Source organism: Equus przewalskii, chromosome 9 (assembly GCF_037783145.1).
Source record: "Equus przewalskii isolate Varuska chromosome 9, EquPr2, whole genome shotgun sequence".
Taxonomy (NCBI): Eukaryota; Metazoa; Chordata; class Mammalia; order Perissodactyla; family Equidae; genus Equus; species Equus przewalskii.
The window spans coordinates 7,854,702-8,109,530 of record NC_091839.1 but is presented as its reverse complement, the minus strand read 5'-3'; the positions used below and the strand labels follow the sequence as shown (position 1 = coordinate 8,109,530).

At 42.3% G+C, this 254,829-nt stretch overlaps 5 protein-coding genes, 2 long non-coding RNA genes and 1 pseudogene across 61 annotated transcripts; 4 read left to right on the top strand and 4 right to left on the bottom strand.

The window, feature by feature from the left end:
• Positions 1-23,557: 23,557 nt before the first annotated feature.
• Positions 23,558-45,969, bottom strand: ZNF829 (zinc finger protein 829). 15 transcript variants are annotated; one of them, XM_008540147.2, is made up of 6 exons: positions 45,832-45,966; positions 45,596-45,736; positions 44,951-45,231; positions 41,597-41,723; positions 41,206-41,301; positions 23,558-26,054 (listed from the first exon to the last, which is right to left on the bottom strand). In XM_008540147.2, the coding sequence occupies exons 3-6, from the start codon at positions 44,981-44,983 to the stop codon at positions 25,075-25,077; spliced, it is 1,236 nt and encodes a 411-aa protein (XP_008538369.2). In that variant the 5' UTR covers positions 44,984-45,231; positions 45,596-45,736; positions 45,832-45,966; the 3' UTR covers positions 23,558-25,074. The 15 variants fall into 15 exon arrangements, with proteins under 15 accessions (XP_008538369.2, XP_070413684.1, XP_070413681.1 ...); XM_070557583.1 differs by having other exon boundaries at positions 44,951-45,003; positions 45,690-45,736; positions 45,832-45,954; XM_070557580.1 differs by having other exon boundaries at positions 45,690-45,736; positions 45,832-45,940.
• On the top strand, positions 35,065-38,701 carry LOC139073665 (Y-box-binding protein 1 pseudogene; annotated as a pseudogene).
• A 33-nt stretch (positions 45,970-46,002) lies between the features above and the next one.
• On the top strand, positions 46,003-91,163 carry ZNF568 (zinc finger protein 568). 17 transcript variants are annotated; one of them, XM_070557516.1, is made up of 7 exons: positions 46,018-46,153; positions 47,935-48,003; positions 50,732-51,004; positions 52,848-52,899; positions 69,172-69,298; positions 69,821-69,916; positions 87,030-91,163. In XM_070557516.1, exons 5-7 carry the CDS (start codon positions 69,265-69,267, stop codon positions 88,607-88,609), a joined length of 1,710 nt encoding a protein of 569 aa, XP_070413617.1. In that variant the 5' UTR covers positions 46,018-46,153; positions 47,935-48,003; positions 50,732-51,004; positions 52,848-52,899; positions 69,172-69,264; the 3' UTR covers positions 88,610-91,163. The 17 variants fall into 17 exon arrangements, with proteins under 17 accessions (XP_070413612.1, XP_070413605.1, XP_070413619.1 ...); XM_070557512.1 differs by having other exon boundaries at positions 87,027-91,163; XM_070557507.1 differs by having other exon boundaries at positions 52,848-52,906.
• Positions 78,108-149,019, bottom strand: LOC103543488 (5-hydroxymethylcytosine binding, ES cell specific). Of its 17 annotated transcripts, XR_011522242.1 has the most exons (10): positions 148,083-149,019; positions 140,013-140,111; positions 136,473-136,678; positions 128,817-128,960; positions 127,900-128,025; positions 112,497-112,678; positions 110,834-111,026; positions 109,714-109,965; positions 101,945-102,046; positions 101,125-101,335 (listed from the first exon to the last, which is right to left on the bottom strand). XR_011522242.1 is itself a non-coding variant. In XM_070557615.1 (9 exons), the coding sequence occupies exons 3-8, from the start codon at positions 136,653-136,655 to the stop codon at positions 109,741-109,743; spliced, it is 1,053 nt and encodes a 350-aa protein (XP_070413716.1). In that variant the 5' UTR covers positions 136,656-136,678; positions 140,013-140,111; positions 148,083-149,019; the 3' UTR covers positions 109,312-109,490; positions 109,714-109,740. The 17 variants fall into 17 exon arrangements, 16 of the variants coding, with proteins under 16 accessions (XP_070413721.1, XP_070413711.1, XP_070413716.1 ...); XM_070557615.1 differs by lacking the exons at positions 101,125-101,335; positions 101,945-102,046 and adding an exon at positions 109,312-109,490; XM_070557616.1 differs by lacking the exons at positions 101,125-101,335; positions 101,945-102,046 and adding an exon at positions 109,312-109,490 and having other exon boundaries at positions 140,046-140,111.
• A 59-nt stretch (positions 149,020-149,078) lies between these two features.
• On the top strand, positions 149,079-252,214 carry LOC103543496 (abasic site processing protein HMCES-like). 9 transcript variants are annotated; one of them, XR_011522241.1, is made up of 11 exons: positions 161,361-161,657; positions 162,419-162,624; positions 168,854-168,997; positions 169,784-169,909; positions 179,339-179,520; positions 181,400-181,592; positions 183,271-183,522; positions 220,900-220,947; positions 237,471-237,594; positions 237,906-238,001; positions 248,411-252,214. XR_011522241.1 is itself a non-coding variant. In XM_070557600.1 (9 exons), the coding sequence occupies exons 3-8, from the start codon at positions 162,442-162,444 to the stop codon at positions 183,493-183,495; spliced, it is 1,053 nt and encodes a 350-aa protein (XP_070413701.1). In that variant the 5' UTR covers positions 149,079-149,216; positions 149,693-150,076; positions 162,419-162,441; the 3' UTR covers positions 183,496-183,522; positions 183,746-183,923. The 9 variants fall into 9 exon arrangements, 8 of the variants coding, with proteins under 8 accessions (XP_070413701.1, XP_070413697.1, XP_070413695.1 ...); XM_070557600.1 differs by lacking the exons at positions 161,361-161,657; positions 220,900-220,947; positions 237,471-237,594; positions 237,906-238,001; positions 248,411-252,214 and adding exons at positions 149,079-149,216; positions 149,693-150,076; positions 183,746-183,923; XM_070557596.1 differs by lacking the exons at positions 161,361-161,657; positions 220,900-220,947; positions 237,471-237,594; positions 237,906-238,001; positions 248,411-252,214 and adding exons at positions 149,079-149,216; positions 149,693-150,076 and having other exon boundaries at positions 183,271-183,923.
• On the bottom strand, positions 159,087-161,515 carry LOC139073478 (uncharacterized). Its single transcript, XR_011522256.1, has 3 exons — positions 161,405-161,515; positions 160,535-160,798; positions 159,087-160,165 (listed from the first exon to the last, which is right to left on the bottom strand). It is a non-coding gene; the product is annotated as an uncharacterized lncRNA (long non-coding RNA).
• LOC139073484 (uncharacterized) lies at positions 210,617-219,722 on the bottom strand. The gene is made up of 2 exons (XR_011522263.1): positions 219,589-219,722; positions 210,617-212,281 (listed from the first exon to the last, which is right to left on the bottom strand). It is a non-coding gene; the product is annotated as an uncharacterized lncRNA (long non-coding RNA).
• On the top strand, positions 219,807-252,214 carry LOC103543657 (zinc finger protein 568-like; the record flags this gene model as incomplete). The annotated part of the gene is made up of 6 exons (XM_070557573.1): positions 219,807-219,822; positions 220,900-220,947; positions 235,717-235,847; positions 237,471-237,594; positions 237,906-238,001; positions 248,411-252,214. Coding segments are annotated over 6 exons (1,863 nt in total), but the record flags the coding sequence as incomplete, so codon positions are not given.
• Positions 252,215-254,829: the final 2,615 nt, after the last annotated feature.

Here is a 254,829-nt window from a genome sequence, read left to right as displayed (position 1 = left end):
TGAAAAATGTCCGCTTCCCTTAGCTGCCATGTCATCCATGTAAGAAGACAAATGGCCACATTGTTCAAGATTTGCCTCCCTGTAAGCATCCCTGATCCAGAATAAGAAACATAATCACAGATAAAGATGTGATTACAAGAACAATAAATATTTCATGCAACTCTAGAGCAACATATTTCTAAAACGTGAAATAGAAGCTTTTCTAGCAACGTGTAAGTTATGAAAATTGCAGTAAGAAGTAGAAAACTTGATAGAACAATTACCATTGAAGAATTTGGGAAAGTGATTAAAGATCTATAACTGAAAATGCTCCCACTCAGATGACTTCATGATTAATTGTAATAGATGGTAACCACTTAGAGTTTCTTTACCAAAACCCCATAGCATATATATGCTGAAGCCATTTTTTAAAAATCAAGAATTTCGGGGCCAGCCCCTGGCCGAGTGGTTAAGTTTGCACACTCTGTTTTGGCAGCTCAGGGTTTTGCTGGTTCGGATGCCGGGCGTGGACATGGTACCACTCATCAAGCCATGCTGAGGCAGCATCCCACACAGCACAACCAGAAGGACCCACAACTAAAAATATGCAACTGTGTACTGGAGGGCTTTGGGGAGAAAAAGGAAAAATAAAAATCTTTTTTTAAAAAAATCAAAAATTTAATAGTAGTAGAGAAAAGGATGTCCACTGTCATCCATTTTTACTAAATATTGTCTTAGAGGTTCTAGTGAAGGCAATAAAAAATAAAGTTAAATAGGTATAAACAATGGAAAAGAAAAGGTAAAACTGACTGTTTTTACTGATGATATGATTATATACCAATAAATGAAGAGACTCTAATGTTTTTAGTTAAAAAGATAATTTTCTAAGCAAGGAATAGAAATCAAGAGCTTTTCTCTGTAAACATCTAATAATTTATATGCACTTCCTTTGAAATTACCCTAAAGCTCAATGATTTTTTTTATGTGAAATGATCTTAAATTCCATATGGAAAAATAAATGCTTGAGAATCTAGACAAGAAAAATATGAAAAAGAAAATTTCATACTAGATGTCAGAATATAACATGAAGTCATTCTAATCAAATTAATATAGAGTTGGCAAAGGAACAGGTAAATACATCGGTGGAACAGAATAGAAAATCCTGAAATAGACCTCAGTGTAGATGAGCTTTTTCATGTATGGAAAAAGTGGAATTTCAAACCATAGGGGAGAGGAATCATTTATTTAAAAAGAATTGATGGCCTAGTGGTTAAGTTTGGCACGCCCTGCTTTGGTGGCCTGGGTTCAGTTCCCAGGTTCAGAGCTACACCACTCCTCTGTCAGTGGCCATGCTGTGGCAGCAGCTCACAAGAAGAAAAAGAAAAAAGAGGAAGATTGGCAGCAGATGTTAGCTCAGGGAAAATCTTCCTCAGCAAAAAGAAATTTTTTTAAATTTTTAAAAAGTAAAATGAATTCTGGCACCGTTAGCTTTTTTTTCCTTGAAGATTGGCCCTGAGCTAACATCTGTTGCCAATCTTCCTCCCTTTTTTTTCTCCCCAAAGTCCCAGTACATAGTTGTCTGTCCTAGTTGTAGGTCAGTCTAGTTCCATGTGGGACGCCACCACAGTGTGGCTTGATGAGTGGTGCTAGCTCCATGCCCAGGATCCAAACTGGCAAACCCCGGGGCCCTGAAGCAGAGCGCCCTAACTTAAGCGCTTGGCCATGGGGCCTGCCCCCACAATTGGCTTTTAATCAGGAAGAAAGTAAAGTGAGACTAACAGCACAAACCATATGAAAAAAAAAAAATTCCAGGTGGATTTGAGATTTAAATTTTTAAAATAACAATAGAATTCTTGAAAGAAAATGAAAGGGGACTTACATGTGCAATCTAGAGTTGGGGAAATTAACTTTACCAACACAGGACACTGAAAAGCTATTAAAAAATAAATATTTGACTACATAAAAACTACAGTCTTTGCATGGCAAAAGGTGCCATCAACCGTCAATACATAAACAGTAATTTTGGGAAAAATATTTGCAGAGCCCATCAGAGAAAAAGTGCTCTTCACATCGACAGGAAAAAGATAATCCAATAGCAAAACATGGCAAAGAATGTCAATAGACAGTTGTGAGAAGAGCAAATCCAAGTGGCAGGTGGGCCTATCAAAAAATATTTAGCTCAGTAGTTGTTGGGGAATGCAGATTAAATTTATAATGAGATAACAGTACGCAATCAAGCTAACAAAAAAGCAGGAATGCTTCTCGCTGTTAGAACAGAGGATGTTCTTATACTCTGTTGGTGGAAACAAATTGTTACAGTTCTTTTGAAAAGCAATCTGGCAACATCTATTAGAACTTAAAATACTCATGCCACTTTGGGGAAGCTTCTCTTAGAAGTAAAATGCAAAGGACAGATGGACAGGGACATTTATTGTAAAGTTGTTCCTGGTGGCAAAAGACCTGGAATCAAAGTAAATGCCCATCAGCAGGGAAATTGGAAGAGGAAAGAACTATAGTGTGTCCATTCCATGGAATGTTTATCTACCCATTAAGGTGGACAATTCAACTATGCTAGTGGACTTGAATGGAATTCCACAATGTTTTCTTGATTGAAAAAAAACAAGGTACAAGTAAGTGTGTAAAGTATGACCCTGATTTTGTAAATCAGCGACAAAATGCCTCAAGGTGTTTATATGAGGGATAACGTGTATCCATATGTTTGTGTACAATTTTATACGCATGGAGAAAAGTATGGAAGAGTATGCATTGGGTTGGGGGGAGGTGGGTGATGCAGGTGGGTTATGGGGAGTCAGAGAGGGAAAATGAAAGCCAAAAAGAAAAAATACATAAATGACTGAACCAAGTATGATATCTCAAATGTGTAAAGAAATTTGAAGCGGGAGCTAGAACTCAACTAATTTGTGGAGATGTTCGTGGTATATTGTTAAGTGAAGAAAACAAATTGCAGAATAATGTATATGAATCTATTTTTTAAGAAAACTTAAAACCCCTATATGTGTATATATGCATGTTTGTTTATATGAACAAAGAGAAAAGTGTGGAAGGATATATAATAAGGTGTTAATTAACGTGGGTTACCTTGGTGGGGAAGGAAAATAAAAGTAGTTGCTTAATTTATGTATCTGTATTGTTTTACTTGCTACAACATACTTTTGTAATTTGCAAAACAAAATAAAGGAGGGGAAAAAATGTTTCAAAATGCATGAAGCCTTGCAAATGTTTCTATTTTCTGACAAGATAGCACCTTGACCCGGTCCTGCCTTTCCTGCAGCTCAGTCCTTGGGATGTCACCAGAGTAAAAGAAAATGTGTACATCTCAAGAGCACAAGGAAACACTTTGAGAAACCCTCCAAGCAGAGGGCCTTTTGTTTTGTATTTTGAAATAATTACCCAAAAAAGTTGCAAAACAGAGTTCTTTTGTAGTCTTCACCCAGCTTCCCCTAATGTTAACATCTTATATAACCATAGTACAATTATCAAAACCAGGAAATTAACATTGATACAATTCTAGTAATTAGACCATAGTCATTCCCACTGATGATCTTTGTCTATCCAAAATCCAGTTCAGATCCCACATTGCTTTTACTTGTTCTTTCTCTTTAGTTTCCTCCAGTCTGTGACAGTTCTTTTTTTTTTTTTTTAAGATATTTATTTATTTATTTTTAAATTTTTCCTTCATTTCCCCAAAACCCCCCAGTACACAGCTGTGTATTTTACTTGTGGGCCCTTCTGGTTGTGACATGTGGGATGCCACCTCAGCATGTCTTGATAAGTGGTGCTAGGTCGCCACCCAGGATCCAAACCGGCGAAACCCTGGGCTGCCAAAGCACAGCGTGTGAACTTAACCACTCGACCAAGGGGCTGGCCCCAGTTCTTCTGTCTTTTCTTGCCTTTCATGACTCAGACACTTTTGAAGAATACTGGCCAGCTATTTTGCAGAATCTCTCTGAGTTTGAGTTTGGTACAGTAGTTACTCTGATTATACTGAGGTTATGCATTAATACTACAGAAGTGATGCGTCCTCAGTGCATCATGTCAGAGGGTACATGATGCAGATATATCTTACTGGTGATGCCAACCTCGATCGCTTAGTTAAGTTGCTCACTGTCAGATTTCTCCACTCTAAAGCTACTGTTTCTTTGTGGTTAATATCTTGGGCAAGATACTTTGCAGAAAGTTTTTGAAAAATACATATTAGCAGGCCATAACCCTAGAGATTGTGTTTGATTAGCTCTGGCAGAGGGTTCAAGCATCCCAGTAATTCTGATGGTCAGACAAGGGTTGACCTTTGATGTGGACCACACCCCTAATCATTAGGCGTGAAACAAAGCATCCTCCTCACAGAACAGATAGTAATGAGAAACACTGAATTACAATATTCATGAACACTGGTCTTTAGCTTTAGTAACCTAGGTGTGTGAGTTATGTAGTGCTACCTAGCAAATTATCACAAACTCAGGAACACACATTGTTATCTTACAGTTTCTGTGAGTCATGAGTCTGTCCAGACATGGCTTAGCTGAGTCCTCTGGTTCAGGGTCTCACAAGGCTGCAAGTCAAGGTGTTGGCCAGAATAGTGGTCTCATCTAATCCTCATCTAGAGAAGGATCTGCTTCTGAGATCACATGGTCATTCACAGAATTTGGTTCATTTTGAGCTGTTGGACTGAGGGCCTCAGTTTCTTGTTGGCGGTGGGCCAGAGGCTGCCCTCAGTTCCTTGCCACATGGGCCTTTCCAAAGTCCAGCTCACAACATAGCAGCTTGCTTCAAATAAGGCAGAGTCTGCTACCAATACAGAAGTTACACTCTTATGTAACCTTATCATGGAAGTGACATCCTGTCACCTTTGCTGTAGTCTGTTGGCTAGAAGCAAGTCACAGGTCCCAGCCATGCTCAAGGAGAGGGAGTTACACAAAACTAATCCTGCCTTCCAGACTACCAGAAGGCAGAGATCACTGGGGGCCATCTTAGAGCCTTCTCACCTCACCAGGGAAACAGACTCGAAAGCAGGAAGGAGTAAGGATGGCAGTGGTGCTGGAACAGAGATCTGAGTAAGCCAATCTGTGCACCCTGAGAGCACAAATTCTGGACGTGCTTGCTGGGAGTTTGTCCACTAAACAGAATGTAATACATTCATTTATCCAGAAGTACATACTGAGGGTTTACTATGAACCAGGCACAGCCCCAGGCATTGGGGATACAACAGCAAACAACAGGGAACACTGGTAACTGTCAGTGAGCAAGCAATAAACAGGAAAGGGCATATAAAATAGGAGAGGAATGAAGTGTTAGATACAGAGCCAGGAAAGATCTCAAAAGTGACCTCCGCCTAAAGATCTGACAGAAGTTAGGGATCCAATAATGCATCTACCCACAAAAAAAGGTAGTCCAGGGGCCGGCTGGCGGTGCAGCAGTTAAGTTCCCATGTTCTGCTTCTGTGGCTGGGGGTTCACTGGTTCAGATCACAGGTGTGGACCCACACACCGCTTGTCAAGCCATGCTGTGGCAGGTGTCCCACACAGAAAGTAGAGGAAGATGGGCAAGGATGTTAGCTCATGGCCAGTCTTCCTCAGCAAAAAGAGGAGGCTTGGCAGCAGATGTTGGCTCAGGGCTAATCTTCCTAAAAATAGAAAATAATAATAAAAAAAAAAAATCCAGGCAGAGGGAACAGCAAAGATCCTAAGATAGGAAATGTGCCTGGAACTTTGGAGACCAGCAAGGAGGTTGTATTATCCTTTGCTGAATAACAAATTACCCCAAAACTTACTGGCCTAAAACAATAAACATCTCACACAGGGTTTATGGGTCAAGAAGGAAGCGCCACTGGAGACGCACTACCCTTACCCAGGGCTTCTTTCCCCGCACTCTGCCCTTCCCAAATCTTTGTTCACTCAGGGCCTCTTTCCAGACCGCAGCAAGCCAGAGCCCCAGTGCCTTTTGTTTATTGGAAAGTGCCCTCTTGCCATGGCCTCTCTGGTTTCCCCTACCCAGAAGCAGAATCTAGGCTGCCTGGCATCTCCAAGATAGTGGAGCCACGGTGCCCTCCCGTCTAATAAACGCAGGTCGCAGGGTGCCACCATCTTTCTTAGGACCAACAGCACGTTCATGAGGAGACGCTGGCAGCTGAGTTGTTACAGAAGCGGCAGCTCCGGAGCTGGGGTCCTCGCAGAAAGGACGGAAGCAGACCGGGGTCAGTCATCTATTGACCACATAGAACAGCCAAAGACGCTGGGACAGAAAAACATTCTTTAAGGAATTGCAGGAAACATCTTTCAAAATGGCCGCCTCCTGGAAGAAACAGCTCCACGGCCGCAGCTTCCTGCTTCACCATCACAGACTCAGCTACTCAGCTTCCTGTGCTTCCAGGGGCTCCCTGGGCAGCAGGGGGCGCGCGGCAGCCTTGGAGACTGCGCCAGGACTGCGCAACGGTGGCGGGGGCGGGTTCATAGAAACCATGGCAACGCCTGGGCTTGCGGAGGGTTGGGCCTCAGGGATTGGGTGCGAGTGGCAGAAAACAGGAATTGGGTGGCGGGAATCTGAGGTGTAGGAGGATTGGAAGGAAGGGAGTCGTCGGTCTCTGAAACATGGTGATAAAGGAATCTAAGGAGTGACGCCACAGATACTTGGTTATCATTTATTCAAGAGCAGAGGGAAGGCCTGGGATTGATATGGCTGTCTCAATGGTCAGCTATCTGGGGTCTTAGAGTTTGGGGGCTGGGAGAGTGCTAGTCTATGGGAGATGGGATGGGGGGACTGAGGGGAGTTGTAATGCGTAATCTGAGGAGTCAGTGATAAGAGGTACCAAGGGTTGGTGATTAAGTGACCTTTTTTTAACGGTGGTAAAATAAACATAAAACTCACCAATTTAACATTCAATTCATTGGCATTTAGTATAATCACAGTGGTGTGCAATCATCACCACTATTTAGTTCCAGAAAATTTTCATCACCCAAAAGGAAACCCTATACCCCTTAAGCTATCTCTCCCCATTCCCCCATCCCCTCCCCCAGCTCCTGGCACCCACTTATCTGCTCTACGGATTTGCCTATTCTGGAATTTTCATATGAGTGAAATCACACAGGATGTGGTTTCTTTCACTTACCGTGATTTTTGCTAGGTTCATCCATGTTGTATCATGTATCAGTACTTTCATTCCCTTTTACTGCCAAATAATGTTCCCCTGCATGGCTATAACTCATTTTATCTATTTAGGTGGACATTTGGCTTGTCTACACCTTTTAGCTATTGTGAATAGTGCTGCTGTGAACATTCTTGTACAAGTTTATTTTTGAACACTTGTTTTCAATTCTTTTGGGTATATATCTGGAGGTGGAATTGCTGGATTACATGGTAATTCAATGATTAGCTTATTGAAGGGTGTACAAACTGCCCTTCACAGCACGTGTACCATTTTATATCCCACCAGCAATGCATGAGGGTTCCAACTGCTCCACAGCTCCACCAACACTTGTTATTTTCCTTTTTTTTTTTTAATTGTAGCCATCCTAGTGGGTATGAAGTGGTATCTCATTATGGATTTTTTTTTCTTTTCGAGGAAGATTAGCCCTGAGCTAACACCTGCCAATCCTCCTCTTTTTTTCTGAGGAAGACTGGCCCTGAGCTCACGTCCGTGCCCATGCTCCTCCACTTTATACATGGGACGCCTACCACAGCATGGCTTGCCACACGGTGCCATGTCCGCCCCCTGGATCCAAACCAGTGAATCCCCGGCCGCCAAAGCGGAACTTGCACACTTAACCACTGCACCACTGGGCCGGCCCAAGAAATAAATCTTTAAAGCAATTCACATACAATGAAATACACAATTGTTATTTTACTGTTTTATTTTCATTATTTAATATAAGTTTATATATTTGAATATTTTTAAATATTACTGTATTTAATATACCTTGATTTGTGTAATATATTTTTTACAAACCCAAGAACCAACATGATCTTCCAAAGCCCTATCAGACACGTGAAACCTTGATGTGAAAATAGTCCCTCTGAACTTATGTGAAAACCATGCCTGCTTTCAAACTCCAAGTAGAATTGATTACTGGCATATTTTGATGGCCTGAGGGGCTTTCTCACCGGGAGCCATCCAGGCCCCAACTCTTGTTTGTGTGGGACTTCAGATGCATTGAGAGTTTTTTCACACATGTCTGGTAGGTGGGAAGGAGAGAGTGGCGACAGGACCAATTACATAATTTGCAGGACCTAAGTCAAAATGAACATGTGGGGCTCCGTGTTCAAAAATTACCAAGAATTTCCACGTAGCAACAGCCGAGCCTTAAACCAAGTGTGGGACCTTCTGAGTGTGGAGCTTTCTGTGCCTATACAGGTTGCACACCCATGAAGCCAGCCCTGAGTAGACGTGAGTGTCCTTCTGGGAAATCTGCTAAGATCTGAGTGAATCTTAGAGCCTTGGGCAGTCAGTGGGTGCTGATGCTTATAGTTCCCTGGATCTCTTAGGGCAGCAACAGGGGGAGCAGAGGTGCTCCCTCAGGAGAAGTCAGCAAAAATCTACACACGAGTCAATTTCATGGAAATTTCCCCCAAATCAGCCTGTTTGTAACTTTCTTCATTTTCTCTTCCCCTGTTCTCCAATATTCTACCCTCTAATTTTGTATTGTGAAAACTTTCAAATATACAGAAAAGTTGGAAAAATTGTCAAATGAACACTCATGTAACACCATTAACATTTTACCCTATTTGCTTTTTTATCTTTCTATCCATCCATCCGTTATATTTCAATTTTCTTATGCATTTCCAAGTTAAGTTGCAGAAATCAGAATATTTTATCCTTGAACATTTCAGCATGCATATTATTAACTAGGGTTTAATATTTGCTTAGTTTTTTAAATATAAAATTCACATACATTAAAATGTACAAACATTAAGTGTACATTCACTGAGTTTTAACAAATGCATGCACGTGTATTACCCAAACCCCTATCAAGATATAGACCATTCTCTGAAGTCTTTCTTTCTTTTTTAAAGATTTTATTTTTCCTTTTTCTCCCCAAAGCCCCACAGTACATAGTTGTGTATTTTTAGTTGTGGGTCCTTCCAGTTGCGGCATGTGGGACGTCACCTCAGCATGGCTTGATGAGCAGTGCCATGTCTGCGCCCAGGATCTGAACTGGTGAAACCCTGGGCCACTGAAGCAGAGCGCGTGAACTTAACCACTCGGTGACAGGCCGGCCCCAGGAATCTAAAATTTGAATCATGAGAAGTGTTGGAAAACCATTTCCCCTACACCTTCATCTTCTCGTTGATTCCACTTTAAAAATTTAGCTTGTTGGGGGCCAGCCAGGTGGTGCAGCAGTTAAGTGCGCACGTTCCACTTTGGGGGCTCGGGGTTCACTGGTTCGGATCACGGGTGCGGACATACGCACCACTTGTCAAGCCAGGCTGTGGTAGGCATCCCACATATAAAGTAGAGGAAGATGGGCATGATGTTAGCTCAGGGCCAGTCTTCCTCAAAAAATAAAATAAACAAATAAAAATTTAGCTTGAAACTAATTAAATTAAAAGCAAGCCAGTGGGGTCGGGGGTGGGGAAATTGTTCTGATAATATGGGATCCCAGGGACCCTCGGTTAAAATAGTAATATGGCTCAATGTAAGATAAAACAGGGCCTTCAAGGATGAAAGCTTATTACATAAAATCTAGTTAATAGAGGGGTGATTATCCCTCCTACTTCTCCATTTGACAGCCTAATTTTGCCTACCTTAAACCTGAAAGAGAATAAATAAATAAATAAATAAATAAATAAATAAATAAATAAAAAGTGCCTCATGGTGGATTACTACAACTTTAATGCTGTGGTTCCATCTTTTAGGAGCCCCATACCCAATAGCCAATATTTTTATTGTGGTATAATTGACATATAATACTATATTACTTTCAGTTGTACAACATAATGATTTGATATTTGTATATATTGCAAAATGGTCACTACAGTAAGTCTAGCTAACTTCAGTAGGCATACATAGTTACAAATTTTTTCTTGTGATGAGAACTAAGATCTACTCTCTTGGTAACTTACAAATACGCAATACAGTATTATTAACTATTGTAGACATGCTGCACATTGCATCCCTCTGACTTGTTTATTTTATAACTTGGTACCTTTTGACTCCCTTCACCCATCTTCTCCACACCCCGCCTCCCACCCCCGGTAATCACTAATCTATTCTCTGTATCTATGAGCTTTTTTTTTTTATTCTACATATGAGTGAGATTGTACAGTATTTGTCTTTTGCTGTCTGACTTATTTCACTTAGCATAATGCCCTCAAGGTCCATCTATGTTGTTGCAAATGGCAAGATCTCCTTCTTTTTTATGGCTGAATAATATTCCATTATATACATACCACATTTTCTTTACCCATTCATCCATCGATGGACACTTGGGTTGTTCCATATCTTGGTTACTGTAAATAATGCTGCAGTGAATATGGGCGTGTGTATATCTTTCTGAGTTAGTGTTTTTGTTTTCTTCAGATAAATACCCAGAAGTGAAATTGCTGGATCGTACGGTAGTTCTATTTTTAATTTTTTGAGGAACCTCCATAGTGGCTGCAGCAATTTACATTCCCACCAACAGTGCACGAGAGTTCCCTTTTGTCCACATCCTTGCCAACTCTTGTTGTTTTATCTTTTTGATGATAGCCATTCTACCAGGTGTGAGGTGATAGCTCATTGTGGTTTTAGTTTGCATTTCCTTGATGATTAGTGATGTTGAGCACTTTTTCATGTAGCTGTTGGCCATCTATATGTCTTCTTCATTAAATGTCTATTCAGGCATTCTGCCCATTTTTTAATCAGATATGAATTTCTTATATAGTTTGGATATTAACTGCTGCAGGAGATCATAGCAGCATTCTTGCTAGGCTTTAAGCCTAGGAAAAATAAATTCCAAATGAGTGACTGGGGGATATGTGAATTGATACCAGATTGTTTTTGCCTTGGAATCAAAGGCCGTAAGGGAATATCTTCTCAAGCATGAAGGCAAGGGGCTTAGGAATGCCAGGCCCTTGCAGGAACGGAATGCCACCTGCATACCTTGCTGATTGTTCTTAAGATACTCCCCAAGGGAATAACCTGGGATGGACTGGTGTGCTTTGGGGGGATGAAGAATAGAACGTTTGGACTTTGGCTTACGTGTCCCTGCAGGCATGAGTTCCCGCTATTGTATATGTTTGAGATTCTTTACCTGCAAATAAATATGTGGTGATCTGAGGGACCTCACCTCAGTCCTTGAGGCTGATGGTCCCCTGTCCCATTGAATAATATAGATTGTGTTCTGTCTGTTAATTCCGTCCGCCCCTTCGGCTGGCTGCCTAGCTGGTCTCAGCAGCAATTAACCTCTTATCAGATATATGATTTGCAAATATTTTCTCCCATTCAGTAGATTGCCTTTTCATTTTGCTGATTGTTTCCTTTGGTGTGCAGAAGCTTTGTGGTTTGATGTAATTTCACTTGTTTATTTCTGCTTTTGCAGTCATATTAAAAAAATAATTGCCAAGACTATTGTCAAGGAGCTTACCACCTATGTTTTTTATAGGGCTTTTACATTCCCCACTATCCAATATTATTAAAATTACTGACTCTATCCAATCAACAACTGGTAAATATTTTGCTCTTATAGATTTGGCTAAACATCTTCTGTTTAGTGCCTATTTCAACAGCCTCTCAGCTGCAGTTTGTCTTTTCCTGCAAAAGGACACAATACACCTTTTCCAGGCCACCCAAGGGGCACCTCAGCAGCTTTGTCATCACTTTGCAACAAGATCTTTTTTTTTTTTTTGTAAGATTTTATTTTTTTCCTTTTCTCCCCAAAGCCCCCCAGTACATAGTTGTATATTCTTTGTTGTGGGTCCTTCTAGTTGTGGCATGTGGGACGCTGCCTCATCGTGGCTTGATGAGCAGTGCCATGTCCGCACCCAGGATTCGAACCAATGAAACACTGGGCCGCCTGCAGCAGAGCGCGCGAACTTAACCACTCAGCCACGGGGCCAGCCCCTGCAGACAAGATCTTAACTGCATCCATCTTTCTCTAGGAGCACAAGTATGACATTACATTAATGACATTCTCCTTCAAGGAGATTCATTTGATACTCATTACAGACATACAAGACCAACATTTTTGGGCCAGCCCAGTGGTGCAGTGGTTAAGTTCACATGTCCCGCTTCAGTGGCCTGGGGTTCGCCGGTTCGGATCCCAGGCACAGACGTGGCACTGCTTGGCAAAGCCATTCTGTGGCAGGCGTCCCACATATAAAGTAGAGGAAGATGGGCACGGATGTTAGCTCAGGGCCAGTCTTCCTCAGCAAAAAGAGGAGGATTGGCAGCAGTTAGCTCAGGGCTAATCTTTCTTAAAAAAAAGAAAAAAGTCTTGTAGAGGAGATAGTCCATTTTCTGATCACCTCTTATTTCCTTAGACTGTACTGAGTCCATCCCTTTCCTCTTCCCCTTCTAAATTATTTTTGTCATATCTTATTCCATCTTGTCTTCTGGGTTTGTGGTTAAAGTGATGATATAATTTTTATTTTGGTGTTTTCCTTTTCTTTATCCTTGATGTAAGAGTTAAGTGTTTACCAACCTGATCTGATAGAGAGCTGCCATTTTCTGATTATTGCCTACCTATTCATCTCCTTGCTCAGGGCTTTGTAGCCCCTTTCCTGTTTTGTTTTGTTTTGTTTTTTCTTTCAGGTATGAGGGCCTTCTCGAGGTTTTCTTGTAGGGGGCATCTTGTGGCAATGAGCTCTCTTAGCTTTTGTTTATCTGGGAAAGTTTTTATTTCTCCATCATATCTGAAGGAGATTTTCACTAGATAGAGTATTCTTGGCTGAAAGCTTTTGTCTTTCAGAATTTTGAATATATCATTCCACTCTCTCCTAGCCTATAAGGTTTCTGCTGAGAAATCCACTGAAAGCCTGATAGGGGTTCCTTTGTAAATTATTTTATTCTGCCCTACTGCCCTTAATATTTTTTATTTGTCATTGACTTTTGCCAGCTTTACTACTATATGCCTTGCAGTAGGTTTTTTTGCATTAACATAGTTGGAAGTTCTGATAGCCTCTTTCACATGGATTTCCATCTCCTTCCCCAGGTTTGGGAAACTCTCTGCTATTATTTCTTTGAACAAGCTTTCTGCTCCATTCTCCTTCTCTTCCCTCTCTTGAATAACTATAATCCTTATGTTGCATTTCCTCATTGAGTCAGATATTTCTCTGAGAGCCTCTTCATTTCTTTCTAGTCTTAGTTCTCTCTTCTCCTCCCTCCGAAGCATTTCTACACTATTGTCTTCTATATTGCTAATTTGGTTTTCCATAGTGTCAATTTTGTTGTTTAGGGAGTCCAGATTTTTTAAAATCTCATCCATTGTGCTTTTCATCTCCAACAATTGTGATTGGTTCTCTAAAGTTTTGATCTCTTTTGTGAAGAAGTTCTTGAATTCGTTAATTTGTCTTTCTGTGTTTTCTTGTAACTTGTTTAGTTTTTCTATGATAGCTATTTTGAATTCTTTGTCATTTGGGTTATGGATTTCTGTGTCTTCAGGGTTGGTTTTTGGATACTTGTTATTTTCCTTCTGGTCTGGAGATTTAATATGCTTTCGCACACTGCTTGATGATGTTGATTTTTGCCTCCATGTGGTGTTATTATCGGGTTGTTGCTGTCACATGCCTCCACTGGGTAGGGATCAGGCACTGTGAATTCTGGGCTCGGCACAATCAGGGTCTCCCCAGCTCTGGCCACTGACTGCTTTTCTCACTGTGCAACACTCTGGCCGATGGCAGATCTGGAGCACTGGGCAGGGGAAGGGGTGCTCTCCTTCTCTGCTCTGGCCCCAGCCTCGCTCCTCTCTCTGTGTGGAGCTTTGGGCAGTTGCAGGACTGGCGTGCCAGGCAGGGGAAGGGGCATTTTCTTACACCTGCGTGCCTCCCCAGACTGCTGCCTCTGTCTCTGTGTGGGGCTCTGGGTGCTCACAGGGCTCCACCAGCCACTGCTTCTCTCTCTGTGCTGTGCTCCCAGCAATCATGGGGCTGGAGCGTGGGGCTGGAGCACTGGGCAGGGATGGGGCTCCCTGCCACAGCTGCACATCTCCCCTGGCTGGTCCCCCCAACACTGTGCTGCATTCCATGCAGTTGTGTGGGGCTGGAGCACTGGGTGGGAATGGGGCACCTCTCCTCAGCCATGCACCTGCTCCAGCCAGCCCCCACTCAATGCATCCTGCTCTGGGTGATCGTGGGGCTGGAGCGCTGGGTGGGGACTGAGCACCTCTCCCCAGCTGTGCGCCTCCCTCAGCCTGCCCCTCTCTCACTGCACCATGTTCCTGGCGAACATGGGGCTGGAGTGTGGGGCTGGAGCACTGGACAGGTACAGGGTACCTCTCCCCAGCTGTGCACCTCCCTCAGCCAGCCCCTCGCTCACAGAGGTGACTTTCCCTGCAAACGTGGAGTTGGAGTGTGGGGCTGGAGCGCTGGGTGGGGACTGGGTGCCTCTCCCCAGCTTCTCACCTCCCCCAGCTGTGGCCCCTCTCTCTCCATGGAGCTCCTGCCAATCAGCTTTAACTTCCTCTGGAGGATCCAGCCCTACCACCACCTTCAGACGTATGGCTGCATGGGTCTCCCAAATGTCTCCTGTATTGTGTGTATGTCCTCCGTTGGTGTTTGAATGTCCTTTTGGCTGTATTTTAGAAAGGAGAGTCTGAGGGAAGAGCTCACTCTACCATGATGCTGATGTCCACCTGGTAATTCTACTTTTAATTATCTGAGGAACCTCCACACTGTTTTCTTAATGGCTGCACCATTTTACATTTCCTCCAGCAGTAAACAAGGGTTCCAATTTCTCCAAACCCTTGTGAATACTTTTCTGTCCTTTTGATAGTGGCCATCCTGATGGGTGTGAGGTGATGAGTCATCATAGTTTTGACTTGCATTTCCCTAATGATTAGTGATGTTGAGCATCTTTTCATGTGCTTATTGGACATCTGTATATCCACTCTGGAAAAACATCAATTCAAGTCCTTTGTCCACTTTTTAATTGGATTATTCGTTCTTTTGTTGTTGAGTTGTAGGTGTTTTAAAATATATATTCTGGATATTAACACCTTATATATCCTAGATATTAACCTCCTGCAATTATTTTCTTTCATTCCATAAGTTGCCTTTTCACTATGATTTTCTTTTCAAGTGCATACGTTTTAAATGTCATGGTTTTCTGTTTGTGTGTCTTGTTATTTTTTGTGTGTTGGGGGGGATTTCAGCATCTGAAGAATCAGCCAACTCTCCCAGACTTTGTGGTCTGTTGTCCTACAACAAAGACTTCCCACACAGCCTGGCTAGAGACTCTGGAGATCTCTCAAGCGTTTTCTGGGCACGCATCCTTCCTGGGCTTGTGCACGTAGTCGCCTATTTGAATACTTTTACTGGTTTATACTCAGGAGCTCCCCCTTGTGTCTGTCTGAGATATTGCCGCCTCTCCGCTGCTGTTAGAAAATTACAGTCCTGGGGCTCCTCCTAGTATTTTTATTAGTGGTACTGCAGACTCTGGTGCACTGTTGATTTCTTTGTTCTTAGAGACTTCCAACCTGTGGCCACATTCTTGTGCGTACTTGGATACAGGAATTACAGACACCGGTTCCTTGGGTAGTCCCCCTAAAAGTCAGCCCGACGAATGTTCTACCCCTTTTCCCTCCTCAGGGAGAAGATGGGAGTTGGGGTTTCCAACCCAATGTGCGTTGGTGCGGCAGGCGGGGGAAGGGGCCCTCTGATGAGAGAGATTGGAGAGTGTCACAGATTTCCTATCAGGCTTCCATGGAGTTGGCTTTGTGCTTGCCTGGGGTGCAAGAACCATTTAACTGGTTTCTGGATTTCTCACAGCTATTTTGTTGGTTTGTTGTTAAATTCACGTCTCCCTGGTGAAAGGAGGATCTAGGGTTCCTATTCCACCATCTTTCTGATGTCACCTTGTGTGAAGGTTTTTGTGTGAACACAAGTTTCAACTAGTTTGTAAACACCAAGGAGCATGATCGCTGGATTGTATGCAGAGTGTGTTTAGTTTTGTAAGAGACTGCCAAACTGTCTTCCAAATTGGCTGGAACTATTTTGCACTCCCACAAGTCATCCTACATCCTCACTAACATTTGGTGTTGTCAGTGTTTTGAATTTTGGCCATTTTCACAGGTGTGTAGTGGTATCTTATGTTCTAATTTGCAATTCCTTCATGACACAGGATGTTGAGCATTTTTTTTATCTGTTTGTTTGCCATCTGTATATCTTCTTTGGTGAGACGTCTGTTTAGATTTTTTCCCATTTTTAAAATTGGGTTGTTCATCGTCTTATTGTTGAGTTTGAAGATTTCTTTGTATATTTTGGATAACAATCCGTTATCAGATGTGCCTTGCAAATATTTTCTTGCAGTCTGTGGCTTGTCTCCTCACTCTCTTAACAGTGTCTTTTGCAGAGTAGAAGTTAAAAATTTTTAATGAAGTCCAGCTTATCAATTATTTCTTTCACAGATCATGCTTTTGGTGGTATATCTAAAAAGTCATCATCAAACCTAAAGTCATCTATATTTTCTCTTACATTATCTTCTATGAGTTTTATAGTTTTGCATTTTCCATTTAGGTCCATGAATCATTGTGAATTAATTTTTGTGAAGGCTAGAAGGTCTGTGTCTAGATTCACTTTTTTAGCATGCGGATGTCTGACTGTTCCAGCACCTTTTGTTGAGAAGACTATCTTTTCTTCATTGTATTGCCTTTGCTGCTTTGTCAAAGATCAGTTGTGTATACTTGGGTGGATCTATTGCTGGGCTCTCTATTCAGATCCATTGATCTGTCTATTCTTCCACAAATACCCCACTGTTTTAGTTAGTTTTATTCTAAGTCTTGAAATTGGGTAGTGTCAGTCCTCCACCTTTGCTTTTTCAGTATTATGTTGGCTATTCGGGGTCTTTTGCTTCTCCATATAAAATTTGTAATTAATTTGTCAATATACACAAAATAACTTCCTGGGATTTTGATTGGGATTGCATTGAATCTATAGATCAAGTTGGGAAGAACTGATATCTTGACGATATTGAGTTTTTCTATCCACAAACATGAATATCTATTTATTTAGTTCTTCTTTGATTTCTTTTATTGAGTTTTGTAGTTTTCCTCATAGAGATTTCGTACATATTTCATTGGATTTATACCTGTGTATTTCATTTTTTTGGTGATAATGTAAATGGTATTGTGTTTTTAATTTCAAATTCCACTTGTTCATTGCTGGTATTTAGGAAAGTAATTGACTCAGATATTAACCTTATATCCTGCAACTGTGCTATAATCACTTATTAGTTCCAGTAGTTTTATTATTATTTTTGGTCAATTCTTTTGGATTTTTTACATAGACTATAATGCCATCTGTAGACAAAGACAATTTTATTTCTTCCTTCCAAACATGTATACCTTTTATTACCTTTTCTTGTCTTATTGTATTAGACAGAACTAGTACAATGTTGAACAGCAGTAATGAGAGGGAACACTCTTGTGTTGTTCCTGATCTTAGCAGGAAAGCTTATAGTTTCTCGTCGTTAAGTATGATGTTAGTTGTAGGGTTTTTGTAGTTGTTCTTTGTCAAGCTGAAGAACTTCTCTATTCCTAGTTGGCTAAGAAATTTTATCATGAATGGTTGTTGAATTTTGTCAAATGCTTTTTCTGCATCTATTGGTAAGATCATATGATTTTCTTTTTTAGCTTGTTGATGTGAATTACATTGATTTTTGAATGTTGAATGAGACTCACATACCTGGAACAAATCCACTTGGCTATGGTGTATATTTCTTTTTATATATTGCTGGATTAGATTTGCTAATATTTTGTTCAGGATTTGTGCTTATCTTCATGAGAGGTATTGGTCTGTAGTTTTCTTTTCTTGTAATGTATTTGTCTTGTTTTGGTATTAGGGTAATGCTGGCCTCATAGAATGAGTTAGGAAGTATTCCCTCTTCTATTTTCTGGAAGAGATTGTAGGGAATAGGCAAAGTTTCTTCTTTAAATGATTGGTAGTATTCATTAGTGGACCCGTCTGGGTCCAATGCTTTCTGTTTTGGAAGGTTATGAATTATTGATTCAATTTCTCTAATAGATATGGGCCTATTTGGATTTTCTATTTCTTCTTGTGTGAGTCTTGGCACACTGTGTCTTTCACAAAATTGGCCCATTTCATGTAAGCTATCATATTGTTAGGAATAGTTTTTCATAATATTCTGTAGTGATGGCCCTTCTTTCATTTCTTTTGTTTTTAAAGATTTTTCCTTTTTCTCCCCAAAGCCCCCCAGGACATAGTTGCATATTTTAGTTGTGGGTCCTTCTGGTTGTGGCATGTGGGATGCTGCCTCAGCATGGCCTGACGAGCGGTGCCATGTCCACGCCCAGGATCCAAACCGGCGAAACCCTGGGCCACTGAAGCGGATCGCATGAACTTAACCACTCGACCACAGGGCCAGCCCTTTCATTTCTGATGTTAGTAGTTTGTATCTTCTCTCTTTTTTTCTTAGTGAGCCTGGCTACAAGGCTTATCAATTATATTGATCTTTTCAGAGAATCAGCATTTGGTTTCCTTGATTTTCTCTGTTGATTTCCTTTTTTCAATTTCATTGATTTCTGCTTTAATTTTTTTTAAAGGTTGGCACCTGAGCTAACATCTGTTGCCAATCTCTTTGTTTTTCCTTCTTCTCCTCAAAGTCCCCCAGTACATACTTGTATATTCTAGTTGTAGGTCCTTCTGGTTCTGCTATGTGGGATGCCACCTCAGCATGGCTTGATGAGCGGTGTTAGGCCCACACTCAGGATCCAAACAGGTGAAACCTTGGGCCGCTGAAGTGGAGTCCATGAACTTAACCACTCGTCTGTGGGGCCCACCCCAAATTTTTGTTATTTCTTTTTTTCTACTTACTTTGGGTTTAATTTGTTCTTCTTTTTCTAGTTTCCTAAGGTGGAAGCTTAGATTATTGATTTTAGATCTTTCTTCTTTTCTAATACAGTCATGCACCACATAAGGATGTTGCATATACATTGGTGGTCCCATAAGATTAGTACCATATAGCCTAGATGTGTAGTAGATTATACCATCTGAGTTTGTGTAAGTACACTCTCTGATCTTTGCACCATGATGAAATTGCTAACGATGCTTTTCTCAGAATGTACCCCTGTTGTTAAGCAATGCATGACTGTGTGTGTAAGTTTGATGCTGTCAATTTCCCTCTAAGAACTGCTTTTCCTCCATCTCACAAATTTTGATAAGTTGTATTTTCATTTTCATTTAGTGTTTTAAAATTTCTAAGATTTTTTTTGACTTGTATGATGTTTAGAAGTGTGTTGTTTAATCTTCAGGTATTTGGGGCTATTTTTCAGCTATCCTTCTGTTGTTGAGTTTTAGTTCAATTCTATTGTGTCAGAGCACACCTTGTATGATTTCTGTCCTTGTAATTTTGTTAAGGTGTGTTTTAAGGCCACAGATGCTTGTTGTGTCTATCTTAGTGAATGTTCCTTGTAAACTTGAGAAAAATGTGTGTTCTACTGTTGTTGGATGAAGTAGTCTGTAGATATCAATTATATGCAGTTGATTGATAGGTCTAGAGTTCAACTTTGTCCTTAATCATTTTCCATTATTGAAAGAAGAGCGTTGAAGGAATCTACATATGATAGTGGATTCATTTATTTCTCCTTGCAGTTCTAAAAATTTTTGCCTCATATATTTGGATAGTCCATTGTTAGGTGCATATAAATTAAAGATTGTTGTTACTTCTTTGAAAATTTACCCCTTTATCATTATTCAATGGCCTTCCTTATCCCTGATAATTTTTCTTGATCTGAAGTCTGCTCCCTCTGAAATTAATATAGCTACTCCAGCTTTCTTTTGATTGATGTTAGCATGGCTTATCTCTCTTACCTTTGATGCTATCTTTGATATTTAAGGTGATTATCGATATAGTTGGATTAATATCCATGTTTGTTACTGTTTTCTATTTAATGCCTTTGTTTCTATTTTTGTTTTCTCTTTTTCTTCTTCTGTGATTTTAATTGAGCATTTTATATGGTTTCTTTTTTCTTCTTTCTTATCATATCTATACTTTTTTAGAAAACATTTTTTTAGTCGTTGCCTGAGAGTTTGCAGGATACATTTGCAGCTAATCCTAGTCCACTTTCAAATAACACTATAGCACTGCACATGTAGTCCAGGTACTTTATATTAACAAAATATTCCTAATTACTCACTCCTGTCCCTTGTATTATTGTTGTCACTCATACATAAGCTATAATCATTCAATACATTGTTGCTATTATTATTTTTGAACAAACTTATCTGTTAGATTAATTATAAGAAAATTAAAAGTTTTTATTTTTCCTTCATTTATTCTTTCTCTAATGCTCCTCCATTTTTAAGTGGATCTGAGTTTTTGACCTATATCATTTTGTTTCTTTTTGAAGAACTTCTTTCAACATTTCTTGCAATTCAGGTCTACTGGCAACAAATTCCCTCAATTTTTGTTTGTCTGAGAAAGTCTTTACATCTTCAGTTTTGAAGGATAATTTCACAGGGTACAGAATTCTTGGTTGGTGGTTTTTTTCCCCCTCTCATACTTTAAATATTTTACTCTATTCTTTTCTTGCTTGCGTGGTTTCTGGAAAGTCAGATGTAATTCTTATCCTTGCTCTTTTATACATACGGTGTTTCTTCCTCTGGCTGCTTTCAAGACTTTTTCTTTCTCTTTGATTTTCTGCAGTTTGAATACATGCCTAGATGTAGTTTTGGCATTTATCCTGCTTGATATTCTCTGAGCTTCCTGGACCTGTGGGTTTTTTCGTTTGTTTGACATTAACTTGGGAAAGTTCTGGGTCATTATTTTAAATATTTCACCTATTGCTTTCTTTTTCTCCTCCTTGTATTCCCATTATGCACATATACACCCTTTGTAGTTGTCCCACAGTTCTCAGATATTCTGCACTGTTATTTTTCAGTCTTTTTCCCCTTTGATTTACAGTTTTGGAAGTTTCTACTGATGTATCATCAAGCTGAGCAATTCTTTTCTCAGCCTAGTACTCAGTCTACTAATGAGCTCATTATTTCTGTTAAAATATTTTTGATTTCTAGCATTTCTTGATTCTTCCTAAAAATTTCCATCCCTCTGCTTCCATTACTCATTTTTTCTTGCATATTTTATACTTTTTCATTCTCTTTTTCTTAAAAATTATAAATTTCTTATTTTATTTTTAAGATTTGCACCTGAGCTAACAACTGTTGCCAATCCTTTTTTTTTTTTTCTTTTTATCCCCAAATCCCCCCAGTACATAGTTGTATATTTTAGTTGTGGGCCCTTCTAGTGGCATGTGGGATGCTGCCTCAGTGTGGCCTGACGAGCCATGCCATGTCCACGCCCAGGATCTGAACCAGCAAAACTCTGGGCCGCCAAAGCGGAGCACGTGAACTTAACCACTCATCCACGGGCCAGCCCCTTTAATGGGGTTTAGTTATATTAACTCCAGAATTCTCACATGAATTATCTTTTGCTGCATTTCAAGAACCCCTCGCTATCCAAATCTGTTTTCTGAGTTTGGATAACACAGAACACTGTGTTAACAAAATCTATTTAACTTCTGTGTTTCAGAAAGTGACTAGAGCAGGGGTTGACAAACTTTTTCTGTAACAGGCTAGATGGTAAATATCATAGGCTTTGCAGACCCTCAGTTTCTGTTGTAGGTACTCAACTCTGTTGTAGTGTGAAAGCAGCCAAAGACAACATGTAAGTGAATGTGTTGCTCTGTCGCATTTTTACTAACAAACACTGAAATTTGAATTTCATATAATTTTACATTACGATAGATTATTTTTCATCTTATTTGAACCATTTAAAAATCTAAAAACAATACTTAGCTTGCAGGCCGTACAAAAATAGGCAGTGGTCTGGATTAGTTTGCTGACCCCTGATTTAGAGTTTGATGGTAAGGTTTTGTCAAAAGCATTTGATTTCTTAGTTCAGGTGATGGGTTCAGATTGTGATGAGTATCTATTTTTTTAAATAGACTGCTAGAATAAATTTTCATTTGTACAGACTCAGTACTAAAGGACACTAAATTATAATTTTGTGAACTAGTTATTTTGACATCAGGATTACGAAAAATTCATAGAAACAGATGGTAAGCTTGTTATCGCATTTGATTTGAAAGTTCCTTGAATATTTAATAGATTTTGCCCATAAAATGATCTAGCCTGGTGATTGCTTTAAGTGGCGCTATTTACACGAAAACATTTTTTTCTTCATTTATTGTTTTGGACTATTAAGGGTTTACATTGCTCAATTCTGACATTCTATTTTCCTACAACTATCACATACTTCATCTAGATTTCCAGATATTAGTAAAAATGTTAATCTCTTTAAACATAATCATGTCCATCTATCATTCATGTCTTCATCTGTCTTCTATTTTTCCCCGTCAGAATTACCAGTGTTTGTATCTGTATGTATTTTTTCCTTGAACTATTTTTGCCTTTATTTTTACTGATAACTTTTCTTCTGATTTTGGATTTAGTTTGCTGTCATTCTTCGAGCTTTCTGTCTTGTACATTTTGTTCATTTCTTAATAATCTCTTAGTGTTTAAATACCAGCATGCCTATTGGACTGTACATTTTTATCTGAATACAGATTTGGCTCCTTGCCAACCCTCAAGTTTTTCTACCTAATGTGCTCATTTTCATTCATTTAAACATAATTCAGGGATTGACTACCTTCTTGACTCATGTTATGTGGAGGTGTATTATCAATATTCTGATATTTGTTGGCTATCATTTTAATTTTTTCCCATTCTGGAAAAGAATGTGACCTACATCATGTTCTACTTTGTCGGTGATTATTGAGTTAATATTGTATATCTTTCCCTGCTTTTTTGACAAATGTGTTTTCAACTATTCTCGATATGTAAACAGGGTTTTTTTTTCCCAAGATTTTATTTTTTTCCTTTTTCTCCCCAAAGACCCCCCCGTACATAGTTGTATATTCTTCATTGTGGCTCTTTCTAGTTGTGGCATGTGGGACGCTGCCTCAGCGTGGTTTGATGAGCAGTGCCATGTCTGCGCCCAGGATTCGAACCAACGAAACAGTGGGCCACCTGCAGCAGAGCACGTGAACTTAACCACTCGGCCACGGGGCCAGCCCCTGTAAATAGGTTTTTTGATGGGTATGAAATTATTGTGCAGCGTGAAATATGAGGTGTGAATGTAGGCTTATTAACCCATTCTTTTTCTTTCTTGACTTATTTCTTAGGGTTTTATTTGCTTGTTTTTAAACTCCATGAGGAATAAGGAATAATTTTCGGTGAGAAGCTTTTCTACAAACATTACACCTGCTGGTCTTTTTCATTATGAATTCTTTAATGTCAGCTAAGGTGTATAACATGGTTAAAGTCCCTTCCACAAATAATAATATGAAGATACTGATGCTAATATTGGATAACATTAGCTAGTTAATATATGTTAGTAACAGTCCCAACCACTGTATATTTCTTAACTCATTTAATCCTTGTAGCAATCCAGTACACACAGTAGTATATGTATTTAAAACATTTAAAAAGCAGCACTAATTTTTTCTACAAGTATTTACATATTTGGTTGTGTGTGCACATGAATGTAAGTAAAAATAGTTTTTAAAAAAGGTCTGGAAAGACAAATAAACTGACAGTGATTCAAATGAGGGGATTAGAGCTATTGGCAGTATTTTACAGGGAGGAAATCTTCATCAGTTATTTCAGTACTGAAATGTAAAGTTTGCAGAGAAGAACAAAGAAATAAAGCACTAAAGTTGAACCTGGAAGGCAACTTTTATAACTGCAAAGTTTCAATGGGCACCATAATAATTGTCAGTATTTAGCGAAATGATAACCACAGAAAAGATTATTATGACCCTATTAAAAAGAATGACAAATAAACGTGTACTTACTGAAACAGTAGCAATGATAAAAGCAGGTTATGGTACAGCATGCATGTCATGATTATGGTTACACTAAATAAAATCTGGAAGGATATGCTGTAGTAATTTGAAAGCAGTCATCTCTGGTAGGCTTACAAATAATCTTTATTTTTTTCTTTCTGTCCTCTATGGTTTTTTTTTACAAAAAGAAAATATGAGTTTACAAAAGGAAAAAAGAGCTGCCTTCAAAAACAAAGTTACAATTCTGCCAGGAATTAAAAGACAGCCTGTGTAACACGACTTCCAGTGTAGTATTGGTGGAAACACAGATCTGTAGGCCACAGCACTAGAAAAGATGGCCATAAAACATAAGCTAATATAAACACAAATATGTAACCAAGAAGGAGAAGAAAACAATTGGCAACAAAGGAATTATTGAATAAGTAGTTGTGAGACAGAATCTTTCTTTTTGGGAGGGAGGTTTAATTTAGACCCTGAATTCACAATTTAAAATACATGTGATTAACAAGTTACATAAAAATTGTAAATGCATTAGGAAAAACAATGCTAGAGTGTTATGGGTTGAACTATGTTGAAGTCCTAACCACTGGTACCTGTCAATGTGATCTTACACGGAAATAAGGTCTTTGCAGATGTAATCAAGTTAAGGTAAGTTCACTTGGGTGAGTGCTAATCTAGCATGACTGGTGTCCATATAAGAAGAGGAGAGGAGACACAGAGACACCCAGGGAGATGCACTGTGAAGACGGAGGCAGAGACTGGAGTGATACAGCTACAAGCCAAGGAATGTCAAAGATTGCTGGCTGTTACCAGATGCTAGTGGAAGAGCATGGAACAGATTCTCCCTCAGAGTCCTCAGAAGGAACCTACCAACAACTTTGATTTCGGATCTCAAGGCTCCAAAACTGTGAGAGAATAAATTTCTGTACCCAGTTTTGTGGTACTTGGTACTTTGTTATGGTAGCCTTAGAAATCTAGTACACAGGAAACCTTCAATCATGCATTATCTGGGGTTTTGTGGGTTTGTTTTTTACATTACTTGATTTTTAAAATATTATTACAAAGGTTATAAAAACGGGCCTATCATTCATCCAGTATGAATTCCTTCATGGCGAAGGAGGTCAGAGCGACTACCAAAGGCCTTTCCACATTCCTTACAGTCATAGGGTTTCTCACCAGTGTGAATTCTTTGATGTCTAGTAAGATTTGAGCCTTTATTAAAGGCCTTCCCACATTCATTACATTCATATGGTTTTTCATCCGTATGGATTCTCTGATGTTGAATAAGTTCTGAGCTCTGAATAAAGGCCTTTCCACACTCTTTACATTCATAGAGTTTCTTGCCAGCATGAATTCTGTGATGGTTAGTAAGTGTTGAGGCACTACTAAAGGCCTTCCCACACTCCTTACATTCATAAGGTTTCTCACCAGTATGCATTCTCTGATGTTGTATAAGCCTTGAATGTTGAGTAAAGGCTTTTCCGCATTCTTTACATTCATAAGGTTTCTCGCCAGTATGAATTCTCAGATGTGGAAAAAGTTGTGAACTCTTAGTAAAGGCTTTTCCACATACTTTACATTCATAGGGTTTCTCACCAGTGTGAATTCTCTGATGATCATTAAGGTTTGAGCAGTAATTAAAAGCTTTTCCACATTCCTTACATTCATAGGGCTTCTCACCAGTGTGAATCCTCTGATGTTGAGAAAAATAAGAACTACAACTAAAAGCCTTGCCGCATTCCTTACATTCATAAGGTTTTTCACCAGTGTGAATCCTCTGATGTCGAGTAACAAGTGAGCCACGACTAAAGGATTTCCCACACTCCTTACATTCATAGAGTTTTTCAGCAGAATGAATTCTCTGATGTTGAATAAAGTGTGAGTTTTGATTAAAGGCCTTTCCGCATATCTTACATTCATAGGGTTTCTCTTCATTAATAGTTTTTTGATGTGGAATAAGAAATGTGGGATGAATAAAAGTGGGCATGTCTTCATAGGTAAATATTACTTGACTAAAACGTCTCTTCTTTAGAGATAATATCTTGGTCTCACACACTGATTCCAGATCTGAAAGAAAACATAAAGGCATATGTTCATTTTTCTTATTCTGGGAGAGGTTAAACTTCTAAAAAAGAAATGGGAAGATTAAGCTGAAAATAATATCTGGGAAAGTAAACACTTAGACAGTTCTCAAATAGGGCTAAACAATTTCTAAAACTGATAGGAAAAGCACAGACTTTAAGGAGAGGCAACAGAGGAAGAAGTTGAAGATGGTGACTAGGGAATAAATGATTTCTATAATCCTGAAATTTTGCTATGGATCAGAATCACCTGAAACTTTGGTGAACACACTGTTCAGGGCCATCCTCCACATATACATTGCTATACAGTAATTCTAAGTATACATACATTTATATAAGCACACATGCACAGCATCGTATTGTATGTTTTATAATTTGTGGATGATTCTCAGACCTACATCAAAGGACTACTGAGGAATAAATGTGTTGAAACTTATAAATGGAGGGAGGATCAGCGACTCTCTGCAAAGGGTGTATCGTTGGCAAATTCACATCAGGGGACAGCCTGCACCAAGTCTAAGGTGCTGAATGAAACTGGTGAGAATGATAGACAGGTAAATCTCTTCTGTGGATAGAGCCTGATATGTGTTGGAGATACACTGAAAATAGTTTGCCTTGGAATTCTGTGATGCTGACCTTAGGAGAGAGAGGAATGGAATCTTCAAGTCATGGCAGTGACTAAGAGGAGAGGCAGCTTGAGTGTGAGAAAGAAGAGAATAAAATGGAACGTACTCTGAGAAGAAGAGAGGAACTCCATGTCAACATTTTTCCCCACTCTGCATATGTCTGCCAATGACCATGAAAGTGCTACAAGTATTGATTTTGGGTTGACAAATAAATTTTAGTGAGTAGGTAAATTTGTAAATATGGAATCTCTAAGTAATGAGGGTCAAGTGTACTTTAATTAAAAAGGGACATAATTTCTGTTAAAAATGGCAGACTGTACATGAGTTTACCACTACTTATTCATGAATCTACAGGAAAATCACAGTAAAAGCTTAACAAGGGGACAGGAAAATCCTGCTAGGACAAAGGATACTGGAGGTGAGACAGCAATAACAAAACTTGCAAGCTGGAAAGCCAACGGATGAATGGTAAGTGACTGCAGACCAGAGAAAGTCAAAGTGAGCCTACAGTGGGTGAATTTCACAGCTCTGATTCACAGTGCAGATCCCTACAACTGCACAGGAATTGGAGGTATCAGGCACTTCTAACAGTGGGGGGCACAGAGAATGGTGAAAACCGAAGGATGAGTTCAAAGCCTGTATTAGTAGTAAGACCTCCAAGACCCCCCCCCCCATCCCACAGAGAAGAATGATTATATTTTTTCATTTTTACAGAAACCTAGAAGTTTAGAAAAATGGAACCAGAGGGAATCTGGACTCAGGAATATCAGGCATAGCTGTGGGCATGGGTACTGAATGGAGAACAAAGGATTAACAGAAAATATACGTACTTGTGATATAATAACGAATATATCTAGTTTTTGTTCCCTGTTCCTGGCATACAGCTTCAAAAACCATTGGAATTCCTCACAGGACTGTTTTTGTTATTTACAACAAGCTCCTTTTGATCATACCTGAGTTTATGCTAACGAGGTGATTCACAGGGGGCCCTTAGTTTCAAGGGAGATGCTGGTTGGTCACTCCTACCTACGTAACGAAACTCCAGTGAAAAACTCAGGGCAAGGACTGGGGGAAGCTTCCTGGTTGATGAACCTATCTACGTACCAGGAAGGTGGCACATCCTGACTCCACGAGGACAGAATCTCCTGTGCTTGAGACCCTCCTAGACCTTGCCCTGTGTACCTCTTCATCTAACTATTCATTATATTCCTTTACATAAAATGGGAATCATAAGTACAGTGCTTTCAGGAGTTCTGTGAGTTGTTCTAATGAATTATCAAACCTGAGGGGTTGTGTGAAGCCCTGAATTTATAGTTGGATAGGCAGAAGTGTGCATAGCCTGGAGATCCCACTTGCAGCTTGTGTCTGAACTAAGGGCTGTGTTGTTGGGTACCTTTGCCCTTTAACTTGTGGGATCTGATGTTAACTCCAGGTAGGTAGTTTCAGAATTGAACTGAAGCATAAGACACCCAGCTGGTATCAGAGAACTGGTGTCAGTTCACAATACTGTAATGATGAGACTCTTGCTGTACTGATAATAGGCTCCTAACTCCCTCACCAGGAGAAGCAGTGAAGGTCTCCTTTCATGGGAAAATCATGCACAAGAGAAAAGATCAACAGTTACCAAAAGTGGGCAGTCCTCAGTAAATTAATCCAACCAGATCATCCTAAAGTAAATGAGACCCACTCCCCACTACACAGAGGTTCCAATCATCTTTGTAGTATCTCCCAATTAAAAATGAGCAGTAAGCCACACTATCAGACATTTGAGGAAAGTTTTTAACATGAAAAAGAGCCCAAAAGAGGACAAAGTATCTGTGAGGAAACAATGCAAAGAAGAAAAGAAAATGTCAAAGAAATATAATGAATAACGTCAGAGCAATAACAGATCTGATATCCATTAAATAGGAATAAGATGCTAAATAAAGGAAAACTGAGAAAACACAAGGTTATTAGAAATTGAAAATATAATAGAAATATTTTTTAAAAAATCAACAGTTCCTGTCTAGACCTGAATGTGCAAACTTCTGGCTTCCTTTCTCAACTGACCCTAGAGAAATTATACAGAATTTGGTTTTGTAGAACTGACACAAACTGAAAAAATCCTAGGGAGACTGAAGACTGGTATAAACTTGTGTGTGTTTGTGGGTGGAGGCTACCTGCCTGGACAGGTGGTAAAAGGAGGCAGGGAGAGGCTAGCCTGGAAGCACAAGTTTCTAAATTCTAACTTAGCCTTTCCCTGAACTGCCTTGGGACCACAATGGCCTGTGCCTTTACCACAGAAGTTGGTGGTAACAGCCAATAGACAGCTGCTGAGTCACTGTGTTAACCTGATGGCAAAGAAAAAACGCTGCTGGAGAAAGGAATATGGCTGACCATCCACTCTCAGGCGTCTGCTCCTCTACCTCCTTAACTATGAAAACCCCCAGAACTGGGAGAATACAAAAAAGGGAGGCGGACTCTTCCTGTGGTGCTGCTGCATCTACTCTTCCTGTGGATGATGCTGAAAGATGAAACTCTGATGAGAAGAGTTGCCAGGTGGAGCAGTAGCAAATAAAGTTTATCAGCAGTGAACCTGTAGGTCTTAGGGCTTGTTATGCCTGAGCTCATCTCCTCTCATTCCTTAAATCCACCTGGAGAGACAGAGACTAGGGTCTGGCTCTCAGCCCTTCCCCAGGTACACTGTCAGACAAAGTGGTTGATATCTTCACGGGAACATGAACTAACAGGGCAAAATGGCCACACACCAGAGGGTACAACTGTTGTGAAATAAGACCACAAACTGCCATGATTATCCTGACAGATTCAGAAAAGTTGTATGATGTGGGCAACATCTATTTACAGTAACTCTTAGCAAACTAGCATAGCAAGGTAACATATGTAACTTGGTAAAATTTATCATAACTTTGGCAAATATTATATGTAAATGAAGAAACTTTAGATATGCTCCCTATAACAAGGGGAAAAAAGAAATGGATGCCCACTACCACTGTTACCAACTGAGACAGTCCTAGCTACCATTATAAACAAGGAAATAACAAGTATAAGAACTGGAAGGAAAGAGATAATTCTAATAACATATAGATAATATGATGATCTAACTAGAAAAACCAAGAGAATAAAAAACTTTAAGTTCAGTAAAGTTGTTGGATACAAGACCAACTTACAAAAATTAATAGTATTTCCATTAACATCAGCAGGATGGTAGAATAGGAAGCTCTAGACTCTCCTTCCACCCACACACACATCAATTCAACAGCAATACATGGATCAATTCCCTTTGTGAGAAATCTAGAAACCAGCTGAGAGGCTCCTGCTTTCTGGGCAAGTGTGAAACCAGCCACATCAAAACTGGTAGGAAAACTAGAGACACCCTCTCACCATAACCCTCACGTCTGGCATAATGTCATTGGACTGGGAGGAAACCTCCAGCTTCCAGCTTCTCCCTGAGGACAGAAAGAGTTAGACTGCACATCCAGTGTTCTTCTCCGCAAGCCACCCCAAAGACAGGCTTGTCTCACCTGTCTCAGAACGTAGACTGGACCTGGCATATGGTATGCCCCTGGGGGCTACAGAGAGCAAAGGCACTGGTTTGAAGTAGCACGTGGACACTCACCACAGCTCCTCCCCCAGTTTAATGCAGAGCAAGTAGGAGCAAAACTCCAGCTCCTAGCTTCTTCCAAGGGAGGGAAAGAGTGGACTTTGCATCAAATGTTCCAACTTTTCCAGGGATTGACCGAGGGACTGGCTTCTGTATTGGAGTGCTGATGGGACCTGGCATATTCTAGACACTTGGGGGCCACTGAGAACAAAGAAGGTGATTTGAACTTTCACGCAAACACTTGCCATAGCTCCACCCGCCAGCCCACAGCAGAGCGAGCAGGCAAAAACCACCAGCTCCCACCTTCTCCTTGGGAGGGAAAGAGCTGGATGACACATGCAACATTCTAATTTCTCCTGGAGCTACTTGAGGGATTGGTGCTTGCCTTGGGGTGCTGATGGGACCTGGCATACTCTACACGCCTGGGGGCCACTAAGAACAAAAACAGTGGTTTGGACTAGCACGATGGTTTGAGAGGCTCACAGAAGCTCTGACTGGTGAAGGGTCTTCTCCAGATGAGGCCAATCCATGACGAATGGGACAGGTGGGGGTTTTTTCTAATGTGTAGATACCAATAGAAAGAGTCAAGGAAAATGAAGAAACAAGGAAACACAATTCAAACAAAGGAACAAAATAAAGCTACAGAAAACGACCCTAAAGAAACACAGGTATAGGAATTACCTGATAGAATTTTAAAAACTAGTGTAAATATGCTCAATGATCTCAGGAGAACAATGCAGAACACCTAAGATGTAAAGCAAACTGACAAAAGGGAGACAGAGACAAAAATACAATAATAGTAGAAAACTTGAATAGCTTACTTTCAATAATAGAACAATCAGACAGAAAATCAACAAAGAAACAGTGACTTGAATACTATAGATCAAGTGGACCTAATGACATATACAGAGCATTCTACTCAATAGGAATAGAGAAATTAGAAAATATCTTGAGACAAACAAAAACACAACCTATCAGAATTTATGGGATGTAGAAAAAGCAATATGAAGAGGGAAGTTTATAGTTCCTACATTAAAAAAGAAGAAAGATCTCAAATATACAACCTAACTTTACACCTCAAGGAACAAACTAAACCCAAATTAGCAGAAGGAAGGAAAAAATAAAGAGAGCAGAGAAAAATGAAAGAGAGAATAGAAAAACAACAGAAAAGATCAACAAAACTAATAGTTGGTTTTGAAAAGATAAATAAAATTGACAAACTTTTAGCCAGCCTAAGAAAAAAAAGAGAGGAGACTCAAATAAATAAAATAAAAAATAAAGGCAACATTACAACTGATGTCACAGAAATAAAAAGGGTAAGAGACTCCTATGAACAAATACACCAAGAAACTGGATAAACTGGAAGAAATGGATATATTCCTACAAACATACAACCTATCAAGACTTAATCATGAAGAAATAGAAAGTCTGAACAGACCTATGACTGCTAAGAAGATTGAACCAGTAATCAAAAACCTCCCAACAAAGAAAAGCCCAGGATCAGAAGGCTTCACCGGTGAATTCTACCAAACATTTAAATGGCCAATACCCTGATGAATATAGATGCAAAACTTCTCAACAAAATACTAGTAAACCAAATTCAACAGCACATTAAAAGGATCATACACCATGACCAAGTGGAACTTATTCCTGGGACGCAAAAATGGTTCAACATATAAAAATCAATTAATGTGATTCACCACCTTAACAGAATGAAGGATAAAAATTACACAGTCATCTGAATAGACGCAGAAAAAGTACTGATAAAATTCAACAACTTTTTATGATAAAAACTCTCGACAAACTTAGAGGGAAATTACCTCAACATAATAAAGGCCATATATGAAAATTCACAGCTAATACCATACTTACTGGTGAAAAACCAAAAACTTTTCCACTAAGATCATAAAGGCAAAGATGCCCACTCTCGCCACGTCTATTAAACGTGGTAATGAAGCAATTTGGCAAGAAAAAGACGTAAAAAGCTTCCAAACCAGAAAGGAAGAAGTAAAACTGTCTCTGTTTGCAAATGACATCTTATATACAGAAAACCCTAAAGATTCCACATTAAAGCTGTTAGAACTAAAAAACAAATTTAGGAACCAGCCCCATGGCCAAGTGGTTAAGTTCAGCGTGCCTCACTTTGGTGGCCTGGGTTTGGTTCCTGGGTATGGACCTACGCCACTCGTCACTGGCTATGCTGTGATGGTGGCTCACATACAACATAGAGGAAGACTGGCAACAGATACAAGCTCAGGGCAAATCTTCTTCAGCAAAACAAAACAAAAAGAGCTCCCACACAGCAAAGGAGACAATTAACAGAGTGAAAAGGCAACCTATAGAATGGGGGAAAATATTTGCCATCCAAATATCTGATAAGGGGTTAATTTCTAAATATATAAGCAAAAAAACTAATAACCCAATTAAAACATGGGTTATGGTGTTAAACAGACATTTCTCTAAAGAAGACATACAAAGAGCCAAGAGGTATATGAAAATATGCTCAATATCACTAATCACTAGGGAAATGCAAATCAAAACCATGATGAGACATCACCTATCACTGTTATAGGCCTATTATCAAAAAAAAAAAAAAGTATTGGTGAGGATGTTAAGAAATTGGAACCCTTGTATACTATTGGTGAGAATGGAAAATGGTACAGCTCCTATGGAAAACAGTATGGAGGTTTCTCAAAAAATTAAAAATAGAACTATTATCTGATTCATCAATCCTACTTCTAGGTATTTATCCAAAAGAATTGAAATCATGATCTTGCAGAAATATTAGCACTCCTGTGTTAATCACAGCACTATTCACAATAGCCAAGATGTGAAAACCACCTAAATCCATAGATGGATGAATGGATAAATAAAATGTGGTATATACATACAATAGAATATTATTCAGCCTTAGAAAAGAAGGAAATCTTGCAACATTTGACAACATGGATGAACCTTGAATACATTATGCTAAGTGAAATAAGCCAGTCATGGAAGGACATATACTGCATAATTTCACTAATATGAGGTATTTAAAAGGGTAAAACTCATAAAAACAAAGAGTAGAATGGTGGCTGCCAGGGGCTGGGGTGAAGGGGACATGTGCAGCCACTAATCAAGAGGCATAAAGCTTCAGTTATGCAAAGTGAATAAGTTCTAGAGATCTGCTATACAATAGTGTGTCTATAGTTAACAATACTGCTTTACACACTTACAAACCTGTTAAGAGGGTAGATCCCATGTTAAATGTTATTCCACAATAAAATTTTTAAAAAGAAAGAAAAAAACACCAAAAAAGTAGTTGTATGAATTTATAACCCACCAGCAGCTTATGAGGGTGCATACTGCTCCACATTCTTACCTATTTTACTAACGTCAGACTTAAATTTTTGCCCATGTTGCTGGTGTCATAATGGTATCCTACTGCAGTTTTAATTTACATTTCCCTGATAATGAACAAGATTAAGCTCCTCTTTATGTGTTAAAAAGTTAATAGTATTTCTCTGCACCAATAATACCAACTAGAAAATTATAGATGCTCACAATAGCAACAAAATCTATTTAAAAAAATCTACATGCGGCTGGCCCTGTGGCCAAGTGGTTAAGTTCACGTGCTCTGCTTTGGCAGCCCAGGGTTTCGCCAGTTCGGATCCTGGGCGCGGACATGGCACCGCTCTGTCAGGCCATGCTGAGGCGGCGTCCCACATAGCACAGCCAGAGGCACTCACAGCTAGAACATACAACTATGTACTGAGGGGTTTTGGGGAGAAGAAGAAGAAGAAAAAAAAAATCTAGAAAGCAACTGAACTAAGAATAATAAACTTGCTATGGAGAATAATTTTTAACATTAATAAAATAGATTAAAATCACCTGAAAGAATCAAGAAACATTTTATGCTTCTGAACGGGACAACTGAATATTATAAGATGTCAATTCTCTCGAAATTTCTCTAGGAATTCAAAGTAATCTGAATCAAAAGTCTAGTTGGATTATTTTAATGACGCAAATTTATTCTAAAATTTCATATGGAAAAGTAAAAGTAAAACTACACTGGAGGCTAAGTAAATCTTGGCTATGAAAACCAAGAGCAAAGGAGGGTTGCTCTTTCAGATACTAAAAAATACAAGCCACAAAAATGAAGACACTCTAGAACTGGCATTACCTTAGAAGAGGAAAATACAGCGCTGAGATAGACTTATATATTAGAATTTATTATCTAATAAAGATGGCACCAGAAATCAATGAAGAAATCTCAAATTCTTTAATGGATGGTAGAGGGGAAAATGGTTCAATTTATGGGGGGAAAATAGTCCTGGATCCCTGCCTTACATCACCTAAATGGATTAAATACATAATGTGAATGGTAAAGCCATAATTTTAAAAGGAAACATAGGAGAAAATCTTTGTGAAAAATGGAAAAGGAAAGATAACTTACATAAAACTCCAAAAGTAGAAACCATAAAGGAAAAACATGAATTGAAAACACATCAAAAATTAAGGATTTCTGTTAAACACCACAGATAAATTTAATGCACAGTAGACTAGGAGAAGATACTTGCAAATTAAAAGGAAGAAGTTAGTGACCCCAATAAAAATACTGATAAAGGTTATTAACAAGCCCAAAAAGCTAATAAGCATATTAGCTATTCATACTTACTAATAATTAGAAATGCAAATGAAAGCAACAATGAAACATCACTCTTCACTTATTAGACATGGGAAAGTAGAAAGCTGGATAAGTGTGAGCGGGGACATAGAAACTCTTACGCATGGCTGGTGGAGGTATAGACCAGTGCTACCATTCTCTAGAGCCATCTGCTACTACTCAGTTAAACAGATACATGTCCCACTTTTGGGCATACAGTCACATGCCATATGATGATGTTCTGGTCAACGATAGACAGCATATACAATGGTGGTCCTGTAAGATTAGCACCAGATAGTGTAGATATGTAGCAGGCTACACCATCTAGGTTTGTGTAAGTACACTCGATGATGTTCACACAACGACAAAATCATCTAAGGGGCATTTCTCAGAATGTATCCCTGTCTTTAAGTGATGTGTGATTGTATTTCCCTGTTAAGGTAAATTATCTAGAATTGAAAATAATGCAAAATTAATACTGCATGTCTTTTCAATGTCATACCAGTGTATCATCTAACAGGTCCATTCAAGGATTATTTAATTCTCTGGGGAAATGCACCTCTATTTCCCTTACTATTTACTACTCATTAGGGCCTGGGCTCTGTTAAAGTTAAACGTTAAATTCAAAAAGACTGAGAAGTTGTTTTCTGGTGGAAAAGATACGATAAAAGAAAGGATGAAACCTGAAGGGTCTTATTATCCAGTGAGACAGTAACTAGTTTTTGTATCCAACTTACTATGTCATTCCTTCTTTGGGGGACAATATGAACTCAATCTCTACTAGATAATTTGTACCAGCTTTACCATTCCTCTGGTTCTCTCATTAAGGAGTTATATAAATCTTTCAAACATGCCTATCATACATTTATAGGAGTCATGTTTAACTTTTGAGAAGTTTTGAAAACATTATGCTGTGGTAGTTCTGAAGGTCCCACTGAGATGTCCAAATGGACTCACCTGCAGGAGTCTATTACACTGTGTGACTTGAGAAGTGTAGCTCACAGGCTATTTAAGCATGTCTTCTTTTCTTGGCTGCTTCCGTAGATCCCTAGCAATAATAAAACCCTACTTTCATTCACCCTGTTTCTCTCCACCACCCCCTCTCCACTGTGTTTTGGGTTTTGTTTTGGGGTTTAGTTTTGGTTTCGGTTTGTGCAAGGCTGGTAAATTATAAGGATTAGGAATCTGATTTTATGTGATTTCTGTAGGGATGATGGAAATCTGTTCCAGTTATCTGGGGATCCATTCTCTCTTAAGTAAGACAACTGAGAATCTGGATTGTTATCTTTCTTGTGAATCTGTTTGTTTGTAATATCTTGTCTATTGGAAAGGAAAAAAGATGTCAAAGATCTGCACTGGCGTTCTTTAGTTCTCTGCTTATTCTGTCTTACCATCAATTGTAGAACTGAAGTTGAGAGCTCTCTGTCTACAACTGAGAAAATTTTCACCTATCAATAGGTGAATGTAAAACATCTCCCTATTCCCAGAGTGTTAATAAACTTAATTGTGAAGGCTCTTAAATTAAAGGAGTTCACACCAAAAGCACTAGCAACCAAAGAAAAATAGATAAATTGGGTTTCATGAAAATTAAAAACTTTTGTGCCTCAAAGGCTACAATCAAGAAAGTGAAAACCCACTAAATGGAAGAAAATACTTGCAAATCATATAGCTGATAAGAGACTTGTATCTAGGATATAAAAATAACTCTTACAACTCAATAAAAAGAGAAAAAACCCAATTAAAAAGTGGATGAAGAACTTGAATAGATATTTTTCAAAGAAGATATGCAAAAGGCCAATAAGCACATGAAAAGACGGCCAGCATCATTAGTCATTAGGGAAATGCAAAACCACAATGAGATATCCTTCAAACCTACTATGATGGCTATAATAATAAAGACATTAAACAAGTACTGGTGAGGATCTGGAGAAACTGATGATGGTATGTAAAATGGTGCAGCTACTTAGAAAACAGTTTGGCAGTTCTTCAAAAAGTTAAACTGAGTTACCATATAACCTGGCAATTCCATTCCTAGGTATAAATCTGAGAGAACGGAAAAATAGGTCCACACAAAAACTTACACACAAATGTTCACAGCCGCATTATTTATAATAGTCAAAAAGTGGGAACCCAAATGTCCATCAACAGATGAATGGATAAATAACATGTGGCAAATCCATTTAATGCAATATTATTTGCCAATAAAAAGGAATGAAATACTGATACAGACTACAACATGGATGAACTTTTTCCAAGGTTTTCACATTTTGCTAAGTGAATGAGGGCTGTCACAAAAGACCACATATTGTATAATCCCATTCATATGAAATGTCTACAAGGGGCAAATCCGTAGAGACACAGAAAGTAGATTAGTGGTTGCCTAGGGCAGGAGAGGGGTAGGGGAGTGGTGGCTGGAGGTGATAGCTAAAGGGTACAGGGCTTTTTTTGAGGTGATGAAAATGTTCTAAAACTGAGTACAGTGATGGCTGTACAACTATGAATATACTAAAAATCAGTGAATTGTACACTTTAAATGGGTGAACTGTATGGTACGTGAATTATATTTCAATAAAGTTGTTTTTAGGAAAAAAAATTAAAAGAGCTCTACTCTGATTGGTTCATAGAGACCAGGGGTTTGCCAACTTTTCTGTAAAAGACCAGACAGTAAATATCTTTGTCTCTGCAGGCTATTAAACACTATCGTTGTAGTACAAAAACAGGCGTAGAAAATTTCTAATATTTTGAATGTGTTAGTCTTAAAAAATAATCTTGCCTCACCAAAAAAACAAAACCTCACAAACTTCAAAAGAAGAGCTAGCTCAAAAAAAGAAATTAAAAAACAAATTTAAGAATCCAAGTTTCGAGTTCCAGCGGTAGTGGGAGCGGAGGGCAGACGCAAGAAAGCCCTGAGCAGCCCCGCCCCCGCCGCTGGCCTGGTCACCATCATACCCCGGGAGGAGCCGCAGCCGGCCCCAGTCACCATCACTGCAACCGTGAGCAGCGAGGCCGAGAGCCAGCAGCCGCCCGCTGCCCGCCCCCCACCCTACCCTCACCGCTGCTGACACCAAGCCCGGCACCACGGACGGCAGTGCAGGGGGGGCGGCGGTCTGGGCGGCCTCACACCCGTAGCGCCTGCCGGTGGGAACCAGAAGGTCATGCCAACGAAGGTTTTGGTAACAGTAAAATGGTTCAAGGTAAGAAATGGATCTGGTTTCATCAACAGGAATGACACCAAGGAAGACGTATTTGTGTACCAGACTGCCATGAAGAAGAATCATCCCAGGAAGTACCTTCACAGTGTAGGAGACAGAGAGACTGTGGAGTTTGATGTTGGTGAAGGAGAAAAGGGTGCGGAGGCAGCAAATGTTACAGGTCCTGGTGGAGTTCCAGTGCAAGGAAGTAAATACACAGCAGACTGTAACCATTACAGATGCTATCCACGCGGCAGGGATCCTCCACGCAACTGCCAGCAGAATTACCAGAAGAGTGAGAGTGGAGAAAAGAACGAGGGATCGGAGAGTGCTCTCAAAGGTCAGGCCCAACAGCGCCGGCCCTACCACAGGCGACAACGGCTCCCATCTTACTACATGCGGAGTCCCTGTGGGCGTCAACCACAGTATTCCAATCCTCCTGTGCAAGAAGTGATGGAGGGTGCTGACAACCAGAGTGCAGGAGAACAAGGCAGACCAGTGAGGTAGAATAGGTATTGGGGTTATACACTAGGATTCTGCAGGTCTTAAATAATTATCTTTGTGTAAAAAAAAAAGAATCCAAGTTTCAAGGGTTTGAGGTGAATCTTTAGACAAATCAGACTGATTTACTTTTGGTTTTAAAATAGCTATCTTCCTCTTGACTTTACCAGTGTAAAGTATAACATTTAAGATTATAAAAACTGTAAAATTATGTGTTAAACTAAATTGAATTATAATCCTTTCAAACTTTTTGATATCAAAAGTAATTGTGTTCCTCTGTAGCGTGTCAGCTTAAATATAATACCCAAGATTCTTAGTTAACTTAAGATCTTGCTCATTAAATAAGGAAAATCAATGGATAACCTTTGGAAAGCTGAAAGATTTCTAAGATAAAATATTAAAACAATGGTCCCCAAGGATAGTTTTAAAACATATACCATTATTATTTAATATGTATAACTATTATTTTTTATGTCAGAGAGTGGCTACACCTCTGGGTAATGTAAACAAACACATCCATTTTTGTCCTTTTTACAAGGGCTTAAAAGGGATGTAGCTGGCTGTGGGGATTGGTATCACATGAGCTAAGGATGTTTCTAGTCTGTTAAAAACATTTATGTATGACAGTTCTCAATTACGTACCTCCCATATTTTTCTGTGGTTAAAAATTATAATTAATATGGGTCATTGAGACCATCTGGGAATAAGTTAGGAGAGATGTAATGGGAAATGTTTTTATCAAAAAAATAATAGTTTTGCCTTAAGCCAGCTGCGCCAAAATGTGAAAAAGATGGTGTAGCTATAAAAGACATGTAGCTATTTTAAAATGTTAATTCTCCAGAAAATGATGCATAAATTCATTTTAACCTCAATAAAAATGTCAACAGCTATTTTTTGCATTGTGAATATTAATAAGCTGATTCTAAACTTTATATGAAAATGCAAAAGATGAAGAGAAGAAGCAAGGAGAACTTGCTCTACCAGATAACAAAACTTATTACATGCTACAGTATTATTATAGTGTGGTATTGGGATGAGGGTAGACAAATAAGCCAATGGAACATAATAAAGTCCAGAGACAGACTCAAAGATATAGGAACACATGATTTATGACAAAGGTAGCCTTACAAAGAATGGAAAAAAGATAGACTTTTCAATAAACATTGTTGGTCAACTGGAAGTTCACATGGAAACAAATGAAATTTGACCCCATATCTCACACTATACACAAATATCGACTCCAAGGAACTGTAGATCTAAATGTAACAGGTAAAACAATAAAGCTACTAGAATATAATGCAGAAAATATCTTCATGACTTTGGGGTAGGCAATGATTCCTACACAGGACACAAAAAAGCTACAACTATAAAGGAAAAGATAGATAAGGTTGACTACATTAAAATTAATAACATCAAAAGCCAACATTAATAAAAAAGTAAGCTACAGAGTGGTAGAAGATATTTACAAGGAGTTCATATATGGAATATATAAAGAACTCCTTCAAATCACTAAGAAAAAGACAGACAACCCAATGAATTTAGCCAAGAAACAAACAGGCAGGTCACAAAACACACACATACACACACCCAGAATGGCTAAAATTAAAAGGTCTAACAATATCAAGAATTGGCAAGAATGCAGAACAATGGCAACTTTCATGCTGCTGGTGGAAGTATAAATTGGTATAACCACTTTGAAAAACTGGCATTATCTATTAAAGTTGAACATACACATATCCTATTACCTAGTAATTCCACTCCTAGCTATATGCCCAAAAGAAAGGTGTATATATATATATGTACCAAAAGGTATGTACAAAAATGTTCACAGCAGTATTACATATAATAGCTAAAAACTGGAAAACAACCCAACTGTCAATAGTAGAAAGGATACATAATTTATAACAACAACATACAATACATAATATAAAATATATTCATAGAATGGAATACAACATAGCAACAAGAATGAACCAACATCAGCTATATGCAATATCATAGATGTATCTGATAAACATAAAGTTGAGCAAAAAAAAAAAAAAAACAAGGCAAAAGAATAAACACTGTATGACTCGATTCACATAAAGCTCAAAAACAGGCAAAATTAATCCATGGTGTTAGAAGTCAGGATGGTGTTTATTTTGAGAGAGGACAAGGCGGCTAGTGATTGGGAAGGGACAGAGTTTTTTAAAAAGTAAAGAATTTTTTAAAAAGTAAAAATGGTCAACAAAGTTAATAAATAATTGGAAAGAAGATAAAATAAAAGCCAACACAGAGACAAATATACACAAACGTATGTGCTTCTTAGGGTGTGAATATCTACCGTTATACAAGTCTAAATGCAGCAAATCCTATGAAGAAGGAATGAAATCTAAAATGTAGGTAGAATAACTTGTCTTGGAAATGAAGAAGGAAGGTACTTGCCACACTGGAATGGGAAGAAAGTAAAGAGAAAAGAAAAGCAAGATAGCTCCTATGGAAGAGGCCTTAGGTCTTTGAGGGGAGTTTCCTGATAACATCCTACAGATAGTATCTCCTAGGGTTCTGCTCCTGCCCTATCATCTCTCACTTACCTGAACAAAGGCCTCTAGTCAGCTCTCTGTCAACCATCCAGGGCTCTTTTCCTTGTTCCAATAAGGAGATCACAGCTGGCTTAGAATTGGAAAGTCCTGATCACAAGAAAAGACATGGGACATGGTTATGCTGTTGGTGTCCCAGATATCAGATCCAGTCCCTTGGTGATCAAGAGATGCCACTACAGGAAGGACCAGAGGAAGATGAAGCTTCAGCTGAAGCCCACTGGAGCTGCCCATTTCCAACTCTTCCATTCCATTCCAACTCAAACCATTCCTTGGGGAACAGGGAGCAGAAATTTAGCTGGTTACTTGAAAAGAATAATTCACAATGGAGAAAGGAGACATTCCCGAGGGCAGACTCCAAATTTTGGGAGATAGTTATCCTTACCAACTGAAACCAGGTTGCTGAAATTCTCCAACATCACTTCTTTGTATAAATTCATCTGACCAGAGTCCAGGCATTCCCATTCCTCCTGAGAGAAGTTTACAGACACATCCCTGAACATCATTGACCCCTGAAACAACAAACATGCTTTCACAATGGAAGGAGAGAAGAAAAAGATGGTAGTAGAGGAGACGGTAGAGGGCTCTAAAGAAAAGGACAAAGACTGTTAAGCAAATTGAAGGGGCAGGAATCCTACTACCTCAGTAGAAGACACATCTCCCATGCACAGAGGGATACATCCAGGAATGTGCAAACAGAGTGAACTTTTCCTCTGAGAAGAAATAGCAAGCATGCAGCTCAATGCCTGACCGTAGTAAAGTCTGCATAAATGCGAGTTCCTTCCCCCTTTCCATCTTCCCTTTAAGCCCCAAGAGAGGAAAAAATGTCATGGACTTTAAAAAAAATCTTCCAATATACTTAAGCCTCAGCTCAGAGAAAAGGCTTAAAATGAAACTTACATATTACTACACTCAACTAGAGGCTGTAATCAGCAAAATGAGACTGATTCGGTGACTGAAAACAACCAAAGGATACCAAAGAGTGATCAAAACAATTATAAGGACTGCACAAATTTTTATCCAGGGCAACAAAAAAATTAGCCCATAAAGAGTTGAGAGTGGAAATTATGGGGAAGATACTTTCTTTTGCTTGCTTTCTATGGAGTCCTGCTTATTTCAAAGTGCTAGTTATAAGTCAATTTGGTTTTCACCTGCAAAAAGTGATAACCTGGGGCCAGCCTGCTAGCATAGCAGTTAAGTTCACATGCTCTGCTTTGGCAGCCCGGAGTTCGAAGTTTGGATTCCAGGCAAGAACCTCCACACTGCTCATAAAGCCATACTGTGGTGGCATCCCACATACAAAACAGAGGAAGATTGGCATGGATGTTAGCTCAGCAACAATCTTCCTCAAGCAGAAAGAGGAAGACTGGCAACAGATGTTAGCCCAGGGCCAATTTTCATCAAAAAAAAAAAAAGTTATAATCTTACATACTCTTCTCTAATTTTTAATACAATTTTTTTCTCTTGTCTATGTAGTTTAGTTGATACCTACAGAACAATGTTAAATAACATTGGTAATGTTGTATATCCTTGTCTTTTCTCTGATCTTACTGGGAATGCTTCAGATATTTCCTGATGAAGCATTACATTAGCTTCTGAGAACAAAATTCATTTTATTCCTTTAAAAATTTATTTTCTACTATAGTATACTAGCTCCCTAGAGTTATTCCCATTAATATTGGGCAAAAATATTCACTATAGAGATGGTAAGAGTAATTACAGGCTGATAGCAGAGGGGAACAAGATATTCTATTTCGGCTTTGCACGGGAGAAGGGGTTGCAAAGACTCAGCCCTCTTCTAAAGAAATTCAGATAGAAAGGCCTTGAGCTGAAGAGATTTGGGGAGACTGATTCTTATCCTTATTTTCTTTGCCTCTGTACCAAACACATACATTTTAAAAACTGAGAGTGACCCACTCAGTTCTAAATTTATACCTTGAGAAAACCCTCTCCCTATTCTAAGTCCTCTCCCTTGATACACTCTAACTTTCAGGTAAGAGAATCAGAAGATAAATGGATAGCCTTATGATTTAGTGAGTTCCCCAAGATTAGAAGTGTTGAAACACAAATGAATAAAGTTATTTTTACTACTAGTTGGGAGAATAACCCAAAAACTCTAGCTACCTGCCACACTCTCTGCCTCTTCCTGAAACAAGGCAATGTTCTTTTGCTTAATATTGCTTTGATTTGAGCTGTTAAGTGTCAACTCTAAAAACCAAAAAGATTAAGAAATGAAAAAAGAAATAATGAGAAATACCAACCTATGTGTAACTAGAGCCTGAGAAGGAGAAGAGAGAAAATGGGGCAGCAACAATCTTTAAAGATGGCTGAGGATTTTCCTGAACTAATAAAAGACATTTATTAGTAGACATTTATTTATTAGACATTTATTTGTAGCTAAATTCAAAAACCCCTACAAATTCCAAGCAGATAAATAAAAAGAAATGCACACTCAGGCACATTATACGAAAATTATGCAAAACCAAAAACAGAGAGAGGAAGTCTTATGCCAGAGGAAGAAAAGCCAAATTATCTTCAAAGGATAGAGGAGCTAGAATAAACAAGACTGTGTGATACTGGCACAGGGATATACACATAGATCAACAGAACAGAACCAACAGCTCATATACATACCCATGCACATACGGACACCGGATATATTTGTGGACTAGTGGGAACACAATTGACATTCTAATATATGGTGCCGAGAAAATTTGGATACTCATAAGGGAGAAAAAAACCAACCCTGACCCCTACTTTACACTATACAGAAAAGCCAGTAAGAGGTGGATTAAATATATAAATGGGAAACGCAAAACTTAGAGCTTTAATCATATATATGGGAGAATATTTGCATAACCTTGGGACAAGGAATGATTTCTTAAATAAGATACAAAAAGCACCAACCAGAAAGGAAAAACAAATTGATAAATTTGACTTTGTTAAAAAAATGAGGACTTCTATTCATAAAACCACCTTAAAAAAAAAGTGATAAAACAATCCAAATAGAAAAATATAAACAATAAAGGACCCATATCTAGACTATATAAAGAACTCCCATGAATCCAGAGAGATAATCCAAGAGCAAAACAGGTAAAAGATCTGAACAGGCATGTCACAAAAGAAACCCAAATAGGGAATAAACATATGGTGTTTAATCTCATTATTAATCATGGAAATTCAAATTCAAACCTGTGTGTATAAATATGTGTGTCTGTATAAATAAACAAATATTTAAACCTTTCAGTCTGATGCAACTGACCTAAAGAAAAGGATAAACCATACCTCATTCATACAAAGAAATAATATGTACCTTTGAAAAATGGTATTTTACAAAAACCATTTGACGACACGGGAGAATGACACTTATCAGTGAAAATGGAAGATATAAAAGGGTAAATAAAGTATAATTTGATTTTGGAAAATACAGCAAAATATTAACATTAGTTAATTAGAGTGGTCACATTTTTTTTTTCTTGGTAATTCTGTGTTTTTGAAACCTCTAAAATAACCATGCTTTTATTTTAAAATCATAATAAATATTGTATTTAAAAAGAAGAAAACTCAGCAAACGGAAGTGGAGCATTTTCCAAATAAGTAAACATTAGGTATATGGGAGGTATTGGGCTTTAATACCAGGCCCAACTATCCTTTCTCCAATGGGGAAACTATAGGGATCGATCTTTATTAAGCATTAACTTTCAGAAGAAGGACAGCAAAGAGGAAACCCCACACACACCTTGGACATTGATTGTAGAAGTTCATCATGCATTCTTTCCTTCTCTTCTGCGTCTGGCCCGGAGAAGGGTGGAAGCAGGAGAGGAGAAAGTAACTGTGAGACACCAGGTTTTTCTAGTCGCTCAAACTGGTCAGGTCAGAGGTCAGCCGTCAGCCCCCATCACACACAGGGAATGGAGATCAGAGGAGAATGGGGTATTCTGCCCAATCCCAGTGTCTCAGGGAAAAGATGAGGTCACTGCTGTCCACGGCTATAATCTGACCAAACGTCACAGGGGTTTCCTAGGGACAGAGTTCTGGAGTCACAATCGCACAGTGACAGGAGCCCATACCCACACACAATGCGACATACATTAAGCAGAGTCATACTTAAATGGACACGCATGCCACACACCCCCACACAGAGCCACATACGGTAACACAGTCACAATCACACACTCACCACGGAACACACACAGTTACACCCACAGTGCCGCAGGGTCACAATCACATACAACCACAGGAACACACAGTCACAACCCCACAATGACAGGCATCCTACATCCGCACACAGGTCTCAGTGTCACGATCTCTCTCCTAGACAATCCCACAACTTCCCCTCTTCATGCCGCTCCGCCCGCACAGGCGCGAAGTTCCAGGTCCGTACCGGCCTCCGGTCTCCTCAACTTAGGCCTTTCGAGTCTCCCGGGGCGGGAACCTGCAGAGTTGAGCCGGTTCCCCAGGGGCCCACGAGTTCTCACCTCACGGATCTAACGGTCCCGCCAGGCGTGACGAAACGTTCGAGTTCCTGCGAGAAGAGCGACGGGCCGCCTGAGCCTCTGGGAAATGTAGTCCAGAAGGCGACGCACGGCCGACCTCTCTCAGCGCCCGGCCTGGGCCCACCTGAAACTACTGCTCCTGCAACTCTCAGCGCCCTCCCGGGTCTCAGAGTTGCGAGGCAGAGAAGCCCGGCGTGCTCCGGCTGAACCTCCGCTGCGGACCCGGCGCACCCGCTCCGTCACGCAGGAAACAGAACATTTTGGCCGGAAGTTGAGTCCAGCCGCAAGGCCTTCTGGGAACTGTTGTGCTCTGGCACGTCCGTTGGGAGGCGGGCGCGGAGGATGGTTCAGCGTTGCCGGCGCCTCGCCCAGACCTTCCTGCGGGTCTCCGTCACCCAGCCTCCCAGAAACTGCGTGCTGGATGCGCATTCGGGCGTTTCCGGCAGGTGACGCTGCCGCGTACTTGCAGCGGGGTATAGGGAAGGGCCTGGAGCCGTCTGGGCTGCATCCCGGCGCGCGCGTGACGGGGCGGGGCCTTTTAGGAGGCCGGGAGAGTCCTGAGTAGCGGCCGTGCGTGCGGAGTGCTCGCGGTGGGAGTACGCTCCTGGAGAGTGGGTGGGGTTGTTGGAACAGGGAAGTGTGGTGGGAGTTAGTGTGTGGGGGGTTGTGATCCTGTGTGTGTGCTTGTGCTAATGTGTGTGAGTGATGGTGTGTGTGTGCAATGGAGTAATTGTGATGGGATGTGTGTGTCATGGTGATGTTTGTGGTTGTGTGCGATTGTGATGACGTGTGTGGTGTTGTCTGTGTGATTGTCATGAAAGGTCTGTGGTGAGGTGTTTGTGATATATGTGTGGTGGTTCTTACGTGATTTGGCTTGTGTAGCCTTTGTCATAGCCGGTAACTGCTTGAAAAAACATTTGTCTTGGGTTTCAAGTGGTCGTCCTTCCCCATTGGCTACTCCTTTTTAGTCTCCTTTGCTGCCTTTTCCCCTCCAGAAGTTCTTGACGTGTTCTGTTGCTTTTCAGTTTTCCTTGGTGATGCTTTCCAGATTCATTATCTCATCATCTTATGGCTTGCTCTTTTATTATGTGCATTGGTAAGCTGTTGCCATGATAATGATGCTGCCAACAAATCACCCCTAAATTCGGTGGCATACAACAGCAAGCATTTATTCTCATGTTCGCCAGTTTGCAGGTTCTCTGTCTTCAGCTTATCTAGGCTGCGCTTGGCTGAGTGGCTGGGCTGCAGGATGGATTTAGATCTCCACGTGTGTTCTTTCTGCAGCTTTAGCTAAAAGAATTGTGGTTATTAGGATATGTTCTTCTCATTGTGGGTCACTGGAGCACAAGACAGATCTCACAAACACCCTTAAAACCTCTGCTCCCAAATATGCTAATATTACATTAGCCAAAGCAAGCCACATGGCTAAGCTTGACGTTAATTATACCTGTTACCGGAACATTGGGTTCTTATTGTCCCCCAGGATGGAAGTCAAGATCGACAAGAAATGGGAGTAGAAAAGTAAAAGTTCATTAGCTTGTGCACAGGAGAGGCACAAGGGAGCCGTTGCGAAAGGAAAGGGGCAGGTGACCAGCTTATTCGGGAGCAGGATTGTGGGGCTTTTGTTAGGCAGAGGCTGGGGAGGAGTGCCTTGTCATGGCATGGAGAGGTGGGGTTGTGCTTCTGCTTGCACTGTTGTTCAACATGCTACCACGTGCGTTGCATGTATCATTAGCATGCTAGCTTTCTACCCCGGGTGTGATTTTTTTCTATACTAATGGGGCTAGGGTCACCTTCAGTGGACTCCTGAGTTCTAGGGTGCATGTGGAAGCCCAAGAAAGTCCAGAGGCTGCCGAATGTAGATCTTGGTGGCCTCTGTCTGATTCTCCTAGCTTGCCAATTGGTTAGGGGCCTTAGCTTGTTAGGCCAGGGGCCTTGCAGATGGTCCTGTCTTGTTAGGCTGGTTCCTGTCTCATACCCACCGTTGGATAGTGAGGCAGAGTTAACGTGGCAAAAAGTGTGAATGTATAATCCTGTTAGAGGGGGCTGAAGAATTGAGACCAACATTCCAATCTACCACATTAAGAAGCATGCCTCTATTCTGGTGAATGTGTTTTAGTCTACGTTCTCTTTTGTCTGATAGTGTTGCTTTTCAGGTTTTGTTATTGTGAGTATTTTCCAGGCATTTTATTTTCCAACCCTTTCTCTTTGTGTCTTTATGCTTCAGGTACATCTCTTGTACAGAGCATATTGCTGGGCTTTTTTCCCCCTTTTATCCTGTTTGTTATTTTAATAGGTGAGTTTAATTCATTTACATTTATTGTGATTGCTCATATAAATTTGTTTTATTTTCTATTTATTATGCAGGTATACCTTAGCCTCTTTTCTCTCTCCACTGCTTTGGTTTCTGTTCTTATTGTTGAATTTTTAACGGGCATGTTTAACAAAACCCGCACTTAAACAAGACTTTAGAACACTTGAACTCCAAACTACACACCCATTTCTGTTATTCTTGTTTGATATATTATTTTCTTCTAGTTTCAATACCCCAAATTAGTAATAGTATTTCATTTGTTCAACTTATATATGTATTTTTTAAAATTGTGGTAAAATACAGATAACAAACACATAACATGAAATTTACCATATTAATATCTGCACTCCTATGTTCATTGCAGTAGCCAAGATTGGAAACATCTATCCATCAACAGATGAATGAATAAAGAAAATGTGGTACACACATACAATGGAATATTATTCAGCCTTAAGAAAGAAGGGAATCTTGCCATTTGTGACAACGTGGATGAACCTTGAGGACCTTATGCTATGTGAAATAAGCCAGTCACAGCACAAATACTACATGATTCCTTTTATATGAAGTATCTAAAATAGACTCAAAGAAACAGAGGATAAAATAGCGGTTGCCAGGGGCTGGAAGAAAGAGGGAAATGGAAAATTGCTTTTCAGTGGGTACAAAGTTTGTTATGCAAGATGAATAAGTTCTAGAGATCTGTACGACATAGTACCTATATTAACAGTATAGTATTATGCACTTTAAAATATGTTAAGAGAATAGATACCATGTTAAGTGTTCTTACCAAAAAAACATAAAACACAAAGAACACAAGCAAATTTTTGGAGATGATGGGTATGTTTAGTACTTTGGTTGTGGTATTGGTATCACAGATGTATGCGTATGTCCATAGAACTCTTTTCACCTTGCAAAACAGAAACTCTTCACCCATTAAACAATAACTCCCTGATCCTTCTCTCTGCCACCCAGGCAACCACCGTTCTACTTTCTGTTTCTATGAATTTGACTACTTTATGTACCTCATATAAGCCAGATCATACAGTATGTGTTCTTTTGTGACTGGTTTATTTAACTTAGTATAATGTCTCCAAGGTTCATCCATGTTAAAGCGTGTGTCAGAATTTCTTTCCTTTTTCAGGCTGAATAATATTCCATTGTGTGTATATACTGTAGTTTGTTTATCCATTCACAGGTCAGTGGACATGGGTTGTTTCCACCTTTTGACTATTGCAAATAATGCTGCTATAAACGTGGGTGTTCAAATATCTGTTCGAGTCCCTGATTTCGGTTCTTTTGGATATATACCCAGAAGTGGAATTTCTGTATCATATGGTAATTCTCTTTTTGATTTTTTTGACTAGCATACTGTTTTTCATAGTAGCTACACCATTTTATCAACATTTTTTTGACGTCTACTATCAACGACAGAAACAGACAAAAATAAATCCCTGTTTTCATGGAGTTTAAATGAGAGGGTGGACAGACAATATGTATGACAACTATGTATGTAATTTGTTAGTGATAATTGCTTTGGGGGAAAAAATAGAAACCATGTGAGTGATATTAGTAGTATATCCCAAGCATAGCACTTCTCAAAATTTATTATAATTGAATGTTTTCTGTTTTATCATACAGAGCAAGGATTAGTCTACTCTCTTATGTATCATTTTTTTTACCCTTTTACCTAGCAAAGACTCATAGCAGATGATAAATTAATATTTCTTAATATCCATTTTATCTATTCATCCAATAACGTAACATGAGTATAATTTTCATTTCAAATGAAGAGTATGGAAATTCTAAATTGCAACTCTCTTTTACCTCACTTGCTAAGATGGATAGGAAATGGAGTAGCTGCATCTCTTTTTAACTCCAAATCTGGGTTTGCTGCAAATCTGAGTGTTTTTTGACTCAATTTTATGTCTGTCATGGCATCAGGCCTATACCTTTATGCTGACAGAAGATATTTGAGGAGCAAATGTTATGTGAATGTCACTATTATATTCACTTTGTTTCTGGACTCTTGGTGTCTCTGTTGAGCACTAGGTTTAACCTAGGTTGCTGAGTCTTTGAGTTTTCCTCCAGACTCCTGCTGTCTCTGCATCCAGCATCTCTGGTCAGTGACTCCAGGGAATGTGAATTACAAGCAAGGAAGCTAATTGTTCAGGACTGATTAGTTATCTATTATTATGTAACAAATTACCTCAAAATTTGGTGGCTTAAACAACAATAAACATTATCTCATGGTTTCTTTGGGGAGTGGAGAGTGACTTAGCTGGGTATTCTGGCTTGGATATTTCATGAAGTTGCAGTCAAGGTGTCTGCAGGGCTGCAGTCATTAGAAGGCTAGACTGGAGCTGGAGGATTTGCTTCCAAGATGGCTGGCAAGTTATTGTTGGCTGCTGACAGGAGCCTCTCCCTAGGGCTGGTTGAGAGTCTTCATGGCATGGTGGGTGGCTTCCCACAAAGAGCGTGATTCAAAAATGTGCAAGACAGAAGCCGCAATGTGTTTTATGACCTAATCTTGGAAGTCATACATTGTGATTCCTGCAGTATCCTGTTGGTTATATAGGTCAACTCTATTCAGTGTGGGAGGGGTGTAGAAAAAGCTGAAGGCAGTGATCATTGGGAGCCATCTTAGAGGCTAGTTACCGTTACGGGTCCAGTAAGAAGACATTAGGTAAATTGGATTTATATTGTAAACCCACAGGTCCTGGCTCCACGAAGATAAGACAGATCTGTGATGTGAGTAGAAAGAAGATTGAAGAGCAGGTATCTATCGTGGAAGAAGATCTCCTGACCTGAGACGACCTCCAGAGGCTGGAGTGTCCTGGGATAGAGTGGGCCTGGGAATTGCTGGAGCTGCAGTCTCTCTTTACCCTTCTGTTCAGAATGGGCGAGGCCTGAATGACATCTCAACCTTCAGAGATCAGCAGTAGCTGTGTGGCAATGGAGCATTTGAGCCAGATGATGGGAAGGAGAGGTGAGGTGGTTCAGAGATCAGCAGAGTTTAGGAGAGGAAGGCTGTACGTTCAGGGACAGAGTAAAAAGAGTTAGAAAACTCAGTACTCCTACCAAGAAAGTTCACATGGGTGTTATTGACTGTGTTGGGTAGACATTTGTATTCACCTGACTATTTGATTCTTTAAAAATAAATGTTTTAAATGTCATTTCTGTTTTTCTTAAATACATTTTAGAAAGTGCTGTTAAATATTATAACCATAAACAAAAGTTTCCTATTCCATCCTTACCCATCCCCTGTTCCCACTTTCCAGAGGCAACCTTTGAACATTTTTTTTTGGATATTCCAGTATTCAGCTCCACCTTTATGAATAACGTCTTCATACTGCTAATGCTTGATTTCTCAGGCTTAGACATTTCCTACTGACATTTGACATTGGAGATAAGGATTTATGTCTGTTTTCTACCTAACCCCTTCCTTGTTGCCCTCACCTCACCCTCCCCCCCTTCTCCTTGCCCTTCTTTCTAATATGGTGTTTTATTAGAGGTTGAAGGTTGACCATATGTCAGGATCTGTATCCATTTTCTTTTGAGCTAGTCAATTTTCCCAGCAAGAAGTCCTAGATTTTGCTTGAGGAATATAAGCCAGAACTCCTGCTTTGAGGAGGCAAACAAAGGAAGAAAGGTGGGGAAGCACTGGACACAACACAGGGACACACGACCTCATCTTACAATATGACAACTTTCACTTAATTCTTTTATTTTCTATACATTGCTTCAACTCCATATTCATTTCCGTTTTTCAGCCCCACCCCAAACTCCTGCCTGCAGAAGTAGCTCGTGCCCCCATTCCTGAGCTTTTTCTTGAGGAAGATCAGCCCTGAGCTAACATCTGCTGCCAATCCTTCTCTTTTTGCTGAGGAAGATTGTCCCTGAGCTAACATCCGTGCCCATCTTCCTCTACTTTATATGTGGGACACCTGCCACAGCATGGCTTTGCCATGTGGTGCCATGTCCACCCCTGGGATCCAAACCGGCGAACCCCAGGCTGCCGAAGCGGAATGTGCAAACTTAACCACTGCGCTACTGAGCCGGCCCCCATTCCTGAGCTTGTAAAGGGTTCTGCCATGGTTTCCCCACCCTCCCCTCACCCTCACTTAAGGTTCAGCTTTCTCTAGTTAAGTTAGAATACCAGTCATCTGTCTGCTCTCTAGCTTCTAAAATTTTGTTGACATCTCTCATCTGCTGACAAGACATCTCTTGTCTTCTATATTCTTTGACCTTGTGAGATTCAACTTCCTTTGTTCCTTTCATTTTGGTTGGGTTTGGGAGAGAACAGAAATAAATGCAAGTATTCAGTCTTCCATTTTTCACCTAAAGGCCCTGAGTTTTTTAGGGTAAAAAATAAATCAATTAAGTTATTTAAAAATGTCATTAGAGTCATACCTGCATTTCATTCTGTCATTTGAATGTTCCACAATGCCTATAACTTGTCTCTGATTAAAGTTTTTTTCAAATTTTTACAGTGCTTTATAAATGATTTAATCCTTAAATCTTTGTAGTATTTATTACTATGTACTTAAGATAAATTTTCTATTAAGAATAAAATAGCAGGTTCTTTAGGAAATACTATATCGTCAGTAGATTCATTGGACACCCTATATTTAGCCCTCCAGAAATTGCCGTTGGACTCTCTATGATTAAATTAGTTATCCATGTACATTTCAGTGTCTTTATAGCCTGGTGGTAGTTAACATTTCTCAGTGCTCTGAGGAACATTATAGGAGATATTATACCCACCTGGTACTGAAGATTTCCTTTGTCTGGAGCTTTGAAGTAAATCTGATTTATTTCTCTTCCCTCAGCTTGGCGTTCTCAGGACTCTGCCCTTTTCAAGGAAGAAGAGGATATGACCAGGTCTCTTGTACGTTTTAAGCATTTATTTGTTGCTGCATTATTTTGCAATGCAGTTGCAGTGGGTTACCTTAACCTACCAGTAAGTTGGAAAACTAAATCAATGAAAATTAAGGTGAGGAAAAACGCAGATAGAAGATCAGAACCAGTTGAAATTTCAGATATGGCTGTGCAGAAAGAGATCCATACAGAATTATTAAAGTTGAGTTCAAATTTGAATATGCTCTGGAGAAGCAGAAGCAAACTGGGACACAGAAGTTTCCATAATTTGCACTGTTTATGCAAAGCTTATAATTAAGGAAAGAAAAAGCCGTTCATTGGTACCTAGGTCAAAAAGAAATTTCAAAATAATTCTGAAATTCTTGTAATATTAAACTCAGTTTTTTTAAAGTCTGTCTTGGCTAAAGATTAAAAACTGAAATCTGGAAGACTAAATGAAACACGTCTTTCAAATGATCTTACACATGCAGTCATGCGCCACATAATGACATTTTGGTCAATGAGGGATGGCATATGTGACAATGGTCCCATAAGATTGTGCCGTAGAGCCTAGGTGTGTAGTAGGCTATACCATCCAAGTTTGTGTAAGTGCACTCTGATGTTCACATAAGGAAGCTGCCAAAAGACTTATTTCTCAGAACATAGCCCTGGCGTTAAGCAGTACATGACTGTATATTTTCTTCAGTTGAGATTTTTACATGTTGAGCTAAAATATATACTAATATTTTATGGCAAAATCTTATAGTTCTGGTCTTCATAGCACTCTACATCTTTCTTTTATGGTCTCAGAAGATACAGTATTCCTTATCTTCTTATAAAATGACTCATTCTCCTCTGCTCCTGATTCTTTTTGTTTCCAACTCTGGAATCCGCCACACAAATGTTTAAATCCCTCACACAAATATTTTTTAAAAATTAAATTTTTTTTTAAAAGATTTTATTTTCCCTTTTTCTCCCCAAAGCCCCCCGGTACATAGTTGTGTATTTTTAGTTGTGGGTCGATTCTAGTTGTGGCATGTGGGATGCTGCCTCAGCATGGCTTGATGAGTGGTGCCATGTCCACACCCAGGATTCGAACCGGCAAAACCCTGGGCCACCGAGCAGAGCGCGCAAACATAACCACTCTGCCACAAGGCTTGCCCCTAAATATTTTAAATATTTTCCACTTCAGTGCCTCTTTTCCTCAGCTCATATTTCCCATCCTGAAACACACACACACCTCTTTTGATCATTATGATCATGTGGCTTATCCAGTTATTTCTCCTGTTGGCAGAGTGGTTTTCTGGGCCTAGACAGACTTGGTTTGAAATCTTGGCTCAACAACTTACTGAATGCATGATTATAGACAAGTTTCTTAATCTCTTTGACCTCAGTTTCATCATCTGTAAGTGGGGATAGTAGTAGTGTTTATCATGTGGGAATGTTGGCAGGGTTAAATGCACTGTAAGTGATAGTGCTCCATAAATGATAAGTATTAGTAATTGTTAGCTGGATCAGTCTTTCCTACTTGAAAAGGGTTTTAGATATGTTGGCTGTACTCATTGACCTGCCTTTTTAGTTTAACATATGAAACCAATAAAAGAAAATGTCTGATTTGGATTCATAAAATTAATCCTTTTTAGTAAAACTACCATAAACACTGTAATAAGGCAAAACTGGAAACAGTTTTTGTAATACATACAGCAGAAATATACTAACAATTCAGAAAATTGGATGAAGAACACAAAGAAGCAGTTAGAAGAAACGCAAGTGCCCAATAAATATTTAAACATAATCATGTCACAAAGAAATAGACCATTCAGATTTGCGGATACATTTTTTAGGTGTATTCTGAATTGGTGTGTAATGACCTTCTTTTATGAGAGGATTCCAAATGATTCACACATGCAATTTTTTTAGAGTAAAGAGCTGGAGATGAAGGAGTTGTGATCCTCAAATAGGACACTCTAGCTGTCAAAAAATTCACAGCAGTTCCTTTCAGATACAAGAGCCAGGGGCCGGCCCAGTGGCGCAGCGGTTAAGTGTACACATTCCACTTCGGCAGCCCAGGGTTCGGCAGTTCAGATCCCAGGCGCAGACATGGCACCGCTTGGCAAGCCATGCTGTGCTAGGCGTCCCACATATAAAGTAGAGGTGGATGGGCACAGATGTTAGCTCAGGGCCAGTCTTCCTCAGCAAAAAGAGGAGGATTGGCAGCAGTTGTTAGCTCAGGGCTAATCTTCCTCAAAGAAATAAATAAATAATAAATACATAAAAAAAATAAGAAGCAGATGTTTTGGTTTGGACTGTCACGTAGAAGTGGACTGCCTATATTCCTGGGCATACAGTCCCAAATTCATTCTAGAATATAGATATGAATATATCCCATGGCAGTTTTTATTTATATGTGAATAGACTACACAGCAGCTAGAGAAATCCTCTACAACAGTAACAGCTTTATTGAGTACTTATTGCGTGCCAGGTGTACTGTGCTGTAAATTTACATAACTTATTTCATGTGATCATTATCAAAAGCTTATAAAGTAGGTATTTATTTTTTACAGAGAAGGGGAGTGAAGCACAGAGGTTAAGAAGTTTACCTAACTTCATGCATCCAGTGTGTAGTAAAGCCAGGATTCAAACTCTTACAGCCTGACTCCAGGGCCACACTCTGTGATACTGTACAGGTTGAAGTCCCCTCATGAGTGAAGAAATGAAAATTTTTCCAATTGACTGTTCATATTTATTTGTCCATTTTATATTGTTAGTCCTTTTTCTCCTTGAAATTAGAGAATTTCAAGAATGCCTGCTTCAGCATTAGGATTTATGTAAATATCTTCTAATCTGTCCCTTCTATGGTTTCATGTATCTTTTTGTTGTATAGACACTTTAAGTTTGGATAGTTACATTTAGTGTATGATAAATATGCACGTACAATACGAATTCAGTCAAAATTAATATACAACATCAGTATTTAATAGTCCTTTCTTTCAGGAGTTGCTGCTGTTGGTCTTTTCTAAGGTCTCTTTCCTAATATTAGGTGAAGTAGATAGTCTCTTTTCAAACCCTTGTTTTTCATATTTAGTCTTAAATCCAACTGGAATTTAATTTTGTAATTGGTTTGAGGTAAGGATTTACTGATAATGCTATCAGTAGAATTTTTTTGCATGTAAAAGACCAGTTGTTCCAACACCATTTATTAAATAGATCTTTGTGATGCCACCATCATATACATGCTTAATTGTTTCTAGGCTTTTTATTCTTTAATCTATTTGTCTATATCTATACCAGTACTATACTGTTTGTGTGTGTGTGTGTTTACATTGTTTTAGTTACTATAAATTTATAATAACTCTATTTGCTTGGACATGGATTTTCCCACTTTCTGCCACAGACATGTTGTTCTTAGGTTTTCAAAAACTTCTCAGCTATTTTGGGACCTCCATGATTCCATTTGAATTGTAGAATCAGTTTATCTAGTTCTAGGGAAAAATATCCTGTTGGGATTTTAATTAGAATTGCAAAGAATGTATAGACTAATTGGAGAAGAATTGAGTGAAATATCTTTTCTATCTATCACAAAGATGTTTCAATTTAAGGGAATCTTTTTGTTTTTCTCCCCAAGCCCCAGCACATAGTTGTATATCCTAGTTGTAAGTCATTCTAGTTCTTCTGTGTGGGTTGCTGCAACAGTGTGGCTTAATTAGCAGTGTGTAGGTTGGTGCCCAGGATCCAAACCAGTGAACCTTGGGCTGCTGAAGCAGAGGGCGTGAACCACTATCCACTGGACCATCCCCCTAGATACATTTTTTTTTTTTTTTTGAGGAAGATTGGCACTAAGGGGCTGGCTCCATGGCCGAGTGGTTCAGTTTGCGCGCTCCTCTGTGGCAGCCCAGGGTTCAGATCCTGGGCATGGACATGGCACCGCTCGTCAGGCCACGTTGAGGCGGCCTCCCACATCCTACAACTAGAAGGACCTGCAACTAAGATATACAACTATGTACAGGGGGGTTTGGGGAGATAAAGCCAAAAAAAAAAAAAACAGAAGAAGATTGGCAACAGTTGTTAGCTCGCTCAGATGCCAATCTTTAAAAAAAAACGCCTCTTTAAAAAAAAAAAAGATTGGCACTAAGCTAACATCTGTTTCCAATCTTCCTCTTTTTCTTTTTCTCCCCAAGCCCCAGCACATAGTTGTATATCCTAGTTGTAAGTCATTCTAGTTCTTTTATGTGGGATGTTGCCACAGCATGGCTTGAGTGGTGTGTAGGTCCGTGCCCAGGATCCAAATGGGCGAACACCAGGCCACTGAAGCAGAGTGTGTGAACTTAACCATTTAGCCATGGGGCTGGCCCCCTAAATACATTTTTAGTATACACTTTTTTGGATAAGATACATCATTATTAAATCAATATAAATTCTCCTTAAATTAACCTTCAGATTTATCTGAACCTTGATAAAGATTCTAAATATTTTTGTTAGAATAAGGCAAGTCTATTCAAGCTGAGTCTAGAATACATTTGGAAATAAAAATGTGTACAATATCCAAGAAAGAAATGAAAAAATCTTGTGTGTCATGCTCTAAGTTTCTAAAGGAATATTTAATATTTTTGTAACTTAATAAAAACAAAAACTTTTTTTTTTTTAAGATTTTATTTTTCCTTTTTCTCCCCAAAGCCCCCTAGTACATAGTTGTATATTCTTAGTTGTGGGTCCTTCTAGTTGTGGCATGTGGGACGCTGCCTCAGCATGTCCTAATGAGTGGTGCCATGTCCGCACCCTGGATCTGAACTGGCGAAACCCTGGGCCGCCGAAGCAGAGCGCACAAACTTAACCACTCGGCCATGGGGCTGGCCCCCAAAAAACGCTTTTGTAAAAAGTTGCCAGTCGGCATATACACCACAGAACTGACTTGTAATTACTTTTATTCCCTCACTGTAAACTTTATTATTTTAAAAAAATATTTGTCCTATTAAGTACCTTAAAAGTGAGGGAGAGGAAAGTGCTGTGATTCCAGCAACAAGTCTGGAAATGTTAAGGCTTCTTGCCAAGGCCAGGGGGATACTCATCTTTTTCTTGTCTGACAGGAGGAGGAATAAAAATGACACTAACTGTGAATTTATGTTTTTCAAGGTTCAGTCCCCTTTGTTCCTTACTACTAATATGGAATTCTTGACATTTGTATGTGAAGAGAGTCAACATCTTAGGGAAACAGACTTTATTATGAGCACTGATTGATCATTTTATACAGTCAGAAATTAACCCTTATTTACTTCTAGGTCTTTTATTACTTGTTTTATAGTTTTTGTTAGGAGTGCAATCTTTATTTGTTTTTTTTTTTGAATGAGGTTTATGTTCATTTACAAGAGTTAGTGGAAAAGATGTTTTAATGCTAATTTAGTCAAAGCTAGTGGAAAATATGTTTTATTTTCTTGTTGTTGTTTTTCCCTGTCTTTGTTATGGTTTATATTCCATAGGGATTAACTATTCCTGAAACATTTATTGAATGATTACTGGGGTGGCAAGCTCAGTTCTGAGTGCTTCACAGTTTTTGTCTCCTTTAGTCCTTACATCAACTCGTTGAGGAAAATGCCCCTTTACAGATGAAGAAATGGGCTCAAATTTGGCTGTCGAGGTTAAACAATTAGTAAATTTTGAAGCCAGGATTTGAACTCATGATGTCAGACTCTGCAGCCTTACTATTAACTAGTAAAAATATCTAGATCCAGTTCCATTTTGAGAACTCAGTACCTTGAAAATTTTTTCACTTAGTTATGTGAATCAGGTTGTCTTCTCAGCTTTTCTGCTTCTTTCGTCAGTAGAACAACAGGCATTTATCCTCACGCTTGGAATCTGCAGGTTGACTATATGGGCTTTGGGCTCTGCTCTGGCCTGGAGGTCAGCTAGCCTTGACTCCGCCAGTGGGGTGGCTCACGTCTGTTCCACATGTGTTCATTCAGGTGAAAGGGCAGCAGCTTCCTGGGGTGAGCTCTTACTTGCCAGATCATGGAGTACATGAACCAAGTTATTTCAGGCCTCTTCTCACATCATGTTCACTAACATTTCCTTAACCTTAACAAATGGCTTAGCCAAAGCCCACATTAGTGGATGGGACATCAGTTAGGGTCAGGGAATGAATATTTGTGGAATAATAATCGAATTTATCACAGTAATGTTTTATTATGGAACTATTTTTTATTGAGATTTTTGAAATAGTCTCATAACTTTTTAAAAAAATAACTATTGACATATGTCACATACCATAAAATTAACACATTTAAAGAATACAATTCAGTGGTTTTTAGTATATGTACAGTGTTGTAGAACCATCACCAAGTCAGTGTTAGAACATTTTCATCACCCTAAAAAAGAACCCTGTACCCATTAGCTATCACTTCCATCTCCCCCCAAAGCTCCACATGTGGGCAAGCACAGATGTTCTTTTTGCTTGTATAGATTTGTCTATTTGGACATTTATATGAATGGAATCATATGATATGTGTTCCTTTGTGGCTGCCTTTCAGTCAGCATAATGTTTTCAAGGTTCATCCATTTTGCAGCTTGTATCAGTACTTCGTTTCTTTTTATTTCCAGATAACATTCCATTGTATGAATATACCACATTTTATTTATCTATCAGTTAATGGGCATTTTGGTTCTTTCCACTTTTTGGCTATTATGAATAATGTTGCCAAAAACATTCACGTGCAAGTTTTTATATAGACATGTTTTCAGTTCTCTCAGGTTTATACGTAGGAGTGAAATTGCTGGATCATATGGGAACTCTATGCTTAACCTTTTAAGGAACTGCCCACTGTTTTACACAACAGTTGCACCACTTTACATTCCCATCAGCAGTGTTTGAGGGTTCCAGTCTCTCCACATCCTGGTCGACATTTGATATTATCTGTCCTTTTGATTATAGCCATCCTAGTGGATGTGAAGTGGTATTTCATTGTCATTTTGATTTACATACACCAAATGACAGTGATGTTGAGCATCTTTTCATGTGCCTATTGGCCATTTGTATATCCTCTTTGAAGAAATGTCTATTCACATCCTTTGCCCATTTTTTAATTGGTTCATCTTTTTATTATTGAATTGTAAGAGATCTTTATATATTCTAGATGTATGTCTCTTATCAGATAAATGATTTGTAAATATTTTCTCCCATCCCATGGGTTCTCTTTTCATTTTCTTGATGATGTCTTTTTTTTTTTTTTTGAGGAAGATTGCCCTGAGCTAACTACTGCCAATTCTCCTCTTTTTGCTGAGGAAGACTGGCCCTGAGCTAACATCCACATCCATTTTCCTCTCCTTTATATGTGGGATGCCTACCACAGCATGGCTTGCCAAGTGGTGCCATGTCTGCACGTGGGATCTGAACCAGTGAACCCTGAGCCACCAAAGCAGAACGTGCAAACTTAACTGCTGCACCACCGGGCCGGCCCCTGATGATGTCTTTAAAAGCACGAAATTTGTGCATTTTTCTGTTATCCATTTTTATTTACTTTTGTTGCTTGTGCTTTTGGTGTCATATCTAAAAAACCATTTCCTAATCCAATTACACCCTTGTTTTCTTTTTCTTCTTTTTTTTTTCCACATAGTCATGATATCTCTATTTTATTTCAGCTCTTTCAAGTTTTTTGTTTCATTTGTGCCTTTGGTTTTGCTTTGTATTCTGGCTCCTAGCCATAGGTATAGGTTTTACGTTAGATCCTCATTCTCCATCCTCCAATTTGTCATCATCTCTCAACATTTTCCTCTTTGTTGTTTTACTTTGCATTCTAGGAGAGCTTCTCAGGTTTGACCTCCATAGCTGCATTGACAGTTCTATTTTTTATACCCTCCACTATCTATTAAAAAATATTTTTCATCTTGTATTTTAATTCTGCAGTTGACTGTCTATCTGTTGGCAATCCTCAATCTCACTCATTTCCTTTTTTCATCTCATCCTTGTTTTGCGTCTCAGCCAGATCTCTCCTTCTGCAAAGTGCTTCCAAGCTCTTTCCAAACACACCACTCTCCCAGCACCTTCATGTGTTCACCAACCTGGAAGCTTCTCCACCTGTGTTTTCTTCCAAGAATTTTATAGTTTTAGCTCTTTGATCCATTGTGAGTTAATTTTTGTATGTGGTATGGGGTAGAGATCCAACTTCATTCTTTTGATGTAGATAATCTACTTGTCCCAGCACCATTTGTTGAAAAGACTTTTTTCCCCCTCAGGGAATTATCTTGGCGTCTTTGTCTAAAATAAATTGACTAAAATGTAAGAGTTTATTTCTGGAATCTCAGTTTTTTCCCTTGATCTCTTATGTCTATCCTTATGCCAGTACCATACTGTCTTGATTATTGAGCTTTGTAGTATGTTTGAAATTGGGAAGTGTGGTTCCTCCAGCTTTGTTCGTCTCTTTCAGGATTGTTTTGGCTATTCTGGGTCCCTTTCATTTTTATATGAATGATAGGGATTACACTGAATTTGTAGATCAGTTTGGGGAGTGTTGTCATTCTTAATATTGTTTTATAATCCATGACCATGGATGTCTTTCCTTTTTTTAGGTCTTTAAAATTTTTTTAAACAATACTTTATAATTTTCAGAATGTAAGTTTTACACTGATTATGTTGAATTTATTCTTAAGTATTTTATTCTTTTTGATGCTATTGTAAATGGGGTTGTTTTATTAATTTCATTTTTGGGTGTTCACTGCAAGTGTCTAGAAATAGAATTGAGGTTTTTATATCATTCTTATATCCTGCAACCTTGCTGAAGTCATTTATTAGTTCTAATAGAATTTTAGTGGATTCCTTAGATTTTCTATGTACAAAATCATGCAATCTGAAAATAGAGATAGTTTTATTTTTTCCTTTCCAATCTGGATCATTTTTATTTCATTTTCTTGCCTGATTGCTCTGTCTAGAACATTCACTGCAATGTTGAATAGAAGTGGCAAGAGTGTAACTTGTCTTCTTCCTGACCTTAAGGGGAAAGCATCTAGTCTTTCACCAGTTATTATGATAATAGCTGCAGGTTTTTTGTAGCTACCTTGTATAACATTGAGGAAGTTTCCTTTTTTGCTAGCTTGTTGAGTGTTTGTATCATGAAAAGGTATTCAGTTTTGTCAAGTGCTTTTTCTGCATCTGTTAAGATAATCATTTAGTTTTTCTCCTTTATTCTATTGATATTATGCATTATATTACTTGGTTTTCTGGTGTTAAACCAATATTGTGTTCTTGGGATAAATTCCATTTTGTCATGGTGCATAGTCCTTTTTATGGATTTTTGTTTGTTTGTTTTTAAAGAGCAGTTTTTGGTTCGTGGAAAACTTGAGAGGAAGGTGAATAGTTCATGCCCCCACACATGCATAGCCATCCCTATTATCAACATCCCCCACCAGAGTGGTACTTGTATTGCAATTGATAAACCTGTGTTGACACATCATAATCACTCAAAGTTCATAGTTTACATTAGGGTTCACTCTTGGTGTTGCACCATCTGAGGAATTGGACAAGTGTATAATGACATATATCCATTGTTATAGTATCATTCAGAGTATTTTCACTGACTTAAAAATCCTCTGTGCTTTGCGTATTCATCACTTCCCTCTCCTTCCACAACCCCTGGCAATCAGTGATCTTTTTACTCTCTCCGTAATTTTTCCTCTTCCAGAATGTCATATGGTTAGAATCATACAGTATATAGCCTTTTCAGACTGGCTTCTTTCACTTCGTAATGAGCATTTAAGTTTCTTCCATGTCTTTGCATAGCTTGATAGTTCATTTCTCTTTAGCACTGAATAGTATTCCATTATCTGGATGTATCACTATTTATTTCTCCATTCACCTACTAAAGGACATCTTGGTTACTTCCAAGTTTTGGCAGTTATGAATAAAGCTGCTATAAACATCTGTGTTCCCTTTTTATATTTTGTTGAATTAAATTTGTTAGCATTTTGGGGCCACTCCAGTGGCCTAATGGTTAGGTTTGGCACGCACCACTTCAGCAGCCTGGGTTTGGTTCCCAGGCGTGGACCTACACCACTCCTCTATCAGTGGCCATGCTGTGATGGCAGCTCACATACAAAAAATAGAGGAAGATTGGCAACAGATGTTAGCTCAGGGCAAATCTTCCTCAGGAAAAAAAAAATTTTTTTAATTGGCATTTTGTTGAGGATTTTTACCTCTGTATTAATGAGAGAGAGTAGTCTGTGGTTTTCTTTTCTTGTCTTTGTCTGGTATTAGTATCAGGGTAATACTGGTCCCATAGAATGAGTGTTTCCTCCTTTTCTGTTTTGGAAGAGTTTGTGAAGAATTGGTATTAATTTTTCTGTGTTGTGTGGTAGAATTCACCAGTGAAGCCATCTGGGCCTGAGCTTTACTTTGTGGGTAGTTTTTTGATTACTAATTCATTTTCTTTACTTGTTACAGATCTGTTCAGATTTTCTATTTTTTTTCTTAACTTCAGTTTCATGGTTTGTATCTTTCTAGGAATTTGTCCATTTCATCTAATTTCTTGGCATACTGTTGTTCATAATGTTCTCCTAATAATCCTTTTTATTTCTGTAAGGTTAGTAATGCCTTCTCTTTCATTCCTGAGTTTAGTGTTTTGAGTCTTCTCTCTTACTTTTGGTCAGTCAAATGAAAGGTTTGTCAATTGTGTTAATCTTTTCAAAGAGCCAATTTTGGGTTTCATTGATTCTATTGTTTTTATCTTTTCTCAATTTTATTGATTTCTGATCTAATGATTATTATTTCCTTCTTTTGGGTTACTTTGGGTTTAGTTTGTTCTTTTTCCAATCTAAAGGTGAAAAGTTAATTTATTGGTTTGCAGCCTTCTTTTTTAATGTAGGTATTACATTAATATAGCTATAGATTTCCCTCTCAGCCTTACTTTAGTGGCGTCACATAAGTTCTGTTATATTGTGTCTTCATTTTGAATCATCTCAAAGCATGTTGTAATTTCCATTATGATTTCTTTTTTGAGCTAGTGATTATTTAGGAGAATTTTTAAATTTTCACATATTTGTGAATTTCACAAATTTCTTTCTGTTACTAATTTCTGATTTGTCTCCGTTGTAATCAGAGAACATACTTTGTATAGTTTCAATCCTTTTAAATTTATTAAGGTTTCCTATATAGCCTAACATATTGTCTATCTTGGAGAGTGTTTGATGTACACTTGAAAAGAGTGTGTATTCTGTTGTTGGGTGGAGTGTTCTATATATATCTGTTAGGCCTAGTTGGTTTATAATGTTCAAATCTTCTATTTCCTTGCTGATCATCTGTCTAGTTGTTCTATCTGTTATTGAGAGTGATGTTTGAAGTTTCCAGCTATTGTTGTTGATTTACCAATTTCTCCCTTCAGTTGTGTCAGTGTTTGCTTCAAGTATTTTGAAATTCTGTTAGATGCATATATGTTTATAACCTTCCTACAAGATTGACCCTTTTGTCATTAGAAAATGTCCTTTATCTCTAGTAACAGTTTTGTTTTAAAGTCTATTTTGTCTAATATTGGTGTATCCACTCCAGCTTTCTTATGCTTGTTCTTTGCATGATACATCTTTTTCTATCATTTTACTTTCAACTTATTTTTATGTTTGAACTTAAAGTATGTTTCCTGTAGACACCATATATTTGGATCTTGTTTTTCTCTCCAGTCTGACAATGTCTGCCTTTTTTTTTTTTGGATTGTTTAATCTGTTTACTACTAGTGTTAACACTAGAATGGCTGGATTTACGTCTGCCGTTTTCCTTTTTGTTTTCCATGTCTCATGTCTTTTTTGTTTCTCCTTTACTGCTTTCTTATGATTAGGTGAATTTTTTCTAGTGTAAAATTTTAACTTCCTTAGTGACTTTTCACTGTATTTTCTATGTGATTGCTTTAGTGCTTATCATACACATCTTAACTTATCAGGATCTTCTTCAGATTCATGCTAAATTCCAGTAAGAGATAGAAAGATTACTCCTATGTAACTCTGTTCTCTCTGTCCCTGTTTTGTGCTGTAATTGTTATTCATATTACATCTATATGTTACAAACTCAATACATTATTATAATTGTTACTTTATTTAATGTTACATCTATTGAAAAAGCTGAGAAGATAAAGGAGAGCAAATATATATTTATAACATTTGTTATATTATCCTTATTTATCATTTCTGATCTTCCTCATTTGTTCATATGGGTTGGAGTTACCATCTGGTCTCATTTGCCTTACTCTGGCACAACTTTACTTTGAAGATTTTCTCTTTGTCTCTGGGTTTCAGCATTTTTGCTATGATATATCTGGGTGTGGGTCTCTTTGTGTTTATTATACTTGGAGCTCTCTTAGTTTCGTGGATTCATAAATTAATGTTTTTCATCGAATTTGGGAAGTGTCAGCCATTATTTCTTCAAATGTTTTCTCTACACCTTTCTCTTCTTCTAGTACTTCCACCGTGTATATATTGGTGCACTTGATGGCCCACGTTTCTCTGAGGCTCTGTTTATTTTTCCTCATTCTTTTCCCCCTTTGGTCCTCAGATTATGTACTCTATCAGTGTATCTTCTAGTTTTCTAATTCTTTCTTCTGCCAATTCAGATCTTCTGAGCATATCTAGTGAATTTTTCACTTTGGTGGTTGTACTTCTCAATTTCAGAATTTCTATTTGGCTCTTTTTTATAACTGCTGTCTACTTATTGATTTTCTCTATTTGATGACACATTGTCATTATACCTTTCTTTAATCATAGTTTCCTTTATTTCTGTGTCTATAATGGCTGCTTTGAAGTGTTAGTATGTTAAATCTGACATCTGAGCCCTCTCACTGGCAATTTCTGTTGCCTGCTTTTTTTCCCAGCGTATGGGTTTCCCTTTCCTGATTCTTTGACTGTTGTAACTTTTTGTTAAAAACTGAGCATTTGGGCTATATATTGTTGCAACTCTGGGTGCTGATTCCCTCCCCCATTTTCTAAGACTTGTTTTTATTGTTGCTTAGTTTATTTGTATTGTGACTGGCCTAGATTATTTTAGTGAAGTCTGTTTCCCCTGTAGTGTTATGCTTTTGGTGTCACACCTCAGAGGGCGTAGCCTTGGACATGTACAAAGTCACTCTAGGATGAAAGTGGTTTTAGCAGGGCTCTCTTTGACCATTTGTTTCCTCCATCTCTCTTTTATCACATCCACTAAATGCCAACTAATTGCTCTATTTTTTTTGACAATACCTGGGGCATACATTGCTCACAGTGTGGTCCAATTAAACTCAGGCAGGGGTAGTTTATGAGGCAAGTCTTTGAGGTTTCTTCCAACTTGTTTTTTGTTGTCTTTTTCCCTGGTTCTCGCTGGTGGACTGGCCTATGCTTTACCTTGTTCTTACTTGAAAGGAGCTACCCATCTCCTCTGAACTGCTTACCACCAAATGTGTTTCCAAGTGCTCCCTTAAGCTGGAACTTTGCTCACTCTGTTTCAAATAAGTTCATTTCCTTTCGGGAGAGTTTTTGTGCTTGTAGACTGCCTCTTCTGGATAAAATCTTTGAGTCACCACTCTGGGCTCTTGGTGAGATGGTAGCCTGTGGTCTTCTTGATTTGCCTGTTTTGCTGTAGAACCTCTGCCCTAAAAGTGAACTGGGATAAGGGCTCTTGGTGTTCCAGGATTCTTGAACTGCCACACCTTGGGTAGAACCTCCACTCTAGAGGAAAGGAGCCTTTGACATCTTGGCCACATTCACTGGGAACTTAGCATCTTCAGGTTGAAGTTGAATGGAATGAGAATGCTGAACATCTGCCCCTCCTAGTGAGATGCCATATCCGCTGGTTGGTGCTAAGAGGAGAAAGAGCCCTGTCTCCTTAGCTGCACCCACCCAGAGTAGAGTGTTTGTCAAGCTGAGCTGGAGTGAGGAGAGGGAGGGAGCTGATGTGGCACAAATGCCACAGACTATCACAGTTTTTACCAAATTTTACTAGATTTTCTTGAATAAATTGTTCTTCATTGCTATATGCCCTTAGGACAATTTTCAGAGACTTAAATTAAAAAAAACAAAACAAAACACTTTTCTCTGGTTATGCTAGTTTTTCTGGGAAATAGATCCATGGAACACCTCACACTGCTATCCTAGAAGTAAAACTCCTCTCATAACTTTGTAAAACTTACCATTCTACCTTTTATTACGTGTTCTTTTTATATCCCAAGTTTGGATCATTGTATTTTATTATTTTTCTTGATTTAGGCTTGACAAGTGTTTGTCTAATTTATTAAAATGATCGAGGTATCTGTTTTTGGAAATGGATATATACACACACATATATTATAGCTTTTTTAAGTGTAAAATTAATTTGTTTTTACATTTATGAAGTCCTACATACCAGTTTGCTCCAAAGTTATTTTAATGATTGTTCCTTCACTTTTCACCTAAAATTTTTTTTTTTTTTTTTTTTTTTTTTTTTTTAAAGATTTTATTTTTTCCTTTTTCTCCCCAAAGCCCCCCGGTACATAGTTGTATATTCTTCGTTGTGGGTTCCTCTAGTTGTGGCATGTGGGACGCTGCCTCAGCGTGGTCTGACGAGCAGTGCCATGTCCGCACCCAGGATTCGAACCAACGAAACACTGGGCCGCCTGCTGCGGAGCGCGCGAACTTAACCACTCGGCCACGGGGCCAGCCCTTCACCTAAAATCTTGAATACTGGTTTTTGTAAGTTCATTTGACTAATTTGGTTAATACAATATTGGGTAGTAACAGCTAAAATGTTTTATGTCTGCCTTGGTTCATAAACTGATTAGTGAAACCATTGCCCCAGAGGCTAGTTTTCCACATCTGGTTTTGTCTTCAGTCTTCCTCCCCTCTGCTTCCTCAGACTTGTCTCCGCTTCTCCAAGTCAGGATGATGTGCCATCATCATTGGCTTTTGATTTTCTTGTCATGATATTTGTCCTATAGTTTCCCATCATTGGTGATTTCGCATGCTTTCAACCTCAGCAAGAAAGGTTTTGGGTGCAGGAGTTCTTGTGTATCCAGTTGTCTGTCTTGAATCGGGGGATATCTGTGGGACTCTTAGGCCTGCTGCCGATTGGAGAAGAAGTATAGCGTGCGGATAAGAACATGGGCTCTGCAGACACACTGCTTGGACTGGAATCCAGCTGTACCACCTAGTAGCTTTATGACCATGGGAGTGTTATTCTTAGCCCCAGTTTCCTTACCTTTTAAATGGATAATAATAGTAGCTACTTCATAGCCTTATTAGGGGAATTTAAAAAGTTAATATTTCTAAAGAAATTATATCAGTGCCTGGCACATAGTAAGTCCTCAGTAGATGACAGTGGTGATGATGGTGATGGTAGTAATGACCATAGATCTTAGAGGTAGTGTCTCAGAAACATTAATTGCAATTCAGGCTTTGGTGATTTCCATTTGTATTTCCCATTTTATCTATCTCATTTGTACCATTGCTTGAATAAATTCTCCCAAATGTGGGATATATGGGTGCTTTTCTTTCTTAAAGCCTTGGCAAACCAGGATTTTTCCTTATTTCCTTATTCGGATATTGAAGTTTTTCGGTGAGGAGAAAGAGATATATGTGATCAGGTGACATGCTTTTCCAGGAATTTGTGACTTGTTTCTTGGCTTCTCTTACACCACTCTCATGGTTTTAATTCTGATTGTAAATAAAACAAACAGGAAACAAAGACCTGAGTCCCTTTCTTTGATGCTTAACTGTTGAATCTGTCCTTGACCTACCATGGGTATTCTCTACAACCACCCATATCCTTCAGCTGTGGATTCAGCTCTCAATTTTAGGTTGATGGCTAACAAATTCTCATCTCCTTTCTTCATACCTCTAACTGCATAGTGGACATTTCCCTCTGGAAGTCCTATAGAAATTTCAAGTTTGGCCTTCAAATTTTCATACCTCTCCTCTTTCCTCCTGCCTTATTTCTCTTTCCCTCCCCACTTTTTCCGTGTTCCCTTTCTCACTAGATTACATGATCACTTGGACAGATTCTGAGCCACTTACCTGTGAGTCAGGTCTGACTCTTACATCTCTGTCACACAGCAGTACAAGTCAGTGACCACTATCTCCAGTTTCCTGCATATTAGATGATGAATGCATAGGTTTGCTGACTCAATAATTAACAGAATCTTGTGGGATATTTCTACTATGGTTTGTTCTCCCCCACAGTATAACACAAGATTAGATAAATAGGAAGACTTAGTATAAGGTTTTAAATGAACTTTGATCCCTGGAGACTAGCTAAATGAGTTCTTACATGTTTTGACCACTGCGTCTAATTTTGATGACTTCGTATTAATTAGGGTTGTATTTTTACAGGAAACAGTGACATTTAAGGATGTGGCCGTGGACCTCACCCAGGAGGAATGGCAGCAATTGAAACCTGCTCAGAGGAACTTGTACCGGGACGTGATGCTGGAGAACTACAGCAACTTAGTCACAGTGGGTAAGGGTAGCTTTGCAATTTGACATGGAATTCCTTTCCTTTTTTTTTAAGATTGGCCCCTGAGCTAACAACTGTTGCCAGTCTTCTTTTTTTTTTATTCTTCTCCCCAAAGCCCCCCAGTACATAGTTGTATATTCTGGTTATGAGTGCCTCTGGTTGTGCTATGTGGGATGCCACCTCAGCGTGGCTTAATGAGCGGCGCCATGTCTACACCCAGGATTCGAACTGGTGAGACCCTGGGCCGCCAAAGCAGAGTGTGCAAACTTATCCACTCGGCCACAGGGTCGGCCCCTCCATTTTTGAAATGTAGGGAGACTTCTAACTTGCCAGATGAATGTAGTCTTCCCTTTCTTCACATGATTGTATGTATCGCCTTCAGGTAAAGGCTAGTTACTTTGTGTCACTGTGGAAGTTCCTCCATCCTCATTCTTCAAAAGCCCTCAGTCCTCCAGGACTCAGCCCAAAATCTGGATGGTTGTCTCCAGCTTTAACATCTAAGTCTTTTGCTGTTTCCTGTAATAGGCTATGAAGTCACCAAACCAGATGTGATCTTCAAGTTGGAGCAGGAAGAGGAACCATGGGTGGTAGAGGAAGAAATGTTTGGGAGCCACTGTCCAGGTGAATAAGTGAAAAGGCAGTTCCAGATAAGAAAGCTACATGACATTTGTTCAGGAAGTTAATACCATTTCACATTTTCCAGGATTTTCTTAAAGGCCCTAGTCTTCTAGAGTGACAAATGGTATTAGTGAATTGGATTACTGTGACATTTCCAGATTCTGTTTTCTTTCTATATTGGAACAATTTTCAAATTTTAGAGGGCCAGTAGCTCCATCTGATTTCAGGGTGCCAACCTTCCCTAATTCATTTACAGCCTTACTTTCAGGACTTTTGTCCCTCTCTATGATCCTTAAACCCTCTCTTTCCTTTGTATTCATAGTTTTGTTTTCTTATGCATTCAGTATTTCATGGATGAGTAGTATTTTAGAAACATATTTGTTTCGCACTAGATTCCTTTTAATTTCTTGCCATTTTGAAAACGCTCAGATATGTTTTATAACAGTACTCGGATTTCCCGTTATGCTTCACACTCCTCACAATTCCATGTAGCTTTAAAAGTGTCTGGCTTAGAAATTGATGCCTCCTTCAAGCTTATTCCCACCTTCTATTACTTTAATTTTTTGAAAATAAAATCTATGCGCGCTTGGTTAAAAAATATAAATCGTCCAAAAGATAAATTGAAGAGTCTGTCTCCCTCTTATCCTTGACACTCAGCCCTTTCTTTTCCAGTTGCATGCACTTCTTTTTTGGAGTTGTGCTGGCTGCTCTTGATTGTTATTTTACTAAAAGAATTTTAGATTCGACTCTCTATTTCCAGAGGAAAAAACCTGTTGGACTCTATTGGGAATGTTAACTTTTGGAGATTTGACATCTTTATAATGTCAAGGTTTTCTATCCAAGAACATGCTCTGTCATTGTTCAGATCTATCTACTTTTGTGTCCTTCAGAAATGCTTTCCAAGTTTTCCCTTTATAGCTTTTATACTTTTCTTATTAAGTTTATATCTTAGTATTAGACAAGATAAAAAAAATCAGTACTATAAGAATTGTCAGGGAACCTATAAAACCATCTTATTTTAAGATGATAGGATTGTATCCCTGGAAAAGACAAGAGAATCAACTGAAAAAACACAACAGATAGTAAGAGAATCCACTAAGATGGTGGGATATTAAATTAACAAGTAAAAATCAATGACTTTCATTTATAGTTCAACAATCTAGAAGATATAAAGGAAGGGAAACCACACTTATAATCATTAACAATAAAGATAAAATACTGTTCTGGGCCTGGGCATATAACAATGTACAAACAAAGTCCTGTCTTCATAGAGCTTATAATTTAGTGGGAACAAGAGTCCCTAACGTTTTGCACATAGGAAGACATTTTTTTTTTTAACCTTTATATTTGCCTGATTCTTGGTTGTGTATAACTTTTTTAAGCCATACTTTCTTTCCTGGAGGTTTCTGTAGACAGTTCCTTGAAGACTTGGGACATCCTCTACTGTCTCCTGGCTTTGAATGTTGTTTGGAGAAACCTGAGGCCTGATTGTCCCCTTGCAGGTCACTTGGTTTGTTTGCCTTGGTTGCTCACAGGTTCCTTTTTCTTTAAAGCGTTAGAACTTTATGAGGCCTATTGATCAATGAGTATCAGTTTTTCTTTTCAACTTGTATATTCATGTTTTTTGGTTCTTATAGCGTCATTGTATAGATCTGATGCTGGTTCCTTTTACAATTATCATTACTCATCTTTGAATGAAGTTGTTTCTTGCTGGACCCACTATTTACAGGAGGAGAGTATTGAAGATTGTCCAGAAAAATGCTCTGAGCTAGTAGGAAGCCTTTGTTGCTCATATTGACCTCCTTTATCAACAATGTTTTGTGTTGAGTGTTGGTCTGCCCTTTACTTTTCCCGAATTAGAGACTATCAGTTGCATGCTTCCTCTAGCACTCCAGTATCTCTTCTACTCTACTGCGCCAACAGACTGCTTACCAGAATAATGACTATTTGCATCTCCCTGTTTAGCTCTGCCTTCCCTGCCTTTTCACAGGGCCAGGTGGAGACCATTATGTTCCTGCCACCAGTCTCAAAACATCTGGATCCCATTGTTGCAAAAAATGGCTCATTCATTCCCACAGGGTGTGCCTTCTGTTTTAGAGAACTCTGCTCACTGTGCTGTCTGTCTGACATAAGAAAGAACAGATACCGTCTCTGGGTTTCTTCCTTACTTGATCCAGTCTGTCCTCTGGTCTTTCCTTATATTCTAGAATTGGAGTTTAGCTGGCTTTTAGTTTCACTGAAGATGAATGATTTTCTTTTTCTGTTTCTTCATGTTTGCAGAGAGGAAAGGAGACAGAGATGTTTAATTTGACCGTGTTGAAACAGGAAGTCCTCTATGCTGTATTTGATCCCCTGGATCACACTTCTTGGAAATGTCTTCCTTCTTTGCTCCTCTGTAAAAGATTCTGATTTATCCTCAGTTCCTGTTTATTGTTTATTTCTGCTTTCTTTATGAAATGTCTTTTACATGACTTTTTTCTCCAGCCCTCACTGGACAGTATCCAAAACAGTTCTAAATTACATATAGACTCTTTTTCCTTTAAGTACCTTCATGATATAGGTGTGTTCATGCCTTTAAGTTGGTATTTGACTCCAGAAATGACAACACTGGAATATGTATCTTTAATGTCTCCAGTATTATGAAACTCTTCACATCTTTGCCTTTAATCATGAGTGCTCTTACCTATCCTGGTTTTAGCGGTTATTTAATTTGGAGCCTAATTTCCAGTACAGGCATGTGTCACTTAATGATGGACATGTTCTGAGAAATGCGTCGTTATGTAATTTTGTTGTTGTGCGAACATCATAGAGTGTACTTACACAAACCTAGATGGTGTAGCCTACTACGCATCTAGGCTCTATGGTTCTAATCTTATGGGACCGCTGTTGCATATGCAGTTCATCATTGGCCAAAACATCGCTATGCAGCGCGTGATTGTAAATGGTCCCCAACACTTCCAGTCATTATCGCCCCCCTCTCTGAGCTAACATTTAACTGTATGTCTACCCACGTGATTTGGAGTCTGAAAACATATACTGTCTTATATGTTTTCACACTTTGATACCTGAGATTTAAATTATTAACCTATCAAGAGAAAGTCTATGTCTTATTCTTCATGTAAATCATTCATGAATTGATTAATGTAGAGCTATATTTAGAGAGATGTTCCTTATGGCTTTTGTTGTTTTAAAACATTTCCTTGCAGACCTTCAAAGTAAATGCAGAAGAATTCAGGTTAAAATAAAAAGACAGGGAAGGGCCACATAAAATATTGTTGAAATCTTAAATTGCATGGGAAGCATTTATCTAGTAAATGAGTGAATCAGACAGAGAATACTTTAAAAGTTAGAAGGGCTGTAGATTGAGAAAGTTTTCTTATTTTTATTTATTTATTTATTTATTGAGGAAGATTAGCAGCTTGCCAAGCGTTGCCATGTCCGCACCTGGGATCCGAACCGGTGGACCCCAGGCTGCCAAGAAGCAGAATGTGCGCACTTAACCGCTGCACCACCGGGCTGGCCCCAGTTTTCTTATTTTTATTTTTTAACAGAGCTTGGCGTTAAAGCTGTTTTCCTGTAAGATCTGTAGATTCTTTTGTTTGTTTGTTTGTTTGTTGTTTTTGTTTTTGAGGAAGATTAGCCCTGAGCTTCTGCCAATCCTCCTGTTTTTGCTGAGGAAGACCAGCCCTGAGCTAACATCCATGCCTATCTTCCTCCACTTTATATGTGGGATGCCTACCACAGCATGGCTTTTGCCAAGCAATGCCGTGTCCGCACCCAGGATCTGAACTGGCGAACCCCGGGCCACCGAGAAGAGGAACGTGTGAACTTAACCGCTGTGCCACTGGGCCGGCCCATGTAGATTCTTAAAGACTTACAGAAAGTGAGAAAAACAGAACGAAAGTTTGGACAATAAAATCAGTATGACATGTTTGTGGGGTAAAATTAGAAGTGTAGCCCGACTGGAGGAAGGCGGCCTGTAAGGGATTAGTGAAATGGAGGATGGGTTATCTGTGTAGAGTCAGGGAGTTCTGAACTTTGCCAGCCTTCATGCCATCTTTTATAGTTTTAAGATTTTCTTGGTGATTTAGTTTAATTTTTTACCTTTTTTAATCACTAAAGCTATAGTTTTGCCTTGTGCCTGGTGGCAGCAAGGTTACAATGGTCAGTTACAAGCAGGGGCTTATAAGATAACTGAATATAAAGCTTAAAAAATGTCCAATTATCTGCATTTTAAGTTACCCACAGTTGATGGAACTCTAGAAGTACAGAAAACCAGTGTAGAGCTAATAATGTGGAAAAGAATGTTATGATTTTGGGTGACAGTATGTCAGCCATGAAGAACGAATAGAAGCAAAACACAAGAGGATTTGGTGGTAAGGACCATTTCATTGTGTAGAAATGAACATAGAATAAAATGATAGGACCTGCTCTTAGAGCACTGCAGTGAATCAGATCTTGAACAAAGATGGTTTGCCTTCTGATATTTCCATTGGATGCTTGTGCGCCATGTTCTTTAAGCACGTATTAGAATGAACTGCAGTTAGGTGGAGAGCTGGAGCTATCTCCATAGTTATTACCAATTTGGGGTTGGGTTTAGTTTGGACAGGCCAAGCTTCAAGTGTTTTTATGCAGAAATAGGGGAATTACAACGTTATGAAAATTAATTTTCAGGGCCGGCCTGGTGGTGCAGCAGTTAAGTTCGAACATTCCACTTCTTGGCGGCCTGAGGTTGCCAGTTTGGATCCCAGGTGCGGATATGGCACCACTTGTCACGCCATGCTGTGGTGGGCGTCCCACATATAAAGTAGAGGAAGATGTGCGCAGATGTTGGCTCAGGGCCAGTCTTGGAAAAAGAGGAGGATTGGCAGTAGTTAGCTCAGGGCTAATCTTCCTCAAAAAAAAAGAAAAGAAAATTAATTTTCCTGTGGTCTGCAGAATTGACAAGAGATAGACTTCTCAGGATCATATGGCAGTTAATCTAGGCAAAAGTAATGAGAAGTTGGGTTATAATTTGCTTCTCTAAACCTAATGCTACTGTTCTTATTTCTCTTTTACATCATTTCTTTCCTTTTTAATATGCGGTTTTAATTTTTCTCAAAGTTATAGATCTACTTGTTTTAAAAAGCCATGGAATACAAGGCTTATAGCAGGCCCCCATTCTGACCTCACATTTTACCTTGTTTAGGCAATTATTTTCAACTTATGTAGCTGTTTCTTTTGGTATTGACCTCCATATTTCTAAATAAATGTGCTTATACTTTATTTTTTTAAAGCTCATGGAGGATGTGGTATTCTTTTCTTTTTTTTTTTGAAGGGAAAGGTTTTCCCTGAGCTAACATCTGTTGCCAATCTTCCTCTTTTTTTTGTTTTCCTCCCCAAAGCCTCAGTGCATGGTTGTATATCCTAGTTGTAAGTCCTTCTAGATCTTCTATGTGAGCCACCACCACAGCATGGTGTGGCAACTGACAGATGGGTAGCGTGGTTCTGCAACCGGGAAACCAAACAAACTCACCAAAGCATTGAGAGTACACAGAACTTTAACTACTAGGCCATCAGGGCTGGCTCAAATATGCTTATACTTAAAAAAAATTTTTAGGGGCCGGCCCGGTGGTAAAGTGGCTAAGTTCACACATTCTGCTTCGGCAGCCCAGGGTTCACTGGTTCGGATCCCGGGTGTGCACCTGTGCACCGCTTGGCGAGCCAAGCTGTGGCAGGGTCCCACATATAAAGTGAAGGAAGATGGGCATGGATGTTCGCTCAGGGCCAGTCTCCCTCAGCAAAAAGAGGAGGATTGGCAGCAGATGTCAGCTCAGGGCTAATCTTCCTCAAAAAAAATTATTTTATTATAGTCATTTTCAAGCATTCACAAAATTAGAATAGTATAAGGAATCCTCATGTATTCATCACTTAACTTCAACAATGATCAGCATTTTGCTAGACTTGTTTTATTTGTCTCCTCCAGTTTTGTTTTGGTTTTTTTTGCTGAACTATTCTACATTTCAACTTTAAATACTATTGTATGTATCTCTAACGGATAAAATTTTTAAAAATAACCACAATATTGCTATCACATCTAATAACATTAATACTAATTTCTTATCATCTTATACTTAGTCTCTGCTCATATTTCCTCGATTGTTTCAGAATGTCTTTTTATGGTTGTTGATTTGAATCAGGATCCAAATACAGATCAACACATTGCACTTGGTTGATGTAGCTCTCAGGTCTGTTTTAAGTCATAGAGTTCCTCCTCCTCCTCCCTGAACTCCTTTTTTCCCCACTGTTTTATTTGCATAGAATCCAGGTCGTTTATCTTCTAGAACAAGGGTCAGCAGTTTTTCTCTTTTAAGGGCCAGTCAATAAATAGGCTTTGTGGGCTATGTAAAATCTTGGTTACATATTCTTTCTCTCTCTTCCTCTCTAACAACCCTTTAAAAATCAAAAAAACATTCTTAGTGCAAAGGCTCTACCAAAACAGGCTACAGCTGTTATTTGCCAACCCTGGTTCTAGAATGTCCTACATTCTGGATTTGGCAGTTTGCTTCCTCATGGTGTTAACATATTCCTTTATCCCATTTTTCCCATAATCTGGCTTTATTATATTCAAGTTCAATTCTTTCTTCATAGATGGTGCCATGTACATCTTAGTGCTTTTTATCCTGTCGTCTTGTCCCACTTTTAGAAATATTGATATTGATTGCTAGATTCATGTGTTGTGCATCAGAATCCAACTGTTTTAAAGATTCTTTTCAACCTTTCCCTTAAGGGATTTAGCAACCATCGTTGATCCTTGCCCGGATCCATTATTTTATTAAAGGTTCCTTCTGCTTTTCTTAGCTGAAATTCTCCCATAAGGAAGAACTCTTTGGGGCCAGCCCGGTAGCACAGCGGTTAAGTGCACATGTTCTGCTTTGTCGGCCCAGGGTTCGCCGGTTCAGATCCTGGGTGCTGACATGGCACCGCTTGGCAAGCCATGCTGTGGCAGGTGTCCCACATATAAAGTAGAAGAAGATGGGCACAGATGTTAGCTCAGGGCCAGTCTTCCTCAGTAAAAAGAGGAGGATTGGTGGCAGATGTTAGCTCACGGCTAATCTTCCTCAAAAAAAAAAAAAAAGGAACTAGGGGCTGGCCCCGTGGCCGAGTGGTTAAGTTCGCGCGCTCCGCTGCAGGCGGCCCAGTGTTTCGTTAGTTCGAATCCTGGGCGCGGACATGGCACTGCTCATCAGACCATGCTGAGGCAGCGTCCCACATGCCACAACTAGAAGAACCCACAACGAAGAATACACAACTATGTACCGGGGGGCTTTATGTACCGGGGGGCTTTGGGGAGAAAAAGGAAAAAATAAAATCTTTAAAAAAAAAAAAAGGAACTCTTTCATCAACTATTTGATTACCCTGAAATACAGTTTTTATAGGCCAAGAAAGAGAAATACTTCATTTTTTTCCTTCAAAAACTTCTAGAATAATGATTGGTGCCCTAGCAATCTCCAGTTTGCCAAGTTAAATTGTTATAAATTTGTATAATTTGAGCATCAAAATAAATAATATGTAGTGCATATAAATGTATTCTTAATAAATATCATTTATTTTAATGCTCAAATTGTCTCTTTAGCCAGAGGATTCTTTGACTAATTTTGCAAACTTCCTGCTCCAGACATGGAAATACCTATTTCTTTAAAAACCCTTGCTTCCTGGGACTGGCCCCATGGCCGAGTGGTTAAGTTCGCGTGCTCTGCTGCAGGAGGCCCAGTGTTTTGTCAGTTCGAATCCTGGGTGCGGACATGGCACTGCTCATCAAACCACGCTGAGGCAGCGTCCCACATGCCACAACTAGAAGGACCCACAACGAAGAATATACAACTATGTACCAGGGGGCTTTGGGGAGCAAAAGGAAAAAAATAAAATCTTAAAAAAATAAAACAAAAAAAAAACCCTTGCTTCCTTAAGTAGGAAATGATATTTGGGACCACAATCTAGGCACTATGGTTGCTCATTAGTACTGGGTTATTATTGCTTCTAGAGGTTTTAAGTGGACAGAATTAGGACAAATGCACTTTTTTGAAAATATATATTTTTTTAAAAGATATGTGTTTATACTGACACATCCAATTAAAATTAAAGAATATAAGGTTGTTTCTTACCTTTTTTGCTTTGTATTCGTATCTTTTATACTGAAGATCTTGACTTCTTATTGCGTTAAAATGTTTATTTGTTTAATCTACATATATTTCTCAACCTTGGCACTGCTGACATTTTTGGGCCAGATAATTCTTTGTTGTGGGGGACTGTCCTGTGCGCTGTAGGATGTTTAGCAGCATCCCTGGCCTCTACTCATTGATGCTAGTAGTACCATCCCCTTATATCCCCCCTTCCCCAAGTTGTGACAATCAAAAATGTCTCCAGAGCTTCCAGACTTTGCTATATGTCCCTTGGGGGTCAAAACTGATCTGTCTTCCTCCCTTTCTTTCTCTAAGTTTCTTTATATATATATTAGTTCCAAATTAACAATAATGCCAATATTACTACTAACAAAAAGACTATTGAATGTAGTTTAAGATTTCTCTGCAAGTATTTTTTTCTCCTTTAGGATATACTCAAAGTACTACATTTAAAGCCATTTGAAGTAATTCTTCTCTGTGTGATTATGGCCCTAACTTGATATGTAGATTTACTTGTCTCCATTTGTTTTCCATTTTTAGGAGTTGTTCTGGCTTTTTTTCTCCTTTTTTGATTTAATTTTTTTCATTATGTAAGATATTTACATGCTTCCAGTGTCAAAACTGTAAAACCAATCAGAGATATCATGCTTCCATTCAGAATATATACGTGAAAAAAAAGTCAATGTGCAGGCAGCCAGCCCTGGTGGCCTAGTGGTTAATTTTGGCATGCTCTGCATTGGGCAGCCCACGTTCAGTTCCTGGATGCGGACCTACACCACTCATCCGTCAGTGGCCATGCTGTTGTGGCAGCTCACCTACAAAAAAAAGAATATTGGCAACATGTTAGCTCAGGCTGAATCTTCCTCAGCAAAAAAAAAATAATAATAATCAATGTGCAGAGCAGCATTTAGAATATGCTACCTTTTTTGTAAAAAAGCATGGGAGGAGTGTGTGTGTATATATTTAAAGAATATAAAAATCATTCAAAAATTAAGAAAAATGTCTACCTGTAAGTCCACTAGTGTAAGTTATACTACCAGTGCCGCTTCTCCTTTCATTTTTCTCTAAATATAGGTATATACAATTTTTGGCTAAATCAGTTTTCACTGCTTACTTAGTTCTGATAGTTGATACACATGGTCCTAGACTTATGCATGTTTTAGCTTAGGACTTTTTGACTTTATGATGATGTGAAAGAGATACACGTTCCTTAGAAACCATACTTCAAATTTTGAATTTTGATCTTTTCCCGGGTTATCAATATGCATTATGATCCTCTCTCCTGATGCTGGGCAGCGGCAGTGAGCCGCAGCTCACAACCAGTACACTTACAACCATTCTGCACCTGTACAGCCATTCTGTTTTTCACTTTTAGTACAGTATTCAATAAATTACATGAGATATTCAGCACTTTATTGTAAAATAGGTTTTGCTTTACATGATTTTGCCCAAGTGTAAGCTAATGTAGTTGTCCTGAGCACAATTACATTAGTGTTTAGGGTAGGCTAGGCTAAGCTATGATGTTGGGTAGGTTAGATGTATTAAATGCATTTTCAACTTACAATATTTTCAACTTACAATGGGTTTATTGGGATGTTACACCATCATAAGTCAAGGAAAATCTGTATATCATTACTACTGAGCCAAGAAATGACTATTAATTACATATCCTTATATAACTTTTTGTCATTCTTACAGTTACTACTTGCCCAATTTTTCTGTTTGCTTTGTTTTCTATATATTTTTAACTTTAATAAGACTCTCAAAATATTCGTTTAAATAAGAAATCCATCAGTGTCATTAGTTTACCTCATTTTTTTAATTTCCATAATAGTTTACATCAATGTAAGATTTCAGTTGTACATTATTTCTTGTCTGTCACCATGTAAGTGCTCCCCTTCACCCCCTGTGCCCACCCCTTACCCCCCTTCCCCTGGTAACCACTGAACTGTTTTCTCTGTCTTTGTATGTGTTTATATTCCACATATGAGTGAAATCATCTGGTGTTTGTCTTTCTCAGACTGGCTTATTTCTCTTAGCATAATTCCCTCTAGGTCCTTCCATGTTATTGCAAATGGGATGAATTTGTCTTTTTTACTGGCTGAATACTATTTCATTGTATATATACGCCACATCTTCTTTATCCAGTCATCAGTCAATGGACACTTGGATTGCTTCCATGCCAGGGCTATTGTGACTAGTGCTGCATTGAACATAGGGGTGCGTGTTACTTTGGATTGTTGATTTCAGGTGGTTTGGGTAGATACCCAGTAGTGACATAGCTGGATCATATGGTAGTTCTATTTTTAGTTTTTTTGAGGAATCTCCATACTGATTTCCATAGTGGCTGCACCAGTTTGCATTCCCACCAGCAGTGTATGACGGTTCCCTTCTCTCCAAACCCTCTCCAACATTTGTTATTTTCAGTCTTAGTGATTATAGCCATTTTAACAGGTATAAGGTGGTATCTTAGTGTAGTTTTGATTTGCATTTCCCTGATGATTAGTGATGTTGAACATCTTTTCATGTGTTTATTGGCCATCTGTATCTTCTTTGGAAAAATGTCTGTTCATCTCCTCTGCCCAATTTTTGATCAAGTTGTTTGCTTTCTTATTGTTCAGTTGTGTGAGTTCCTTATGTATTATGGAGATTAACCCCTTCTCAGATATATGATTTACAAATATTTTCTCCCAGTTGGTGGGTTGTCTCTTTTTCTGATCCTAGTTTCTTTTGCCTTGCAGAAGCTCTTTAGTCTGATGAAGTCCTACTTGTTTATTTTTTCTTTTGTTTCCCTCGTCAGAGAGGACATGGTATTTGAAAAGATCCTGTTTAGTTCGATGTCAAAGAGTGTACTGCCAATATTATCTTTCAGGAGTTTTATAGTTTCAGGACGTACCTTCAAGTCTTTGATCCATTTTGAGTTTATTTTTGTGTATGGTGTGAGATAATGATCTACCTTCATTCTTTTGCGTGTGGCTTTCCAATTTTCCCAACACCATTTATTGAGGGGACTGTCCTTTCTCCAGGTATGTTCATACCACCTTCATCAAAGAATAGCTGTCCATAAATGTGTGGTTTTATTTCTGGGCTTTCAGTTCTGTCCATTGATCTGTGTGCCTGTTTTTGTACCATTACCATGCTGTTTTGGTCACTATGGCTTTGTAGGACATTTTGAAGTCAGGGATTGTGATACCTCCAGCTTTGTTCTTTTTTCTCAGGATTGCCTTAGCAATTCAGGGTCTTTGATTGCCCCATATGAATTTTAGTATTCTTTGTTCTATTTCCCTCAAGAATGTCATTGGGACTCTGATAGGGATTGCATTGAATCTGTAGATTGTTTTGGGTAGTATGGATATTTTAACTCTGTCTGTTCTTCCACTCCATGAGCAAGGAATCTCTTTCCATCTCTTTAAGTGATTGTCATTTTCTCTCAGGAATGTCTTATAGTTTTCATTGTATAAGTCCTTCACCTCCTTGGTTAAATTTATTCCTAGGCACTATATTCTTTTAGTTGCAATTGCAAATGGATTGGGTTTTTTTAGATTTTTTTTTTCCTTTTTCTCCTCAAAGCCCCCTGGTACATAGTTGTGTATTTTCAGTTGTGGGTCCTTCCAGTTGTTGCACGTGGGATGCCGCCTCAGCATGGCTTGATGAACGGTGCCATGTCTGCTCCCAGGATTTGAACCAGCGAAACTCTGAGCTGCCGAAGCAGAGTGTGCAAACTTAACCACTCGGCCACAGGGCCAGCCACATGGAATTGTATTCTTGAGATCTCTAACTTCATTATTGGAGTATAGGAAAGCAACTGATTTTTGTAAGTTGACTCTGTACCCTGCAACTTTACTGTAGTTGTTAATTATTTCTATTAGTTTTCTGCTGGATTTTTTTGGATTTTCTATCTATAAGATCATGTCGTCTACAAACAGCAAGAGTTTCACTTCTTCACTCCCTATTTGGATTCCTTTTATTCCTTTCTCTTGCCTAATTGCTCTGGCCAAAACCTCCAGTACTATGTTGAATAAGAGTGGTCAGAGTGGGCATCCTTGTTTTGTTCCTGTTCTCCGGGGGATGGCGCTCAGCTTTTGCCATTGACTCTCATGTTGGCTGTGGGTCTGTCATATATGGCCTTTATTCTGTTGAGGTAATTTCCTTCTCTCCCCATTTTGTTAAGAGTTTTTCTCATAAATGGCTGTTGGATTTTGTCAAATGCTTTCTCTGCATCTATTGAGATGATCATGTGGTTTTTATTCCTCAGTTTGTTGATGTGGTGTATCACGTTGATTGATTTGCGGATGTTGAACCATCCCTGTGTCCCTGGTATGAATCCCACTTGATCATGATGTATGATCCTTTTGATGTATCGCAGAATTCAGGTTGCCAAAATTTTGTTGAGAATTTTTGCATCTATGTTCATCAGCAATATTGGCCTGTAGTTCTCCTTTTTTGTGTTGTCCTTGTCAGGCTTTTGTATCAGAGTGATGTTGGCCTCATAGAATGTGTTAGGAAGTGTCCCATCGTCCCTAATTTTTTGGAATAGCTTGAGAAGGATAGGTATTAAATCCTCTCTGAAAGTTTGGTAGAATTTCCCAGGAAAGCCGTCTGGTCCTGAGGTTTTATTCTTTGGGATGCTTTTGATTCCTGTTTTAATCTCTTTCCTTGTGATTGGTCTATTCAGATTGTCTGTTTCTTCTTGACTCAGCTTTGGGAGGTTGTAAGAGTCTAAGAATTTATCCGTTTCCTCTAGTTTATCCATTTTGTTGGCATATAGTTTTTCATAGCATTCTATTATAATCCATTGTATTTCTGTGAAGTCTGTTGTTATTTCTCCTCTTTCATTTCTGATTTTCTTTATTTGAGCTTTCTCTCTTTTTTTCTCTGTAAGTCTGGCTAGGGGTTTGTCAATTTTATTTCTCTTCTCAAAGAACCAGCTCTTTGTTTCATTGATCCTTTCTACTGCCTGTTTTGTTTTAATAGCATTTATTTCTGCTCTGATTTTTATTATTTCTCTTCTGCTGACTTTGGGCTTTGTTTGTTCTTTTTCTAATTCAGTTAGGTGTAATCTGAGATTGCTTATTTGGAATTTTTCTTGTTTGTTAAGGCGTGCCTATATTGCAATGAATTTCTCTCTTAATACAGCTTTTGCTGTATCCCATATGAGTTGGTATGGCATGTTATCATTTCATTTGTCTCCAGATATTTTTTGATTTTTCCTTTAATTTCTTCAGTGATCCATTGCTTGTTCAATAGCATATTGTTTAGTCTCCACATCTTTGTCCCTTTCTCAGCTTTTTTCTTGTAATTAATTTCTAACTTTACAGCATTACGATTGGAGAAGATGCTTGTTATTATTTCAATTTTTTAAAATTTATAGAGGCTTGCCTTGTTTGCCAACATATGGTCTATCCTTGAGAATGTTCTATGTGCACTTGAGAAGAATCTGTCTTCTGCTGTTTTTGGATGGAGGTTCTATATATGATGATTAAGTCCAACTGTTTTAGGTTTTCGTTTAATTCCATTGTTTCCTTGTTGATTTTCTGTCTGGATGATCTGTCCAAGGATGTGATTGGGGTGTTGAGGTCCCCTACTATTATTGTGTTGTTATTAATAGCTTCTTTTAGGTTTGTTAATAGTTGCTTTGTGAACTTTGGTGCTCCTGTGTTGGGTGCATAGATATTTATAAGCGTTGTTTCTTCTTGATAGAGTGTCCCTTTGATCATTATATAATGTCCCTCTGTGTCTCTCCTTACCTGCCTTATCTTGAAGTCTACTTTATCTGATATAAGGATTGTGACACCTGCTTTCTTTTGTTTGCCATTAGCTTGGAGTATCGTCTTCCCTCCTTCACTCTGAGCCTGTATTTGTCATTGGAGCTGAGATGTTTTTCCTGGAGGCAGCAAATTGGTGGATCTTCTCTTTAATCCATCTCACCACTCTGTGTCTTTTCACTGGAGAATTCAATCCATTTACATTGAGAGTGGTTATTGATGTATGAGGGCTTAATGCTGTCATTATATCACTCATTTTCCGGTTGTCCTACATTTCCTTTGTTTTTCGTCCTGTGTGTTTTGGTCTGCCCATTGAATTATGTAGTTTTTTATGATGTGTTTCTTTGCTTTTTCCTTATTTATTTTTTGTGTCTCTGTTCTGCTTTTTAGTTTAGTGGCTACCCTGAAGTTTGTATTCCAACTCTCGTGTATAACATAGTCCATTTTCTGATGGCCTCTTATTTCCTTAGTCTAAATTGATTCAGTCCCTTTCCTCCTCCCCTCCTAAGTTATTGTTCTCATATCTTATTCCAACTTGCTTTGTGAGTTTGTGGTTAAAGTGACAAAATTGTCTTTGTTTTTGGTGTTTTCCTTCCCTTTAGCCTAATGCTATAGTTGAATAGTTGCTATCCTATTCTGATTCCCCATACTCTGTGTTTTGTGACCCCTTTCTCCCTTTTTTTATTTTTTCAGGTATGAGGCCTTTCTTGAGGATTTCTTGTAGGTGGGGGAGTCTTGTGGCTATGAAGTCCCTTAGCTTTTGTTTGTCTGGAAAAGATTTAATTTCTCCCTCATATCTGAAGGATGTTTTTGCTGCATAGAGTATTCTTGGCTGAAGATTTTTATCTTTTAAAGTTTTGAATATGTCATTCCATTCTCTCCTAGCTTGTAAGGTTTCTGCAGAGAAATCTGCTGAAAGCCTGATGGGGTTCCTTTGTAGGTTATTTTCTTCTGCCTTGCTGCCCTGAGTATTCTTTCTTTGGCATTCATTTTTGCCATTTTTACTACTATATGTCTTGCAGTAGGTCTTTTTACGTGGACAAATCTAGGAGATCTGGAAGCTTCCTCCACACATATTTCCCTCTCATTCCCTAGATTTGGGAAGTTCTCTGCTTTTATTTCTTTGAACAAGCTTTCTGTTCCACTCTCCTTCTCTTCACCTTCTTGAACACCTATAATTCTTATGTTGCATTTCCTCATTGAGTCAGATATTTCTCAGAGACTGTCTTCATTTCTTTTTAGTCTTAGCTCTCTCTCCTCTCTCTGGAGCATTTCAACATGTCTGTCTTCGATTATGCTGATTCACTCCTTTATGGTGTCCACACGAGCATTCAGGGAATCTGTATTTTGTTTTATCTCATTGTGTCTTTCATCTGTAATATTTCTGATTGATTCTTCTTTATAGTTTCAATCTCTTTTGTGAAGTAGCTCCTGACCTCATTGAATTGTTTCTCTATATTCTCTTTTACCTCACTGAGTTTTTTGATGATAGCTATTTTGAATTCATTGTTGTTTAGCTTACGTTTTTCTGTATCCTCAGGACTGAGTTCTGGGTGCTTGTCGTTTTCTCTCTGGACTGGAGATTTAATGTAGTGTCTGATGTTGGAAGGCCGGGACTTTCCCATTGTGATATTATTTGGTCATAATTATAGCCTGTCACCACTGGGTGGGGGTCGAGAGCCGCATATTCTGAGCCCTCTGCCTTCAGCTGAGATGGTGCGGCCCTGTGTGGGTCAAGGGAGCATGCCTTCTCCTGGGTGCAGTCCCAGGTTTCTGGATCACCTCTCCCTATCTGGTCTCCGGGGGTCTTGGTTTGATGAGGTCACCCTGCGTGAAAGCTTTCCCCCATTAGAGGGCTTCCCTCTAGGCTGCAAGGGCCCTAGGAAGTCCTGGCTGATCCTGCAAACGCACAATCCCTCCTCCACTCCTTCCCTCACAGAGCTGCCAGTGGCAGCCACCACAGTCTTTAGGGGAGGGAGCGAAGTTCTCTCTTAAACACTGTTCCAGCTCCTCCGAAGGAGGGCTACAGCCTCTGCACCCGCCATCATGTGGCTTCGTGCCTCGCTGAGGTTTTTGTGTTGTTAGGATATGTTTTGTTGGAGTATTGTTGTCCCTTTTTCTTATATGTTGAAGGGGAGAAAGTCCTGGGCAAGTTCACTCCACCATGATGCTGATGTCACTCTTCTAGTTTACCTCATTTTGATGCATGGAAAGATAAAAGGGAAATTCTGAAAATCTTGTAGCTCACAATTTTTAATGCTTGTTGAGTAGGAGATGTACTGTAGAATGGTTGAATTAGAACCCAGGAGTTTTTTGTGGAATCCCAGATGCCAGTTCTATAGGACTTTTATTTTTAATCTTTCCATATCCTACCTGCAGGTACATGCCCGTATTCATGAGATTAAGGAACAGAAACTGATTCGAGGGCTCACTAATCAATATATAAATGTTCACATAATCTCTCATTTTTTAGTATAAGGCCTTTCCTCTGCATCTACTTTACTTGTTACTAAGTCTAGAGCCTCTATGGTTCATTTTCTGAATCCTCTAATTTTTGAGCTTGTCCAGTATTTTGTGGTCAAATCTCTTTGTTGCTTGACATTTTCATCTTCATAGTACTTTGAATTCTTAGCTTTGTTATCAGTTAACAGTTCCCTATAGTCCTTTTATCTTCCAGTATTTTGTTGAAAGCTCTTATTCACGCTCTTTTACACTCCCATTTCCTTTGTCCTTATAGGTTTGACCCTTTATTCTTTTACTGTCATTTTAATGGAATTTTAAGCAGGAGGAGAAATTAAACATATACATTCAATCCATTGTATTAAGTCACAGAAGTTAATTTTATCCTCTAGTCGTTTGACTCCCTATCCAGTCATTTATGTATTCGCCATTTCATCTTAATTATTCTATTAATTTTACTGATTTCTTCATTGTATAAGTACACTTTTAAAATCAGTGAAAGCTACTTTGGGCCTATAAATGTCAGTTTTTTCTCTATAATATTTTCTATAGGAGTTAACTTCTCTAACCTTAGGAACTGGGGACATTTGCACTTGGATTTCTTTCATAGTGGGAGACTAGAGCCAGCATCAAAGATCAACCTCACATTAGCAAATTTCTGAAATGTTATTAATAGTATAGTAGTAGGAAAATTCAAAAGTAATAATTTTTGGTCCTCCATTTTAGAAGTTTGGGAAGTTGATGAGCACATCAAGAAGCAACAGGAAACACTTGTGAGGAAAGTCACATCCATCTCCAAGAAAACTCTGGTCAAGGAAAATGTCATTGAATATAAAAAAGTTACAAAAATATTTCCTCTGAGCTCAGACATTGTTACTTCAAGACAAAGCTTCTGTGAATGTGACTCACTTGATAAGGGTTTGGAAGATAATTTAGACTTACTTAATTATGAGAAGGCCTGTGTAACAGAGAAAAATTATGAATGTAATAAGTATGGGAAACCATTTTACCATTGTTCATCCCATGTCGTAACCCCCTTTAAGTGTAATCAGTGTGGACAAGATTTCAGCCATAAATTTGACCTCATCAGGCATGAGAGAATTCATGCTGGAGAGAAACCCTATGAATGTAAGGACTGTGGAAAAGCCTTCAGCAGAAAGGAAAATCTTATTACACATCAAAAAATTCATACTGGGGAAAAACCATATAAGTGTGATGAATGTGGAAAAGCTTTCATTCAGATGTCAAACCTTATTAGACACCAGAGAATTCATACTGGGGAGAAGCCGTATGCGTGTAAAGATTGTTGGAAAGCCTTCAGTCAGAAGTCAAATCTCATTGAACATGAGAGAATTCATACTGGAGAAAAACCCTATGAATGTAAGGAATGTAGAAAATCCTTCAGCCAAAAGCAGAATCTTATTGAGCATGAGAAAATTCATACTGGGGAGAAACCTTATGCATGCAATGAATGTGGTAGAGCTTTTTCGCGAATGTCATCTGTTACTCTACACATGAGAAGTCACACAGGAGAGAAACCTTATAAATGTAATAAATGTGGAAAAGCCTTCTCTCAATGTTCAGTGTTTATTATACATATGAGAAGTCATACAGGTGAGAAACCCTACATATGTAGTGAATGTGGGAAAGCATTCTCTCAAAGTTCATCCCTTACTGTACATATGAGAAATCATACATCTGAGAAACCCTATGAATGTAACGAATGTGGGAAAGCCTTCAGCCGGAAAGAAAATCTCATTACACATCAGAAAATTCATACTGGAGAAAAACCTTATGAATGTAATGAATGTGGGAAAGCTTTTATTCAGATGTCAAACCTCATTCGACACCAGAGAATTCATACTGGGGAGAAACCCTATGCATGTACAGTATGTGGGAAAGCCTTTAGTCAGAAATCGAATCTCACTGAACATGAGAAAATTCACACTGGAGAGAAACCTTACCATTGTAATCAGTGTGGAAAAGCTTTCTGTCAGAGACAAAATCTCCTTGAGCATGAAAAAATTCATACTGGAGAGAAACCATTTAAATGTAATGAATGTGGTAAGGCCTTCTCTCGAATCTCATCCCTTACTCTTCATGTGAGAAGTCATACAGGGGAGAAACCATATGAATGTAATAAATGTGGAAAAGCCTTCTCTCAGTGCTCGTTACTTATTATACATATGAGAAGTCATACTGGTGAGAAACCCTTTGAATGTAATGAATGTGGGAAAGCCTTCTCTCAAAGAGCATCTCTTTCTATACATAAGAGAGGTCATACAGGTGAGAAACGCCGAGAGTACTAAATGAGGGAAGGCCTTGTCTTAAGTTCAACCCATGCTTTACTTAACTTTTGAAATATCTTGGCATAAACTCAAAAAAATGAACAAGATCTTTATGGAAAAATTCTGAAGCTTTATTAGAGGGCCTAAGACTTGAATAAGTGGAGAGAAATATCATTTATGTAGATGTAAAAACTCTATCATAAAAATATCAGTTATCCCAAAATTAATCTATAGACTTAATATAGTTCCAAACATCTAACAAGAATTTTCTAGGATCTTTACAAAATGATTCTAAAATTTGTGTGAAATAGAAGTCTATGGATTGCCGAGACTATTTTGAAAAAGAACAGAGAGGACACACCTTCTACCATATACTACACATGTTATAAAGTTATGGTCATTAAATACTGTGTGTGGTTAGTGCACGAATAGGTAAGTAAACAGATTTTACAGAACAAAATGCCTAGAAATAAGCCAATGAATATATGTGAACGTGCTGTATATTAGACATGACATCATGAATCAGTAGGGAAATGACAGCCTACTCTGTAAAAATTGGAGTATTTGACTCTCCATATTGGGGAAAATAAAATTACATACAACCTTACAACATATAAAGAAACAGAATTCCGAAGGATTTGAACTTGTAAAAGCCAAGCTCTGAAATTCTTGGAAAGAAGTACAGGATGCTGTCTATGACTTTGAGGCAGGGAAGCATTTCTTAAAAGACAAAAGGACTCTGCAGTTTCACTTAATGGATATACATCCTGAAGAAACTCACAGGTATGCATAAGAAATATATATATTTTAATTGAAAACAACATAAATATCAATGGGGTAATGGATGAATAAAATGTGATGTATTCAAGTAATGGAACAATATACACAGTTAAAAGCAATGGATTAAATCTGTCTTTTGTACGTGGGTAGTTATCTAAAACAATGTTGAATGAAAAAAATCAAGATCCGGATGAAACGTATTGTGTAATGACATTCATGTAAATTGGAATGAAATCATTCATAAAGAACAGAACTATGTTTTTATTATTGAGATATGTATGTAAACTATTTAAAATGAACTAGGAGGAAACATACCAAATTATTTGTTAGTGGTGTTTCTGGCAGGAGATTAGGATTGAGGGTGTTGATCAAAGGGGGTTTTTAGCTTTACTTGTAATTTTTATGCCTTAAAAAAAAGATTGGTAGCGTGTAAAATAAATCTTAAAAGTTAACGATACGCAATGGTAATATGGATGTCTTGTCTTAATAGTGTTTTTGTAGTTATTTCTCAGAATTTATAGACTAGGGGAAGCCTATGCCCATAGAAAAAACATTATAATGGGTTCATATGCCCTATCAGATGCTGAACTATTTTATCAAAAACATTTTCAGAAAATTAGTAAATAGAAGTGATAGTTCTATTTACAATATAAAATAAAATTATCATGTTTTATCAATCTTATCCTTTTTTTTTTACATTTTAGTATTTCTTAAAATGAGTCATCTTTCAACCAATTATGTCTTAGATTCAAGTAAATATGTAATTATTAAAAGTTTGAAAGTCAGATGGCACTGTGACAAATCAAATGTGATTTTATTTACTATTTTACGGCATCATAGTCTACTAATGATCCCTACTATCTCAGTGTGTCTTGTATTATTTGACAATGGATTTGTTGGACTCATAGCTAACTAATTAGTAATACGTTTAGAGTCATTGTGGACAGAATATTTTCTTGAGAAACTGACTCTGTGAAATTAGTTTTCTTGCCTTGCAAGTTTCCATTCAACCAGCATAAGCGTTAACATCATTATTAATTATTACAGTATTTTGAAATGAGAAAGCCTTTTATTTTCTTGAGGTGGTCATAAGCAATTGTGTAAAATTGCTTCACTCTTAACCTACAGATCATTTTATTCCTTCCACAACCCTGGACTTACACAACCTGTCTAGTTTTAGTTGGAAGCAGTGGTCTCAGACCCGGAGCAGTAATAACAGAGTTCCTCTAAAAGGATCTCATTCTAACAACACATGAACCAACTGTTACATAAGGTAATTTTTTATTATGCCATGATATATTCTTGATATATAGAAAACTATTAGTGCCTTTTTTTTTTTTCTTGAGGAAGATTAGCCCTGAGCTAATATCTCTGCCAATCTTCCTCTACTTTGTATGTGGGATGCCTCCACAGCATGGCTGATGAGTGGAGTAGGTCTGCACCCGGGATCTGAACCCCTGAACTCCAGGCTGCCAAAGCGGAGCACATGGAACTTTAACCACTCAGCCACAGGGCTGGCCCCTATTAGTGCCTTTTAAAAAAGGAGATCAGGACTGGGGATTGTGATCAAAAGGGAACTTTGGTGTTGAATGTTTGACTGTCAACCATATTTTTTTGAAGCTGATTTCACAAAACTTAAATCTTTCTCTAAACTAGAGTTGTGAAATACAAGCATGACTACCAATTTTGAGTTTTATTAGCTGTTTTTGCAGATCAACAGTGACTTACAATTGTAAATAGCAGGGACTGATTCTTATGAAAAAACAATTTACTAAGACTTAAATATCTAAATGAGTATTGTCATTTTATAGTCTCTTCCTTAATACATTTTGTGTGAAATCTAGTTTTGCCAGCACACCTAATTTTTGTAGATTTCTTTTTAAAAATCGTTTTCAAAGTTCATGTATTACTTACGTAAGAAAACCTGTGTAAATAATTTTATTTGCAAGACTTTTTTGTCTAAACTCATTTTTCTCTCTGATTTATTTTTTTGTGTTTATTTGGCTCATACTTCATTTAACTCCTTTGCCCGTTTCTTTACATAGCTTTGGAGTCAACAGAAAAAATTTCAATTTCACTTATGGTCAATGAGGACCACCTTAGTCGACTCTTTTGGCCTTTCCCAGTACAAGTGACTGTGCTTATTGTGTGAGATAAATGCCTCAGAGTAAACCTGAATCTCAACTTTAGGAAGGGTGTGTTACTGATCACCTGTCAGCAAGAAGATGATCTGGTCTCTGTAAGTTAATTTTTTTTCTTATCTTAAGGAGTAGAAATAAGGTAGTAAGCGACTGAGATAACATCTGAAAAAAATCATTAATCAAATCATGATAAATGCCTCTGTACTAGATACACATGAACTGCTGCCTGGAGAATTCCATTCTAGATTTCAAACTTCATTTGAAGTTTGCTGATATGAAAGATGAGGAAGAGAGAAATAAAGAATAATTCCTACATTTTTATGGAGAGGAACTAGCTGGTCAACCATTTGCTAAAAAAGCAGCAGACTAGGGAGAAACATTTTGGGGTAAAGATTGGGGGATGGAATTGAGATCTATTGTGGATGTTCTTTAAGCTTGTGTTTCCCAGAAGTCGACTAGAGATGAGGATTCCTATGCAAGTAATTTATTAAATAAGTGCTCCCAATAAGAAGGGTAAGGGCATAGAGGAGGCAGGACAGGAAAGAGGAATAAGTCAAGAGTGTGATCTCAGCCATAGTCCTGCCATGAGTCATTTCAGCCTGATCACTATGGGAACTCTCGAGTGTAAGCTGTGCCTCAGAATTGTCAAGATTCTCCCTCAGGACTGAAGCACTTGTGCTGCCAACTGCTAAGGATTTTGATTGCTGACAACTCACAGCTAAGTTCCTGTGTAGGAATTGCTCTTGGATGAAGGGAGCTGCATTGTGCAAGGTTACACTGCCTGCCTGAGGGTGACGTGGCTCCCTGTGCCTCCATTTAGAAGTCTGAGAACCACCCCAATTTTAGAGCTCCCCAAGGGATTACAACTACCTCACAATTCAACTTCACCCAATTCTGTTTCCTCATTCCCTTTAGGATAATATTCCCAAGAGCTCTTCCTAATAAAACTCATAAATTTCCATCTCAGATTCTGTTTCCCAGGGAACCAGAGCTAAGACACCGGGGCATTTTGCAACAGCAGTTCTCAAAGTGAAATTTTAAAAATATATTTTTTAATTCATTTAAAAACAAACTCATTACATGTTAACATAAATAAGATTTTATGAAAAGTGATTATTTTCAAAAACAAGCATACTTCAAGAGTGGCATCGTTATACAGTTTTGCAAATAGCTTTGATGGTTTAATTAAAGACACCTGGGTTCTCATCCTTGATTCTGGAGTCAGTCTATAGCAATGTCATATGTGGTGTACACTGGAAAACTCTACACTCATGAGAGAATGAGAATCAAAAAGGAAAATAAAGTCTTGGAATTCTTATGAAAATAACTTACACCTTAGGGACCCCTAGGAATTCCCAGACCACTCTTTACGAACTGTTGTTTTGACAGCAACCTTTCTGCACAGGTCATGGCTTCCATTCTTTGTAAGTCACAGGGATACCTTTTTATCATTTCCTTTGTTCACTTGGTTTTTAAACCCAGAAAAGAGATTTCCTACCCTGCCCAGACTAAGTATTTCCCTTCTGTGTCTTTTACCTATGACTGAACTGATGTTTGAACCTCCCCTATACCTATCCACGAACCTGTCTTTTGGCACAATTCACATCAAATAAAAGGCCACCACTTTGCCGTTTGGGGTGTGATGACTTTTGGTGGACGTCCCTGGAGGTGGGGTGCTGCTGTCACCAGAACTTGGAATATAGAGTGGGAGGGGACAGAGCCTGGACGGCCTTTGAGGAAACTGTTACTGACAATCACAGGGGCCAGGAAGAATGCTTCATCAACCTGCCTCCTTTGAGAATGGCTAGAGCCCTTTCAAGATTGTCCCCACTGTGGAGGTGACAACAGCCTGTCCAGGGAACCAAGTGCCCACCAACACTCTAGGCCTGAGATGTATCTCCACAGTGAGGTCCTCTCTGGTCATGCAGAGATACTACCTGGAAAGGTGGTGGTTTTGGATGTGGGGTGACTGGGTGGGGGGTGCTTTCTGATTACTGGAAGGCACTCGTCACCTCCCCTCAACTCTCAGTTCTGCACCCACTCTCCTTTCCAGGAGCCCATCTTCCTGAAGTTGAAGCCAAGTCCAATGGTACATGTGCAGGCTAGAGGCCCTCTCGTCTCACAAGGACCACCACCATTGCTAAGTAACATAACCAGGAGGCTATGAGGAAGGAGGAGTGCCCTCTGGCGGAGCATAGGTGCAGGCACAGGATGTGGCAGGTGCTTTAGTGAGGTGGCTGTGGCCTATGATTCCCAGTGAGACCTTCAGATAATTGGACAGATGAAAGGAAGGTAAAAAGCAAGGAGGGGGGCAGCCCAGTGATATAGTAATTAAGATCGTATGATCCATTTTGGCGGCCCAGGGTTGGTGAGCTTAGAACACAGGCACACACCAACACACCACTCGAAGAGCCATGCTGTGGCAGAGTCCCACATACAAAATAGAGGACTATTACCCAGATGTTACATTACAAACAATGTTCTTCATTGAAAAGTAGAGGAAGTAACCAAGGGAAAACATAAGACAGCAGACTCAGGAGGGCAGCAGCAACAGGCGGTCCCTGCACAGAGCCACCGCCGGAGGGTGAATTCAATGCCTCAGAATCTCGGGGTCAAGGCCCTTAGCAAAGGGAGCTGGCACTGCAAGGCGAGAGAGGGCCAGTGGCCAGCACATGCATAGGGGATTGTCGGTCTTCCACACAAGGAAGCTGGGGTCCCGGAGGGGGTGGGTGGAGGGGCCTGGGGAGAGAAGGAAGGAAGGGAGAGGGGAAGGCGTGCAGGGCACCTCCCCCATCCCCTCCTAAGGTCCCGGAGATCGCCGATCTCTGGGCGGCTGCCTCCACCGCTGCCGTGACCCCCACCACTGCCACCCGCCGCCCCGGCCTCTGCCCCAACTGCCACCATCACCGCCACCCTGGTGGCAGCCTTCCCGGGTGTCGAGACCCGGGCACGCAGGGCCCCTCTGTGGACCCGAATCGGGACCGTAGTGGGTGGCTGTGGGGTCAGATGGGGGGTAGGGAGGGGTGAGATGCAGTGTGTGTGGGGGGGGGCCTGAAGATCCCCCGAGTCCCGCTCCAAGGGACGGTCAGGTCAACCACAACATCAACGGACCCAGGGACCAGGGACTCCCCTAGACGTGGGCAGAGGAGGCCTATGCCCTGGGGTCACAGCCACGGGTCCCTGCCTCTCCTAGGGCCTTCCAGGAAGGTGTCGAAAGCCACCCCACCCAGCCTGTCACCCCTCCTGAAAAGCACCACCTGCCCTCAGGTGGTACCTGGGCATGGCCGTCGAGGAGCTGGCCGTGGAGACCTAGACCAGGCATAGACCCTCGGTGGGCGCTTGGGCCACGGATGGGCATTCTCCTATCAGGCCTCTGTCCCCTCCACGGTGGGGATCACCCTGAAAGGGCTCTAGCCGTCCTCAGAGGATCCCCTTTGGAGAAGCAGTCTCTTCTAGGCTCGTGTGATGGTCAGGAAGGGTCTTCTCCAGGCCTTTCGGGGGCTCGGGCCCCTCCCATCGTGTTCCAAGTGGTGGCGAGGGCAGCACCCCACCTCCCGGGACACCCACCCAAAGTTGTCGGAGGGAAAAGCGGCGCGTTGTCCTTGACGTGAATGATGCCGAAAGACAGGCTCCTGGAGGGGTGCAGGGGGAGGGACGAGCGTCCGGGAAAGACACCGCGGCGAGACTCGGAAAGGAAGTGCTCGGTCTTGACAGGTCAGTCTCTCTTCTGAGTTGAAAAAACAAACCAAGCCAATTGGAATTGGAAAAGAGGAGGGTCCGTGACAGAAGCAGAACAAAAGCCACGGGCTGAGCAGAAGGGTTGAGGAACAGGAGAGGCGCCGCGGAAGGAAAAGTGAACCCACGGGGATCGAACGAGTGCAGCCAAGCGGAGGAGCACTGGATCACGGGAGACAGTGAAGAGCCAAGGCAAGCACAGGGGACAGAAAGATCGCATCGCACACCTGCGGCCTTGGGAGGCGGCAAGACTAGATGCAGAGAGTGTTTCTGAGGCAGACTCTGGAGATCCCCAGACTGACCACGATGACCCCAGCCAGGCTTTGGACCGCAAGAAGAACCCCCAGAGGGGTCACGATGGAGAATATCCTATCCAGGACCCAAGAGGAAACATGCAGAGTGTCCACCCAAAGTCTGAGAAGGTTGGAGACAGGGTCGACAAAGCCAAAGGAAAAAAAGAGAGAGAGAGAGAGTAAGGGCTTTCCGAGGAAAAACCCTGGTACCGAACAACTCCCACCCCCGCGAGGCCAACACCGCACTCAGCCCCCAGCGTCGGACTTCCCAGGGAAAAGAGTGGAAGCCAGAAGATGAAGTGCTGGTAGGCCAAAACACACCGCTCAACTGGCCATGGGTCAGGGGCGAGTAGACCATAAAGTCTGCAGGGGAGTCGGTCCTGCAGTCAGTCCCGAAGCGACTCTCCTCTTCTTGATCATGGGAGCAGGCTTAGGGATGATTGGAGCATTGGGGGAAGGGTAGTGGTAGGGTGGCCATACTAGAGTCCTGAGGACCTTCTCTGACTTCTTTTGGCCTTTTTCCTCCAACTGTAAAATGAGTTCCTGATCAGGTCCTCTCGTGTCCTTATGTTTGAAAAGGTGCCTCTCAGGATGGACTTGGGCGTCCTACAGCTGCCAGTCTGAAGCCATCAGCAAGCCAGGTGCACCTCAAGAAAACCCAGAAGAGACTTCAAGGAAGAAAAACAGTTCACACTCAGCCACGCAGTGAAACATAGCAACTCAGCAACAAGGTGACTGGAAGGAATGGGGACTGCAGGGTGCCTAGGCCCAGAGGGCAAGCCTCACCTCTGCACTCAGACCGGCAGCTCCACTGGCTTGGGCTGCGGCTCCAGTTGCCAAAGCCCTTGAGTGAACAAAGCCACCCAGAAGCACACAGGTAGTCCCTTCTTGGGGTCACTCAACAGACCCTTCTGCAGACAGTCCCAGGCATACCATCAAGGCTGATGTGAGGAAGCGATACCCATGCTCGTCTCCTGATCCTACTGAGTCAGCCAGGCCCCTGACTGGCCATCCCCCACTCTTGGGAGCCTCAACCACCCATTCATCTATCTATCCATCTTTCTTTACTTTTTTTTTTTTTTGAGGAAGATTAGCCCTGAGCTAACTACTGCCAATCTTCCTCTTTTTGCTGAGGAAGACTGTCCCTGAGCTAATATGCGTGCCCATCTTCCTCTACTTTATATGTGGGACGCCTACCACAGCATGGCATGCCAAGCGGTGCCATGTCTACACCCGGGATCCAGGCCAGCGAACCCCAGGCCACGGAGAAGCAGAAGGTGCGAACTTAACCGCTGCGCCACTGGGCCGGCCCTCTTTCTTTTCACTTTTATCGACTGAAATAAATAGTCGCAGTGATATTAGTGATGGAGTTTATTCAACAATTAGCATGAGGTCTTCAAATCCTTGGAAAATAGTTCAACGGAGTGCTCTGATGGAACCTCTGTGAGGTGTGTGAATTTAAGTGTACTTGCTCTTTAACAAAACGGTGTACATGCAGGGAAAAGGAAAAAAGAAAAACTTAGAAGATTTCAAAAAAAAAAAGGGGAGAGTACATCTGGGCTTTTCTCTAGATTATACATTGAATGTAACATAAGCAAGAAGTTCTTGGTTATACATCAAACAAGTTCAGAGACCCTGATGTTATCCATGTGCAGAGGGAGGCAAGGACCGTGGTCGTTAATTATTCCCCTAATCTCTAATAAACGCAGCTGTGAAATGTGAGCGTGAGGTACCACTTTACCTTTTCCTATTGAGGATCTGTCCAGCGGGCATCTTCAGTCTTGAGGTGTTGGGTTGCAAGGTCATTTTGACACAGACTGAAGATGGCCTGCACCGCAGCTTCACACCAAAAATCTATCCACACTTTCTTCCCTTCTCCCTCACTTCTGAAGGACCCACTGGAGAAAACAGGCAACAGCCTGCCACTAAAGCAGCAGAAACAGCCTGTGCCGGCATCTGTCCACCACCAGAGAACGCTCGGGCTCGCTCAGAACCTGGCAACCACGGTGCTAAGCAACCACAGCGGTCTTGGCGAGGCCAGAGGCTCTCTTTCCCGCGCATGCGCACTTGGTAGCCGGCTTCAACTCCCGGAAGCTGGGCTCCCAGACGCAGGGAGGGGAGAGGAGGACTGATGGGAGACCGGGGCCAGCGTGTCCGCCTTCCTCTCCTTAGGCCCCGAGGTTTCAGATCTCTAGGTAGCTGCCGCCACCACCTCCACCGCTGCCGATTCCGCCCCAGCCGCTGACCCAGCTGCCACCAGCACCACCATCCCGGTGGCAGCCTTACTGGGTGACGAGAGGTGCGCACTCTGGGTCCCATCTGTGGACTGCAATCTGGACTACAGTGGGTGGGAATGGGGTCAGATGCGGGGCGGGAGGATGAACTCCGGTGAGGCGGGGCGACGAAGATCCCATCACCGCCAGCGAGCTGGGTCTCTCTGCGGTTCGGTTTTTCTACTCCAACCGTCTGGAGGTGTTGTGCGTTTAACCCGGCCGGGGCCGCGGCGCCTGTTCTGAGCCGCAGGGAGGGGCTCGGGCCGCTCCATCCCCTCTTCCTCCCTCCCATCCCCCGCCGTTGTAGCGTTTTTTGTCCTTTGCTTTAGATTTTTGAAACAGCCCGGGCAAAGCCCCTATTGGCTCTCGCCTTCAACGGCCGTTGCCATGGTTACCAGCCCCTAGACGCCAATGGCGGAGGCAGCACCCCGGCCCCCCCATCCTGGCCGGCGCCACTGCCTCCGCGCCGCCCTTTCCAGCTCCCCACCCGCCCCCGCCTTTGGGTGCGAGGGGAACAGTCGCTCGGGGCGCGTGACTGCCGGGCGCCTCCTTCCATCCGGTCAGCTTTTGCGGGAGCACAATAAATTCTTTAAACCTTTGAACTGCTCTCCTTTTCCTCTAAGTGGAATAGGAATGGGCGTGGTAGGCGCGTAGCTTGGGTTGGCAGGTGGACCCCAGGGGTCCTCGTCACCCCGGATCTGTTAGGGGGGTAGGCCTGGAGCCTGGAATCGTCCGCAAGGGGAGGAAATTGCGGGGGAGGGGGCGGCCGGTTGATCCCGGAAGGAGCATCAGGATGGATCCATCTCCCATGAGCAGAGGTGGAAAGGTGCTGGAGAGAGGCTGATAAGATCCCTGACAAGGATCCACCGGCCATGGGGTGGGGGGAGCGGTGGCTTTTGGGGTTTACTGGTCAGGGCCCCTCAGCTCTTACAAGGTCACACCAGGCTGGACCTTTGCAGTTAGTTATTCTGAATTCGGTGAGACTTTGTGTTGATGTGGCAAACATAGTGGAAATGTGGAAGCCCCCGGCCCTGGCTCGCCAGGGAAAAATGACCCTCAGCCCTGGGACACCCTGGTGTCCAGCATATGGGCTAGTTAAGCCATCTGGGCACTAAGCTGAGGCCTCTTCTGACAGATGTTCTATGAAAAGACAAGTCAGCAAAAGAAGGAGGACCCTGGGGGCCAGCCTGGTGGCATAGGGATTGAATTTGCAGGCTGGCTTTGGCAGCCCTGGGTTTGCCAGATCATGTGTGCCAACCTAGCTCCACTCATCAAGCTGCTCTGTGGTGGCATCCCACATAAAAGAAATAGAGGAAGACTGCCACAGATGTTAGCTCAGCGACAGTCTTCCTCAAGCAAAAGGAGGAGGATTGGCAACAGATGCTAGCTCAGGGCCAATCTTCCTCATACACACAAAAAGCCCAAAAACAGTGGGTATGTACGTGGTACCCAGCTGGGCAAGCCTGGGCTGGGGTTAGTGAGAGATGCAGGGGATTTCTTTTTTTTTTTTTAAGATTTTATTTTTTTTTCCTTTTTCTCCCCAAAGCCCCCCAGTACATAGTTGTATATTCTTTGTTGTGGGTCCTTCTAGTTGTGGCATGTGGGATGCTACCTCAGCGTGGTTTGATGAGCAGTGCCATGTCCACGCCCAGGATTCCAACCAACGAAATACTGGGCCGCCTGCAGCAGAGTGCGCAAACTTAACCACGGCCACGGGGCCAGCCCCTGCAGGGGATCTCTTTTGATCCCTGTGTAAGAAACTACAGGTGATGAGGGGAAGAGCAATAGCTTGGGGGAGGAGTAGGGAGGGCAGGGAGCACCACTGGAGAAGAGCCCCTGGCCTGCTAGTACCCCTGACCCGGGCCTGGCAGCTACTATCCCTCCCTGGCACATCTCTGGTGGGGTCACAGAGCAGACCCATCACCCACCTACCTCCCTGCTGGCCCCTTCCCACACACAGCAAGTGGCCACTCTAGTCCCTCTTCAGGTCTCTTCACATCCTGCTGGGCGCTCCTCACTGCTTGCTGCCTCAGCGAACTAACTGCAGGGCCAGGTGCCAGTGTGAGTCTTACCTGCCCTGCTGTGTGCTGGGCTCAGACGACAGGGAAGTGGACAAAACCAGCGCAAGTGCCTTCCCTGCCCAACCCCCCCAGCCAGTGGGGGAGACACGTCACAGATGCCCCCCTCAGCACATCACTGCTCTCTAGGCAAAAGTTCAGATGGGGCCCTGAATGTGGAGACCCGTGGCTGATGGCGGCAGGAGGCACTGGCTACAGCAAAGGAGGAAATGGCGATGCCAGACTTTGCTGTGGATGTTTTGGTTCTGGGCAACAGTGGGCATCCAGAAAGCAGGCAGGAGGAGGCCTAGGTTGGACACAGAGGGACTATGGTGGACAACGGGTGACAGCTCTACCCATCCTGGCAGCCTATGTCCTGGCCACATGCTGATCACTAACAGCTTCATCTCCTTTGCAGTTTTGACTGGGGGGCACTGTGCCCTGTGCCAGCACAGGTCCTGTCCCACACGGCCTGCGGGGCCAGTCAATAGGCCACCTGCAGGTAGAGGCCATGAGAGACCTTGGCCTACTCAGGATTCTGGGGGATGATGCTCTGGACCACCTAAATGTGATCCCACAGATTCTATCCCATTCTAAACCAGAAACCCAAGCCCAGATGCCACCTGGACTCACCCCAGTTTTCCAAGTTAGAGTCTGAGGCTGGGGCCTGAGACTTGGCTTTCTGACCATCTCTCAGGTGGCTGTGAGGTTCAGAGAGGGTTGGGCAGCGCTGCTGCAGGGGACCTGGGCACGTGGACACTGCTCCTTCCTGCCCAACCATTCACACTGACCTTCACCCCTTTCTCTGAGCCCTCCCTAACCAAAGCCCCCCACCCTGCTGACTGACGGCCCTTTGAGGACATCCCTGAGCTCCAGGGCTCCAAAATGTCCTTCAGGTCATGCTTGTTCAGCATTGCCTTTCCATATTTCCCACCAAAATCCACCTTTGCTACTCAGAGATCTTGGCTCTTCCATTGGCCTCCCACTTTGCTGCTGCTGCCCCTCATCTCTCTCTTGTCACCCCCTCTCCATTCCTTGAAGACTTGGGCTAGCTCGCTGTTTCCTCCCCCAAGGCCTGCCTCCTCCAGACGCGCTGGACCACCCAGTGGGCCAGCCCTCAGTGGGGCCTCCCACTCTTCTGATAATGAAGAGCACTTTAATTTTCCTCTGGGGTCCCAACCCACCCTACTCAGGCCACATGGTTCTGGGAGTCTGACCCCTCCAGTCCCAGGGATGGTCATGAATCAAAGACCTGGCTAATGAGCATTCAGTTGGTTATTCAATTTGCTACAATGACTGGGTCAAAAATGAGTTCTTGACTCCAGTGGCTTCAATGAGAGTCAATCCTGGGACTTTTCCTGGAACTACTGAGAAAGAGGTGCTCTCTCCCTCAGGATCACTAAAAGGGTAGGGACATGGGGCCACAGTTGCCAGTGGCCATCTTTGTCAACACATAGGGAGAGCCCACCTGGAAAAAGAGCAAAGAGACAGAGTTGGAACCAAGAAATGGAGAGAAAGATACCTAAGGACATTAATCGAGCCTCCAGATCCACCCATGCCTGAAGAGACCTTATACCTGAGTGTCATGTGACCTGATACATTGGTTTTTGCATAAGCTGGTTTGAGCTGGGTTTCTGTTATTTGTAATCTAGTCTCTCCTTTGACTCACTTTACCCTCCCATGTTTACATCTCAGACCTAGTCATCCCTTCAAACTGCTCTCCTCGGAAACCACTCTCCCAGTGTCCCACTATCTACCCACAGGCCCCTCCCCTCCTCTCTTCCCTGCTTGCTCAGACTGTTTAGCAAAAATGCACCTCTCTAGGTGGGTCCCACCACAAGCTAAAGAACCGATGCCCGTAAGCAGCCCCACGTGAGCACTAAGTGTGTGTCACGCACTCTGAGGAAGGCTGCACAGGCCTCATCTCAAAGGAAGGTGTTCAGCCCCAGTAAGGAAGGTGTTCAAAAGCTCATCCTACTGGTGTGATTGCTGAGACTAGGAGGCTGTATTTCCTGCCCTGACATCACACTCAGCTCCTACATGGGGCTGCAGAGCCCAGGAATCACCATTTACTTACTGTGTCTCTTGGACTTGGCCTTAAGAAGCCTCATTCCAGGTGAACATTGGCGGCACATGACACCGCAAGGCCCAGGAGGAAGGCTTCCTGGAGGAGGTGACCCTGGTGCAGTGAGGAAGGAAAGGACCAGGTGCATTTGATTGTCTGTAAAATAGGGGCATAGCAATGGGCCAGGCCTGGACACCTCTCTGCCCACTGATCAGGAGAGGGGTCAAGCAGGACCAGGCCCTGGAGGCTGATATCAGGGTTCTGGGCCTGGCTCCACCATGGTCTTTTGGTCTGGGGCAAGAGTGTTCTCCCCAAGCCTTAATTTCCTCATCTATAAATGGAGCCAAGAAAGGTTTATTTTTTCATCTAACCAGAGAGCATCTGAACACAGAGCCTCTGACCAGGGTCTCCAGGTTTTCCTACCTCCATCCCTCACACCCCCCTGGGAATAGCGCTCTCTCCTCCTGCAATACTGCCTCCTTCCTGTCATGGAACTGGGACCTGCCTCCCTGTGAACCCCCTCAGGATCTCAGGTCTACCTTCTGGGTCCCTAGATCCGACTTCTCCCTGGCCCTGAGACAGCCCTGCAGCCACTGGAAAGGCCCTTTTCCAGGCTGTGCAGCTTTAGTGACTCATAGAATGGGGTCTGCACCCAACTGACTCTCGTGCACCAACCTAGCTGAACCTGTCCTCTGCCACGGCCGGGCTTAGCACTGAGCACACAACCTGTTGGGCACAAGGGGTACTGACATCTCTCTGTCCCAGGCATCAGACCTTGGGTGATGTGGCCAGAGGGCACATTAGCTGTTCTGGCAGCTCCACCAGTCATGAGGCAGCCAAGAGGCCTTGGTTCTTTCCACAGCAACTGCTACTGGGGCCACTTGCACTTGCAAATGAGGGCAGTGATACTTGCAGAGGTATTCTGAGAAAGGAATGAAATCTCCTACGTCAAGGGCCTAGTCCACAGTCATTCATTCAGCACATCCTGGTTGAGCAGAAGCAGGGATGGGGACCTATCACACCTACTCCCTGTTCTCGAGGAGCTCAGCCACGTGCCTGAGGACAGACAAACCAGCAGCTTTGGGGTAGGAACATTCCAGGCTGGAGCAGCACTGGCACAGGCTTTCGGGTAGGGAAAAAGGGAGGGCAGGAAAAAAAGTAGGGGAAAAGCTCCTGAATTGGGGAATGGTGAAAGCAGCAAGTAGACTGACAGGACATGAGGCAGGAAAAGTCAGCAGGTGTTCAAGTTCCCACGTCAGTCAGAGTTCAAGGGAGAAGCAGACCCAGAAGGATATAGGCACATACACACCTAAATACTGGACTGGTTACAGGAAACTGGCTCGTACATGTGACAATAAAGGGAAACCTCATTTAAAACGGAGTCAGGAAACCCTCTATGGGAAACTGACACACATATCTTCTCACTTTACAATTTTAGGCAGGAAGTGAAACTACTTTACTACTCCAGCAGGAGGAAGGAAGGTTTTCTCCTTGCCCAGCAACAGCTGAGCCAATGAGAAGCTGTCACCACCCTGAACTCTTACTTTCCTCCAATGACCTTTCCTTTAGAACAGCCCCTCCCAACTCCCCCTTTTTCTCTATAAAAGCAAGCTCTCCACCTTTGTTCTCTGATTTGCCTACCTTCTGCCTTAGCTTGCATTTCCTGAATTGCAATTCCTCTGGCTATTCCTGAATCAACTCCTTTTGCTGCTAACTGGCTATTTTACTTTAAAATTGACATACAATCGCAGCAGTTTCTGTAAGTCTGAATCTTTTTGACTGATGCTGGAGTCTGAGGTGCACAGTCAGGAGGGGAAGAACATGAGCAGGCTGAAACACCACCGGCACAAGCTGGAACACCAGGATGGACTGACACTTGTGTTGGTGCTTGTTGCCTTTGACCTTGGTGATGAGGGTATCCTGCAGAAGTTGAGACCCTTTGTCACACAGCTAACCATGCACACACCTGGCCCAGGAGTCAGTAAAACTGAAGGAGAATCCAGGCAAAGTAGAGTAATTGCAGGCCCAGGGGCTGCTTCACACCAAGGAGGTAAATCAGCAGATCAGCAACCCAAATGGTTCCTTCCTTCCAAATCGGGCAAGAACATGCCCTGTGGCTCACCCTAATGGGAAACAGACAAGTAAGGGAGTTCGGGGAAATGTAGTTCAGCCTAGCCATTACAAAGCCATCACTTTCAGATTATACTATGGATGTGTGTGGAATGAGGGTGAGGAAGGACGAGACCAGAGCTCTCACACACAGAATGCACAGGCACCAGGCCAGGCAGGGCAGTCTGGCCACCTGGAGGACACAGACCCCACCTGAAGAGGGGCAGTGACTACCCAGTCCTGCTGATTGTTACCAGGCTGCAATGTGGATCAGTGTGCTGAGAGCTTCCCATTTTTTCAGACCGTGTCAGAAGCACCTCCTGAAAATGTTTCTAAGTCCGCTTCCAGAGGCAGGGAGTGACGTGAGCCATCCAGGGAGGCCTGGAAGGGGGCCTCAGCCTGGCAGTGGTCCCATGTGGGGTCAGTCATCTGAGGCACCTCCCAAAAATATTTTAATGTAGAAACTATACACTTTTTTTGTGAAACTTCCACTTTTAAAATGTGGGCTTAAAAAAAAGATATACTCCAACTCGGAGGATGGATACTATACAATAAAAGAACATAAGTGTTGGCAAGGATGTGGCGTAAGTGGAACCCTTATATACTATTTGTGGGAATGTAAGATGGTTCAGCTGCTGTGGAAAACAGTATGGAGATTCCTCGAAAAATTAAACATAGAATTATCATATGATCCAGAAATTTTAGTTCTGGGTACATACCCAAAAGAATTCAAAGTAGTGACTTGAAGAGATATTTGCACACCCGTGTTCACCGCAGCATTATTCACATTAGCCGAGGGTGGAAGCAACCAAGTGTCCAGCAACAGATGAATGGATAAACGAAATGTGGTATATACATGCAAGGGAATGTTATTCTAACTCATGCTACAACATGGATGAACCTGGAGGACATTATGCTAAGTGAAATAAGCCAGTCACAAAAAGACAAATACTGTATGATTCCACTTATTTGCAATATCTAGAGTAGTCAAATTCATAGAGACAGAAAGTAGCATGGCGGATGCCGGGGACTGGGGGGATGGGGAAGTAGGGAGTTATTGTTTAATGGGTACAGAGTTTGTTTTCCAAGACGAAAACGTTCTGGAGATTAGCTGCACAACAATGTGAGTCTATGTAACACTACTGAACTGTGCACTTAAAATGGCTAACATGGTAAATTTTATGTTATATGTATTTTAACACAATTAAAAATACACACTATATGGGCCTGACCCCACCATTGAGATCACGCAACTTTAACTTCTATGAGGGCACTTCTGGCTGCTTCACAAGACAAGAAGCCCCAAATGGTGGTGTCCTGAAGGAGACTGAGCCAAAGGAAGCCATAAAATGGTGAAAGCCAGAGACCCAGGCTGCTGCTGCTGAGCGTCTGCCCCAGGTGGAACCACCTCTCCATACAGGATTGTCATTAGGATCCCAGAGCCCCGTGCAGGGCACCCTGCAGATGAGGAGCTTTCAGAGCCTCCTTTTCTGGTCCACCTCTTCTTGCTGCTCCCAGCTCCTATCTTTCTTCTAGCTGCCTCTGCTAGGACCTAGGAGTGTGGCACTGGGGCCCGGCCCCAGTCTGACTGCCCTTTAAAACCTTTTTCTGTTGTTCAGCTTGATTGTCCAACCCCTTTCACTGATGTCCCCAACTCCTAAAAGCAGTCCTCTAGCTTCTGCCACCTGCTAGGAGTATTGCCTGCAGAGCATGCAACTTGCCTCTCTGCCCTGGAGTCCCGGGACGCAAGTTGGGGCTCACAAGGAGGGATCCTCATCCATCTCCACAGGCGGGACACCAGCCCAGGGGAAGGTTCTGGGCCTCTAACAACCTGCATCTGTTGCTCTGGGCTCCTAGGAGTTCAATTGTGAGCACCCAATCTCCTGATTCAGAGATGGGCAAACCAAGTTTCAGAGAGGGCAAAGGACTTGGTCAGATTTGTATGGACTGGGGACAGTCCCATACAGCCTTAGCCAAAGCTTCTTTCCCCAAGGAATGACGTTCCGCCCTTCCCATCACTTGCTCCTCACTCTGGTTGACAAGAGGGAGGGAGGGTATGCAGACCCAGGTGGGTATCTAGGAGTCTGAGGCCACTCATTGCTCTCTTTGGTTCTCAAACCACCAATCCACCCTCCAGGTTTTCCTGGCAGCAAACAGGATCTTGTCAAACTCTCCAAGCTTAGATACCCCTCACAGGCCAGAAGCCCTCAGATTTGTCCTCAACTTACCTATGCCAAGCTGTGTGCCCTTGGCCAAGCCCCTCCCTTGCTTAGGTCTGTTCTGCCTCCATACAAAGCAGAGTTGGGCTTTAGGCGTACAAGCTTTGCACCAGCAGATCGATCCAGATGGACTGCAGACAGGAATGGAAGGCCGACACCTGTCTATTAGGACCTGCAGTGCTGGAGATCCTCTGCCTTCTCTAATCAGGAAAGAATCCCTTTAAGGCCTGGATCCCTTAAACCAAGCCTGGTCACTGCAGAGGTAGGGTGGAGGTGAAGAGGTGCTGCCATCTGGGAGCCCAGCCAAGGGGCCAGACCACCACATCCTAAGACTGTCCCTTCTGCCCCAGAGAACAGTTGGGGCCCTGGCCTGACTTGGCCACATCCAGACAGGCAGATGAAGGCTGCCCTGTTTGTCCCTGAGATTAGATCTTTAAAAACAAAGAAGAGGAGACGATGCTCCACTGCTCTAGTAAGCAGGATTAAGTATTGGCAAAATGTGAGAAAATGGGGATTCACATGCCCTGAAGTAAGTGAAAATTTGGAGAGCAATTTGGCAAAGCATAGGAAAGCTGATGAGCCAGGTAGTAAAAAAACAGGGCAGAATGAAATATCCAAGATGATACTGTTACTGCCTCTTAGTTAATATCAGCCCTGATCAATATCAGCCCCTACAGTGAACCTGGCATGTATGGGGTTAAAGGTAAAAACCTGCATTCCTAGTTCCCTGGCTCTTTAGTTGCACTTAGATGTAAATGTTTGTTTCTTTAATCTCTGACCCCCTGAGTTTTACAACCAAATAGAAGTTACAAATTGTTAAGGCCCAGAAGGCCTCAAACCAGGCTCCCACTAAAGTTGTAGCTAATCCCAGGACCTTGAAGTTCTTTTACAGAGAAAATAATGTCCACAGAATATCAAGAAACCCAACCCTCCCAGGCCCAACTCCTCGGCTTCCTGACGTCAGAGTCTACCTTCCACCATGGGGATAAACAGCCAAGGACACTCATCTGAGAAATTCTTTGTCTCCTCTGCTGGAAGAAGCCCTAGACAGAGGACGATGGGAAAATGCTGACCAAGAAGTCCACAGCCCCCCTCCCCTACCTAAAACCCCAAATAAAAACACCCATCCGTTTCTTACCAGGGAGCAAGAAACTATGGGGGCACTAGCCCTTGCTTTCCTCCCTCTGCCTGGCAAAGTAAAGCTTTCCTTTTTCTCCCAAGACTCTTTTCTCTGATTTGGATTGGCATCTGGATCAGAGACCGAACTTTCAGTAACAATACCAATGATGTAAACCTGAAAATCACGAAAAATGCAAGATACAGATATGTGCTATTAATATCACACTTATGTGAAAGTATAAAAACCTAAATGGAAAGGACACACGCCTCAGAGGACATTATTCTTTCACGTTAAAATGAAAAGAACCCGACAAACTCATTTACGACCCTGACAAACAGGTGGGAGATTGTGATGAAAAACAAAGAGAATTTCATTTTTGTCACTTATTAAACTTGAAACAAATATGACAAATAGTCACACAACAGTCAACCTTCTTGTAAGTTATTTGTATTTTTAAAAGTCTCTTAGTAAAAACCACCAAAACCCCACGCAAATCAGTCCAGCTGGGCCTAGCCTGGAGGTGCGCCGCACTGGCCCGCTCACTTACACTAGCAGTCAAGGGCCGGAGGCGGGCAGCTTCTGCTTGGTGGCTTAATCGCAGCGGGCTGCTGGGCGCTGTGCCGCCCCAGTAGAGCACTGGGGACAGACACCAACCACCCTGTCCTCCCCGGTCACCTCAGGGCCCCCTTCCGTTCAGCCCCATGGGACAGCGTTTTACGGTCCGTGTCTCCCAGAAGCCCCAAAGATTAAGAGGCACACTGGCCCTGGTGCTCCTGGAGATTCTTCCATTCCTTCCCCCTGAATCCCTGGGAAGACCACCTCCTGTCACCCTGTCGCCTGGCGCTCCTCCCTTCAGCCTCTGCACCCTCTCTTCCATGGAGGTTTACAGGAACCTTGCCCAAGCACCCCCATCGACAGTGGCCCTCCCAGCTCGTCACATCCCTTCGGTGGACCCACACGAGCAAGTACTTAATTGCCAGGTGTGGCACCTGGTTAATGCCTGTCACTCCCTGCCTAGCACAGTGCGGGGCATGAGGTAAGTGCTCACATTCATGTAACAGTATTTGCAGACCAACTATTAATATTAGGAGAAAATAACAGTGAAAAAGCCGTCCCTGCTTTCAGGGAACTAATGATCTGGGTGGGGAGACTGACCACAGATAACAACAAATAAATAAATAATTATAAAGGGATTCAGTGCCAAGGAGGAGGCTGCAGAGCGAATCACAGAGGTGTTGACCAGGCTGGGGCAGATGGTCAGCCCCCGAGGCAGCCTTGCTCCGGGCCCCAAGCCCATGTCATCCTCTGGGCCCCGCTCTACCCAGAGGCTGGGAATCTGGATAGGGCTTGGAGGGCTGTGCCTGGGGCTTCTCCTCACCCTGAGCCTATGCTCCCTGTGGTAAGGACAAGGTCTTGGCCTCCGTACCCCGTCTCTCTCCAGGCCCTTGTGTTTGGCAGGCCCTCAGGTTTTGTTTTTGGTTTTCTTTTTGAGGAAGATTAGCCCTGAGCTAACATCTGCTGCCAATCCTCCTCTTTTTGCTGAGGAAGACCAGCCCTGAGCTAACATCCGTACCTATCTTCCTCTACTTTACATGTGGGACGCCTACCACAGCATGGCTTGCCAAGCAGTGCCATGTCCGCACCCAGGATCCGAACCAGACAACCCCGGGCCGCCAAAATGGAACGTGCAAACTTAACCACTGCGCCACCAGGCCAGCTCTCAGGTTTGTTTTTAACCTAAAGGATTCAGACAACTTCCAGGTATTAAGAGTAAAAAGAGACACAACAAAGAACGCCCCCACCAAGCCTTTTGGTTGTTTCCAAAACAGCAGTTTGTCCCCAGAATGACCCAGTGCCCCACATTTGCAACAAAATCCAATCCTTAGGACTGATGCCATGAGAAAACAGTAAGATTCAGAATTTCCCCCAAGAGCAGTTTAGCAAATGTAATTTATTCATAAAAAAACAATGTTTTAAGAACTGAATTCCAAAGAACTTAGAGCTTAAAGGTTGAGCAGAAAACAGCCTTCCGCTAGCAGCACCAGCTCAGGTCAGGTCAGGGCTTAGAACTGCCAGCAGGGTCAAGCTTCGAGGGAAGGCTCCAAAATTCCTGCAGGAGAAGGCTGCAGGCATAAGAGGCCCCCTGTGGTGGTGGCCCCTCCTCTTCCCAGGCTGCCTATCTGCCCCACACTGGGTTCCTGGTCACAACCAGAATAGCCACTCCCCCAGGAACCCACAAATGTCCACTAACAATATGCTACCTCCTCCCAAAGCAAATCCATACACACACATGCAAGACCCTGTAATCAGCAACAGGACTCAGTGCAGCAAACCTGGCGTTGGTCTCTGAAAGTCCTGCATTACTCGCTGTGAGGTTGCTTGGCCACAGGCTCCTCCTCCTTCTCCTGCTTCAGCCATTGCTCTAGGAGAACTGCACTGCTTCTCTTGACCGAGGATGGGCTCTTCGGCAGGAACTGGCGCACATCCGACTCTGTCTTTTGGGGTGTTTTGGGGTCTTCCTTTGTGGGTGAATTTCTGGCCAGCCACTGCAACATTCTGTGGCTGCAGCCTCTTGCCTTGAGTTGCTAGGAGAAAGAAGAGAAAGCTCAAACCACCCAGCTCAAGCTTTTGGAAAAGGCCAACTCCAAGGGAAGAAACAGGAAGAGGCATTAGGTACTGACCCAGGCTTGCAAAATGTTACTAAGAGCCAGATGGGGCCCACTAGTCAGGCCTGGGAGGAGAGGAGCAAGTGAGTGTGCTCCAAGGTACAAGGGTAGGGAGGAGCTCTTATAGAGGCTTCAGAGAGGATTGTGTGAGACCAGCCGGAGAAGAGAGTGACAGGCATTCCAAACACGTGCAGAGAATGAAGCATTCTCAGGGAAAAGAATGTAATTCAGTGTGACCAGGCAGAGCGTGGGAAATGAAGCTGGAGAGGTATGGCTTCAGTCACCACGATTAGGGACTCAGTCTAAGGCTGAACAGGCTAAACTGGCCTGATTGTTCCTGAGCTAACATCTGCGCCAATCTTTCTCTGTTTTGCATGTGGGATGCCACCACAGCACGGCTTGATGAGCAGTGTGTGGGTCTGAGCCTGGGATCCGAACACATGAACCCCAGGCCGCTAAAGCGGAGTGTGTAAACTTAACCACTACACCACTGGGCTGGCCCCTGAAGAAGTTTCTTAATGATACAGAAGCCCAAGCCCAACCCTGAATGTCGACTCTAGGTCTAGATAGGGTCTAGCATTTACATTTTGAAAGAGCTCTCCTGAGGACTCTGAGTCCACAGCCAGCTTTAAGAGTCATTGCTCTGCTCAACTTTGCCATGCAAAAAGAATATGAGTTTTGGGTGGTTTAATTAAAGCTCTCACTGTAAAAGGCCATATCCAAAAAAAAGGGCTATACTGACAGAAGACAGAAAGTCAAAAAAGCCTGTCAGAGTCACAGGCCCTACCTTTATGACCGATAAGTCAACAGGAGTCAGGCAATCAGGAGTGTTGTTTAGGCAGTTGTTCACCACAAAAGAGACTGGATGGAAGGTGATGTTCTCTGTAGGGTGGATTAACTTCAGAGCTTCCTGAGTTGAGACTTCACCAAAATCAAGCCATTTAGAGACTGCTTCCTCTCCATCTAATATGGCAGGCATCCTAGGCAGTGAGGTCAAGTCATTGGTTGGGAGAGGTAGAGTGAGGGTAGGGAGAGAAGGCAGAAAGACTTGAGTCAGATGACAGTGCAAACCATCACAAGCAGAAGCTTGCCCTCCCTCTGCACCTCACACACGGATTGCTGCCATGTGTTCCCTGACCACAACTTGACAGGGCATGAAATCTGACACTAGGAGAGCCAGCTTACAAAGTTTTATGGCAAAGACAGCGAACACTGCTTTGACTGGATCCAGTGCAATCCAGTGTACACGTTCGTAAACTGGTCACCTTTCTACGATAACCCAGCCTAGAATTAAAGGGAGAATAGATCCTGGAAAACTTGTCTATCAACAGTAATCTCCAGCCTTACCAACTATGACAGATATACAGTAAGAAAGAGCTATTCACATAATTGTGAACGAAAGGAAACTATGCCTCAGAAACCAAAGAGGCTGTCAAGATGACTCCTGGTACCTAGGAGGATGTTAGGAAAAGACCTATGTTTAGTTCCCAGTCTTATGTCCTAGGGCAATGCAAAACATGGTACACACTTCAGTGGTGGGTGGTATAGTTGATTTTAGGAGATAAATGCATAAACATCTATTTTGATAATCATTGTAACTTCAAAAAATCAACCATGTACTTAAAAGAAATATTTTGCAATCTAAAATCCAGATGCATTTTATGATGAATGGCATCTCTGCATGAGTTATAATTTAGTTGGCAGTAATCGGCAGCAATTTACTTTTCTTAACAGCATATGAAATAATGGTACATTTAAAAATCAATCTAATCATCTTAGATTAAATGAAATCAGAATTTATTTTAAAGTGAATTAGCAAAAAATAGAGCCACTGTATCACACGAAAGCCTAATTTCCACAGAACGCTTAGGACAGGGCTAAAACAGGTAATACGTGCAGCACTGTATTCTTTTCAGAAAAACATCAAAAATCACTTCTCAGAGCACTCAGATCTGGCAAAAATTGTGAAGGTGTTACACAAGTATAGTCAGTTCTGCTTATGCTCATTTTTAAAATGGGAATCTGTTCAATGTAATTGATACACTAGGGAGCAATTTAAGCATAACAGCAATAAAATGAGGCATGCCTGTATTTATTGCAGTGTCTATGTATTTCTTAACTGCTTAATGTAGAAAACTGTGAGACTGTTTTTAATAACTTCCTATTATTTTTTATGTGTCACTGACAAAGTTTTTAAGTGTTGTCTCCTTAACCCCACTGTTCTCATAAGTTCTGGGTTTTCACTGTACAATTTTGCATAGTGTGGTGATTTTTAGGAATGCATGTCATATTATAGCCAACTGACGATAAATGTATTTTGCAAAGCAACTGCTACTCTCTAAATCTGTACATACACAAACTTTAAATTCCAAAAGCTACCTATCTAAAAGCAAAGAGAACAAACCCTCCTCTGTATCCTTTTGAACCCAGGGATAAGAAGTGTGACTTGCCTTTGGTGGATGTCATTCAAGACTTTGCAGGCATCCACTGTGATGATGGTGTAGGAATACAGGTGGTCTCCTCCCTCTGGGGGCTCCCAGCAGTCAAAGATCCCAGCCATTGTCAGCACCCTCCAGTTGTCCCAGACTTTGTTCCAGTCCTCTGGACTGTCTGCAGCACCAATGCTGCCTGACTAGAAGCAAAATACATGGGCATACTAGATGCTTAGCAGCCCCCTCCTACATGCAGGCTGGGTACTAGAACAGACCTAAGAGCATAGCAATCATTTTAGAAGTAATTCAGCCCAAGCCTTATTAATTCCTCTGGATCCAATTTCACCAAAGGAAAGAGGGTTGTTGGAAAATACCCACCAAAGAGATACATTTATGGCTCCTTAACGTTTTCAGTATACAATTTAACTCCTTCAGTGGGCATTCAGGCCCTCCATGATCTGGCCCATCATTCTAGCCTCATTAACAATGCTAATGTGAACTAAACCCAGCTGTTTGTGAATGACACCCTCGTGCAATTTCATGCCCCAGTATCTTGCCAAAGCAAACTTCCTCTGCCCAAAATGTCCTTCCTACCCTTTCTCATCATGCCAACTCTTACCTGCCATTGAAGATTCAGTTCAAGGCCTAGAATACAGTAAGCTGGAAAGAAAGTCACCTCCATCCTAACAATAAGAAAAAAGCTAGATAATCTAAGAAATTATAACTTTTCTTAAACTCATCAGAGAACTGAGGTGGCAGGACAACCAATTAGCCTGAACTTTATGGAAAGACAAGGGCCTCCAAAGGGAGATGAGACACAAGTACAGGTGTATCTTGTTTACTGTGCTTCACTTTACTGTACTTTGCAGATATTGCATTTCTACAAGGTGTTTCTCCCCAACGCCCCTTGGTACACAGTTGTATATTTTTAGTTGTGGGTCCTTCTAGTTGGGGCATGTGGGACACCACCTCAGCATGGCCTGACGAGCGGTGCCACATCTGCGCCCAGGATGCGAACTGGCAAAACCCTGGGCTGCCGAAGCGGAGCACGCAAAATTAACCACTCGGCCACAGGGCTGAACTCAAGTATTTTTAAATTAAGGACTGTATATGATTTTTTAGACATAATGCTACTGGCACACTTAATAGATTACAGTATTGTGTAAACATAACTTTATGCAGTAGGAAACCAAAAACCTCATGTGACTCGCTTTATTGCAGTATTTGCTTTATTGCAGTAGTCTGGAGCTCAACCTGCAATATCTCCGAAGTCTGCCTGTATTGGCTTTACTGGTGACAACAGGAGGAAGTCAAGGCCTTCATGCAGCAGGTAAGAATTCAGAGAAAATTATTATCAAATTGCTAAAAGCAGAGTGTGGGTTAGCCTGGGAGAGTACAAACTCCCTGGCAAGTGCAGAAATCAGGGAAGTTGGCATCACCTCGCAGACTCTTCTCTATGGACCTCTCCAGGTGCTCGCAAGAAAGACTGGGGGCAGGGCAGGAGACTGGAGAAAGCCATTCTTGCTGGTGCAAGCAACGAGGGGAGTTCTGCTTCAGGAAAGGCATGAGGCCTCACCTAATCACTTGTCCTCTAAGGAACAAAAGCCTTAAGGGGCCAGGGGAAGGGTAATAAACCCTATTGCCCCTAAGATACAGGCAAAGACCCACTGATGCTGAAGAAGGGTAAACAAAGAAAACCTTCTACTCCTCTGGGGAAGGAACAGCATCACTGAGAAAGCCTGAGAGCCAGGGACACAGTTCTGTCTAAGACAGACTGAGCCAAGACGACAGACAACTCTCTTCCCCCTTCAGATTAGCAAGCACCAAGTGACAAGCAACAGCAGTCCAATTCTGGGGAAGGAGAAAGAGCATGGAGAGATCCTCTCTAAAGCGAAGACTCAGAGGGAAGTACTACAGCTGAAGGGAGCAGGCTACTGAGAAAAAACCCTCTGGAAAATCAACCCTCACCCTAAACACAAGGTGGCACCAGAGAAATTTAAAGCCTGTGGTGAACAAAGGCAATCAAACAATAAAACCCAAACCCAGTTCACTATCTGTCAAGATCTATTCAACTTCACACATTAATGGCCTACTACAAAGCAAGTGTATTCATTTCCAGGCATAAATATTATTTATCTCGGTCTCTGTCCTACATACTATGTCTGGAAATCGATCAAAAATTACAAGACAAAAAAGCCAGAAAGAATAATGAACTGCCAAGAGATACAGAAATCAACAGAACCAGAATCAAGAGATTACATTTCCCAAAATGTGATCCCAAAATTACATTTCCCAAAATGAAACTATCAGACAGAGAATTTAAAATAAGCATAGTTATGGGCCGGCCCAGGTGTGCAGGGGTTAAGTGCACACATTCCGCTTCGGCAGTCCGGGATTCACCAGTTCAAATCCAGGGTGTGGACATGCCACCGCTTGGCATGCCATGCTGTGGTAGGCGTCCCACATATAAAGTAGAGGAAGATGGGCATGGATGCTCAGGGCCAGTATTCCTCAGCAAAAAGAGGAGGATTGGCAGCAGTTGGCTCAGGGCTAATCTTCCTGAAAAAATCAATAAAATAAAATAAAAAAAGTAGTCCATCATCTCTGGGTTTCATAGTTTCTTTTGAGAAGTCTATTCTAATTCTTTTGCACCTGGATCCGAACCAGCGAACCCTGGGCCACTGAAGCAGAACGTGCACATTTAACTGCTGTGCCACCAGCCAGCCCCATGGACGACTTTTTTAAAGTGCTAGAAAAAAACTCCAAAAAACTGCCAACCCAGAATCCTATACACAGTCAAAATGCCTTTCAAAAATGCAGATAGTGAGGGCCAGGCCCGTGGATGAATGGTTAAGTTCGTACGCTTCACTTTGGCCGCCAAGGGTTTCGCCAGTTGGAATCCCAGGCACGGACACAGCACCGCTTCGCAGGCCACGCTGAGGAGGCATCCCACATGCCACAACTGGAAGGACCCCAACTAAAAACACACAACTATGTGCTGGGGGGCGCTGGGGAGAAAAAGGAAAAATTTTTAAAAAATCTTAAAAAAAAAATGCAGATAGTGGTTGTCAGGTGCTGGGGGAAGGGAGGGATTAATAATGGGTATAGATTTTCTTTTTGGGGTGACAATAATGTTCTGAAATTAGTGATGATGGTTGCCCATTTGGAATATACTAAAAACAATTATATACTTTAAAAGAGTGAATTTTACAACATGTGAATTATTTCTCAATAAAAAAAAATCACGATGATTAAAAAAATGAAGAACTAGATACTTTTTTGGACAAGAAAAAAATAAAATTCATTACCAGCAGGCTTGCACCACAAGAAATAGTAAAGAAAATTCTTTAGGGAGAAGAAATATGGTACCAGAAAGTTGGATCTACCCAAGAAGTGAAATCCATGAAAATGGCTAAAATAAAGGTAAACGTAAAATTTCCTTTCTTATTTTTGTCACTCTAAAATATAATTGACTGTCTAAAGCAAAATAGTAGCAATGTATTATGAGTTTACAGCATATGAAAAAGTAAAATGTATGACAAGATACCAAAATACACCAGGAAGCAGGAATATACTATTGTAAGATCCTTATGCTATACAAGAAGCAGTATATTATTTAGAGATTATTATTAATTTAAAATGTATATTATGGAGCAGCTACTAAAAACACTTTAAAAGAAGTAAAAATAATAAGCCAACAGTGGAGGTAAAATGCAATCATAAAAAATACTCAATCCAAAAGGAGACAGAAAAAAATAGAAGAAAAGGAAAAAAGAGCTAATGAAACAAAGAGAGAACAGCAAAATAATGAATTTTTAACCCTATCAGATGAATAATTACATTAAATGTTCTAAACACTACAAACTTCCCTCCTCTAAGAAGCCTTCTGTGATGCCCCAGTCTGAGTTATATGCTGTCCTCTGTGCCCCGACAACCTCATAAGCAAGCCTTCCCTGAGTATTCAACACTAGTTTGTGATTGTTGATTTGTCTGTGTCTTGGTGGTAAAGCTTCAAGGATAGAAATCATGTCTGACTGAACTTCCAGGAGCCAAGCAGGGCACAGTGGTATATGGTGAATAAGTGTCTATTGAATAAACAGATAAATTTTTATAGTTAAGAGACTAATTGTATAGAATTGAGGAAAATATCATCCTAGTTCACAGAAGTCCTAACAGTGTCTCAAGAAGAGTGCCAGAGGAAAACTCTTTTTGAACATACAGTTCCTAATTTATTTATATATTTATTTATTTATTTTTGGCTGAGGAAGATTTGCCCTGAACTAACACCTGCTGCCAATCCTCCTCTTTTTGTATGTAAGTAGACAGCATGGCATGGCCACTGACAGACATATGGTGTAGGTCCATACCTGGGAACCAAACTTGGGCCGCAAAAGCAGAGTGTGCCGAATTTAACCACTAGGCCACCAGGGCTGACTCTACAATTCCCAATATAAAGATGGAGAAGCAAAAGAATGGAAATCTTATGGAGTAGCTCCCTTGAGTAATAAGCCCCAGAAGATCTGATTTACAGTTAACTTTAAATGGACGAAAATCACAATGGAGAATCTGGGAAGATGGCAGCCTGAATGTACAGCCTTGTCTCCATTCCTAGAATAACAAAACAGCCAGGACAAGCATGCTGGCTCCTCTGAGGCAAGAGTAAGGGCCAGTGGTGTGAAGAAGGACTGGGGCAAGGACCTTGCATTTAACAGATACTTCAAGAGGGTAGGAAGAAGCCTGAGGATTCTCTCAGAGGAGCCATACCTGTCTACTTGCTACCTAGGGTCCTTAGAGAGGCTGCTGCCAAATGCTGTCTCATCTCTCCAGTTGGGTGAGACCTGGCTGTAGAGAGGCCGCCTTCCCTTTCCTTGGAAGATGGCTAACACTTGGCTTATACATTGACTGGACACAAATAAAACCAGAACTGGCTCTACCGTTTATACCCTGATAGTGTGCCATTGTTGGAAAACTGTAAATATACATAGGCACACTGAGGAATGCACAACTATAAGCTGGCAAAGAAAAATTCTAGCCTATCTAGAGGAACTAGGTAAACCGTAGAGAGGAGACTGAGTTAAGAAAAGTAGACCTAATGGGACAGAGGAAAAACTAACAAAAAGGTAATGAAAATATTCAGTGAATGGATGTGGATAACTGGATAGATATTGGGAAAAAGAAATAAAGTTAAACCCCTACTTTATTCCTTAAACAAAACAAAATCCAGATAGATCAATGATTTGACAATCCCAGTACATTTCTTGTCTATTTACTGACAATCATTCAATACTTTTTCCCCTCTCCTCAAATATCCAACACTCCCTCATCATCCTCACTCTCAGCTGATGACTTTTCTTCCTATTTCACTAGCAAAAGAGAAGCATTCAGAAGACCGCTTCCACATGCTTCCTATAAGTGCATCCCCCCACCTACTATATATGTTGTCGTCCCTCCCCTTTCTTTTGGTCTATGCTTTTCACTAGGTCTTCCTCTCCTCTGGTGCACTAGATCCCATTCCTTCTTACCTGTGCAAGGACGACCGTCTAGTGACTTACACTTTCTCCCTGCTCTCTACTGCATTATTTCCAACAGCTTACAAATATGCTGTTATTTCCAACTGTTTGTTGCTACTATGTAAAAATATTGTTGATTTGTGTACATTGACCCTGAGGAGAAAGTTTTCTAAGGTACTTGCATTGTCCAAAAACAAGTAAAAGTATTATTCAATACCAGATTTAGGGATATATTTAACCAAGGAGGTACAAGATTTATATAGTGAAAACTATAAAATATTGTTGAAAGAAATTAAAGACAAATAAATGGAAAGACACCCTGTGTTCATGGATTGGAAGACTCAATAACATAAAGATGGCAATTTGGGAAAGACCCCAAATTGATCTACAGAGTCAATGCAATTCCTATCAAAATTCCCAGTCTTTGCAGAAAGAGACAAGCTGATCTTAAAATTTATATGGAACTTCAAGGAAACCCAAATAACCAAAATAATCTTGAAAAAGAACAAAATTGGAGGACTCAAACTTCCCCATTTCAAAACTTACAAAAAGCTATAGCAGGGTACTGCCTAAGTATAGATATATAAACCAATGGATAGAATTGAGAGTCCAGAGATAAACCCACCCATATATGGCCAATTGATTTTTGACAAGGATACCAAGGCCATTCAATGGGGACAGAATAGTCTTTTCAAGAAATGGTACTGGGATCACTGTATAACCACAGGCAAAAGAAGAAGTTAGACTTCTATGTTGCAACATACAAAAAAGATTAATTCAAAATAGATCAAAGATCTAAAAATAAAGCTAAAACTACAAAACCCTTAGAAGAAAACAGAGGAGTAAATCTTCATGACCTTGAGTTTAGCAATCGGTTCTTAGGTATGACACTACAGGCACAAACAACAATGGAAAAAATAGATACACTGGACTTCACCAAAATTAAAAACTTTTGTGCTTTAAAGAACACTATCAAGATAGTGAAAAGGCAATCCACAGAATGAGAGAAAGTATTTGCACATCATGTATCTGGTAAGAATCTAGTATCCAGACTGCATAAAGAAGTCTTACAACTCAACAACAAAAAAGACAACCCAATTTAAAGGACTTGAATATGTATTTTTACAAGGAAGATATGCAAATGGCCAATAGGCACATGAAAAGATGGTCAACGTCATTAGTAATTAGGAAAATACAAATCAAAACCACAATGAGATACCACTTCACATTCACTAGGATGGCTACAGTTTTTTTAAAAATGAGCAAATGACAAGTGTTGGCAAGGATGTGGAAAAACCAGAACCCTCATACAATGTGGGTGGGAATGTAACCCAAAAGAACTGAAGTATACTTGTATACTAATGTTCACAGCAGCATTATTCAAAATAGCCAAAAAGTGGAAACAACCCACATATCCATCAACCAACGTGGTGCATCTATACAATGGAATATTATTTGGCAATAGAAAGGAAGGAAGTAGTGATACACACTGTATGTATGAACTTTGAAAACATCATGTTAAGAGGTCAGACACATAAAAGGTCACATATTGTATGATTCCACTAATACGAAATGTCTAGAATAGGCAAATTTATAGACACAGAAAGCAGACTAATGATTGCCAGGGGCTGGAGGAAGAGCGTAACAGAGAGGGACTGCTCAATGGGTACAGGGTTTCTTTTTGGGGTGATGAAAATGTTCTGGGATTAGATAGTGGAGGTGGTTGTACGACATTGTGAATACACTCAAAGGCTTGAATCACACACTTTAAAATGGTTATAATGGTGAAATTTATGTTACGTAAATTTTTACCTCAATAAAAAGTTTTAATTATAAAAAATATTAATCTGAATAAAAACAAGAGTGGCATCCTGGAATTAAGGGAGAAAAAGAGAGACCATGGACAATTTTTTGAGGTGGCGTTTCCTCCTCTCTGAAAATTTAATCTCCACTCTGACCTCCACCTTATCTAGTACCCTTCCCTCATAAAAGAACTGCTCCTGAGTACAAGAAAGCCCTTAAGGGGAAAAAAGTAATCAACAATTATTTGAAGGATAAACTTCCGGACAAAGCATCACAGTAGCCATCTGACTGCCTTCAGACAAACCAACAATTTCTTACCCCAAAACAACACAAGAGATGGAGTATTGGTGACCAACCACATTAAGGATTAACCATTAGGGACAAAAAGGTTTCATGCTGTTTAACAATGTTAGATCACTGTATTAGGGAGTCACAGGATTTAAACATTCCAATTATAGTTCTTTCCCTCAAACCTAATTTGATCAACATGTACCCTAGTTAATTACCATAAAATAGCACAAATTTCTGTTTCTTGTCCATACCCCTCAGAAGCAAGGGCTCATGTTGTATGATGAATGAATGGTTGTTAGGCAAAGTTAAAATAAGAGTCTCGGTTAACAAGACAGTTTTTACATTTCCTCTCATGTCTCAGTTTCTTCATCTGGTAAAATGAGAATAACAGTACTTTCTTCACAGGGTTATAAGTACTAAATAATACACATTAAGTTCCTAGAAATAACCTGGCTCACAGTAAGTGTTTAATATTTAACTATTTTTATAGATCAGTCTTTTCCTCCACCAAATCATGCCTGTATTAATAGATTGGCTAGAGAGATTTTCTGAGGGTGAGGCAAATGCTCTTGACTATGAGAAGTCCCCAAAATAAGATGACACCACTTGAAGAACAAATAATTTCCAATTTTAACACAGCAAACTGCAGTGAGAGAACACAAATGCTTTAGCAGTGTCAAAGTAATAAATCTAGGGGCTGGCCCTGTGGCCAAGTGGTTAGGTTCATGTGCTCCACTTCGGCGGCCCAGGGTTTTGCCAGTTCAAATCCTGGGCATGGACATGGCACCACTCAACAAGCCATGCTGAGGCGTCGTCCCATATGCCACAACTAGAAGGACCCACAACTAAAAACAATATGCACAACTATGTGCCGGGAGGCTTTGGGGAGAAAAAGGAAAAATAAAATCTTAAAAAAAAAAAAAAAGGAATAAATCTAATTAAAATGAAAACATGATGCTGGCATGTGTGATCTGTTTTTAATCTCCTTATAATGTTATATGAATAGGCTATATTTGCTATTTGCCTTAAAATGAAAGTTCTATGAGGGAAATGTTAAACGCAGTCATGCACTGCATAACGTTTTGGTCAACAAAAGACCACATATATGATGGTGGTCCCATAAGATTAGGACCATAGAGCCATGTGTGTAGTAGGCTATACCATCTAGGTCTGTGTAAGTACACTCTACGTTGTTTGCACAAAGACAAAATCACCTAATGACTCATTTCTCAGAATGTATCCCTGTCATTAAGTGATGCATGACTGTATAAAGTTACTATATCACCTAGCAAATCCACACCTAGGCATAAACCCAAGAGAAATTAAAAGATATATCCACGCAAAAACTTGTACATGAATGTCCAAGTAGCATTATTCCTAACAGCCAAAAAGTAGAAACAACCCAAGAGCCATCTACTGGTGAATGAATAAACAAAATGTGATCTATCCATCTGAACAATGGATTATTCAGCCATAAAGCAATGACACAGTGATACATGCTACAACATAGATGAAACTTGAAACATTATGCTGAGCAAGAGAAGCCAGACACAAAAGACCACATATTATATGATTCCATATATATGAAATGTCCAAAACAGGCAAATCTAGAGAGACAGAAAGTAGATTAAGTGGTTGCCAGGGCTGGAAGGAGTAGAGAATGGAGAGTGTCTGCTAATGCATATGAGGTTTCTTTTTGGGGTGATAAAAATGTTCTAAAATTAGATAGTGGTAATGATCCACCACTCTAAATATACTAAAAAATCACTGACTTACATACTTTAAAAGGTGAATTTTATGGTAAATTCTGACTCAATAAAGCTGTTATTAAAAAAAAAAAATGCAGTGACGTCAGCATCATGGCAGAGTGAACTTGCCCAGGACTCCCTCCCCTACAATATACAACAAAAAGGAGCAACCATATTCCAACGAAAAACATCCTAACAGCACAAAAATCCTCTCAGAGTCACAGCAGCCACATGACAGAGGGTGGAGAGGCTGGAGCCCCCCTGAGAGAAGCTGGAACGGCGTAAGACAGAACTTCACTCCCTCCCCTAAAGACTGCAGTTGCTGCTGCGGGAGGCTGCAGGAGGGAAAGAGTTGGGGAGGGGTCGCGCTTCTGCAGGATCACCCAGGACTCCCTGAGCCCCTGCAGCCTGGAGGGAGGCCCTATAACCGGGTGAAAGCTTTCCCACGGGGTGACCTTATGAAACCAAAACCCCAGGAGACCAGATAGGGAGAGCATGCAGGAGAAAGCGCCACTCCCCCAACCTGTTCTGCACCATCTCGGCTGAAGGTGGAGGGCTCAGAACACATGGCTCTCGACCCCCACCTGGTGGCAATAGGCTGTAACTGCAACCAAATAATATCACAATGGGAAAGTCCTGGCATTCCAACATCAGACACTACATCAAGTCTCCAGACCAGAGAGAAAACGACAAGCACCCAGAACTCAGTCCTGAGGACACAGAAACATGTAAGCTAAACAACAATGAATTCAAAATAGCTATCATCAAAAAACTCAATGAGGTAAAAGAGAATAAAGAGAAACAATTCAATGAGTTCAGGAGCTACTTCACAAAAGAGATTGAAACTATAAAGAAGAATCAATCAGAAATATTACAGATGAAAGACACAATGGAAGAGAGAAAACAAAATATGGATTCCCTGAATGCTCATGTAGACACCATAAAGGAGTGAAACAGCATAATCGAAGACAGACATGTTGAAATGCTCCAGACAGATGAAGAGTGCGAACTAAGACTAAAAAGAAATGAAGAAGGTCTCAGAGAAATATCCGATTCAATGAGGAAATGCAACAAAAGAATTATAGGTATTTCAGAAGGTGAAGAGAAGGAGAGTGGAGCAGAAAGCTTGTTCAAAGAAATAAAAGCAGAGAACTTCCCAAATCCAGAGAATGAGAGGGAAATATGTGTGGAGGAAGCTTCCAGATCTCCTAGATTTGTCCATGTAAAAAGACCTACTGCAAGGCATATGGTAGTAAAAACGGGCAAAAAATGAATAACAAAGAAAGAATACTCAGGGCAGCAAGGCAGAAAGAAAATAACCTACAAAGGAACCCCATCAGGCTTTCAGCAGATTTCTCTGCAGAAACCTTACAAGCTAGGAGAGAATGGAATGACATATTCAAAACTTTAAAAGATAAAAATCTTCAGCCAAGAATACTCTATCCAGCAAAAATATCCTTCAGATATGAGGGAGAAATTAAATCTTTCCAAGAAAAACAAAAGCTAAAGGACTTTGTAGCCATGAGACCCTCCCCCCCCGACCCCCGCCAAGAAATCCTCAAGAAGGCCCTCATACCTGAAAAGAGAAAGAAAGGGAGAAAGGGGTCACAAAACACAGAGTAAGGAGAATCAGAATAGGATAGCAACTATTCAACTATAGCATTAGGCTAAAGGGAAGGAAAACACCAAAACAAAGACAATCTTCTCACTTTAACCACCAACTCACAATGCAAGTTGGAATAAGCTATGAGAAAAACAACTTAGGAGGGGAGGAGGAAGGGGACTGAATCAATTTAGACTAAGGAAATAAGATGCCATCAGAAAACGGACTATGTTATACACGAGATTCGGAATACAAACTTCAGGGTAGCCACTAAACTAAAAAGCAGAACAGAGACATAAAAAATAAATAAGGAAAAAGCAAAGAAACACATCATAAAAAACTACATAATTCAATGGGTAGACCAAAACACACAGGACAAGAAACAAAGGAAATGCAGGAAAACTAGAAAATGAGTGATATAATGACAGCATTAAGCCCTCATACATCAATAATCACTCTCAGTGTAAATGGATTGAATACACAGAGTGGCGAGATGGATTAAAGAACAAGACCCAATAATTTGTTGCCTCCAGGAAAAACATCTCAGCTCCAATGACAAATACAGGCTCAGAGTGAAGGGGTTGAAGACGATACTCCAAGCTAACGGCAAACAAAAGAAAGGAGGTGTCGCAATGATCATATCATACAAAGTAGACTTCAAGATAAGGCAGGTAAAGAAAGACAAAGAGGGGCAATATATAATGATCAAAGGGACATTCCATCAAGAAGAAATAACGCTTATAAATATCTATGCACCCAACACAGGAGCACCAAAGTTCACAAAGCAACTATTATCAAACCTAAAAGAAGCTATTAATAATAACACAATAATCGTAGGGGCCACCAACACCCCACTCACATCATTGGACCGATCATCCAGACAGAAAATCAACAAGGAAACAGTAGAATTAAACGAAAACCTAAAACAGTTGGACTTAATTGACATATATAGAATACTCCATCCAAAAACAGCAGAATACACATTCTTCTCAAGTGTGCACAGAACATTCTCAAGGATAGACCGTATGTTTGGAAACAAGGCAAGCCTCTATAAATTTAAAAAAATTGAAATAATAACAAGTATCTTCTCTGATCATAATGCTATAAAGCTGGAAATTAATTACAAGAAAAAAGGTGAGAAAGGGACAAAGATGTGGAGACTAAACAATATGCTATTGAACAAGCAATGGATCACTAAAGAAATTAAGTGAAAAATCAAAAAATATCTGGAGACAAATGAAAATGATAACATGCTATACCAACTCATATGGGATGCAGCAAAAGCTGTATTAAGAGAGAAATTCATTGCAATATAGGCAGGCCTTAACAAACAAGAAAAATCCCAAATAAGCAATCTCAGATTACACCTAACTGAATTAGAAAAAGAACAAAGCCCAAAGTCAGCAGGCGAGAAATAATAAAAATCAGAGCAGAAACAAATGCTATTAAAACAAAACAGGCAATAGAAAGGATCAATGAAACAAAGAGCTAGTTCTTTGAGAAGATAGATAAAATTGACAAACCCCTAGCCAGACTTACAAAGAAAAAAAAAAAAGCTCAAATAAACAAAATCAGAAATGAAAGAGCAGAAATAACAACAGACTCCACAGAAATACAACAGAGGTAAGAGAACACTATGAAAAACTATATACCAACAAAATGGATAACCTAGAGGAAATGGATAAATTCTTAGACTCTTACAACCTCCCAAAGCTGAGTCAAGAAGAAACAGATAATCTGAATAGACCAAGCACAAGGAAAGAGATTGAAACAGAAATCAAAAGCATCCCAAAGAATAAAACCCCAGGACCAGATGGCTTTCCTGGGAAATTCTACCAAACTTTCAGAGAGGATTTAATACCTATCCTTCTCAAGCTATTCCAAAAAATTAGGGAAGATGGAACACTTCCTAACACATTCTATGAGGCCAACATCACGCTGATACCAAAGCCTGACAAGGACAGCACAAAAAAGGAGAACTACAGGCCAATATCACTGATGAACATAGATGCAAAAATTCTCAACAAAATTTTGGCAACCCGAATTCAGCGAGACATCAAAAGGATCATACATCATGATCAAGTGGGATTCATACCAGAGACACAGTGAGGGTTCAACATCCACAAATCAATCAACGTGATACACCACATCAACAAACTGAGGAACAAAAACCACATGATCATCTCAATAGATGCAGAGAAAGCATTTGACAAGATCCAACAGCCATTTATGAGAAAAACTCTTAACAAAATGGGGATAGGAGGAAATTACCTCAACAGAATAAAGGCCATATATGACAGACCCACAGCCAACATCATACTCAATAGGCAAAAACTGAGCGCCATCCCCCTGAGAAGAGGAACAAGACAAGGATGCCCACTCTGACTACTCTTACTCAACACAGTACTGGAGGTTTTGGCCACAGCAATTAGGCAAGAGAAAGGAATAAAAGGAATCCAATTACAGAGTGAAGAAGTGAAACTCTCTCACTGTTTGCAGACCACATGATCTTATATATAGAAAATCCAAAAAAATCCAGCAGAAACCTAATAGAAATAATTAACAACTACAGTAAAGTTGCAGGGTACACAGTCAACTTAAAAAATCAGTTGCTTTTCTATACTCCTTTAATGAACTTACAGAAAGAACTCAAGAATATAATTCCATTTGCAAACGCAACTAAAAAAAATAAAGTACCTAGAAATAAATTTGAGCAAGGAGGCGAAGGACTTATACAACAAAAACTATAACACATTACTGAGAGAAATTGATAATGACCTAAAAAGATGGAGATTCCTTGCTCATGGACTGGAAGAATAAATAGAGTTAAAATGTCCATACTACTCAAAGCAATCTACAGATTCAATGCAATCCCCATCAGAATCCCAATGACATTCTTTATGGAAATAGATCAAAGAATCCTAAAATTCATATGGGGCAATCAAAGACCCTGAATTGCTAAGGCAATCCTGAGAAAAAAGAACAAAGCTGGAGGTATGACAATCCCTGACTCCAAAATGTACTACAAAACCATAGTGACCAAAGCAGCATGGTACTGGTACAAAAACAGGCACACAGATCAATGGACAGAACTGAAAGCCCAGAAATAAAACCACACATCTACGGACAGCTAATCTTCAGCAAAGGTGCCAAGAACATACCTGGAGAAAAGATAGTCTCTTTGATAAATGGTGTTGGGGAAACTGGACAGCCACATGCAAAAGAATGAAGGTAGAGCACTATCTCACACCATACACAAAAATAAACTCAAAATGGATCAAAGACTTGAAGTCCTGAAAGTATAAAACTCCTGAAGATAATATTGGTAGTACACTCTTTGACATTGAACTAAAAAGGATCTTTTCAAATATCATGTCCTCTCAGGCAAGGGAAACAAAAGAAAAAATAAACAAATGGGACTTGATCAGACTAAAGAGCTTCTGCAAGGCAAAAGAAACTAGGATCAAAAAAAAGAGACAACCCACCAATTGGGAGAAAATATTTGCAAATCATATATCTGTCAAGGGATTAATCTCCATAATACATAAGGAACTCACACAACTGAGCAATCAAAAAACAACCTGATCAGAAAGTGGACAGAGGAGATGAACAAATATTTGGAAGACATATCTTCCAAAGAAGATATACAGATGGCCAATAAACACATGAAAAGATGTTCAACATCACTAATCATCAGGAAAATGCAAATCAAAACTACACTAAGATACTACCTTATACCTGTTAAAATGGCTATAATCACTAAGACTGAAAATAACAAATGTTGGAGAGGGTGTGGAGAGAAGGGAATCCTCACACACAGCCGGAGGGAATGCAAACTGGTGCAGCCACTATGGAAAACAGTATGGAGATTCCTCAAAAAACTAAAATTAGAACTACCATATGACCCAGCTATGTCACTACCAGGTAACTTCTCAATTTGAAATCAACAATCTAAAGTAACATATGCACCCCTATGTTCATTGCAGCACTATTCACAATAGCCAAGACATGGAAGCAACCCAAGTGCCCATCGACCAATGATTGGACAAAGATGATGTGGTACATATACACAGTGGAATACTACTCAGCCAGAAAAAAGACAGATTCATCCCATTTGCAATAACATGGAAGGACCTAGAGGGAATTACGCTAAGCGAAATAAGCCAGTCTGAGAAAGATAAACACCAGATGATTTCACTCATATGTGGAATATAAACAAGTACTTGGACAAAGAAAACAGTTCAGTGGTTCCCAGGGGAAGTGGGGTGGGGGGACACAGGGGGTGAAGGGGAGCACTTATGTGGTGACAGTCAAGAAATAATGTACAACTGAAATTTCACATTGATGTAAACGATTATGAACTCAGTAAAAAAAAAAACTCTACGAGGGAAGGAAAATAATGCCCTTCTTTAAATTAACTTCTCTGTACCTTTCAAAATATCTACTATGAATGCTGATGATGATACCTTTTCTGATTTGGTTTGGGGGAAGTAGATGAAGTATGGCTGCTTCACGTATGTTCCCTGACATCGCTGCCACTCGTAGAATCCATCTGCTAAAACAACACAGCGTCTTCCCTTTCCCAGAGGCAGCTGAGGGAAAATGTTAGCAAGATGTGATCTTAGTGATAGAATCATGTTTTATGAACTTGAATTAAATATCAGGTCCACCAATGTGTGACCTTAGAGCAGTTGTTTAATTTCTCTGTACTTCAATTTTCTTATGCATAAAGTCACCACTTAAACAGATGTTGAAAAGATTAAATAATGTACATAGCAGCAATAGCTCTCTAACAAATAGGCACTTATAGTAGCTAGCCTTTGCAGTTGGTCCCTCAATGAGCTATGCAGCCCAGTATTCACAAACTATGTAGTCCCCTCCCACAAGGCTAGGTTACAAAGTCATACAGCTTCTGCCCTGCTCTCTTGGATCACGAGCTCTGGGGTAAGCAGGACGCCATGTAAGAAGCCTGAATACTCTGACAGCCTCCAGCGAAGACGTGGAAAGGCTTCTAGTTCTATCCATCCCAGCTGAGGTGTCAGACATGTGAGTAAAGAAACCATCTTGGACATCCAGACCCAGCTGTCATCTGATTATAAGTGGACGAGAATCTCCAAGTGAAAACTATCCAGTTAAGCCCAGTCAACCCACAGAATATGAGAAATAATAAACTGTTGTTCTGTTTTAAACCACTAAGTTTTGGCATGGTTCGTTACACAGTAATACATTGAACAGCACTCAACATTAACAACTGGGAACACACTCTAGAAACTTAAGGAAGGTTCCAAGAAAACCTAATTTTATTTCTCAGGTATATAAGGCACTAATCGCTCTGTTAGAAAAAAGAACAGATAAGTGCTTTTTTGCTAGACCAGATACCTACCCTGAAGGACCGTTTCTCCATTATGGTATCACTACGACAGTTGGCAGTGTTGAACAGCAGCTTGGAAGGATCACTTTCTTGGAACCAAGATGGGACCAAGCCCCATCGCATGGGAACAATGATACGCTCAGATGAGTCTGCACTCTGCCACAGAAAAAGGTTAAGATTCAATGAGGAGATCAAAATGAAATTTAGAAAACTATATTTAGCATATGTATTATATTACTATTAGTATGGAAATACAAAGAAAACAGAGAAGATTATTAAAAGGGAAAGATTCTACTTGAAAACAATTTTAATGATTATCACGATGTGAGTAACTTGAATTCTTTAGCAATCATATTTATTAGAATGTAAGACACTCTGGGGGCCGGCCCAGTGCTGCAGCAGTTAAGTTCACACATTCAGCTTCGGTGGCCCGTGATTCGCCGGTTAGGATTCCTGGTACAGACCTAGGCACCCACTTGTCAAGCCATGCTGTGGCAGGCGTCCCGCATATAAAGTAGAGGAAGATGGGCATGGATGACAGCTCGGGGCCAGTCCTCCTCAGCAAAAAAGAGGAGGATTGGCGGCAGCTGTTAGCTCAGGGCTAATCTTCCTCAAAAAAAGAATGTAAGACATTCTGCTTGGGTAGAATGGGGGATACAAAGAGGTTTAGTTCCTGTATGCTTTTAATTAGTGCCTACTATAGGAGAGACACAGTACTAGGCCCTGCAGTTTATGTGGTCTCAGCTCTCAAAAACACTTATTACAGACAACCATAATATAATGAGGTATAAGCTATGATCAATGAATGCACAGGGTGCTATGGGGGCACATGGAAGAGTGCTTAACCTCAAAGGGCTTGCACTATTAACATGTGAAGCCACACAGACAGAAAAAGAGTAAGCAATAATATAAGATACAATAGGCTAAGGACCATATAAGAGGTACATACAGTGAGTGTCAAAAGAGCAGAGTGATCTGTGAGAGATGGAATGGAGATGTATCGGCTCCTTAGAAGGGGCAGAAGAGGTAGGGGTGTAGTCGGGTGGTTCTTGGATTGGATTCCACAAGAGGTACACTATTCAGACAGAGAACAGATGTGAGAGAAGACCAGAAATGGAATTAGATGAGCAAAGAGGCCATGTCAAGAATGTGCAGGAAGCGGTTTTGTACAAAAAAGTGTTACAGCAAGCCTGAGGATGCAGCTTTTAGGAGGGCCTGCGTACAAGGTTTGTATTCAGTTAGCATCTGGGAACTTGGATTTAGAGTGTTCCTACCTTTTCCAAACTGATAAGGATGGTTTACTGTGCCTAGTCTGTCTGTGCAAAAAATGAGGTTTATGTTGAACACCTGCTTTCCTTCTGGGAGTCTGGAATTTTGGTACTTGCTAGGCAGAGAGTGCTTATGTGACCAGCCCCTGATAAAAACCTTGGGCCCTGAGTTTCTAACGAGTTTCCCTGGGCATAAACACTGCACACATTACTATAGTTTTCATTGATGGAGAAGGAACATGCTTAGTGTGTCCCCTCACAGGAAGGAGAGAACATAAGGAAGCCTATGCATGGATTTTTCCAGATTTCTACTTGTGTCTTTTCCCTTTGCAGATTCTACTGTATATCTTTCACTATAATAAAGCTTAGCCATGATATGCCTTATATGCTAAGTCCTTCTAACAAATCTACGAATGTAGGGGTAGTCTTGGAAACCCCTGACACACGGTTGTTAAACGTTTTTTGGGCAATTGACCCCTGAGAATTTGATGAAATCTCGAAATTAAAATGCACATACACACTATTCTGCATGGTGTAGTACAATATGGGCTGGAAGAGACCATGAATAGAAGGTGCATTCCGGGTGCTACTACAATGGTTCAGGGGTAAGATAAGATGGTTCCAGTGACAGCAGTGAGAATAAAAGACGTCCAAAAGATAGAAAAAAAATGAAATTCCAGTGGTGAATGGAAAAAGAAATAAGGATATTAAAGTTTCAAGAAGACTGAAATAATGATGGTACTACTGAACAAAAGAGAAAAATCTGAAGAGGGGCTTGATTTCGGGAAAGAACATATGTTGAATTTCAGATAATAATGGAAAGACCGTGGCAGTTTAAAGAAATGATCGTAAAATCTTTGACACTCCTCCCATGGAGAGCTAGAGGTCTATGTTCTCTCTCCTTAAATCTGGATGGGCTTGTGACTTACCTGTAACCAACAGAATGCAGTACAAGTGAAACTGTTTTACTCCTAAGGCTAGATCAGAAAAGGTGTTTCAGCCTCCTCCTTGTCTGCCAAGGCACTGCTTCTGGAGCTCTGAGCTGCCATGTAATAAATCCAGCTATCCTAAAAGTGCCATTCTGTGAGGAAGCCTGGACTACGTGGAGAGGCCACGTACAGGTGTTCTGGTCAACAGCTCCCATTGAGAGCCAACATCAACTGCTAGATGAGTGAGTGAAGATGTCTCTAGATCAGAGGTTGCAAACTTTTCTGTAAAAGGCCAGATGCTAAGTATTGTAGACTTTGCAAGCCATACAGCCTCTGTTGCAACTCTAACTGCTGTTATAGGGACAAAGCCATAGACAATAGATAAAAGAATGGATGTTGCTGTGTTCCATAAAATTTCATTTACAAAATGGTCTGAGAGCCCTAGTTTTCTGACGCCTGCTCTAGATAATTCAAGCCTCAGATGCCAAGTCTTCTCAGCTGAGGCCACAGACTTCAAAAAAGAGACAAACCATACCCGCAGTGCCTGGGCCTACTTCCTCACTGGTGAACATAATACAAAGGTTGTTTAAAATCATTAGAATAAAATCCAAGTAGAACTGTTTACTATGTCCAACAAGCACTCAGAGATATGGAATTGAACTTAGGAGAGAGCCAGCATGGTACAGAGACTAGGTCAACAAATTTTCTCTGTAAAAGGCCAGATAGTAAATATTTTTGGCTTTGTGAGTCCATATAGTCTTTGTTGCAATGATTCAAGCAACTCAACTCTGCCACCATTGGTAGTATGAAAGCAGCCAAAGAACTGAATAAGCATGGCTATGTTCTAAGAAAACTTTATTTACAAAAAACAGGCAGTGGGGTAGATTTGGTCTGAGGACCATAGTTTGCCAACCTCCGGTACAGAGGAAAGCGTAAGGCCTTTGTAAGAAGACCTTGGTTCAAAAATCCCTTCTCTACTACTTAGGAGGTTGGATTAATCTCACCTTCCTGAACCCTCAACTATCCTTATCTGTAAAAATAGAGTGAACAATACCTACCTTGCAGAATCATTAATATGCGTGGCCTGAAACAGACAGACAAATTCTAGTTTAATATTTTTCTAAGGTTATGATTAAAAACAAATAGGAAAAGTTTCTATATAAAGGAGATTGTTAAAGCCATGAGGATAAAATTTCTTGGACAGTGAATCAAGCACAGAGTTTAACCTGGGGGTACAAAAAGAAAAAGGAGATATGAGGGAAAAATAGAGTCCAAGAGAAAGTACTTAGAGAGATAAAAGTAGAACAGAAAAGTCAAGAGGATGGAAAGGAAAGGATCACCAGTGGCAGACCAGACTTGGAAGGGTTTCCCTTTTGTTTAAAGCTAATCCCTCCACTGTGCTCCTGATAAGATCCTGTCTTATTTCTTTCAAAATCTTTATCAGCTAATCCTCTTTACACACACCACACACACTCCATTCTCCTTATCCAGGGTAGTTAGGTTCTACAAAGTCATTGTAAACACTAAATAAGCAAATCCTGAATTGCAGCTCTTAGGGGAAATATCGGGTTAGGGTCCCACAAGTCTATGGAGACAACATTTTCAACAACTGATCAATATCTAACCTTACTTTATATGTATTTCTATTTAAAGACACTTTAACACTTATTGTTGATTTATTAACATTGAATTTAACAGACAAACTGATCAAAAAATGGGCAAAGGAAATGAACATTTTTCCAAAGAAGATATACAGATGGCCAATAAACACAAGAAAAGATGTTCAACATCACTAATCATCAGGGAAATGCAAATCAAAACTACACTAAGATACCACCTTATGCCTGTTAAAATGGCTATAATCACAGGCTAAAAATAACAAATGTTGGAGAGGGTGTGGAGAGAAGGGAACCCTCATACACTGCTGGTGGGAATGCAAATTGGTGCAGCCACTATGGAAAACAGTATGGAGATTCCTCAAAAAACTAAAATTAGAACTACCATATGTCCCAGCTATCCCACTACTGGGTAACTGCTCAAACAATTTGAAATCAACAATCCAAAGTAACATATGCACCCCTATGTTCACTGCAGCACTATTCACAGCCAAGACACTGAAGCAATCCAAGTGCCCACTGACTGATGATTGGATAAAGAAGATGTGGTATAAATATACAATGGAATACTACTTAGCCAGAAAAAAAGACAAATTCATCCCATTTGCAATAACATGGAAGGACCTAGAGGGAATTATGCTAAACGAAATAAACCAGTCTGAGACAAACACCAGATGGTTTCACTCATATGTGGAATATAAACAAATACATGGACAAAGAAAAGAGTTCAGTGGTTACCAGGGGAAGCGGGGTGGGGGTGGACATGGGGTGAAGGGGAGCACTTATGTGGTGACAGTCAAGAAACAATGTACAACTGAAATCTCACATTGATGTAAACTATTATGAACTCAATAAAATAAATTAATAAGTGGGGGAAAAAAAGATTGAATTTATGACCAACAACACTATGTAACTCATGCCTGAATGAAGCTTATCTAACACACGTATTGTCTCTGTAAGGCATCCTATAACGTTCTTTCACTTAGGAAGACTAGCCAGCACTTTAGCACCATGCTTGGGGACAATATTAAACAATGAAATCACCAACAAAAAGCACAGTAATGCAAAAAACATACCACTAAATCAACCACAAAAAGGACAATTGTTTATAAGAGCTGAAACAAGAAGGTAGAGCTTTGCCTTTTTCAAGCTCAGCTGGGAATGTGTACATTGGATAACTAAAAATTTACACCACTCTGTATGTCCATGAGTGACTGAGAAAAGTAATGTGAGTATTATTTTGGGGGTTACAAATAAATTTTAAGCAAACCTGCAAACATGAAATCTATGAATAATAAGGATCAACAATGTGTGTGTTTATATATATATATGTACATGTATGTATGTATTTTTCTCCCTTAAAGACAGAGGCAGGTTAGACATATTGTATGCCAAGAGGCAAGGAAAAAAAGCAATTAATAAACATGCAGGATAACTAAGGAAAAGACTACCCAGAAGAAATGGTGGGGTAGAGATGTAAATCCTAGTGTTAATCTCATCCAGGATGGGAGGAAGAGAAAAAATGTTTGAAAATAGAGCTTTTGTAAATCCTCTCTCTCTTCCAGAATTAAATGTGCCTTCCAAGTAGGAGGGCCCACTGCACAAAGCATAAATGAGAATAACAGAGATAGCATTATATAAGTCAACTAAATGATCTCTCATCAGAAATTTGCAAGACAATAATACTCCAAATTTGAGGTTCTCAATACGGGGCAATTTTGACACCCAACCCCTGCAACCCCCCAAGTCAAGACTTGGGGAGAAAAAGAAGGAGTGTGCTACTGGCATTTAGCGGGTAGATTTGACAACACCAGAAGACATTTTTAGTTGTTATGACCTGGGGGCTGCTACTAGCATCTAGTAGGTAGAGACCAGAGAGGCTGCTAAACATTCTACAATGCGCTGGACAGCTTCTCACAGTAAAGAATTATTCCACCCAAAATGTCAATGGTGCCAAGGTTGAGAAATCCTACTCTTACAAAATCCACTAATCACGTTTAACTTGGGTGTGTTCACTGGAAAATTGTAAGCCAAATCCAAATGTGAGGCTGCCCCTACTGGGAACAATGAATAGAAACTGACTGAGACACCAAAATACTGAAACTATTGCTCAATATTAGTCATCTTTCCCTCCACTCTTTGGTACTTGTGACAAGAACAGCTGGTAGTTCTGGGGTAGATAAATGAAAAAGGAAGTAAGCTGCAAATCAGTGGTTTCAAATGCAAATTTTGCAATCTACACACATGTGCTGGCCGTTGATGACATGCACTAATAAACTACTGAAATAATTCTAATTTTGCTTTATAATTTACAGGTTTGAGAAAAATGAAGCCACAAATATTTATCAAAATTAGGAAACTCTAGCAATCTTAACAAAATTTATTAGCGATGTGGAGTCAAAAACCTCTATGAGCAAATTCACACCACTGACAGAAAAAGAGGGCTACTTTTGGTAGGGGCTCCACCTTCCCCATTCTTAGTTTCAGGAGGCATCTACTGGAGTGAGGAGAGGGGTCTGGACTTCAGTCCCTGCTGTATGTCTCATTGATAAGGTAACCCAGGACAAGTCACACTTTCTCTACACTTCTGTCTTTACATCTGTTAAACAAAATTTTCTTCCAGCTAACAATTCACTCTATAATTCTAAAGAGGTGGTACAAAGAGAAATAAGGCTAAAAAAGAATAAAGCTCATACACTTACTCTTTCTCCTTTTTCACTTCAAATTATGCCTTCCTTTGAAATATGTTTTATTTCTTCCTTTCCCAGTCAAAGTTCCCATGGTATTTTGATTTCCCTCTCATTAAAATAACTTTTCTTTAGTTTCAATAGGAAAGTATGCATCCACTAAAAATGGCTCAAGAATAAATTATTTCATGTAAATGGCTTCATTCAGCCAAAAACATCACTGTTATTTGGTCTGTTTATGTCAAATATTGAGATCCCGGTAATGTAGAATCTTTTGACTACCATATTATCACAGGACTTCTGAGGAGTATGCAGCAGGGGTAAAATCAACCTTATAAAGTGATTTAAGCACTATAGATCAAAAAGAATAAAAATCCAGGATGAAAACAACCATGATTTTTTAAAACATGTAGGGCATTTAAAAGATTTGAGACATGGGCAAACTATTAATTTCTGCAATAAAGCATTTTTATTACATTGCATGCCTGCACCAACACACACTCTTCCAGGAGATAGACCAAAGAAGCAAAATTGGATTATAAATCATTGGTCGCTCCAACACTACAGGTATAAATACTATAAACACAATGAATGCAATTAAACTTCAGATAACCACAACAAATACATCTCTTTCTAGCTTCAGTAATAGACAAACACAAAAATACTGAAAGCATAAGCAGGAGCAATAGAAACATCAAAGAAAGAGAAACATCAGAGGTGTTTTAGATTAGCTGGTCTTAATCCTGCCCTGGGCCTAGGGATTCTGATTCAGCTGGCTTAGGAAGACCATACAAGTCTTTGGGTTTGTTTTTTTCAAGATACTCAAACGACCCTGATGATCAGGGAGGTTTGAAAGACGCTGTCTTAAAAAAAAGTATTCAAATACAAGGCGCATACAAATTCAGTATGCTCTAAGACTAGCATGCCTTGTACAGAGAAGGCACTGAAATGGAGCCTGAAGAATACTGAATCATCTAAGATTAGAAGATTCTGAGACAACTTCCCCTTTCCGTGATGCCCACACTGGTTCTCAACTGAGGGTCAGGAGATACCAGTAAGGGCTGGTCTCTAAGGTCATCTCAGAAGCTGAGCACATACCAAACCAAACAGAAGTAGATGACCCTCCCAACGCCCCCAGAAGCTCGTATGGGGCAGACAGACTGGGTACCTTCTCAAAGTGCAGTCGAGACAGAAGCACCGGGCTGCTCGACCGAGGGCTCTTGTTGTACGACGGGCAATACTTGTCAGCGTCCCTCCACTCGGGGAGCCGCCGCTCGCCCTGCCGGTTCCGATAGGCACACGCTCTCGTGAGCACATCTCGAGGTAAGTGACACGATATTCGCCCGCACATTCTTCAACGCCGCCTCTCGCCACCTAAATTTAGGGCGCGACACAGTAGGAGAACGTTCGCCCATCTCAAATCTTACGTCTCATTCCTTTAGTCACAGCATTCTCCCAAGACGCCCCACGACTCTGCTTCAGAGCCCCCACTGTGCGTCTGTCACCGCCTAGTCTGTCCCAGCAAACGGGCCTCGGCCCGTCGCGCTCACCCCCAGGCCCGCGGGCCGGCCCGCGCGAGGCGCTGACCGAGCGGCAGGCGGCAAACACCTGCCTGAACGCGGGAGGCCCGGTTCCCGGGGGGCGCACCCGCCAGCCGGCGCCTCAGCCCAGAAAGGCAAAGGGGGTCTGCGGTCACTGCCCGAGCCGGCAGCTCCTTCTCCGGGAGGCTCCTTCAGCCTCACCGCCGCGCCCGCCCTCCTTTCCCCGCTCCGCCCTCCCGGGACTCAGGAGCCGCCCGCGCCGCCGAGCACCTGCGCGCCCCAGGACCGCAGCCCGGCCGCAGGTGCCGCCCTGTCTAGACGCTCGGCCCTGCCTGGGCGGCGGGGCTCCTCTCCGACTCCCCACCGCCGCGGCCCGGGGCCGCCGCCCCCGCTCCCCGCGTCAGCCCCCTCACCGCCCGGCAAGGGGCCCCGACGCCGCCCTCCGCCCGCCCGCGTCGCCTCACCTCCGCTTGGGCCCGGAGCCCGCTGCCTCCCGCGTCTCCTCACCTCGGCCCGGCCAGCCGCCCCGCGTCCCCTCCACCCTGGTTCCCCTCCCCGCGTCGCCACACCTCCACCTCGGCTCTAGCCCCCGACCCCGCGTCGCCTCACCTCCACCTCGGCTCTAGCCCCACACCCCGCGTCGCCTCACCTCCACCTCGGCTCTAGCCCCCCACCCCGCGTCGCCTCACCTCCACCTCGGCCTGGCCGCCACAGCCCAGCAGCCTCACCCTCACCCCTACCGGCTCTCCGCTCTCTCCCGCCAGCGGGTTCCGGGACTCCGCGGACCCCAGCCGGCAGCGTCAGGCCCCGCCCCCAAGCGGCGGCTTGTTCCCGCCCCCAAGCGTCTGGTGGTTCCTACAAGGTCCCTAGTGCCGCGGAAGGGGCTTTTTCTCCGCCGCCGTCAGGACAGGGAGGGAAGGCGTGGAGTGTGACTCCCGAAAGTGCCCCAGGAGGAGACTGTGGTTGCCTTTGGGGACTCCTGAACCCTAAGGTTCTCAGAGCCCCATTTTCCTCCATATTCGCTCGTGCCCGAGCGGGGTGAACTCCGCTCCTGGCTGCCAGGGCAGACCGCAGGAAGGGAGCTGGGGGTGCGGTGGAAGGATCTTGAAGGACGGGGCTCCCCAAGTCTCCAGGGGCCAGCAGAGACTAGATGCGTCCCGGGGAGCCTTAAGTGCCCTGCTCTGTATAGCGGGAATCATCACTAGGGCACCAGGTCGTTGTAGGGGTGATGTAAGAAAACGTTTTCTTTATCTCTGCTGCTACCTGCTCAGAGTTCAGGGGCAAACATGGAGAAACCATCAGGAAAACCTCCATGAATCACACAAGTCACTCTCGAACTTCGGTGCGCGCCAGAATGAGATTTTCCAGGCCCCTCACCCTCCCCACAGCCCCAATCTGAATCTCTAAGGGGAGGCCTGGGTTTTTTTACACAGGCTTTACAGGTGTATTTCCGCCACAAAGTCGGTAAGGCCATCTGGCTTAAGTTTAAAAGAGCAGATGAGGTGGCCTCTGAGCCTGCTCCCTGGGGACATGAACCAGGGCTTTCTGCATCTGCAGCCAACAGACAGTGCTCTCTAACGGCTGTTCTTCCCCTCAGTGCCGTCACTAAATTGGACTGAACTGGGAGCAGGCAAACCCCAGGGCGCACTGCACCGCAGACCTGATGACAGGGAATGCCCAGGTAATAGACGCAAACCCTCTGGGGCCTCCATTCACCCTGGAAAGGAGGCTGATTGTGAGAATGCAAGAATAAGCATGTGAACTCAATGGCTGCTCTCATTCCCTCAGCAAGCCTGCACTGCTCCTTGTCCTGGGCATGGGGCTTGGACGGAGACAATTGGGAGAGGGGCCCTGCCTCATGGTAAGTACAGCAACCAAAGGACCAAGCTCAACTGAATTAGTGGACATATAAGGCTTGTATGTGGCGTTACAGAGGTTCTCACACATTGACTGAATCTAAGAGCACAGATGAAGGGACAGCCCCACCATGACAAAACCGCAGAGCAGGTGTCTGCAAGACCCAGGGGACAGGGCTTGGGGGCTGTCAGCTGTGAGCAGGCTGCTGTAGCAGAGCGCTGTAGCAGAGCTTCCTCCAACCCTGTTTATAAACACTTAGCAAAAAGAAACTCCTCATTTCCTTTTGTTCACTGTTTTAGGTGTGATAACTATATTGCACCCCCACCCCCTTAAATGAAAGGTTATTATCTCTTAAAGAAACATACAGATACAGAAACATTTACATACAAAATACTTTATCTGGAATTTTCTCCAAAATAATCAAAGTACTATTTTTCTCTTTATACCATTTTTCTCCCACCCTGGCAAAGATCATAAAATCTGATAATATACTGTATTGTCCAGGGTGTGGGAGGAAAGGCATACAATTCCTATGAAAGGCAACTGGAAATATTTATCAAAATGGGGAGTGCACTCTGACCTAGTAATCCCTTGGGAAAGTTATCCTATAGATATCCTCAGTGCACATGTGCAAAATAAAGTATGTGTATGTATATGTGTATGTCTGAGATGCTTCACTGTAGCCCTGTCTGTAAGAGGAAAAGACTGGAACAAGCTAAACATTCATCAGTGTTGCTGGTTCTCAGCTACAAACAAGAATGAGGATTTGGTTTGGGATGATGAAAAAGTTCTGGAGATGGATGGTGGTGATGATTGCACAACAGTGTGAATGTACTAAGTGCCACTGAACTGCATACCTACAAATGGTTAAACTGGTAAATTTTATGTTATGTATATTTTACCACAACTTAAAAAAGAAAGAAAAAATGAAGAAACAATATACTGAGAGGGAAGATCTCCAAGTCAAGTGAAAAGCAAAGTGCACAACAATGTTTATACCATTTGTACATAAACATTTGAGTTAAAACAGAGAAATGTGTCTATATTAGCTTACCTATCCATACAACCACTGGAAGGACACATCGGCATTGTTTGTTCCACAGACACACTGGTTGTCTGTGGAAGGGAACTGGATGACGGGCAGCAGGCCTGGGAGGGAGACATTTGACTGCAGGTCTTTTTTTACCTGGTGAATTTTCAATGCTGTAAATTTTGAATCCCTGTGTTCCCAGTGGGAGTGCCTTCCCAGGATGCAGTGGTGTCCAGGCTATGAGCTACCCAGGCCTTTCCCACCTAGAAAGTCTGCTTACCAGCCAGGATCAAAGTGTGGGTGTTCTTCTTACCCAGCACTGTTTCTGACCGCTCACAAGGATGCATTCCCAGGAATTTCACAGGATTGCCCACAGCCTCTGTAGGGAGAAATCCCAGTATCATTAAGCCACAGATCTTGTCTCCTTTCTGTGCCACCACTACTCCCCCATCCCCTAACCCTGCTCTGAGGGGCTTTTAATGAAGTGGCATCTGAATTATGTGCTCTAGACATGGCCCGGGATCTGTGAGGGGCAGGTGGTGAGGAGGGGAGAAAGAGGAAAAGCACATCAACAGTAGCCAGGGATTTTTCCTTCAAGTGTCTTGATGGTCGACAAGGTGAATGTTTCTTCCTCCTCATACTCATGTCCTTCCTCATCCCAGGCTGCTTTCAAATTCAGCTTCATGACCTTTTGGATGTAATCAGCTACAGTGACTTCCAGATCTTCCAGTTGGGGAGATGGAGGTGGAAGCTAGGCACACGCTTCCGGGGAGAAACTCCCTGCTCTGTGCACCTCTGTGCCTCTGCTCTGAACACACTGCTCATCCCTTCCTGCAACATATTCAGCAGCTGCTTGCTAGGTGCTGAGCACTGTGCTAGGCGCTTGGGACGTGCAGCAACTTGACTGGGTGCCTGTCCTCAAGGTGCTCAGAGCAAAGTGGTATCCCTTCAACGGAAAACACCCTGACCCAGGTACTCAGCTTAGGGCGTCAGCTGCAAGATCACATCCCTTCTGAAGCCCGCCTAGGACCTCACGGATCCAGGAACTGTACAGGAGCACTCACAGAGGTCTGCCTCCTATGGCTCTGTCACTCCTATGACTCAGCACATCCTTCTTCCTCAGCTGTGTCCTCTGGGCCTCACATACACTGGAACCCCCCTCCATCTGAGCATGTCTTCCCTGAACTTAACACAGAACACTTCCCTGCACTTTGGACTCAGGATACATAAAGGTTCCCCATTCATTCACCCAACAGATCTTCCCTGAGCCCCTACCTTGTGGATGTGTAAGGTGTACACACGTAGCACTCAGCTCCTACAGTAGAAGCACTGCCTCAGACCCAGCATTCCCAAGGAGCTCACTTGGTCCTAGAGCAGTTCCTGCCCACAGGATCATTGTTGCCTCAGAGAAGTCTCCTCCTCAACAATGGCTCTAGGATGACACAACTGTGCATGTCAGTTGTATTCCACAGTGACTGCCCCTCTAGACACAAGGAGCTCTAACAATGTCCATCTACAGGCTGAGAATAACAGTCTGCACTCAGATGGCACTGAGCCACTGCCCCATGGTCAAAACCCAGAATGATCTTGCACTCGGTTCCATCCAAGCTCAGAGAGGTGGAATTCGAAGAGCTAATTCAGTGCATCAAAGGATGACCCAGCAGATGCAAACTGATCCAATTTCTCTCGGAAGCAATTTGACAAAATGAATCAAAAATCTTAAAATCATGCTTATCCTGTGACCCAATTATTCTAGCTCTTGGAATCTATCCTAAGGAGATAACCTGAAATGCAGATAAAAATTTGCACCCAAAGAACAGAAAGATGAACAACCTGATCAAAAGATGAACAGACATTTCTCCAAAGAAGATATACAGATGGCCAACAGGCACATGAAAAGATGTCCAACACCACTAATTATTAGGAAATACAAATCAAATCCTCAACGAGATATCATCTCACGCCTGTCAGAATGGCTATAATTAACATGACAAGAAATAACAAGTGTTGGAGAGTATGTGGAGAAAAGGGAACTCTCACACACCGCTGGTGGGAATGCAAACTGGTACAGCCAGTATGGAAAACAATATGGAGATTTCTCCAAACATTAAAAATAGAAATACCATATGACCCAGCTATTTCCCTATTGGATATTTAGCCAAAGAACTTGAAATCAATAATTCGAAAAAATATATGCAGCCCTATGTTCATCACAGCGTTAGTCACAATATTCAAGACATGGAAGCAACCTAAGTGTCCATCAATGGACGAATGGATGAAGATATGGTGTATATACACACACTGGAATGCTACGCAACCATAAAAAAGACAAAATGGTTCTGTTTGTGACAACATGGATGGACCTTGAAGGTATTATGCTAAGTGAAATAAGTCAGAGAAAGACAAATACTGTATGCTTTCACTCATGTAGAAGATAAACAAACACATAAATAAGGAGAACAGATTAATGATTACCAGAGGAGAAGGAGGTGGGGGCAGGGGGATGGGTAAAGGGGCACATATGTATGGTGATGGATAAAAAGTGGACTGTTGGTAGTGAACACGACACAGTCTATACAGAAACTGAGATATACTGATGGAGACCTGAAACTTACACAATGTTGTAAGCCAATATGACCTCAATAAAATAAAATTTTAAAATTGCACCCAAAGGGATGTTTAAGGCATTTATAGAGAAAAATTGGAATCCCAAATGTCGAATATTAAAGGAATACACAGTCCAGTAAGTTATGATATATCTATATAATAGAATATTTCACAGTCACTAAAAATTGTGTTTATGAAGTATTTGTAATGACACAGGAAAATACTTACACTATGGTTTTAAGTGAAAACAGCAAGATGTCTCATGTACAGAATGACCTCAGCTATATAACTGCCCACCCAAAAATCTCGCAAGGAGCACGGGTCATGTTTTCTTGTTTGTTTATACTTCATTTTTATATTTCCCAAGTTTTCCTTCTACACAGGAGCATGCATTTTTTTTTAAGGTTAAAAAAAAGCTTCTTTCAGGGCCAGCCTGGTGGCGTAGTGGTTAAGTTCACGCGCTATGCTTCGATGGCATGGGGTTCACAGCTTCGGATCCTAGGCACAGACCCAGCACTGCTCATCAAGCCATGTTGTGGCGGTGTCCTACATACAAAATAGAGGAAGCTTGGCATAGATGTTACCTCAGTGACAATCTTGCACCAGCAAGAGGAGGAAGATAGGCAATAGAGGTTAGCTCAGGGCAACTCTTCCTCACACACAAAAAATTTCTTTCAAAGAGAGCTCAGGCACAAAATTGAGCCTCTTGATTCTAGCTTCTTACCACGTATTCCTCCTCATAGCCTTCATTGTTGGTCTCCCCTGTGTTGGGGTCACAGTCCTTGACAGTGAACTTCATTATGCAGCTAATGTGCAGACTGGGTGGTCAGTATGTCCCCAGCCACTGTGAGGAACGAGCTCCTGCATAGGGCAGGTGGCCATAGCCTACTTTCTAGGTCTCAGCAGCATTATCAGTAGCAGCAACATGCCACCTGACCCCACAAATCTGGACAGGGGACAACACCTTGTAGCAGGGCAGGAGAGTCAAGTCATGGGTCCAATGAGTCCCCTTGTAGGGAAGGAAGAAAAGGGAAAGAGGTGCTGCAGGTTGGCTGTGTCCGCATAATAGTTACAGGTCCACTGTCCAAGGCCTGGAAAAAGAAGCTGCTGGTTTCCTTGGGAGGAGCAGACTCGGGCTATTTCAGTAGTTGTGCCTGTCTTTGTAATTTCATGGTATAGTGACAGAGTTTGAGGGCCAGAGAGACCTTGGTTCTGCCTCTTACCGGCCATGTGAACTTAGAAAAGTCATTTCAACCGAGTCTCAGTTTCCTCATGTAGGAACAGGGACAGGGACAGCAGTACTTATTCCCATGGGTATTCTACAAGGAGGAAATGAGATAATGTATGAAAAGCACCCAAGACTTAGCCATTCGTTGTCTTCTTCTCAGGACTGAAATCAAGGAGCCGTACTAGGAGACAAACGGCTAGTGCACAAGCTGCCCACCCTACCCTGATCCCAAGGGCTCCCATGAGGCCAGGGTGGTATCTGGAGAGGGGCTCACCAGCTGTGGGGGCTTCCATGGGCAGTGCCACCAGTGTATAGCAGGTCCCAGGCTGGTTGTAGGGAAGCCTCCGGGCAGCCACATAACAGAGCACCTCGTAGGCCTCAGTGGGCCCCATTTGCACCGTGACATTCTCCAAGGTCTGGTCGTTGAGTGTTCATGCACTCAAACTGGACCAGGGAGAAGGGGGGTTGCTTACACACTGCTATAGGCCCAAGCCCTGCAGAGGAAGAGCCAGGAGGTGCTACCTCTCACACCATGGGCCAAAAGGACTCCCATCCCAGGCACCCTTCCCAGGCTCCCTATTACCATGCTGACACTCAAGAGGCAGAGAGGTCCTAGGTCGGAGGTCAGGGTGCAAGTTGGTGACAGATCTTGTCATCAAGTTGGGCTCCCAACCAACTCAGTGGGAGCATTGGAGGGGCCATGACCCCACAGGACCCGTCAGCCGTGGGACCACTCCCTGGGCCCAAGCCCCAGGAGGGCCTCAGCTCTCCCTGCTCACCTGGAACACCATGTGGTCAGTGAAGGTGTGTTTGGTGCAGTGGACGGCTTTCTCTCTATCTGACTCAGTGAGGGCCACAGGCTCAGGTGAGGATTTGAAGAGGGGCCCCAGCCCATGGAACTCTGGCACTGCCACCAACTGCTCTGAAACCCACAGGCTACACATTCACTAAGCTTTTCAATGCCAAGACCAACTTGTGATGGTTTCTAATAAATGCTCATTCCCCATTCTCAAGGTCTTTCACTCTACTGAGATGGATGGATATGTCTATACAACTCGTTACTCACTATTTCCTAAATATACGGATGCATTTTCTCATCTCTCTAACTTTGCTGAAGTTGTACCGCCCACCACAAATACTCTCCTCCCCTCTGTCCATGAAAGACCTCAGAAGCAATAAACTGATGGGGAGACGCCACTGTCCTAGGCCTAATCCATTTGGAGACTCCCTCAACTTTTAGCTCAGCGAGGATTCTTAGAAGAAGGTAGAGATTAGGAAAAGACTAAGTGGATGAGATGAATGCTGTTATGGCCACAGAAGCAGGCAAAAGAACAAACTGGGCCTATACATTTGTCAGTTAAGACAAACAGTCAATAAGGAGATGTTTCAGATCCAGCATGTTGCAGAAAGCCCAACTTCGAGTGGTCTGTGGGCATCTGGTAAAGCCAGGCATAGCCAGGTTCCAGCACTGGGCTGGGCCCTCTGGCCCAGCCAGGGGAATGAGGCATCCAGCAGCTGTCTGCACATGGCGTCCACCTACAGTGGCTACAGCTGCTGCTCCCTTCCCTGTTCTACGGCAGGGGCAGGATTACTCAAACTATAGCCAAGGATTACCTGTGTCAGATTTCCCTGGGGGCAAGAGCTTGTTAAAAACTCACATTGTTGGGGCCAGCCCAGTGGCATGCATAGTGGTTAAGTTCGTGCACTCCACTTTGGCAGTCCAGGGTTTGGGGCTGAGATCCCGGGCATCACCGACACACCACTCATCAAAGCCATGCTGTGGTTGCATCCCATATACAAAATAGAGGAAGACTGGCACAGATGTTAGCTCAGGGACAATCTTCCTTAGGAAGAAAACTCCCCAAAAAAACAAAACTCAGATTCCTGGACCCATCCCAAATCTGTGCTATCAGAATCTCTGGGTTTGGGTCCCTGGAATCTGCATTTCTAACAAGGTTCCTCAGATGATTCTTAGGTATACTGATACTTGAAGACTACTATGCTAAGATTGTGTTCCCAATTAAACTGAACTGTGCCCTGGGACCAGGGAGCTGCTATTTGGTCCTGAATTTAATAGATACTCAATTCATGTTTCAGGGATTGAGACAAAGTAGGCATTATTGGTATTAGTTTCCATTTTGCCCACAAAGAGTCAGCCTATGTGACTGCTTCAGCCCTCTGCAGCCTGAAGGACTGCATCTAATGAACATGCAGGCAATAAAAAGCCCAGAAAGAACCAGCTTAGATATTAAGAGGAACTGTTGGGCCACCATGATCATCAGCCGTCAGAGTGCTTTTCTATGGGGATTTATTTCCCCAGGCATCAAGTTTCTAGACCTGATGCTTACTACCTGGGGCATTCTGCTGTCAGCTATCAGCTAATGCCTCTGAGTTTCAGGCTCTTCAGCAATAAAATACATCCAATAATCTTGCTCACAGGGTTGTTGTGAAGATAAATGAGGCAATAAATGTGAAGACCTAGCAAAGTTCCTGGCACTGAACATGTGACGATAAATGTTAGGCTTTGGAAGATGGTTTAAAAATGGCACTGACACCCTGTACCAGGCTTAGGAGGAGACTCCCTTGGAAGGTGTGGCAGAATGATGGCCCCCAAGAGGTCCACGAGCTAATTTCTGGAACCTGTGAATATGTTAAGTCACATGGTAAAAGGGACTTTACAGATAGGATTAAGTTGAATCTTGAGATGGGGATATTGTCCTGGATGGTTTGCATGGGCCCAGTGTAATCACAAGGGTCCTTATGAGAGGGAGGCAGAAGGGTCAGAGGCAAGAGAGATTTGAAGAGGCTACACTGCTGGCTTGAATGAGGAGGAAGGGGTCATTAGGCAAAAAACGTAGGCGGCCTCCAGAAACCAGAAAAGGCAAGGAAATGATTCTTCTCTAGAGCCTCCAGAGGGAGCTCAGCACTGCCAACACAGTGAAATCCATTTTGGACTTGTGACCTCAGAACTGTAAGATAGCAAACTGTTGTGTTAAGCCACCACGTTTGTGGTGATTTGTCATAGCAGCAAGAGGGAACAAATACAGAAGGAAAAGTTTCAGCTTAGAGTGATCCCAGTTAGGTCAGCATTCTAGTTTTGCTGAATCTGATAATATATTGACAGAAGACGGGACTCTGGAATGGAATGGAAAAGGGCGGATTGTCTTTAATTCAATAATGACTGGGAGCCTACTGTGAGGAAGGAAGGCACTGTGCTAAGTGCTGTGAGAAAACAATAAAAAATATATGAAGAATCACACAGAACTATTTAGGAGAAGACAGAAGAGCTGAGTGGAAGTGATGAGCTTAGGAGATTGGGAGGGCTTCACGAATGAAGAGAGGTATATGCTAGTCCTTGAAGGCAGGAATTCAATAGATAAAATGGTTGGGCAATTACACAGCCTCTTCCCTTAAAAAATGCAAGAACAGGGGTCGGCTGGGTGGCACAGCGGTTAAGTTCTCACATTCCGCTTCAGCAGCCCGGGGTTCACCAGTTCAGATCCCGGGTGTGGACATGACACCGCTTGGCAAGCCATGCTGTGGCAGGCGTCCCACACATAAAGTAGAGGAAGATGGGCACGGATGTTAGCTGAGGGCCAGTCTTCCTCAGCAAAAAGAGGAGGATTGGCAGCAGTTAGCTCAGGGCTAAAGTTTCTCAAAAAAGAAAAAAGAAAAGAAAAAAAGCAAGACCAGAGGAATAGATGAATACCTAAACAAAACCTTACAAGACAAGGTGGAATGAACACATCTGGAATCCAAGAAAAAGAACCAGTGTCTTTGGACCCAACTGTGCTGATCAGAAATTCTGAACTGGCCTGGGCTCCAGGGACCTGAGCCCTTGGAAGCAAGGCTGAGAGACAGCTCTAAGCCAGTTTGATCTGGGTCTTAATTCCAGTCCCTCCAGTTTATTGCTGTGCTACCTTGGGCAAATCACTTCCTCTGAACTTCCAATTCCTGAGACACCAAATGGACCTCATAACCTCCACCTGAAGATCAAATGTGCCATCTAAAGTATTCTCTGGGCCCAGCACTCAGGACAGAGCCCACAAAGGACACTTCTTACTCAACTACCCAGAGGAAAGCAGCTACCCCAAAGTTGAGGAGACCAAGTCCAGATCCCAAGAAGCACAAGGCCACAGGTGTGCGATGTGATCTTTCTGTCCCCTGTGCTTGCCTTGGCTCTTCACTCTCTCGCGTGATCCAGTGCTCCTCCGCTTGGCTGCACTAGTTCGATCCCCGTGGGTTCGCTTTTCCTTCCAGGTGTCTCTCCTGTTCTTCAACCCTTCTGCTCAGCTCGTGGCTTTTGTTCTGCTTAAGTCACGGACACTCCTCTTTTCCAGTTCCTCGGCTGGCTTGGTTTGGTTTTTCAATTAAGAGAGACTGACCCTTCCCTATCAAGACCGAGCACTTCTCTTCCGAGTCTCGCCCCGGTGCCTTTCCCGGACGCTCGTCCCTCCCCCTGCAACCCTCCAGGAGCCTGTCTCTCGGCATCATTCACGTTGAGGGACAACTTGCCTCTTTTCCCTCGCTTTTCCCTCAGGGATCCGAAGACTTCGGGTGGGCGTACCCAGAGGTGGGGTACCGCCCTCGCCACGACTTGGAACACAACGGGAGGGGTCCAAGCCCGGAAAGGCCTGGAGAATACTCTTCCTGACTATCACAGGAGCCTAGAAGAGACTGCTTCTTCGCCAAAGAGGATACTCTGAGGACGGCTAGAGCCCTTTCAGGGTGATCCCTTGGGTGGAGGTGACAGAGGCCTGATAGGAGAATGCCCATCCGTGGCCCAAGCGCCCACGGAGGGTCTATGCCTGGGTTGGGCCTCAATGGCCATGCCCAGGTACCACCTGAGGGCAGGTGGTTGTTTTTGGGCAGGGCAACAGGCAGGGAGGGGAGGTGGCTTTCAGCATCTTCCTGGAAGGCCCAGGAGAGGCAATGACCCGTGGGCTGTGGCCCCAGGGCAGAGGCCTCCTGTGCCCATGTCTAGGGGAGGCATCGGTCCCAGGATTGGCCTATTTTGCGGTTGACCCGACCCCGTCCCTTGGTGTGGGACTCGGGGTATCTTCAGGGCCCCCGGCTCACCGGAGTTCACCCCTTCCGATCCCCATCTGACCCCACAGCCATCCACTGCGGTCCCAATTCGGGTCCACAGAGGGGCCCGGCGTGCCCGGGTCTCACCACCCGGGAATGCTGCCACTGGGGTGGTGGTGATGGTGGCAGTTGGGGCAGAGGCTGGGGTGGCGAGGGGCAGCGGTGGGGGTCATGGCGGCGGTGGAGGCAGCCGCCCAGAGATCTGCGATCTCCGGGACCATTGGAGGGGAAGGTGGAGGCGCCCTGCACGCCTGCCCCCCTCGCACTTCCTTCCTCCTCTCCCCAGGCCCCGATCCCCACCAACCACACTCTCCCGGAGCCCAGCTTCCTGATGCTGCAGCCGGCCAATCAACTGCGCACGCGCGGGCCGCAGGCCCTCTCTGGCCTCACAATGCCCACCCCCGGTGCTAAGCAACGCGAGCGCGAGGCTCTGAGGGAGCGGGCGCGCCCTCTGGCGGTGCCTAGGCTTGGCCGGTGCTTTCCTGAGGCGGCTCTGGCCCATGTTTTCCAGTGGGTCCTTCAGACACTTGGATGGCAGGAAGGAACAAGGAAGGGACGGAGGTAAGAAAGAGGGAAGGAAGTTAGGAAGGTAAAAAGGAAGGAAGGGAGGTAGGAAGTTAGGTAAAAAGGGAGAAAAGAAAGATGGATAGAAGGATGAATGGGTGGTTGGGGCTCCCAGGAGTAGGGGAAAGCCGGGCAGGGGCCTGGCTGAGAAAGCAGCATCCGGAGCCAGGCGGTGGGATCCCTTCCTCAAGTCAGCCTGGAGGATGTGCCTGGAACTGTCTGCCACACCCTCCAAGGGGTCTGCCCTGTGAGCCCAAGAGGGGACTGCCTGTGCGCTTCTGGGTGGCTTTGCTGGCTCAGGGACTTCGGCACCCGGAGACACAGGCCGAGCCCAGGGAGCCGCCCGTCCCCGTGGAGGGATGAGGCTTGCCCGCTGGGCCTGGGCACCCTGCCGTCCCCATTCCTCCCAGTCCCCTCGTGGCTGCATTGCTCTCTTTCCGCTGTGGCTGTGACCTGTTTTTCCTTCCTCGAAGTCTCTCCTGCGTTTTCTGAAGGCACGCCTGGCTTGGACTGGCAGTCACAGGAACCCTTCTGCATCCTGAGAGAAACTTCCAAACTCAAGTACCCAAGAAGACCTGATGAGGAACTTATTTTAGACTTAGTGGGAAAATTCCAAAAGACATGAGAGAAGGTGCTTATGACTCTCATGCCCCTCCTCTCAATGCTGAAATCTGACCTAACCCTAGTGCTATGATCAAGAAGAGGAAAGTGGCTTTGGGACAGCAGGATAAACTCAACTGCAGAATTTATGGCCAATTCACAACTGCCCACTGCCAGCTGAGCTGTCTGTTTTGGCCTCCCATCACTTCATCTGGCTTCTGCTGTTTTGACTGGGAAGTTGGTCCCCTGGGGGTCAGGTGAGTGACAAAGGTTATTCCTCGGAAAGTGCCCTTTCTCCCTGTCTCTCTCTCTGTGTTTTTTTCTTTTTCTCTTTTGCCCTGTCTGCACACTTCTCAGACCTTGGGTTGGCTGTCAGCACATTTCCTCTGGTGGTCTTTGATGGATAATCTCCATCGTGGCGCCTCAGGGTGTTCTTCTTGCAGTCCACAGCATGGCTTTGGGGTCATGGTCAGTCTGGGAATCTCCAAATACTGTCTCAGAAACACACTCTCTCCATCTTTTATTGCCACATCCCAATCCTCCAGGTGTCCGACATGATCTTTCTCTTCTCCGTGCTTGTGTTGTCTCTTCAGTATTTTCCATGATCCTGTGCTCCTATGCTAGGGTGCATGCATTCTATCCCAGTGGATTCAGTTTTCCTTCAGCTGTGCCTCACCTGTGTATTGCCTAGTCTCTTCAAAACTCATTGTCATGGACTAAAGAGGTGTGTAGCTCGGGGGGCTTAGGAGAGGTATTGGCATGCTTTTAATAATACAAGTGGTCCTAGATGGAGGATTTAAGAAACAAGAAGAATGGTGGACAAAGAAAATGTTAAAATGTGTGTAAATAGAAAATAATATTGACAGTGGAACAAAATAGCAGAAATGACTGACAGCATTTAAAAAGACAAGAAGGGGCTGGCCTGGTGGCATATTGGTTAAGTTCGTCTGCTCTGCTTCAGCGGCTCAGGGTTCATAGGTTCAGATCCCAGGTGTGAACCTACACACCGTTCATCAAGCCATGCTGTGGTGGCAAAATAGAGGAAGACTGGCACTTACAAAATAGAGGAAGATTAGCACAGATGTTAGTTCAGCAACAATCTTCCTCCAGCAAAAAGAGAAAGATTGGCAACAGATGTTAGCTCAAAGTTAATCTTCCTCAACAAAAAGTATACCTTAATAAAAACAAGAGGGGCCTGCCCCATGGCCAAGTGGTTAAGTTCATGCGCTCTGCTTCGGCGGCCCTGGGTTTCACCAGTTCGGATCCTGGGCCCGGACGTGGCACCATTCATCGGGCCATGCTGAGGTGGCATCCCACATGCCACAACTGGAGGGACCCACAGGTAAAAATGCACGGCTGTGTACTGGGTGGGGGGGCTTTGGCAGAAAAATGAAAAATCTTTTTTTTAAAAAAAAGATAACTCGAAGTTTAGGCTGGAAGCCAAGATGGCGCCGTGAGTAGTCCTCTTTGTCTCTCGCCCTTCGAGTCTACAATTATTTGGACACTTATCGCTTGACAAAGGATATCCAGACAGCATCTCAGGACGTCTGAGACACCCACGCGACTATACATTGGAAGGCGGATGGACTTTCCTCCGGGAGGATGTGGAAATAGGTGAAAACTCTCCGACCCCGACGGGCAGCCTAGTACCCGCAAGCGGCTTTCTTCCAACGGACGCCCCCAGAGGATCCACACACATCTAGGGCAGGAGCGAGAACACAACAGAGGAGCGACGGTGGAAACAGGTGACCAGAACCCTACCTAAACCCCCCGCAATTACTCCTAAACGCAGAGGGAAACTTTGGAGTTGCACAGCTGAGCCCGCGGGGAGAGTCTCTCCCCGCCATTGGCGGGGAGACCCAGCCTGGTGCTCGGGGCGCCCGCAGGGTCCCAGAGAGAGACACGGAGGGCACGGAGGTCTCCCAGCTGCCGTTGCCCGCCCCGTGGGACTAGGGATTGCTGGAGATCTCGGAGAGGACGGGGGCTGGGGGAACTTTCAAAGGCCGGTTCGGCGACCCGGAGGGGAAGCGCCGGAGCTCCGCCCGGGCAACAGACAAAACTCTCTGTCTGCCGTTAGCACAGGGGCCACGCTGAGCACTCACGGCTCCGGGAGAGGCCCGGAGAGAATTCCAGAGGGCGGGGCGACCCCCAGCTGCCGTTGCCCACCCCGTGGGGCTAGGGATTGCCAGAGATCTCGGAGAGGATCGGAGAGGACCGGGGCGGGGGAACTTTCAGAGGCCGGTTCGGCGACCCGGAGGGGAAGTGCCGGAGCTCCGCCAGGCAGCAGACAAAACTCTCTGTCTGCCATTAGCAGAGGGGCCACGCCCAGCATTCAGGGCTCCCGGCAGAGGCCCGGAGAGAAGCCCAGAGGGCGGGGCGACCCCCAGCTGCTGTTGCCCGCCCCGTGGGACTAGGGATTGCCGGAGATCTCGGAGAGGACTGGGGCTGGAGAGAGTTCCAGAGACCCAGCTTAGTAGCCTAGGGGGAAACCCTACAGGCTCACAGCAGCCTTAGGGAAAGCCTCTGCACAGCACCAGTAGAAGGCACCCAGCCGCCAGCCACAAGGCTGGAAGACCCCAGGGCAAAAGCAGCATAGCTAGGTGTACTAACCACAGACTGTAGAAGATGCCAATAGCTCTCCTGCGACCCATAGAGGACAAGTGAGATTTGGTGGGTGCCGACAGCAACGGAGCGACAAATATAAGTGATCCCACCCCTGGCCGCTGGAAAAGCCCATAACACCGTTGCAGACCCCAAGGAGAGAGCGCATCTAGGTGGGCAACAACAGTAGGCACCTGCAGCCTGAAGCCCCCCTGTGACGGCCCCCACGGCAGAGGAGGGAATCCAAAGGGCCACTGTGGCTACGAAGAGGGGCCCAGGCCCAGTTAGCAACTACGGACAGGGTTCCTGGTTGGTGAAGTATAAACAGCTGCTCCCCCCACCGCAGCAGCTGAAACAAGTGAAAGGAGCAACTAAACTCTATCTCCATGCGGAGGCACAAATCAACATCATCAAGCAATATGAAAAAATACATTAAATCTCCAGAACAGAAAGAAAGTAACAAATACACAGAAAACAATCCCAAAGAAAATGAGATATATAACCTAAATGATGATGACTTCAAAACAGCCATCATTAGGATTCTCAATGAGTTAAGAGAGAATTCTGACCGACAACTCAACGAGTTCAGGAGCTATGTCACAAAAGAGTTTGATACAATAAAGAACAACCAAACAGAAATATTGGAAATGAAGAACACAATAGAGGAGATTAAGAAAAATCTAGATGCTCTGAACAGTAGGGCCGATAATATGGAGGAAAGAATTAGCAATTTGGAAGATGGCAATATAGAATTGTTGCAGGCAGAGGAGGAGAGAGAAGCAAGACTTAAAAGAAATGAAGAAACTCTCCGAGAATTATCAGACACAATTAGGAGATGCAACGTAAGGATTATAGGTATACCAGAGGGAGAAGAGAAGGAGAAAGGGGCAGAAACCCTATTCAAAGAAATAATGGCTGAGAACTTCCCAAATCTGGTGAGGGAGATGGATCTTCAGGTGACAGAAGCCAATAGATCTCCAAACTTTATCAATGCAAGAAGACCAACTCCACGGCATATAGTAGTGAAGCTAGCAAAAGTCAACGACAAGGAGAAAATATTAAGGACAGCCAGGCAAAAGAAACTAACCTACAAAGGAACCCCCATCAGGCTATCAGCAGATTTCTCAGCAGAAACTTTACAGGCTAGAAGAGAGTGGAATGATATATTCAAAAATCTGAAGGACAAAAATCTACAGCCGAGAATTCTCTACCCAGCGAAAATATCCTTCAAATATGATGGAGAAATAAAAACTTTCCCAGACAAACAAAAATTAAGGGAGTTCATTGCCACAAAACCTCCTCTTCAGGAAATCCTCAGGAAAACCCTCATTCCTGAAAAATCCAAAAAAGGAAAGGGGCTACAAAACCAAGAGCAGAGGAGATAAGTAGAAGGACAACAACAGAGAGTAGCAGCTCTACATCAGAACAGATTAAACCATGGGACGAGAAACAAAGGAAACTGAAGAACACCGGAAAACAAGACACAAAATGGTAGTGGTAGGCCCCCACATCTCAATAATCACTCTAAATGTAAATGGATTGAACTCCCCAATCAAAAGACACAGAGTGGCAGGATGGATCAAAGAACAAGATCCAACAATATGCTGCCTCCAGGAAACACACCTCAGCCCCAAAGACAAACACAGACTCAGAGTGAAGGGATGGAGAACAATACTCCAAGCTAATAATGAACAAAAGAAAGCAGGTGTCGCTATACTAATATCAGACAAGGTAGATTTCAAAACAAAACAGATAAAGAAAGATAAAGAGGGACAGTATATAATGATAAAAGGGACTCTCCACCAAGAAGACATAACACTTATAAATATATACGCACCCAACACAGGAGCACCAAAATTTGTAAAGCAACTCTTAATAGAACTAAAAGAAGACATCAACAACAATACAATAATAGTAGGGGACCTCAACACACCATTAACACCAATGGACAGAACATCCAGACAGAAAATCAACAAGGAAATAATAGAATTAAATGAAAAATTAGACCAGATGGACTTAATAGATATATATAGAACACTTCATCCAAAAACAGCAGGTTACACATTCTTCTCAAGTGCACATGGAACATTCTCAAGGATCGACCATATTTTGGGAACCAAAGCAAACATCAATAAATACAAGAGAGTTGAAATAATATCAAGCATCTTTTCTGATCATAACGCTATTAAACTAGAAATCAACTACAAGAAAAAAGCAGAGAAAGGTGCAAAAATGTGGAGACTAAACAACACGCTTCTCAACAAACAATGGATCATTGAAGAAATTAAAGAAGAAATCAAATATTATCTGGAGACAAATGAAAATGAGAACACGACATACCAAATCATTTGGGATGCAGCAAAAGCAGTCCTAAGAGGGAAATTCATCGCAATACAGGCTCACCTCACTAAACAAGAAAAAGCTCACGTAAGCAACCTCAAACGACACCTAACAGAACTAGAAAAAGAAGAACAAACAAAGCCCAGAGTCAGTAGAAGGAGGGAAATAATAAAAATAAGAGCAGAAATAAACGATATTGAAACAAAAAAGACAATAGAAAGGATCAACGAAACAAAGAGTTGGTTCTTCGAAAGAATTAACAAAATTGACAAACCCCTAGCCAGACTCACCAAGAAAAGAAGAGAGAAATCGCAAATTAATAAAATCAGGAATGACAGAGGAGAAATCACAACAGATACCAATGAAATACAAGAGATCATAAGAGAATACTATGAAAAACTATATGCCAACAAATTGAACAACCTGGAAGAAATGGACAAATTCCTAGACTCCTACAATCTCCCCAAACTGAATCAGGAAGAAATGGAGAATCTGAATAGACCAATCACAAGTAAGGAAATAGAAACGGTAATCAAAAACCTCCCCAAAAACAAGAGTCCAGGACCAGACGGCTTCTCTGGAGAATTCTACCAAACATTCAAAGAAGACTTAATACCTATTCTCCTCAAACTGTTCCAGAAAATTGAGAAAGATGGAGAACTCCCTAACACATTCTATGAAGCCAACATCACTCTGATCCCCAAACCTGACAAGGACAACACAAAGAAGGAGAACTACAGGCCGATATCACTGATGAACATAGATGCAAAAATCCTCAACAAAATTTTGGCAAACTGATTACAGCAATACATCAAAAAGATTATACACCATGATCAAGTGGGATTTATACCAGGGACACAGGGATGGTTCAACATCCGCAAGTCAATCAACGTGATACACTACATCAACAAAATGAAAAACAAAAACCACATGATCATCTCAATAGATGCAGAGAAAGCATTCGACAAGATCCAACACCCATTTATGATAAAAACCCTCAGTAAAATGGGTATAGAAGGAAAGTACCTCAACATAATAAAGGCCATATATGATAGACCCACAGCCAACATCATACTCAATGGACAAAAGCTGAAAGCCATCCCTCTGAGGACAGGAACAAGACAAGGGTGCCCACTTTCACCACTCCTATTCAACATAGTACTGGAGGTGCTGGCCAGAGCAATTTGGCAGGAAAAAGAAATAAAAGGAATCCAAATAGGTAACGAAGAAGTAAAACTCTCGTTGTTTGCAGACGACATGATCTTATACATAGAAAACCCCAAAGAATCCACAGAAAAACTATTAGAAATAATCAACAACTACAGCAAAGTAGCAGGGTATAAAATTAACGTGCATAAATCAGTAGCATTTCTATACACTAACAATAAACTAACAGAAAAAGAACTCAAGAACTCTATCCCATTCACAATCGCACCGAAAAGAATAAAATACCTTGGGATAAACTTAACCAAGGAAGTGAAGGATCTATACAATGAAAACTACAAGACTTTCTTGAAAGAAATAGGCGATGACATAAAGAGATGGAAAAACATTCCTTGCACATGGATTGGAAGAATAAACATAGTTAAAATGTCCATACTACCTAAAGCAATATACAGATTCAATGCTATCCCAATCAGAATCCCAAGAACATTCTTCACAGAAATTGAACAAACAATCCTAAAATTCATATGGGGGAAAAAAAGACCGCGAATTGCTAAAGCAATCCTGAGCAAGAAAAACAAAGCCGGCGGAATCACAATCCCCGATTTCAAAACATACTACAAAGCTACAGTGATCAAAACAGCATGGTACTGGTACAAAAACAGGTCCACAGATCAATGGAACAGAATTGAAAGCCCAGAGATAAAACCACACATCTATGGACAGCTAATCTTTGACAAAGGAGCAGAGGGCCTACAATGGAGAAAAGAAAGTCTCTTCAACAAATGGTGCTGGGAAAACTGGACAGCCACATGCAAAAGATTGAAAATTGACCATTCTTTTTCACCACACACCAAAATAAACTCAAAATGGATCAAAGACCTAAAGATTAGGCCTGAGACAATAAGTCTTTTGGAAGAGAATATAGGCAGTACACTCTTTGACATCAGTTTCAAAAGAATCTTTTCGGACACTGTAACTCCTCAGTTGAGGGAAACAATAGAAAGAATAAACAAATGGGACTTCATCAGACTAAAGAGCTTCTTCAAGGCAAGGGAAAACAGAATTGAAACAAAAAAACAGCTCACTAATTGGGAAAAAATATTTACAAGCCACTTATCCGACAAAGGGTTAATCTCCATAATATACAAAGAACTCACACTGCTTAACAACAAAAAAACAAACAACCCGATCAAAAAATGGGCAGACATGAACAGACATTTCTCAAAAGAAGATATGAATATGGCCAATAGACACATGAAAAGATGTTCATCATCGCTAATCATCAGGGAAATGCAAATCAAAACTACACTAAGATATCACCTTACCCCCGTTAGATTGGCAAAAACATCCAAAACCAAGAACGACAAATGTTGGAGAGGTTGTGGAGAAAGAGGAACCCTCATACACTGTTGGTGGGAATGCAAACTGGTACAGCCACTATGGAAAACAGTATGGAGATTTCTCAAAAAGTTAAAAATAGAAATACCCTATGACCCAGCCATCCCATTACTGGGTATCTATCCTAAGAACCTGATAACAGATATCTCAAGAGTCCGTTGCACCCCTATGTTCATCGCAGCATTATTTACAATAGCCAAGACGTGGAACCAGCCTACATGCCCAGAAACTGATGATTGGACAAAGAAGATGTGGTATATATACACAATGGAATACTACTCAGCCATAAAAAAAGACGAAATTGGCCCATTCACAACAACGTGGATGGACCTCGAGGGCATTATGTTAAGCGAAATAAGTCAGTCAGAGAAAGACGATCTCTATATGACTCCACTCATAGGTGGAAATTAGTATATTGAGAAGGAGATCTGATCGGTGGTTACCAGGGAAAAGGGGGGGTGGGGGGAGGGTACGGAGGGGGAAGTGGTGTACCCACAACATGACTAACAAAAATGTACAACTGAAATCTCACAAGCTTGTAATCTATCATAACATTAATAAAAAAAAATAAAAAAAATAAAAAAAAAGATAACTCATTTTTCTATCCTCACATTTAGTAGTCTGCAGTTAGGTAGTACAGGACTGGTGTAGATCTTTCTTGTTTTCCATCACCCTGAGGGTGGTGACCTTATTCACCAAGCCCAAGATGGCACACCATCACATTCACATCCCAAGGAGCCAAGTGGAGGAGGGGGCAAAGGACACAACAATTTACTTTAAGAACAGGAATCTGAAGTTGCACACATTACTTTTGGTCACATCCTCCTAGCTAGCACTTAGGGAGAGAGGGGCAGGGCGCCTCTCCTAAGGTCCTGAGATCCCCCAGCTATCTGGGTGGCTGGTTCCACCGCCACCACACCCCCACCCCCTCCCCCCCGCCGCCCATGCCCCGTCGCCCGAGCCTCTGCCCCAACTGCCACCATCACCATCACCCCAGTGGCAGCCTTCCCGGGTGGTGAGACCTGGGCATGCTGGGCCCCTCTGTGGACCCGAATCTGGACTGCAGTGGCTGGCCATGGGGTCAGATGGGGGTCAGGAGGGGTGAACTCCGGTGAGGGGGGGGCCCTGGGAAAGGCCTGGGTAGCTCATAGCCTGGACACCACTGCATCCTGGGATGGAACTCCCACTGGGAACACAGGGATTCAAAATTTACAGCATTGAAAATTCACCAGGTAAAAAAAGCCCTGTAGTGAAATGTCTCCCTCCCAGGCCTGCTGCCCGTCATCCAGTTCCCTTCCACAGACAACCAGTGTGTCACGATTACAAACAATGCCGATGTGTCCTTTCAGTGATTGTATGGATAGGAAAGCTAATATAGACACATTTCTCTGTTTTAACTCAAATGTTTATGTACAAATGGTATAAACATTGTTGTGCACTTTGCTTTTCACTTGACTATGCATCTTGGAGATCTTCCCTCTCAGTATATAGAGTTTCTTCATTCTCTCTTTTGTAAGTTGTGGTAAAATATCCATAAAATTTACCATTTTAACCATTTGTAGGTATGCAGTTCAGTGGCACTGAGTACATTCACACTATTGTGCTCATCACCACCATCCATCTCCAGAACTTTTTCATCATCCCAAACCAAATCCTCATTCTTGTTGTAGCTTAGAACCAGCACTATTGATGAATGTTCAGATTGTTCCAGTCTTTTCCTCTTACAGACAGGGCTACAGTGAAGAATCTCAGACATACACATATACATACACATACTTTATTTTCCACATGTGCACTGAGGATATCTATAGGATAACCTTCCCAAGGGATTACTAGGTCAGAGTGCACTCCCCATTTTGATAAATATTTCCAGTTGCCTTTCATAGGAATTGTATGCCTTTCCTCCCACACCCTGGACAATACAGTATATTATCGGATTTTATGATCTTGTCAGTGTGGGAGAAAAACGGTATAAAGAGAAAAATAGTACTTTGAGTATTTTAGAGAAAATTCCAGATAAAGCATTTTATATGTAAATGTTTCTGTATTTGTATGTTTCTTTAAGAGATAATGACCTTTCATTTAAGGGGGGGCAATACAGTTATCACACCTAAAACAGCCAACAAAAGGAAGTGGGGAGTTTCTTTTTGCTGTGTTTATAAACAGGGTTGGAGGAAGCTCTGCTACAGCGCTCTGCTACAGTGGCCTGCTCACAGCTGACAGCCCCCAAGCCCAGTCCCCCGGGTCTTGCAGACACCTGCTCTGCGGTTTTGTCATGGTGGGGCTGTCCCTTCATCTGTGCTCTTAGATTCAGTCAATGTGTGAGAAGCTCTGTAACGCCACATACAAGCCTTATATGTCCACTAATTCAATTGAGCTTGGCAGAATCTTGAAATAATTTTAGTATTATCTCCTCCACTTTGTAGTTGAGGATACTGCAGCTCAGAGAGGTAAAGTGACTTGCACAAGGCCTCAGGGATTTCAGCCCAGCTCTCCTGGTTCCAGGCCCACTCCCATTTCACTGCACCAGAGCTGCCTTGATCAGTTGCTGCAAACACCGTCCTCAGCCTCGCTCTGTAGCTCTCTTCTGCTTTGCACACTTGTACTACTCCCTTCTCTTCTAGGTGTGTTCTGGGGAGGTCATGACATCCTGGTGCACTCCCAGCTGCTGCTTTTGGACACAGTAACAATGCAGGTGACAGCCAGAAGTTCGGAGGAGCTGCCCGTAGACATCATCTTGGCATGTGTGGTCTAAGAGGCCAGTCTGAATAGGCACTACTCCTACTCTTTGCCCCAACACCATGCAGAACTGAACCCAGTGGAAACTCCTTCCCAAGCCTCTGTATTCAAAAACAGTTCAAAAGGAATCACTAAGGATTTTTTAAATTATTAACCCCTGCCCCAGGACTACTCTATTTTTTTTTTCTTAAAATACAGGATAATTTTAGCTTGTCCTAGAACTTGCCCTGCCAGGGAAAGGACATCACAAATGAAAAAAATGCTTGCACCTCCTCTTGAATTTATCCCCAAAGAAACTATCTTATCCCTATAAATAAATTAGCATCTATTTATTGAATAACTGCAGACTCATGTTTAGTTTACTCACATTGACTGCAGACTCCACCTTCCCCTTCGAGGCCTCTCCACCACCAAGAGGAACACCTGCTCTATCCCCTTTGCACCCACAGCCCTCTGGTTGCTGTACTTACCATGAGGCAGGGCCCCTCTCCCAATCATCTCGGTCCAAGCCCCATGCCCAGGACAAGGAGCAGTGCAGGCTTGCTGAGGGAATGAGAGCAGCCATTGAGTTCACATGCTTATTCTTGCATTCTCACAATCAGCCTCCTTTCTAGGGTGAATGGAGGCCCCAGAGGGTTTGCGTCCATTGCCTGGGCATTCCCTGTCATCAGGTCTGCGGTGCAGTGCGCCCTGGGGTTTGCCTGCTCCCAGTTCAGTCCAATTTAGTGACGGCACTGAGGGGAAGAACAGCCGTTAGAGAGCACTGTCTGTTGGCTGCAGATGCAGAAAGCCCTGGTTCATGTCCCCAGGGAGCAGGCTCAGAGGCCACCTCATCTGCTCTTTTAAACTTAAGCCAGATGGCCTTACCGACTTTGTGGCGGAAATACACCTGTAAAGCCTGTGTAAAAAAACCCAGGCCTCCCCTTAGAGATTCAGATTGGGGCTGTGGGGAGGGTGAGGGGCCTGGAAAATCTCATTCTGGCGCGCACCGAAGTTCGAGAGTGACTTGTGTGATTCATGGAGGTTTTCCTGATGGTTTCTCCATGTTTGCCCCTGAACTCTGAGCAGTTAGCAGCAGAGATAAAGAAAACGTTTTCTTACATCACCCCTACAACGACCTGGTGCCCTAGTGATGATTCCCGCTATACAGAGCAGGGCACTTAAGGCTCCCCGGGACGCATCTAGTCTCTGCTGGCCCCTGGAGACTTGGGGAGCCCGGTCCTTCAAGATCCTTCCACCGCACCCCCAGCTCCCTTCCTGCGGTCTGCCCTGGCAGCCAGGAGCGGAGTTCACCCCGCTCGGGCACGAGCGAATATGGAGGAAAGTGGGGCTCTGAGAACCTTAGGGTTCAGGAGTCCCCAAAGGCAACCACAGTCTCCTCCTGGGGCACTTTCGGGAGTCACACTCCACGCCTTCCCTCCCTGTCCTGACGGCGGCGGAGAAAAAGCCCCGCCCGCGGCGCGGGGAACCTCGCGGGAACAAGCCGCTGCTTGGGGGCGGGGCCTGAGGCCGCCGGCGCGGGCCTGCGGAGTCCCAGAATCCGGCGGCGGCGGAGCGGAAGAGCCGCCCGGGGTGAGGTTGAGGCGACTGGGGGTGAGTGGCCAAGGCCGAGGTGGAGGTGTGGCGACGCGGGGAGGGGAACCAGGGTGGAGGGGACGCGGGGCGGCTGGCCGGGCCGAGGTGAGGAGACGCGGGAGGCAGCGGGCTCCGGGCCCAAGCGGAGGTGAGGCGACGCGGGCGGGCGGAGGGCGGCGTCGGGGCCCCTTGCCGGGCGGTGAGGGGGCTGACGCGGGGAGCGGGGGCGGCGGCCCCGGGCCGCGGCGGTGGGGAGTCGGAGAGGAGCCCCGCCGCCCAGGCAGGGCCGAGCGTCTAGACAGGGCGGCACCTGCGGCCGGGCTGCGGTCCTGGGGCGCGCAGGTGCTCGGCGGCGCGGGCGGCTCCTGAGTCCCGGGAGGGCGGAGCGGGGAAAGGAGGGCGGGCGCGGCGGTGAGGCCGAAGGAGCCACCCGGAGAAGGAGCTGCCGGCTCGGGCAGTGACCGCAGACCCCCTTTGCCTTTCTGGGCTGAGGCGCCGGCTGGCGGGTGCGCCCCCCGGGAACCGGGCCTCCCGCGTTCAGGCAGGTGTTTGCCGCCTGCCGCTCGGTCAGCGCCTCGCGCGGGCCGGCCCGCGGGCCTGGGGGTGAGCGCGACGGGCCGAGGCCCGTTTGCTGGGACAGACTAGGCGGTGACAGACGCACAGTGGGGGCTCTGAAGCAGAGTCGTGGGGCGTCTTGGGAGAATGCTGTGACTAAAGGAATGAGACGTAAGATTTGAGATGGGCGAACGTTCTCCTACTGTGTCGCGCCCTAAATTTAGGTGGCGAGAGGCGGCGTTGAAGAATGTGCGGGCGAACATCGTGTCACTTACCTCGAGATGTGCTCACGAGAGCGTGTGCCTATCGGAACCGGCAGGGCGAGCGGCGGCTCCCGGAGTGGAGGGACGCTGACAAGTATTGCCCGTCGTACAACAAGAGCCCTCGGTCGAGCAGCCCGGTGCTTCTGTCTCGACTGCACTTTGAGAAGGTACCCAGTCTGTCTGCCCCATACGAGCTTCTGGGGGCGTTGGGAGGGTCATCTACTTCTGTTTGGTTTGGTATGTGCTCAGCTTCTGAGATGACCTTAGAGACCAGCCCTTACTGGTATCTCCTGACCCTCAGTTGAGAACCAGTGTGGGCATCACGGAAAGGGGAAGTTGTCTCAGAATCTTCTAATCTTAGATGATTCAGTATTCTTCAGGCTCCATTTCAGTGCCTTCTCTGTACAAGGCATGCTAGTCTTAGAGCATACTGAATTTGTATGCGCCTTGTATTTGAATACTTTTTTTTAAGACAGCGTCTTTCAAACCTCCCTGATCATCAGGGTCGTTTGAGTATCTTGAAAAAAACAAACCCAAAGACTTGTATGGTCTTCCTAAGCTAGCTGAATCAGAATCCCTAGGCCCAGGGCAGGATTAAGACCAGCTAATCTAAAACACCTCTGATGTTTCTCTTTCTTTGATGTTTCTATTGCTCCTGCTTATGCTTTCAGTATTTTTGTGTTTGTCTATTACTGAAGCTAGAAAGAGATGTATTTGTTGTGGTTATCTGAAGTTTAATTGCATTCATTGTGTTTATAGTATTTATACCTGTAGTGTTGGAGCGACCAGTAATTTATAATCCAATTTTGGTTCTTTGGTCTATCTCCTGGAAGAGTGTATGTTGGTGCAGGCATGCAATGTAATAAAAATGCTTTATTGCAGAAATTAATAGTTTCCCCATGTCTTAAATACTTTAAATGCCCTATATGCTTTAAAAAATCATGATTGTTTTCATCCTGGATTTTTATTCTCTTTGATCTATAGTGCTTCAATCACTTTATAAGGTTGATTTTACCTCTGCTCCATACTCTTCAGAAGTCCTGTGATAATATGGTAGTCAAAAGATTCTACATTACAGGGATCTGATTATTTGACATAAACAGACTAAATAACAGTGATGTTTTTGGTTGAATGAAGCCATTTACATGAAATAATTTATTCTTGAGCCGTTTTTAGTGGATGCATACTTTCCTATTGAAACTAAAGAAAAGTTATTTTAATGAGAGGGAAATGAAAATACCATGGGAACTTTGACTGGAAAAGGAAGAAATAAAACATATTTCAAAGGAAAGCATAATTTGAAATGAAAAGAGAGAAAGATTAAGTGTATGAACTTTATTCTCTTTTAGCCTTATTTCTCTTTGTACCACCTCTTTAGGATTATAGAATTAATAGTTAGCTGGAAGAAAATTTTGTTGAGGTGATATAAAGACAGAAGTGTAGAGAAAGTGTGACTTGTCCTAGGTGACCGTATCAATGAGAGACACAGCAGGGACTGAAGTCCAGACAACTGTCCCCACTCCAGTAGATGCTTCCTGGAACTAGAAATTGGGAAGGTGGAGCCCCTAGCAAAAGTAGCCCTCTTTTTCTGTCAGTGGTGAGAATTTGCTGATAGAGTGTTTTGACTCCATATCTCTAATAAATTTTGTTAAGATTGCTAGAGTTTCCTAATTTTGATAAATATTTGAGGTTTCATTTTTCTCAAACCTGTAAATTGTAGGGCAAAGTTAGGATTATTTCAGTAGTTTATTAGTGCATGTCATCAATGGTCAGCACTTGTGTAGACTGCAACATTTGCATTTGAAACCACTGATTTGCAGCTTACTTCCTTTTTCATTTATCTACCCCAGAGCTACCAGCTGTTCTCACAAGTACAAAAGGGTAGAGGGAAAGATGACTAATACTGAGCAATAGTTTCAGTATTTTGGTGTCTCAGTCACTTTCTATTCATTGTTCCCAGTAGGGGCAGCCTCACGTTTGGATTTGGCTTACAGTTTTCCAGTGAACACACCCAAGTTAAACGTGATCAGTGGATTTTGTAAGAGTAGGATTTCTCAACCTTGTCGCCATTGACATTTTGGGTGGAATAATTCTTTACTGTGAGAAGCTGTCCAGCACATTGTAGAATGTTTAGCAACATCACTGGTCTCTACCTACTAGATGCTAGCAGCAGCCCCCAGGTCATAACAACCAAAAATGTCTTCTGGTGTTGTCAAATCTACCCGCTAAATGCCAGTAGCACACCCCTTCTTTTTCTCCCCAAGTCTTGACTTGGGGGGTTGCAGGGGTTGGGTGTCAAAATTGCCCCGTATTGAGAACCTCAAATTTGGAGTATTATTGTCTTGCAAATTTCTGATGAGAGATCATTTAGTTGGCCATTATGTAATGTTATCTCTCTTATTCCCATTTATGCTTTGGGCAATGGGCCTTCCTGCTTGGAAGGCACATTTAATTCTGGAAGAGAGAGGGGATTTACAAAAGCTCTGTTTTCACGCATTTTCTCTTCCTCCCATCCCAGGTGAGATTAACATTAGGATTTACATCTCTCCCCCACCATTTCTTCTGGGTAGTCTTTTCCTTAGTTATCCTGCATATATTAATTGCTTTTTTTTCTTGCCTCTTGGCATATAATATGTCTAGCCTGCCTCTGTCTTTAAGGGAGAAAAATACATACATGTATATATATACACACACACACCCCCACACACACTGTTGCTCCTCATTATTCATATATTTCATGTTTGCAGATTTGCCTAAAATTTTTTTGTAACCCCAAAAATAATACTCATATTGCTTTCTCAATCATTCATGGACATACAGAGTGGTGGAAATTTTGAGTCATCCAACATACACATTCCCAGCCGAACCTGAAAAAGGCAAAGTTCTACCTTCTTGTTTCAGCTTTTATATTATAAACAATTATCCTTTTTGTTGTTGATTTAGTGGTATGTTTTTTGCATTTCTGTGCTTTTTTTGGTGATTTCACTGTTTAATATTGTCCCCAAGCATAGTGCTAAAGTGCTGGCTAGTCTTCCTAAGTGAAAGAACATTATAGGATGCCTTACAGAGAAAATACACGTGTTAGATAAGCTTGACTCATGCATGAGTTACATAGTGCTCTTGGTCATGAATTCAGTGTTAATGCATCAACAATATACATGGAATACAGTGTCTTTAAATAGAAATACACATAAAGTAAGGTAATGTATTGATCAGTTGATGAAAATGTTGTCTCCATAGTCTTGTGGGAACCTAACTCTGTATTTCCCCTAAGAGCAGTAGTTCAGAATTTACTAATTCAGTGTTTGCAGTGACTTTGTAGAACCTAACAGCCGAGAATAAGGAGAATGGAGTGTGTGTGTGTAAAGGGTGATGAAGCTGATAAAGGCGATTTTGGAAGAAATAGGACAGGATCTTATCAGGGGCACAGTGGAGGGATTAGCTTTAAACAAAAGGGAAGCCCTTCCAAGTCTGGTCTGCTCCTGATGATCCCTTCCTTTCTTGGAATTCCATCCTCTTGACTTTTCTCATTCTACTTTTATCTTCCTGAGTACTTTCTCTTGGACCTTTCACATTTCTCCTTTTTTCTTTTTGTACCCCCAGGTTAAACCCTGTGCTTGATTTATTCTCGAAGAAACTTCCATCCTCCTGGCTTGAACAATCACGTTTATATAGAAATCTTTGCTATTTGTTTCTAATCATAACCTTAGAAAAATATTAAACTAGAATTTGGGTGTTTATTTCAAGCCACACATATTAATGATCCTGCCAGGTAGGTGTTGTTCACTCTATTTTTACCGATAAGGAAAGTTGAGGGTCCAAGAAGGTGAGACTAGTCCAACCTCCTAAGTAGCAGAAAAGGGACTTTTGGACCAGAGTCTGGGTCTTCTTACAAAGGCCCTATTGTTTCCTCTGTGCCAGAGGTTAGCAAACTATGGTCCTCAGACCAAATTTTAGACATGCTTTTTTTTGGGGGCGAAGGGGTGGGGTGAGGATGATTGGCCCTGAGCCAACATCTGTTGCCAATCTTCCTCTTTTTTTCCTCCCCAAAGCCTCAGTACATAATTGTATATCCTAGTTATAAGTCCTTCGAATTCTGCTGTGTGAGGTGCCACCACAGCATGGCTTGATGAGCAGTGTGTATGTCTGTACCCAGGATCCAAAGCCGCGAACGCCGGGCTGCTGAAGCAGAGTGTGCACACTTAACCACTATGCCACCGGCTGGCCCCCCGACTGCCTGTTTTTATAAATAAAGTTTTATTAGAACATAGCCATGCATATTCAGTTCTTTGGCTGCTTTCACACTGCCAATAGTGGCAGAGTTGAGTTGCTTGAATCATTGCAACAAAGACTGTATGGACTCATAAAGCCAAAAATAGTTACTATCTGACCAATTCTTTGTACCATACTGCCTCTCTCCTAAGCTCAATTCCAAATCTCTGAGTGCTTGTTGGACATAGTAAACGGTTCTGCTTTGATTTTATTCTAATGATTTTAAACAACCTTTGTATTATGTTCACCAGTGAGGAAGTAGGCCCAGGCAATGCGGGTATCATTTGCTTCTTGGTTGAAGTCTGGGGCCTCAGCTGAGAAGACTTGGCATCTGGGATTAGAATCATCTAGAGCAGGAGTCAGAAAACTAGGGCTCTCTGACCATTTTTGTAAATGAAATTTTATGGAACACAGCAACATCCATTCATTTATCTATTGTGTATGGCTTTGTCCCTATAACAGCAGTTATAGTTACAACAGAGACTATATGGGCTGCAAAGTCTACAATACTTAACAAGTCACCTTTTACAGAAAAGTTTGCAACCTCCAATCTAGAGGCATCTTCCCTATCCCTTTGTCATCATCCCTATTTCTTTTTCCATTCACCACCACAATTGCATTTTTTTTTCTATCTTTGGATGTCTTTTATTCTCACTGCTGTCACCAGACCCACTGTATCTTTACCCCTGAACCATTGTAGTACACCTGGAATGCACTCTGTGTTCATAGTCTCTTCCCATATTGTACTGCACCATGCAGAATAGTGTGTCTGAGCATTTTAGTCTAGAGATTTCATCAAATTGTCAGGGGTCAATTGCCCCAAAAAATTTAACAGCCTTGTTTCAGGGGTTTCCAAGATTACCCGCACATTTAGAGATTTGTTAGGACTCAGCATGTAAGACATATCATGGCTAAGGTTTATTACAGTGAAAGGATATATAGTAGAATCAGCAAAGGGAAAAGACACAAGTAGAAATCTGGAAAAATCCATGCATAGGCTTCCTTATGTTCTCTCCTTCCTGTGAGGGGACACACTAAGCATGTTGCTTTTCCAGCAAAGAAAACTGCAGTAACGTGTGTAGTGTTTCTGCCCAGGGAAACTCGTTAGAAACTCAGGGCTCAAGGTTTTTACTGGGGGCTGGTCACATAAGCACTCTCTGCCTAGCAAGTACCAAAATTCCAGACTCCCAGAAGGAAAGCAGTTCAGCATAAACCTCATGTTTTGCACAGACAGGCTAGGCACAGTAAACCATCCTTATCAGTTAGGAAAAGGTAGGAACACTCTAAATCCAAGTTCCCAGATGCTAACTGAATACAAACCTTGTACGCAGGCCCTCCTAAAAGCTGCATCCTCAGGCTTGCTGTAACACTTTTTTGTACAAAACCGCTTCCTGCACATTCTTGACATGGCCTCTTTGCTCATCTAATTCCATTTCTGGTCTTCTCTCGCATCTGTTCTCTGTCTGAATAGTGTACCTCTTGTGGAATCCAATTCAAGAACCACCCCACTACACTCCCACCTCTTCTGCCCCTTCTAAGGAGCCGATACATCTCCATTCCATCTCTCACAGATCACTCTCTGCTCTTTTGACACTCACTGTATGTACCTCTTATATGGCCCTTAGCCTATTGTATCTTGTATTATTGCTTGCTCTTTTTCTGTCTGTGTGGCTTCACATGTTAATAGTGCAAGCCCTTTGAGGTTAAGCACTCTTCCATGTGCCCCCATAGCACCCTGTGCATTCCTTGATCATAGCATATACTTCATTGTATTATGGTTGTCTGTAATAAGTGTTTTTGAGAGCTGAGACTAAGTAAACTTCAGGGCCTAGCACTATGTCTCTCCTATAGTAGGCACTAATTAAAAGCTTACAGGAACTAAACCTCTTTGTATCCCCCATTCTACCCAAGCAGAATGTCTTACATTCTAATAAATAGGCTTGCTAAAGAACTCAAGTTATCATATTATGATAAATCATTAAAATTGTTTTCAAGTGAAATCTTTCCCTTTTAATAATGTTCTTTGTATTTCGATACTAATAGTAATGTAATACATATGCTAAATATGGTTTTCTAAATTTCATTATGATCCCCTCACTGGATCTTAACATCTTTCTGTGACAGGGCACAGACTCTTCTGAGCGTATCATTGTTCCCATGCGATGGGGTTTGGTCCCATCTTGGTTCAAAGAAAATGATCCTTCCAAGCTGCCATTCAACATTACCAATTGTCGTAGTGATACCATAATGGAGAAACGGTCCTTCAACGTAAGTATCTGGTCTAGCGAAAAAGCACATATTCTGTTCTTTTTTTCTAACAGAGCAATTAGTGCCTTATATACCTGAGAAATAAAATTAGGTTTTCTTGGAACCTTCCTTAAGTTTCCAGAGTGTGTTCCCAGTTGTTAATTTTGAGTGCTGTTCAGTTTATTACTGTGTAACAAACCATGCCAAAACTTAGTGGTTTAAAACTGAACAGTTTATTATTTCTCATATTCTATGGGTTGACTGGGCTCAACTGGACAGTTTTCACTTGGAGATTCTCATGCAGTTATAATCAGGTGACATCTGGGTCTGGATGTTCAGGATGGCTTCTTCACCCACATGTCTGACACCTCAGCTGGGATAGGTAGAACTGGAAGCCTTTCCACATGCTTTGCTGGAGGCTGTCAGAGTATTCAGGCTTCTTACATGGCGTCCTGCTTACCCCAGAGCTCGTGATCCAAGAGAGCAGGGCAGAAGCTGTATGACTTTGTGACCTAGCCTTGTGGGAGGGGACTACATAGTTTGTGAATACTGGGCTGCATGGCTCATTGAGGGATCAACTTCAAAGGCTAGCTACTACAAGTGCCTATTTGTTAGAGAGCTATTGCTGCTATGTACATTATTTAATCTTTTCAACATCCGTTTAAGTGGTGACTTTATGCATAAGAAAATTGACGTACAGAGAAATAACAGCTGTGAGGTCACACATTGGTAGACCTGAGATTTTATTCAAGTCCACGAAACACGATTATATCACTAAGACCACATCTTGCTCACATTTTCCCTCAGGTGCCTCTGGGAAAGGGAAGACGCTGTGTTGTTTTAGCAGATGGATTCTACGAGTGGAAGCGATGTCGGGGAACGTACGACAGGCAGCCATACTTTATCTACTTCCCCCAAACCAAATCAGAAAAGGTATCGTCATCAGCACTCATAGTAGATATTTGGAAAGGTACAGAGAAACTAATCTAAACAAGGGCATTTTTTTTCGTTCCCTCATAGAGCTTTTTTTTTTAATAACAGCTTTATTGAGACAGAATTTACCATAAAATTCACCTTTTAAAGTATATAAGTCAGTGATTTTTTAGTATGTTCAGAGTTGTGTGATTATTACTACCATCTAATTTTATAGCATTTTTATCACCCCCAAAAAGAAACCCCATATCCATTAGCAGACACTCTCCATTCTCTTCTACTCCTTCCAGCCCTGGCAACCACTTAATCTACTTTGTCTCTCCAGATTTGCCTGTTTGGGACATTTCATATATATGGAATGATACAATATATGGTCTTTTGTGTATGACTTCTCTTGCTCAGTATAATGTTTTCAAGGTTCATCTGTGTTGTAGCATGTATCAGTATGTCGTTGCTTTATGGCTGAATAATCCATTTTTCAGACGGATAGATCACATTTTGTTTATTCGTTCACCAGTAGATGACACTTGGGTTGTTTCTGCTTTTTGGCTATTATGAATAATGCTACTGTGGACTTTCATGTACAGGTTTTTGCGTGGATATATGTTTTAATTGCTCTTGGGTTTATGCCTAGGGGTGGATTTGCTAGGTCATATCATAACTTTATACAGTCATGCATCACTTAACGATGGGGGTACATTCTGAGAAATGCGTCATTAGGTGATTTCGTCTTTGCATGAATGTCATAGAGTGTACTTACACAAACCTAGATGGCATAGCCTACTACACACCTAGGCTCTATGGTCCTAAACTTATGGGACCACCATCTATATGCCGTCCATTGTTGACCAAAACGTTGTTATGCAATGCATGACTGTATTTAACATTTCCCTCACAGAACTCTCATCTTAAGACAAACAATCAATATGGCCTGTTTATATAAGGTTATAAGGAGATTGAAAACAAATCAGACATGCCAGCATCATGTTTCCATTTTAATTACATTTATTGCTTTGACACTACTAAAGCCTCTGTGTTCTCTCACTGTAGTGTGCTTTGTTAAAATTGGGAATTGTTTGTTCTTCAGATAGTGTCATCTCATTTCGGGGACTCTCATAGTCAAGAGCCTTTGCCTCACCCTCAGAAAATCTCTCTAGCCAATCTATTAATGCACAGATGATTTGGTGGAGGAAAAGAGTGATCTATAAAAATAGTTAAATATTAAACACTTACTGTAAGCCAGGTACTATTTCTGGGAACTTAATGTGTATTATTCAGTACTTCTTATAACCCTTTGAAGAAGGTACTGTTATTCTCATTTTACAAATGAAGAAACTGTAAAAACTCTCTTGTTCTCCAAGACTCTTATCTTAATGTCACCTAACGACCATTCATTCATCATTCAGTATAAGCCCTTGCTTCTGAGGGGCATGGGCAAGAAACAGAAACATGTACTATTTTATGGTAATTAACTGGTGTACAAATTGATCAAATTAGGTATTGGGGGAAGAACTAGAATTGGAATGTTTAAATCCTGGACTCCCTAATTCAGAGCTTTAACATTGTTAAACAGCATGAAACTTTTTTATTCTTAATGGTTAATCCTTAATGTGGTTGGTCACTGATATTCCATCTCTTGTGTTGTTTTGGGGTAAGAGATTGTTGGTTTGTCTAAAGGCAATCAGATGGCTACTGTGATGCTTTGTCAGGAGGTTTATCCTTCAAATAATTGTTACTTTTTTACCCCTTAAGGGCTTTCCTGTACTCAGGAGCAGGTCTTTTATGAGGGAAGGGTACTAGCTAAGGTGGAGGCCAGAGTGGAGATTAAATTTTCAGAGAGGAAGAAACGCCAGCTCAAAAATTGTCCATGGTATCTCTTTTTCTCCCTTAATTCCAGGATGCCACTCTTGTTTTTATTCAGATTAATTTTTTTTTTTTTTGAGGAAGACTAGCCCTGAGGTAACTACTGCCAGTCCTCCTCTTTTTGCTGAGGAAGCCTGGCCCTGAGCCAAGATCTGTGCCCATCTTCCTCTACTTTATATGTGGGATGCCTACCACAGCATGGCATTTTCCAAGCAGTGCCATGTCCGCATCCGGGATCTGAACCGGCGAACCCTGGGCTGCTGAGAAGCGGAACATGTGAACTTAACCACTGCTCCACTGGGCCAGCCCCTAAGATTAATATTTTTTATAATTAAAATTTTTATTGAGGTAAAAATTTACGTAACATAAATTTCACCATTGTAACCATTTTAAAGTGTGTAATTCAAGGCCTTTAGTATATTCACAATGTTGTAAACTACCTCCACTATCTAATTCCAGAACATTTTCATCACCCCAAAAAGAAACCCTGTACCCATTGAGCAGTCCCTCTCTGTTACTCTCTTCCTCCAGCCCCTGGCAATCATTAGTCTGCTTTCTGTGTCTATAAATTTGCCTATTCTAGACATTTAGTATAAATGGAATCACACAATATGTGTCCTTTTATGTGTCTGGCCTCTTAACATGATGTTTTCAAAGTTCATGCATACAGTGTGTATCACTACTTCCTTCCTTTTTATTGCCAAATAATATTCTATTGTATAGATACACCACATTGGTTGATGGATATGTGGGTTGTTTCCACTTTTTGGCAATTTTGAATAATGCTGCTGTGAACATTAGTATACAAGTATACTTCAGTTCTTTTGGGTTACGTTCCCACGCGCATTGTATGAGGGTTCTGGTTTTTCCGCATCCTTGTCAACACTTGTTATTTGTTCATTTTTTAAAAAATTGTAGCCATCCTAGTGAATGTGAAGTGGTATCTCATTGTGGTTTTGATTTGTGTTTTCCTAATCTCTGATGACATTGACCATCTTTTCACGTGCCTATTGGCTATTTACATTTCTTCTTTTTAAAAATATCTATTTAAGTCCTTTAAATTGGGTTGTCTTTTTTTTTTGTTGAGTTGTAAGACTTCTTTATACAATCTGAATACTAGACTCTTACCAGATACATGATGTGCAAATATTTTCTCTCGTTCTGTGTATTGCTTTTTCACTATCTTGATAGTATCCCTTAAAGCACAAAAGTTTTGGTACCAACACAGTGGCACAGCGGTTAAGTTCTCACATTCCGCTTCTGTGGCCTGGGATTCGTGGATTCAGATCCTCAGTGCAGATATGGCAGCACTTGGCAAGCCATGCTGTGGCAAGGCGTCCCACATGTAAAATAGAGGAAGGTGGGCACAGATGTTAGCTCAGGGCCAGTCTTCCTTAGCAAAAAGAGGAAGATTGGCAGCAGATGTTAGCTCAGTGATAATCTTCCTCAAAAGAAAAAAAAAAAAGCACAAAAACCTTTAATTTTGATAAAATCCAATGTATCTATTTTTTCCATTGTTGTTTGTGCCTGTAGTGTCTGTCATACCTAAGAATCCGTTGCTAAACTGAAGGTCATAAAGATTTACTCCTCTGTTTTCTTTTAAGGGTTTTGTAGTTTTAGCTTTATTTTTCGATCCTTGATCTATTTTAAATTAATCTTTTTGTATGGTGTGATTAGAGGTCCAGCTTTGTCTTTTGCATGTGGTCATCCAGTTATCCCAGTATCATTTGTAGAAAAGACTATTCTGTCCCCATTGAATGGCCTTGGTATCCTTGTGGAAAATCAATTGGCCATATATGAATGGGTTTATCTCTGGACTTTTAATTCTATCCATTGATCTATATATCTATTCTTAGGCAGTACCACACTGTAGGTTTTTGTAAGTTTTCAAATGGAGAAGTTTGAGTTCTCCAATTTTGTTCTTCTTTTTCAAGATTCCTTTGGTTATTTGGGTTTCCTTGAAGTTCCATATGAATTTTAAGATAGCTTGTCTCTTTCTGCAAAGACTTTTGGAATGTTGATAGGAATTGCATTGACTCTGTAGATCAATTTGGGGTGTTTCCCAAATTGCCATCTTGATAATATTAAGTCTTCCAATCCATGAACACAGGGTATCTTTCCATTTATTTAAGTCTAATTTCTTTCAACAATATTTTATAGTTTTCATTATACAAGTCTTGTACCTCCTTGGTTAAATATATCCCTAAACCTGGTATTGAATAATACTTTTGCTTGTTTTTGGACAATGCAAGTACCTTAGAAAACTTTCTCCTCAGGGTCAATGTACACAAATCAACAATATTTTTATATAGTAGCAACAAACAGTTGGAAATAACAGCATATTTGTAAGCTGTTGGAAATAATGCAGTAGAGAGCAGGGAGAAAGTGTAAGTCACTAGACGGTCGTCCTTGCATAGGTAAGAAGGAATGGGATCTAGTGCACCAGAGGAGAGGTTGACCTGGCAAAAAGCATAGACCAAAAGAAAGGGGAGGGAAGACAATATATATAGTAGGTGGGGGGATGCATATGGAAGCTGTCGTTTTTTTTGGGTTTTTTTAATAAAGATTTTATTTTTTTCCTTTTTCTCCCCAAAGCCCCCCCTGTACATAGTTGTATATTCTTAGTTGTGGGTCCTTCTAGTTGTGGCATGTGGGACACCGCCTCAGCGTGGTTTGATGATCAGTGCCATGTCCGCGCCCAGGATTCCAACTGACGAAACACTGGGCCACCTGCAGTGGAACGTGCAAACTTAACCACTCAGCCATGGGGCCAGCCTCCAATCATTACCTTTTTGTTAGTTTTTTCTCTCTCCCATTAGCTCTACTTTTTTTTTTTTTTTTTAAGTAAGATTAGCCCTGAGCTAACATCCATGCCCATCTTCCTCTACTTCATATGTGGGATGCCTACCACAGCAAGGCTTGCCAGGCGGTGCCACGTCCGCACCCGGGATCCGAACCGGTGAACTCCGGACCACAGAAGTGGAATGTGCGAACTTAACCACTCCACCACTGGGCTGGCCTTCTGCGTTTTTTTTTTTTAACTCAGTCTCCTCTCTATGGTTTACCTAGTTCCTCTAGATAGGCTAGAATTTTTCTTTGCCAGCTTATAGTTGTGCATTCCTCAATGTGCCTATGTATATTTACAGTTTTCCAACAATAGCAAACTATCAGGATATAACAGGTAGAGCCATTTCTGGTTTTATTTGTGTCCAGTCAATGTATTAGCCAAGTGTTAGCCATCTTCCAAGGAAAGGGAAGGCAGCCTCTCTACAGCCAGGTCTCTCCCAACTGGAGAGATGAGACAGCATTTGACAGCAGCCTCTCTAAGGACCCTAGGTAGCAAGTAGACAGATATGGCTCTTCTGAGAGAATACTCAGAGAATCTCAGAGAATCCTTCTTCCTACCCTCTTGAAGTAGCTGTTAAATGCAAGGTCCCAGTCCTTCTTCACACCACTGGCCCTTACTCTTGCCTCAGAGGAGCCAGCATGCTTGTCCTGGCTATTTTGTTATTCTAGGGATGGAGTCAAGGCTATGCATTCAGGCTGCCATTTTCCCAGATTCTACACTGTGGTTTTTTCCATTTAAAATTAACTGTAATTCAGAACTTCTGGGGCTTATTACCGAGGGAACCACTCCATAAGGTTTCCGTTCCTTTGCTTCTCCATCTTTACATTGGGAATTGTACAGTCAGCCGTAGTGGCCTGGTGGTTAAGTTGAGCACACTGCTTCAGCAGGCCAGGTTCAGTTCCCGGGCATGGACGTACACCACTTGTCTGTCAGTGGCCATGTCATGGTGGCAGCTCACATACAAAAAGAGGAGGATGGCAGCGGATGTTAGCTCAGGACGAATCTTCCTCAGCAAAAAATAAATAAATAAGTAAATAAGGAATTGTGTATTCAAAAGGAGAATTTTCCTCTGGCATTCTTCTTGAGACACTGTTAGGCACTTGTGTGGACTAGAATGACACTTTCCTCAATTCTATACAATTAGTCTCTTAACTGTAAAAATTTATCTGTTTATTCAGTAGACACTTATTCCCCATATACCATTGTGCCCTGCTTGGCTCCTGGAAATCAGTGAGACATGATTTCTATCCTCGAAGCTTTACAACCAAGACACAGATAATTAAATCAACAGTCGCAAACTAGTGTTGAATACTCAGGGAAGGCTTGCTTCTGAGGTGATCAGGGCACAGAGCACAGCATATAACTCAGACTGGGGCATCATAGAAGGCTTCACAGAGGAGGGAATTTTGTAGTGATTAGAACATTTAATGTAATTATTCATCTGATAGGGTTAAAAATTCATTATTTTGCTAACTTTTCTGTTTGTTTCATCAGCTCTTTTTTCCTTTTCTCCTATTTTTTCTGCCTGCTTTTGGATTGAGTATTTTTTTATGTTTGCATTTTATCTCCACTATTGGCTTATTATTTTTACTTCTTTTAAAAATGTTCTTAGTAGCTGCTCTATAATATACATTTTAAATTAATAACAATCTACTTTTAAATAATATACTACTTCTTGTGTAGTATAAGAACCTTACAACAGTATATTCCTGATTCCTGGCATTTTTGGTATAGTGTCATATATTTTACTTTTTCATATGCTGTAAACTCATAATACATTGCTACTATTTTGCTTTAGACAGTCAATTATATTTTAGAGTGGTAAAAATAAGAAAGGGAATTTTACATTTACATTTATTTTAGCCATTTCCATGAATCTTCACTTTTTGGGTAGATTCAAGTTTCTCTGTGGTATCATAGTCCTCCTCCCTAAAGAATTTTCTTTAATATTTCTTGTGCAGGTGTGCTGGTAATGAATTCTGTTTTGGTTTTTCCAAAAAAGTATTTAGTTCTTCATTTTTTTAATCATCATTATTTTTTTATTGAGAAATAATTCACATATTGTAATATTTGCTCTTTTAAAGTGTATAATGGTTTTCAGTATATTCAAAATGTTGGGCAACCATCATCACTATCTAATTTCAGAACATTATTGTCACCCCAAAAAGAAACCCTGTACCCATTATTTGTCATTCCCTTCCCCCAGCACCTGGCAACCACTATCTGCATTTTTGAAAGGCACTTTCACTGTGTATGGAATTCTGGGTTGGCAGTTTTTTGGAGTTTTTTTCCATCACTTTAAAAAAAGTAGTGCATTGTCTCTGGGTTTCATAGTTTCTTTTGAGAAGTCTATTGTAATTCTTGTCTTTTTTTCTTCTGTCTGTCATGTGTACTTCCACATTCCTCTTTGGAAAATTTTCTCTTTGATTTTAGTCAGTTTGAATATGATGCATGTGGGGTGTATGTGTTTGGCATGTTCTCTGAACTTCTTAGATCTGTGATTTGATATCTTTCATAATTTTTGGAAAATTCTCAGCCATTATCTGTTCAAATATTCTGCCCCATTTTCTTTTCTCTTTCTGGGATTTTAATTACACGTTAGATAATTTGATATTGTCCCATAGTTCTTGGATGTTCTCTTCTGTATATTTTATTCTTTTTTCTCTGTGTTTCAGTTTGGGTATTTCTTACTGACAAAATAAATAAAAATTTTATTAAGTTCCCTGATTCCTTTTTATTTCACTGAAATTCCTTATTTGTTCATGCATCTTGTCCACCTTTTCTGCAAGAGCCTTTAACACATTAACTATACTTATTTTAAATTCCCCGTCTGATAATTTCAGCATTTGGGAAACGTAATCTCTTGAGTCTGGTTCTGTTGATTTCTGTATCTCTTGGCAGTTCATTGTTCTTTCTGGCTTTTTTGTGTGTCTTGTAATTTTATATTGATTTCCAGACATCGTATCTAGGACAGAAACTTAGATAAATAATATTTATGCCTGGAAATGAATACACTTGCTTTGTATTAGGCCATTAATGTGTGAAGTTGAATCGATCTTGACAGGTAGTGAACTGGGTTTGGGTTTTGTTGTTATGATTGCCTTTGTTCACCACAGGCTTTTAATTTCTCTGGTGCCACCTTGTGTTTAGGGTGAGGGTTGATTTTCCAGAGGGTTTTTTCTCAGTAGCCTGCTCCCTTCAGCTGTAGTACTTCCCTCTGAGTCTTCGCTTTAGAGAGGATCTCTCCATGCTCTTTCTCCTTCCCCAGAATTGGACTGCTGTTGCTTGTCACTTGGTGCTTGCTAATCTGAAGGGGGAAGAGAATTCTCTGTCATCTTGGCTCAGTCTGTCTTAGGCAGAACTGTGTCCCAGGCTCTCAGGCTTTCTCAGTAATGCTGCTCCTTCCCGAGGGGAGTAGAAGGTTTTTTCTTCTTGTCCTTCCCCAGCATCAGTGGGTCTTTACCTGTATCTTAGGGACAATAGGGCTTATTACCCTTCCCCTGGCCGCTTAAGGCTTTTGTTCCTTAGAGGAGAAGTGATTAGCTGAGGCCCTCTCCGCTGGGTATGCACCAGCAAGAATGGCTTTTTCCAGTCTCTTGCCCTGCCCCCAGTCTTTCTTGCGAGCACCTGGAGAGGTCCATAGAGAAGAGTCTGCGAGGTGATGCCAACTTCCCTGATTTCTGCAGCTGCCAGGGGGTTTGTACTCTCCCAGGCTAACCCACACTCTGCTTTTAGCAATTTGATAATAATTTTCTCTGAATTCTTACCTGCTGCATGAAGGTCTTGACTTCCTCCTGTTGCCACCAGTAAGCCAGTACAGGCAGACTTTTGAGATTGCGGCTTCAGCTTCAGACAACTGCAATAAAGCAAGTCACATGAATTTTTGGTTTCCTAGTGCATATAAAAGTTACGTTTACACAATACTGTAGTCTGTTAAGTGTGCAATAGCATTATATCTTAAAAAACATGTACAGACCTTAATTTAAAAATACTTTATTGCTAAAAACTGCTAACCATCATCTGAGCCTTCAGCAAGTCATCATCTTTTTGCTGGTGGAGGGTCTTGTAAAAACACAATATCTGCAAAGTGCAGTAAAGTGAAGCACAATAAAACAAGGAACACCTATACTTGTGTCTCATCTCTCCTTGGAGATGTTAAATCAGGCTAACTGGTTTTCCTGCAACCTCAGTTCTCTGATGAATTTAAGAAAAGTTATAATTTCTTAGATTATCTAGCTTTTTTCTTATTGTTAAAGTGGAGGTGACCTCCTTTCCAGCTTTCTGTATTCCAGGCCTTGAACTGAATCGTAAATGGCAAGTAGGAGTTGGCATGATGAGAAACGGCAAGAAGGACATTTTGGGCAGAGGAAGTTTGCTTTGGCAAGATACAGGAACACAAAATTGCACCAGGGTCTCATTCACAAACAGCTGGGTTTGGTTCAAATTAACATTGTTAATGAAGCTAGAATGATGGGCCAGATCATGGAGGCCCTGAATGCCCACTGAAGAAGTTAAATCGTATACTGAAAGCATTAAGGAGCCATAAATGTATCTCTTTGGTGGGTATTTGCCAACAACCCTCTTTCCTTTGGTGACATTGGATCCAGAGGAGTAAATAAGGCATGGGCTGAATTAGTTCTTAGGTCTGTAGTAGTACCCAACCTGTGTATAGGAGGGGGCTGCTGAATATCTAATATGCCTGTGTGTTTCGCTTGCAGTTAGGCAGCATTGGTGCTGCAGACAGTCCAGAGGACTGGAACAAAGTCTGGGACAACTGGAGGCTGCTGACAATGGCTGGGATCTTTGACTGCTGGGAGCCCCTACAGGGAGGAGACCACCTGTATTCCTACACCATCATCACAGTGGATGCCTGCAAAGTCTTGAATGACGTCCACCAAAGGCAAGTCACACTTCTTATCCCTGGGTTCAAAAGGATACAGAGGAGGGTTTGTTCTTTTTGCTTTTAGATAGGTAGCTTTTGGAATTTAAAGTTTCTGTATGTACAAATCTAGAGAGTAGCAATTGCTGTGCAAAATACATTTACGGTCTGTTGGCTATAATATGACATGCATTCCTAAAAATCACCACACTGCAAAATTGTACAGTGAAAACCCAGAACTTATGAGAACAGTGGGGTTAAGGAGACAACACTTAAAAACTTTGTCAGTGACACATTAAAAAATAATAGGAAGCTATTAAAAACAGGAGTGTAAAAAAAACAATTTTGTGCATTAAGCAGTTAAGAAATACATAGATAGGGGCCGGCCCCGTGGCTGAGTGGTTAAGTTCATGCGCTCTGCTTCAGCAGCCCAGGGTTTCGCCAGTTCAAATCCTGGGTCCAGACATAGCACCACTCATCAAGCCACGCTTAGGCGGCATCCCACATGCCCCCACTAGAATGACCCACAACTAAAAATACACAACTATGTACTGGGGGGCTTTGGGAGAAAAAGAAAAAATAAAATCTTAAAAAAAAAAAAAGAAAAGAAATACGTAAGATACTACAATAAATACAGGCGTGCCTCATTTTATTGCTGTGTTGTGCTTGAATTGCTCCTTAGTGTATCGATCACACTGAACAGATTCCCATTTTAAAAATGAACCTTAGCAGAACTGACTATACTTGTGTAACGCTTTCACAGTTTTTGCCAGATCTGAGTGCTCTGAGAAGTGATTTTTGATGTTTTTCTGAAAAAAGTGCAGTGCTGCATGTATTACTTATTTTAGCTTTGTCCTAAGCATTCTGTGTAAAATTATGCTGTCCTGTGATACAGTAGTTCTATTTTTCACATATTGATCTTATAATAAATTACCGTTTCATCTAATCTAAGAAACCATGGTTTTTTAAATGTGCTTTTATTTCCTATGTTGTTAAGAAAAGTAAAGTGCTGCAATTTACTGCCAGCTAAGCTATAACTCATGCAGAGATGACATTCATCATAAGATGCCTCTGGATTTTAGATTGCAAAATATTTTTTGTTTGTTTGTTTTATTAAGGTTATAAAAGTTAACATCCTTGTGAGATTACAGTTGTGCATTATTATTAGTCATGTTGTAGGTACACCACTTCACCCCTAGTGCCCTCCCCCTACCCCCCTTTCCCCTGGCAACCACCAATCAGCAAAATATTTTTTTAAAGTATGTATTTGATTTGTTGAAGTTACAATGATTATTAAAATAGATGTTTATGCATTTATCTCCCAAAGTCAACTGTACCACCTACCAGTGAAATGTGTACCATGGTTTGCATTGGCCTAGGACATAAAACTGGAAGCTAAACATAGGATCTTTAACTAACATCCTTCTAGGTACCAACAGTCACCTTAGACAGCTTCTTTGCTTTCTGAGGCATAGTTTCCTTTTGTTCACAATTATGTGAATAGCTCTTTCTGACTGTAAATCTTCATAGTTGGTAAGGCTGGAGATTACTGTTGATAGACAAGTTTTCCAGGATCTATTCTCCCTTTAATTCTAGGCTGGGTTATCATAAAAAGGTGACCAGTTTACGAACGTGTACACTGGATTGCACTGGATCCAGTCAAAGCAGTGTTCGCTGTCTTTGCCATAAAACTTTGTAAGCTGGCTCTCCTAGTGTCGGATTTCATGCCCTGTCAAGTTGTGGTCAGGGAACACATGGCAGCAATCCGTGTGTGAGGCACAGACGGAGGGCAAGCTTCTGCTTGTGATGGTTTGCACTGTCATCTGACTCAAGTCTTTCTGCTTTCTCTCCCTACCGTCACTCTACCTCTCCCAACCAATGACTTGACCTCACTGCCTAGGATGCCTGCCATATTAGATGGAGAGGAGGCAGTCTCTAAATGGCTTGATTTTGGTGAAGTCTCAACTCAGGAAGCTCTGAAGTTAATCCACCCTACAGAGAACATCACCTTCCATCCAGTCTCTTCTGTGGTGAACAGCTCCCGAAACGACAGTGTTGAGTGTCTGGCTCCTATCGACTTGTCGGTCCAAAAGGTAGGGGCCTGTGACTCTGACAGTCTTTTTTGAGCTTTCTGTCTTCTGTCAGTGTAGCCTTTTTTTTGGATATGGCCTTTTACAATGAGAGCTTTGTTAAACTACCCAGAACTCATATTCCTCGTGCATGGCACAGTTGAGCAGAGCAATGACTCTTAAAGCTGGCTGTGGACTCAGAGTCCTCAGGAGAGCTCTTTCAAAATGTAAATGCTAGACCCTATCTAGACCTAGAGTCAACATTCAGGGTTGGGCTTGGGCTTCTGTATCATTAAGAAGCTTCTTCAGGGGCTGGCCTAGTGGTGTAGTGGTTAAGTTTATGCATTCTGCTTTGGTGGCCCAGGTTTCATGGGTTCAGATCCTAGGCTCAGACCTACACACTGCTCGTCAAGCTATGCTGTGGCAGCATCCCACATGCACAATAGAGGAAGACTGGCACAGATGTTAGCTCAGGACCAGTCTTCCTCACAGACAAAAAAAAAAAAGGGGAAGCTTCTTCAGTGAGTCTGATAATAAGCCAAGTTTGAGGACTCCTAATCTAGAGGATAATCATGAGAAAGACAAAGGACCCCTTGACCCTAATTGTATCTCTGTCCATAGCCAACTGTGATTTTTTTGTCTCTTTTCTGTAACTCTGCTTGCCCACACTACAAGCTGGAGGAGTTCTAATCCTTGTTTTCCTTTAGGAGGATTTGAGAACATTCGTGCCATAAACTTTAACTTCTTAAAATTGGCAAGGATCCAGAAGATGTGTTTTGAAGGGAAGGTGAACAGGCAAAAGGCCTGCATTAGAGAAGGAAGTTCCAGAGCAAAAAGCTGACCCCTGCTGACATTCAGGGTCAAAGGTTTAGGAGTAGCAGCTGTTTCTAGGTGGCTCTCAATGTTCCAAAAATAGACATCTTAGAATGCCTGAAAGTGTTAACGATGATGATTGCAGGAACAGCCTACCCCCCATTTTTCTTAAAATTTTTAAAGTTTTCCGTATCCACAGTTAGTGTCATTTTCTTTTGTCTCAGTTCTTTGCAAACTCCTGTGACCCTGACACTTGTTTTCATTAGATGTCTCTAAAAATGTAATTATATATATATTCATTTTGCCCTAGACACTGCCCCATTTCCGTGATGGTCTTTACTCTAAAAGGATTCACATTCTAGAGGGATGGCATTCTGCGAATTCAGAAGCTTCAGTTCACGGTTGGGGTGTAGGGGTAAGAGCAGCAGAAGGGAAGCAGTGCTGTCAGGGAGAGGCTGTGCGGAAGGGCTGCACAGCAGGAAACAGTCTAGTCTGTTCAGCCTTAGGCTGAGTGCCTAATCGTGGTGACTGAAGCCATACCTCTCCAGCTTCGTTTCCCACACTCTGCCTGGTCACACTGAATTACATTCTTTTCGCTAGAATGCTTCATTCTCTGCATGTGTTTGGAATGCCTGTTGCTCTCTTCTCCGGCTGGTCTCACACAATCCTCTCTGAAGCCTCTATAAGAGCTCCTCCCTACCCTTGTACCTTGGAGCACACTCACTTGCTCCTCTCCTCCCAGGCCTGACTAGTGGGCCCCATCTGGCTCTTAGTAACATTTTGCAAGCCTGGGTCAGTACCTAATGCCTCTTCCTGTTTCTTCCCTTGGAGTTGGCCTTTTCCTAAAAGCTTGAGCTGGGTGGTTTGAGCTTTCTCTTCTTTCTCCTAGGAACTCAAGGCAAAAGGCTGCAGCCAGAAAATGTTGCAGTGGCTGGCCACAAAGTCACCCAAAAAGGAAGACCCCAAAACACCCCAAAAGACAGAGTCAGATGTGCGCCAGTTCCTGCCGAAGAGCCCATCCTCGGTCAAGAGAAGCAGTGCAGTTCTCCTAGAGCAATGGCTGAAGCAGGAGAAGGAGGAGGAGCCTGTGACCAAGCAACTTCACAGCGAGTAATGCAGGACTTTCAGAGACCAACGCCAGGTTTGCTGCACTGAGTCCTGTTGCTGATTACAGGGTCTTGCATGTGTGTGTATGGATTTGCTTTGGGAGGAGGTAGCATATTGTTAGTGGACATTTGTGGGTTCCTGGGGGAGTGGCTATTCTGGTTGTGACCAGGAACCCAGTGTGGGGCAGATAGGCAGCCTGGGAAGAGGAGGGGCCACCACCACAGGGGGCCTCTTATGCCTGCAGCCTTCTCCTGCAGGACTTTTGGAGCCTTCCCTCGAAGCTTGACCCTGCTGGCAGTTCTAAGCCCTGACCTGACCTGAGCTGGTGCTGTTAGCGGAAGGCTGTTTTCTGCTCAACCTTTAAGCTCTAAGTTCTTTGGAATTCAGTTCTTAAAACATTGTTTTTTTATGAATAAATTACATTTGCTAAACTGCTCTTGGGGGAAATTCTGAATCTTACTGTTTTCTCATGGCATCAGTCCTAAGGATTGGATTTTGTTGCAAATGTGGGGCACTGGGTCATTCTGGGGACAAACTGCTCTTTTGGAAACAACCAAAAGGCTTGGTGGGGGCGTTCTTTGTTGTGTCTCTTTTTACTCTTAATACCTGGAAGTTGTCTGAATCCTTTAGCTTAAAAACAAACCTGAGAGCTGGCCTGGTGGCGCAGTGGTTAAGTTTGCACGTTCCATTTTGGCAGCCCGGGGTTGTCTGGTTCGGATCCTGGGTGCGGACATGGCACTGCTTGGCAAGCCATGCTGTGGTAGGCGTCCCACATGTAAAGTAGAGGAAGATAGGCACGGATGTTAGCTCAGGGCTGGTCTTCCTCAGCAAAAAGAGGAGGATTGGCAGCAGATGTTAGCTCAGGGCTAATCTTCCTCAAAAAAAAAACCAAAAACAAAACCTGAGGGTCTGCCAAACACAAGGGCCTGGAGGGAGACAGGGTACGGAGGCCAAGACCTTGTCCTTACCACAGGGAGCATAGGCTCAGGGTGAGGAGAAGCCCCAGGCACAGCCCTCCAAGCCCTATCCAGATTCCCAGCCTCTGGGTAGAGCGGGGCACAGAGGATGACATGGGCTTGGGGCCCGGAGCAAGGCTGCCTCGGGGGCTGACCATCTGCCCAGCCTGGTCAACACCTCTGTGATTCGCTCTGCAGCCTCCTCCTTGGCACTGAATCCCTTTATAATTATTTATTTATTTGTTGTTATCTGTGGTCAGTCTCCCCACCCAGATCATTAGTTCCCTGAAAGCAGGGACTGCTTTTTCACTGTTATTTTCTCCTAATATTAATAGTTGGTCTGCAAATATTGTTACATGAATGTGAGCACTTACCTCATGCCCCGCACTGTGCTAGGCAGGGAGTGACAGGCATTAATCAGGTACCACACCTGGCAATTAAGTACTTGCTCGTGTGGGTGCACCGAAGGGATGTGATGAGCTGGGAGGGCCACTGTCGATGGGGCTGCTTGGGCAAGGTTCCTGTAAACCTCCATGGAAGAGAGGGTGCAGAGGCTGAAGGGAGGAGCGCCAGGCGACAGTGTGACAGGAGGTGGTCTTCCCAGGGATTCAGGGGGAAGGAATGGAAGAATCTCCAGGAGCGCCAAGGCTGGTCTGCTCTTTAATCTTTGGGGCTTCCTGGAGACACAGATGGCAAAACACTGTCTCAGGGGGCTGAATGGATGCGGGCCCTGAGGCGGCGACCCAGGAGGACAGGGTGGTTGGTGTCTGTCCCCAGTGCTCCACTGGGGCAGCACCACGCCCGGCAGTGCGCTGCGATTGAGCCACCAAGCAGAAGCTGCCCACCTCCTGCGCAAGGCTTCTAGTGGAAGTGAGCGGGCCAGCACAGTACACCTCCAGGCTAGGCCCGGCTGGGCTGATTTGCGTGGGGTTTTGGTTGTTTTACTAAGAGATTTTTAAAAATACAGATAACTTAGAAGAAGGTTGACTGTTGTGTAAGTATTTGTCATATTTGCTTCAAGTTTAATAAGTGACAAAAATGAAATTCTCTTTGTTTTTCATTACAATCTCCCACCTGTTTGTCAGGGTCGTAAATGAATTTGTTGGCTTCTTTTCATTTTAACATGAAAGAATAGAATGTCCTCTGAGGCATGTATCCTTTCCATTCAGGTTTTTATACTTTCACATTAATGTGATGTTAAAAGCACGTTCTTGTATCTGAGCACATTATTTTGTGATTTTCAGGTTTACGTAATTGGCATCATCTTGGATATTTCATTCTGCCTTTTTTTTTTTTCTATCTGCTGCATCAGCTTTCCTAGGTTTTGCTAAATTGCTCTCCCAATTTTCACTTATTTCAGGGCATATGAATCCTCATTTTCTCACATTTTGCCAATGCTTACTCCTGCTTACTAGAGCAGTGAAGCATCGTCTCCTCTTCTTTGTTTTTAAAGAACAAATCTCAGGGACAAACAAGGCAGCCTTCATCTGCCTGTCTGGATGTGGCCCAGTCAGGCCAGGGCCCCAGCTGTTCTCTGGGGCAGGAGGGACAGCCTTAGGATGTGGTGGTCTGGCCTCTTGGCTGGGCTTCCAGATGGCAGCACCTCTTCACCTCCACCCTACCTCTGCAGTGACCAGGCTTGGTTTAAAGGGATCCAGGCCTTAAAGGTATTGTTTCCTGATTAGAGGAGGCAGAGGATCTCCAGCACTGCAGGTCCTAATAGACAGGTGTCGGCCCTCCATTCCTGTCTGCAGTCCATCTGGATCCATCTCCTGGTACAAAGCTTGTATACCTAAAGCCTAACCCTGCTTTGTATGGAGGTGGATTAGGTGCAAGCAGGGAGGGGCTTGGCCAAGGGCACACAGCTTGGCATAGGTAAGTTGAGGACAAATCCTAAGGCTCCTGGCCTGTGAGGGGTATCAGCTTGGAGAGTTCGACAAGATCCTGCTTGCTGCCGTGAAAACCTGAATGGTGGATTGGTGGTGTGAGAACCAAAGAGAGTAATGGGTGGCCTCAGACTCCTAGATACCCACCTGGGTCTGCATACCCTCCCTCTGCCTTCTCAACCAGAGTGAGGAGCAAGTGATGGGAAGGGTGGAACGTCATTGCTTGGGGAAAGAAGCTTTGGCTAAGGCTGTATGGGACTGTCCCCAGTACATACAAATCTGACCAAGTCCTTTGCCCTCTCTGAAACTTGGTTTGCCCATCTGTGAATCAGAAGAGTGGGTGCTCACAATTGAACTCCCAGGAGCCCAGAGCAACAGATGCAGGTTGTTAGAGACCCGGAACCATCCCCTGGGCTGGTGTCCCTCCTGTGGAGATGGATGAGGATCCCTCCTTGTGTCCCCCCACCTTGCGTCCCAGGACTCCAGAGCAGAGAAGCATGTAGCATGCTCTGCAGGCAATACTCCCAGCAGGCGGCAGAAGCTAGAGGACTGTTTTGAGGAGTTGGGGACATTAGTGAAAGGGGTAGGGCAATCAAGCTGAACAACAGAGAGTTTTAAAAGGCAGTCAGACTGGGGCAGGGCCCCAGTGCCACACTTCTAGGTCCTAGCAGAGGCAGCTAGAAGAAAAGTAGGAGCTGGGAGCAGCAAGAAGAGGTGGACCAGAAAAGGAGGCTCTGAAAGCTCCTCATCTGCAGGGTGCCCTGCACGGGGCTCTGGGATCCTAATGACAATCCTGTATGGAGAGGTGGTTCCACCTGGGGCAGACGCTCAGCAGCAGCAGCCTGGGTCTCTGGCTTTCACTATTTTATGGCTTCCTTTGGCTCAGTCTCCTTCAGGACACCACCATTTGGGGCTTCTTGTCTTGTGAAGCAGCCAGAAGTGCCATCATAGAAGATAAAGTTGAGTGACCTCACGGCTGGAGGCAGGACCATATAGTGTGTATTTTTAATTGCATTAAAATACATATAACATAAAATTTACCATATTAGCCATTTTAAGTGCACAGTTCAGTAGTGTTACGTAGATTCACATTGTTGTGCAGCTAATCTCCAGAACGTTTTCGTCTTGGAAAACAAACTCTGTACCCATTAAACAGTAACTCCCTACTTCCCCATCCCCCCAGTCCCCGGCATCCACCATGCTACTTTCTGTCTCTATGAATTTGACTATTCTAGATATTGCAAAGTGGAATCATACAGTATTTGTCTTTTTGTGACTGGCTTATTTCACTTAGCATAATGTCCTCCAGGTTCATCCATGTTGTAGCATGAGTTAGAATAACATTCCCTTGTATGTATATACCATATTTTGTTTATCCATTCATCTGTTGCTGGACACTTGGTTGCTTCCACCCTCAGCTAATGTGAATAATGCTGTGGTGAACACGGGTGTGCAAATATCTCTTCAAGTCACTACTTTGAATTCTTTTGGGTATGTACCCAGAAGTAAAATTGCTGGATCATATGATAATTCTATGTTTAATTTTTCAAGGAATCTCCATACTGTTTTCCACATCAGGTGAACCATCATCCATTCCCACAAGCAGTGCACAAGGGTACCAATTTCTACACATCCTTGCCAAGACTTACGTTGTTTTTTTTTATAGTAGCCATCCTATGAGGAGGAGTATTTCTTTTCTTAAGCCCACGTTTTAAAAGTGAAAGTTTCACAAAGTTTATAGTTTCCACATAAAATATGTTCACGAGGTGCCTCAGATGACTGAGCCCCACATGGGACCACTGCCAGGCTGAGGCCCCCTTCCAGGCCTCCCTGGATGGCCCACGTCACTCCCTTCCTCTGGAAGGGGACTTAGAAGCATTTTCAGGAGGTGCTTCTGACACGGTCTGAAAAAAATGGGAAGCTCTCAGCACACTGATCCACATTGCAGCCTGGCAACAATCAGCAGGACTGGGTAGGCACTGCCCCTTTTCAGGTGGGGTCTGTGTCCTCCAGGTGGCCAGACTGCCTTGCCTGGCCTGGTGCCTGTGCATTCTGTGTGTGAGAGCTCTGGTCTCGTCCTTCCTCACCCTCATTCCACACACATCCATTGTATAATGGGAAAGTGATGGCTTTGTAATGGCTAGGCTGAACTACATTTCCCCGAACTCCCTTACTTTTCTGTTTCACATTAGGGTGAGCCACAAGGCATATTCTTGCCCGATTTGGAAGGAAGGAACCATTTGGGTTGCTGATCTGCTGATTTACCTCCTTGGTGTGAAGCAGCCCCTGGGCCTGCAATTACTCTACATTCCCTGGATTCTCCTTCAGTTTTACTGACTCCTGGGCCAAGTGTGTGCATGGTTAGCTGTGTTACAAAGGGTCTCAACTTCTGCAGGATACCCTCATCACCAAGGTCAAAGGCAACAAGCACCAACACAAGTGTCAGTCCATCCTGGTGTTCCAGCTTATGCCGGTGGTGTTTCAGCCTGCTCATGTTCTTCCCCTCCTGATTGTGTACCTCAGACTCCAGCATCAGTCACAAAGATTCAGGCTTACAGAAACTGCTGCGATTGTACGTCAAAGTTAAAGTAAAGTAGCCAGTTAGCAGCAAAAGGAGTTGATTCAGGAGCAACCAGAGGAATTGCAATTCAGGAAATGCAATGCAAGGCAAACCATAGGCAAATCAGAGAACAAAGGTGGGGAGCTTGCTTTTATAGAGAAAAAGGGGGAGTTGGGTGCGGCTGTTCTAAAGGAAAGGTCATTGGAAGAAAGTGAGAGTTCAGGGTGGTGACAGCTTTTCATTGGCTCAGCTGTTGCTGGGCAAGGAGAAAACCTTCCTTCCTCCTGCTGGAGTAGTAAAGTAGTTTCACTTCCTGCCCAAAATTGTAAAGTGAGATGTGTATGTGAGAGTTTCCTTTACAGGGTTTCCTGACTCCATTTTAAATGAGATTTCCCTTTATTGTCACATGTACAAGCCAGTTTCCTGTAACCAGTCCAGTATTTAGGTGTATATGTGCCTATATCCTTCTGGGTCTGCTTCTCCCTTGAACTCTGACTGACATGGGAACTTGAACACCTGCTGACTTTTCCTGCCTCATGTCCTGTCAGTCTACTTGCTGCTTTCACCATTCCCCAATTCAGGAGCTTTTCCCCTACTTTTTTCCTGCCCTCCCTTTTTCCCTACCCGAGAGCCTGTGCCAGTGCTGCTCCAGCCTGGAATGTCACTACCCCAAAGCTGCTGGTTTGTCTGTCCTCAGGCACGTGGCTGAGCTCCTCGAGAACAGGGAGTAGGTGTGATAGGTCCCCATCCCTGCTTCTGCTCAACCAGGATGTGCTGAATGAATGACTGTGGACTAGGCCCTTGACGTAGGAGATTTCATTCCTTTCTCAGAATACCTCTGCAAGTATCACTGCCCTCATTTGCAAGTGCAAGTGGCCCCAGTAGCAGTTGCTGTGGAAAGAACCAAGGCCTCTTGGCTGCCTCATGACTGGTGGAGCTGCCAGAACAGCTAATGTGCCCTCTGGCCACATCACCCAAGGTCTGATGCCTGGGACAGAGAGATGTCAGTACCCCTTGTGCCCAACAGGTTGTGTGCTCAGTGCTAAGCCTGGCCATGGCAGAGGACAGGTTCAGCTAGGTTGGTGCACGAGAGTCAGTTGGGTGCAGACCCCATTCTATGAGTCGCTAAAGCTGCACAGCCTGGAAAAGGGCCTTTTCAGTGGCTGCAGGGCTGTCTCGGGGCCAGGGAGAAGTCGGATCTAGGGACCCAGAAGGTAGACTTGAGATCCTGAAGGGGTTCACAGGGAGGCAGTTCCCAGTTCTATGAGAGGAAAGAGACAGTATTGCAGGAGGAGAGAGCGCTATTCCCAGGGGGGTGTGAGGGATGGAGGTAGGAAAACCTGGAGACCCTGGTCAGAGGCTCTGTGTTCAGATGCTCTCTGGTTAGATGAAAAAATAAACCTTTCTTGGCTCCATTTATAGATGAGGAAATTAAGGCTTGGGGAGAACACTCTTGCCCCAGACCAAAAGACCATGGTGGAGCCAGGCCCAGAACCCTGATATCAGCCTCCAGGGCCTGGTCCTGCTTGACCCCTCTCCTGATCAGTGGGCAGAGAGGTGTCCAGGCCTGGCCCATTGCTATGCCCCTATTTTACAGACAATCAAATGCACCTGGTCCTTTCCTTCCTCACTGCACCAGGGTCACCTCCCCCAGGAAGCCTTCCTCCTGGGCCTTGCGGTGTCATGTGCCGCCAATGTTCACATGGAATTGAGGCTCCTTGAAGCCAAGTCCAAGAGACACAGTAAATAAATGGTGATTCCTGGGCTCTGCAGCCCCATGCAGGAGCTGAGTATGATGTCAGGGCAGGAAATACAGCCTCCTAGTCTCAGCAATCACACCAGTAGGATGAGCTTTTGAACACCTTCCTTACTGGGGCTGAACACCTTCCTTGATAGGGCTGTCATAAGGCTGAGATGAGGCCTGTGCAACCTTCCTCAGAGTGCCTGACACACATTGAGTGTTCACGTGGGGTTGCTTATGGCCTTTGGTTCTTCACCTTGGGGTGGGACCCACCCACAGAGGTGCAGCTCGGCTAAACGATCTGAGCGAACAAACAGGGAAGAGAGGAGGGGAGGGGCCGGTGGGTAGACAGTGGGACACTGGGCGAGTGGTTTCAGAGGACAAACAATTTGAAGGGATGACAAGGTCCAGGATGTGAGCATTGGAGGGTAAAGTGAGTCAAAAGAGAGACTAGATTACAAGTAACAGAAACCCAGTTCAAACCAGCTTATGCAAAAAGCAATATATCAGGTCACATGACATTCAGGTATAAGGTAGCTTCAGGCATGGCTGGATCTGGAGGCTCCGTTAATGTCCTTTGGTATATGTCTCTCCATTTCTTGCTTCCAACTTTCTCTGTCTTGGCTCCTTTTCCAGGCAGGCTCTCCCTACGTGTAGACAAAGATGGCCACTGGCAACTCTGGCCCCATGTCCCTACCCTTTAGTGATCCTGGGGGAGAGCACCTCTTTCTCAGTAGTTCCAGGAAAAGTCCCAGGATTGACTCTCATTGAAGCCACTGGAGTCAAGAACTCATTTCTGACCCAGTCATTGTGACAAATTGAATAACTAACTGAACACTCATTAGCCAGGTCTTTGATTCATGACCATCCCTGGGACTGGAGGGGTCAGACTCCCAGAACCATGTGGCCTGAATAGGGTGGGTTGGGTCGGGTCCCCAGAGGAAAGTTAAAGTGGTCTTCATTATCAGAAGAGTGGGAGGCCCCACTGAGGGCTGGTCCACTGGGTAGTCCAGCGTGTCTGGAGGAGGCAGGCCTTGGGGGAGGAAACAGCGAGCTAGCCCAAGTCTTCAAGGAATGGAGAGGGGGTGACAAGAGAGAGGTGAGGGGCAGCAGCAGCAAAGTAGGAGGCCACTGGAAGAGCCAAGTGGTCTGAGTAGCAAAGGTGGATTTTGGTGCGAAATAGGAAAGGCAATGCTGAACAAGCATGACCTGAAGGACATTTTGGAGCCCTGGAGCTCAGGGATGTCCTCAAAGGGCCGTCAGTCAGCAGGGTGGGGGGCTTTGGTTAGGGAGGGCTCAGAGAAAGGGGTGAAGGTCAGTGTGAATGGTTGGGCAGGAAGGAGCAGTGTCCACGTGCCCAGGTCCCCTGCAGCAGCGCTGCCCAACCCTCTCTGAACCTCACAGCCACCTGAGAGATGGTCAGAAAGCCAAGTCTCAGGCCCCAGCCTCAGACTCTAACTTGGAAAACTGGGGTGAGTCCAGGTGGCATCTGGGCTTGGGTTTCTGGTTTAGAATGGGATAGAATCTGTGGGATCACATTTAGGTGGTCCAGAGCATCATCCCCCAGAATCCTGAGTAGGCCAAGGTCTCTCATGGCCTCTACCTGCAGGTGGCCTATTGACTGGCCCTGCAGGCTGTGTGGGACAGGACCTGTGCTGGCACAGGCCCACTGCCCCCCAGTCAAAACTGCAAAGGAGATGAAGCTGTTAGTGATCAGCATGTGGCCAGGACATAGGCTGCCAGGATGGGTAGAGCTGTCACCCGTTGTCCACCATAGTCCCTCTGTGTCCAACCTAGGCCTCCTCCTGCCTGCTTTCTGGATGCCCACTGTTGCCCAGAACCAAAACATCCACAGCAAAGTCTGGCATCGCCATTTCCTCCTTTGCTGTAGCCAGTGCCTCCTGCCGCCATCAGCCACGGGTCTCCACATTCAGGGCCCCATCTGAACTTTTGCCTAGAGAGCAGTGATGTGCTGAGGGGGGCATCTGTGACGTGTCTCCCCCACTGGCTGGGGGGGTTGGGCAGGGAAGGCACTTGCGCTGGTTTTGTCCACTGCCCTGTCGTCTGGGCCCAGCACACAGCAGGGCAGGTAAGACTCACACTGGCACCTGGCCCTGCAGTTAGTTCGCTGAGGCAGCAAGCAGTGAGGAGCGCCCAGCAGGATGTGAAGAGACCTGAAGAGGGACTAGAGTGGCCACTTGCTGTGTGTGGGAAGGGGCCAGCAGGGAGGTAGGTGGGTGATGGGTCTGCTCTGTGACCCCACCAGAGATGTGCCAGGGAGGGATAGTAGCTGCCAGGTCTGGGTCAGGGGTACTAGCAGACCAGGGGCTCTTCTCCAGTGGTGCTCCCTGCCCTCCCTACTCCTCCCCCAAGCTATTGCCCTTCCCCTCATCACCTGTAGTTTCTTACACAGGGATCAAAAGAGATCCCCTGCATCTCTCAGTAACCCCAGCCCAGGCTTGCCCAGCTGGGCACCATGTACATACCCGCTGTTTTTGGGCTTTTTGTGTGTATGAGGAAGATTGGCCCTGAGCTACCATCTGTTGCCAATCCTCTTTTTGCTTGAGGAAGATTGTCGCTGAGCTAACATCTGTGGCAGTCTTCCTCTATTTCTTTTATGTGGGATGCCACCACAGAGCAGCTTGATGAGTGGAGCTAGGTTGGCACACATGATCTGGCAAACCCAGGGCTGCTGAAGCCAGCCCGCAAATTAAACCCCTATGCCACCAGGCTGGCCCCTAGGGTCCTCCTTTTTTGCTGACTAGTCCTTTCATAGAACATCTGTCAGAATAGGCCTCAGCTCAGTGCCCAGAAGGCTTAGTTAGCCCATATGCTGGACACCAGGGTGTCCCAGTGCTGAGGGTCATTCTTCCCAATTTTCCCAGTAACCCGTCTGTCCTCCAGATTAACAAACAAGTTCAGAGGATCAGTGCCTTGCTCAGTCCACACCTCGGGTTGTGGCTGGTGAGCCAGGGCCGGGGGCTTCCACATTTCCACTGTATTTGCCACATCAACACAAAGTCTCACCAAATTCAGAATAACTAATCTCTGCAAAGGTCTAGCCTGGCGCAGTTTCCTCCCCTTGCAGACGATTCCAGGCTCCAGGCCTACCCCCCTAACAGATCCGGGATGACGAGAACCCCTGGGGTCCACCAGCCAACCCAAGCTACACGCCTACCACGCCCATTCTATTCCACTTAGAGGAAAAGGAGAGCGGTTCAAAGGTTTAAAGCATTTATTGTGCTCCCGCAAAGGCTGACGGGATGGAAGGAGGCGCGGGGCCGTCACGCGCCCCGAGCGACTGTTTGCCTCGCACCCAAAGGCGGGGGGCGGTGGGGGGAGGGAGGGGCTGGTGAGCTGGAAAGGACGGCGAGGAGGCCCTGGCTCCGGCTGTGACCGGCTGGTACGGCCTCCGCCATTGGCGTACAGGAGCTGGTAACCATGGCAGCAGCTGTCGCCAAAGGCAAGAGCCAATGGGGGCGTTGCCCGGGCCATTTCAAAAATGTAAAGCAAACGACAACAAAAAAACGCTACAACGGCGGGGGATGGGAGGGATGAAAAGGGGATGGACCGGCTGGAGCCACTCCCTGCGGCTCAGAACAGGCGTCGCGTCCCTGGCCAGGTTAAACGCACAACACCTCCAGACGGTTGGAGTAGAAAAACCGAACCGCGGAGAGACCCAGCTCGCTGGCGGCCCTTGGGAACTTTGGGGACGCTACACTTGGCTGCCTTCAAAACCTTCTTGCCCTCCGAAGCCTTTGAGGAAACTGTTAGTGATAATCACATGGACCTGGAAGAAACTGCTAGTTTTTCGTCGCGGTTCCTTCGAGAATGGCTGGAGCCCTTTCGTGACCCACAGAATTTCCGTCAGTGGCCCAACTGCGGGTCTATGCCTGAGCTGGGTCTCCACAGCCGCTAGCTGAAGGAAGGTGGTGGTTTTGGGCGGGGGGTTGACTGGGGCGAGAGGTTTCGCGGAGGGTGGTGGGTGGCAGAATTCCTGGAAGGCACGGGGAGAGGCAGGGCCGCCTGGGCTGTGGCCCCAAGGCATGGACCTCCTCTGCCCACGTACGTCTAGGGGAGGCACCGGTCCCAGGGTCAAGAGACTTTCGGTTGACTCAGCCATCACTTGGAGCACGACTGGGGATCTTCGTCGCCCCGCCTCACCGGATTTCACCCTTCTCGCCGCCCATCTGACCCCATGCCCACCCACTGCGGTCCCGATTGCGGTCCACAGAGGTGCTCCGGCGTGCGCGCCTCTCGCCAACCGGTAAGGCTGCCACTAGGGTGGTGGCTATGGTGGCAGCTGGGGCAGCGGCGCAGGTTATTGCGGCAGTGGCGGCAGCTACCTAGAGATGTGGGACCTCGGGACCTAAGAAGAGGAAGGCAGACACGCTCTGCCCATCTGTCCCGCGTCTCCCAGCCGTCCTCCTCTCCCCTCCCCGACTCCAGGAGCCCAACTCCGGGAAGTTGAAGCCGGGCTACCAACTGCTCATGCGCGGGCTAGAGCGCCTCTGGCCTAACAAAGGCCACCGTAGTTGCTAAGCAACGTGGCCGCAGAGTTCTGAGGGAGCCGGAGCGCCTTCTGGTGGTGCAGAGGAGCAGGCACAGGCTGTTTCTGCTGCCTTAGAGAGGAGCTGTGGCCTATGTTTTCCAGGGGATCCTGCAGAAGGGAGGGAGGGAAGGAAGAAAGCGTGGTGTGAAGCAAGCCATCTTCAGTCTGTGTCAAAATGACCTTGCAACCCCACATTGCATGACCGAAGACGCTAGCCGGACAGGTCCTCAATAGGAAAAGGTAAAGCAGTACCTCGCTTTCACATTTCACAGTTGCGTTTATTAGAGATTAGGGGCATAATTTAACGATGTGCCACGGTCCTTGCCTCCCTCCGCACATGGATAACATCAGGGTCTCTGAACTTGTTTGATATATAACCAAGAAATTCTTGCTTCTGTTACATTCAATGTACATAATCTAGAGAAGAGCCCAGCTGTACTCTATCCCTTTTTTTTATAACCTACTTGTAAGTTTTTCTTTTTTCCTCTTCCCTTCATGTCCAGTGTTTTGTGAAACAGATAGAAAGTAGACTTAAATTCACACACCTCAGAGCGGTTCCATCAGAGCAGTCTGTTGAACTGTTTTCCAGGGGGTCAAACACCTCACGCTAATCGTGGAATAAGCTCCTTCACTAATATAACTTAGACTGTTCATTTCAGTCGACAAAAGTAAAAAGGAAGGAAAGGAAGGTGGATAGACGAATGGGTGGTTAAAGGTCCCAAGAGTGGAGGATGGCCTGGCAGGGGCCTGGCTGACTCAGCAGGATCAGGAGACTATCGGCGGTCAGACTTCCTCAAGTTGGCCTTGACGGTGTGCCTGGGACTGTCCGAAGAGGGGTCTGTCCAGTGGCCCCAAGAAGTGACTGCCTGTGTCCTTCTGGGTGGCTTTGTTCACTCAGGGGCTTCAGCAACTGGAGCCATAAGCCGAGCCCGTGGAGCTGCCTGTCTGGGTGGGCACTGGGAATGGGCACCCTGCTGTCTCCATTCCTCCCGGTCACCTTGTGGCTGTGTTCCTGTGTTTCACTGCGTGGCTGAGTGTGAATTATTTTTCCTCCTTGAAGTCTCTCCTGGGCTTTCCTAAGGTGCGTCTGGCTTGGTAATGGCTTCAGACTAGCAGTTGTAGGACGCCCATGTCCGTCCAGAGAGGCACCTTTTCAAACAGAACACAAAAGACCTTATCAGGAATTGATTTTACACTTGGAGGAAAAATGCCAAAAGAAGTCAGAGAACGTGGTGATAACTCCAACGCCCAAAGTATCACACCTTCCCCCAATGCTTCAATCTTCTCTAACGCTGGTAACATGATCCAGAAGAAAGTGGATTTGGGACGTCGGGACTGACTCCACTACAGAGTTGATGGCCAACTCGCCCCAGACGCAATGCCAGTTGAGCTGTCTGTTTTGGCCTACCAGCACTTCATCTTCTGGCTTCCACTCTTTTCCCTGGGAAGTCCGACGCTGGGGGCTGGGTGCGGTGTTGGCCTCGCGGGGGTGGGAGTTCTTCGGTACCGGGGTTTTTCCTCGGAAACCCCTTACTCTCTCTCTCTGTCCTTTTTTTTTTTTCTTTGGCTTTGTCGACCCTGTCTCCAACCTTCTCAGACTTTGGGTGGGCACTCTGCATGTTTCCTCTTGGGTCCTGGATAGGATATTCTCCATCGTGACCCCTCTGGGGGTTCTTCTTGCGGTCCAAAGCCTGGCTGGGGTCATCGTGGTCAGTCTGGGGATCTCCAGAGTCTGCCTCAGAAACACTCTCTGCATCTTGTCTTGCCACCTCCCAAGGCCGCAGGTGTGCGATGCGATCTTTCTGTCCCCTGTGCTTGCCTTGGCTCTTCACTCTCTCGCGTGATCCAGTGCTCCTCCGCTTGGCTGCACTCGTTCGATCCCCGTGGGTTCACGTTTCCTTCCGCGGCGCCTCTCCTGTTCCTCAACCCTTCTGCTCAGCTCGTGGCTTTTGTTCTGCTTAAGTCACGGACACCCCTCTTTTCCGGTTCCTCGGTTGGCTTGGTTTGGTTTTTCAATTCAGAAGAGAGACTGACCCTTCCCTATCAAGACCGAGCACTTCCCTTCCTAGTCTCGCCCCGGCGCCTTTCCCGGACGCTCGTCCCTCCCCCTGCACCCCCTCCAGCAGCCTGTCTCTCGGCATCATTCACGTTCAGGGACAACGCGCCGCTTTTCCCTCGGGGATCCGACGACTTCCGGTGGCCGTGCCCAGAGGTGGGGTGCTGCCCTTGCCGCCTCTTGGAACACGACGGGAGGGGCCCGAGCCCCCGAAAGGCCTGGAGAAGACCCTTCCTGACCATCACACGAGCCTAGAAGAGACTGCTTCTTCTCCAAAGGGGATCCTCTGAGGGCGGCTAGAGCCCTTTCAGGGTGATCCCCACCGTGGAGGGGACAGAGGCCTGACAGGAGAATGCCCGTCTGTGGCCCAAGCAGCCACCGAGGGTCTGTGCCTGGGCCGGGTCTCCACGGCCAGCTCCTCGACGGCCATGCCCAGGTACCACCTGAGGGCAGGTGGTGGTTTTCGGGTGGGGTGAAAGGTGGGGAGGGGAGATGCTATCGACACCTTCCTGGAAGACCCTGGGAGAGGCAGGGCCCGCTGGGCTGTGGCCCCAAGGCATGGGCCTCCTCTGCCCACGTCTAGGGGAGGCTCCGCTCCCAGAGTCAGTAGATTTGCAGTTGATCCGACCATCACTTGGAGCGGGACGTGGGGACATTCATGGCCCCCGCCTCAGCAGATTTCATCTCTCGCACCCCAATCCCACCCCATTGCCCCCCACTGCCGTCCAGATTCGGGTCCACAGAGCGGCCCGTCATGCCCGGGTCTCACTCTAGTAAGACTGCCACCAGGGTGGCGGTCATGGTGGCAGTTGGGGCTGAGGGTGTGGCAGCAGGGGCAGCAGTGGATTTTATGGTGACAGTGGAGGCAGCCACTCAGAGATCTGGGATCTCCGGGACCTTAGGAGGGAAAGGTGGAGGCACCCTGCAAGCCTGCCCTCCTCTCCCTTCCTTCCTCCTCTCCCCACCCCTGTCTACCCACTCAGGGAGCCCAGCCTCCTGCTGCTGAAGCCGGCCAATCAACTGCGCATACGCGGGCTCTCTGGAGCCTCGCAACGCCCGCTCCCTTTGCTAAGGAACTTGACCGCGAGGCTCTCAGGGAGCGGGCGCGCCCTCTGGCGGTACCTAGGCGCAAGCACAAGCTGTGACCGGTGATTTCCTGAGGCGGCTGTGGCCCATGTTTTCCAGTGGGTCCTTCAGACGCTTGGATGACAGGAAGGAACAAGGAAGGACGGAGGGAGGTAAGAAGGAGGGAAAGAAGGAAGTTAGGAAGGTAAAAAAGAAGGAAGGGAGGTAGGAAGTTAGGTCATAAGGGAGAAAAGAAAGATGAATAGAAGGATGAATGGGTGGTTGGGGCTCCCAAGAGTGGGGCAAAGCCGTTCAGGGGCCTGGCTGAGAAAGCAGCATCCGGAGCCAGGCGGTGGGATGCCTTCCTCAAGTCAGCCTGGAGGCTGTGCCTGGAACTGTCTGCCACACCCTCCAAGGGGTCTGCCCTGTGAGCCCAAGAGGGGACTGCCTGTGTGCTTCTGGGTGGCTTTGCTGGCTCAGGGGCTTTGGCACCTGGAGCCACAGGCCGAGCCCAGGGAGTCACCAGTCCCCGTGGAGGGACGAGGCTTGCCCTCTGGGCCTGGGCACCCTGCCGTCCCCATTCCTCACAGTCCCCTCGTGGCTGCGTTGCTGTCTTTCTGCTGTGTGACTGAGTGTGACTTGTTTTTCCTTCCTCCTTGAAGTCTCTCCTGGATTTTCTTAAGGTGTGCCTGGCTTGACAATTTCTTCTCACCGGCTGTTGTAGGAAGCCTCTCTCCATCCTGAGACACACCTTTCCAAACACAAGATCACGAGAAGACTCGATCAGGAACTCATTTGACACTTGGAGGAAAAATGGCCAAAGAGCTCAGAGAAGGTGCTCAGGCCTCTAACAGGACCACCCTTCCACCCCCCTGCCCCCAGTGCTCATGATCAAGAAGAGGAGAGTTGTTTGGGAGAACAGGACCGACTCCACTGCAGACTTTATGGCCAACTCGCCACTGACTCATTGCCAGTTGAGCGGTGTATTTTGGCATACCAGCACTTCATCTTCTGGCTTCCACTCTTTTTCCTGGGGAGTCCAACCCCGGGAGCCGGGGGCATGGTTGGCCAAGGGGGGGGTGGTGTTCTTCGGGACCAGGGTTTTTCCTTGGAAAGCCCTCTTTCTTTGTCTTTTTTTTTCTTTTACTTTGTTGGCCCTGTCTTCAGCTTACTCAGACCTTGGGTGGGTGCTCTACACACTTCCTCTTGAGGTCCTGGATAGAATATTCTTTTCTTTTTTTTTTTTCAAGATTTTATTTTTCCTTTCTCTCCCCAAAGCCCCCGGGTACATAGTTGTATATCTTAGTTGCAGGTCCTTCTAGTTGTGGCATGTGGGATGCCGCCTCAGCATGGCTTGATGAGTGGTGCCATGTCCGCGCCCAGGATCTGAACCAGGAAACCCTGGGCCACCTAAGTGGAGCGGGCGAACTTAACCACTTGGCCAGGGGGCTGTCCCCCAGGATAGGATTTTCTTGACCGTGACCCCTCTTGGGGTTCTTCTTGTGGTCCAAAACATGGCTGGGCTCATGGTCAGTCTAGGAATCTCCAAGTATTGCCTTGGAAACACACTCTCTCCATCTTGTCTTGCTGCATCCCAATGCTACAAGAATCCGTTGCGATCTTTCTGTCCTTTGTGCTTGTGTTGGCTCTTCACTCTTTCCCATGGTCCTGTGCTCCTCGCTTGGCTGCCCACGTTCTATCCCTGTGGGTTCACTTTTCCTTCAGCGATGTCTCTCCTGTTCTTCAACCCTTCCGCCCAGACTGTGGCTTCCATTCTTCTTAAGTCACGGCTCTACCTCTTCTCCATTTCCTTTATTCGTTTGGTTTGGTTTTTAAACTCTGTAGAGAGACTCTCTTCTCTTTCTGGACTGAGCATTTCCCTTCTGTGACTTAATCACTTGTGTCTTTTGTGGATGCTGGTATCTCCCATGTTCCTTTCCATGAACCTATCTTTTGGCACAATTCACATCAAGGAAAATGCACCACTTTTCCCTTTGGGTTCTGATGCCTTCTGGCTGGCGTCCCCAGAGGTGGGGTGCTGCCATCACCAGAACTTGGAACACGATGGGAGGGGCCTGAGCCTGGAAAGCACTTCAGAAATCTCTTACTGACAATCACACGGGCCTAGAAGAAACTGCTCCTTCTTCAGCGTGGTTCCATTGAGAATGCCTAGAGCCCTTTTAGGATTATCCCCACTGTGGAGGTGACAAAGGCCTGACACAGAGAAGTTCCTCAGCGGGCTAAGTGCCCAGCAACAGTCTATGCCTTGGCTGGGTCTCCATGTCCAGGTCCTCGACAATCACGCCCAGGTACTATCTGAGGGAAGGTAATGGTTTTCAGGTGGGGCGAAAGGCGGTGGGGGTAGGGGAAATGGTGTGTTCAACACATTCCTGGTAGGCACTGGGAGAGGCAGGGACTCCTGGGCTGTCACACCAGGGCATGGGCCTCCTCTGCCCACGTGTAGGGGAGGCATTGGTCCCAGGGTCAGTAGATTTGCAGTTGACCCGACCATACTTGGAGTGAGACTTGGGGCATCTTCATGGCCCCTGCCTCACCGGATTTCGTGAAATCCCTCCTGCCCGTTATCTGACCCCATTTCCACCCACAGCGGTCCAGATTCAGGTCCACAAAGGGGTCCGGTGTGCCCGTGTCTCACCACCCAGTAAGGATGCCACCAGGTGGGCTGGCTGGCAGTGATGGTGGCAATTGGGGTGGAAGCTAGGGTGGCAGGGGGCAGTGGTTGAGATTATGGTGGTGGTAGAGGCAGCCACCCAGTCATCTGGGATCTCTGGAACCTGAAGAGATGAAGGTGGAGGTACCCTCCCCACCTGCCCCCCTCTCCTGTCCTTCCTTCTCTCCCCTACCATTGCCCACTCCCTCTGGGAGCCCAGCTTCCTACTGTTGAAGCCGGCCAATCACCAGCCATGACTACCCACATTGCTAAGCAATGTGACTAGGAGGCTCCTAGCGAGCTGGTTCGCCCTCTTGTGTGGCAAGGCGCAAGCACAGGCTGTGGCTGGTGCTTTCCTGAGGTTGCTGTGGCCCCATGTTTTCCAGTGGTTCATTCAGACATTTGGATGGAGAGAAGGAAAGAAGGAAGTCAGTAAGGAAGGAATAAAGGAAGGAGGATAGGAAGGTAAAAAAAGAAGGAAGGAAGTTAGGTAAAACAAAGAAAAGAAACGTAGACAGAAAGATGAATGGGTGGTTGGGGATCCCAAGAGTCGGGGAAGGCTGGGCAGGGGCCTGGCTGAGAAAGCAGCATCCGGAGCCAGGTGGTGGGATCTCTTCCTCAAGTTGGCCCAGAGGCTGTGCCTGGGACTGACTGCCACACCCTCCAAGGGGTCTGCCCTGTGAGCCCAAGAGGGGACTGCCTGTGCACTTCTGGATGGCTTTGCTGGCTCAGGGGCTTCAGCACCTGGAACCACAGGCCGAGCCCAGGGAGCCGCCTGTCCCAGTGGAGGGATGAGGCTTGCCCGCTGGGCCTGGGCACCCTGCCGTCCTCATTCCTCCCAGTGACCTTGTGACTGTGTTGCTGTATTTTGCTGCATGGCTGTGAATTTTTGTTTTCTTCCGTGAAGTCTCTCCTGGGTTTTCTTAAGGTGTTCCCAGCTTGGACCAGCAGTTGCAGGAAGCCCTTCTCCATCCTGAGAGACATTTTTCCAAATTCAATAACACAAGGCCTTATTTTAGACTTAGAGGAAAAATGCGGAAAGAGATCAGAGAAGGTGCTTATGACTCTAATGCCCCCCCTCCTCACCCTCTGTGCTAGAATATGACCTAACCCTAGGGCCATTATCAAGAGGGGGAGAGTGGCTTGGGGACGGCAGAATCAACTCAACTGCAGAATTTGTGGCCAGTTCACCACTGCCCCACTGCCAGCTGAGCTGTCTGTTTTGGCCTCCCATCACTTCATCTGGCTTCTGCTGTTATGACTGGGAAGTTGGTCCCCCAGGTGTGGTGGGAACAAAAGTTATTCCTTGGAAGATGTTCTTTCTCCCTGTCTCTCTTTCTGTGTTTTCTTATTTTTCTTTTTTGCCTTGTCTGCAAGCTTCTCAGACCTTGGGTTGGCTCTTGTGGCCCTGGATGGGATATTGTTTTGTTTTGTTTTGTTTTTTGTCTTTTGTGGGTGTTTTTGAGGAAGATTAGCCCTGAGCTAACATCTGCTGCCAATCTTCCTCTTTTTGCTGAGGAAGACTGCCCCTCAGCTAACATCCGTGCTCATCTTCCTCTACTTTATATGTGGGACACCTGCCACAGCATGGCTTGACAAGCGGTATGTAGGTTCACACCCAGGATCCAAACCAGCAAACCCCAGGCCACCCAAGCAGAATGCACGAACTTAAGCACTGCACCACCGGGCAGGCTCCTGGATAGGATATTCTTGATCATGACCCCTCTGGGGGTCTTCTTGCAGTCCACAGCATGGCTTGGGGTCATGGTCAGTCTGGGAATCTCCAAATACTGTCTCAGAAACACACTCTCTCCATCTTTTTTTGCTATATCCCAATCCTCCAGGTGTCCGACGTGATCTTTCTCTTCTCCGTGCTTGTGCTGTCTCTTCAGTATTTTCCATGATCCTGTGCTCCTATGCTAGGGTGTATGCATTCTATCCCAGTGGATTCAGTTTTCTTTCAGCTGTGCCTCACCTGTGTATTGCCTAGTCTCTTCAAAACTCATTGTCATGGACTAAAGAGGTGTGTAGCTTGGAGGGCTGAGGAGAGGTATTGGCATGCTTTTAATAATATAAGTGGTCCCAGATGGAGGATTTGAGAAACAAGAAGGAATGATGAACAAAGAAAATGCTAAAATGTGTGTAAGTAGAAAACAGTATTGACAGTGGAACAAAATAGCAGAAATGACTGACAGCATTTAAAAAGACAATGAAAGGGCCGGTCTGGTGGTGTAGTAGTTAAGTTCGTACTCCACATCAGCAGCCCAGGGTTCCCAGCTTCAGATCCCAGGCACAGATCTACATGCCACTCATCAAGCCATGTTGTGGCGGCAAAATAGAGGAAGACAGGCACATACAAAATAGAAGATGATTGACACAGATGTTAGTTCAGCAACAATCTTCCTCAAGCAAAAAGGGGAAGATTGGCAACAGATGTTAGCTTAGGGCCAATCTTCCTCACTAAAAAAATGTATATATATATATATATATATATATATATATATATATATAGACAGTGAAAATACTGGAAAACAGTGGCATATAATTCAAGAGATTGGTGTGGGTTTGATTTAAATTATTTCAAGTCCCTTTATTGTTACAGATAGGCCTAATGTTTTGAGATTCAGATTTAGTAAGCTGTAAGAGACCTGAAATAATTGTTCCTTAAAACAAGATAAAAACTTGGGCCAGCCCCAAGGCCAAGTGGTTAAGTTTGTGTGCTCTTCTTCGGCCCCCCAGGGTTCACCAGCCCAGGTCCTAGGCATGAACCTACACACCATTCATCAAGACATGCAGTGCTGGCATCCCACACAGAAGAACTAGAATGACTTACAACTAGGATATAAACTATGTGCTGGGGCTTTGGGGAGAAAAAAAAAAAAGAGGAAGATTGGCAACAGTTGTTAGCTCAAGGTCAATATTCCTCACCAAAAAGTATACCTTTAAAAAAAATAAGGTAACTGATTTTTCTATCCTCACATTTAGTAGTCTGCAGTTAGGTAGTACAGGACTGGTGTAGATCTTCTTTCTTGTTTTCCATCACCCTGAGGATGGTGACCTTATTCACCCAGCCCAAGATGGCACACCATCACATTCACATCCCAAGGAGCCAAGTGGAGGAGGGGGCAAAGAGGCACATCAGTTTACTTTAAGAACAGGAATCTGAGGTTGCACACAGTACCTTCTGTCACGTGCTCCTGGCTAGCACTTACTAACGTGGACAGACGTAGCTGCAGAGCTAGCTGGGAAATTACCAAGAGTTATGACATCCAGCACTGGTGATGAAGCAAGTAAATGAATATTGAACCATTGCTTTTGAGGAAATATTATAATGACATTTAGAACTTAAACTTTGAATACCTGTTTAAAAATCTAGGGCTTCTGTTTTCAGCTCTGACATTTCAGGAGCTTAGAAGCCATCGCTTCTGTCCTTACAACAAGAGAAAAAACTGAACAAACTGAAAATGAATGACTTTTCTTAAACCTATCAGAGAATTGAGGTCACAGGGAAAGCCGCCACCCTGAATTGTGGAGAGATGGAAAAATGTGGGTGATAACAACCAAGATCAGTTTACTTGGAGCAAAAGCCACTGGAGCCATAAACTGTTAGGATCACTTAAATGATAATTTTGATGAATTGCTGAAGGGTAAGTATGGATTAGTTTGAGTATGAAAAACTCTGGGGGCCCAGCCTTACACACTCCCTTCTTTCATGGGTTTTACCTCTAGGAACCCCACCAGATTCTCAGGGTGAAGATTTTAGACAACCCTCCCCCCCATTTTTTGGGCAGGGGAAGAGGCAAAGTAACATTTTGAAATACAATCAGAATGTTCTCTATAACAAAGGCCATTCTCCTCGGCAAATGGTATTACCAGAGCCTTTTCTCCTTGAGGGAAGGGCAATTAGCCAGTGCCAGCCCCCTCTAGGCTTCCTGTCTCACCAAAGGGAAGAAGAGAAAAAAGCCTGAGAAATACTGAAGGTCACATCCCAGGGACTCAGACCCACTCAAAGATGAGATTTGGCTATAAGATTATAGAATGCTTCCCCTCCCCTACACCTTATCATGACGTCAGTAGGGTTCCTGTATAATAATAGTGGGTTGCAACTACAAGAGCTACAAGACACAGACTCTAAGAAGGAGGTCTTAGGGAATCCCAAAGACAACAGGGGGGAAAAACAAGTTGTCTAGAGGAAACTGAAGCCTCTGGCCCCTATAGCTGTAGCAAACATTAAGCATAGTCCATCTACTGGCCAGATCAACATAAAATCTCACACTAAGGCCTGTTAACTTCAGTTTTTATTACCCGATGCATCATATCCAGCTTTCAAGAATTACAAGTTACACTAAAAAGCAAGAAAAAACAGGTTGAAGAGACAAGGCAAGCATTAGAACCAGGCTCAGATATTACACAGATTTTGGAATTATTGGATAGGAAATTCAAAATAATTTGATTAATATGTTGAAGGACTTAAATGGAAAATGTAGACAATATGCAAGACAGATGGGTAATATAAGCAAAGAGATGGAAATGCTAACAAAACATCAAAAGAAAATGCTAGGAATCAAAAACAAATAAAGAACACCTTTGATTGGCTACACCTTTGATAGGCTCATCCGTAGACTGAAAGTGGTCAAAGAGTCAGTAAGCTTGGAGATATGTCAATAGGAACTTGCCAAACTGAAATGTAAAGAAAAACAGGAGAAAAAAAAAACAGAACAGAATATCCTAGAACTGTGAGATAATTACAAAAGGTGTAATATACATGTAATTGGAATACCAGAAGGAGAAGAAAGAGATAAAGGAGCAGAAGAAATATTTGAAGTAATAATGGCTGAGAGTTTTCCAAAATTAATAACACCAAACCACAGAGCCAGGAGCCTCAGGGAACACCAAGCAGGTGAAATACCAAAAGATCTACACCTACGCATATCATACTGACACTGGAGATAACCTAAGACAGAGAGAATCTTGAAAGAAGGCAGGGGTGGGAGGGTGGGACACATTACTATAGAGGAACAAGGATATCAATGTAATTCTTTCTTTCTTCAGAAACCATGTAAGCAAGAAGACAGTGGAGTGAAATATTTAAAGTGTTGGGGGAAAAGACTAGAATTCTACATCCAGTGAAATCACCCCTCAAAATGAAGGAGAAATAAAACCTTTCTCAGAGAAACAAAAATGGAAAGAATTTGTTGCCAGGAGGTCTGTCTTGCGAGAAATGTTAAGAGAAGTTCTTTTGAGAGAAGGAAAATGGTATAGGTCAGAAGCGAAAGGAAGGAAGATTGTCAGAGCAGGAATAAATGAAGGTAAAATAAAATCTTTCATTTTTCCTACTGTTTGTTGACCTAATAGATATCTTTTAAAAGTAATAATAGTAATGTGTTGAATTATTACAGCGTATGGATAAGTGAAATCAATGGCAGCAGTGTTATAAGGGATGGGAGAGAAGAATTGGGAATACTCTGCACTACCTGTAAGCATTATACTCTTATTTGAAAGTGGACTTAGATTAGTTGCAAATGTACGATTCAAACTCTAGGGCAACCACTAAAAATTTTTTTAAAACTATAATTTATATGCTATGAGAAAAGAGAAAATGGAATAATAGAAAATACTCAAAACCAGAGAAAGCAGAAAAGGAGAAGAGAAAAAAGAAAACAAAGAACAAATACAGTGAATAGAAAACCATTACATTAATAGTAATATTGACAGTACATTAACAGTAATATTAATCCAACTCTATCAATAATCACTTTAAATGTAAATCATCTAAATACACTGATTAAGAGAAAGGCTGTCAGAGTGGGTTTTTAAAAAAGACTCAACTTTGTGTTGTCTACAAGAAATCCATTTTTAAATATAAAGCCGCAAATAAGTTAAAAGTAAAGGGGTGGAAAAATATATACCAGGCTTAATCAAAATAAAATAGGAGTAGCTATATTAATTACAGACAAAACTTATTTCAGAACAAGGAAAATTACAAAGGGAAAAGAAGACATTACATAATGATAAAGGAGTCAATTCCCCAAGAAGTCACAAGAATCCTTAAAGTGTATGCACCTATGAGCAGAGTGTCAAAATACATGAGGCAAAAACTGAACTATATTGATAATAGCCAAAAATGGAAACAATGAAAATGTCCACCGACACATGAATGGATAAATAAAATATGCTATATCCATAAGATAGACTGTTATTTGGCCATGAAAGGCATGAAGACTGATACTTGTTACAACATGGATGAGCCTCAAAAACATTATGCTAAGTGAAAGAAGCCAGAAACAAAAGGCCACCTATTGTATGATTATTCCATTTATATGAATTTTCCAGAATAGACAAATCCTTAGAGACAGAAGGCAGATTTGTGGCTGCCAGGGACACTGGGGATGAGGGAATGGGGAGTGACTGCCTAATGGACATGGGGTTTCCATTTGGGGTGATGAAAAATTTCTGGAACTAGGTGGTGGCGATGATTGCACACCGCTCTGAAGGTACTAAATGCCACTGAATTGTACACTTTTAAATCGTTCAAATGGTAAGTTTTATGTATGTGAATTTTATCACAATAAAAATCACTGATAAAACTGTAAGGAGAGGGGCTGGCCTGGTGGCGCAGCAGTTAAGTTTGCATGTTCCGCTTCTCGGCGGCCTGGGGTTCGGCAGTTCGGATCCCGAGTGCAGACATGGCACCGCTTGGCAAAAAGCCATGCTGTGGTAGGCATCCCAAGTATAAAGTAGAGGAAGATGGGGACGGATGTTAGCTCAGGGCCAGCCTTCCTCAGCAAAAAGAGGAGGATTGGTGGCAGATGTTAACTCAGGGCTAAGCTTCCTCAAAACAAAACAAAAAGAATAAAAATAATAATTTAAAACGTCAAAGTTTTCAGATGAAATTCTAATGAAAGTGTACAGTTAGCTGTCCTATGATTTTCAAAGGGTTAGTTGGAAGTCTCCATTTCTGTATGGACCGTGTCCCAAGCATTACTAGGTAGGGTGTGTAGGGTTTTGCTAAAGTAAGAAGGATGGATACATGCTTTATTTAATCACATTACATTGGGCTTTCTCTTTGGATTTAGTGTAAATGTCCTCAAACTTTGCCCAAAGGCAACATAGATTTTGGTTAGTTTTGTTTCTGGGAAAATTTGATGGTTTTGAGGCCTGTAGACCAGGGAGAATGGGTTCAAGATCTCTAGTAAGAAAATCCCACGTCCTATTGATCTTCACTGGGCCTGGTGACAAGTCCTTTCACGAGGAGTTGAGTGGGGACTGGGTGTGCTGAACCAAGTTGAAATGTGGAAGGCAGAGGCCCAGACTCTTGGGGTACATTATTTCCAACTCAGAATTGTGCAAATGAGGGAGACAGAACAGAGAGGGGAGACAGCAAGTGAAGGAAGGGTCAGTGCTATTTTAAGATTGAAATCAACTTTAAGGACTTATGAAGTCTTCAGAGCACTTAAAATCAAATAAATGCAGTAAAAAAACATACAGCCTACGTTAAAAGTATTTTTACATATCTATATAAAATTGTATTAGTATAAACCTGCCAAATGGAATTTTAGATTGATTATAAATGGTAATGTTCATATTGTAGTTCTCATATTTTAAAGCCTGTACATAGGTCTGAAATATTATTAGGGCCTTGGTTAGTCCCTATGTATCAGGCTGTTTGCCCACCATTACTTCTTTCCTTTACTCTATCCCTGACTCATGTCACTAAAACTTCCCCACCCACTTCATTAATGACAAAAGGTTTTTTTACTGTTTCTCTTTTTAAAAACTGAGGTAAAATTTACATACAGTAAAATATAAAAATCTTAAGTATGCATCATTTGTATATAATTGTGTATCCTCCACCCTGATCAAGAAATCGATTTCTCCATTCCCTCAGAATGTTCCCTTGCCTCCTTCCCAGACAGTAACCACCACCCACTTCTGAGATAATCACTCTGCTGACTTCCATCTCCATAGATTAGTTTTGCTTGTTTTAGAACTTCATATAAGTCTTTGGTATCTGCCTTCATTTGCTCAGATATTGTGAGATTCATCCATGTTGTTGTGTATAGTATTAGTTTGTTTCTTTTTATTGCTGACTAAGGGTACCACAATTTGTCTATCCAATCACCTGCTGGTGGATAGTTGGATTGTTTCCAGTTTGGGGCTCTTACACACAAAGCTCCCATGAATATTTGTGTACAAGTCTTCGTATGGAGCTATGTTTTCATTTCTCTTGGACAAATACCTTGGAGTGGATTGGCTGGGTCCTATAGAGGGTATATGTTTATGAAAGTTCTTAATTTTTGATGCTATTAATTCAGCCTCAGTAGTTTCATTTTTCTTAGCTTGGCAAGCCATGGAAAATTAGCCACAGTGGCAATTTATACTGATAGTCTTGTACACCAATAAATACAGATGAGCGTCAGCTGTACCAGGCTTTTGGCAGAGTGCCAGTGTAAAAGCTAAGCCACTGCTTCAGCAGCTGTTTCTGAGGCATAATTAGAGGCTGTTTTGGATAACCAGCTGCTATGTATCCTCTAGCTAAATTTAACAATGGAGAACAACCTGAGCACCATTTTACGTAATACTCCCAACAGCCTCTGTTAAATGAGCTTGGCGGACAGCTCTACTATGACTGGAGCCCCATTCCAAAGTCGTTTCTTACTACTGGTGATACCTCTGCATGTATTAGGGAGGCCCAAGTCACATACAAATTTGCTGTATTAGCCTCAACCTTGGTGAAGTTTTTCTTTCTTGTTGCATGTTGGACAATAGCTTTCTAAGGTCTCCTCGTGTCTAACATGCAAGTATGATTTCTGCTATGTCTAGGAGTTGCTTAAAGGGACAAATACTGAGGCTAGGGAATAAATTATAAGTATTATCTGAAATATGAGGCAACTGAACTGGTCTGATCTTTAAATCAAAATGATGAAGTGAAGGTGAACACAACAGGTTTACAGCAGAAGGCAATAAGACATGTCCCCCGGGATGGCTGATGCCCCTAGTGTTCAAGGTGGAAGTGGGGCACCTCTGAATAAAAGAATTTTTCTTTTGCACTCTCTTAGTTAGGACACTGGTCCAGTCCTTAGTTGAGTGGGGGCATTCAAGTACTATGGGAGGGAGATTACTGCTGGGCTTGAAATTTTCATTAAGGAGGTAAATGTGCTCCTATTTTCTTGGGAGTCTTCGGTCATATCAATTAGAATACAGAAAACCATTTAGCTATTTCTTCAAGGAAGACCAAGTAAACATCCCATCCCATCATTTGTTTTGTAAAGTAGTGCTTCTCAGGGCCAGCCCCGTGGCTGAGTGGTTAAGTTTGTGTGCTCTGCTGCAGGTGACCCAGGGTTTCGTCATCGGTTCAAATCCTGGGTGTGGACATGGCACTCATCGAGCCATGTTGAAGCAGTGTCCCACATACCACAACTAGAAGGACCCACAACTAAGAATACACAACTATGTACCTGGGGGCTTTGGGGAGAAAAAGGAAAAAAATAAAATCTTTTTTTTTTTTAAAGTAGTGCTTCTCAAACTGTGGTGAAAGACAATTTTTTTTCTTTCCTTTATAAAAATTTGCAATCTGTTTTGAACCAAGACTTTTTGGAAAATATATAAACACAAATTGCTTGAAAAATAAGAAAAAGACATACAAGACACAAGCCCCATTTTATTTTTAGTTTCAACAGACATAAAATTAGATTTTCATAAATATAACCAGAAGAAGCATAACAGAGAAAAAAATAATATAAAAAACTGTTCACATTGTTCGTTAACAAGTGCATAGGGGTGAATGATATACAGAATTACTATTACACTATTACTATTAACTTTTTATCCATAATCATAACCAAACAAAATATAAGGGAAATAATTCTCCATACTATGTCTATACACACAGTCTGAATGAACGTCATGTATAACATTTTTCAAAGTTTCAGTGACAAATGAGCTATTTAAGTTGTGGAGTAGGAACTCTCTCCTGTGCTATCCAACCCCCACCCGTCACCCTCACCTTTGTCCACAGGCCCCAGCATCTACCCTCTTTCTTTTTCCCTGGTAAGAAATGCTCCATTTAAAGTATTGCCAGCCTCTGCCCCTCCAGGAAGTCTTACTTTGGCCCTTCCTCACAGGTTTTGCCAGGGGTTCCTCGCAGGAGTGATTTTTGTTCCTGAGGCCTTGTCCTTTTACTTCCCTCCAAAGAATCTGATTTGCAGGTATCTTTAGTTCTAAATGTGATTTCTGCCCATGTCTTAAGCTCAGAAACATTGTCTCTTTACCTGGAATCTTCACTCTGGGAATCAAGTTTGTATCTTTCCTACAAGAAACCAATTCTCTGGTTGTGGGTACTTGTGTTAGACACTGATGTTTGACAGACACAACAGACAGCCTCAGCCCACTTTTTCTTTGCTGATTTCCATTATATATGTTGGAGGAATTCAATATTTTATTTCCCAGCCTACCTTGTAACTAAAGAAGACCACGTGTCATGAATCTGGCCATCAGATATAAGCAGAAATATTCGTGGGTGAGGGGTGTTTGAAAGTATTTGCTTTCTTCATAAAGGGATACAATCAGCTAGCACAGTACTTGCCCTTAATTTTTGCCAACAGCAGAGACCAACCTTGAGTCCCCGATATGGCACCATTCCCTGTGAGGACCAGCCGGCCATGTGGCAGAAGGTCGATTACATTGGACCTTTTCCATCATGGATGGGACAGAGATTCATCCTCACAAGTACAGACACATATTATCTTAGGTTTTCTTTCCCTGCCTGTGATGTTTCTGCCAGCATCACCAACCACGGACTCACAGAATGCTTTATCCACCATCTTGGCATCCCACACAGCCTTTTGTCTGAACAAAAAACTCATTTCACAGCAAAGGAAGTACGGCAATGCATGCACGCCCATGGAATTAACTTTCTTACCCCATGTTTTGCTACCTGGAATCAGCTGGCCCCACTGAAAGGTGGAATGACTCACTGAAAATTCAGTTACAGTGCCGGTTGGAGATATCACCCTGAAAGGCTGGAATTCTGTCTTACAGGATGCAGAATATATTTGAATCAGAGACCATTATGGCCTCCCCCACACCCTAATACATGCTCCAGGAATGAAGGGGTGAAGTGGGAGTGGCTTCTCTCACTATAACACCTAATAGCAGACTCACAGAATTTGAGCTTTGCTGCTATGGACATATTAGTCCCCAAGGGGGCAATGTTTCCACTGGGGGACATACCGGTGGCAATGGTCGTACTGAATTGGAAGATGAGACTTCTTTCTTGAACATTTTGGGCTCCTTGTAACACTGACCTAAGAGGAAAAAAAAGTTAAGCTACTGGATGGACTGATTGATCCTAATTACCAAGGAGGATCAGGTTACTGCTATACAATTGAGGTAGGAGGGCTATGTCTGAAACCCAGGAGATTCTCTGGCATTCCTCTTAGTACTTCTCTGCCCAATAGTAAAGGTTAATGGGAAAATGACAGCAATAAAAAGAAAAACATGATCGAGGACTCAGAATCTTCAGGAATGAGTGTTTGGGTTACTCTACCAGGTAGAGAACCTAGAGCATCTGAGGCTGTCACTGAAGGCAATGGAAATACAGAAAGGGTCGTTGAAGATGCAAATCACAAACATCAACTATGGCCTCATATCCAATTACAGACATGAGGACTGTAGTAGCTTTGCATATTTTCTCTTTGCTGGTTATATGTATTTATTTGTTTATTCTAACATCCTTTTTCTTCTCTTTCCTCATTTTTATTTTATATGCAAGTTGTTGGAGGTTAACTTTACAATTTACTCTTTAGGCAACAGAATATTCTGTAGGATTGTAACCGAATTTGAGAAGTAATTAATGTAGCCATAAATAAATTAATTAATAACTAATATAGCCAACTGTTGGGACTGTGCATTTTCACATTTGGATAGCTGGTACCTTGCTAGGTAGAAATGCAGAGTTGTTTTGTTGCTGTACGGGAGCTCAAAAGTGTGTAGAAAAGTATGCAGAAACTGAGTAGCCAAAGCAGTTGACAATGTGCGGTTATCAATTTATTGCCTCTCAGCTCCAAATTTACTCTTCAATACCTGCTCTGTGAAAATGGACTGGATTCTTCAAGCCTTTCCTCTTTACAGTGAGTATGATGTGAAACGTTGTCAGTAGAGGGCGCTGGAGGAGGAAGGGGCTTCTCTTCCTGGTTCTGGCTGCTGCATTTTGCTTTTTCTTGCTCTTGCTTTGTGGTCCATGGGGTGTGTGTATGTGAAAACATTCAATGATGCTCAGCACCAGCTGTACTCCAGAGCATGCAGTCTCTCGGAGATCTTGCCAATCTGGCCTGGGCTCAGTGACCACCTTGCTGAGGCCCTCCTGATGAGACACTCACACACATAGTGGAATCGCAACTCTCTCTGTATACCTGCCCATCAGCTTTGGCTTGCATGTGCCATGGAAGGCTATTTCCTGCAGCCCTTCTGATGTGGATACCCTGCATCTCACCCTCGTGCCTGCGGTGCCACTCCCACACTGAGTACTTGGCAACCCAGCAAACTTCTCTGCCATCCAGTGGGATGTAACTACATCTCTACTGAGGTCTGAAACCCAGCCTCTGGGAGGGACCCTCCTTCCAACTTTGTCCTTCTTTAGGTACTCTCCCTCAGCCCGTGTCTGGTATTTTCACCGTAAGCATCTTTGCCATAGACATCTTTCCTGCATGTGTTTTCACTGCAGACATTTTCACTGCATAACTAATTGGCCATAAGGCAATTTTGTTATCAAAGATGAAATAATGAATAATAAAAGAGGGATATTAAAAAGGATATAATAAAACATGAAAAATGAATAATAAAATTAAAAAGACATTGCAAAATACAAAATATTTGAATACATTTAAAATATGTGTAGATTCATGGCAATAATGAGCAAATAACTGATTTTATTTTGTGGGTTGTACCTAAGCACTTGTCTGCAAAGTCTTTCATTCACAATATATATATTTTTTTGCTTGTTGATTCATTTCCTCATTTGGCATCCATCACACTTTTTCTTTTTTGCTAAAACTTCTTCCTTCATTAAGAGAGATATCAGTTTCCAAATACTAGGATGCATATTTGTAACTGAGCTTTGTATTGCATTGTGAAAAGCCTTCTACACTGTTCTTTGTTCTTGGCTCATGTCTGTGGATAGATGTTCCAGAGTTCTATGGGAAATGCAAAGCTAAGATTTATTTAATATAAAAATGAGAGTATTGTGTCAATGGAGAAATGAAACCACACTGTCAAGCAGTTGAAACCAAATTGTCAAACCAAACTGTTACCCAGTTATTTTATCTTTTATGGCAAAATTGCCTTACGACCAATTAGTTATACAGTGAAAATGTTCACAGCAAAAATGCTTGTGGCAAAGATGTCTATGGCAAAGATACTTGCTTATGGCAAAAGTACCCTAAGGGTTCTTTGATGTCTTTATAGTTACTCTCATCATTGCTTAATAATTCTTTATATTAAACTTCTGTTTAAATTCTGGTGCAGTTTCTGTTTCCTGACTGAACCCAAACTAGTACAAACTGACTATAGGAATTGGGTGCTGATACAAAAAGCTTCTCATCCATTTTTGGCAAAAGCCCACCGTCATTAATTTCTCCAGGATACCCAACTCCTAAAAGTCTCATAAGGTAGGACAGTTTGCCTTCTGCCTCCTTGACAGATTATAAGCTCCACAATAAACACTCTCATCTTTTTCTCCAAGATACGTGTTTCTGCCCATCAGTCCTCCTATAAGAACATTGGGCATGACGGAGAAGCTCAGCAACTTGAAAATGAATACCTGTTTATAGTAATGTCATATTTTTATGGAAGTTAAATTCAAAAGTCAGGAACAAAATAAAAAATTGGTTGTATTCCAAATCATCCTATAAAATATCGTAAGTGGTTCACAAAGCATAAAACATGGATTGATTATCCAACACTGAAGAATAATGTGTGTATATATATATATGTGTTAACCGTACATCATTAACATGCATATATAATAAAAGGCCCATATACTAAATATAATTTCATGATTCATATTTATACAAAAGAGTAACACATATATATTAATTTATGTGCAAAAGTAACACACACCTTATATTAAATGTGCATATGATTATTGGCAAATCGGAGACTCAGTCCTAAGTTATCAGCCCTCAGGTTACTTACCAATTAGAAAGGAAAAAATATCACTTTACAATGGAAATATCTGGCCATTACCACTTTAACTAAGTGATCAAGTTTAGCATCACCAATAGTGAAATGACCTGACCTCATGTTTCTCCTCGTGTGATACAAGAGGACACAACCTTGTCTATGTAGTACCCTTGCTAACTTGTTTAACCTGGATTTTACCATGAGAAAATAAACAGACAAATCCAGACTATAAGACATTCTGTTGAACAACTAACTTAGATTCTTAAAAAAATCAATGTCTAGAGAAAACAAAAAGGTGGAGGGACTGTTCCAGATTAAGAGCCTAAAGAGACATAGCATCAAATGCAATGCATGAACTTTGTGTCCTGCTTAAAGAAAAACCTATATAAGACATTTTCGGGACATTTGGAGGAAATTTGAATATGAGTGAGTTGTGGAATTATTAATTTCCTTGGGTCTGATCGTGATGTGTGGTTAGAAGTATGTGGGATGTATTACTGTGTTTACTGATATGAGTGAGACACTTTTGTGTGTGGTGATGTATGTGTAAGACTCTGTGTAGAAGAAAATGTCCTTGTTTTTAGGAGATACGTGATGACATATTGACTAGTGAAGTATCATGATACTTGAATTTATTTTCAAATGGTAGAGAGAGATTATCAAAAGTGGCAAGTTGTTAGTTGGTGAATCCAGGAGATAGGCATGCATAAGGGTTCTTTGTACTATTCTTTCAACGCTTTTAGAGATTCAAAAATTTTCGAAATAAACAATTGAAGAAAATGTGCCTATTAGGTGACTCCACTCTATCATATGGGAGAAATAAATGTGGGAGAGCACTGAGCCGCTTGCGGATGTACCCAAAGACCCCACCAGAACAGGAGAACTAGGGAACCAGTTCCTCAATTTGTTTCTGTAAGAGAAGCTTCAGGAGAAGGAAAGCAGAATATTCTGGTTGGGGCCGGGGATGGGGGTTAGGGGGGTAGTATCTCAGGGAGTAAGGCAGAATGACTAACTTAATCAAGGACATGGATTTCTGATGAATGGCAGGGCATTCCATCCTCCCCCTGCTCTGAGGAAAGATTTCCTCATCCAGACATTGGAGTCAGAAGTCTGAAGTGGATCTTATGGGTTAAAATCAAGGTGTTGGCAGAGCTGCATTCCTTCTGTAGGCTCTTGGGGAGAATCTGTTTCCTTGCCTTTTCCAGCTTCCGGAAGCTGCCTGTATCCCTTGGCTCATGGCCCCTTACTCCACCTTCAGAGCACATCATTCCAACCTCTCCTTCTGTCTTCACATCTCTCTGACTCTGACCTTCCTGCCTTCCTCTTACAAGGACCCTTGTGATTACATTGCACCCTGTCAGATAATCCAGGATAATCGTCTCATCTCAACAGATCCTTAATTTAAGCATATCTGGAAAAGTCTCTTTTGCCATATAAGATAAAATAGTCATACGCAGGTTCTGGGGCTTAGAAATTGGACATCTTGAGGGAGAAGGAACATTACTCTACCACATTATCTTATTGGCATCATTTGATATATGTATTTCTTTTATCTCTTTTATTTTGTTCATGCAACATATTTTTTTTCATCTAGGGTTATGTTTATTTCTAGGTCTGAAAAGCAATCCCAAATTCTCATTTTTATTTATTTTTTATTGTGGTAACATTGGTTTATAACATTATATAAATTTTGGGTGTACATCATTATTTTTGATTCTTGTGTAGATTACGTCATGTTCACCACCCAAAGACTAATTTCAATCCATCACCACGCACATGTGCCTAATCACCCCTTTCACCCTCCTCCCTCCCCCTTCCCCTCTGGTAACCACCAATCCAATCTCTGTCTCTGTGTGTTTGTTTGTTGCTGTTGTTTGAGGAAGATCAGCCCTGAGCTAACATCTGCTGCCAATCCTCCTCTTTTTGCTGAGGAAGACTGGCCCTGAGCTAACATCTGTGCCCATCTTCCTCTACTTTATATGTGGGATGCCTGCCACAGCATGGCTTGATGAGCGGTGCCATGTCTGCACCCGGGATCTTGGCAGGTAGACCCCGTGGCCACTGAAGCGGAATGTGCGAACTTAACTGCTGCGCCACTGGGCCGGCACCATGTTTGCTGTGGTTTTTACCTTCTATTTATGAGTGAGATCATATATTTGACTTTCTCCCTCTGACTTATTTCACTTGGCATAATACCTTCAAGTTCCATCCATGTTGTCACAAATGGCCAGATTTCATCCTTTTTTATGGCTGAGAAGTATTCCATTGTGTATATATACCACATCTTCTTTATCCATTCGTCCCTTGGACACCTAGGTTGCTTCCAAGTCTTGGCTATTGTGAATAATGCTGCAATGAACATAGGGGTGCATGTACCTTTACACATTTAGTTTTTCATGTTCTTTGGCTAAATACCCAGCAGTGGAATAGCTGGATCATATGGTAGTTCTATTCTTAATTTTTTGAGGAATCTCCATACTGTTTTCCATAGTGGCTGCACCAGTTCACGCAATGCATCTTGTCACTGGATTTCTTAATGTTTTTCCAACATTAGGAAATCTTTTGACATAATTCATTGTGCAAATTTCATACTACATTGTTGAAATCAGTCCTTTTATTTGGAATTTTTGCATCTATAATCACAAATGTTAAAGTAATTAAACAAGGAGGCCATTTGACTGAGTTGGCTCTGATGCCTTGGTAGCCTACATAAGCAAACCAAAATCTAACCCAGAGTAGATGCACCTGAATCCAACAAAATCAAACTTAAGACCAACCAATCACAAAAGCCAACTTAGTTTTCCCAAATAGGGGAACTGCTTAAGTGATATCCAATCAAATAATTTCCTTGCTTGGCTTAGTGGTCTTCTTTACAAAAACCTTTCCAATAGCTCCTGTTGGTGGAGCGCTCCTAACCACTTTCGGTTTGATACTGCCTAATTCAAATCAATATATGCTCAAATAAACTCTTGAACATTTTAACGTGCCTCAGTTTATCTTTTAACACAAATGCAACTGATTAATACTTTTCTTTTGGCCCATCTGTATCAGGTTTTATACTAGGTACACAAAATTAGACAGCATTCCATCTTTTCCTTGGATCCAAATAAATCGAATAATCATTATAAGTTCAAAAGTTAGCTAAAACCCAGCTATAACCATCTGGTAACTTTTTAATGGTACATATTTTAAGATATATTTAAATTTTATTTGGTTATTATTCTATTCAGGTTTTCCAGTTCTTAGTAGAAATTAATAATTTAAATTTTACTAGAAAATCTACAATTATTTTTACCATGGTTATAGAGTTGCACATAACAGCCTCAGAATTCTTTCCAAATCTGTGTCTATGGTTTAACCTCTCTCATTTCTAATGTTTTTGTTTTAATTTCTTTTTTGTTTTGTTATTGTTTATCAATATTGTGTTTCACTTATCCTTTAGAACCAAACTGTGAATTTTTAAAATCTGGCCCACTTTTCTATTTTCTAGTTCATTAATTTCAGAGTCTATACTTATTCATTTTATACTTAACAAATTTAATACGTAATGTTTCATAAGAAGAACATGATTATGTCCAAAATATAAGGGAATACTCTAAGGTAAAAAGAAAATATTCATAATTACATGTCCTAGAAATTAACTACTGTTAACAAATATTAGTGTAACTTTCCAGAGATCTTAAGTGCCTTTCCATCTCTGTTTATGTACTTATACAAAGTTTGAAAACAGATTACATGATATATAGAGGTTAGTATTGGTACTCCATTACTTCCACTCCGGACTCAGGGCTGCCCTCCTTCAACCTCCCGCTGGCCCTTCTCAGAGTCTCCCACCCTGAGCTCAAGACTGCCCCACTTCAGTCTCTCCGCCACATCCCCACCCTGCTAAGCTAGGACTACATTTCCCAGACGCCTCCAGGGTGGGCCCAGCCCCTACTGGGCGCCCCTGTGATCCCCCAGCCCCTACTGGGCGCCCCTGTGATCCCGCCCGAATTATGCTGAACAGCCGGGACATCTGGCTGTAGTCTTACGGTGTTCCAGACTGAGGACCGCGCTTCCCAGTGGAGCCCGCGACTGGAGAGTGAATTCTCAGGGGAAACCTGGGCACCCAGCTCGACCAGGATTGTGGGGCGCCAAGGGCTGAACCGCCCAGGTGCGGGAGGACTCCTAGTTCGTGGCATGGCGGGGAGTGGTCCTCTCCTGATCCCACGCTCAGAGCGCGGCTCCGTGTGGAGAGAACTTTGGACGGTCGGCCTCCCGGCCTCTAACTACAGTTGCTAGAGGCCTCTGGGCATCTCCCAGTTTGGGGCGAGGCTGTTGCAGACGGGTTAACCTCGGGGACTCGGACGTCCTCGTGGCCGACCCCTCCTCCCTTTCCCTGGCTGTGCGCTATCTTTCCCAGAAGCCTCCACGGTCCACAACCTTTTCTTACCCCTGGCGGCCACCTATTGCTCCTGGACCTGTGGGTTCGCCCAGGTCCGCAGAGGATGCTCGGGCGCGGCTGGGCGGCCAGGTGTGGGCTTCACTGAAGGTTTGGAACACACCGCGACCCTGGGCGGAAAAGACTTGTGCCGGCCGGGCACTGGCTGGAGTTTCCTCCTCTGGACAATATTTTCCCAAGGGCTCCACGGCGCATGCACTTCCGTTTAAAGTTGGCTGGCCAGTGGTAAGTTGGCGGGAGTTCGGACGCTAAGGGTCGGGGTGTTCCGGGCGGCCTAGCTCACTGATTTGGGGCAGATTCGATCACACTGGAGAGCGAGGACCCCAAGAGGTGGGCGGTGAGGACCCCCAGGGCGGGGCTGGGGCCTGTCTGGAGTCTTAAATACGGATGGCTGTCCGGCGTGGCCAGGCTGCGCGCCCGCGCTTGGAGACGAGCGGATGGCGGGAAGAAAGGGGGCGTCGGCCGCGCGTCTGCCTGGGGGGGCGTGGTTGCAGGCTGGCGCGGGAGCGGGCTGGCGGTCGGCGCTCAAGTGTACGGCAGCTTCGTGGACTCCTGCCTGGGAAGAAAGTCCGTGCGATACCCTCCGGGCGTGGATTGTACACCCGACGTCCCGGACTCGGCGACCCGTGGCCGCGTCGCCAACTCCGCCTTTGGGGCTAGAACTGGAAAGGGGCCCTCTTTGTACGTTCTTGGTCGATGCTGGGGGCGGGGCAGGGGAGTTGGTCCGCCGGTGGATGGGCTCTGGGGGTTCACCTCAGACCCCGGCTGCGTTCGAGCCTTTGTAGCTCCCATGGCGCTCTCTGCGCAGCCGAAACTGACACAGCCGCCGCCGTGCGCTCTCCAGCGCAGTGGATGACCTTCTTCCCGAGGCTATTTCTGGTGTCCATTGGGTTTCTAAGCTTGGGACTGGGTGCCCCTCCTACTTCCACTTCTCTGTTCTTTCACTGTGTGGCCCATAGAGGTGCCCCCAGCCAAGAGGACAGGAGTGTGGGACTCTGACAAATGGATTCATTTAGGCTGTGTCTTGGAGCCACAGATATGGGCTCAGTGTAAGGCACTGGGGCTGGAAGAATCCAAAGTCAGGCTCTTACGGAGAAAGGAGGCCACAGTCCTGGGGTGAAGTTCATCTGCTCTTTGTGATGATGGGAGAGGGCGGTGGGGTTGCAGGCTTCTTGCGCTTTGGGCTACCTCTCAGTGCCTGGGATGGGACAGGGATTTATTCGGACTTGGCCGCCTCCGGGCAGGAAGGGACTGTTGTCTCATAGTTTCTTAACCCTTTTCCACCTTTTTCCTTCTCTTAAGAATCCAGAAGAGGAGAAGAGCCGCCGTGCATCAGAAGTCATGGGGGAGGTAAGTTGTATTTGGCACTTTCTTCTTGTTCTTGGTTTCCACGGCACTATCCCATTTTAGGATTCTGTCCAAAAGATTTACAGTAGTGAGTTGGAGAAAGGAGGAGAGAGAAGGAAACCACATATATGGAACAGTTTTCCTGCCAGGAACCTAAACCAGGGCTGTCTGCTTTGCATACATTGTCTGATCTGATGTAGAATTACCATTATCCTGGATTTTGTTCATTCCCAAAATACTCTCGATGGATTGTGCCTCAGTGATTTGGCAGGGAAGTTGAAGAACAGAATAAGTTTACTCAGTTCAATCTCACTAATTTCTTTGTTGTCCACTCCAAGGTCACATGCAGTAGCCTATTTGCTTCCAAATTTCTAACAGCCTGAAATGCCTGCCTGCCCCCTTCATCTCTAGATATTTTTCCCCCGAGGTAGAAATAACCTAATTGCTCACTTTCTAATGATTAAAGCAATATAGGATTCTTGGAAAAATTTCAAAACATGAGAAAATTATTAAGAACGTTTGTCACCCATGGTCCCACCATCTAGAGATAGTCGCTATTAATATTTTCAAATTATTTTGTCTGCACGTATGTGTGAGGATGTAATTTGTTTTCAGAGTGGGATCACGTTACTGATAGAAACAACTAACTTACTGAGTGTTTACTCTGAGCCGCTTGTAGTTTGAAGTTCTTCACACATATTATCTTGTTAAATCCACATAACAACCCTATGAGGCAGGTAGAACTATACTTCATTAATTCTGTGATGCACTTTTCCCCCCACATTTTAACTTCTCTGAAATCGGATGGGTTTTACAATTCCTGGCAAGACACAGTTTCATTGATGGCATTTTCCTTTCCTAGTGTATAAACAAATGGTGGCTTTACAATCAGTGGCATCTCAGAATTGATGAAATATGGTATTTTTCTTAGTTGACAAATGAGGAAATACATTCAGTTAAGTTTCTTGCCCCTAAATTACACAGTTAATCAATGGTACAACTGTAAAAAGAAGGGGGGCGGGGGGCCCGGCCTGTGGCCAGGTGGTTAAGTTCACACGTTCAGCTTCAGTGGCCTGGGGTTTCACTAGTTTGGATCCTGGGCACAGACCTGGCACTGCCATCAAGCCATGCTCAGGCGGCATCCTACATGCCACAACTAAAATATACAACTATATACTGGGGGTCTTTGGGGAGAAGAAGGAAAAATAAAAAATAAATAAATAAATGGTACGACTGGAATTTCTAAATTGCCTATTGATTTCCTTTGCCCACTTATCAAAGAATGTTATTATTATTATTTTTTGTTTATTTAAAACAAGTTTATACATTAAGCATATTTTCTGTTTGTCGTTTTGTAAGTTGTTTTAGATTTTTTTTTTTTTTTGAGGAAGATTAGCCCTGAGCTAACTATTGCCAATTCTCTTTTTGCTGAGGAAGACTGGCCCTGAGCTAACATCCATGCCCATCTTCCTCTGCTTTATACATGGGATGCCTACCACAGCATGGCTTTTGCCAAGCGGTGCTGTGTCTGCACCTGGGATTCGAACCAGTGAACCCTGGGCAGCTGAAGTAGCACGTGTGAACTTAACCAATGCACCACCAGGCTGGCCTGAAATTTTTTTTTTTTTTAAATATTGGCACCTGAGTTAACAACTGTTGCCAATCTTCTGGGTTTTTTTTTTTCTACTTTTTCTCCTCAAGTCTCCCAAGTACACAGTTGTACATTTTATTTGTGGGTCCTTGTAGTTGTGGCATGTGGGGCGCCACCTCAATGTGGCCTGATGAGCGGTGCCATGTCCGCGCCCAGGATCTGAACCAGCAAAACCCTGGGCCGAGGGAGCAGAGCTCCTGAACTTAACCACTCAGCCATGGGGCTGGCCCCAGAAATTTTTTTTATTGAAGTCATAGTAGTTTATAACATTGTGAAATTTCAGTTGTACATTATTATTGTTATCACCATATAAACGTGCCCCTTTACCCTGTTTGCCCACCCCCAAACCCCCTTACCCTCTGGTAACCACTAATCTGTTTTCTTTGTCCATGTGTTAGTTTATCTTCCACATATGAGTGAAATCATACTGTGTCTTTCTCTTTCTGGCTTATGTTGCTTAATGTAATACCCTCAAGGTCTGTCCATGTTGTTGCAAATGGGATGATTTTGTCTTTTTTATGGCTGAGTGGTATTCCATTGTATATATACACCACATCTTCTTGCTTCCACGTCTTGGCTATTGTGAATAATGCTGCAATGAACACAGGGGTGTATAAGTCTCTTTGAATTGTTGATTTCAACTTCTTTGGATAACTACCCAGTAGTGGGATAGCTGGGTCATATGGTATTTCTATTTTTAATTTTTTGAGAAATCTCCAGACTGTTTTCCATAGTGGTTGCACCAGTTTGCATTCCCACCAGCAGTGGATGAGGGTTCCCTTTTCCCTACATCCTCTGGTAAATATAGCCATTCTAACAGGTGTTGGATGATATCTTAGCATAGTTTTGATTTGCATTTCCCTGATGATTAGTGATGTTGAACCTCTTTTCATGTGCTTATTGGCCATGTCTTTTCATATCCTCTGCCCATTTTTTGATCGGGTTGTTTGTTTTTTTGTTGTTGAGTTATGTGAGTTCTTTATATATTTTAGAAGTTAACCCCTTGTCAGGTATATGATTTGCAAATATTTTCTCCGAGTTGGTGGGTTGTCCTTTCATTTGGTCCTGGTTTCCTTTGCCTTGCAGAAGCTCTTTAGTCTGATGAAGTCCCACTTATTTTTTCTTTTGTTTCCTTCGTCCAAGTAGACATTGTATTCAAAAAGATCTTTATAAGACCAATGTCAAAGAGTGTACTGCCTGTATTTTCTTCTAGGAGTTTTATGTTTTCAGGTCTTAACTTCAAGTCTTTGATCCATTTTGAGTTAATTTTTATATATGGCGAAAAATAATGGTCTGCTTTCATTCTTTTGTGTGTGGCTGTCTAGTTTTCCCAACACCATTTATTGAAGAGACTTTTCTTTCTCTATTACATGTTCTTGGCTCCCTTGTCAAAGATTAGCTTCTATAGATGTGTGGGTTTTATTTCTGGGCTTTCACTTGTGGAATATCACTGACTGTGTGTCTGTTTTTGTGCCAGTACCATACTATTTTGATTACTATAGCTTTGTAGTACATATTGAAGTCAGGGATTGTGATGCCTCTAGCTTTGTTCTTTTTTTCTCAGGATTGCTTTAGCTATTCAGGGTCTTTTGTTGCCTCATATGAATTTTAGGATTCTCTGTTTTATTTCTGTGAAGAATGTCATTGGGGTTCTGATGGGGTTTGGACTGAATCTGTAGATTGCTTACCGTAGTATAGGCATTTTAACTATATTTATTCTTCCAATCCATGTTCATGGAATATCTTTCCATTTCTTCATGTCGTCATCAATTTCTTTCAATAATGTCTTATAGTTTTCATTGTACAGGTTTTTCACCTCGGTTAAATTTATTCCTAGATATTTTATTCTTTTTGTTGTGATTGTAAATGGGATTGTATTCTTGAGTTTTCTTTCTGTGAGTTTGTTATTAGAGTATAAAAATACAACTGATTTTTGTAAGTTGATTTTGTACCCTGCAACTTTACTATAGTACTGATTATTTCTCATACTTTTCCGATGGATTGTTTAGGGTTTTCTGTATATAAAATCATGTTGTCTGCAAACAGCAAGAGTTTTACTTCTTCCTTGTCAGTTTGGATTCCTTTTATTTCTTTTTTTTGCCTAATTGCTCTGGCCCAAACCTCCAGTACTATGTTAAATAAGAGTGGTAAGAGTGGGCACCCTTGTCTTGTTCCTGTTCTCAGAGGGATGGCTTTCAGTTTTTCCCTGTTGAGTATGATGTTGGCTGTTGGTTTGTCATATATGGCCTTTATTATGCTGAGGTAATTTCCTCCTATCCCCATTTTGTTAAGAGTTTTTATCATAAATGGCTGTTGGATCTTGTCAAATGCTTTCTCTGCATCTATTGAGAGGATCATGTGGTTTTTATTCTTCATTTTGTCAATTTGGTGAATCACATTGATTGATTTGCGAGTGTTGAACCATCCCTGTGTTCCTGGTCTAAATCCCACTTGATCTTGGTGTATGATCTGTTTAATGTATTTCTGTATTCGGTTTGCCAATATTTTGTTGAGGATTTCTGCATCTATGTTCATTAGTGATATTGGCCTGTAATTTTCCTTCTTCATGTTGTCCTTGTCGGGCTTTGGGATCAGGGTGATGTTGGCCTCATAACATGTGTTAGGAAGTGTGCCATCTTCTTCAACTTGTTAGAAGATTTTGAGAAGATAGGTATTAAATATTCTTTGAATGTTTGGTAGAATTCTCCAGAGAAGCCATCTGGCCCTGGACTTTTATTTTTGGGAGGTTTTTGATTACTGTTTCAATGTCTTTACTTAGAAATATTTTTTCACACTTGATCTATTTTATGTGTGCTGTTAGATTCAGAGTTTTCAAAAAATGTTTTTTTGGGGCCAGCCCTGTAGCCGAGTGGTTCAAGTTCCATGTGCTCCGCTTCAGCAGCCTGAGGTTGGTGGGTTCAGGTTCCAGGTGCAGACCGACTCCACTCATCAGCCATGCTGTGGAGGCATCTCACCTACAAAGTGGAGGAAGATGGGCACAAATGTTAGCTCAGGGCCAATCTTCCTCACATGCACAACAAAGTTTTCTCCCCTTTATGTCATGCCAGAATGTCTTCCTTACTACAAAAATAGAAAAATCTCTTATATTTTCCTCAAGTACTTTTGTCCAAACATTTAATCTTTAAAGAAACTGGTGTGAGATATGACCAGAGAATGTGGGCTGTAAGATTCCTGATTTGCGGTGTTTAGGCTTTTCTCTGTGACTTTGGAGTAATCGATTTTGAAGAATGGCATAGTATTTGTAGTATAATCAGGGTTTTTTTCCTGGATGTGTCTGACTGTGGCTCTTCCTTCATTAGTTCTGGCCGGTCAGTTCTCAAGTATTCTTTTCTCTCTAAAGGTTAAGAAATATTCTTTCTATTCTGGATTAATGTTTCTTCTTTTCCTTTTGAATTCTGTGAGATCTTACTGAATTTGTCTTCCCATTCCCATTCTGGCCAGAACCTTCCTAAGATTCTCAGAAGAGGACCACACCCTCCCCTTCCATTCTCAGCACATTGATGAGGAAGTAACTCCAGCTCCCCTTGCCCTTCAACTCTTTTTTTTTTTTTTTTTTTTTAAAGATTTTATTTTTTCCTTTTTCTCCCCAAAGCCCCCTGGTACATAGTTGTGTATTCTTCGTTGTGGGTTCTTCTAGTTGTGGCATGTGGGACGCTGCCTCAGCGTGGTCTGATGAGCAGTGCCATGTCCGCGCCCAGGATTCGAACCAACGAAACACTGGGCCGCCTGCAGCGGAGCGCGCGAACTTAACCACTCGGCCACCGGGCCAGCCCCTTGCCCTTCAACTCTTGACCATTCATTTTTCCCTCTGTTTCCTCTTCTCCTCAGAGTGATGTGTCCTTTCTCTGTATTAGTGAGAGGCTATGCACTGTTTAAAAGAGTAAAGTCTTACCCACTTCTGTTATTTATTAGCTCTGTGACCATGGGCTTCCTCATACTTCCTCTGTGTAATGTATCTACAAGTTTTGGGGAATATGCCGGTAATGGAAATTCACTTGAATGTGTACTTAAACTGGCATCGTGGAGGTCTCCCGACTCCTACCTCCTGATCTTCCCAACATCCAGTGAGGTCTGAAATCCCATTGTTTCTGTCCCTTTCCTACTCCTTGATCTCATGCCCTATGACCTCACTCCACTGTCTGTGTGCCGGATCAGACCTTTGTGGGAGTGGATAGTGCCTTGACCTCCTAATTGGGCTCCCTGGCTCTACTTTTACTCCTCACCAGTAAAATAGTCCAGTCATGTCGCTTCCTTTATTCAGTGAATCCCTGTTACTTTCAGGGTAAAGCTCCACTCTTTCACATTCATTGTATATTTACTAAGAAGCACATTCTATATTTACTAGAGTACCAATCCTACTATTGGAGTAAAGTGGTGAGCAAGGGTGTGTTTAGTCCTAGCAAGGATGACCTTTCTGTCCTGGCTTCTTTGGACTTTTCCAACATTACTTCTGTCTACTGCTTTCTCAGAATCCCTCACCAATTACGCCAGCTAACTGTCTGCTCCTCAGACACAAAGGATGCAATTAGTCTTCCTCTCCATCTCCAGCTTATCCTGTTCACTCTACTTGGAATGTTGTTAAGTCTGTTTTTGTCTGTTGGAATCTTGTTCCTTTTCCAGGCCCCAGTTAATCTTCTACATATTACATGAAATTTTCACGTACCCCTTAACCTTAGTAAGTCCCTGTTTGTTTATTTTCCATAGCAAGATTCTTCTACTTGTAACTGGAGCTAACTTGTCCTGCTTAAAACCCCTCACCTGTGAGAACCAGTCTAAACATCTCATGATCTGACCCTTCTTTCCAGCCTCCTCTCTCTCTGCTGCCTCTCTCGCTGTACTCTTGCAGTTCCCAGAATGTACACTGCTATCTCTTGCCTCTTGCACAAGAAACACAAGAGAGGCATTTGTCCCACACCACCCTTTCTCAGGGTTCTACAAAGCCTGCTTCAGTCTCCTGGTTATGCTTGGTGACTCTGTGTGATCCCCTCCGCTCTGTCTGTTGTGGTTTTGTCACTATATTGTAACTGTCTTTTTAAAACTGCTGTTATTAAATATTGAATTACAGAAGATGTGTAAGGTATGACAAATGACTGAACACCATAATTAGGAAGTAGGCTGTTAATTATTGTTGAAAACCCATGTGTGCCATGAATCATCCTGATCCAGTCCCCTTCTCTACTCCTCAGAGGTAACTATTCAGAATTTTGTATTTTTCATTTTTAAATTTGATATGAGTAAAATCACACTGTTTGCAATCTTCTGCAACTTCATTACTTATCTCTCAGTGTGTGTATTCAGGATATTCATTCGTATTATGAATTTATCCTACTACATAGCCATCCGTTATACAAATATATCTTTTTTTCCTTTTATATTACAAACCTTGTTCCTGTGAACATTCTAGAATTTGTCTCTTGGTGTCATGTGTAAGAATTTCTCTAGGTATATAACTCAGAATTGTTGGGTCATGGGGTATGGGCATCTTCAGCCTTGCTAGACACCACCCAGTTGTTTTCTGGTGTTTATACACATTTGTAAATGCTGTTTCTTCATATCCTCATCAATTGGTATTGTCAGACTTCTAAATATTTACCCATTTGGTGGCTATGAATTGATATATTATTCTGATTTTAAATTTACATGTTTTGGTACTAAATGAGGTTGAACCCCCTCTCATGCTTTCTCTTCTCTGAAGTACCATTTCATGCCATTTGCTAATTTTTCTATTGTTTTATATTTTCAGTTTTTCATTATCTTTAATGTTTTGTAGGCATTTCTTAAATATTGTGGATTGTCATCTTTTGTCAGTTATATGTGCTGTACATGCTTTCTCTCAGTTTGTGGCTTGATTTACAACCTTTAAATGATGGTAGAAATTCTCAATTTTAATGCCATAAAATTTAACACCGTTTTCCTTTCCTTTAATAATTTATTAATGTCTTGTTTAAGAAATCTCTTTTCTCCTAAGAGTAAAGATATTGTCCCATAATGTTTTCTATGAATGAATGATAGTGTTTTGCCTGTTGTGGTTAAGTTTTTAATTCACTTGGGATTGATTTTACGATATGGTATATGGTAGGGGTCCAGCTTCACTTTTTCTACTTGGATAACTAATATCCCAGCATCATTTTTTGAAAAGGCCATTGCAGGGCCCGGCCCCGTGGCCGAGTGGTTAAGTTCACGTGCTCCGCTTCGGCAGCCCAGGGCTTTGCTGGTTTGGATCCTGGATGTGGACATGGCACAGCTCATCAGGCCCTGCTGAGGCAGCGTCCTGCATAGCACAACCAGAAGGACCCACAACTAGAATATACAACTGTGTACTGGGGGCTTTAGGGAGAAGAAGAAGAAGAAAAAAAGATTGGCAATGGATGTTAGCTCAGGTGCCAAGCTTTAACAACAAAAAAAGGCCATTTCAAAGGATTAGGCAAACTATACAGTCTGAGGGCATAGGTCCCACAAGACTGCCCTCACTTTAGACACCAGCTGCCACCCTCAGCCATCTCATTAGCATAAACTTACACATGTGGTCTTAGGGGCCCACCATAAATGACAGAGACACTCCTATCACTTGGGAAATTCTAAGTGTTTACAGATTACATCCCATGAGCTGGACAAAAGCAAGACCTCTCTTTGGAGGCCAAGTTTCTTACTACACGGTCATCCTTTCCCCTCTGTATTTCAGTGGCAATTCTGTCATAAATTAAGTTTCCATGTATATATATTGATCTGTTCTGTCCTTTGTATATGCTGGTCTGTTTGTCTTTCCCTGCTGGTCTGTTTGTCTTTCCCTACTGGTCTGTTTATCACTGCACCAAAACCACATTGTCTTAATTAAGACAGATTTGTAATGATGTTTTGATATTTGGTAAGTCATGTTCCTTTACTATAGTCTTGTTCTCTAGGAGTCTCTTAGCTGTTCCCTGGCTTTTGGCTTCTCCATGTAAATTTTAGAATTGGCTGATCAAGTTTCATACGAACCCCGCTGGGATATCATTTTGCGCTGTGCTGAATCCTTGATGAATGTGGGGAAGCTGGACGTTTTCATAGTATTGAGTCTTTGTCTCCCTCTGACCAGCATAACTCTGCTTATTTAGCTCTTCTATAATAGTTTTCAATAAGATTTTTAAAGTCTTACACTTCTTTTGTTAAGTTTATTCCTAGGTATTTTTATATTTTGTGCGTTTTGTAAATGGTATTAATTTTTAGTCATTATTTTCCCGTTGTTTCTTGCGTACAGACATAAAATTGATTTTTAGGTATTGATTTTTATGTCCATTCAACTTGCTGAACCCTCATTTATTCTAATATCTGGTAGATTCTTTTGGATTTGGGGGTCATCTAACTAGATAATTATATCATTGATGAATAAGGACACTTTCTGTCTGTAATCTGTAAATATTGGTGTTTTCCTTCTTTTTTCAACCTATATTTAGTTGTAATTCTCATTTTACTGCACTAGTTTCCCTTGATAGGATGAGGAGAGGCTTCAAGTGCAGTGTTACATTAATCATAGTCTTTATTTTGTGGCATGTTATTATTGGTCTGAGCAAGGCCATTCTCTTATTCTGATTATTTATCTACTTATCTTCACTTCCATTTACCACCCCACACACAGGCAGTCCTATTAATGTACATCTTTTTATTAGTATGTATTCATCCAAAATGTTTGTGGTTTGTGTTAAGGCCCAACATGGTCAGTTTTTCTGAATCCTCCAGATATAATTGAGAAGAATTGGGTGCACTGTTCTATATGTGGCCATTAAATCAAGCTTCTTAATTTTGTTATTTAAATATTTTCTATTTCTACTGACATTTTGTCTGTTGTATCTATCAGTTATTTCCATGTGTTCTTCCATAATGATGAAGGTTTGTCATAATTATTATTTTATTTATGTGTATTTGTTACCAAGCAAGGGCTTGATCTGCTTGCTGCAAGATAAAAGGCCAAGCAGGTGGTAGTAGAGAAGGATCTTTAATAAGCGATAAGCTAGCATATAGGAAGATGGTGGACTGTCAACCTGAAAAAAATCCGTCTGAAAGGGGCCTGATTTGGAAATGACTGATGTAGAGCAAACGGGGTTAAAATGTCAGGTGAAGGGTGACCGCAGAACATTGCACCTCTCCGGAGTGGATCTGCTGAATGCAACATTCCTGAGAAAGCTGAGAAAACTTGTTACTTCCTTATCTGGGACAGAAGGAACAGTTTGGGCAGAGGACATAAATTTTCTGCTAACAAGTTATTCTTTCCACCGGTTACAGATTAACTTGCCTACGTGCAGTTCTAAGCGTTTTTCCAAAGCACATTGTGAGAATAAGACGGGGAGGAGGAGCGTGTGGCCTTGGGGACTGACGTTCTAAGAGTCCTCTGAGCAGGGGCGACCGTCTGTTGTACTTCTTCATGGGTCGCATGTGCAAATTTGAGAGGGTTCTGTGTGTCGCATGGGGTAGATTTTTGGTCTGTGATGTGTAAAATTTAGTCGGTCATTTTAGCTTCTCAATGCTCCTGTGAGTTGTCAGACTGGGGGCTGTCAGTGAGCCTTATCTCTTCATCAGTGGTCCCCTCCTGCTGTTCTCCTGGGCAAGCTCAGAAACTTTGGTTATCTTGTTTCCCACGTTAACCTTGTGCATATAGGCACAGTTGCATCCCAATGTAGGGAAATTCTGACTCCTTCATCCTGGTTTCATTTGTATGTGTCTATATATATTTATTTTTAATTAGGTGTGTACACAAGTTATCTTTTGGCCTTTTATGTCTAGTCTTTCTGGATATTTGTTTATGTTTTAGATGTCTCTTGTAAACAGCATATAACTGAGCTTTGGTTTTTGAACAACTTTTATCTTTTAATGAGAGCATTTAGTCCGTTAGTGGTTGTTATTACTGATATAATTAAAAGTATCATTATTGATTTAGTTTGTGCTTTTTATTCTATCTTTTTTGTATTTTTTAAAATCTCAATTCATTTTCTCTCTGTGAGTTTGAAAGTTATAAACTAGTTTTGTTTATTCAGTGATTACCTTAGAATTTTTTTTTTTGAGGAAGATTAGCCCTGAGCTAACATCTGCGGCCAATCCTCCTCTTTTTGCTGAGGAAGACTGGCCCTGAGCTAACATCCGTGCCCACCTTCCTCTACTTTATATGTGGGACGCCTGCCACAGCGTGGCCTGCCAAGCTGTGCCATGTCCACACCTGGGATCTGAACCGGCGAACCCTGGGCCGCCGAAGCAGAACGTGTGCACTTAACCGCTGTGCTACCGGGCGGCCCCTTATCTTAGAATTTTTAACATACTTTCTTAACTTACCAGTGTCTCAAACTAAAGAACATCTTTATATTCTTGCTGAATGGTATAAGGAACTAGAATATTCCTGCTGATCAAACAACTTATATTGTCATCAGATATTTTTCTCCCATCATTTTCTTTAACCCATAAAACATTTTTATTATTTTATATATTTGAATATTAGGTTATCCACATATTACCACTTTCTCTGTTCACCATTCTTATATCTCAAAACCTCTACCTGGGATCACTTTCCTTCAGATGGAATTATATACTTTAATGAGTTTCTATTTTTTTTTAAAGGTTTTATTTTTCCTTTTTCTCCCCAGAGCCCCCCTGTTACACAGTTGTATATTTTTAATTGTGGGTCCTTCTAGTTGTGGCATGTGGGACGCCGCCTCAGCATGGCTTGATGAGCAGTGCCATGTCCGCACCCAGGATCCAAACCGGTGAAACCCTGGGCCGCTGAAGTGGAGCACGTGAACTTAACCACTCGGCCACGGGGCCGGCCCCTGAATCTCTATTTTTCTGAAAAGATCGTTATTTACCCTCATTTGTGAGAGAGAATTTTCTCTCAGCAGACTGAGCTATTCTGCTGTCTTCTGGTTTACATTGTTGCTGTTGAATAGTCATTTGTCAATCAGACTGTTGTTCTTTTGTAGACAATCTGTCTACATCATTTTGTTGTTTTGTTTTTTGCTTCTTCTCCCCAAATCCCCCCCAGTACATAGTTGTATATTTTTTAGTTGTGGGTCCTTCTAGTTGTGCTATGTGGGATACCACCTCAACATGGGCTAATGAGTGGTGCCATGTCTGCACCCAGGATCCGAACCGCCAAAACCCTGGGCCACCGAAGCAGAGCACACGAACTTAACCACTCGGCCACTGGGCTGGCCCCTTCTTTTTCTTTTTAATGCTCTGTAGTGATGTAGGATTTCTTTTTATTTATTCTGTTTGAGACTCACTGGGCTTTTGAATAATGCTTTCCTTTGCCACTTCTGAAAATTTCTTAGCCATTATGTCTTCAGTTACAGCTTTTTCTCAGTTCTTTCTCTTTTTTTGTTCCAGAACTCGTTAGATATCTGTGAAACAGTCTCATTTTATCTTCTTAACCTCTCTTATACTTTCCCATATTATGTTTCTTGATAGCATTCTGCATAATCATTTTTTATATCTTCCACTCCAGTAATTTTTCTCTTCAGAGATATTTATTCCAGTTATTGTATGATTTAATTTTAAATATTATTTTGTTTGTTTGGTTTTGGTTTTTTTGTTTTTTGGGGAGGAAGATTGGCCCTGAGCTAACATCTGTTGCCAGTCCTCCTCTTTTTGCTTGAGGAAGATTGTTGCTGAGCCAACATCTGTGCTAGTCCTCCTCTATTTTATGTGGGATGCCACCACAGCGTGGTTTGACAAGTGGTGTGCAGGTCCACACCGGGGATCCAAACCTACATGTGAACCCCAGGCCGCTGAAGTGGAGTGTGCAAACCCAACCACTATGTGACAGAGCCAACCCCTTAAGTATTATGTTTTTTGTTCCAGAAGTTTTAATTTTTTTTCTTTTATATCTACCTGTCATTTTTGTGGAGTTTTGTTTTTTACCATCTTACCTCCTTTTTAAAAAAGATGTAATATACTTGTTTTATATTCTTTAGTATTATCTATATAATATGTGAATCTTTGCAGGTGTGTTATTTTCCCCCTAAGGTTTTATTAATGAAATTTTCGAATATAGTGAAAAGTTGAAACAATCGCATGACTGATTTTCCTTTTTTTTTTTTTTAAAGATTTTATTTATTTATTTATTTATTTTTTCCTTTTTCTCCCCAAAGACCCCCCGGTACATAGTTGTTTATTCTTCGTTGTGGGTCCTTCCAGTTGTGGCATGTGGGACGCTGCCTCAGCGTGGTTTGATGAGCAGTGCCATGTCCACGCCCAGGATTCGAACCACCGAAACACTGGGCCGCCTGCAGCGGAGCGCGCGAACTTAACCACTCGGCCATGGGGCCAGCCCCAGATTTTCCTGACTTTTTGATCATGGAATTATGCCCCTTTGCATGTTTCACTTTTATTTAATTTTTTATTTAGGCGAAATTCACATAACATACAATTAGCCATTTTATAGTGTGCAGTTCGGTGGCATTTAGTGCGTTTACAATGTTGTACTGTTATTATTTTTGACTTTTGGGTCGTTTTCTTTGGAATTCTACCCCTGGACTCTTGAGGCCTGGCTGAAGATTGTCCCTCTAGGGCAAGTCTGTGTTTGCTTCTGCCAAGAGCACGGCTGAACCAGAACCGCTGTAAGAGACGGCCAGTTTTTAGATTCGCCTGAGTAATGTGAATGTGAGCTGCAGACCTGTGGAAGCGCTGACTTGTTACTGTTCCTCAGGGGAGAACTTTCCTTCCACCGACCGATAGGGTTCAAGTCAGGCCGTTTTCCTTGCAGCCCCCCAGGGTGGGAGTGCTACTGCTGCTTTTCCCCTTGTTCTGAGAGCGTGGTCCTGGAGGTCCCAGGTCTTTGCAGTGCAGAACCAGTTACACTCCCATCTTGACCAGCTGTCGGCTGGGTCTCTCTCCCTGCTCTTTAAGGTTGTGAATGTCAAAGTTCATGGTTAGCCCGGCTCAGCAGGTTTTCTGGTAAAATAAACGCCGGTGGCTCAGCACATCTCTCTAGTTCCCATTTTGAGTTAGTTTTAGCTATTGAAGATTGCATGCTTGTCAGCTCATCATTGCATTCCAAAATGTTTTTAATATTCAGTGCATTATTTTTCGGCTGGTGATTTAGTTGTGGTAACCAGTCCGCCACAGAGCATGATGTCTTGTGATTGTCTCTACTTTTTTCTTTTTCCTCCCTGATACTGAGCTTTTTGAGGGCAGGTTCTGGGTCAGAGTCATCCTGTCCCCAGTGCCCACACAGAGTCAGACTCATGGAGGATTTTGATGGATATTTTTGAATAAAGGAATTTTGTTTGTTTGTCGCTTCTTTCCTCCCTTTTCCTTCAACCTTTGATTTCCCCTCGTAGAGTGCTGTGCTCGCAGCAACAAACAGAGCAGACTGAACATTTTCTGCTCCCTGAAGTGCAGAGCCCAGCTCAGAGTTCTTTTAAAGAATCAGGAAATCCCCGGCTGCAGCTGCAAGAGCCAGAAATGGAAGGCAGTCAACTATAGAGGTGGAGAAATCTAGACTCAGAGCCCTGCAGTGCCTCTGCCAACTGCAAATTTGTGTCAGTGATTCGCTTCTGTAAGCTAAAGTTTCCTTTGAAACATGGGCCTTTCCTGAGGATTAATGCATATAAGGCACCAGAAACTTAAAGTGCTTAATGCACAATGATTGTACTTGAGAGGCAGTGAACACTGCCTCTCAGCTGTGAGGCCGGGGGTAGGGGTGAGAGGGAATAATGTCAGGCAGGAAAGCCATGGGTGATCTTGGTTGGGAACCACGATGTGCTGGCCACGAGGGTTCTGAGAACTGTGATTTCATGTAAAGCGGTTGCAACCCGCCTCCTGGTTGAGCTCTGCTGAGGCTGCTCAGGACCTGCTGATCCCTGTGGGTTGTCTGGCTCAGTATTGGTGCTTTTGAACAGGGTCTCTGTGGAAGGAGGTTTCAGTCTGGGTTCTGAGGGCCCTAGTCCTGGGATCTGGGAACAAAGCCAAGGAGACACCTGATGCACTGAGTCTGTGAGGCCTGGCAGAGGCTGGAGACCTGTTGCAGAAACCGTCATTCGGGGCTGGGCCTGCCCCAGTGTCCTGTGTTCCTGGGCCTGAGGGCTCCGTCATGTCTTTGGGATGCCTCCGTGGCTGAGGAGTTCATTGTCTTCCAGATTGTGGAACAAGGGTCTGCCAGGCACAGGTCAGAGCAGGCCCTTGTGGGCCCAGATCAGCTCCTGATGGTGGAAAGGTTGTTTCTTCTGAATACGTTATACACGGTTGGATTCCCTGGAGTTCCAGGAAGGTAAAGGTTTGTTATTTTCCCTCAAATCAAGAGAGACTGTGTGTGTATGGGGGGTCGTGGTGGGGGGGTTGGGGGGGTGCCCAAACAGGCAGAGTGGAACAGGGGCGGGGAGGAAGATTCATTCTCAGTCCTTTAGGGCCCCGAGGTCAGTCCAGTGTCTCAGGGCTGCTTTTGCTTCTTCCTCCTCTGCCTCCTCCAGCTCTGCCTTTCTCCAAGATGAACCCAGGATGTAAGTGATCTGTGTTTGCAACCCTAAAAGCCATATCATTATCCTCTCCTTCATTGAATGCATTGTTTATTTTGGAAAATTTGAACAGTGGGTTTCTTTTTCCTGAAACTTCCTTCTTCCCTGAGGCCCTCCAAGGAACTTGTTCCCCAGCTCTTCTCATTCCAATGAGTGAGGCCACCAAAGGCTGCTGTCCCATGTGTCCCTCTGTTCTCCAACAGGTATTTAGGTATTCATTCAGCAAACCACTTAGCATTCCTTAAGTGCATATCCTTCCACCAGGAGTGTTGCTGGAGTGGGGAAACCAGCCCTTGCTGGAAATTTGATACCTCCCTTGTTAGAGCTGCGATTTGATGAAGTGGAGATGAGTGGTTAAGTGGGATCCCATGTTACAAACTTGGATTTTCCAATTAGACAAGAAGGTAATTGATGTTAATTTGTTGCAGTCTCAGTATTTGCCCATATCTCCAGTTCTCTGAGATTTTTAGAATTGGGGACATGATAGGGATGTGATAGACTGAGTGTATGGAATTATGTGATATTACAAGGAGACTGTGCCAGGAAGACACCAATAAGTGGGTCCATTTTGAACTTGCATAGTGTATGCTCATCTTGGGTCACATGGGTGTGAGCCTGGATCTTCCTCCATCAGTTTTGGTAGCTTAGGAACAAGGAGAATATAGTTAGAGACAATTTATGGTAACAGGAATAATATAGCCAGGTGTATACATTGTTGACAAGTAATAACTCTCACAATTGCAAAAGAACTTTAGAGAACTTGTCCAAACTAGTGTCCCAAAATAAGAACATCGAGTCCGTAAGAATACAGCCAGTGAAAATGATGTCTGTTTTAGAATTTGTGGTGACATGGAAAAGTGATTAGGATTTAATATTCTGGCATATTTATGAGCCTGAGTTTTTAAGAAATGATTAAATCACTAAGTTATATTCAAATCCTATTTCTCAGAAATTGAAATTTTATGTTATTTTTGAATCAAGCTTTTCAAACATTTCTTTTTTGGGAGAATGGTCAGGAGATGGTTACAAGTGTTGTGTGATGAACAATAGAGTGTGCTGTGTACTTGCGGGTACAATTTCATTTAATTAGGAAACACCAATTATCTGGACTTTGTTTATTCCCCCACCTGGGTAAATAATGGAAGAGGATAATGCCAACGGGTTACATCTATAGTTGCATGTTTAAGACTGATGTGTGCACCAAGAATGATGTGTGCTCTGATCACTCTTGTTTCCACACTGACCATCTGTGTTGAAGGGTCCAGCACAGCCTGTTTTCCCAGTGGTGTTCCCCTACTGAATTTCTTCTTTTTCTTTTGTTCCAGTTTCAAGATTTTGCCCATTAATTTCACAAATAGTATATTTATCTATGGTTCCAGGGCTTGAAGTTCAAAGATGTGGCGATTTACTTCTCTCAAAAGGAGTGGGAATGCTTGCACTCTACTCAGAAGGATTTGTACCAGGATGTAATGTTGGAGAATTATAACAACCTGATCTCACTGGGTAAGTTTATCTGCCCCGCGAAATTCCGAATTGGCCGCCTGGAATTTTTATGTTCTTTGTTATGAATTTCTTGTGAGTGTTTTTCAAGTGCCTGGCTGAATTAATGATTCTTGCTTACCAAAGAATGGTTTGTCCCTTGTGAAGTTAGAAATTGGCTGCTCTGTTGGACGATTTTATCTTTGTTCCTCCGACCTTTACCCCTTCCTCAGACCCTTAATCTACTAATTCCTCTTTCTTGATCATCATGGACTGGTTTTAATTTCGGGACACCCACAATATAACTTTGTCCCATTTTTTTTTTTCTTGATCAGGACTTTCTGATTCTAAGCCAGATGTGATCTCCTTATTGGAGCAGAAGAAGGAGCCGTGGATGGTTAAGAGGAAAGAGACAAGAGAATGGTGCCCAGGTGAGTGATGGTAACTTGTAAGGGGAAAGCCATGGCAGCTGGTCACCCAGTTGGCCTGTGAGAAGGCAGCACTTCCGAGATGTTGGTAAGAAAGCACCCCCAAAACCCTGATATCTGGAGAAGAAAGTAAGGATGTCTCAGCATGAGGCCTCAAATTTTTACTCCATGTAGCATTCTCTTGCTGCCCTTCCTCACATTCCCCTCTGATTTCACTAAGGAAGTGGCTTCCTCTTTCCCACGAGACAACCATTTTCCCTGCACTTTGGATCCAGTTTTGTCCAGACTTTTAAAAACAGCTCCATTGAGTTATAATTCACATTTCATCAAATTCACTCATTTAAAGTGTACAGTTCTGTGGTTTTAGTATATTTAGTATATTTAGTATATAGAGTTTTGCACCTGTGACAACAATCTAATTTTAGAACATTTTCATCACCCCAAAATGAAACCCCATGCCCATTAGCAGTCACTCCCCACACCCAGCCCTAGGCAACCGCTAATTTGCTTATCATCCTTTTTATTTCTGTAAGGTTGGTAGTAATATCCGCTTTCATTCTTGATATTAGTGTGAGTCTTCTCCCCTTTTTTTTGGTTAATCTAGCTAAAGGTTTGTCAGTTTTGTTGATCTTTTCAAAGAAGCAACTTACAGTTACACTTGATTTTTCTCTTTTTTTCTTTTTCTACTTTGTTCTTTTCTCCTCTAATCTTTATTATTTCCTTCCTTCTGGTATCTTTGGGTTTAGTTTGCTCTTTTTTATCTAGTTCCTTAAGGTGTATAATTAGATAATTGATTTGAGATCTTTTTTTTTTTATATAGGCATTTTAAGCTGTAAATTTCCCTTTAAGATCTGTTTTAACTATATTTTGTTAAGTTTTGGTATGTTTAGTTTTCCTTTCATCCAACTCAGAGGTATTTTCCAATTTCTCTTGTGATTTCTTCTTTGACGCATTGGTTATTTAACAGTATGTTGTTTTCTGTCACCTTGTTGATCTTCTGGCTGGTTGATCTATCCATTATTGAAAGTAGAGCATTGAAGTCTCCAGTTTGTTGAATTGTCTATTTTTCCCTTCAATTCTATTAGTTTTTGCTTCATGTATTTGAGGGCTTTATTATTATGTGCATATATGCTTATAATATAATTTCTGATAGATTAACCCTCTTATCATTATAAAATCGTCCTTCTTTGTCTCTAGTTAAAATTTTTTTCCTAACCTCTATTTTGTCTGACAAGAGTATAGTTATTGAAGCTCACTTTTGATTACTCTTTGCAGGGTATATCTTTTTTTATCCTTCTCTGTCAACCTTTTTGTGTCCTTGAATTTAGTGTGTCTCTTGTAGACAGCACATACTTGGATCATGTTTTTTTAATACATCCTGCCTATTTCTGCCATTTGTTTGGGTGTTTAATATGTTTACATTTAATGTAACTACTGCTAGGGTAGGATTTGTGTCTGGCATTGTGGTATTTGTTTTCTGCGTGTGTTATTTTCCTTTTGTACTTCTATTCTTCCATTACTATATTTATATTAAAGAGATATTTTCTAGAGTCCCATTTTAGGTTTCTTATTGTTTCTTTTACTATAGTTTTTAGAGTTATTTTCTCAGCAGTTGCCCTGGAAATTACAATTAGCATCTTAAAACAATTTAGTTTGGATTAATACTAACTTAACTTTAATCTTATTAAAAAATTGTGCCCCAGTATACCCCTGTTCCCTCCTCCCTTCTTTATACTATTACTGTCATACAAATACACCTTATAACAGTATAAGCCAATATGGGTGGGCAGGATAATGACTCCCTCAAAAATATCCACATCCCAATCCCTGGAAACTGTTGCCCTTACGTGGCAAAGAGCAATTAAGGTTGCAGATCAGCTGGCCTTAAATTAGGGAGATTATCCTAGATTATTCACATGGGTTCAATGTAATCACAAGGGTCCTTGAAAGAGTTAGAGGTGTGACGACAGAAGAAATGTACAGAGGGATGCAGTGTGCTGCTTTTGAAGATGGAGGAAGGGGACCGTGATGAGCTAAGGAGTGTGGGCAGTCTCCAGGAGTTGGAAAAGGCAAGGAAACAGATTCTTCCCTAGAGCCTCAAGAAAGGAGTACAGCCTGGCTGCCAACACATTCGTTTTAGCCTGTCGAGACCCATGTCAGACTTCTGACCTCCAGAACCACATGCAAGGTAATAAGTTTCAGTTGTTTTAAGCTGCTACATTTATGGTGATTTGTTATATAAGAAATGGGAAACTAACACACCATCAACACATCTTTATAATTGTTGCTTTATGTAGTTGTCTTTTAAGTCAGATAGAAGAAGCAAAAATACTTTTATATCGTCTTATATTTGCCTATGTAGTTACCTTTACTGATGCTCTTTATTTCTTTGTGTGAATTCAAGGTGTCTTCTGTCCTTTCATTTCAGCCTAAACAGCTCCCTTTAGTATTTCTTATAGGGCAGATCTGCTAGTGATAAATTCCTTTTGTTTTAAAAATAATCTGGGAATATCTTAATTTTTCTTGTTTTTATGAAGGATAGTTTTAACATAGAATTCTTGATTTACAGTCCCTTTTTTTTTCAAATATGTTATTCTACTTTCTTCTGTTCTCCATGGTTTTGCTGCCAGTCTTATTGAGGATCCTTTGTATGTGATGAATTGCTTCTCTTGATGCTTTTAAGATTTTATCTTTGACTTTTATGAGTTGACTGTGGTGTGTCTAGGTTTGGATCAAGTTTATTCCAAGTTTGTAGCAAGTTTATTCCACTTGGAGTTCATTGAGCTTCTTAGATGTGTAATGTTTTTCATCAAATATGGGGAGTTTGGGGACATTATTTCTTCAAATGTTTTTCTACCCCTTTCTTGTTCTCATTCAGGGACTCCCTTTATGCATATATTTCTATGCTTTATAATATCCCTCAGGTCTCTGAGGCTCTATTTTATTTTTTATTCCTTTTTCTTTCTGTACCACAGACTGAAATAGTCTGTCTGTTTACCTGTCTTCATGTTTGCTGATCCTTTCTTCTGCCAGTTCAAATCTGTTGCAGAGGTCTGCTGTTGAATTTTTTGTTTTAGTTACTGTACTTTTCAACTCAAATTTCTGTTTGGTTGTTTTTCTTTTTGTTTTTTGTTGAGGAAGATTCACCCTGAGCTAACATCTATTGCCAGTCCTCCTCTTTCTGTATGTGAGCTGCTGCCACAACATGGCCACTAACAGACAAGCGGTGTAGGTCCACGCCGGGGAACCAAATCCAGGCCACCAAAGCAGAGCACACTGAACTTAACCACTACGCCACTGGGGCTGGCCCTGTCTTTTATAATTTCTGCCACTTTTTTGAGATTCTTATACTTTCCGTTAATTCTTTAGATATGACTTCCTTTAGTTCTTTGAACTAAAGGCATATTTATAGTAGCTTATTTAAAGTCTTTGTCTATTGAATCCATAAACTGGGCCCCCTCAGATACATTGTCTGTTAGCTGCTTTTTTTTTTCTGTGTATGTGACATCTTTCCTGTTTCTTTGTATATCTCATAATTTTTTGTCAAAAAGTGGAGATTTTAGATAATATATTGTCACAAGTCTGGTATCTTTTTTTTTAATCAAGGTAAAATTGGTATATAACATTATGTAAGTTTCAGGTGTACATTATAATTCAACATCTGTATACACTACAAAGTGATCACCAAAAGTCTGGTTACCATCCATCACTATACAGTTGACCCCCTCACCCATTTCACCCACCCAAATCTAGTGTCTTATTTCTCTCTCACTGAGTTTGTTGTTGTTTCTGGGATTTGTTTTTTGTTTGTTTTTCTTGTTGCTGCTTTTTAATTTAGCAATTTTCCTTGACTAATTCTCTAGACTCTATTCTCTGTAGTGTACAGCCACTGAGCTCTCCAATAGCTTTCTTTTTTTAAGTTCTTGTTTTTATTTTTAAGTTTGGCTTCCTAGGGGTTACTCCTGGGTCAGTATAATTTGGTGGTAAGCCAATGATTGGTCAGAAGATTTCTTTAAATGCCTTACTGTATTTCTCCACTCTCTGCCAAGGAGATCTGTGTGAGAAGGCAGGCCTTCAAACTTGAGGTAGTTTACACGACAACCTTAGCTTGCACTTCCCGCTTTCACAGGACCTCAAGTTTAGGCAGATCTGAATGATTGGGCCTTCTCCTTTCTCAGGGCTTTCCTGGGCATGTGGACAACCCTCCCTTTTACATTCCCAGGAACACGTTGGAACTTCTCAGAGTTTCCTGTGGTCATCTAAGGCTTAAGATTTCCTTTCAAATTCCCCTCTAGTTATTGTTTGCCCCAGTTGAAATCACAGCCTTAGGCAGCTGGGACATTGCCAGGAGTTTGCTATTGTTTTCGGTAATGCTCTGGGTGGGACTTCCAGTCTCTCCTCTCCCCTAGCTGAGCTGAGCCCTGATTCAAATCAAATAGCAGCAACACCTTATGAATAGATTTTCCAGGGAGATGCAAGGTCTGAAAAAATATTGGATGGGTGATGTTTTTAATGGCACTCCAGAAGAGGTCAGACCTCTCCACTGGCTGCAAGCCTGCTAGCTTTTAACAACTGTGCCGATGAGCTGGCAAGGGAAGGGGAATGGGAAAGCCCCACATTAAAATGTCACAAATCCTACTTTCTCACCAAGGTTCAGTAGTTTCTATTGGATCGACAATTTTCAGTTCATTTTGTGGCTTTGCTTAAATTTCAGAGTTCCAAAAAGGTTTATTTTGGTTGGGTTTTTTTGCATTATTTTCATTGTTTTTGTTGGAGTGTGAGTTCACCAAGTTCCCCACTCTGAAAACAATCTCCTGTGTTCTCTTTTGCATTTAGAGTTGTTCTGTGGGTCACCATTCAGCAATTTCTTACTGGAGATACAACAGTGAACAAGTGAAAGGCCCTGTCTTGTGGGGTTTCTGGTACATTCTAGTGGGAAAGATGGACAAAAAATGGATACGTACATAATATTTAAGTAGCAGTACATTTTGAAGAAAAATCTCATTCAGTTTAAGCTAGAGAATAATGAGGTATGACTCTGTTATGTAGGATTGTGTTGTTGGGGACAGTCCTCTGAGGAAGTAACATTGGAGCAGGCGGACCTGAAAGAGGGAGGAAAGGAATTGTGCAGAGATGTGGTGAGGGGGAGACCAAGGTAGAGAGAACAGCAAGTACAAAGACTCTGAAGAGGAAATAGACTTCATGAATTGAGTGTCAGCAGGAAGCCAGTATGGGAATTAAGATACAGGTTTGTCATGAGTTACAGACATCCAGATTCCAGGAGCTTTGACCTTACAATTTCATTTTACTCTCACATAGAATGAAAAAGTATTTCATTGTACTCATATGTAGCACTTTGTAAGTGGAGGCTCCAGGGCTTCGGTGGCTCAGCTCCACCCAGCTTCAGGCTCCAGAGGATGAGAGTATAGCCTTCGTCCATATGGTGTGTGAGGAGTCACCACGGGTCCACCTTCCAAGCAGCAGAATTGAAGAGTGGGAGTGGGAGTGGGAGAGCATGTTCCTTCTCTCATTTCCATTCAAATCCCACTGGTCAGTTTCAAGTCTCATGATCAAACCTAGGCTGTCTGGAAAATGTAGTGTGTGTTCGGTATTACCATGTGCTGAGCTTACAACAGGGTATCACCTAGGGAGGTAGAAGTTGACAGAGAAGGAAAGATGTTGGATGACTCAGCCCTGGAGCACTTTGACGTTTAGTTGGGAAGAGGAGGAGGATCCAGCAAGAGAAAACAAGTAGGAATAGGCAGTGAGCTAGGAGGACTCAGGAGGATGTGGTGTCCAGGGTCCTAATGAGAATAGTGCTTTAAGGAGGAAGTAAACAGCCGCGTAAATACTGCTGATGGGTAAGACAGTAATTGAGGATTAACTAACTGTCGTAATTGGCTACGTGGAGCTTATTTGAGACCTTAAAATAGTAGTTTTGGTGGGGACTAGGGACAAAAATCTGACTATAGAGGTTTTAAGAGGGAAAGCGAATGGGAAGAAAAGCAAGAAAATGAATTAGGAAGACATACAAAGATTGCCCAACATTGTGGAAGGCCCATTTGAGGAGCCCTCAGTGTTTGGGGGTTTGTTTCCTTTTGGCTTTTTATTTTGAAATAATTTAGACTCAATAGGAGTTGCAAAAATAGTACAGAGTTCCTGTGTACTCTTCACTTAGCTTTCCCCAATGATAACATCTTACCTAATCATAGTACATTGTCAAAACCAGGAAATTGATGTTGACACAATAGTAGTAACTAAATAAACTACAAACCTTACTCAGATTTCACCCATTTTCACATATACTCTTTTTTTTTTTTGGTATATATTACTATGAAATTTTGTAACATGTAGATTCAAATAACCACTACAACAATTAGGATACAGAACGCTCAGCATTTGAAATATTTTTTTTTTTCTGGTGAGGAAGATTGGCCCTGAGCTAACATCTGTTGCCAATCTTCTTCTTTTTGCTGAAAGAAGATTGTCCCTAAGCTAACATCTGTGCCAGTCTTCCTCTATTTCGTATGTAGGACACCACCACAGCATGGCTTGATGAGTAGTGTGTAGGTCCGTGCCCGGAATCCAAACCCATGAACCCTGGGCCGCTGAAGTGGAGCGTGTGAACTTAACCACTACACCACAGGGCTGGCCCCTTAAATATTTTTTATAAAATATTTTTTAAACAGTGCTATAATGTTTAGTGAAATAAAGTCAGATACATAACATTTAGAATCTGTGCTGTTTCAGTTTTGTAAAAAGGCTGTTAAAAAACATTGGAAGGAAATATAAAAGGTGACAGTGAATAACCTAGGAAACAGCTAGGGTCAGGAGGGGTGGTAGGCCTGCTGGAATTAGTCTTGATTGACTTTTTAGGGGAAAATAAAGGATTGTCTTAGTTACAGGCTCCTTCTGGGAATGGTGTCTCTGGCGGGGAGGGAAGAGCCAAATGTGATCAGGGTTTATGACTCAGGGCTTCTTCTGGCCCTGCCCTTGAATCATGGCTCTTGAATTCATGGGAAATGTTGAGGAAGAGCCAGTCTTACCAGTAATCTGCAGAGGACTGAAGGGCTGACTTAAATCCCTAATCACTGATAACCCTGCAAGGTTTTCTTTTTAGAAACCTGCCCTGTGCTGTAGACAAAGAAATGGGTGTCTTTCTAGGGGCGATGGTTACAGGTGAGACACTGCTGTGAGAGAATAATAGGGGCAATATTATAATACTGGAAGACTTTTCAGATTGTGACAAATGATAGGAAGCCGCAAAGTCAAGTAGTAGGATCCAGGCAGAGTGGTGGGAATGCTGTACCAGGTAGAGGAACCTATACATTGACGGCGCTGAGGAGAGAAAGCTCTGGGTATTGAACACTTGAATGGAGGTCAGCATCATGCAGGGCCTTCTCACCAAAGCTGGGAGTTTGAATTTTTTTCTTGAGGACATTTGGCCCCCATTGAAGGATTTTAAACAAGGTAGGGACGTGATTGGGTTGGATTTCTAAGACCTCTCTCTGGCTGTCCTGTAGAGATTGAATCAGAGGGTTCATGAGTGAAAATGGTGAAGCTTGTTAGGAAGCTGTTGTGGGGTCCAGATGGTTTGGCCTTGTCCTAGAATAAGACCGTGGAGTAGGGAAAGTGGAGGGATTGAAGATCGATTCAGGGGAATGGTTCTTTGGCATTGACAAGTGATTGTACGGGGTGGGAGCCTGTGCTGTGCTGGATGTTACTTTTTTGCTTTCAGCATTCCTTTAAGGTCCATGATTATTATTTCAATCCATGTGTTTTGCATAATTTTCATTTTCTCGTAGATAGTTTTTCCAAAATATTAAAATAATAGTGTCTTCTGACATCTGATGTCTGGAACTTCCTATACAACATAAAATGCCAACATCATTTTACCAATCACTATGTAGACCTTGCTTAGTGCCCTTCTCCCAAGGACAGAATTATAGCCTCCCCAGTGGAGTGGCATTTTCGTTAGATCCCAGATACAGACTATATGTTAGTCACAGAAGAATCTTCTCTGCTCACCAGTTGTTCCAGGCTTATTCATCTCTCTAGATTTCCCAGCTATGTGTCTTTTCTGCATCCTGCCCTGGGCTGGTCCAACCACCCTGAACCATAACAAGAGCAAGGGGAATAACCCAGGCAGCAAGGTGCTTGCATAAAACTCTGACACCGTAACTGAGCATCTGGAGAACAAGCATCTCCCCTGTCTCAGACCAGCATTCTTAATTTCTAAATAGTTAAGTAACTGTCCAGTGTCATACAACTAGCACATCATGGGACGAGGATCCATACCCAAGCACTCTGGTTGTAGAGTTGTATTCTTCCTCACAACACTATATAACCTCTCATAAATGGTTGCCATAGTATCCTCATTTTCCATTAGAATTTTCTCAGAATTACATAAGATTTTTATTGTTGTGTAAAGCTGTCAATATTCTAGGGGCCTGGTGTCAGCACATATACAGATTTACTCGAATGGTGCTGCCTTGCTTGTGCGTTACTGCCAGGTGCGTGGAAGTGATGTAGGGAGAGCATACTGAAGTTGGGAGGGATTGGAGGCAGGAAGACTCCTCTATCACCTGTTAAGTAATTAAAAGCATGGAGCAATGACTCTGATTCTCAAGTCACTCTCCTAATTTCATTATCTTTAGCATGTTTCCCTTTATTTCCACCTGAATACCCTTAATCTAGTGACTAGTTTATTTAACATTAATTGAACTGTGTGCTGGGGATTGGTTATATCATGGTGAGTAAAATAAGTATTATGTTAATTCTAGGCCACTTTGGGCAAAATTTTACCAGTAGGTAAACTGATTAATAAACATGTAATTCCAGAATTGAGGAATAGATTAGGAGGGCAAAGAAGAGGATACTTGACAGAAAATTAAGATATTTAGAATGAGAGAAGCTGGCCATGCAGAGATCCTGGAACAGAGCATTCATGGGAGATGGAGCATTTCCTGAAAGGGTCTAGGATGAGAAAGTAATTAGCATGATATAGGAGTCAAGTAGAGGCCAGTCTAGTGGGCTCATGGTGAATGAAGGAGAGAGCACTTCAAAATGAAGGTGAATAAGGAAGCAGGTCCTGATAGTGTGCAGTTTTGCAGGTCTGCTAAGGAATTTTATGTTTTATCTTATAAAGTGCAGGGAGAAGCACCGTATTTAAACAGCGAGTCCCTCACTTTGAATGGCGTCAGAATCACTGAGGGAGATTGATAAAAATACCAATGGCCATTCATTCATCAAACAAATAGTTATTGAGTATTTACTCAGTGCAGGTACAGTGAAGGGAGAGCAGACAATACAGAAGTGAACAAGTTAAAGTATAATCGAATCTGTTGAGTCTAGAGGTGAAGTTTACTGATGTCTGCAAGATGGATTGATGGATGGGATCGATAGATATGTGATAAGGCAAGTAGAGCCAAATGGTTATTGTAGGATTTAAGCAGTGGGAATATGGGGGTTCACTGTCCAATTCTTTCCATTTTTCTGTATGTTTGAAATTTTTTATAATGTTGGGGAAATAAATAAAATGACGTGATGATAAGTACTCTGCAAAAATAGAATCAGTAGAGTGATGAGGGTCCTGTTTTGTTGAGTGTTCGTATGCGTTGGCATTTGAATAGAGGTCGGAATGAAGTAATGGAATGAGCCATATTGACATCTTAGGGAAGAGATTTGCAGGCAGAGATTCTGAAGGAGGGATGTGCCTGGCAAGTTCGTGGAACATCCAGTTGATCAGGCAGTTGGAGCAGAGTCAGCTGAGGGGAGGAGGTGGGCAGCGAGATCAGAAAGGGGTAGTGCAGGACAAGTTCAGCGAAGTCCTTGTAGACCACATAAGGACTTTGACTTTTACTCTGCACGAGAGGGAAATCCAGTGGAGGGTTTTGAGCAGAAGAATGGCATGATCCAACTTACTCTAACAGGAACACGCCGACTACTGTCTCGGGTATGGAATATTGAGAGGGCAACAGTGGAAGCAGGGAGAGCCATCAGGATAGTGTCGTGTTAATCTTGATGAGGGATGGCTTTGGACAAGGTGAGAGATACTGATAGAGAGAAGTAGTGAAAATCTGGATGTATTTTGAGGCTAGAGATGAGGGGACTTTCTGTTAGATATAATGTAGGCTTTAGATTCTCATTTAGTTGGTCTTAGGTGGTTCCTGGACATCGTATTTTTAACAAGTTCCCCAGCTGACATGAAGAACCACTTCCCTCACAAGCTCTCCTCATTTTCTCTATTCTCATTCTTCCCTCCCCCTTATTTATTTTTTCTTACAAATTGCAATGCAGTGTTAAGAGTATTTAAATTATTCGCTGTTTTTAGTTTGTTATTTCTACTTCAGAACTATCCTTGCTTCTGCAACGTGAAAATCTCTCCTATTTTCGTTTTTGTTATCTTACAGATTGGGAGTCCAAGAGAAGAGAGACCAAGAATTTATCTCCAAAGGAGAACAGTTGTGAAATTAAATCATTACAACAGGAGATAACAAAAAGACTTACACACTCTAACCTTGAGTGCACTAGGGTCAGAGATAACAGAGAAATCAAATGCCACTTGGAGAGACAACAGAAGGGCCATTTCAGACAAGCTGTAATAACCTCTGAAGAAAGGTCCACTTCCACTCAGTGCACAGTTCATAGAGTACCTCAGACAATTCATACCAGAGCAAAGTCCTGTGAATGCAAGGAACGTAAGGAAGCTTTAGGGTCCCAATCACACCATATTCAACATGAAAGAAGTCATAATAAGGAAGAAGACTCTAAATGTGGAGAATGTGGGGAAGCCTTTAATAGTAGGTCAGACTTGATTAAGCATCAGAGAATTCATGAAAGCAAAAAAAGTACTGAAAATAAGAAATGTGCCTTTGTTCATGACTCTGAAATTACTAAACCTCAGAGCATTAGTACTGGTGAGAAAACTCATAATTGTAAGGAATGCGGGAAAGCCTTTCATTCTAGCTCACAACTTAGCAAACATCAAAAGATTCATATAGGTGAGAAACCCTTTAAATGTAAGGAGTGTGGGAAGGCCTTTCCATCTACCTCACAACTTAATTTACATCAAAGAATTCATACTGATGAGAAATACTATGAATGTAAGGAATGTGGGAAAGCCTTTACCCGTCCCTCACACCTTTTTCGACATCAGAGAATCCACACTGGTGAAAAACCCCATAAATGTAAGGAATGTGGGAAAGCTTTTCGTTATGACACACAACTTAGTCTTCATCAGATCATCCATACTGGTGAAAGACGCTATGAATGTAAGGAATGTGGAAAGGTCTATAGTTGCGCCTCACAGCTGAGTCTGCATCAAAGAGTTCATACTGGTGAGAAACCTCATAAATGTAAGGAATGTGGGAAAGCTTTTATCTCTGATTCACATCTTATTCGACATCAGAGTGTTCATACTGGTGAGAAACCATATAAATGCAAGGAATGTGGGAAGTCCTTTCGTCGTGGCTCAGAACTTACTCGACATCAGAGAGCTCACACTGGTGAGAAACCCTATAAGTGTAGGGAATGTGAAATGGCCTTTACTTGTAGCACAGAACTTATTCGACATCAAAAAGTTCACAGTGGTGAGAGACCCCATAAATGCAAGGAATGTGGGAAGGCTTTTATTCGAAGGTCAGAACTTACCCATCACGAGAGAAGTCATAGTGGTGAAAAACCCTATGAGTGTAAGGAATGTGGGAAGGCCTTTGGTCGTGGTTCAGAACTTAGTCGGCACCAGAAAATTCATACTGGTGAGAAACCCTATGAATGTAAGGAATGTGGGAAGGCCTTTTTTCGTGGCTCACACCTCAGTCAACATCAGAGAATTCATACGGGACAGAGGAGTGAATGAAGACTTGGGAGAAGACTCAGAATTTAATTGACATCAGAAAGTCATGCTAGTAAAACAAACAAAAACCCCTGTGATTGTAAGGAATGTGGGGAAGCATTTGAAGATAGGAGCTTACTCAGTATCAGAGTTCATACTGTGGATGTAAGGCCTTTATTTAAGGGCCAGAATTTATGTGACCTTTGTTACTGATGAGAAACCTTATAAATGTTGAGAATTGGGAGAGGGTTTATGTGTGTTTCAGAGTTTATTAAACATGAGAGTTCAGTTGGTGAAAACTCTGTGAATATAAGGAAAGTGGGAAGGCTTAGGAAGCAGCGAATGTGGTAAAGACAGTCATTCAAACTTGGCTCAACATCAGGGTCATTAGCCCTTATGGGAAATAGAGGATTCATAGTAAAAGTGTCATATATATGAGACACCAGTTTGTTTTAGCTAACAAGTTATTCATATGATAATTATTACTTGAGGAAGGCTACGTTAATGTTAAAAATATAGCACTTCTTCCATCCCACTCAAATCTCATTAAATATTTGCAAGCTCATTCTCTGAAATTAACCTGGGCTGAATCAGAGTGGGAAAGGATTGAACCAGTGTTTAGGCTTTACTCGCCTTCACCATTGTAACTCATTTCTTACAGGGCAATTTACTTAACTATGTCTAAATTTTCTCAATTATAAGTTAGTAATATTAGCACCATATTTCTTAGTAGCATTGTGAAGATTAAATAATTACATTATATCCCTTAGAATAGTGTCAGGCTCGTATTGAAGTTGTGTTAAATAGGAGCTGCTTTTATTGTACTTTTCTTTATTTTCATAATTGTGTTTATTAGAGATCATATGAGAGAAAGGCCTATGTGTCAGTGACTATAAGACACCTTTCTTTATTGAGTGTTAGGTAATTCCTTCTGGAGGAAGATTAAAAACTGACGTTTTCCTTCATAGGTTGCCCTTTTCCCCATCAGTGAATTCACAATGGAATATCCCCAGGAGAATAAAGAGGAGTTGCTGGGAGATCAGAGGGAAGATTTAGATGATTTATTAGAACCTTCCAAAAACAAGACGTATGCCACAATCTGCCTCTCTTCTAGAGAATTACAAAATAACAAAGCCTTAGCCAAAATCTATTCCTCCACAAGGAAATTTAAAAGATACCTGTATAAATACTTTTTATATTAAAAAGGGAATCAAGGCAAATTACCATTAGGAATGAATGACAAAGAGACAACTACATGTTGAAATTTGTAGGATGCAACAAAGCTGCACTCTGAGGAAAATTAGCTTCTTTCAATATGTGGAGAAAACAGGAACAATTAAAGGCCAGGATTCCTTCTCAGTTCACTGTACTTGGTGCACTGCTTGTTTCTCGTAGGTTCCCAGTAAACATTTGTTGATGGGAAGAATGAGAGGGAGAATGAAAAGGCATTCGAGTATGTAGAAAAGGTCTAACAAAATAAGTGCAAAGCCAGAAAAAAACCTTGAAAGCTTTTTTTTTTTTTTAAAAAAAGATTACACTCTAAAAAGAAAAAACTCAAGTACATGAATGAGAAAGGATATGAAACTACAAAAACAGAGGTGATTTCAAGAAGGCAATGTTGTGGCAGACACCGTGGGTTGCCTGTCATCAGTGTTAACTGTTCTCCCTTTTCCAGGATTGCCTGCTCCCCACCTTAGTCTGTGCCAGATGTGGGCTCTCCTAGCTTGTTTTGCATCTGGGCATGTGTATCACGGTCCTGGCCACAGAAGTTCCAAGCAAGAATCTGCAAGTGGACTTCAGTTAAGTTTTCTTTGCTAATAAAGTAGAAGGAAATAGTCTTCCTATATACAGGATGCATGTCTGTGTGTCTGTATGATACCTGGCATTGTGGCCATTTTGCAAGCAGAAAGGAAGGGGCTGAGATTGGCACAGGGAGAGGGTGGAATTACGTGTGTCCTTGAAATTATTGAGCTGGTGAAAAAATTCAGAACTACCCTGTCCCTGGGTTTGTATGAAATTAAGAAACTCCGTACGTACCTGTTATGAGTTTATACTCATCTTTTTATAATATATCTGAGTCCTGGAAAAAATTATTTTCATATATACATATATATATATACACACATTCAACTTTAGTAAGATGAGAAAATGTTTATATTCAGCTTTTTTATAGTATATCTGAAATTGTAGAAAAGCATTTTCTTAAATATTAGACATATATATGTGTTTATATGTATACGTTTGTTCAGTGAGATGTAGGAAGTGTTCATTTACATTCAACATTTTATAGTGTATGTTTATATTCAGCTTTTTACAGTATTTCTGAAATCTTTGAAAAGTATTATTTTCCTGAATAAAGTAAGAGCCATGAAAAAACTGATTAGAGCTACACCATGTAATTCCTCTAGTACCAGAGATACTACAGATAAAATCTTCTACGTCTTCAAGATACAAAGAGTCACAGCTATAAGACTAGCTTAAGCCTTGTACCCTTTTACCAGATTTGTAAAAGGACAGCATCCAAATCAAATGAGCTATAAAAATAATCCATTGTACTCATAGCATATGAACATTCCAATTGAAATAGCAAGTCAAATCTAGGAATTTACGGAAAGAAGAAAATAGGGTTTTAAAATCTAAAGCATGACTTTACCTGTGCAATTGTTAAAAAATGTAATATATAAATGTACTGTTTACACATTGAAAGCTGGACACTAAAATAACTATTACCCACTGAAAGTAGTAGACAAGAAACTATTACAGCATATGCATACTCATCTGCTGTGAAGAGCCTGCAGCTGTCCATGTAATCCTACCTCATGGTCTGTGGACGTTCTTAACATTTGCAATAATCACCATCCAGTGGATTCCACTTTTACCTCATGCTTTATAAAAACAAGTTTAATGTAAACATGTATTACATAATAAACCAGTCATAGCTAAATATCAGCCCGTTGGAGGACAATTTATAATAAAAATTCAAGCAGTTTTTAAAAGGGGGAAATGATCACTAAATTTTATCTGCACTGGTATATATTTTATGTCACTTCTTGAACGTTGTACTTAGAGAAGTTGTACCCTTTAGAAGAAGAATGAATAAAGCTAGGCAAAACTAGGTGCGTTCATAGTACTGGTTTCATACAGTTTCTGACATTTTTTTGAGTTATAATAAACGTTGAGGTGGTTCTCTTTCATTTTTTGCCCATGTGTACATATTTCTGTTTTCAAGACTTGAAAGTCCCCTTCCAAATTTATATAACGTTTTACCAAAAACTTGGGTTATAGTGCAAAGGTTTAAAAAGAAAAAATAGACATATCCACACTTACTCTCTGAAGCCTTCCATGCCTTCACACATCTAGGAGGTTTGTTTTGGTGACAGTGTGTGTGTTGGGAGGCAGGGGGTAGTTTAAATGAGATTGTCTTACACATTGAAATGCGCCCTCCTTACTTGGCCACATAACATGGACATCCTTCCAGTCAGTACCTACAGACATAACTATTTAGCTTTAGATTCTTACATAATAAAGACAAACTATAATATATGCAGCTCATTCTACCAATGAAAGTTCAGGTTTGTTATTTTACAAGTAATCGTACAAGAATAATTTTACTACAGATGTGTTGTTGCACGTTGGTGTGTTTATTTCTGTAGAATGGTGGATTGCTCCCAGTTGGAGTCCTTGCCTTGCAACGTACAAGTTAATGCCTTACTACTTTCTGAAACTTGCCGTTAATCTACAGGACTATATGTCCATTCCCGACAATTTCAACCTGGACTGAACCCTTTTCAATTAGGTGCAGAAAAAACGTGCCTTCAATCTGCATTTTCTTAATTGCCAGTGAGGCTGAGCATATTATACCATGCCTAAGAGTCATTTGAATTTTATTTCCGTGAATTGCTTGTTTTTATCTATTCCCTTTTTTTAATTGGAGTCGTTTTGAAGTAATTTGTAGAAACTGTTAAGGAGGTTGTTTTGTCATTTACTTTGTAGTTTGTTTGCTTCGTCTAACATCTATCTTTTCCCTTTTTATGGCAAAAGGAGTCAACAAGCTTTTTCTGTGAAGGGCCAGATGGTAAATATTTTAGGCTTTGTGGTCATACATTCTCTCCTCCGCCTTTGTAGCGTGAAAACACGGACGACAGAAACCAGCGGTTCTGAACTAGGGCTAATTTTGCCTGCCTTGCCCCCAACCCTAGGAAACGTTTTCCGTTGTCACTATGAAGGGAGGTGCTGCTGGCATCTGGTGGGTAAAGGCTGGAGACGCTGCTCAACATCCTCCAGTGTATAGTGCAGCCCCCCACAGGAGAATTATCCGTCCAGAATGTCACTAGCGCTGAAGCTGAGAAATCCTGACCTGTAAGCAAATGGGCATCGCTGGGTTCCAATAACACTTTGTTTACAAAAATAAGCAACTGGCCACATTTGGCCTACAGGTTGCAGTTGGCTGACCCCTGTTTTAAATAATCTTTTTTGCTGTGTAGTATCTAGTTTTCTGGTTTTGTTCCTGAATTGTCTCTCTCACCTCATTTTCCTAAATTTTCTTCTATCTTATTTCATGGTTTTAAATATTCTTGAGTGAATAAAATAATACAGAAAAACAGCACCTGTGTAACCACTATGTAATAATTAGGCATCTTACTGTCTCTTGATTAAAATTTTGTAAGAGAAGGAAATCATTTCAGAAACAGGCGAAGTCTCTGTTCCTTTCTTCAGTCCTGCTCTCCTCCCTGTGTCTACAGTGCGCCTGGTATCTACAAAACCAGTGCTTAGGTGCACACACAGATGGCACATGGTATTATGGGGTTCTAAGTAACACAAGTGGTGACACATCTTTCTGTAATTTTCTTTATTGACGAGATGTAGGATCTAAAACTATTGAAAAATACTGATCCAATTCTTTTATCTGTGTTGTATTTTTATACAGTTTATTCATTGATGTCTCTTTATTGGTGAAATAGAGAAAGATAATTGTAGATAAAATCCATTCTATAT

Excerpts from the sequence above, each read along its gene's own strand:
- ZNF829 (XM_008540147.2), bottom strand. The coding sequence starts at position 44,983 with ATGCATGATGAACTTCTACAATCAATGTCCAAG. Across the intron at positions 41,302-41,596 it reads CAGCAACCTGGTTTCAGTTG|GACTTTCCAATTCTAAGCCA; the intron begins GTAAGGATAACT and ends TCTTGTGATCAG. Across the intron at positions 26,055-41,205 it reads GACTAGAGGCCTTTGTTCAG|ATCTGGAATCAGTGTGTGAG; the intron begins GTAAGTGAGAGA and ends GTTTTCTTTCAG.
- ZNF568 (XM_070557504.1), top strand. The coding sequence starts at position 50,929 with ATGACATCTCAACCTTCAGAGATCAGCAGTAGCTGTGTGGCAATGGAG. Across the intron at positions 51,005-52,847 it reads CCAGATGATGGGAAGGAGAG|CTTGGCGTTCTCAGGACTCT; the intron begins GTGAGGTGGTTC and ends CTCTTCCCTCAG. Across the intron at positions 69,299-69,820 it reads CAGCAACTTAGTCACAGTGG|GCTATGAAGTCACCAAACCA; the intron begins GTAAGGGTAGCT and ends TTCCTGTAATAG.
- LOC103543488 (XM_070557606.1), bottom strand. The coding sequence starts at position 136,655 with ATGTGCGGGCGAATATCGTGTCACTTACCTCGAGATGTGCTCACGAGA. Across the intron at positions 128,961-136,472 it reads CTCGACTGCACTTTGAGAAG|AGTGCAGACTCATCTGAGCG; the intron begins GTACCCAGTCTG and ends TTTCTGTGGCAG. Across the intron at positions 128,026-128,816 it reads TGGAGAAACGGTCCTTCAGG|CTGCCTCTGGGAAAGGGAAG; the intron begins GTAGGTATCTGG and ends ATTTTCCCTCAG.
- LOC103543496 (XM_070557600.1), top strand. The coding sequence starts at position 162,442 with ATGTGCGGGCGAACATCGTGTCACTTACCTCGAGATGTGCTCACGAGA. Across the intron at positions 179,521-181,399 it reads TTGAATGACGTCCACCAAAG|GATGCCTGCCATATTAGATG; the intron begins GCAAGTCACACT and ends CTCACTGCCTAG. Across the intron at positions 181,593-183,270 it reads TCGACTTGTCGGTCCAAAAG|GAACTCAAGGCAAAAGGCTG; the intron begins GTAGGGGCCTGT and ends TCTTTCTCCTAG.